The sequence below is a fragment of the Vidua chalybeata genome, chromosome 1 (genome assembly GCF_026979565.1).
Source record: "Vidua chalybeata isolate OUT-0048 chromosome 1, bVidCha1 merged haplotype, whole genome shotgun sequence".
Classification (NCBI taxonomy): Eukaryota; Metazoa; Chordata; class Aves; order Passeriformes; family Viduidae; genus Vidua; species Vidua chalybeata.
In genome coordinates this window covers 76077939-76366296 of record NC_071530.1, presented here as the reverse complement: position 1 = coordinate 76366296, position 288358 = coordinate 76077939, and the positions used below count along the sequence as shown (strand labels likewise).

At 36.3% G+C, this 288358-nt stretch overlaps 1 protein-coding gene across 2 annotated transcripts; it reads right to left on the bottom strand.

Moving 5' to 3' along the window:
* Positions 1 to 62088: 62088 nt before the first annotated feature.
* LOC128794275 (cadherin-12) lies at positions 62089 to 215570 on the bottom strand. 2 transcript variants are annotated; one of them, XM_053954025.1, is made up of 11 exons: positions 215340 to 215570; positions 182378 to 182672; positions 135673 to 135792; positions 128854 to 129021; positions 110682 to 110869; positions 100670 to 100923; positions 79088 to 79224; positions 72417 to 72538; positions 71689 to 71806; positions 67155 to 67406; positions 62089 to 63673 (listed from the first exon to the last, which is right to left on the bottom strand). In XM_053954025.1, the coding sequence occupies exons 1-11, from the start codon at positions 215568 to 215570 to the stop codon at positions 63177 to 63179; spliced, it is 2382 nt and encodes a 793-aa protein (XP_053810000.1). In that variant the 3' UTR covers positions 62089 to 63176. The 2 variants fall into 2 exon arrangements, with proteins under 2 accessions (XP_053810000.1, XP_053810007.1); XM_053954032.1 differs by lacking the exons at positions 71689 to 71806; positions 72417 to 72538; positions 79088 to 79224; ... (4 more) ...; positions 182378 to 182672; positions 215340 to 215570 and adding an exon at positions 68910 to 68939.
* Between the last annotated feature and the right edge of the window lie 72788 nt (positions 215571 to 288358).

The following is a 288358-nucleotide window of genomic DNA, read 5'->3' as shown; positions in this document are numbered from 1 at the left end:
GAACACTGGTTTCATTAAACTATTACCAAAATAGGAAAGAATTTTTTTTTGTTTCCCCCTGCAGCTCTGAAATGAATTTTATAAATCCTAGATGAAATACAAAGAATCTTCCTAATCTTCATTGTGAAGTTTTTCAGAGATACAGTAACATCTTACCTTCTGGAGCATTTACATAAGGCATGAAATCCCAAAATCATGCCCTTGGTTTACTTGATTTGCATCAAAGTTTAGCTTAGTCTTTTTACATGCGTGGTGGTTAGACAAACCTGTGCATTGGTTCTTCTATACTGTATTGTGCTGGGAGGCCTTGAATGGTACTTTTTGAAGCTTATACTAATGCATTTTTAGGTGTCTGGCTGCATCATAGTCCCTCGTCCATGTTTATGTTTGTTACACTTATCGGATGGTGAATGAATTTTTATATATTTGTCCATTGTCCTTGGAGAAGCATATTGGATGTGTCTCAATCTGTTTGTTTCTAATTTAGATATGTGGCCTGGCCTTCTAAAGAGTCAATGTTATCTTGTCAGCATGGTGAAAAGCTTCCATGCTATATGATATAAACTAATAGATCTTCAGCCTCACATATTCTACTCTAATATGTATTATCTGTTTTCTGAACATTTGAATGTGTTAGACATCATACAGAACATTTGGAAAAAAAGAAAAAAGTGAAGTGTCATTAATTTTTTTCCAAATGGCTCACTGTATTTTCACTCTTTTTGGAACAGTATGTTAACAAACTGATTTATGATTGTAGTTAAATGAAAATCTTAATTTCAACAAGTCATTTCAAAAGTTCTTGCAAAAGTCAGGAAGCCTAAGGCATCAATCATTATAGCTTTATAAATCATTAAATTTTATTTTATTCAGAGAAATCACAGATTTGCCTGTACTGCAGATCTTTGCCCCACATTATGTTTAATAATATTCCTCTGCATACTTTCCTTCTCCTACAGATTTTATCATTTTAACAACTGCAAATCCTTAAGAGAAAATATTTTATTTATTGGACATGAGTCACTGGGAGACCAAAGAATTTAAATAATTTGCTTATAATTACAAAGTGTAACAAAGATTTATTTTGAGTGCTTCTTCTTTGACTGTTACTTTCCAATCACTATGAGTACTTCCAGTAGAAATCAAAGGGCTTGGATTTCATAATACATGAGAACATGGATTTTTAACATATTAATCATGTGTCTAAAAGTTAAAGACAGAACAGGCGATGTGAAAAAATAAACAAGGCAAGGGATTTTGGGATATACAAAGTCATTACATGACTTAGAAGGATGCCTGCTCAAGCTGCCTGCTGCCTGCTCACCCTATGACTATTTTAACGGAAGATCAGCTGTAGTGGCGGTCTGGGAGTCTAAAATTATTCATGTGTTAGTGACCATGGAAGTTAATAACAAGATGTAAATAACAAAATACTTAATAGTTCTTTTTCAGGATTACTTTGCCCATCTTTGTAGTAATATATGATCTATTAATAAATATATATATATTCCAGTGTAATAATAATAACAAAGATAGATGTATGTGCTGATTCAATCAGTTTCTCTTCCTTAGGTAATACTGATACATGCTTTGTTTCCAACTGTAAATTTTAATTAAGGTGGAAGGAAGGCTGGATGAAGAAGATAAAACATTGAAGTTGAAAGCCAGAACTGAAGGAGAAATGGAATTTGGAGATAAATAAAATGACAAGCACATGCAGCAGGAATATTTTAATAAATATTATGAAGTACACAGCACACAGATTGAGGTGATACAGTCAAATGATCTAGCATACCTGACTCATATATCTGGAAAAAAATGGCTCTAACAGGGAAGAGGTATGAAAAAGGAAGTAAAAATTGAGACATTTAGAAACATAGAGTTTGTCTTTTCTCTCTTCATTGAAGGGAGTCTCTTTTGAGTTTCACCCCTCAGAGACCTGATTTAGCTGTTTTGTAGGCATGAAATTATGAGTAGTTGCACCAGCCAAGGATGTAAAAAAAGCATATTGGACTTCCTGAATTGGCTAATTTTAAGTATCATTCTTGAAACTCTTGAAAATTAACTCAGATTTCATTGCTTAAATTTAAAAAAAAATTAATAAAATAAGGAATCAGAAATTATAGGATGTTGCAGAAATGCTGCCTACAGCAGGATGAAAATATTACTGTTTCAAGACCAAAATTAATAAAAGTAAATAGAAAGCTGATAGGATTTTTTCTAGGTGTCTCCCTGAAATAAGTAGAAATTACCTGGAAGAAATAATTAAAACACTAAATTGAATACAAGAGGAAATTAAAAGGATACCTTGCCAAAAGTTTCTATGGTTGGGAACTAGTACTGTGGCTGCATGTGTCAAATTTTACTTGCAAGTCAAGATGCAAATAAATGAACTCAGTTAAGTGCAACTTCTGTGGGTCTGACTAACTTGTGTGATGGTGTACTGCAACTTGAAGTGGAAACTACAAATTATCGATGAATGTTGTATTTTCAGATTTTTCGTCTCTATTCTTTAGAATTTCAATATCATATTCTAATGCTAATTAGATAAGGAAAAAATGCAAGGCACTAGAACGGACATTATTATGCACCAATGCCAGAAGAGATCAATTGAAAGTAATTAATAAATACATAAATACCTTATTTACAAAGAACAAAATGTATGCTTAGTGGATTTCTGGAGAAATTACCTGGAAAAGCAGTTACTATACTAAGAATCAGAAACAGTTTTTTTTAGAAACAAGCAATCTGTTGCAGATTTTCAGACTCTTGTGGTCATGTCCCTTTGTATACCAGCTGAAATATAACCAGTTTTACATGTTTCAGTCTGTTGTTAAATGCTTTATGACCATTGAAACACCTTTGTGACATGCTGAATGCATCCAACTGTGAGACAAGTGTCATAATAAAGTGCCAGTCAAGGGACTTGAACTCTTGCCTCTTTCCCAGAAGACCGAACTGCCTGTGAAAAAGCAAATAGGGTTGGCTTTGTGTGTGTGTCTGTTGTGTGGTGGTGTGTGGATCTGTTTTGTTGAGTGTTTTTCTTGTTTATTTATTGATTTGGTATGGTGTTGGCCCTGGAGTACAATCAAAAATCATTTAATCTTTCTAAAAATCTATTCTACAATGTATTTCAGCTTAGTTACACTTTCCTGAATAATAAATTAAAAACACTGTGGAGTTCTAAACAAGCTGAAAGCTCCCCCTGCTGTTTCAGAGCACTTGGCGATGACTCATCCCTTTGGATTTTTTATTTAAAAGAAAAGACGAGATCAAATGCTTAAAAGGAGCTAATGATCAAAAAATGTTTATTTCAGTGATGACACTTTCAGCTGATGAAAGGCAGAAGATAATATGTATGCATTACTATTAAATTACTGTAAGAATCATTACAGAAAGAAAGAAGTTCTTTTAGTTAAACTAAATGAGGAAAAATGTTAACTATAAAATCTTTTTTTCAAATTGCACCACTACTTAATATAGGAAGAATATTCAAGGTATTTGAGAAATTTATTGTTAAAGTTATACATATATTCTGGTTAAGGTCAATTAGCAATCTCTGAAGATTACACTTTTGAGAATATTGGGTAGTTTATTGTAGTGATACTGTATTCTATAAATGGTGTTTGAACACAATATGAGTTATAACTGTCTTCACTATTGTGTTAAAGAAAAACATATACATATCTGGGATAGATGCCTTTCTACCATTTTGCACATGAACAATGTGCTTATTATCCATAAAATCCAAAAATCAGTTGGTGGAGGGATAGGTACAACTGAAGGGCATATGTTGTATTGTGTTTTCATATTGCATGTTGTTTCTGTAATAGTTCAGGCTTGTACCCCCTCCCATAATGGTTTGGCCCAAGTTAATCCCTCCTCCCATTCAAGGGAGTCAGTCCTTCTTCCTATCTGCCCTCCTGTTTTCCATAGTGCTGAGTCATTTCTGCCCAAGTACCTGGCCAAACACTCAACTTCCCACCCCACCAGTCTGGAAGTTTCCAAGGAGGGCATCAAATGATTGGGTAAAGGGCTGGGGACCCCTCCTCTAACCCTTCCTGATATGTTATTCTAACTATCCATCTCTCCAGTTTCCACTCCCCTAAAATCCCTCATTGGTCGTGAGCTGATCCCCTCCCCTGTCTCCTCCCCTGTTTACAAACTGTTGCACAGGCTCTCTCGGGGCTCTTGTCTGTTGGCTGCCGAGAGGTTCAGAGCTCCTTGGAGCTCTCAATAAATTCTTGGACTTTGCCACAATAGAGAGTCAGCCTGTTCTTCTTCCAAGATCATTGCCAGCTGCTCCTCCAGTCAGGGTAATTGTACCCTAGCCGCTCTCTGGATTCCTGAGGAACATAGGAGAGTGTCCCCTGCTGCCGGCCATGTTAGTGCTGGTCAGGCATACTGAAGCAGACTTCGGGTGGACATGGCGGCAGGCATATTTTGGAGCATATTTTGATTTAAGGAGAATACCAACAATATTTTGCAATATATTATGCAAAAAACATGCTTTGCTTGTGTGAGGTTGCAAATTACACTTGTGCAATACAACATGAACCAGAGAAATTGCATTGATGAGAATGAGAAGAAACCATCTGAAATGTATGAAGACAGAATTAAAAAAATGGATCTTTAATTCTTTTTCTAATTCCTGTATTGTGCTTCTGTTGTCTTTCACAGGAGGAGTAGCATCACAATTCTCACTTTTCCTGTTTTTTTATTCTCCTTGAAATGCTGATCACACATCACCATCTTGATACATGTCAACCAAGCATGTAACAGGATATTCAGGTCTATTTTGTTCTCAGATTGTGTCATCTACAGTTATCTGTGCTTGTCCTTCTGGTTGACCATTCCTGGTTGCCAGACACCCGCACAACCATGCTCTCATTCCCCATCCTCATGAGGACGGGGGAGTAAATAGGATGGAAAAGTTTCTGTGTCAAGACAAAGACAGGCAGATCCATTACTATCACAAACAGTGTCAGCAAAACAGACTCCACTTGTGCAAGATCAATTTAATTTATTGCCCATTGAAAATAAGAATAGGATGATGAGAAACAGAGACAACCCCCCTGCCCTTTCCCCCACATAAATACTTTCCCTTTATCTGTCAGATTTACTTCCAATGATCACCTTCACCTTGAACCTTCACTCCCGATTTCTCTACCTCCTTTCCTTCAAGACATTCCTGGGAACAGGGGCCTGTGGTCACAGCTTTCTGTTGCTCCCTCCTCCTCACACTTTACCCAGCTCCAGTGGGAGACCTCTCCAGAGGCTGCAGTTCTTCAGAATAACTTGCTCCAGTGTGGGTGTTCCAGTCTGCAGTCTTTCAGGAAATACTCCCTGTCTCTGGTGTTGAGCCTTCCCACCAACCACAGGGAAAGCCCTGTCCTGCTGGGCTCTCTCCCAGGCCGCAGGGCCATCCCTGCCGGCTCTCTCCTGCCCCCGTCCCTGCTCCCGCTGTCCCCTCGGGGCTCACAGGGCTGTTTCTCGCTCGCTTCCCCTCGCTCAGCCCTGGCTGCCGGCCAGCGTTTTGCCCTCCCTTGCCCAGGCTTTCCCTGGGGCTCTCGCCCGCCCGCCCGTGGCTGAGGGGCTCAGCTGTGCCCTGCGCTGGGGCCGCTGCAGCCGCTGGCACCGCCTTGGGGCCACTGTGGCAGAAGATGAGCTGCAGTGTGCACAACATATCTCTGGTCAGCTGTCAAGCCACCCCGGTGATGTCCCCTTCCAGCCTCCTGCGTATCCCCAGACTACTCACTTTGAGCAGGTGAGGAAGAGCAAGCGCAGCTCAGCAATAGCTGGAACACTGATATGTTACCTATTGACCACAAATGCAGAGTGGAGAGATTGCTAGAAAGAAAGTCAACTCCAGAACTCCCTCCTTCAGCTCAGTCATAGAATTATAGAATGATTTGTGTTGGAAGACACCTTAGGGATCATCCGGTTCCACCCCCTCCTGGAACCAGCAATTAGAGAATCTTCAATTAGAGAAGGTTGCTCAGAGCTCTGTCCAACCTGGCCTTGTATATATCTAGGGATTAGGCATCGACCACCCCTCTGGAAAATCTGTTCCAGTGTTTCAACATCCTCATCATAAAAAACTTTCATTCTTACACCTAATCTACATCTATCTTTCCTCAGTTTCAAGCCCTTGTCTTCTGTCCTATTGCAACAAACCCTGCTCAAAAGTTTGTCCTCTTCTTTCTTGTAGAGCCCTGTCAAGAACTGAAAGGCCACAGTGAGGTCTCCCTGGAGCCTTTTCTTTCTCCAGGCTGAACAACCCCATTTTTCTCAGCCTACCCTCATAGAAGAGGTGCTCCAGCCCTCTGATCATTTTTTTGTGGCCCACATCTAAACCCCCTGCAACAAATCCATGTCTTCCTTGTGCTGAGAAACTCATAACTGGACACACTGCTCTGGGTGGGATCTCACCAGAGTGAAGTATAGGGGGAGAATCACTTCCATCCGCCTTCTGGCCATGCTTCTGAGATGGCCCAATGGTTGGCTTCCTGGGGGCTAGAACACCTATGGCTCATGTTCTGCCTTTCATCCACCAGGACCCCCAAGACCTTCTCATCCAGTCCCTATTTTATTCATGGTGGAACCTTTTAAGTTCCAAGTATTCTGTTGCTTATATTTCCCTCTTGATTTTTGGATTATGAAATCTTACCTATTGTGACGCTATCAGATTTCTCAAGGAAAGTGTGTAAAATTTAGTTTCTAATATCAGTCCCTGGTTATACACATTTCCTATCTTTATTATTTTTTTTTCTTTTAAGAGTCCTTATCTGCTGTTCCATTCACAGATTCTATTTAAATCACAACAGAAATTTAGTTTAATGCTGTCAGAATTATTTTTAATAGCTCTTTGATTTTCAGTTCCCTCTTTTTAACTTTCTCCTCTGACAAGGTTAAGCGGTTGTGAAGTTCTTACCTCCTTTTGTTTGAATTCTCAGTGTTCACCTTGTCAGAGATATTGCACAATATCTTTCATAATATTGAATAAATTGGTAATACTTTACTAAAGCAAAAAACAGACTACTTAAAAGTTCTCATTTGGCAAATTGCCTTTGATTAACATGTTTTATTTGGTCATAACTGCCACATTAATACATCATGTTATTAAATAAAAATAAAATGTCTTTAAAATGTTATTGCTTGTACTCAAAATATTCTCTATTGGTTTAAGAAGGAATCTCAAATCTTTTCATAATCTTGCAAACAAGAAAATTTAGTTGGGCCTAATTGACTTAACTAATAAAACTGCTTCATATTTAAGCTTGTATAATATTTGACTCAGGATTCACTGATGAATAATAGCCACATTGATGAATAGGCCACCCTCTCTGAGGGTTTCCTCTTCTGTTTGAGGTTTCTACTTGAGTTTCTTAACTGCAGTCTGTGAGTTTTTAGTACATCAGGTCTATAATGAAGGTTTTTATTCCTGATAGTATGTATAACAGTGGTGGGTGAAAGGTCTGTTTTACATAAGAATTTATAAAAATATGAATGGCTTATGTTGGCAAGTATTAATTATCCCAAATAGAGGCTGTACAATCCATCCCCTTTGTTTATAAATTAGCATTACCCTCATCGTCACTGCATCTGACTACTTTATGCTTATTACATCATTTTATTTAACAAAACTTAAAAAGAGGGAGGCTATTACCATAAAACTAGAATCAGAAGATTCTTTAGGTTGGAAAATATCTTTAAGATCACCCTTAAGTCCAACCCTTAATTCAGCACTGTCAGTCAAAAACTAAACCATGTCTTTAAGTGCCATATCTACATGTCTTTTAAATACCTGCAGGAATGGTGACTCCACCACTTCCCTTGACAGCACTTTCGATAAAGGGGTGAAACTATTAAAGAGAGGGATGAAGTCAAGTATCAGGGAGAAGTTTCAAGGAAATATTGAAAATATAGTCAGATGTAGACTGAGCAGCGCTAAGCAGCTCATTATTGTTTCAAAAGGCCAGGGTTGGATTTACCTGTTTCCATATGAAGACTGACTCAGGCTGCCCTTGCTCCCTTCTGCCTAAGAGCACCTTCTATTTTCTTCAAAGAAAAATCATCCAAAAATTCTCAAAAAAAAGAAATCTAAGCTAAAACTCAGGATTTTACCTGCAGATAGTTAGGTAGTGTTCTTAAAAGCTGACAGTGTAGGGTGCTAGCTGGCTAAGAGAGAGCCCTCCGTCTGTGGTCAAGTGACTTAACAGGAAAACTGACTGAGCCAAGGCTAAGAACTATCAGCCAGCTCAGAATGAGGAAAAGTAAGACCATGTTAGTATACCTAAAAATCCAATTATGCAGATATCAGATTATTAGTAATTTTCGCTTTCAAGTGATTGCTGTCATAAGTCTTGTAAATGCTCATAAAAATTAGTAACATTTTATTTCCAGTAGGAATCCTGCAAGAGCTTAGCAGAACATGTAATTCTTTTCTGCATAAACTGGAAGGTGGATGAGAAGTAGAAGTTATTTCTAGATCTTACTTATTTTTCACAAAATTTTAGGTTAAATTCACTTTGGCAGCTTTACCATTTACTCAGTATGGTCATTGGTTTCTGCCTCTTTTATTCTTGCAGGTTTTGCATTTATATATGAATATATATATTTATACATATTTATATATGCATTTATATATAAACAGAGATGAACAAAGGGCAAATTAGAGTTAATATTTTGATGGATCTGCAAGGGAAGAAGAATTAAACACTCTACCTTTCATCATAGAAAAATAAAGCTTCAGAAACATAGTGGCATGACAAATACTTATAAAAAGTTATTAAAATATACCAGTTAAAGCTCCTGGTATGCCTCTGACATGCCTCTGACATGTTGATCAAAAGGGTGAGAAAGAAAAACTGATAAATCATATTACCATTAGTTCTTTTACAGAAATAATCAGTGCAAGGTAAACACAACAAATATTGGGTTTGATGGGTTGCTAATAAAATTAATTTAATGTCCATGAAGATCCCAAAATGTATGGGGGAGTGACAAGAAAATGATGTGAATATCTAAGATTTCAGCAGATGAAAACCAGCATTAAATCAAACTGACTATATGAAGATATTTCAAGTTTCAGTGTTGTGGGATGAGTACCTATAAATAATTATTCATTGTTTACTAAGGATTACTGAGTATAATTTCAGACACAAAAATGAAATATTTTTCTTTTCCCCAAATATCTTATTCAGGATTTGTACAATTTATTTTGATTTATGCATTAAAGCATTAAGTTTTGGAGGAAGACCTGGCTCTTTTTGTATTTGTGAATACAAATGTGCAACTACATTGTTAGAGATGCAGCTTGGTCTGAAGGGTGATAAAATAGCACATTATTTTAGAATCTGCCACTGAACTGCTTTAAAGGATTTTTTTTGCTGTGAGTGTAGACAATGTCACTGTGTCATTGTCATAATTGATATTACATTAGAAAAATACTTGTTTCTTTCCTTTTTCAGAATATTAAACTGCTATGCACCATTTCAACACATAATGAAAATCAGTATATTCCTATCGATAAGGTATTATGTTGGAATTCGGGAGGCCTAGGTCTTATTGGTGACTGATGGTGCTTTTATAAAATATAATTCAAGGTTTTTTTTGTTTTCTGGGGTGCTAATAAACTTTATAAATAATGAAATATGACTGTAATTCTGTTTCCATGGATTAAAACTGAATTTCTTTCTCAGTCATTAGTTTTCTTATTCTATTTGTGCATGCTTAAAATTTACCTACACAAACCTTTATGCTAATTCTTAAAAGTATAGTGATCCTAAAAATTCCCCATATTGTAATATGTCCCTGGAATTAAAAAAGGTAACTTTTTTTAGGGCTCCTGAACAAATAGCAAACTTTCCAATGGTTCCAGTGACTCTCATATTGCAGCATGTTTTCACTGACCTTATTTGTGTATACTGGAGGATGGAGGAAAACAAGATGAGCACTCCTATCTAGCAGATTTATTTTCATTTTATATATATATGGACAGATGGGTTGTGGCTATGACAGAGTGATTATTAAGACAGTGCTTTTGTTCATAAAACAAATATTTTCTCAGAGGAAGAGTATTTTCAATGCTTATTACTAAAGTAGGATTACTGATCTGATACTGCTAGAGGAATTTTTCCTGTCATTTACTGATATGAAATTGAGATATTTTCCAAGGCCTTAGGTGAGGTACCCACTAACTCAGTACATGTAAAAATGTTTTTTTATAGTGGCAGTTTAAAGGTATCTTTCTCCTCTTCTAATGCCTGTGATATCAACTCTTAATCTAACTCATATTTATGATCTAAGGCCTATATCATCTACCCTATTAATTGCTCTTTAGATATGCTGAAATAGTGTGATGAGGAATATCTATGCTTCTTGAAGTTTTCAATGTCCATTACTTAGATGTTGACCTTTGCTGGACAAGTGGTGCTAACCAAGCTCTTCTATTACTTCCCCTTCTCAGCTAGACAGGCAAAGAACCATACTAAAAAAAGTGCTTTGCTAGAAGATCACCGATTATGTGAAAAAATCCACATGAAACAAACTTTTTTCAGTAGATTAGAGTTGGTCATTTTTTCTTGACAAGTTTTAAACCAAAATATTGAGTAAAATAAAGTATTCTAGAAATTTTAATCTGTTTTGAAAAGATGATTTTACCTTCTGCTTTCTACTTCTATTTTTCAGTACTTCAAACATTTTTATTTCAGTGCAAAGTTCTGACAGTCATCAATTTGCTGCTTGGGAAATTTTCTCTTAATATTGAAGCATTTTCAAATGAGATTTCCATCTGATAAAACTCAGTGGAAAAATGCATAACCGGGCAGTTCTAGAGTTTTAAATATAAGGAGTGGAACTTTATCCTTTTCCATGCAAGGTTGAGTCTATGCCATCCTAGGACTGGCAGCAGACTGTGATGGTTATTTAGCTGAATGTTTTCATTAGATCTGACAGTCTCTTCAGATGTAACATGGTGTGTTCACTTAACTGCATATTTTGATATGGATGAATGGTAGTGCTAACCTGAATAGCTCTGCTGATTTTTCATGATTTTGTTTTAGGGAGAGGTAATGAATAAAAGTCTTCTAACCAAAGAGAGCAATTGCTTTTGGACATTTATAAAATATCACTTGGAGAGCTGAGAGCTAGATTCCAGAGATGAGAGTACCAAAACTGACTTCACTTATAGCTTATCAACATCTCACTATTGACTTGCTGCTTTTTCAAAAAAGCAGTGAAGTAAATCAGTCATTCAAAACTCCTCATAGTTTCTGGGTATTTGTGTGAGGATGGAAAATCGTTTGAAGCACATGCACATGCATTGGAGGACTCGACTGTTCTCAGGTGGATTCAATAAATTTCAATGGTTTGGTAGGAAGTAAGCAGAAAAAAAAAATAAAGGATTACTGAGGCCCTATAATTAAATACAGAAGGTTATGTTTTAGCAGGAGTCAAAGATAGCTATGTTAATCACCAAAAATATTTAGAACTTGAAACCTCTTTTTCCATTTTTCTTTCACTTTCCTAGCAAGTGATAAGTGTTCTTAATCTCCAGGTTATCCTAACAATTAAGCTGTTTTTATGTCAACCAAAAGCATTCTTAGCTCATAGCAAGCACTTGTGAGGAGTTATGTAAAAAATCTGCGGTAGCTGTGAAAAACATCCCTCATTGCAACTGCAGCTGTGAAGCTGATAATAAAGTACTTCCATAATGCAGTGCTTCATCTGTTTTATACTGGAGCTTTCAAGATGGCATTTATAAGTCCTTGAATTAGTTACCTGAAACTTCATCAACTCTTCATGTCTTAAAGACAAGTACTATGCTGGTGGGTTCTTTTCTTAATGCTCTATTCTTGCACCACTCACTGTAGATGCAAAGCTGGGATATGTACCTTCATTTGTATTTAAAGAACCTGTTATTGATTTCTTGTTCTTACCTTCCTTCTGGCTTCACAAGACAAGCAAAAAGTGACATGACTTTGCTCTTTCAACGATCACATAGCTCCTCTGGTGCAACATTTCTAATATTGGCATCCATAGTAATGCGTTCTCATTTCTCATGTTCTAACAGGGTCATTACACTGTGTAGTGCAGCAAAAACACCTCACTTACAAAATTTTAGTATTAAGATTTGTAGTTTTTAAAATGAAATGGAGGGTTGTTTATTAGTCTAAATTTTCAATTTGTTTATTTGTTCTAGGAATAAATTAATATTACCTAATGAAGGCAAGAACTGTTGCTTGCACGACATGAATATGATTCTGCATGATATGAACATGCTTATTCTGCAACACAGTTTGTTAAAGGGAAATGTGTAACTCATTGCTAGTTGGCAAGAATAAAAAACCCAACAAAAACATTAATAGCAAAATCCCCCTTCCAAAAAATAGAAAACAAACTGAAAGTTATGTAATACAAATACATTTAGCATCAATTTGTAATTTCATACAGTATCTTTTATTAATATTCTTTTTCTACATGTCTTGTTTTGTATTCTGTAAGCTTTTAGTTTGTATCTGCTGGTCACCATTTTATCTTTTGTTTGTTGTCTGATTTTCCAGTGGATCTCATGCCAAGGTCATGCTTTGTAGTTTGCATCTCATCTCTGTTAGATTGACACTTGTGTTATGCAGTTCATTTTAATCTCCAGGTGCTGTAATCGTCCAGACTGACATTTGAAGGATAAAACCATAGAATTAAAATCTTATTTTTGAATTTGGAGACTATGTATATTTTGTTTAGCTTTAGCACTGTCTGCCTGTTTAGGCATCCAGTGCTAGAATATGCAAAACTAGGAAACAGTTAAACAATTTAAAGCAAATGTTGAAACCAAAGGTATATTTTAACCAGCTGGATTTCAGAGCTGTTTCAGAGATTCATAGAATGATTAGGGTTGGAAGGGACTCTAAGATCACCTAGTTCCACCCTCCCTGCCATGGCCAGGGACACCTTTACTAGACCAGGTGGCTCTAAGCCCCATCCTGACCTTGAACACTTTCAGGGATTACACACACACAGCTTCACTGGGCAGCCTTCTTCTGGTGCATCACAACCCTCACTGTAAATAATTTCTTCCTGAAATCTACTCTAAACCTACCCTACTAAAGTTTAAAGCCACTGCGCCTTGTCCTGTCCCTACATGCCCTAGTAAAAAGTCCCACTCCCTCTTCCCTGTTAGTCCACTTTAGTTACTGGAAGGCTGCTCTAAGAATTTACTATCTACTTGCCTTTCCTTCCTGTATCATTAAGGACTACTGAAACATGTTTTCTGACATATTTTGTAAACCAGTTTTAGCCAGAAGTGGACAAACACAATAATATTATTGGGAATTATATTTATGATCTGTCATAGTTTAACTCCAGCCAGTAGTGGCTCAGTCACTTCCCACCAGTGGGACTGGGAAGAGGGAGGGGAGAGAGTCAGAAAGGTAAAAGGTAGAAAACTCATGGGTTGAGGTAAACAGAGTATAGTAGGGAAAGCAAGTGCTGTGCACACAAACAATTATTCACCACTTCCCATGGGCAAGCAGTTACTCGGCCATCTCTAGGATGTATTCCATATATAATGATCACTTGGGAAGACAAAAGCCATCATGCATGCCAAAGATGTCCACCCCCTCGCCCTTTCTCCCTCTTCCCACCACTTTACAAGGTCTGGAATATTCCTTTGGTCAGTTTGAGTCACCTGTCCTGGCTTTGTCTCCTCCCACCTTCCAAGCACCCCCAACTTTCTCACCAGAAGGGCAGTAGGAAAAGCAGAAAAGGCCTTGGCTCTGTGTGGGCCCTGCTGAGCAATAACAAAAACATCTCTACATTTTCAACCTTGTGTTCAGCACAAATCCAAAACACAGCCCCACACCAGCCACTGTGAAGAAAATTAACTATACCCTGGCTGAAACCAACACATGATCTTATACTCAGCAGCTGTATCTGTACTGTAAAATTCAGTGATACCCGTGACCACGTAAGTGCTTCACTTACGACTTTAAAGAAAAAAAATCACTTGATTTTATTTCCTATGAGGTGTGGGGAAACTAGAGGATAAAGACATTTTTGTTTTTTTTCTTTAAATTACTTCTAAGGGTTGAGAACCATTTATCATTTAAAGAAGTGGCGGTAATGGAGTTTGGCACAGCATTTAGAATATTAAAAATAAAATGGAGAAGAAAAGTGTTAGTGAGACATGTTTATCACTATGCTCGAAGTTACAATCCTGCATTTACTATCTTGGGTAACATAATATTATTTAAAGAAGACATACAAGGAATGCAGAATTGATGAAAAGGTGTAAAAATTGTACATTTAATTATATAGAACTTATAGAACTTATAATCTATGCAATGCAGGTAAATAAATTAGTTTCTTCCAGCAACTGCAGTAAGATTAGATTAATCAGTAAGATTATTTGAAATATTTTGTCATCATTAATATTTTAATGGTTTCCCATTAATTCTTTTCAAACAGATTCAAAAGGAAGTAACGCTTCTTTGGTGTTTACCTCTCTAGTTAAAGCTCACATAAAATGCCTTTTAACACTTACAAAAAGAGATTTGTGGTTTTGCAGACTAAGAAAAAGGTTTAATTTTTGTGGTTTTCACTAAATCACACTATCCTGTTCTGTCTTCTAGGATACAGTCTTCTAGAGAATCAAAAAAGAAAGTAGGAGTATTTGTAACTATACTGGGAGCTCATAACTTTACTCTTTATTAGCTAGTGGATTCTGCATTGTGCATAAATTAGTTCTGTGGGAGAAAAAACTGTCTTGTTAACATTTTAGATTAAGGTTCAAGGACCACATAAAGTGGATCAAGGCAAGTCTACACAAAAAATGATATTGTCATTTTGATGAACTGTTGATGGACTCTCTTAAAACAAATACAATATATGTATTAGTTATATTATTATCATAATCAAGATCACAAAAAAAAATTTTAAAATTCCCTTTACAGTTGGGATGCACAGACTGAGTAATTTTGCATATTTAAACATTGGTTATTCATTATTTTTGAATTATCCTATATATTAGACTTTATTGAACAGATTTATTTCCTTTGGAATACAGAAACCCCATGTATTTTCTATTAGCAGAATGAATTCATAATAAATTATATATCAAGCATGAATTAACATGAGGCCTGGGTTATTTTTTAATATTGTTATCTCAGTTTAAAAGTATCTAATGTTTAAAATAGCACCTTTATTAATTACTGCTCATATTCTATTGACTTAAAAGGAATTATAAGTCCACAAGCATTCAGTTTACACTAGTAGTATGGTCTACCATTTTTGAGTAATTTTCCTCAAAATAAAAACTAAAAATTCTTTCATAATTTTTCTAGTTATGAAGAGCATTTACTTAACATAGTATTAATGTCAACACTTAGTATTTGTTGCATCCTGGGTTTTGGGTTCAGATTTGGAGTTCTGGTCTTTGTTAGCTTACCAGTTCCATGTATCCTCGTGCATCCCCCGTGTTATCCCCCCCCCCACGGAAGTTAGCCCCAGGCTGCTGGCCATTGGGTCTTCTCCCCTGCCACTCCTGTGACCACTCCCCCGTCCAGTCCCTGGCAGTTCCATGCTCGGCACCTCATTCTCGCGGTCCCACTGGCCCTGAACCCCCATGTCCGCCCCTGTCATGTGCCCATTGTCACTTTTATAACATAGATGAGTATTCTAACTACAGGACTTACAGGTTTTGGAATAAAAGAAAATGGTTTGGGTTGTTTTCTCCACAAAATTGACAAACTTCTGTCCAAGCGTATCTTGACATCTCAGTTAGTTAGAGGAGGGGTAAGCTTTTTCTTATCTAGCCTTAAAATATAAATAGGAAAGTGCAGGGGAGCGGAAGTAAAACACTGAAATAGCAAAAGGCCTAAAACACTGTTGAAAGTGTAGTTTTCTTAAAAGCTTCAGTTCTGCATCATTCTGATGGATGCTGCTCCACTATTTGTGTTGCTACCCGCTTTCAGGGCTTTAAGTTATTCATTGCTGCTGTTGGTATTTGCTGCTTGCTTTCACAACTTGACCAGTTCTTCTTCCTATGGGATTATTCAGTTCAGAAGAGTATCTCCAGATTTTGGTTTATGGGTCACATATGTCAAGACATATGTTCAGGTCATATTGTGAGGACACTCTGTATATCTCCTGGATATATGTGCTCAACCCTAATGTGCTTCCAGCAAATATTAGGATGATGGAATTCCTGGTTGAACATCTGGGCTCTGCGTGATTCATGAATAACATGATTTGTTTCAAAAAAATTTCATAGGAATAATTTAAGGTTTTCCAGAATTATTGCTTTCCAGGTATTACATATCTATTAGGCTATCAAAGCATATTTTTCAATTCTTTCTGTTTAATATATACATAGTCTAGTAGCTATGCTCTAGGTGACCTTTGACCAAAATTAATATCCTGCATAAAGGTAATAATCATAGCTGTTTAATTATTCATTCAATTCAGTTTATTATGAATCATTCTAAAATCTTAGCAAGACCTGCAAGGTTTCAGCTGAAAGAATATTAACTAACTGTAATTGTTAGACCAGTGAGCTTAAACAATGACCATTATAAAAGATAAATAGTAATTATTTCATACTTTAGCTATTCTAAGTCTGAGCGATCTGTAGTATTTTCAGTGTAGGTTTCCTTCTGCAAAGTTTTTTTAAAAATAATTGTGGATCAAATGACAAAGAAAAATAATCTTATCTTTGGTTTATGTGAGATATTTGATTGTTTGGTGGAGTTTACTATGTCATTCTGTTGTACAACTTTCAAGATAGAAGAAACTATACTTATGTCCATTTTAATAATCCATAGGAAATGGTCTCAAATAAAAAAGTAATTTTACATTGCATCTGATCCAAAAAGCATAATTTCAGTTTGGTAATAATTTAAAGTGATGCATACACTATGAAAATATTTTGGTGATGAGATATTTTGGCCCTTGCTTCAAGTCTGGCTAATTAGCTAATTTTAAATAAGCTAATTTAAAATTTTCCTTCCAACTCAGAATATCCAGTGATTCTGTGACATTTCTTCCTATGCTCATACAAAGGTTTTGATTTCAGATTAATTCTTTGTCAGATATATATCTGTTTTCCTGCATTCTACTGCTTTCTACTTTGAGTGATGACTAAGCATGAGAAAATTGACTCCTTAAGTCACACATGTAAGCAGGAAAAAGATAAACTTTCTGTTTATACATGTGCATGTACTTGTTCATGAATATGCATGTTTGATACAGGAATACCTGTGCGTGTTTTTTAGCCACCAGATCTGATAAATGTTTTGACTGAAATGCTAATTTATAAAGTGTTGCTTAGCTTATTAAAGTGAGATGTAGCTGCAGCTGGGAATTTTCTCCTTTAGTCCTTTTGAAATTTAGCTTTTAGCCATACCAATTCTTAAATAATTATACTTGAGTTGATTCAAGTTACTTCATTTGCACCAGCAGTGCAACAATGTTGCTGGGTTATACCATATTATTGCTTTGTGCTAGAGTCTCTCAGAGATTAGGAGCCCTGTTTCAAAGTGTTGCCATTGCAGTTTGTAAAAAAAAAAAATAAATCAGATTTTAATTTTTGTTATAGCTTATTATTTTATTAAAAGATTACATAAGTTGCATGAGAATTCTGTGAAATAATCATTTCTATATGACTTATACAGAATACTGAATGACTTTGGATGACATATATGAGTCAAAATATTCCTAGTATTTTTCAGGGTTATAATGATTTTAATTTACTCATAGTGTTACCTAAATGGAGGTCTTTACTTTCTGTTCTTCCAGTCAATCTCTATATCACACTCACATTCATAATTACAGCCACTGTACAAGGGTAGTGTAAGGATTGATGAACCACACCATAATCTGAAGGATGTAGGAAAAAATCCAATTATCTGCTTCACCATTTCTGATCAGAGAAGAATTAATTACACGTTATATTTATGCCCATTCTTCACTAGATGAAAGTAGCAGTCGCACACAGGAGCATGCAAGTGTGAGGTATTGTAAATCATATTGTCATTTACTAATAACCCTTTTTGTGAAAAAGTACAATAACTGTATATTTAGATACTTCAGTATTGAAATATTTCTCATTTTTTCACAAAAAAAAAACCTGCAGAATCATAGAAAAAGATAAAAGATTTGATCTTTCTAAAGCTGCCATTAAAAATATTTTCTAATAGACATATATTTTGAATGATCATACTTAAACCTATTATCTGTTTCAAAATTCTTGAAAGCCATACATTGTTTAAAATCAATAACATTCTGTCCTTTTCATGCAGTAGTAAGAGGTACATGAACAGCAGCTCATGATCTCCCATGTAATGCACCTTATCAGGGAGGCAGAGAAATCACACAAATTACCAAGAATAGTATGAGCAAACCCACAACAGTGCTGGAAACATAGCTTTCGTCTCTACAGGCTCTACATGTGTGATTCTACAAGCATGTGGAGGATGTGCTGTTCATTTGTATGACTCCTCAGTCAGGAACATCACCTCTAACATTCCAGGCAAGTGTTGTAATAAAATGTTTTACCCTTTCCTGCAGTAATGTATGGTGAGGATCCTGTTCCTATACTCGGTACTTCTTTCATGTGGTGAAAATTTATTTTATTTTTACAATAAATATCTTTAAGAATGGTGAAGTAAGCAATATGCAGGAATCTTTATACACTGACCTAGAGCAGAATAATAATTCTCAACAAGATATGAAGGTGGCATCAGTGTAGAGATACATGGCTGTATCATGCTGTCCTCCACTAATATATTTTCAATGTTGTTTCCTAGCTTATACTCTTCCCTGTCAGCTGAAAGGATGCTGAAGGGTTTTCCCACAATTCTTATTCTATAGTACCAGGAGATTGAATCTAGCCTTATACCTTAGATGAGAAGGATGCTACTTAAGTACTTTGTTCATGTAAAACATCCTTACAATAAACAGATTTACTCTCAATAAAATGTAGAATCTGATTGATTCAGTCTCTCATAAGCAACAGAAAATATCTAAAGCAATTAGACACCTCCAAATGCAGTAAAAAATTATTTTCACATGAATTCCTTTATTTCTCCAGCATATAAATCTTAGCCTCTTGGCCCTCTGTCGTGATGCAATGGAACTAAGCCTAATAGTGGGTTATCTGCTATGGTAAAATACACTGTTGCTATTGCTTTTATAATAGAGCTACAGACTCCTACAGATCAGTATTAGAGTATAAAGAATTTACTGAAATGCATTAGTAACTTAGTGCAATCTGGACAGTAGATTTACTGTGCAATTGCAGCCGTGTAAATACAGAACTAACTCCCAAACTAATTGCGTGTTGTATAACACAGGGACTATCAATCATTAGACAAAGTATATCCAAACTGCTGGTGTAACAAAGTTTTGTCTTAGTGACTACTTTAGCACTCCTGGAATATTTTTTTTTCTAAACAAGCAAGATTGATGCATCTACTTTACTTAGTAGTATTTGGGACTAAAACTGTTGACAGTGCTGCACTACAGTGCAAGGACATTACCACCATTTATGCTATATTTGGAAGAGAAAAAGTCTCTCTGGGTTCATCCTATTGCTTTTAGGCTTTTAGTAGGAGGAAGATTAACTGAGGCCAGACAGGTTTAGAGTCTTTTGGAGTGTAATATGTGGCTCACTTAAGGCAATAAATTATAATAAAATACCTTTGTCTTCTCTATTTTGAAACAGATATGACTGAGGTATGAGGCTCTTTGCCTAAAATTCAGCAGAAAGAAGACAATACTGTGAATTCATGAAAGGAGATTAACTACTGATAGTGACTGTAACGTAAAATTCTATTTCTATTTTTGGGAGAAATAAAACTATTTCCTCTACAATTTCTTTTTAATTGCTTTACAGAGATTTTTTTCTGGATGCTGGTTATTATCTATAAAAAATGGGGATAGATTGGAGTTTTACCATCTTCTATATTGACAGACTTCCATGGAAATTTAGACCTTTTCCTGAAAACAGAAGCATGTGAGTTGAGTGATCTGTTCAAGGTATACAAGTGTATCCATGTGTTTGATCCTGGAAAAGATGTTTCGGCAGTGTGTTGTATAGCAGAGTCTTTCCACCTTTGTGCCATAAAATTTAGTCTGCTGCTTTTGCAGAAAGAAATTATATACCAATTCACAAATTTATCAGTCTGCATTTTACAAATTCACTCCTAGTCCTCATCCTATCATTCCCTGAAGAGAATCTTTTGGAATCTCTCACTTTGGGTTGTTGAGCTACGTGTCCATATTCAGATTCCATATGCTTTGTGCCCATGCCACTGCTAGTTTATTTGGTCCTGCCATTTATGCACTCACAAAAGATCAACAAGGCTTCCAGAAAGAAGGAATGTTTTTTACTAGAGGCCACTAAATGAGATGTTGGAATAAAAACTAGAAAAATTCTGTGTATGCATTCATTCTTTTTCTCCTCCTAAACATCTCATTTCTGAGACATACCAGTCTGCCAGTGTTTTTCAGTGTTTCAGTCCTTTTTTCATTATTGATGCTTCACAACTTTTTGGGGTCCTATTCAAGTGTCAGGCTATTTGGGCTTTTTTTAATTAAGGCATTCTCTTATGTCAACTCATATGTGACCTGTGATTAACAGGTCATACAGGTGCTGGTGTAAGAACAGCTGGTTCTCTTTGGTCTTTCACATTCCACAGTTACTTAGTGATGAAAAGAGAAAATCTATTATTCACATAGCACTCCAAAGAAGCTGTGACTACACGGTGCTGAGCCTGAACTAATTTATCTTGAGAAAAACTTATTAACTGTCCCTGTGCTAGGCTAATGTAAATGTTCTGTGTTCTGGGTTCAAAGCAGTGCTTTGAACTTTGCGCTCATCCCTGAGATATAACTCAAAGTATTTGTGATATTTTTGGTGGTCCATATAGACAGGGGTCCATAGGCAATATTCAGGAAACCTGATTTGGACATAAATACAGAAATTATTCTAATTATCGAGCAATCCTAAAACATGTATTATATCTTCAGTATCATAAGATAAATGAAGCCACTTCCTGGCACCAGCATTGTTTGCATTTCTAGAAGCGGTACATCTGCAAATATCCTGGTATTAAACTCGAGGGGCAAAGGCAACAGAGTGGCAAAAACAAGACCTTTGACAGGCTGTGAGGTTATTTTCTTCTGTAAGAGTATGAAGTTTACATCAGTTTATGCCAGAAGTTGCTACCTTTTTGTCAGTGTTTTGCAGTATAAGTTTCATTTCATTGATACCAGGTTGTTCATTTTTTTTTTTAAGAAACAACTATATAGATGTCAGTAGGATACTGGCTGTCAGAGATTTTTGGTCTGTTTTTTTTCCCCGGATTAAAGTAGCATGTTTTTAACCATACTCACCTGGTTATGCAAGCCTGTGTTCATGCCCAGTAGAAAATTAGGCCCTCTTTGTCATTCACAATAATATGTTGAATATTACAATATACATAAACTTAATATACTGCACAAAGAAAGGACATTATCTTGAAATTACTTTGAAATGACAGAGAATAAAATTTAACTAAAATTAAAACTTAGAAATGAAATGGAATATTGATCCATTTAATACTAGAGAAATACATTCAATGTTCATCAAAAATCTCCTTTTATTCACTTAAACACAGCATTCCAAAACTCCTGCAGATCTCCCTGACCTATAATTTCTAAATTATTCACTACATATTGTCTTTCAAATGTTTTATAAAATCTAATTATCAGAAAACGATTGGAAACCCATCTTATGTCTTCTCCTAAGCAGAGAGGAAATGAGAGCTTTAAAATTTAGAGTTTTTAATTTTTATGAATGAGGGGGGTAGTGTTGCACCTTTTATCAGGATTAGTCTTCTTTTCTTCCTTTTAGCTTTGGAGAAGTTTGGAAACAGAGTAGAAAAAAAAAAAAGCACAGAAAAATAATAGATTTTTTTACTTTTTCTGGAAAACATAGGGAGGTTAATATGAAAAGAAAAGCAAAAAGTGTTGCATCCTGGGATTGGGTTTTAGGGGTTCTTATTTGTGTTAGCTAGCTGAGTCATGTGTACCCTCATGTTTCCCCCGTGTATTCCTCCCCCTGCGGTGTCTGGCCCCAGGCTGCCTGCCGTTAGGCTTTTCCCACCTGCCGCTCCTGTGACCACTCCCCCGTCCGGCCCCGGGAACCCCCGTGCCCACTGCCCCATCCCCACAATCCCACTCAGCCCGAGGCTCGGTGTCCGCCCCTGTAGTGCCCTGGTTGGTCACTGTCTACGTCATCACCGTGGCACCTGCACAGATTGAGGGGGGACGTCTGCCCTCCCTATCACATCCCCTATATCATCCCGCTCCCTCCCGGGTCCCGGCGCCATTTCCCCCACGTGGAGTGGGAAGCGCGGGTTGCTACCTCCCACTGCAGCTCTCCGTGACAATAAAGCCTTCCTGCTTTCCTCGTGGGTGATTTGGACGTTCCTTCCCTCTTCGCCTCAGATCCTCACGTGGGTGACCGAAGCCAGCAGACCCCGACTGGCGTGCCGATGCCAGCGGCCCGCGGGAGAGAAGCAGCAGACCCGGAAGTCCAGGCGGGGGTGGCACCAAAGGGTGCCGGATCTGCCCTGGACCACGGAGAAAGAGTGTGCTGCCGCAAAAAAGGAAAAGAAAAAAAAAAAAACTCAAAAAGCCCCCCACAAAACCAGAACACCAAGAGTTGATTTTGAGGCATTCAGAACTGGAAAGGAAAAAAAGATGACACACTGAATTCCATACCAAGCTTCTTTCTTTTAATTTTCCACCAGATTTGGGTCTAACCAGTTTGTCATCATAAACACTGTTTATGTTTCAATGCTGTAAGTATTGCGGAAGCAAAATCTGAGGAAAAACTAACAAAGCCTAATCTGGTTCGGGGTTTTTTAATGTCTGTTATTATGTAACTCTCTTTTGCTATGAGCAGAAAGGATACAATTAAAACCTTTTCAGATTTTTAGCAAGAAATTAGGGACAGAAATATTAGATTCAGTATCTTTTCTTATCTCTATTATGGTAGAGAGTTTGAACGATTATTGCTCAGCTTTTGCAGTACTTTATACTTCCCACATTACAATAAGAACCAATTACTACCTGAGATGTAGTATAAAGCAGTAAGATTCAATGAAACACAGGGAAAAATGAAATCCTAGAGATCTGAAAAGAAGGAAAGTGACATCTCAGAAATTGAGATCTTGGTCTTAAAACTGAGCATACCTCATCCACTATAGAAGTCAGATGACCTCATGAACAATCTGACAATGGGTTTAAGGTCATGCAAGGAATTTTTTACAGTACCAGGCACTGAGACCTGATCTGTCCTCATCCAACATGTGCAAGAAAAATTTGTCCTATTTTGCTCTATTCCTTCGCTGACTTTTCTATCAGCTCAAGCTGTCCAATTCTCTTTTGCTTTGCAAATAAGTAGTGAGCATTTCTCTCTTGTTCCTCTTTCCATTATATCCACATTTTCCTAAAATTTAAAGTTTAAATTAAGATTATGTAGTTGTGTCAGAAATTTCTTTTAAGAGCTCTGATATACTGCGTAGGATTGGAATGGGCATAATTACATTCAAAGCATTAGTTATTTGCTGCTGGCAAATAACTCCTTCACAAAGCAGGAGTGCCTCTTTTATAAAACTTGTATCTCCAACTGTATCAGATTATACCCAGGAACACTTGTACATAGTGCTACACTTTTACTTTGCAGGTCTACTGAATTTATCGCTGGCAAGCTAAGAGAATTTATGATGTTTTTCTCTAGTAAATTGCACTATTTGTGAATTTGTAATTTTGAATGAGACCAGACTTATAGTGTAACCAACTATATGCACCTGGGGTCCTATTGAATACAACCAAAGTCATAATTTTGAATTGCTTCCAATTGGAAATTAAGCCCAGCCACACTCAGCACCTCTAATGTCCGAGGATCAGATGGAATGCCAGGGGGTTTATTTTCTGCCAAATGTCTAGAATCTTAATGCAACAATTTCCCACTTAACCCAATAAAATTAAAAAAAAAACCACAAAAGCAATAACAACAAAAAAAAAGTTAAGAGAATTTTTTTTTAATTTACATTTAAATATTTTTCCATTGATGAAGGGAAACCAGAAGATAAGGATAGATGGAAAATTGCATTTATCTAAAAAAGAAGCATTGAGTGTAATATCCTATTAAGACTCCATTAAGTTTTGCTCTTTGTAAAACTTAGAAGGGAAATAAGAAGTGTGAAAGGTCTAATGCCCCTTTTGATGTGGATAGTTAACATAAGAAGTAATTTAAGTGGTTTTAAAAGGTCATTTTACTACTGTCACTAAAACATAATATTTATGTTAAAACTCTTATTATGGAAATCCTCAGAGAGATAATTTTAGACACAAAAATAAAAATATTTAAGTTTCTCTAGCACCTTTAATCCTTTAATTTTATTCACAACAATTAAACTTGCAGTGTCTTTAAGTCTCACTGTTGAAGGATCGTATTATTGATTTCTCTTTACTTTCTGTTCAGTGGGAAAGTCTTTGTAACTTGATTTATTGATAAGATTTCCATGATTCCCAGGCTTGAAAGAAAATAGCAATTAATTGTCTCCCCTTAGTGTGTCTCTAGAGGTAGCACTAGAGTGGCAGGTTTTAGTCATTGACTTTCTCAAGATTTGGAGGTTAGGATTTTAAAATTTAGATTAACCTTGCTCAAAAGACAGGAATTTTCAAAGGTATAATCAGTGTGGTCCTGAGATGTACTGCAGTTTTTCTTCAAGTATATTTTATTTCTGATTTCAGTTGCAAAGACAGCTTCTGATTGCTCTAGTATGACACTTAAATTAATGTTAACACTCCAGTAATGCAGGGACAAGAACACTACAGACTACAGGGAAAATAAAACCTTAAACTCATCCTGACATTATTAGAAAAACTTTGTGGACTAGTGGAGAGAATAACTGAAAGAACTAAGATACAAAAATAAAATTCCTTCCGTCTTCATTGTCTGAGCAACTTGATTAGCTAGTAGGTTTTATTTTGCATCTTGTGATGTATATCTTTAATTGGTGGTTACAGATTAGCATGGCAATGGTATCTTCCATGACTTAAAGATTTTTTGTATAAATTGCATCATTCTTTTCAATATTGCTGTATACAGAGCAACAGTTCCCTGCAAAAAAAAGTAGCAGAAGTGTCTGATAGAATAGCATAGTCAGGAGAATTATATTTAAATGCACCCATAATCCTTGGTGAATATCCATTTGTTGTTGAAACAAATCTCTACCAAAATACCAAGCTATTCATATTATATCAAGGAAATGGCAACCAGTTTGACTAGGTGATATTCACAAGCAAATTCTCTTGGAAACTGAGGAATTTTTTTGCTCTGAGTGTGAGGAATTTGATGAGGTTAGTTTGGGGTTTAACACATTCTGGTATTGTACCTTGCATACACTTAATTACTATTTATATGAATTGTATAATGAAAACAAAATTTGTATAATGATAAATTATATTAATAAAAAATAACCAATTTTATTAATAAAAAATTGTCCAATTAAGGTGTTTTCTCATAAAACTTTTTGTCCTTACATTTTTGAGAGAATGTTACCCTCATCATTTGGAGAAAGTTCATTAATGCTGACATTCCCTGTCAAGATTTTTTAAATCAGTTTGTAAATATTAATATCCTTTTAAATTAAATTGGAGGAAGAAATTTTAAATGTATAAAAGATATCCATGTCCGTTTCAGACTTATCAGAAGCTCTAAGAAATAGGGCAGAAAGGTGTGTTCCTATGGGAGTAATGTAGAGCCTCAGCTGCCACATGAGATGCCCACACAAATCATGACTTGACCTCTACAAATCAGATGCATGCCTTCCTTTTTATAACCATAATTGTCATTTTGTAGTTAACTTCATGCTTAACCTCTGGTATATCCTGTCACTTATTTTGCTGGGAAGGTAGAATGTAAATTTTGAAATGTGAATCAGCATAATGTAAAGTATTGTATTTATACTCTGCAATTGCATTCTAAGAGTTTTACTGACCTTGGGGAACACAAGTAAAAATCATTTCCACAAAAATTGAACATGTATTTTCTAGGAACCTGTAGATAAACCTTATGAGCCTTGGAGAACTTATTAGACAGGCACAGCTTTTTCATTTTTGAACTTTATCATCTAGCTGAAGCACTTTGAAGTAGTTTTACAGATTTGTGTAGCAGAGAAAAGTCAATTACAGCTTTGAATTTATTACCATTTGGAAACTGATACATTGCCAGACAAATTAAGAGTCCACCAAATTAGTAACTTTATTGCAAAGCCAGAAATGCTCAGCAAATATGTGTGTCTAAATTTATTCCATTGGTTTCTGCAGCGACTACCTGCTACGACCTCAAGCAGTCGAGAAGCGTCGGCTAGCACTGCCTTTGTGAGGCCAGGTCCGCCATGTGTGTGCGGGCACTCCAGGGTTATGGCGTCTGCCTCCTTGGTAATGATGAGCGCTGCAGCGTGGGTAATGCAGCTTTGGTAGCTTCACGCTGAGAGGAGATGAAGGGACGAGAGAAGGACACTTTGCTTGCTGGCCTTAAGAACTTTTATTCCCCCATGCATGGTCGGAACAAATTGCTCTCAGCGCAATGCAAAAGAAATGCTGCCAGACAAAAATGACAACATATTAAGTAGGGGGTGGGTGAACAGGGGTGGAAACCTGGCTCGCCCAATGGGGACAAACAATAGAGGAGTGACATGGCTTATAAAAACCAATGGTAACATAACAGAGGTGGGTACAGCATTCTGTGACAAATAGAAGTGCTAAGGTGGGGTGATTGATACAGAACTTTCATGAAGAAGCTGGGGGTGGATACAAGATTGACGCCCTGACAAGGAGTGAACAAACCCTGACAGAACCAAATAAGGAGAAAACTGGGAGAAGTGAGAGGTCTGAGTGGCAGGAACTTTCAGGTAAACAACTTGGAGCAAACCACTGTGAGGGAAAAATAGGGGCGTACAAGGAACAAACCTAACTAACATTAATAAAATCCCTGACTAAATCAACCCAACCTACAACAGGTTTCCATTGCTTTTTACATTATTTTGTACAAGTTATGTACATTAAAAAATAGATATTAATTAATGCTGCTGAAATGTACATTGTTGTGGGCAAACTACTCAATTTTCCGTAAGAAGCAGAATATACTTTTAATATACTCAATTTTCCGTAAGAAGCAGAATATACTTTTAATATAGGATATACTTGCCTGGTACGCTGATGCTGAACTTCTCTTCAGACAAGCTGTTGCATCTGCACAAAACAGAGAATTGCAGTTCTGCACAGATCTACAACTTTGGGCTCCAGAGCCAAGGCCTAGTATTGCCCCTTCATTTCAATGGACTTATGTACTGGGTTTGTGTGATCAGGTTTGAGTAGCAGAGGGGCCACAGGGGTGGCTCTGTGAGAAGGTGCTGGAAACTTCCCCTTGTCTGACAGGGCCAATGACAGCCTGCTCCAGGATGGACCCACCACCGGCCAAGGCCAAGCGCATTTGAAATAATGGTGGCAATGCTGGGATAGCATATTTTATAGTAGGACAAAAACTGTGCAACTGACACCAGAGGAGTAAAAATACGTGGACATCAAGGGCAGTGGAGGTGGATGGGTAAGAGCTGCCTCAGGCAGCAGAGCTGATATTCTCCTGCAGCCTGTGGTGCAAACCATGGTGAAGCAGCTGTGCCCCTGCAGCTCATGGAGGTCCAAGGAGGAGCAGAGATCCACCTGCAGCCTGCAGAAAATTCCAAGCCAGAACAGGTGGATGCTCAAAGAAACCTGTGACCGTATACAAAGATGTGCTAGAGCAGGCTCATGGCAGGATCTATGGACTCATGGAGAGAGAAGCCCATGCTGAAGCAGGTTTTAAAGCAGTACTTGTGACCCCATGGGAGGTTCATGCAAGAGCAGGCTGTGCCTGAAGGACTGCATCCTTGGAAGGGACCAACATTCCTGTAGTTTGTGGAGAACTGTAGCCCACATGAAGGACTTACACAGGAGAAGTTCATGGAACACTTGCTCAGAAGGTACCCCAAGCTGGAATAGGGTAAGAGTTCTCTCCCTCTAAGCAGGAAAGAGTGGCAGAGACAATGTATGATGAGCTGACCAAAACCCCAATCCCACAACCTGCTGTGCCTCTGTGGGAGAGAAGGTAGAGAATCAGGGAATATAGCTGAATTTGGGAAGAAAGGAGGTATAGAGAGAAGGCATTTTAAGATTTTGATTTTATTTTGCATTATCCTACTCTGATTTGATTGGCAATGGCGGTAATTGGTGAGTGATCTTTCCCTGTCCTTAACCCATAGGTCTTTTGTTATACTTTTTCTCTTCTGTCTAGCTGATGAGGAGACTGATAAAACACTTTCAGTGGATCTCTGGTGTCCAGCTAGGATCAAGAACCTTCACAAAACTGAAAATTGTATGGCACTACTGCTTTTATTCCCAAAAGATTATTAATTAAACTTTGTACATATATGGACATAATCCTCTCAATAACACAAAAAACCTTTAGCTGTATCAATAACACTGAAATTCTTTCATCAAGAGAATCCTCAGCTAAAGGGTGGAAACAAGTTTGGTTTGATAACCAGCTTGTTCTCACTTGCTTTTGAAGTCTCAGGTACCTAATTAGCAATGCATAGCTTGCTTCTATGTACAATGGCTGAGAAAAAAAAGGGCCTTCTCATCCACTAATGAGAATCTGTATTTTCTGTTTATTCTCTGTTGCAGGTATTTACACTTTCTTACATATTATTGAGCATGAAAGATTAATTCCTTTAAAGATTTTTCTAAATGGTATTTTCCATTCTGATTCATTATCTTGCCTAGGAAATCAAACCCAAAAACTATTTCTATGCAGTAATTTCTCAGAATGAAAAAATGGCGGCTTCTTTGAAGTCAGGGAAATATTCTATTTAAGTTTGATAACTCAAGGGTGGTTCTAGTTTAAATGCAGGATGAATAATATGTAGTTCTTTATAAGTGGAAAAGTACCATGAAGTTTTAAAACAAACAGAGCCCAGACTTATGGTATATTAGAGTGACAGATGCAGCTGTGGAATGAGAAGGTGTAACTGCAAAGCTACTCCAGCTATTTAAACAGATAAATTCCAGATTTATTGGCAGTAATATCAGCTGAATGTGACTCTGGGTTCCTTCATTAATATGTGTCCTTGGCAACAAGACCTTCTAAAGTACTCTGATAAGGGATTTTTGGGTCAACATGTATCTTGCATGCTTGGGGAGCCTATAACATTGCAAAACCCAGCATCTCCACTTTTAAATTCTATGGTGTTTGTATCTTTGGTGAAATTCACTTTGCAGTTTTCTGGCAAAAATGAAAGGTAAGATATCACAGTTGAGGTATAACTGAAAAGAACCGGATTCTTTATTGAAATAACATTAATAATATTCATAAATGTAGTTTATTTTTAAATTGTAAGCATTTTTAATCCTTGTGCTTAAATAGTGGAATGAGCCTTAACTACTTGAAAACTTTTCTACTCATATTTCCTGACATGTCCTAGAAAGCCCTTAGAGAGTCACAAATCTTGCTTGAGATCCACAGTTTATCCATCATAATTTCAAAAATGCTGCTCTTTGTTAAAATATGTATTTTATGAAATTATCAGCATTAAAACTGTAACATTTATAAAACTTGTTTTTCTTTCACACTTTAATCTGCAGTCTGCAGAACCATATTTGTACAAACATACTAGCTAGAATCAGAGGTCTCAGAGCAAAATAACCAAGTATTCAGATACACTTCTTACCAGTTGTCTACCAGTTGTAGACCAAAGGAGGGGCGAGAGAGATCATAAGCCCTGAAACAAATGAAGGTATATGGATGAGAGGAGATGTGTGAGTTAATGCTGTAACTAAAAGCATTCAAAGATTCTTTCTGTATTAGCCATGAGAAAACAATGTAAAAAGTGGCTTAGTGGAACACCTGGAAAGCTCAGTTGTTGATGTAAGAGTCTGCAACATTAGCACTTTCTTTCAAAATATCAAAACCTGTAGCCTTTACATCAGTTAAGCCTTGGTACCCCTTCACTGCACAAGATAAGCCCATTCTCTTGCCTTGAAAAGACTACCTAATTGCATTGAAGCCACCTTTTATAATAAGTGATTAAAAAATTTCCTTCCATCATTTGTTCCTTCTGTGCCTTACGAAAAAATGGCTGAGTTTGTAATGGCTTTTCTTAATGCCAGAAGAGTTTCTTCTTGATCTTTTTTTTGTGTTCATCAGAGAACAGAAGAGATTCATGAGACTTAGGTTGCCTGTCAGCATATTATCTTCTTCCTGCCTCTTTTCTTTTTTATTTCTTTCTCATGAAAGTTTGCCAAAATGTGCAGTGTTGTTTCCACTTATTTTTGTGTTTTCAGCAGGCAAGGATTCAAATTTAAATAAAAGAAAGCACAGAGTAAGTGGGAAATTACATATAATACCTGGATGAGAAAATGAGTGCCTTTATACCATGCCATAAAAACTACATGAGAGAACATCAGCTATAGTGTTCAGAAAGACTAGCTTAGACACTTAAAATTGTCACACTTGTTTAAAGGTAACAATTACACAGCTGTTTACAGAATATAACTTGTGTATCATCCTCTTATGATTTTATTGTTCTTTTCTTCCATAAAATCTCCACCAATGATAAATGATAGTGCAATAAAATACACGTCTGTTTAATGGAAGAAACAAAGGGATAGAAGAGAAAAAAAAATCATTTTTGTAGAGCCTTAGACAAAGGAGGAGATGAATTTATTTTTGGGTTTCCCAAGATGGATTTTTATGTACATAATTTCAGTGATGGCTAGATCTTGTACATATGGGAAAATACAACATTTTTATGAGTGAAATTAGAGGTGCAAGGTTTCCTACCCTGTCTCTCCCAATTTTCTGTGCATTTTTACATATAGTGCAAGGAAATACTGTAAAATATCTTTATATGTTCAGTCGCGATTTGCTCATAGTGAAGCTAGATTCTTTCAAACTGAGAATTTTTTTGCAACAACCCTGTTAGTGATACTCATTGATGGTATAAACATTATACTGAGAATAGAATAAAGTCATGTGAAGTTTGTTAGTCATATTGGGTCTGGGAAGGCAGCAAGAAAACAAGACATACAAAGCTACCAAGCTGTCAAGAGAATGGAGTCAGGCTCTTGGTGGTGCCAAGCAGTAGGACATGAGGCAATGGACAGAAACCCATGCACAGGAATTTCCTGTTGGTTATGAGGAAGAACTTTTATACTGTGTGTATGAACAAGCACTGGATCAGATTGTCCAGAGAGTTTGTGGAGTCTTCTTCACTGGAGTTATTTAAGAACCATCTAGACAAAATCCTGTGCCATGTGCTCTAGGTGGAGCAGGGAGATTGGACCAGATGACCCACTGTGGTCCCATCCAAACTGGCCCAGTCTGTGATTCTGATTCTGTAACAGCTGGGAATCAGAAATAGGTCAAAGTCTCAGGTGAAACTAGATCACCTTTTCTAGAATTTTTATGGCATCTATGTCTTTGGAGATACTGAAAGCCTGCTTGGACAAAAATTTGGAAAACCTACTGTAGCTGACCCTGCTTGAGCAGCAGGATTTGACTAGGTCACCTTAAGAGGTCCCTTTCACCCTAAATGGTTCTGCAATTTTGTGTAAATAAATGCCAACATATATTATTTTTTAAAATAAATTTGTTATATCAAGTATAGCATTGATTTGTACTGTCAGAACTGTAAGCAATCCTTAAAATAAATCCCTACCAGGAACAATTGAGACAAAGTTGTTGAATCATATGACACAACTATGTGCCATACATTCTAAAAAATGTTTTTCCCTTTCTAATAGTGTGCTACTACATTTTTGTTATTAGGAATTTGTAACCATTCATTTTGTTTCATTAAAACATTTGTCGTCTTTCATTATAATTTGCGTTGTCTACTTCAGCGTGTTCTGTGGAACAAAACCTTTCTGTGGTGTAAACAAACAATCTGTGTCCACAGTTACAAATGATTGATCAGACTGATGTTTCAAATTATCATATCTGATTATATATTTTTCCTGCAGAATCTTACTGATCTTTTTTCTCTTGACATTTGCATACTCTGCCTTTGGAAAGGCACACTTTTTTTTTTCTCTTCCCCACACAGATGTTCCTACTAGGACAAATAAAGGGCAATGGATACTGGGAGAGATTAGGTTATTTATATTGCTCACTGCCTTCTGAGTCCTCTACCACAGAAAACAAGCTGAATCACAAATACAGTGTGCACTGCACAACGAGATTACACTTTTGGGTTTTTGTACTGTACTTTGAATATGGTAAGCTGTTGTATGTGGGGTTGGTTCAGTTAGAGGTTTTCATAAATGTTAGTTAGTCGGTCCTCTGTACCCCCATTTTCCCCTCACAATGGTCTGCTCCAAGTTGTCTACCATAGGAGCTTTTACATGTCTATCTTGTAGCCACTCCCGAATTCTTCCTGAAAGATCTGTGTCAGTCACCCCATCCTTGCAATCCTATTTGTCCCAGAATGCTGTACACACCTCTATAATGCTCCCGTAGGTTGCCGTGATCCACATCACTCCCTTGTCATCTGTCCCCATTGGGCGAGGGGGGCTTCCGCCCCTGCCCACCCCCTATTTAACCCAATGCTTCCATTGAACGATCGTCATTTTTGTCCTTGCGCGCCTGGGGACAGCCGCTCCAGCCACTGCAGTGGCCATGTGGGAAATAAACATTCTCCAGCCACGCAGGACAAGGTGTGCTGCTCTCATCTCTTTGTTTCCTCTCACCATATGGCTGTGAAAGCTGCATTACTCACGCCGGTGCGCTCAGCCCTAGAGCACCCAGGCACGCGGCAGCCTTGGTCTCACCAAAAGGCAGTGCCTAGCCGGGCGCCCCAGCTGCCCGAGACTGGGGCGAAAAGAACAAAAGCTGCAGTAAGAGTTGATTCATATTATAAATACATTTTTATTACGATAAATCTCACAAAGTTGGTCTCTAGTTGCACAAGCTGAATACTCCCAAGAGAAAATTCCTCTCCGCGGTTTGCACTTGCTTCTGAGAAAATACAAACTGTGTTTTTGTTAAAAAGTGAATTCCAGGTACAGTTCTATAAAGTTAATTTGGGAAAAATTCATTTCAGAACAACAAATTCCGTATGCCTGGTGGATGACCAGTTTATGTTTACATGACAACTGACAAGAGAAAGATGGGAAATTAATTTCTGGCAGGAACAAAATGCAGGTTGAAAACATTTAAAAGAGCGTCTTTTAATTATTAGAGTGAGTAGGATGTGTAGAAGTGAATTCCTGCCTAACAAACTCTGTATGGTGCCAGGAAATTGTCCTGTTGGCAGAACTAAACTTGAGCATTTATTATGTGAGATAGTATGATTAAAACTTTCATTTTGCATGAGAAAACGAAGTTAAAGACTCATAGTTGTGATTTTAAATACTCAAGGGGTTTTTGTTTTATTTCTTTTGCAATACAAACTACATTACATGAGAAAAGAAAGCTGAAACAGTGTAGTCAATTATAATGTTAAACAAGTCTACAGGTGTAAGGTAACTTTGAAGATGTATACTTATTGCAAATAGCATCATGTTTTTATTGTGATAGGATAATTTGGCTTTACAGAGTAAAGAGAGAAAGGATCTGAGTGTTTTTCACCCCATTAATAGTCCCCATTACTTTTATTTTTCTTTCTGTTCTTAAGAGCTGTTTTCATGTGGAGTGCAAGTACTGTTTTCATGAAACAACGTTGTACTTTTAATAACAGTCATTTAGACAGATTCGTACTTCTTGCTGTGCAAAAATGGCTCCGCAGCGTCACTTCAGGACAGCGTATACTGTGGGCTGCATGGAATCACATCATCCTTTATTGAGCAGAAAAGGCTTTATGGCTGCAAGCATCTACTACACTGTAGGGATTTTTTTAGTGTCTCACCAGAATCATTAGTCAATTCACAGAAAAGAACAAAAGCCTGGGCCCAGTATCCTGCTGGTACATAATTTTGGAATTACTGATCAAACTGAGAAAATAGTATCTGTGCAATAGTATTATTTATTGAAACTAAGGCTGGAAGAGACTTTTTCAGGCCAGCTTTATGGATAAGCACAGTTTAGCTTAAAGAAGGGGGTTTTGATACCCTAAAGAAAGAAAAAAAATATTCTGAGATGAGAATTTTTCAGGTGGTGAGGTCAATAGCGGCAGTGCGTTACTTTTCCTGGCCCCAGTCAGCTCCTGAGCACCCGCCTTGGGCACCTCAGCTTCTTGTTGGGGTCAATGCTTGCCACTACTTCCGGGTGCTACTGTTGCTGCGCCCCGGGGTGGGCTGGCCGCGCGTTGCAGCCGGCGCAAGGGAAGAAATGAAGAGGCAGGAAATTCGTCCAGATCTGTCCGTGTGGCGGCTGGATGCTTTATTGGCCACAAGAGCCGTGATGGAGAAGTGGCAGCCCGCTTCCAACCTCGTGTGGACGAATCTGGTGCTGAGGCTTGGGGGGAGCGGGATGATATAGGGGTGGGACAGGGAGAGCAGGAGCCTTTCCCACCCAATGAACACAGAGGCCGTGGCGATGACGTGTGCCACAGCAACCAACAGGAACATTGGCAGTCATGGGGCTTTGGGGCGAGTGGGACCGCGGTAATGGGGTGATGAGCACGGAATCCTCAGGAGTTGGCAGGGAATAGTTACAAGAGTGACAGGGGGAAACTCCAATGGCAGGCAGCCTGGAGCGACCCACTGCAGGGGGAGGAAAACATAGGGGATGCACGAAGGTATACAGAACTGGCAAATTAACAACGATCAGAACCCCTAATCTGAACCCAAACCCAGGATGCAACAGTCAATATTAAAGTACGTTCTAAGATCCTAAGTAGCCATGCATTTCACCCACGTGTTTGGAAGGGCTAAGATAAGGATGACTATCCATTTAAATCAGAGGTTCAAATCTTGACACAATGGGAGAGGCAGAAACTAGATTTCTCAACTATCAATATAAAAGTGAGAGATAAACTGAAGAGAAAAATATAAATATATTTTAAACATTTTCATAGGGAATTAGTAAATCCTTTGGTGAAAGGGAGAAATGTGGGTTTTTTTTGGTGTTTCCCTGTGGTTTGTTTTCAAAGATGCACTATATTAATAACAAAAGCATTAACTTAAAAAACTCATTGCAATCATTCTCAAGATCAAGATTATATTATTATTTTTCAAAACAGAGTGTCTAGAAATACATGGATGTTTTTAATGCCTAGGCACTCACTCGGATTGCTTTCGTACTGTGGAAGAATAAAAGTAAATGTGTAAATCTCCTAGTTCTTCTGAAAAAAATGCTGTCTTCTGTTTTCACCAGATGTAGCAACCCATGCACTGTGTTACAGGACAATGCTAAAATCTCTTTACTCAGGAATGGAAACATAAATAGCACTTGATGATAGCATGCAGTATTGGATAACTTGGTGACAATTTTAAACATAGAAGAAGCAGTGAAGTATATTTGACAAAATTCACTCGGATGGACTTTCTGCTTTTTCCACTCACAGTATTCTTTCACTACTCTCTGGCTGAATTTCTAATGATTTAATATGTAGATTGATTTTAATCTTTTGCCTCCTGAAGTAGGCTGGTCCTTATCAGGTATGCTTCTTAAAAATCAATGGAATTAGAAAAACTCATAGCAAAGCGAAACAAGCTCTTTTGTTTCTTCTTTCATTTAGAAATGAAATTTGCAAGGAATTTATAAATGTTCTGACAAGAAACTTGAGACGGTGCGTTGTTTCTCCTAGCTCTGGGCAGCTCCGGCACCTTCCGGCATCGCTTCCCTCCGGAGCTCGGGTTCGCCGCTTCTCTCCTGCGTGCCGTTGCGGTGGCACACCGGTCGGGGCTTGCTGGGTTCTGTTGCCCGCACGAGGGTCCAAGGCAAAGAGGGAAGGAATTGACCAAATCACCCACGTGGGAGGCAGGAAGGCTTTATTGGTCATGGAGAGCTGTGGCGGGGAGACCCCGACCCCCACTTCCAAAACCCGCGTGGGGGAAAAAGGCACTGGGACCGGGGAGAGGCAGGGTTTTATCAGGGGCAGGGCAAGGGGAGCAGGAGGTGCCCCCTGGCCAATGGGGCATGCGCTGTGGCAGTGACGTTGACTACAGCGACCAATGGGAGCGCGGCAGGGGCGGACACAGGGCTTCGGGGCGAATGGGGTTGCGGGATTGGGGTGACAGACACTGAACTCCCAGGACTGGTCGGGGGAGTGGTTACAGGAGTGGTGGGGGAGGCTCCGATGGCAGGCAGCCTGGAACGAGCCACCGTGGGGGGGGAAACACAGGGGTACACAGGACTCGGCTAGCTAACATAAATTAGAACCCCTAATCTAAATCCAAACCCAGGATGCAGCAGAAACTCTCTTAGCTGAGAAATATTTATGAAAAATATTCATCAGATGATGAGCTCTCACTGCAATTTGCAGTAATAAGGATGAGGAAACATAACTGAAGATATATTTGGTTAAGCTCAATAGACAAACAACAGACAAATCACTGTCTATGCCCAGAAAGGCTTGAGATAGAGAGCGCTTAGAGAAAGCAAAAAACAAAAAATCCCACAACTTATAGTGATTCAAAGCATCACTAGTTTTAAAGCCACAGCTGAATGCAATAGTGTAAAATCAAATGGACATCTTGTGGAAAAAAAGGCTCTTTTATTTTGTTCTCTCTATTGTTTGGCATACCTAGACCTGCTTGTTATGTTCTTTATTGCTTCTTGTGCAGGCAGATGTAGCAGGTACCTCCACATTTTTCTGCTTTCAGTTTGAAAGGACCACTGGTTTGTGGGGAATCACAGGCACTGGTTTTCCTTGCTTTTCCTTGCTTCCTAGAAGGGCCAAGTGGATGGGAAGTGGAAAACACAAGAAGGGGGCTCTACTCTTTCTTATTTCCTGGATAAGACTTACATAACACTTCAGAAGATAGCCCTACAAATTGAACCCTGCAAATATTGATGAATGTTTTACAAGACAAAATACTAGAACATTTCTTGCTGGGATGTGATTTCTACACTACCTTTTATCTTATGCTTTAACACAAACACCACAAAAATGACCTCACTGTCACAGCTGATTATGCGAACAGGGTTCAGGATTCACCACAGGCCAGAGTATAAATCTGTAGCTAGAGTACAAATACATCAGGGATTTTATAAAATACAATTTTTGACTACTTAATAGAAAGGATCCTATATAATAATTAACAGTCCTTCAGTTCTCAAAAAACAGTTTAGTTCAGTTATGAGAGTTTAAATGTTTCTAAGCCATTTTTTGATTTTGATTTATACACTTTACAGAAAAGCTTTAATGGTTCAATATTTGCTAATGTTGCATGCCTAGTGTACAACAAATATTAATGTCTATTAAAAATTATTGCACTTAGAGCACTTAAATTGCTCCACAGTCAAATATGGCTTGGGGAAAAAGGGTTGAAAATAGGTGGGAAAAACCAGAAAGTCATAAACTGGCTGAATTTGAGATAGAATAAGTATATAGTATAATTTCACAAATTAATGCTCATTTAATTTTTTTTTCTCAACTATTTTATGGATAGGTTATCCCTTTTCTATTTATCTTCTTTTTCTTCCACAATCCTTTTTCTTTTGTACTTTGCCTTCTTGTATAGATGCTGTATACAGACCTTCTTCATTCTATTTCTGGCTGCAGATGTGATGCACTGATACAACAGCTGTTCAGAAAGCTGCCTTTAACAGGATGGTAGAGGAAGGGTGAAATGCTCTGACTGCATACCTGTGCATGCAGTCATGTATTTGTGGCAACTTTAATAGGAACAATTATGGAGTACTATACCAGTACTCAGCCTAAAAAAACAAACAAAAAAACCCCCGAAAAACCTGACGGTTATGGAATTTATTTGTTTTACTTGCCTTTACAGCCTTAGTGTTGCATCCTGGGTTTGGGTTCAGATTAGGGGTTCTGATCTATGTTAGCGAGCCGAGTTCTGCGTACCCCCGTGCAGCCCCTGTGTTTCCCCCCCCCCCCACCCCGTGGTGGTTCGTTCCAGGCTGCCTGCTATTGGAGCTTCCCCCGTCACTCCTGTAACCACTCCCTGTCCCATCTGGAGAATTTGGTGTCTGTCACCCCGATCCCGCGACCCCATTCGCCTTGGAGCCTGGGGTCCACCCCTGTCGTGTCCCTGTTGGGCGCTGTGGTCCATGTCATCACCACGGCGCCTGTCCCCAGTGGGCAGGGGTGCTCCTGCTCCCCTTGCCTCACCCCTGCTAAAACCCCACGCCTCCCCAATCCCGCCGCCACTTCCTCCACACAAGCGCTGGAAGCGCAGGTCGCGGCCTCTCTGCCGCAGCTCACCGCGGCCATTAAAGCCCTTCAGCTTCCCTCCTGAGTGAATTGGACATTCCTTAGCTCTTTGCCAATATCCCTTGTGCGTGGCAATGGAAAGCCTGGCCGGCCCACCTCCCTGGAGCGTGCGGCACCCGGGAACTAGCAGCGAACCTGGTCTCCAGAGAAAGGCGGTGCCACTCCAGGTGCCGGAGCTGCCTGGAGCCAGAAGAAAAAACAGAGAGCCGCAAGTGGCACCCAACGTGCGGCCAGGGCCAGAGGAGCTGCCTGCGCAGACAAAGACTTACTGCGAAGCACCGGGAGCTATGCGAAGATCCGCCGCTGCCAGCGCAGGGCCGCGCTGTAGATCAGCAAGTGCCGCCACCAAGCTGAGCAAGCGTGGTCCATGTGGAGAGCCGCCGCCGCCGCCGGAGCTGCGCTGGAACAGTGCTTCATGCTGGACTGAAAACAGGAGCGGAGCCTCCCCAAAATAAGTCAGTGAACTCTCTGCCACCCACAGGGAGGCACACAGTGCTTTCCCTGCATGGGAGGGGAAGTGAAACTTTTCACAGCCACAGAGACGAATAAGAGGCTCCCGAAGGCCATTAAAGCTTTCCAGCCTCCCATGAGGATGGAGTGGACAATTCCTTCGCTCTTTGCCTCGTACCCTCGTATGGGCGACAGAGCCCAGCCAGCCCTGACAGGTGCGCTGCGGAAGTGGCACCTGGGAGCAAGCGGCAGCCGCCAGTCCCAGAGAGAAGTAGCGCCCTTGCCAGGCTCCGGAGCTGCTCGGGACCAGGGGAAAGACAACACATTGTCACAAGTTGGGTCTGGGATAAAACTCACTCCTTGAGTTATGGCCTGGCTCACTGAGCAATCTGTGATAAAGACAGGGAGAAGAATGATGGGAAGTAAGAGATCAGAGTGTGTTTCTGTATGTGCTTCAATTTGATGTTTCAACTTCCTGTTTCAAAATGAAGTCTCACCCCCAAATTTGGTTACATTAAAAACAAACAAACAAAACCCAATAACTGAAATAAACAACATCCCCCCAAAAAGGGCCAACAAGAAGAAAACAAAAACTTTATATTTTTAGCTTCAATAGACAGTGTTTACTTTGACTGAGAATTATGATTTGAGGGGATAAGATGAACATCAGTAAGAAATTCTTTCCTTTTATGGGCCTTAAATACTAATGTTTTTTCATTGCTTTTGGTGCACCAGACATACCATCACAATCAGTTATTTGCACAGCTTTACCTTCCAAAATAATTTTGTAATCTTAACACTAGAAGGTCTTTCTTCCTTAATAGCAGTGTAGTTAAGTAAATTGTATAATTAACTGTAAATATAAATTAATGTAGCTACATTGCTTAGTTCTGAAGGAATTAAAAGTATAATGTGATGAAACTGTCTTGAGTACTGTGGCCTTCAAATGAGATGTAGAGCATGTGAGGGGCAAAGGTCCTGGGTTTTGGTCAGAAGCAGCATTTTATTACATTATCTTTAATAGGACTGTAAAACAAAATTTTTTTGGGTAGCAATGATAAAAAGGTGTCATCTGGAATTTAACTTGCATGTTCTTTATATAATAAAGACACAGACTGGCTTGGTTATGAAGTACGGCACAAAGCTGGCCAGATAGTTGTAAGTATCTTTGTGCTGGCAACAAAGTGATATTTCAGAATGAGAGTGTGCCATAAACTCTTTTCTGCTAAATAATCTATAAAACAATATTAAAGGTTATTTTGTTTGTAATGTCAGAACAGTAGTTTTCATAGCAAGTTGTGTCACATAAATGAAATACTCAGCTTGAAGTCTGAGGCATGAGGAAAAGCCTTGCTTGGCTTCAGGCTGTCATTGCTGTAATTGTTAAAACGATAAATTGTTATGAAACTATAAATTTATATGGACACAAAATCTTGGAATTTCAGTTGGCAGTTTTATCCTCCTGAGAAATGATATTGAAAATTGTTGCCTTAAGACAATTTCTGCATAGAGTCATCTCATCATGCTAACTCTCACTGCTTTAATATTTTTTGGATAGGAATAAAAAAAATAATCATTTTTCACAGAGGCAATCTAGAAAACAGCTTATAGAGAACCAATGTGTCTCCATTGTCCACTTGTTGCACCATTGCTTGGAGTCCAGCCTGGTGCTGAATTAGCAGTAGTAAAGAGTAAGTGGCTCTGTTTCTCCTAATTCATTTGTCTTCAGATGTGTCCATGTATCCAGAGGTGACCTGCCTACTGTCTTGTCCGCATACATGATCTCTCAAGCAGTTAGAATAATGCTCCAAAGTGACTGAAGCAGTCATGTGGCCTTTCCCTTTCTCCTGTACTTGCTGTTGTGTCCCGGGAGAATATGAAAAATCAGGTTTCTTGCTTGTACTTTTCTAGTTTTAAATACACCTTCCCAGACATCATCTGTCTTCAGAACAAAATGATGACAGAAGCCTTAAGTTAACAAATGGCTTGCTGAAGTATTGTCAAAATTGAGAGTTTTTTTGGTGGCTTTTAATGGCAATAAAACAGAAACGGTTATTGTCACAAAGTGATTCATGAATGTTGTATTTAAGGAGAACATTTCCCTTAAATGGAGGCAGATCTTTGCCAGGATAGAGTTTATTTTCTTCATATTATGTTTTGGATTTGTGCTGGAAACAGTGCGTTTCATGCCTGGCACAGGCATGTTTTTATTATTGCTGAGCAGCAGCACTGAGGCCTTTTCTGCCTATCACACCACTCCACCAGGCTGGGAGTGCACAAGTAGCTGAGAGGAGACACAGTGGGGACAGCTGATCTCATCTGACAAAAGGATATTTCAGGTCATATGGCATCCTTCTCAGCATATAAACTTAGTGGAATGAAGAAGGAAAGGGAGGCCGTTGAAGTGATGTGTTTGTCTTCCCAAGTCACTGTTACACATGATGGGGCCGTGCCCTCCTGAGAATGGCTGAACACCTGCCTTCCCATGGGAAGCAGTGGATTAATTCCTTGTGTTTCTCTGTTTGTGTGTGCAATTTTTGCTTTCCCTGTTAAAAGACCTTAATCTCAACCCAGGAGTTTTCTCTCTTTTACCTTTTACCTTTTCAATTCTGTCTCCCATCCTACCAGGATAGAGTGAGCAAACAGCAGTATGGGGATTAGTTTCCAGCTGGGAGTGCTCAAGGAGAGTAGGAAATAGAATGACCTTTTCCATCCATTAATCATACATGTCTCTTTCATTTCCCTGGTTTGTGAAAGGAAATGTATGCAGGGTTTAATTTCCCACTGTAGCTGGTGAAAGCCCCACTACTCACCATGGGCCTTCTGCTGGGACACTTGTTCTTCTCCACAATTCCCACAGTGTCTTGAAGAACTCATTTCCTACTCAGCTAAGTTTTTATTCCACAATATTTTATATAATTTCAGCACATGTATTGTTTACTAACTCCTAGTTAGGTCTGTTTGAGATATTGTGGGGAAGGTCCCTTTGCCCCCCCCCCCACCAGATTCCTTTACTTGTTTTAGTTATCCTAGAATATATATGCTGAAACCAAATTTTTGACAATTCTCAATTCAGTTTTCAGTTGGAAACAATTGTTTTCTAATGGTTGAAAAAGTTGACTTTGTCATTAATTATACATTTTACCTAAATAAGAATCTTAGTTTAGAAAATGTAATTTATCTGTAATATAGTGTTGAAATTTCAGTAACCTAAATGAAGCATAAAAAAGTTTCCAGGTTTCTTTCCTGAATTAATTATTATTGATGTCAACAACCCTTATAAAATTTTAAACAATTCCCACCAATTTAAGATGAGAATAATTTTCAGAGTTGTCAAAGAACAGGGAAATTTTCTCTCCTCTTTTTTTGCACTCAGTTAAAAATCTGCGCCAAGTTCTATCTTAAGAATTATGAAAACTAAAGCAGACAGTAAGTGCCAAGATCACTGTATTTGAGCAGAATCATTACCTTTTTCAATTAATTTTTTGTTTAGATGAATATTCTGTAAATGTGAAAGTTCATGTTGAGTTTACATTTTTCTCCCTTCGGGTTTGCTGAATGTCTTGGTGTGATGTTCTTCATTATTCAGCACCTTTTCAAGTGAAGTTGACCATATTATTGCTGGGACAAGGCTGATAAATCCCTAAAGGAATAACACAGTGCATCCCACCTGCCAAATCAATAACTGCAGACTGAAGGTTAGCTGGTAAATGGGATTAGGTCCTCTGCTATGGGGCTGTGTATCTACACACCTCTAAGATGTTACTTTTCTCAGCATCTTTCCTTCAGAAAATCTATTCATTCTGGCAGAGGTGAATGACTTCTGCTTATTCTATCAACAATAATTGAGCATAACTGAGTGCTGCATTCTTCAGCTTAAGTACATTGCCTTGGGTTATTATTTGAGCAAACATCCAATTATGTTTCTCTGAAGTGCTAATAGTAAAATGAATAATTATTGGTTTAAATGCTGACTAGAACAACAACAAAAAAAAAACTTTCTTTGTGGGTAGAACTTTACATCTACACAAGACAAATACCAGCATTTTTATATTTTATTTTGTCAGATAACTGCAGTTCTTGCTTAAATGTCAGTTCTCTGAAGTAATGGGAGTGTTTACTTGGGACTACTACCTTTCACAGTGCTTTATTAGAAGCAGTATAAGGTATTCACTAAGGACTTTACATCTTTGTATAATGCCCTCAGTGATATGTTTGAAAAATGCTAATAGGAATCTAGGGACAAGGGAGAAAAAGGTGCCTGTCATTCTCCAGGCTTGCCATCAAGTGGCACAGATATTCTAAGGCAGAATATTCCCAAAAGTTGGCTTTATCAGCTGTCAGGTATCTCCATAGGCTCTTCAAACAGATTGCAAAAAAGTGGGAAAAGTTTACATACATACTCTTTACTTATAGTCCCCAAACACTTACCCTGGGGAAGGGTAGGACGTTGCTTTGTAAAACTCTCCAAAAATGGGAGATCTTGAAAATATTGTCCTGAATCTAGGCTGCAGGCTGAGTCATGAGGAAAGTTGGCAAAAAGAGTAGAGAGTAGAAAGTAGCACAGCTAAAGATGCTGTGGTTTAATTTTTTGCCTTTAGTTCTTAGATAAATAAATGATAGAGCATATGTTAGTCATGGTAGGAACACTCCAAATCCATATTTCTTATTTCAATAACTTAAAAAATTATCAATAGAGACACTTTAAGATTGTTTCCAAGCCACTGTGGGACAGAGAAAGCTAATGACTCTCCTTAAATCAAAGGTTCTAGGCTTGTTCAGGCTTGTTGATTTTTTCAGTTTTTTTTTTTTTTTTTTTTTAATTTATAATGGTTATTTCATTACATCGTTATTTCATTACATCATAAAAGACCTAATATTGCTAGTACTGCCTACATGCCTCTCAGGGCGGGCTCATCAGTATTTGCTGTGGACAAATAAAGTACCTAAATGAAACTGTACTACAGAATGTACATAGCCCAATCTTCATCACTGCACTATAAACCAAAAAATGGCTTTATATCTAAAATATACAGGTAATTTCCATATGCAGATTAAACCAACAAATGAGCTTTAAACTCAGTTAAAGGAACTTCTTACCTTCTACATACGTCTTACATTTCTTCTCAAATACATTGTGACTGTGATTAATTACTGCTAAATAGTTTCTGAAAGCTTTTCACCTTTTCCTCTACTCTTAAAATTCATAGCACTTATCAAAAGCATGTTAAATGAATTTACAATAATTCAGACACAAGTTTTTGTTATCTATTTCCTACTGCTAACATTTTTCTGGTAAAGATGTACATATTTAAGTGAGTCACTGTATAGACGCATGTGATTGAATTAACACTTAATGAAGAGAAAAAAAAGGTATTTCAGTTGCTTGAAAATGTAATTTTGTCCTTGCTTACCTAAAAAGTTTATCTGAAAATTCTGGGGTAAAAAAGGCTGTTTATATGAATCTTGACAGCCTGCAGGAAGGGCAGAGAGTAATTAATTTTTAATTAAGCCATTACAAACATATGTTTGAATAAAGATGGTCTTTTTCTTAAATTGGACAATACTTATTTTCAGTTCATATTTCTTCTTTGTTTAATAAATTGATCTATAATTTTTATTAAAAAATAATGATTGATGATCAGGAAAAGCTAGAGAGAAATATATTTCAAAAACACTTCCACTGATGAGTAGCAGTTTCTGTTTGTTTCACTCATTTCAAAAGGTAAGTTCTTCCTAAAAATTAATACATTTTTCCTCCTTCCTCTGAAGTAGGATGGTGTTATTTTTCTCAGTTTGAAAGGAGAAAAAGTCTCTGAGAGATTTTCATTATAGAATGGATTGTCTGAATTTCATGGTTACTGCTGTAGAACTGGGGCTGTCTGATGGGCTCTTATGGTGGTGGGCACTATGCATACTCACACCAGTAAATTAAAAAATAATTAAAAGTACTCTTGAGTGCTAGTGGGAATATTTCTATCATACTTATGAGGAAATTGCAGCAGACAGAAAAATGTAGGAGAGATTAAAGCAATTGACATTTCTTTTGGGTGTTGCAATTTAGCTACTAATGAAATAGACTGAAAAACCTTTGAAAATATTCCCAGAAATTTAGAATTATTCCACTTAGTTTAAAACATTGAACTGTGACACCTAAGATACCCACCTATTCACTTCAGATTCCACCATAATCAAAGAAAACAGCTAGACTAAAATGAGGCTGCATTAGTAACTGGAGGATCCTGACACTTCAGAGTAGGAAGGAGACTAAATCATCCTGAGAAACCAGAACATAGAGGAAAGCATTATGCATAATTAAATACCCCCCTTTTCTTGCCCTGTCTCACTTTTTCATGCTTTTAAATCTGCAGGTTATTTTTCTTTATTCATCATTTTGACATATTGATGATCTCGTTTTCTACTGAGAAACATTTTTATAATGGATTCACTAATTTCTGGGATAGGGAATGAAACTGTTCTTTAACAAGAAGGAGAAAAAGATAGAAATACTTAAATGAATGCAGTTTTATAACATATCTACAATAGTTATTTCACAATTTTTAAGTACTTACTATGGTGCAGCAAATATTATATTCTCTTTTTTCCACACATAGTCATTTCTGATGCAGAAGATATAGACTTATTGATAATTGCTTGCAGAATGGTGAAAACTCCAGCTGGTTTATACAACTGGATTCTCTCTGCCTAGAGTGTTCAAAAAAATCTCTGTATTTCAATTCAGGCTGGTAATCCTTGTAGTTCCCTATCCTTCATGTTAAAACAGGCAGCAGGAGAGATTTTCTAACACAGTAAAATCTGTCAAAAGCTTGTCTTCCCACAGGGAGCTGCTGATTGCTGGTCTATTGTTCGTAGTGTCACAGTAATCAGTGGGACTTCTAAAATGGAGCCAAACTTATCAGTCGGGTAAATGGAAAACAATTAAAATTTGTGAGAGCTGAGAAAGGTCATTTTGATCTGTTTGCCATCCATTCATGGCCTCAGTCCGGTGCGGACAAATTCCTACCTTTAGCAACAGGGCATTGGCTTGGAGAATGGACAAGATTACTGATATGCCTAAGAAGTTTGTGTGAAAACACTTTACAAAATCAAGCCAAAATGAAAGTTTTCAAAAGCTTTTCTTCTTTGCTCTTACAAATCATTATTGTTTCAGTAGGAGGGGCCAAAGGCAGCCATCTCTATCTTTCTCGGTGCCAACTATTGACACATATTATTAGCAGCTGCATAAAATGACCCAGTTGGAAGTCAGAGGCAGGGAAGGTTATACCTGTCTGGAAACTTGAGTTCCTGTTAGAAAGCACAAAAAAACCTGTGCACTGATACGTGCATTGACTTTTAATTGGCTCCCAGATAAATTCATACACAGTGTTCTTAAGCTCAGATCCATAATGAGTCAAAACAAATAGCATTCTCATGGATTTTGGCCAGAGCAGAGGGCACTAAAACAAAGCTCATGAACATCTACAAAATCCCATATGGACAGCAGATGCCATGTTGCTGCAAAATTTTACAATTACAAAAATTGTTTGATTATGATTTTAGGGATTTCTTTTAAAATGCATCAAAACTGCTTAGACTAGATGCTTTGTTTATTCACAATAAGAAAAATTACAGAGCAAGTAACATTGGATGACTTTTCCTTGCTGCTTTTCAAGAAGTAGTTAAAAAATATTAGGCAGTGACTCACTGCTAGTTTAGGTTCTTTTATATATACAAAGCTTTAAGGTGCAAGATAAATAACATAAGGTTGCTCATTAAAGACTATCAATATTGCTAATGTAAATGTTTTAATTATTTCTTTTGGAATTTCTTTATATTCATATATCTTTAGTAGGAGTTTCAATGCAATTCAATTTTCCTGTGCTAACACACTACAGAATACACAGAATTTTAACTGTTTCTATGTCAATTTCACAGAACTCAATAAATGCCAGTATTTCAGCATAACATATTAATGATTTAAGGACATCTTAAATGTCTTCACATATTGATTCATTAAGCTTATGCAATATTTTTTAAAACATCCAAAAACATCCATTTAAATAGCAGAAAAGTGCAAGAGGGTGCTGGCTGAGAGAGACAGACTATGTTTGAAATTACTGTATAAAGGGTATGTCTGTAAAATAATTTCTCCCTATATTATTTGTTTTCCCTTCTTATAAAATCAAATATTTTGCCCTTTTCTAAATTAACAAAAGATTCTCTTGGGATTTAAAAAAACCCATAATATTGGAAAGTTCCTCCTATTCAGAACAAAGAATTAAGAGAGCTGTCCATCAATTGTGTTGTCATAATTATAAGTCTGTATTCTCTATGTCTGAATAGAAAACCAGTTCTAATTCAAAGAACTGTGGTGGTTGTAACTCTAAACTGAATTGTGTGCCTTAAGTAATTGTGGTGATTTTACTCTGGATGGACACCAAGAACTCATCAAAGCCATTCTATCACTCCCCTCCCCAGCTGGAAAGGGAAGAGATAAGAATTGGGAGACATTACTCAGCAACTGCAATAAGGGGCAAAAGAGGCTTGATTTGGGAAAATTATTGAGTTTGTTATCAATCAAATCAGTACAGGAATGAGAAACAAACATAAAATTAAAAAAAAAAAAAATCCCGCTTCCCTTCTTCCCAGGGTTAACTTTATTCCTGAATTCTGTACTTTGCCTCCCACAGAGGGACAGGGGGACAGGGAATGAGGCAGTCAGTTTATTACATTTTCTCTCTGCTGCTCCTTCCTTCTCAGGGGGAGGACTCCTCATGCTTCACCTACTCCAGCCTGGGATCCTTCCCAAGGGCTTTGGATCTTCATAAACTGCCCTAGCATGGGGCCCTTTCCGTGGGGTGAAGTTCCTCATGAACAGCCTGCTCCAGTGTGGGTCCTCCATGGGGTCACAACTCCTGTCAGCAAACCTGCTGCACTACAGGCTCTCGTCTCTCCTGGGTCACAGGTCCTACCAGGAGCCTGCTCCAGCACAGGCTTCCCACAGTGTCACAGACTCCCTCAGACATCCATCTGCATGGAGTCCTCCATGGGCTGCAGGTGGATCTCTGTTTCCCCATGGACCTCCATGGGCTGCAGAGGAATTTCTGCTTTAGTGCCTGGAATACATCCTCCATCTCTCTCTTCACTGACCTGGGTGTCTTGCAAGGCTGTTCCTCTCTGGTACACTCACTCCTCCCTGGCTGCAGTTGCAGCTGTGCAATAACATGTTCCCTTCTTGGATATGCTTTCCCAGAGGTGCTGGCACCACTGCTGATGGGCTTGGCCTTGGCCAGCAGTGGGTCTGTCTCAGACGCAGCGACCATTGGCTCAGCCAGGAATGGGGAAGTTTCTAGCAGCTTCTCACAGAAACTACAACTGGACAACCCCCGCTACCAAAACCTGTCCCTGCAAACCCATGAAGTGTTCAGTTAAATCTGGCTCATACGTAGGCCGTCACAAGTCTTGCTGACTTGGAATGTTCAGCACTTTTTTCTTAGCTGAATCCAGTTCATTGCTCTTAATAAAGTTGTGAGCACTTAGCAGGAGAGCCATTACACTAAATACAGAAACTGTGGAGAGCCATTGTTGGGTACTTGCTGCTAATTTATGCTTTTGAAGTGCACAAAGCTGTCTAAAATGTCAATATTCATCAGACTGTGTTGTTTTCATGGATTCAAGCTTTTCCTTGCAGTCAGTGGTACTCCTGAAAAGAGATCTGAGCCTATTGATTTTGGTTAGCTAGTATTTGATTGTCAAATCTTTATATTCTTGTTTCTATGAAGTTTTAGGCAAGCTGAATTTACTTTATTATAGAAGGAGCTCTTATCTCTGATGTTAGTGTATAAAAATCCATATATATTTATATATATCTGTCTATATATATCTGCAGTGACTGCTATTTTTATATCCATTCTTAATGCACATAAGAAAATTTTGTTACTGGTAGTAGCAATCAGCTTTACTAGTTGAGAATTAATTGACAACATACAATGTTATTTTTGTGAAATAAAAAACTCATAAAAATGAAATGAAAACGCATAAAAAAATAAACATGCATGCTATACCATGGAAATAGATCTTAACAAATATAAATAAGGAGTCAAATAGGAATCACCAATACTATCTGATATAATTTGTTTCTTTATGCACACATATTGTTTCTAAGTGCAGCCCCATCCCATCGGATCCCACAAAGTTTGGATATACTGTAACAAAGGTACACTTACCCAATGTGAACACGGTGAGGCCCCTTTCCTGCCTTGGAAGGACTCCTAAACCTCAGAGCCACATGAGGGCAGCAAAGACCCAGACTCTAAGGGAGGGTTGCGTGAGCCATCCACAGAAGTGACAATACCACAGTGGCTTCTTGACTCTCCGACTTCCCTTTTGCTTTTCCCAGATAAATTTTAAGAAGATCATAATAGTGATCATAGAAAGTCCATTATTGCAGTCTTTTAGAAATCACTGGACAGAGTTGATGGCACTCTCTTGCCATGAGGGAGGTTCAACGGCTTTCAGTAGGAACTCCCAGCATTACTTTGAAATCCCAAAGCAGATTTACATAGCCTGTTTTATCCACACTGTGGATGAGAGGAACTGTATCATGGTATTAAAATACGAACTCTTCTCCTTTGTTCCTAAGGTACACATGGAAATATGTACCTTTCCATATGGAAATATGGAAAGTTTTCCTCTGATGCACTGCATTAGTAATATTTTTTTTTCTTTTGAGTACTCTTTCTTTTTTTGAGCCACTTTGCTGTTCATTTTCACAGCTGCTTTTTCTGCCACATTGATTACAAAACGTCTGAATACCCTAGTTTTTATAATTGTTTCAATGCTTTATAAATTTACACAATGGAAACTTTAGGTAATCTGAGCCAAGAAAACCCCCTACTGGGAAAAAATGATGTCTGGCTCCAGATCAGAAGGCTGAAGGATAGCTTTATTAAAACTATATTATATTACATTAATATGCTATTTAAAGAGAGAATATCCTATTCTACCTACATACTTCTTACTTACCTATCTAACAGCTAACAAACTTGTGTCTGGCTGCTGAGAGACTGAGATACAGCTGGATCCAATTGGTCATTGAACCCAAACAACCTTCACCAGAATCCAATCAAGCAATCACTTCAGGTAAACAATCTCCACACCAAATTCCACATGGAGAAAACAAAGGAGCAGAGATAAAGATTGTGTTCTCTTCTTCTTTCTGTACTTCTCCTGAGAGACAGAATTATGTCTCTCTGTCCAGAGAATGTGAATGTCACAAACCCTCCACTATCTATTGCCTTGTCAGTACAATCTTAGCCTAAATTGCAGAAGTATACATTTCAGATTTCTGTATTTTTACTTTCTATTGTTCTACTTAACAAAGAATAAACTTAAACAGTAATAGAAATTCATAAAAATCAGATTAATAGGCATGACTGGCCTGCAGTCCTCTTAGTTTGTACTAAACAGAATATTTCAAAACTACACACAATGAAATGAGTCAAAATGTCTGTCAAAATTGAGACAAGTTTCTCTGAAATGTAAAATGCTTGTTGCAAATTAAGATAGTAAAACCTACCAGCTCTATGGTTTGATATGGCACTCAGCAGTTGTCAGTCAGGATAGTTCCATTTTCTGAAATCTTAGAGCTGATCCTATTTCACATAGGCAAAGAAACAGATCAAGTGGTTACCTTCTTACTTCATTGTTATCCTGGTGGATTAGTATTCCATTGTTATGCTGATAGAGAAGTTGATCATTACTTTTTTATTTTACTAAATGTTAGTATAAACTTTTTACCAAATGACTGTGATAGTGATGCTCAAACAGTGCAAGTAGAGCTGAATAGCATACTTTAGGAAGTACTTTTAGGTACTTTAGGAAGTTCTTCTAAGATGTTCTGTTGAATGAAGGAATCAAGTCCTTACAGCAAAGTACTCCTTTCGTGCTTACTGTAAGTATGTGTCATAAAACATCTCTAACTGCATCCCACCATTTTTCTGGGGAAAGGACTGCATATCTGCCACACTGCATTTCAGGCATAGGCATATATCTGACCTGTTCCAAGGAAGAAAGGCTGCTGGCTTATCAGCAGCTAGTGTTTTTCGGATGTGTATTTGTGTTCTGCTCTAGAGAAGTCCTCTTCAGCCGTTTTCCAGTACCAATGAAACACCTGTAAACATTCTTCCTCTAAGACAGAGCATATCAAGCAGCAGGAGGGAGGCAAAGGCTGGAGTGTAACTGGAACAATTAGAGCACAAGGGGATCTCGATGCCTGTGAGTAGCTGTAGCATGGGTAGAGTACACCACAAAATGATGATAAGGAGCATATTGATTGTACATCAAGATTCGTAAGGGTTGCAGGACTATTGTGAGTGCTTCAGCTAATTGTTGCCAAAAACGTGAGTTAGTGGACAGGCAAGAAATAAATTATATGTTTTGGGGTGTGGAAAGTATATCTGAAAGAGCATGATTTTGTAATCCCCTCTAAGTGATCAGGAGTACCAGCAGAGAAGTAATCTTACTTACACTTCAGAGTAGATCAATATAATAGTAATTCAAGAGAGAAGTGGCCACCTCCTACAGAAATGATGACATATCACTGCCCATAGATCACAAGAACTTTGGTATCCAAATGATCCATTGTCCAATTTGCTGTAAAAGTGGAAATAATTCTGGAGATGAGACTTAGTGAAATAGATTAGTGAAATAAGCTAAACCTGAGGTCTGGAACATGAAACTAACTCTAGCTGTATATTAATGCTGAACCTGTGTTTATTTTCCAACCTGTTTGCATGCCACTACCATACTTTCTTAGCAGCAGAACATTTTTCAGTCAGTCTTGCTGACTCAGCCAGTCAGGAATTGCAGGCTCAAAAATGTTCTGCCTGACTCCTGTGAAAATATTCAGTGATAGATTCCTCTGTGGTGCTAACAGAGGCTTTAAACCAACAAAGGCTTTGAAGCCTTTACAAATTCCTTCTCATTCTTTTTAACCTCATTTTCAGAGGTTGTTTCCAATACAAAATTATTCATTGTGCAGCAAACTGAGTATTCTCAATCTGTGTCTCTGTACTGGAATCATTCATCCTATTAGAATTGCCAGATTGAAGATGAACTCATTTTCTTAAGTTCCTTCATATGCTTAGAAATCAATGTATTGAATGTATTAATAATTTTAAAAATTGCCTTGACAATTTTCAATACTTATTGAAAATGGTGAACATTTGGTTTTAAACTTAGTAGTTTAGAATTAATTTGATAAGATATTATTTAAAATAACTTCTTAATGACTGAGTGGAAGTAAAAAATCAACAAAAAATTTAAGTACAATTTAATAAATAAAACCACATCCAAATGTGTAAAATTATTTCTTGTGTAGTAAAAGTATCAGCCTAGTGAATTACAAAATGGAAAAAAAAGTTTTAATGCAAGAAATCTGGGTTTAGAAAAATGGGTGTTATTGTCTGGATACACAATATTCTTTAAAATTTTCATCACATTTTCCTATCTTTAATGGGATTTATTTTGAAAGAAGTAGACTGTTAAAAAAAAGTTACTGTCATTTTTTTCCTATTATGCTGTACCTCTTCTATTTCAGTGTCTTTACTATTTGTTCTGTGAATCATACCAAAACTTTCTGGAATGCTTTAAAGCCATAGTTGAGGAAGCTTCATGAACTAGTTTCAAGCACATTTCCTGTTGAAAATATATTTCCTGTTCTAGTGCCTAGAGTTGCCAAAGTAATCTACTACACTTTTATAACATTTTTAAATTAAATTTAATGAATAAAAAATAATAACTAACATAATAAAATATACATGTGTTCAGTGAAAACTTATTCCATACACCAGAACACACTTTTCAACTCATAATAGCCATTATTTTAATTTACAAGTCTTGTGTCACTGCAATTCAGGATTATTTCCAGTACAGGTGTTACAGTACTGTAAAAAATACAGTACTGTATTTTTTAAATCCAGTTTCAAACATTCAAAACACATCACCTGGCAAAAATATATATTAAAAATTATTAAGTTTTATTGCTTAAAAAGTTTGAATCTTTAAGTAATTATGAAAATATCCATATGTCCCATCACATAGAGTGAAAATAATGTTCTCATTAAAATATTGCTTACTGTTTTTATGTGGATTTTTCATAGATATACCTTTTGTTCTAAGTTTTACTTCTCAAGCTCTTGGTATCGAGCATTGCAGGAGAAAGGCAGGAAATTCCCTCTGCATATTTTTAATAATTATTATGTGCAGTGGTCTCTTTTACATTTTTTTCTCATTTCACAAGTAGAACAAAGTTTTTCAGTTACATTAAATATTGCAGATTCAGCAAGTGCAGAACAGAGAAAAAGAAATGCTGTTACACACTTAGAAAACCTTTTTTTATTTTCTCTTAATGGATAGTTCCAGAAAGCAACTATAAACCAGAGAAAATTCAACTTGATACTTCAAGATTAGCTGTGTCTAGGTGAGTCAGAGCAGCCAATGCATGAGATCAGCACTGAGGGCGAATCAGAGGTACCTGGCTATATCTTTCTGTGATACAAAATCAGCCAGATAACAACTTTCTAACACAGTTTTTCTAACAGATATTAGAAATTGAGCATTCTTTATTGCACATTTGTCACTCTGGAGATCCTTCCACTAACTGAGTGCCCCAGCATCAGATGAATGGAGTTTTCATCATGCACACTGATTACATTAGTCATCCCCTCTTACTTGATGTATACGTATTAATTTATTTTACATAGTCACACCCCTTGTCAGAAGTCCTTGCATGTTCTTTTGGAGTCTTCTTTTGTGATATTTAATGTCTGGTGTTATAATATTTAAGGTGGTCATTCATTGACCCCAGTCCTTGAGTAAGATCAATACTGTTGATCTGCATGACTCCTGCTTTGTCAGCCTTGCAGAGTTGAGCTGGCAGCCTGTTTGCTTAAGTTTCATCTTTATCTAATTTTCCAGGCCTGTGCTGTTCTGTTTTACTGTCCTTATCAACTGGAGCATTTTAAGTCCCAGTCCTAAGAAACATCCAAAGATCAGCCTGTACTTATTCATGATTAATTGAGTCCAATCTTCTTATAGAATAGACATTTCAGTCTTCATGATGAAGGAAGAAAAATTCCTGGAAGAAATACAATGAATGAAATGTCATTATTTCTCCACACAGGGAAGAAGAGTTTACCAGGGATTTGAGCTTGTAGAAGGCAAGTATTAGCTGTGGGGGAAGAATCCAGAGGGCAGAGTGTCTTGCTTGTGAGCCTAACATTTCCAATGGAACATGTGGGTTATGTTTTATGGGCTTGACCTGCTAAATTATCTACTTTGTGCTTAATTTTTATATAGTTTCAGCACTAGTGTGAGGGGCACAATGACGACCTGAATACACTATTGTGAGAAGCAAGATAGTTTACTTGCTGCAATCTTTTCAGTGCTTTAAAATTGAGCTTTTCAATTTTGTGTGCATACTTGAACCGTTGAGCTACTGCATGGGAGAGAAGGGTGTTTCTTGTCATTGGCAAGTTTAGTTTTTTTCTTCTGTTTTGATTGATTTCTGCAAGTGACTTTTGCAGTCTATGATACACTAAGGCTGTAGCAAATAGGATTCCAACTGATGATTTAGAAAAGGGAGAATTTTGTCCTGCATTTCAGCAGAATGTAGGTATATCAGCACTGTCACTGGCCTTCTACCTTACCTGAAAATTCTCCACAGAAAACTTACCCTGGTTAGTAAAGGGGTATGGACACTTTCTCATCTGAGAACCTGGCACTATCTTGGGAAGAAAAATACTCTTAAGAGAATGTTTTCAATTGTGTGTAAATGAAATTATGTATGGTATGTAGGTATCTGTAAGAAGTTCCAAATTAGTTGTTCTTCACCGTCCCTTTGGAGGCTGTGCTGGGTCTAGCTGGAATGGAGTTAGCTTTCCTCATAGCAACCCTTTGCACCTGTGAGCAAAGCAGCACTGATAAATACAAATCCTTTGGCTATTGCTGAGCAGTCAAGGTTTTACTTTCCCCACCCTGCCACTCCAGTGAGGAGGATGGGGATGCACAAGACTTTGGGAGGAGACACAGACAGACCAGATTACCCCAGCTGGCCAAAGGGATATGACATACCATGTGGTGTCATGCTCAGCAAAAAAGCTGGAGGAAAAGGTTTTGTCTTGGAGGCAGTCTTTGTTTTTAGACTGGCTAAGCATTGGTCTCCATGTAGGAGGTGGAGCTGAGTTCATCACTTGGCCTTGGTATGTGGATTTTTCCACGCTTATCTCTTTCCTTCACTTTTTAAACTGTCTTTAACTTGTTTCATGAGTTATCTGACTTTCTTCTGCCTATTTTGTCCCCCAGGCCGTTGTGGTGGGGAGTGAGTGAGTGGCTATATGGTGCTTAGGTACTGACTGGGGTTAATCCACCACAGGGGCTCTATCACATGCAGATTTCTGTATACAGAGAAAATAAGATGCATGATGGAGCCTAGTCAGCTCAGAGACATCAAACAAAAGGGAGAGAACATTTTTGGTTTGCAACATTTTTTTTCTCATCCATGTTACGCTGTTTTATTTAATCCTGCAATGCTTTGTGTAAATGCATGCATGGTCTCTGAATTACAGAAGAGCAATGGAAGCCATTTATAAGGAAAATGTTGTTCCTTACAGTCCTTTGCAGATCATTTCAATGGGAAGAATGGTCCCACTTAGATTTTCCCACATAAATTTTCTCTGCTGCTGAGTATTTGAAATGGGGATCTCACTCTGCTCATGGCAACAGTTTTCTAGAGCAATTACCCAGAGGAGTTGTCCAGTCAAGACACTGTTTCATTAAATCTGAGCCATGGGAGAGCATCCATAACCATCAAGAGAGAACTCAAGCACTGCTTTCAGCTTGGGTAACAAAGCACTATCTTCCAGATAGGCAGCAATTCAGACATGAGTATCTGTCTTTGAACATCTCTGGTCAGAAAATTGCTTCATTAAATCATTATTCTGATGTTATTTACTGTGCTCTCTTGACTACATATGATATTAAGCATTTTCAATCATATCATTTGGATCAAGCACAAAAACTAATGTATGTGATATAAAACTGTAATTTAAATAAACAGAATTGAAATTATAAAAATTAATCCTAGAAAGAAAAATGCAGCACTTACCAACTGTGAGACAGCATTACTAGAAGCAATAATCATTCATTGATGAGCTAAGTTCATCAAACCTAAAAAAAAGATAAACTGAATTTCTGTTCTCAAATTTCCTTTTTTATGAACTGAAGATTAAGATCTTGCTTTCTGAAATATTTCTGTTTCATGTCACTGACAAATCCCCCTTCATTTCATAGAATATATTTTTCTTGATTTAAGACTAAAAAACACAATTGAGCTAAGAATTTTTAGCTTGTTATTTATAGACACAAAAAGATGCTAAATACAAATAGCCATAAAAAAAAAAAAAAAAAAAAAGAGGACATAACAACTCCAGAGTTCTTCATCTCTTTGTACCTCCTTTGTATCTCTGTATCTCCTTTCCTTCACAGAGAGGAGGTGTTTCTACATATTGTGGTAGAACAGGAGAAAATATGCTACAGGTTTTGTTATTGCAGTTAGTTTTTTTTCTTTTTCACACTCATTGTCTGATTTTTGCCTATGTAATTTGGCAGAACATTAATTTGATGTTTGTTCATTCATTGTTCATTTACATCTTATGCAAACCCAAATTACAGTTCTGTACCTGTCCTTGTGTGTTCTGTACTTTTTGGTCAGATATTTCTAGTGTGAAACTTTAGCTGTAGTCATTTATGCAGCAAGACCCACAACTGGGAACATAATGAATACACAGGGGAATAAAGATCCAACTTCAAAGTAACCCAAACAACGTAAAGCAGCAATGGCTGAAGGCAATGGGAGCATTTGAATAATATTAAATGTATCCTCTGACCTCACTTAATGCTCTGACAAAATAAACTCCAAGAGCAAAATTAAAAATATAAAATTTAAAATATAATTATTTACTGCAGTTATGTGACCAAATAATATAAGACAAACTTTTAAGGCGTATTTATTTGTGATCCCTCTTAATATGATTTCAGTTCTTCACCATACTTCTTGAATTGTCCTTTTTGATGGAGGCACACAGTAGAAAAACATGCATTTGAGTGTAAATACAGTGTTCAATATTTGAAAGCAATAATTCACCTCTAACATTACAACACATAGTAGGGGAGCAGTAGTCTGCATTCTAGAATACTGGACTAATACTGGCCCCTTTTCTAGTCAGTCACTTCATTCTCCCCTCTCTTTTTCAGATGTACTCGGAACACAGGAACATAACCAAGACAGCTAACAAAGTTAAACACATGCAAAAGAGGACATGTATTGTAAAGGTTATCTTCTTTATGCAGCAATGGGTTTTTTTTTAATATAGACTAAGCCAAACTGTGTCATCACCCCTAACAGCAATCAGTGTTAGTGTCCCTGTTAAAGACAGAAAAGTGTAAGGACTATATAAGGTGTGCAGTATTGAAGGAAATACAGCAATTACAATGGTTAAAATCTGCGGGAAATAATAAAATATGCATGCATATAAGCATGTGATATGTGATAAATAAGAAAAAACTATTTATCTGTGCAGTCTGGAAAATTAGAACTGAGGGAATTTTGATATGAAGATCAAGTAAATTTACAATAAAATCATAATAAGAAAATAAGTTAGTCAAACTTGAGTAGTAAACTTTTACTCAGCACTGGCAGAAGCTGAGATCCCAGCAAAACACCAAGAAACCAATCACGTTATGTGACTCCTCAGATGCTAATCAAGCACTATTCAAGAACACATTCAGCCAGATGTGATTCCTATATCAAAGTTGTTCAAACTTTGTCAAACCTCTTTTTCAACCTGTGTAAACACTGAGCCTCCATTACTGTCTCAGCTAGTTATCACGTGAAGAACCACATCCGGGTTTTTTTAATTTCACCCTTACATCTACTAGTTTCATGTGATACCCCTTACTTCTTGTACTGGAAATTACAGTAAATAATTTATCCCTCTCCACTCTATCCTCATTGCTAGTAACTGTATAGATTGCTACTCTCTTCCTTCATTCCTACCTCAACTGTCTCACTGGAACAAGTCTTAGTTACTATGGATGGTGCTTTTAGAAACTTGATCTAGTGGTAGGTGTCCCTGCCCATGTTGGGAGGTTGGAACTAGATGGAACTAGGGTCTTTGAGGTCTCTTTCCAACACAAACCATTGTGTGATTCTCTGATTCTACTCTGCTTATGTAGTTAGGCCCCTAGTGCTATTGAGCTTACTCAAGCTAAGGAGTCCAAGTATGATTTTATCACAAGTCACAAAATGGATGAGGCTGGAAGATATCTCTGGAGATTATCTAGTCCAGCCCTCTTGCTTATAGCAGGGTCAATTACAGCAGGTTTCTCAGGAAAAAATCCAGTTGGGTTTTGAAGATCTTCAAGGTTGGATCCATGACAACTTTTCTGGGCAACAGGATCAACTGCTTAACAATTTGACAGTAAAGCACCTTTTTTCTTGCATTTTAATGGAATTTCATGCATTTCAATTTAAGTTCATTAAATCTTGTCCTGATACTGGGCACCACTGAGAAACACCTTGCTCCACCTTGTTTACTTCCATCCATCAGGTATTTATACACGTTGATAAGATTTCCCTGAGTCCTGGGAAGTAATTTGATTGGAAAAACAGGCATGAAAGTAAGATAAAAAGTTTACCTGGGAATTTTAGTTGAAAACTAAAGTTGAATAAAAGAAGCCTATGAATTAAGTAAATAAGTTAAAAAACACTCCAAAGGCTCACCAAAAAGCTCTAGGTACTTCTCTTAGTTTTGCTCAAAATAGCAATGGTTGCTGGTGTTCTGACAATTTATCTGATTCTTGATTTAAATAAGAACAGAAAAGGATTCAGGTTATAGATTTTCCATTACAAAAAGGTTGTATGAATGAGTGTAATATAAAATTTGATTTTCATTCACACTGAAATGTCACCTCAGTAGGGTTATTACTGGGGGTAATTTCATTATTTGCTTTCATTAAGTTTTTCAAAGCTCAGATATGTTTTTATACACACGGGATTTGAAAGTCTATGCTAATAACAATCATAATAATAAAAGTAATAATATTACTGCAAAACCAGTACAACCTCAAATCTCAACAAGTAAAATACAGTCATTAATGTAATATTAAATACCTTTAACCCAGCGAATTATTACCTTTTCTTCTTGTATTCATTCAATAGAGATCTGTTATTCCATAGAAACACAATCTTAACTCTCACCTCAATAATGGAGGTAAACCTTATATGAATATAGCATCTGCAGAACCAAATTTTTAACAGTGTAAAATATAGGCAGTGTTTATGATGATACGGAAATCTCATTGTTAAAGCAAGAATATTTTGAAGGCAATCTCTAGAACAATATTATTAGTAAACTATTGAGTCATTTATTGGTCTTTGCTTCATAATGAACTCTGCTTCCAAAACCTAGAGTAAATCCACAGTAACTGTGATTATATTTCAAACAGCGAAATTTAGCCAATATATAAAATAAGTAAAAATCATGGAAGTATAAAATATTCAACCATATCTTTTTGCAGGAGACATAATCTACTGCCGTTGCTTTCCAAATCCTTGCTCTTTGACTCACTGTCATTTTTTCAGATCTGTGTTATGAGAATAGCAGTAATTTCAGATTTGTGTGGTAGAGGTTTTAAATCCAAATATTAACAATCTTTTATATTCTGACTCCACATAGAAATTGTATGAAATTCCCTAAGTATTGACATTTTCAGTTTTCTTGAGAGGTCAGGGAAGATTTTTCCCTTTTTCCCTGAAATTCCTTTCAGATGTTCTGTTATATATTTGTCTTCAATTCTGCATATCTATGATGTAAGTTTAATAGTTGACTTTCCTTAGATACTTCCACTCTTAGCTGAATGCTTTATTTCAGCACCAATAGTGTATGTCATAAGTATTTAACTTAAAAAGTGGAATTTTTTGTGCTAGTGAAGTATTTCAATTACTTCATATGCAGAAAGTGTTTTACAGAATGTTATGATTTGCAGGGGTACACTGTTGAGACATTTGAGCTCATGTTAAATGTGTATGTACTAGTACTCTATTTTTGGAAATTAAAACAAAAACATTTTCTCAATTCTGTGCCTTTTATACATTTTTTTAGCTTCTTGACACTCTGATAGCATTTGAGGTTTTGGCAGAAAGAGAAACATTCACTTCAACATCTTGACTGTGAAAGGGTTTGTTTTAAGATATGATGTGTAAAACCCAAAGAAATTTACTGATACAATTTACATGTGTACTGGGGCTCCCAAGTCCTACTGACTTCATGTCATCTCAGATGCCTTGACATATTTTAATTCTTGTAAATTTAATTTTTCTTTAATTATAGTTTAAAAAATAAGATGTCAAAAACCTGACAAATATCTTCTAGAAAGGGAGCGAAAGAACATGGAATTAAACTCAAATTTCCTGAATCCCAGGTTATGAATAAATGAAAAGCAATTCCTTTCCTTAATTCTATAGAACTGTTTACAAATATACCCCTATTATGTTAAAAGTGTTTGATCACTCTTCAAAAATGGTCTTCAAATATTTTAATTATATATTTTCAGGGTGTTTTTTAAATAATTACTTTTTTTTTCTAAAATCTTCCTATATGTATATTAATAATGTGATAGCAACATCTCAGCTACAAATACTTAAATGTCAACAATATACACTTGATATTCAATTTTGATATTGATTTAACATACAGCCACTCACTGTCATATACAGATTGTGTGTAGCAGCATGTTAAAGATCACATTTTCTGTCTACCCATTTTGGAAGTCAGGTTCACATATAAACTTAGAACAAGTTTTTTGTTCCAGCTTAGAACAAAAGCCTACCTATTCAAGACAACTAATGTTCAGCCAGTATGCATTACAAATACAGGGAATTTCCTCAGGAGCGAGCATGCCTCATGGTGTTAAAAAAGTCAAACACTACCCTCACTTATGGTGATTTTACTAGTGAAAGGCATATAAAGGACTAACATAGTTGCTGAGAGCAAGGTTTGGCTACAGGACTGCACATCTGAAAATTATCAGAGTCTGATGTTTGTTTTAGTTGTGGCAAGAGGGTAGGAAGCATTGCCATGCACATGCTACATGAGGAAGCTTTGCTAATTAGGTGTAACTCTTGTATGAATCAAGTCTCAGTTGTGACTAGTAAGAAATATAAATATTTCTCTTTTTTTATCCAGCTCTGTTTTAGTTCCGCTGTGCACAATCAAGTTCCTTTTGATATACTGTCAAAATGTGTGAAAATTAAAAAAAATCTTCTACACAAAAATTTCTATGCTGCTGTTTCTATGGGCTCTATCACTTCATTTGCTTCCTGTCCTGTGAGAAGAGAACTTCTATTGGTTTAGTCTGTCTTTAGAGAACACAGGATACCTTTCCTGAAAACAATAAAAACCACAAAATTTCCTTGTTGCTATTTGCTGTGTGTATTCCTCAGCACGCTGCTGGTATAAGCTACGCCAATTGTGCTTTTGATACAGCCCTGTCCAATTGTACTGAATGATACAAAACTCATTTAAAATATGCACCTTTCAAAGTCTTATTGAGAGGTTAATTTATATAATGTTGACATATATTTACATTTCCCCCAGAGGATAAAGGGAAACTTGTGGACATTAATAGACTTGTGAGCTATGTATATCTGACTGTTATGATCAATTCTTTAGCTATACAAAAGGTAAGCTATAGACCTGAGGTGAATAAGAGACTTCTGGTTCAAGAGAAACTCAGGCTGACCTTGGCAGTGCCATTAATCATGAGTAGAGCTCAAACAGATTGTATAGCACTGCAGAGACTTTGGAAGGAGAATATAAAGATATATGCACTTTGGGAGCCATAAACCATTGTCTTACAAAATGTCTATGCCTTAGATCATCAGAAAAAGTCACATAAAATAGTTTTGCAAGAGATTTTCCAAGACACAATGCCTTGTGCATATCTGAACTTCTGTCATCTGCACAGCTATATTTAGGCATGGGTATGTACATAAAGAGTGGACAAAAGTGATGGTTTATATATTTATTCTGATTCTGTTTAAATTTTGTCAAGAATAAAATTAAGAAAGTTTCCAACTTCAAAAGGTTTTCTAAAATGTTTCCTGTGGGTGTGGCAGTGAAATATGGCGATATGCTGAACTGTAGCAGATGGTCAATGGAAAAATAACTATATTTATAATATATATGCTTATGGTGCCTACAGAGTAACAATCTAACTGCAAAGATAAGTGGTGTGGAGTTATTTACATGTACTTCTTTAGTGATACTTACAATGGAAAAGGTGTTTTGGTACTCAAAGTACAATAATAGTCTTTAAAAACCCTCTCAATTTTTATGTTCTAATAATAGTCTCATTTCAAAAGAAGAGGGAGAGACAAGGGAAGTTTCCTTCACATCAAGGAATAGCTGCTTTCATCTTTTTATTATTTTGGAAAAATGTAGTATTTGTATGAACATTTTAAATATTCACTGATGTATGCTAAGATATTTTCCTTTTTAATTTGGGCTTTACATCTTCAAAGTGAGCAATAGCATTTTAAATTTAAAATTTCAGTGAAACTCTGGAAGAGGAAATATGATGTCTTGACATACTGTTTTCTTTAAAAAAAAAGACAACAAACATAACCCCCAAACACAATATACACACCCCCCTCCTCCCCCACAGTTCTAGTCATTAGATACTCCAGGAAGTGATCTTCATTTTTTTTCTAAAAGAAGTCAGCATGTTGCTATTGCTTCTTGTCTTAAAGTTCATGTTTGATTTACCATTCAGTTTTGTAACACCATCACAGCAGACAGTTTACCACTTAAATGATAAAAGTTTCAATAGGCACTTTAGTGGAATTACGAAAAAGCTACCACTCTTCCACCATGATGCCAGAAAGCTACCTTCTTTCTAAGTCAGGTCAGTAAACTGCACCTTGTAGGCCTGAGCTTGTCTCAGTGTAATTCCAGAGTAACAAAATAACAACAACAAAAACCTGTGTATATTACAGGATTTATCATCGTTTCTCTAGTCAAACCAAAACTGACAGTATGATAAATGTAGTAACTTGCTGGAAACAATTGCTGTCTTTTATAATCAAAGTAATTGTCTTATATAAAGCTTAGGTTTATCTTTTAAATTTGTTGTTGGTTTGATTTTGTTTCACTGTTGCAGTTGTACTTAAGTGACTTTGTCAGGGTTATAACTTTCTTCTCCAAACATATCTGCCAAGATCTTAAAGCGAGGTCCCCAGTCACTCAGATAGTCATAATCCTGATCTGCCTCTGTAGTTAGGGAGTCTATAGAACTCAGAGACTCTGCAACAGATCCGTTTCCTTCATACGCATAGGTCGCCAAGGAGTCATAAGGGGGTGCAGATGGATCTACATCATTTTCCTGCAGCCTTTGATTAATGAAATCTCTTATGTCTGTGTTATCTTCCGCTGGTGGTCTGTGGCGTGTAAAACGCAAGGTGTCTGGTTTTATGTCCCTGCGTATTTTATTATCTTCAATCACTTTGGGATTCCTCAGGGCACCTATGTCAAAAGCCTGGGTGTCCTCTTCTCCACCTCCTTCATCATCATAATGGATAACATTATCTCTGATGTCTTCTTTAGAGGTCATCAGGGTGTCTTTTTTCTTCTGCCTCCGTAGTGCTACATACAGTACCACAATGACTGTAACGAGAGACAATTAAAGTTAAGACATGCAGAGAAATAATTTAGTACTTTGATGACACATCATTATATCTTTCTTTGAAAGCCACAAGCAATCAAAGTGACTTTTGTCCTTAGAAAAGAGCAGTAAAAAATTATTTGCTCTTTGACATATGAGTCTAACTTTCCTAAGTGCTTGCTGTACTTACTGGATAAAGTACCAAATAATTTTCCTGATGGCCTGCTTTGCAAATGAATAGAATTGAATAGGACTTCAGATTTTTAGTTCAGAGAGACAGAGATGTGATTTTTTAAAAAAATATTTTCTATAGAAAAATAGAGAAAAGAACCCTAAATTTACACATTGAAGACAAGAATAAAAAACTAAACCAAAAGAGTATTACAGGAAAAAAAAAAAGGAATTTTGAATAATAAATAATTTGAATAATTTCAAATTTGGAATTTTTGAAATGCAGAAAAAATAATCCTACTGTATCTTTTTATACAGTACACTTCAGCCTCTTCAGGGATCTGCTTCAAAATATTACTTGTTATAAGGTTCTGGAGAGAAAAGTGGTCTAGGAGAGCTGGTTGATTTTCAAGTATCATGTCCTCCAAACTCAACAGTGGTCCAACCTGGGGAGCAGGAAATCAAGAAAAGGCAGCAGGAGGCCTGCATTGATGAATAAGAAGCTCTTGACTAAACTCAGTGATAAAAAAAGAGGCATCTAAGAGTTGACAACAGTGACAAGTGAGCCAGGAGGAATATAGAGTCTGAACATGCAGGAATGTGGAAAGAAAAGACAAAGCCTGCATGGTGCTGTCTCAGGAGGGACATCAAGGGAAGCAAGAAGGAGAAAGAAGCAAGAAAGAAAGAGTAGAATGATAAAGGTGGGCCCACTGCTGAATGGGGCAGGGGAGCTGTTTCCAAATGATACAGAAAAGGCCAACCTAGTCAGCAACTTCTTTGACTCTGTCTTTTTTTTGTAAACTTGTCCTTCAGTAATTCCATGTCTCTGAGACTGGAGGGAAAGTCCGGAATAAGAAAGACCTAATGCTTTGGTGGAAGAGGATCAGGTTAGAGAATACTTGAACAAACTGGACACACAAGTGCATGGGATATGGTGAGATACACACATGAATGATGAGGAGGGTGGCTGCTATCTTTGTGAGACGATTTGTGATAATTTTTGAAAGGTCACGGTGACTGAGAAAGGTTTCTTCTGAGAACTGGAGCAAGCATCACTCCTATCTTCAAGTAGGGCAAGAAGAATGAGCTAGGGAACTAGAGCAGTCAGTCAGTCTCGCCTTGATATTTAGGAAAGTGATGGAGAAAATAATTCTGGAAACTAAGAAGGGGCATAAGAGCAACAGGCATGGATTTATGAAAGTGAAATTGTGCCTAACTCACTTGATAGCCTTCTACAATAAGGTGACTGGTTGATGAAGGGAAAAAGTGTAATACATTTATTCTGACTCTAGCAAAGCTTTTGATAGTATCTTTCATAACAATCTTCTCAGAAAACCTGAGAAAATGTGGATTATACGAGCAGATGGTGAGGTGGACTGCAAAGCTGCCAAACTGACAGACTGTAAAGGTTGTGAGCAATATTTCAAATACCAGATGGATGCCAGTCTCTAATAAAGTACCACAGGATTTGGTACTGGGACTACTTTTGTTTAATATTTTCATAAATAGCCTGGATGGTGGGATGGAGTGCACCCTCAGCAAGTTTTCAGGCAATAAAAAAAGAGTGGTTGTGCCACTGTTCAAAGGAATCTCATCAGGCTGAGGGAGTGGGCCAAAAGGAACTCCATGATGTTAAACAAATAGAAATTACAAGTCCCACACACACACAGGAGTAACTGCCTACTGTAGATGCTGTTGGCCAACTAACCAGAAAGCAGCTTGATGGATGAGGCCTTGCGATCCTGGTGGACAAAAAGTTCACCATGAGCCATCAATGTGCCCTTGTACCAAAGAAGATCAACAGCATTTGGGACTGCATTACCAGACCCATTGCTAGCAGGTCTAGTGAGATGGTCATTGCCCTCTGCTCAGCTCTGCTTATGCACACTTGGAGTTCTGGACCCAGTTCTCACTCCTCATTAAAAGATGGACATGGACTCACTGACGTGAGTCCAATGTAGAACCACAAGGATGATTAAGGGATGGGACCATCTGCCACAGAAGGAGAGGCTAAGAGAACAGGTCTGCTCATTCTGGAGAAGGTGCAGTGGGATCTTACCAATGTGAATAAATAACTGATGGATGGATGGATGGAAGTAAAGATAGAGCCAGGCTTTTTTGAGGGGTGTGCTGTTACAGGACAAGAGGCAATGGGCACAAACTGAAATGCAAAAAATTCCATTAAAATGTAAGAAAAAAAGGCTTTATCACCAGGATGTCAAGCAGTGGAATATGCTGCCCAGAGAAGTTGCGGGGTGTCCATCTTGCTCTAACTAGAATTGTGGCAAAGGAGACAGCATTCTTCCTGCTTCAGAAAAACAGAAGTTGTTTTGTTTAGTTGGTTTTCAGTTTTGTTTTAAATTCTTCAGAATGAGTGTATTTGTGAATATAACTGCTACTCCATGGGAAGTGTGACCATTTGACATTCTTGTTCTGATTCAAAAAATATTTTTCTCACAACATATTTTTTTGACACAGAGCAGAAATCCTGACTTTTCCCCACTCTTACTCAGAAGCTATTTTTGTAACCCTGAGCCTTTAGTAACTTACTTAAGTGGCACATGCATCATCCAAATGCAATGAGATATCCACATTATATTCTATGTCAAGAGCTATTTTTAGGTACACATTAGGCTATCATGGGACCTTGGATACCACTAGTATCAAAACTAGGCATAGGCCAGCATCTGTAAAACCCAATCTGATTTCTAAAGCCCATTGTGCCTGTATAAGTTTTAAAGTTGGGTTTATTTCATTAGCAGTTGCTTCAGGCTATATTACAAGTAAGATGCACTTTTGATATGCTGTAAATAACACAGTATATAAATATAAGGTACAACAAATAATAATGTCACCTTATGAAATCAATGCCTGGCTGAAATAAAAAAATCTTCCTGTGAAGCTTAATATAGATATAGACAGTAACAGTCTATGTTACAGTTATTTTCTCCTCTTCCATTTCTTCATTCTCCTTTTGCTTAAGAATTAAATAAAAACTCTTACTATGTTTTACTGCTGTTACTGTCAGAAGGAGGTGTCTACCTTAGTAATAATCTAAAAACTTAATATTTCAAGAAAGATATTTTAAATAATTTCAGAGAAAAAAATATTATTTGGGTTCCATTGAAAACTGATTCTCTTAATGCAATAAGAGATATTGCATAGCTTAGCAGATTGATAGTCATGAGCAGTGCTTTGGGATATTCTTCTAGAAATAAACATCCACACATTTTCCATGGCTTTTGTTAAAAACTAGGTGAAGCTAGTGAATAATCAGAGTAAAGCACTTTGCAGGGTTTCATGAGTACTAACCTAGAAGTATAACAATGCACAACAAGATTGCAATCAAAGCTCCTGTGCTGAGGCCAACTGGTAAGAAGATTGCTTCCACGTTGCAGGACTGGATGGTGCCATCAGAATCACATCTGCAAACACGGATAGTCAAAGTGTTTGTGCTGCTCTGGACAGGGTAACTGCTGTCTTCAATTACTACTGGAAGAAAGTACAGCTCTTGCTGCCTTCTGCTGTAGCCATTTCTCCTGGTTTCAATCCCAGCTGTGTTGTCTGTAAAACATGACAGTCATTAGCAGATTTTTATTGTGAACTTCACTCCATATTGTAGCTTGTATCACCCTCAGTAATAGGCTGGTATTTCATATTTGAAACTTGATGAATGACATGCATTACGTAATTGCCTTGCTTTGCCATTACAGAAGGAATTGTATTCTGACTGGTACAGTTAGTTTTTGAAGAGCCTTAAACAATATTCTTTTTCTTGTAAACCTTTTAACAGCTGAAATTTCAAAGAAGATAAAAATAACTAAAAAATCCCCAAACAAAACATTACAAGTGTGATTCTGAAGACTTTTCAGGTTTTTTTTCGCTTGATCTCCTTACATTCTGAGCCTGTGGTCCAAAGGATTTTGATTGCATGTGAATTTAGAGTCATGTCTCTATCAACTAATTAATTACCTTAAAAATAAAAAGTCATATAATATGGACAATATGCAATCATTTTGGCTTTCCTGCTCCGTTAAAAATAACTAGAGAAATGAACTGAGTACTAAAAAAATCAGTACAGTTTCCATCAATTAGTCCACTTTTAGACTTGTATCATTTGTTCCCAGTTAGTTATTGCTGCTTTTCCTGAATCAAACAAAGTAGCAAGGAAATGATGTAAAGATTAAAATAATTACATTAAAAGCAAAACCAAAATTAATTTGGCAGGGAATTAATGAGATGACAGAGCTAAACAGAAGTAACCTGCTGCAATTACTATTTTTCTATCTCTCCTATATGCTTTATTGTATTTCTTAAAAGATGTCACATGATGGTTTGCATGCCTCAGAGGTTTGTTATGAGGTAGAAGGATTAAGGGCTCTGAATTTCACACTCAAATACTGGTATGGAGTTCTGATTAAGGACAATAAGAAGGAACCCTAAATATCCAAAATTAGGTATGTTATGATTAGATGCCATTGTGAAGGTGCATAGCTAAAAAAATGTTTCAGACACCTCCTTTTCATCAAACTTAAACATGGACAGGTCAAGTTCAGTTACACTTAGTTTTGAAAAGAAAAAATGTCTCAGAATAGTTTGAATCAAACCAGCTTCCATCTTCAGCTTTTTTTTTTTCTCTATGATTAATGACCTGCACTGTATAAAAAGTTTAAGAACTAATTTGAAGACATTAACTTTAATCTTATTTCTATTATTTTTTCCATATTTCTATTATTAGAATTATTTACATTCTTTTATTTTTTTTTCTTCTCATTGAAACACTGATGATCACTTTAATAGCTTACAATGCAACTAAATGACTTTCCATCCTCCTTTGAGAAGAATCAGTCAGATCAACCTCTTAACTCCTTGATTTTGAACACTTTTTGTTGCTCTTTTATGACCCCTTTCAATTGTTCAAAGTTCTTTTGAGAATATGAACACAGGTAGGTGTTTGAACTTTACACAGAAGAGTCTAGAGAACTCAGATAGCTTCTGGTTCTTCAATCTGTTGGCAATAAATTAATTTATAGGATAAGTGTGAGAAAAGGAAATTCTGTCTCTTACATGAGCAATGGAGTGTACTCCACATGGAAGCTACCCTCTAGAGAGCAGAGTAAGGCCAGCAAAGCAGAAAGAGGGAGATCTGCAGTCCCTTTGGAAGCACTCCAGCTCTGCCAGGGCATCACTTCTATTAACACGGTGGATTGATCCCAGTGCTGCTGAAAGGAAACCTTGAGCTTCTGTCTCACTCCAGTCCTCATTAAGTTATATTCTGAAGTATGGGGCTTCTCTTGGGTGCAGCACAAGAATACCTGCTGAAGTATCAGACCACCCATGATTTTCAGTTGTATAGAATAGCACAAGGATTAGGGCTTCTTGATATATTTAAAAAATTTAAATGCCACCTTGATTTGTAAAAGCATTATTTGTACTACAGTGAACAGCACTGTGTCCTCAAAAAATAGAAAAAATTGCTTTCACAAAATACCTGTTTGTTACTAACATATTTGCTAACTTAAAAGAAAATGGTACTTATTTTTAAAAGGTTTCTCTAGTGAAAATAAAGTTGTGTTACTACATCTCTAAATTGTGTGCAGAACAGACCTTTGTCCACCTTTTTGGCAAACAAAAGGCAAATGATACTGCAAGACAGGGTTTTTGTTTGGACAGATTTTTTTCTAATATCTCTGCAAATCATCGACAATGAAAAAAGGGGTTTTTCTTGTTCCTTACATTGTAACAAATTGCATATTTTTTCTTTTTCTTTCTTTTAATAAGTCTTAAGAAGTGCTTTTAAAAGTTTATATCTTGGAGGTTTCCACTTTTTATCAGAATATTGCATATGTTTTTATACAGTAGTGAAGCTTCATTAACAGATTACTGAGATCCAACGTCATCTCAGTGTCAACATTACTGTTTAAACAGGGAAATTTAATTACCTAATAATATTTGAACAATTTCCTCACCAAACTAACATGCTAAGTACACTTTACAAAAGCTGTAATTACTATATAGACTTACTAAGCTTAAAAATTCTTTTGATTATTTAAATCTATTAAAATTATCTGAGAAGACTTCTTTTTAAAACAGAAGTTTGTTATTATTAAAAAAAACCAAAACAACAAAACTTGGTGAATTTAAAGGATATTTTAAAAAACAGACAAGAAAAAAAAAGAAATTAAAGCTCTTACTTTAAAGAAATCTTTACCAAAAAAATTTAAAGGTATTTAGAAATACATAGTATGTTATATATATAGTCTTATATTCTAAGACTATATAACTGTGAAAATTCTACCCATATGGGCCTTGAACAATGTTCCAGAGCAGAGTAATTCCCTAATTTTCCAGGAACAGAAGTAAGGGAACCTGGATCTGTTGTCAAGTCATCCTTCATATTAATTGAGCTGTCTGTGTGAAGAAAACTGTTTGAATGCCCTTCAATAAAATGTGTTAGATCTACACAGTTTTGTTTTTTTAAGATACTATTATTAATGTCTACAATATTATGATTGGTTTCACTGTATTCTCTATTTACGAATCCTCAAGTGATGTTCTTGGCTCATCGGTTCAATCTTTTTAACTATTTATGACACGGAAAGATAAAAGTCACTATTAAGTTTGGGAATAAACCATTTTCATTGTATCAGCCTCACAGGAGAGCTATACATAAAGAGAAAATAAGCACAGTTTGATTTTTCAAATTTATTTCTTCCTGATGTTTCTTCAGGATTAATAGTGTTTAGCTTATGTTGTTGGCTTTAGTTTTTTGTTACACATGCATGGCTTTAAAAATTATGTGGGCCATATACATAATTTAAATACATTTTTTTTAAAGGCTAAAAAGAAGGCTTTCGCAATTTTATTTCAATTGGTGTGTTATTCATTTCTAGCACTTTTACAGGCTTGGGTCACTTAATTCACAAGAAAGGAACTTTTACTTCACAAATGATGTAACCTCAAATTTAAATTGAAAACAGCAATTAAAAAATTAAGAATTATATACTTTTTTAGATAGTGATACTTATGACCTGCACAGTCGAATGTTTTTGAACTTTGTTGGATGGCTTTAGGTGTTCTTTCTTTGAAGTGTAATTTAAATTTAAAGATCTTCTAATAGCACAAATACTACTTTTTCTTTTATTTGATTAAAGTAGTTAGTGGTGAAAATTTACTACAGGTTCAGTTTAGCTGTCTGTTCACAAGACTACATCCTTGAAGATGCTTACAGTAGAAAGAAAAGATTATTTTTTTGGTCTTGGTCTTCTTTGCCATCTAACAAAAGAGTTCAAGTTAATTAGGAGAAAAGAAGATATTCAGTTATGACAAAGATTGGGAGAAAAATCAGGGATGTCAGTTGTATGAATTCCCACATTATTAAGGGTGTTGTACTTCAGCAGCTCTGTCCATATTTAGAACTCACTCTTCTGCAGGACTATGTATCCTCAAGAAAACACAATATCTGGGTACTTTGAAAATGGTTAGCAAAGTCATAGTATTTAAACAAGACAGCAAGAGTGCCTTGTTTAAAGGTATACCTGCATTGGCATATGGATTCTTCCTGAGATACTGAATGATAAAAGGAAGAAAATAAAACAGGTAGCTGTGTTTTTGAAGGCCTGTAGGGAAATCTCAGCCTTTGGTGTTCTGACAATTCCTGCCCCTAAAAATAAGAAAAGGTGCAAGACCTGAATTTATATTAATATAAGTCCCAGAGAGTTTAGCAATTAGAAATATCAAAGAAAAACGTTAGGTCTGCAGACACAACTGTAATTGAAAGTAAACATATTTGTCATTGTAATGACAGTCGGCTGCTCTGAAAGAGAATTATGGGTAACCAACTTACTTCTGTAGTCATGGACTGTGAAGTTTGGTTTGTTGGAAGCCTCAGATGACAGTTTGAAGGAAAACCTTTGCCCAGCTGGTGACAAATCTTTATCTGCTGCAGTGATGGTCTGTATCACCTGAAACCAGATTAATTCTGAAGTCAGTTCATTCTTCCACACGAAGAAGTTTTGTGGAAGTGCAAAGTAACCGTCAATCTAAACTCTTGAAGGTGAGATCTTGCTGGATTACTGTCATTCCCTTAAAACACTGCACAGTGGAGGTAAGAAGTCTGAATTCTGTAACCACCAGAGAACTCAGAAGGTCTTGCTTTGACATATCTGATAAAAATCAGAAAGATTTACTGTATATTCATGGTATTTAATATTTATTATTTATATTAAAATGCTAGTGATAGCGTTGGGTTGAATGGTTATGCCTCACTTTATCTGCTACTACTTCTGTCATAGTTACAACCCTTTAAGAAAGGGGTTCTTTTTCCTCTCATAGCTATTAAATGCACAGTAAAGGGTGGCTCAGGCCCATGTAATTGGAGAAATTAAAAAAAAAATAGGCTGAAAATTGACCATAAAAGTCAACAAACAGAATTCCAATAAGTATTTCTAACACAGATATTTTGTTTGTAGAAGAATTCTGCCCATGATGTACTTTTTAAACCCAGAAAATTCTACTGCTATAAATAATAAGGAAAGAAAAAGCAAAAGAGCAAGCATCACAAATTTGAAATACCTGTCCTGGCTTGGCATTTTCACATACAGATGTCTCATATGGAACTGAAATTTCAGGAGGAAACTCGTTGACATCCAAAACATTTATTATAACATTGACTTTGCTGGTTAATAATGGGTTACCTATAAATAATTTTAGAAGAAAAACATTACGTTTGTTGTCATCACCAGTCTCATAAGCTGTCATAAACTTGTGATCTCAGTACTGTGGCTCCCAAAAGCCCTTGACTTCCATTTATTTCTTATTTGAACTAAGAAGAAAACAGAACCAAACTTATCAATTTGTATCAGACTTTGATCCATTACTCTTCATGGGTTAAGGAATCAATCAGCGTATTTATGTTTATCAGAGCATAAATGGAAAAAAAAAATGAAGTTGTACCTGTTATTAAGAATGCAAACTTTTCCCAGATCACTTTTCATTAAGCCTGTGGAAAACACTTCCAATGATTAAAACTGAATTCTGTTTTCCACAACTAAATGCAGAAAATCAATATTTATTGCCTAGCCATTGTTTAAATCTTCAAGATATTAAGGAGGCAAGCAGAGCATACCAATTTAGAAGACAGAGAAAGAGAGAAAGATATGGAAAAACAAAATCTCTCTGAAAGCCAGACAGAGACAGTGTTAAATTTAGCAATGAAACACGCGCAGTTAGCATTCAACTATTTGGCCATGTTATGGAAGATATTTCTTTAACTGCAAAAGTGTTTGCAGGCAGCAAATAATTTTGTGCAAAAAGAAATGTTAAACAACAGTATACACCATGTTTCTTTCCACTGTCCTTCTTCTTCCTTCATCAGTCACTAGATGCATTTTATAAACAAGTTTACTTGCAAATGCAATGTCTGACAAAACAGAGACACTAGTACAATACAAAGCAGAAAATGTTCTCTTTTACTTTATGCTGAGACCTCCTGCAAAATAGCTAATGCTGAGACCTCTGGCAAAATAGCTAATACTTGAAAAATAGTATAGCTGGTGAGTCAAAAGTATAATTATTTTATCCTTTTTCACTTAAGATGAGTGGCAGAAACAGTTAACTACTGAAAAAATCTATGCTATAAATCAGGTTGTTGTAGGAATGAGATCATGTTTAAGTACAAGAGGAGCTGTCTTGAATCTTCAGGAATAAATCACAGAATCACAGAATCATAGAATGGCTTAGGTGGGAAGGAACTTTAAAGATCATCTAGTTCCAAGCCCCCCTGCCACATGCAGAGACACCTTCCACTAGACCAGATTGCTCAAAGTCCCTTCCATCTTGGTCCTGGACACTTCCAAGGATGGGGAACTCACAACTCCTCTGGACAACCTGTGTTAGTAGCTCAGCACCCTCACTGTAAAGAATTTCTACATTGTATCCAATCCAAATCTATTCTCATTCAGTTTGAAGCCATACTCCCTTGTCCTGTCATTACATGTTGCTGTCAAAAGTCCAGCTTTCTTGTAGGCTCCCTTCATGTACTGGAAGGCCACAATTAGGTCACCCCAGAGTGTTCTTTTCTCCAGGCTGTAAAAACTCAATTGTTTCAGCCTGTCTTCATAGGAGATATGCTCCAACCCTCTGATCATCTTCATGGCCCTCAATGGACCCTTAAAATTATTTGCATTGGACACTTGCTTTGCAGTTTGTATAATCCTTGGCTTTGTTTATAACTAACACAGCAAGGGGCAAAGTCTCTTCATGTTGTCACTGTAAAAAATTTGCTTGCTTTCTTCCTTATTCTTAGGAACTACTAAATGAGGTAGTAGTTTCAGGAGATCTCTGTCAAAACCAAAGCTATTCCCCAATAATTTCTTAGTTACATAGGACTAGCTGCAAGATGAACTTTGTTTTACTTATTTACGAGTAGTAGGTAAACTGACCAAGCTATAAACACAGCTTGGAACCTAGAAGACAACAAAAATGCACTACCCAGATCACACTTGTAGTCCCTACCTATGAATTTAATAGAGAAATGTTTAATATTTAATAGAGAAAATATATAATGACATCTCTTTGCATTCTTGTTCATTTCCAATTCAGCATCATCTCTACTTGCAGAATGTCTCTGTGGAGGAGGGCATTGTGCAGTACAATCAAAGACACAGTTTGGTCTAGCAGCTAGGAATTGGGCACTCATTCTTTAGGTGCATAAAGAGCTGGAAGAAATCTAGATCACTTGTTCACAGTTGAATTGGTTCCATTGTATAATAGGAAATAAAAAAAAAAAATTAAAAAGTTATTTTATTCAGTAGAGGGCAAGACCTCTATAGAGAGATCAGAAAATCCCTGAAAAGGTCAAATTCACACAGCTACTGGGAGAAACAATCTGACCTTAAACTTGCCTCCTAGCAGTACTCACTTAAAAGGAGACATCAACTGACATGGAGAAACTCAGGTTTTGCTTTAGATGTTTTTGTGTGTCTGTGTTCATTTTAAGGTACAACACTGAGAAACAGGGGTTCAGGACATATTTTTCAAACAGATTAGAGATTAATGCATCACCACCAAAATACAGCAAAGATGTCCATTTCCTTTTAGGAATATGTTCACAGTGCCTTTCCAATAAAACTATTGAATGTATTCAAAATTTATGCATCATGTACATGAAAATATCAGATGATTTTGACAATTTCTGTTAGACATGTCAGTTTCTTTAAGAAGTTTTTTAGGTCGTATTTTTGTAAACTATCTTGTATAAATTATTTTTTTCTGCTTTTTTCCAACAGTTTAGGTAGTATGTGACCTATATTTTTAAAATTAACGAAAGGATTTGACATTTTTCCCCCTTAAAAAAACAGGATAACATGTTCTGGAAATATATATGATTATGAGTATAAATTTTACATTTATTTCTCACTGATGCTATCTGATTTATTCTCTGTGGTTCTTTGAAAGACATATTAGAGGCCAAAATCTTCTATTCCTGAATATTTTAGCAAACTAGAATTTTACCTTGCATAAATGGTCTGGAAAAGTCAGATATGAAAGTAAACAGAACTACCAGAGCCTAAGATGAACCTGTTTCAGGTTTTCATTTTGTTTATATGATTTTCTTTCTGGTTTGCGCTGACATCACTTTAACTACTTGTGCATATAAATGAAGACTGCAAGAAGATTGTGTAGAGCTTTGAATTCATATGTAATACCAAAGACCTATAATACTTGATGTGAACAAGCATGAAGAATTGCATTTAAAATACTACTTTGCAGACTTGACCTCCATTTTCTCTGGTCTTTGGTTGTTGTTTCTCTCAAAATCAAGTCTTCATGAACCCTGTAAACACAATTGTGACGTACATACTACTATCAGTGAGTGAGTCACTAAAAACATTTGCTTATGTATGTCTTTTAAACCCAGATTACACAGATGAGATGACAAACTGGTTAAATCATGAGCCTAGAAATTAAGAAACTGATTTCATGTTTCAGTTCTGCCTGTAAGATATAGGGAAATTAATTAGCTTCATTAATTTCTTTTATCAGCTTAATTAATCAGCTGACTTCATTTTCCCTTAATTTTTCTTGTCTGTAGACAGTGACAATCCTGCTTCCTTTTTTTGCTTGATTACCATAATTTGTAGCATCTTAATGGTTCAAAGCTATTACAGCAGTAGAAAACATATAACATTCTTTGAATAATGAACTTGTGAAAATCCAAGGTATCTGAGAAAATAGATACTGACTATTGAGGAGAACAGCTGATTCTTTAATCCCAGTTATGGCATGCAGGAGAAGATCAATTCCATCTTGAGATTTAAGGTGAGGTTTCTTTAACATTCTCAAAATTTGGGCCTAGACATAGGTGAGTTGGGAAAATAGTTTGGACAGGAAGGATTATTACTTCATTTTTACCCTTAAATTATGACTTTAGGATAGGGAAGCAGAAGTAAGTTCTTATGCATTCTATCTATCTCCTCTTTTGTAAAATGGAAAAAACATTTCTATACTAGGTAATTAGACAGAATATGGAGAGAATTTGAACACTGGACTGTGATTTTTTTATGCCACTATGCTCTTATAGCAGCTCTTGGTACAGTTTAGCCTGGGGCAACCAGTGGTCTTGTGGACAATTCACATGCAAGTGCTGGGAATTAGTAAGGGCAGGGACTACTCTTAAAGGATTGATTTACATGTGGGGACTCTGGAAGGTAAGAAGGCATAGAAATAAGCTACTTCTTGCCAGCTGGCCTTTGTTCTTGAAATGAATGAGAGCCATGCTCAATTTCTTAGTTTGCATAGGTTCTGTGGCATCAAAAATGTTCAGAAACAGCAACCATGCAGACTACTAGAGTATTGATTTATTCTGATTATAAAGAAACAAAACAACAAGCTACAATGAAATATAGTCATATAATGAAAAAAAGTACAGAGGAATTGGGAAGTGAAATGGGGGAAAACAATGTGAGTCTGAAACATCCTTCACCTGCTCAAGCACTTTGTTCTATATAAAACCTGAACTTTATGAATGGGTTAGGGATGTTCTGCACGTCTGCAGAACAATCATCCATCTCTGGCTTAAAAACATCTCCATTCAGGGACAATTCAAGACAAGTTAGTTTACGGAATGACCATTAGGATGTGCCTAAAAAGTGTGGGAGGTGTTGTTGCATTTATCTCACAATGAGAACACAAAATTTTAGCAATAATGTTTTTAAATAATATAATTTGACTACTACTGGTTATGAGTGTACTTTATTCTTATTTTATAAACCTATATTTTATTATATTTATAAAGATATATATTTTTTTTTTCCTTATGGAGAGATAAAGTCACCAGGAAGTGAAAATACTTCAATAATAATACTGTCTGTTCTTTTCTGAAGAAAGATTATGCAGCTAATTTCAATATTGGGCCACTTCTTTATATAGTCATGTATATGTCAAGGCACTTCTCAGTGTGTTTTTCCTGTAATAAGGGATGACAGTTTCAGTTTCTATGTCAGCACTGGACAGCAATTTTTTATATCGATATTTCTTCAAATATAGCAATTTCCCCTCAATCTTTTTCAATTTTTTTCTCTCTAACCATTATTTTTTGCTTTTGTGCAGTGTGTCATCCCTCAATCCTCCACCCTTTTTTTTTACACTCTTAGTCAGACAATTGCACATAATGTTTTCACAATTACTGTAGTTCAAATCCTCCCAAATTTTGTCAGTTACTAGTATAGTAGAAGTATGGCAATTGTTGCCATTATAGATAACGGTCAATGTATAAATATTTTGGGATATGCTGCAATAAAGCACAGATATGTTTTAGGTGCAGATTCTTAGCATAGCAATTGATAAAATTGGGGATATCAAAATATATACTATTTGCTACAGCTCTTCTTAAATGTCATATTATTATATATATGCATCCATGGACAAATAAATTTCAAGACTTTTGACATCTTTAATTACTCTTGGGAATAATAAACAGATTTAAATCAAGTTTACTAAAACTGTTTCCCTTGCTGCAGGAAAAAAAATTACAAATCACAAATGTCCTTTGGCCACTACTAAGCCAAAATAGTTAAGCTTTACTGAAACATAGACCATGATGAGACCTTCTTTCTGCATCTACCTGCCTTTCCGTTTCTCTGGAAACAAATTGCAGTTCTGCTGGTTTTTCTGTGAATATACACCTGCACATATATCTCCATGGACTCAACCACTTCTGACAGCTTAGGCTTCTCTGTTAGTGTATGTCTTTTCCAATCTAGTGATAAAATTCAAGTGTTCATTTGACTGGTGTTCTCTTTATATTTTCAGGTTCCAAGGAGTGAACCCATGGTTCTTTTTGACATAACTATAACTGAGAATTCAGGAGTTTTTTAATCTGAAATAATATATACCATCTCTGCTTCCCAAATCTCCCTCTTCCTGTTAGTAGCATGTATTAATTTTTGAAGACTCAGCCAAGCAATACATTAAGAAAAATATGTTATTTGCTACAGAAACTTGTCTTTTCTGACACATAAACAACATAGAATGAATAAGAAATACAGCAGAACCCACTTCTACAGCCTATTGATGTCAACAGAAAGAATTTGTGGCCTTTGAACAACTGCTAAGTGACCAAAAGACTTGTATTCAAAGCATGAGATACATCCATGAGAGTTACAGTTGGACAAGACCATGAATGAGGAATGTCACATGGATGGCAATGAAGAAAGTTGCAGGTACATAATATAGTGGAAGAAGGGACTTATAAAAAAAAGGCTATGAAAAAGACACAAAGACAAGAAATGAAACTATCCCACTACAAATCACATAGGAAAAGAAGGGGTTAGGCATAAAATTTTGGGCAGAGAGAAAAGAGCAGAGATGCAGCACACTGATTAGTCCATTTAGGGCATTAAATCTTGATTTACTTTTAGTGTGCTTTCCATCTGACTATCAAATTATTATTAATGTTTTTCTACCTTCAAAAAGCATGTTGACTGATATGTTATTTGACTAACCTAATTTCATATGAAGTGACTTACAAAATCAGAAATCAGAACTGGAAGGCACCCACACCGCTTCTCCTACATTTATCCTCCTACAATTATCCTCATGAGTCTGGGAAAATGATATTCATTGAACCTTCTTAAACAAATTCTTGGCAATTCAAGTACTCTTCACATTATATTTATACCTGAGCATTATATTCTGAGAAAAACACCATATTAGCATATTAATTCAGTTTGTGTCATACTTACTAACTTTACTTGCAATTATAGAGAAATTGTATTGTGCTGTGCTTTCTCTGTCCAGTAATTGATTCGTAGCAATGGTTCCTTCAGTAGCGTCTATTGTAAAGTAACTGTCCACATCATTCTTCCAATCCATGAAGTATCTGCATGTGAAAAATATTAAAGAAAGTAGATGCAAATGTGCAAAGATTACTCATTTATCATAGCAGCAGTGTATCTGCCTCAAGTTTCGTTATTTTTCTCTTTGCAGCTACTACCATCCTTGCAGGAAGAAGACAATAAAGAATGATTTGTTTAGTTTTTTTTTTGCTGGGTTGGAATGCTCAAGGGGAAATGGGATATAATAAAAGGTTTAGTACTCCTGGTGTTCAGATTATTTGAAAACCTTGAAGTCCCAAGAAGTTGATGCACATCCTCTGTGACCCTGATTACTTGTATCAGCCACTTTGGAAGCACTATACAGGTTTAGAGGGAAAAAGAGAAAAGGTATGTGAAATAGGGCTTGAGGAGATGGATGGTGATGAAGAGTGTGCCAGATCTGGTCTCTTTACATCCATTTGTAGCTGCAGTGGGCTGGACATAGCCTCACAAAGAGGTACTCTAAAGGATTTTGGCAGAGTAACAGCAAAGGAGATGGAGAAGAGTATGCTTATTCCCACACATATATAGAATCAATAAAATGCACTTTGCCCTTGTGAAGAATAGGCACCTTTCACTGGACCTGTGAGGAACAGGGAAATACCATTGTTTTGTGTTGTTTAGTTTTGTTTTTTTTTTTTGTTTTGTTTTCCTGAGCCCTTATTTGTCAAGAAGTACGAACATAGAAAAGATTTAAAACTAGAAAGGTTTATTTATTTCTTATTTTTTTCTAGCGAGGAATAGAAAGCAGAGATGTACCTGGTAACATAGCTGCTTAAAAGCAGTGTGATAACTATCCCAAACCCATTTCCCTTAAATGCTAATTAATTTGGAAGTTTATTTTCACATTTGATGCTACTGTTTGTAGTCATAACACAGTAATATTTTTTCTGATGCAATTGCCTCCAGCTACTAGTTTCCTTTTCATTGTTAGTCTCTTCATACCTTGATAGCGTTTCTCAAAAACTAGGCAGGATGAAATTGAGAAAACCATTTGTGAGCAGTAGGCAATAAGAACAAAATGGCACTCAACAAGTACATTAAGAAGATTATAAAGCCTAGAGTACAACTCCTATGACACCTCATTTCATGTAAACCAGTGAGAATTGGAATAAAAGCTGCTATTTCCATCTCTAATTAGAGTTATTTATGTATTTAATATAGAGGGAATAGAATGATAAGCACTATGTTTACCTCTATAAAAGGAAGCAATGGTAGAAATGAATATATGACATATTCACAAAGAAAATATTTCTACTTGGTACTAAGAATGCCAATACCTCTGGAAGACTTAAGAGTAAAAAAGCCACAAATAAGGCAATGTGCTCTTTCGGAGACATTTTGTTCAATCAAAATCACAAAAATATTCCTATCTGTAGATGAAATAGGTTATTTCTTCAATTGACAGTCATCATTACCAGTTTACAGCTTTAATTGAAAAGTCTCAGAAATGGTTTCCTAAAGGCAGCATGTATCCTTTTACATAGTTGAGCAGGCACATTTTCTTGAATATGATATTATTATATATTCATATTGGTAATTTTACTCTCTCTGTTCAAAATTTGCTTGACATTAAAATTATGAAAAATATATAAACCATTTATTAGAAATATCATTACCCAAAGATACTCTCTCAGGAGCAGCAAAATTACTCTGTCAGGCTTTGCATGTTTAATAAATTATAATTTTTTCCAATATTAAATATGCAGCAACACACAAATAAATGAGTTCAAAGCATGAGAAAGTAACTTGCCTTTTATTTCCCCTTAGGAAGATTAACTTTGCCTGAGTATTCTGCACATTGCAATATGAGACAGGGAAAAAAATACAGGAGTTAATTCAAAGCACCGTGTAGAGGATGACCTCCTTCACCAAAAGCTTTGAAAGTACAGAAAACATATTAAGTATGAACACTGTTGTATTTGAAGTGAATGTCAGGCATGAATAATTGTAGTATCAGAATCTGATAGTCTGTCTGGAAGCATTAACACAGTGATTAACTTCATGCATAGGCCCAGTATGCGTATTCCTAAACATAAGCATCAACAGGATCAAAGTCCACAGTAAGCACTGCAAGACTAGCACTACTCCTGCTGGTACTTCTGGCAGAATTCCTCGTGGCTTCCATGGAAATGGGAATTGAATTAAATTAAGCATATTGTTACAGCTTGTCTCATTTTAAGAATTTTCATACCAATTAAACTACTAAAGGGAGAGGTATAGGCAGAATTATTGGAGATATATTGTCTAAAAGAGATAAATTAAAAGGAAAACCTGCAAACAACTATCCATTCTTCCTCATTTCATTGGTTCTCCATGTATAGTACCCAAAAAAACATGCCTAGCAGAAAGTCCTCTTACAGGGAGATCTTCTGGACACAGAATTTCTCCCAGGTAGATCAGTAAGTCTATAAAGCTTAAGAAAAGTGGGAATGGGACCCCATCTATCTGGTCTTGAAATGGAAATATTTTGGGATACCCTACGGGGAGGTCACTTTTGGCAAAGACGCTAAGAAAATGTAGCTTCCTTTTATAGGCAGAAATCACTCTTTCACACACTGATGTTCAGTGTGTGATTTTTTGTAAATAGGACAGCAACAGCTAATCTCTTTCTAAGGCCAACTGCATAGCCTGAGCTCTGTCCTTAACATGGAAGAGATGCTTTGGAAAAGAGAAAAAATGGGAAAAATATGTCCAACCAGAAAAATCAGTAACTTTCCAGAGATAAACCCAGATATCTGGGACATAAAGCCTGACATTTCTTGTGAGATTGGGATACACAGAGGAACATTGTTGAAATACTGGTATTAGGACAGCTGTCTGGATCTTCCATTTATGGTCTATCAGTTTGAAGCAATTGAGGTTGGTTTATTTGACTGCTCAGAGCACCTGCAAGACAGACCATGGATAAATGCACTAATCCTAAGAGGCATTTACTTCCTTGAAAAGTTAGGGAGTACTTACTTGTTGATATAGGACAAAGCAGAATTATTTTTCAGAAGTCTCTCTACAGGCCTGCCTGGCCACTCTCAGTACCAGACATTGATATCATTCATATTCACTGACAGTGAAGAAATGCTGATGTATATGTCTCCTTGAATATTCTTTCCAGCAGAGAAATGTATTCCAGATTATAATATTGAAGGCAGGAAGTGTGTGGAAGGATATATCTTTGCTAACACTGTCTGAGTTTTCTCAAGGATAGCTGCATTTGGACATTATGTAGGATAGAAGAGAGAGAATGGAAATATTCAGTTTATAAAATTATAAGATTCAAGTCTGTAAGACTCACCCAGAGTTCACACTGACCTCTTAGGAGCACCAAGAACAAGGGACACTCACCCTAGACAGTGAGGCTGCATGTCCCTCACGAGCTCTCGCAGAACACTCCCACAGAAGAGGGCTCACCTCCTTTCAAAGAGAGGAGGACAACAAGGAAGACTGAGTTGACTCTTGCTGCAGCACAGATGATGGCAATGCTTGATGGAGTGCTATTGAATACATGAGTGACAGTGGGTCATCCTTGTGAGTATAACAGGAACTCTGAGCCATTGAGCACACAGCTGTAGTGCCTTCAGACTATTATGCCATGAATAAAAGAACTGGACAGCTGTCCTGTGCTGCTGGAGAAACCCGTGTGACAACATGCTCTGAAGTGATGGGAGGTGGCAAGAGGCTAAGGAGGCTGTGAAGCTTAGGACTCAGGATGTATTTTTGGGTCTTAAAAAATGTGGAGGGGAAGATTTCTTCTGCCTATCACAGAAAATGCTTGTTCTTGATATTATGATCGTGTAATTTAAGCCAGGAAATGAGCAAGGTAAGACATCTAAAAATGTGTGTGTTTTAGATGAAGATAAGACTGCTTTAAAGGTACACTGGGAGGATTAAGGCCAAATGCCAGAGGTAAAACTCAGGATTGACCTTAAAGAGTGCTAAAGCACAGACAACAGATAAAGTGAAAGATAAAAAAGGCAGTGCAAATATAAGAACAGCACAACCAAAATTAGGCATTTGAATCATTGTGCCTTTGTGCTCAATAAACATTTCCTTAAAAATTCCTATTGATTTTTTTTTTTTTTTTTAGTTTGAGAGGGAGACATAACCAGGTGATAGAGGAGCTTTACAAAAATACTTTAATTTGTCTCAACTCACACTTTGCTGATGTAAAGCACATTGCTTACTCTAGTACTAGTGACTTAGAACATTGGGTATTTTTAAGAAAAATATTGGAAAAAAAGGTAAGGGATGAAATAACAATTTTCTGTAATGTGATAGATCACTATTTGTGTATATGACCTTAAATTGTTTAAACTGCATTCACTTTAAGTTTTATTAAATATTAAACTGCAACTAAATAAAATTCAGGGTCTATGCTAACTTGTGATGTATATATACCACCCATCATACCAGAAATAATAAGCAGTAGCGTGAAAACATTAGGAACATAAATGAAAGCTACAAGAATTCTGTTGGATATTGTGATCAGTTAAGATTTTTTGGTAATTACAATATATCTATAATTAAATAGATGAAAGAAGCATTAAAGCAGGAATGGCAAAAGTGATGAAGGACTGGATGAATACAAATGAGATTCGAAGTGTGATGAGATTACCTGAAAACCCAAAGAAATTTTCATTAGTTTAATAATCATGTGCTTTGGATTGAAATTATTAGATCTCTGCATATAACTGGATGTTGAGAATATGACAACTCTACAATACAATTTTGTCCTGGGCATTATGTCAATAGGTAAATACAAAACAATTAAAGGAAGCTTACAGAAAAGCAAGAACCACTGTCTTGGGTCTAGGAATTTCCAAGTTATAAGGAAAGATTAAAATAACTAACATATGATTAGCTTGGATAAGAGATGAAAAAAGGGAGACAGGATAACAGACTACAAATAACTCAAGAGCTTCAACAGCAAAAAGGGGAGGGTAGGATTTTTTTTTAACACAGAAAGGCCAAAACTCAGAAGGGACAATTTTTGTGTTGTAGCAAAATCTTTCTGTCAGTGATGTACATTATGCTGCACACCAGAGTAATGACAGAAGTGCTGTCACTTGGTACTGAAAAGGCAAGCTGGCTAATATAATAGAGACTGTGAAGTAAAGGCAATTTCTAGAAAGGTAGAATGATAATCCTTATAATTTTTGTAATTGTAAGATCTGCTAAATAGGAAACAGTATCATCATACCAATCATACTCATTATAAGGTGCAGTTACAAATAGTTTAAAGTATAACAATGGTTTTCAGGTCTTTTTAAGATTGATGCTAATAGATTGTAGGAAAACAGGTAAATCACTCCAATAATGAGAAACAAGAAATTTAGACTTCAAGTCAAGCATGAAAGAATTAAATAACCTAGAGAATGCAATGTGTTGAAGGACACAAGCTACATGTCCTCCAAAATCCCATCTTGCCACTAAAATTTCCTTCCTGCCATTCTAAATCCATTCACTGAGTTATCATTGTGTAAAACTCAAACAAATCTTATCACCATATTTACATGCATAAATATGAGAAACTCTAAGTCAGAACTTTATTGCTCTTCTCAAAGGTATGTGCTAAACTCTTCTGCCGATTACTGGAAGTATCTTCCATTTCAGTTAACACAGAGGAGTGATTTCCATGATTTTGTTAAAGGTGCAATCAAGAATTTTCAAAATGAGTCCCCAGTGTAAAAATATTGAATCAAATACTCCAGCATAAGCTTTTCCAAATGATGAGCAGTTTTTTTAATTGCAAAAGAATGGTACAAAATACATGAGTCCCTGCTCTCAGAATCCCAACCACCTATTGAACAAAGGGTTGCTGTACGAGTCAGATGTTCTGTGTGAGCTGCTGCATCACAAGGGCACAGAGACTTATTAGCTGCAAGAATTCATCAGCACAGTCTGCCAGGCAAGTTTCTCAACAGTAACAGATTTCTGCTTGTCGCTGTAACCCATGCATACCTAAAGAAGTCATTAAGTTCAAACAGGTATAAATAAATTTAACAAAACATTTTATTTTCTTTTGGTAAATGATACAGTCATCTGAGTATTTTATGACTAAATAGGATTGTTAAATTACCAGTCTTTCTCAGGGCTACAGCACTTGAATCAGAATTATATTAATTTATTTTCTTTTCCATACCTCCTTTTGACTTAAAAATTACCCTTGACTCTGTTTCTTGTGGTTTTCTATTAACTTGAAAATGTTGTTTCACACAGTTTTACAGGAGCAGAAATGCTAAAAAATCTTTTTCCTCCTCTGTGCAGCATGGTAATATGAAATAAACTGTCATGTACTACTTGTTCAACAATAGTAGGCAGGTTTTGCATATCATTTGTGTTGTCCTGTGCTAATACAATTGTAATAATTTTTAAGTGCCCTTTACACTGAACAACCCATCAGCTCTTGTGTTGTATGCATATACACTATTATACATGTGAAATATTAGATATTTTTAAAAATAAAAGTACTTGTTATAAAAAAGTACTTGTTATATAAAGTACTTGGATAAACTCTGTTAACATAAAATATTCTAAGAAATAAATTTCTAAGTATAGTGGAAATAGATAGGACTTCTCTTGTGCAGAACTTCCAGTTTTAATACCCTGGGTTTAATAATGTGATATTTTGCTTGAAGGAAGTAAATGCAATCAAATTTACTTATTTTCACATAAAATCATCATCTGATATATTTATACCTGTCTTGAGTTGGTTCTTACATAGTGGATGTTGTTCAACTAGGTTGTGGGGTATTATTTTTGTTTATATGTTTTAAATAATTTATTAAGCCATCTCCCTTAATGACAGCAGAAATTTTATGTACCTTTGCAGAATATCTTCAGAACACTGCTGAGGCATTAGAAGTCAAAGCAAAGGAAACTCGGACTGGTCTGCTGTCAGATCATATGCCTTCATCATGTCCCTTCAGTAATCCCATGGATACCAAGTAGATCCCAGAAGAACCCCACCCATGCCAATACATAATAGTCTCAAAAATAGGTTGGCTTTGTTTTCATTTTTTTTAGAAGGAATACTAGAAATTGAGGATAATTAATAATAAACAAGCAAACAAGCAAACAAACAAACACCTTCAATGGAGAATACCCAGTTCTATCTGAAGTATGAAAAGGAATCAGCACAGTCACAGGAGGGTTTCTGCTGCTATTCCAGGTTAAGTAGCTATCTCCTATCCTGACCTCCCTTCCTGCTTTGAAACAGCATTATCATGTGTTCTCTCAAATGCAATTTCCTTTTCAAATGAAAAGGGAGCTTTCATAAAAATGTAGTTTGGTTTCAGCTGCTTCATGACCTAACCAATGTCACAAATGGGTCATTGCTCATTTGTGCTTGCAGAACTGATGTCAAAAGCCACCTGAAGTGTGATATTAAGTTTGCATAATAAGATGGAACCAAAAATGAGCAGCCAATGTAGTTGGTCTAACTTGCTCTAAGTGCCTTTATTGTCATGTAATAACACAAAACCAACAAGGGGAGCATACACTGAACATTTTTAGAGACATTGCTTTGTTCCAAGGTATCAAAAACTAGAGATGCCTCTGTGGGTGATGCTAAAGAAGTGGCAGAATTGTCTTTATACCACATCATACTTGACATACCTAAAATTAATACATCCCCAAGTTTAAGGACATACTAAAATATTTCTGTCAGTTTTACTATGATTCTTCATTCAGCATTTCACGCAAAAAGCCATATTCCTACATGATTTTGCAGAGATTTTCAAATGTACGATACACTGAGGTAAAGCTTTTGTGAGAGTCCTGGCTGAGTGCTTTTGAAAATCCCAGTGAGGTAATGTATCTAGTCTTTCAGGAAGGATAGCTTTGCATTAGTTAAAATATTTTGGCTTAAATAGCAGAGAATTCTGGAATTAGTTTGACAGAAGCCCAAATAAGTTGCTGTCTCTGTACCTTCTTCCAAAGGAGTTCAGCAGTGTAATTTCTCAGAGTGTTATCCTGTGATCTGTATTTCAGCCTTCCCACAATGAATGCTGTCTATACTGCCCATTAGGTGGTGATGCTTAAGGGAAGGATCAAGGGATGGAAGAAGGTATGAATGCTTCTTGTCATTGTTCCATGTGTACCATTTTCATGTATTTCATGTAACACTTGATCTCCCACAAGAAAAGCACAATTTGAGTCTTTGACATACTACTTGATTGGGTTCACAGTCCTTATACGTGGCTCCCTACTTCTCTGATTTTAATCAGGAGGTAGAAGGTTTAGTGATGTTAGCAGTCAGTATCTTACTTGGTCTGGAATGAGTAGTATCAGTGCAAATAAATTACATTTTGCTCCTTTGGAGAAGATCAACCATTATGACAAATTAATTGACAGGAAAGCAGTGGCTACAGACAGTCAAACTAATGATGGGTCAGAGTCAAGCGAGGGAAGCTGTTAAACTTTTCATAAGCCTTATAAATCTTACATAGGAATTTTAGTAAAACATGGTAGGTAATATAGGAATTAAAATGTGCTGCAGTTCAGTTATCAGCCCTTTCAAACTGCCAATTCTGCCTGTCTACAACTTCCTGTGATTTCTCTTCCCTCTGCCTTTAAAGGTTTTGTTCATTTACTTATCTGACCCTCCAGTCAGCTCCACTGTCTGCTCTGCATTTCTCATTACCAGCTGAGCATCTTATCAAAAGCTGTTGTCATTTGGAAAATGCATTGTTTTTATTCAGTCTCAACATCATTTCTCCTGCTTCACTGAGCAGGCAGAGCAGCAAGACAGCCAGGCAGAGGGAAAGCTTTGTCCTGCAATTTAATTAAGTCTCAGTTTTTGGACTGTGAGTAGCAGTAGAAGGCACGTTGGACTTAACACCCTCACTCTTGGCTTAGCAGTCGATCCTGCTATGGTGGGAAAGCAGTAGAGCGCTTTCTATACCAGCACTACACATTATGGACCCTGAATATAATTTCACCCTGATTTGAAAGGTGTACACTTGCCCTTTGCCCTGCTGCCCATGGTCTGTTTGCTCTCCTTTCATCCAGCCCATAGCAGGAAGAACCTATCACCTGCATTCACCAAGGTACCCAGGTACCAGAGGGCACATCTCACACTTGGTGAAGAAGAGAAGGGCTCTTGTTTTGCTGGTTTAGGTGGGGAAAGAGCATGCTGGGATGAGTGTCTGGATGTATATGAGCATCTCTACTAGTGGGCAGAGTGAGTATAGAAAGATGGAGCAAGTAAACCTGAATAAATGCCTCAAACCTTAAGAAAGCTGAGAGGGTGAAAACAGGTGCTATGACTCTGTCAGATAGTCTGCCTCAGTAGAAGCCTAAACTTTATTTTGCACTTGGGTGCATCTGACATAAACCCCAAAGAATAAGATAGAGGTGCTTCCTGGGCTGCTGTTCCCATGCCTGGCCTGGAATGCTTTGCCTTCTGAGAGAGTGCTAAGGCATTAAATATCATAAATAGTGTAAAGGAGAGCTGGCCTACTGGCATATATCCAATATAAATAATCTTTGATTGTTTTCTTTTGCATCAAGTAAATAAATAAATATTAGCTCTGTTCTATATCTTTGGGAACTAAAATCTGAACAAATATCTTATATTTTTATCCATTTAAAAAGCTGAAGTAAAATGCTGATGCTGAGATAATAAAAGGAAAAACAAATAATATAACCATGCTGACTCTAGAGAAAACTGCAGCACACAGTAAAAGATTTATTGCTTGCTTAGATCATCAGTTAGGACTCAGATTGTCAGCTGGATCTACAAGGGGAAACAGTGCAGTCAAGAATTGGGGGCTTCTTTGTGTTGCTTTGAAGACGATTTGGTGAAGTGTTTATAAAATAAGAGATTATTCAGAACAGCTCTGATGCTGCAGAGCTGCTGCATTTTCCTCTTTCATTTCTCCTCCACAAGCCTCTGATGTATCAAGGAATGCAGAATCTACAGAGGTCAGTATAAGTATGAAGTCACCTTTTCAAAGGTTTTATTAATTTAATGAGGACACCAGGCAAAAGTTGCTGGATAAGCATCCCCTTGCTCCCATTTGCATACTGATGGTCTGACCTGAGCAACATCAGGTCCCATGACTTATTCCTAAAATTGGTTCCTCTCTCCTCCTGGGTTGAATTTTTGTGCTGTGTTTCCTTCACACTATTTTCAGATTTATTTTCTAAAATAATCTGTTGTTATAGATCTGTATTCTTACTATTTCAATGAATGCTGACAGCAATTTTTTAGCCATCATAGATGATTCCCTGCCTTTATTTTCCACAGATTCTGTTCCAGCTTATTAAAGATGGATGTCACAGAATCGGAGAAGGGTGGAAGTTGGACCTCTAGAGGACGTCTGGTCCAAGCCCTCTGTTCAAGCAGGGACACCTAGAGCCAGTCATCCAGGAACAACTACAACTGTTTTTTTAAAATATCTCCACAGATACTCCACCACCTTCCTGGGCAATCTGGGCTAATGCTTGGTCAACCTCACAGCAAGAAGTGTTTCCTGTTCCTGATATTCAGAGGAAACCTGTGCTTCAGTTCATGCTCACTGCCTCTTGTCCTACATCTGGACACCACCACTGAGAAGAAGTTGTCTCCATACCCTTTGCACCCTCCCTTCAGGTGCTCCTATGTGTACTTAGTGCATTTATAACTGTTAAGACCCTCTTGAGCCTTCTCGTCCCTGGACTGAACATTCACAACTCTCTCAGCCTTTTCTCATATAAAGAATACTCCAGTTCCTTCCTCATCTTCAAGGCCCTTTGCTGGACTCCCTGCAGTATGTCCCTGTCTTTCTTGTACTGAGAAGCCCAGAATCAGGACACAGTAAAAGCAGAAATATCTGAGATCTGTTTGTATCTACAGTCAGAACATGACTGAAACTTCAAAACACAGAGATCTCAAAAAGTGTAAAACTCTCAAAAACACTGTTGTTTAAACTTTATTATTTAAATTGAAAACAACAAACAAAGTGCAAAATATATAAGAAACTCTATGCAATAACTATTTAAACATAATAATAAACTTGAGTATTTTAGGACAGGAAAGTATAGTCAATGCTTACAAACAGACCTAAAAGACAAATTCAGAAGGAAAGGACTTGGAATCTGACTAGGTTGAAGTGGTAGTTACCCTTGTGGAAAGGGATGAAAGACCTTAAATGAAAATATTGGGAAGCTTATTTATTATTCTATAGTAATGAGATAGCTTCATGGTCGACTTGGGATATCAAAGTGCAGATTACCAACTAACACACTTTCCTGTAGCACATAGGTTTTTCTTAGACATAGTTTTAAGTTCTGAGCCCTCATAATTCTCTGTCAAGCCCTGAGAGATTCACCAATTGAGGTGATATGATAATGGCTGTAGTCATTAAAGCTCTGTTTTAATCTCACAATTGCTTTCTAGAATCCTTGAGAAACCCATTACTGAAGAAATTTGAAATAACAGTTCTTGATGAAAAATCAGGAAGACTATTATTTGAGGTAAAATTACAGTTTGTGCCTATGGGATAAGAACTGGCTTTGCAAAATCACATGACCAGGTGGCACAAGTGTTGTGAGATAAACCAGAAACTATTATGAACTATTATGATCATATTGTTCCTTTCCCCTCACTTTGGCTATTTAGCTGTTCTCAATTAATTTAAAAGCTTTCCTTGCCAGGTTGTTCTTTGCCTTGGATCTGAATGCATACTTCATGATTTTCAGCATCTACTTCCTTCACAAACAGGCCATTTACTGAGAGCTATAGTCCATAAACTTCTTGGGTCTACACATCTATTTCAGTTCAATCTCTTCACTGACATTTTATAGCATAATATGACTGCATATGCCAACAGAAGATCACTTGCTGTTTTTCACAAGCTTCAGTAAGTTGATGAATTACTGACTGTAAATAAAGGTTACTGGCCTCTCTCAGTTTTAGATTTCATTTTCCGTTGCTTTGGACTTGCTGGACTTAGGAAATAATATTGCAGACTTGAAGTGCATCCAGGAGCTGATCTAGGAAAATTTATACAAGTGAAATTAATCCCACCAGTCTTTTATTTGGGAAGGTCTGATTTTTCACTAGCACAGTCTTTCTGACTTGTGCCAGAAAGTACTTACTTTTGCTCCATGTTCCTGCCAGTCTTGAGAAAACCCACACAGATCAAAATGTCAGTCTGCATGTGTCCCAAAATTGCAAAGAAGGATTTTTAATGCACAACTCCATCTGTTTCCAGTGAACCTGCTGCAGCATCACAGAGGACTAATAAGTGACTACATTTACCTTCCCCACTGATCATGTGTGATCACTTCAGCATATATAGATTTAAGATTAAGGTTAAGACAAATTCACACCGTTTGTAGTAGCTCCAAGCCGATCACTGAATCAAGGTACCACAGACCCTGAATTGATACAACTGAGCCACTTACCAGCTGAGCTGTGATAATTGTCTGTGTGCACCTAGTCCATTGCAAGTGTAAAATAAAACTACCATGAAAAGGATTGCCATAATAGTTTTTTCACACTTTGTTTCATGGTAAAGGTAAAGTAGAGACTGTGCTGCTAGAAAACAGCTCCTTTTGACAGACAATTTATACACAGAAAAAAAAAGATTTTTTTCTGCCTTCTGTTTGAAGAGAAGTCACTTTTCTGTCCAGTTAATTTAAACCACCCAGTCACTGGGGAGGAAGACAGGTCATTCAAACCTATAGAATGACAGAGCAGTACATGGGACCATAGGGGAAAATTTTACAGGAAAAGGGCGGTGGAGTAAAGGATGCGATTGCTTGAGTTCATGAAGACAAGTTTAGGAGCTAAAGAATAGAGAACAAAGGAGGAGTCAGAAAGTAAGGAGCAGTGGGAGCCAGAAGTAGGAGTTAATTGTCCTATATCATACCCAGCATTGATGAAAGGTAGGTAGATGGAGATCTTATTGATTATATAATATATAGTATATATTATATAGTATATATTATATAATATATAATTATATATTATATAATATATAATATATATTATATAGTAGCTTGGTGTTCACTGAGCCAAATGAGAATGGAAAGGAGAGGATGGTGAGGAAAGAGAAGATGTGTCTGCTAAATGTGGCATTGAAGTCCCTGGGTGAGCAAGGATAGGTTGAATTCAATCTACACAGGGACACTCAGCCAATGTCATCCAGTTCTAAATGAAGATGTATCACTGGCCAGAGAGCTGGATGGAGCTAAGACCTCAACCAATCACATGTGTAATTGGAGCTCCTATAAAAGGAGCTGGAGGAATAAATTGGAAGCTGTTTGTCACATGGAGCTTTAGAGTGTGTGTGCATTGTCCGTGTCTCCAACTACCGACACCATGGAACACGTTGATAATAGACATAATTGCTAAAGATATACCTTGGGATTCAGAGAAAATTTGGAGGGAAACTCAGTTTCTGTAGTTTTCAAAAGAAGATGAAGTAGCTGGAACAAAGTGAAATAAATACATCAAGATACTGAGATCAAAAAAGGTGACTGTCCTCAGCAGAAGAGGATAGAGCAGGATACCAATGAAGCTAAAGGGTGATGGTTCAGCAGTAAAAATACAGAAACCAACCATGGGAGAAAGAAAGACTGTGGGGTAGGAGACTACTATTAGACAGAGCATAAGAGATATAAGAAAAAGGTGGGCTAGTAGGAGGACAGAAAACTATACCAAGGCATCTGTAGCAGAAACTGAGAAGTAGTTCTGAAGGATTTGAATTAAATAGTTTGGATCAATTAGAACTTGGAATAGAGATTTTAAAAATCGGGTGGGTGACAGGGATTTGATAAAATGCAAAGGATGGAGTATAGCTAAAATTGCAACAGAAACTGACAGGAGGCAACAGAGCAAGAAGTGTGCAGAACCACCAGAGCAGCTGAAAAGGAACCAAAATTCATGAGTCTCAACATCTCTTATCTGTACAAAACTGACTTGTTTCTCTCCAGCATGATGCCATACACAGAAAAATGGATGTCACTTAATCTGTTATTAAATGAAGACACTTCAGGTGCTGGAACTAGATGTCCCAGATTTGCTATATATGTATGAAACTGTAAGATACATTTTGTCACAGGGTGTGACTTTTCTTTTTGAAGAATAAGTAAAATTAAAGAAATGCAAGCACAAAAAAGTTGGAAGAATTATGAAACTGAAAAGTCAAACTCTTACATACTTTAATTCATCTTGTTGGTGATTGTGCATTAAGATATAGTGTTCTAGGATTCAGGAAGAAATCTTTATTTTCTTGATCTTAACATGACAAGGTATTTTTCTGGGCAAACAGAACCTATTCATAAATGTGTATGGATCATTGTGAACTAGTTCAGAAAAAAAAATACGGCTTTTCCTGTGGAAGCACATGCATGGAAAACAGTCTTATCCCTGAGATACTGAGGACAGGACTGACTTATGGATAGTACACATGGCTTTTTACTTTAAAATCACAGTTTCATGACTCTCGATTTGGTCAAGAAAATGCATGGTCCCCACAGCTTTCCTGCTGTGAATGGTTCTTTTAGTTCATAAGGCAAAACTCCTGAGTCAAGCAGAAAAGACCTGAAGGACAGTGTTTTGACACAGAATATGAAACCCATTGTTAATTAGAGCTGTCTGGGATTCATATCAGGGACAATAATCCTCTTATACTTTATGCCAGAAGATCATCTCCATGGAAATCTGACAACTTCAGACGTGTCAGTGCAAAGTTGTTGAACTTCTCACACACTGTTGGACGGAGCTCACTAGGAGGTACTGCAAATAATTCAGTCTTGCCCTCCATTTCTGCTTTCTTGTTATTTAGACAGCTTTGTCTATAACATTCATGCTGTAAGGACACATAAAACAGTGATTTTTAGGAAGTTATAAAACCCCTTGTTCCAGAAGCACAAGGATCTTTACCAAAAACTTGCATAGTTACAAATTATAGACCTTGCAACATACTACAGGACAGCATCTACTTTTCCTCCCAGTCATCTTCAAACTGCTGTAAACTGGAGGACTCTGAGAAGAAAATGAGATCAGAGCTGTTTTTGCAAGTGCTTTGGGATTTTTAATGGCCAAAATGTACATAGGACTTCACCTTAACATGTTTCTTGAAGCACTATGGATAAAATGGGAATAGACAAAACAGATCACTTGAGACACTTAAGCTCCAGATTTAACACATTTTGAAAATTAGGTGCACTGGGGTAATGTTCCAAAACAGCTGCAAAGCCAGTCACCCTTGCAGGTAATGAATACCTGCAGCTCTTTTTCTCCTTGTGCTTAATTTCCTGTTCATTACTAAATGTATGCTCTGTGCCCTTTCACTCCAACATCTCTAGCAAATATCTTCCTACAAAACAAACCTTTTAAGGCTTCTGACTTGTCTAAAAATTTGATACCAGTAACAGAAGAAAAGAGAAAAATAATATAACCCTCACCATTTTCAATGTCCTTCAGCAAAATATTTTTCTTTAATGGCTGAACCCGGTTTTCATCCTTAGTCATTATCTCCCCCTTCCTGATGTGTCTAACATAACAGACATAAAATTTTTGTCTGATAACATGGATTCAGTTGCTGGAAGAAATACTGTTTCTTTTCATGTGAGCTGCTCTAGCTTGCATTGCTCTCTGGAGTTTTCCTTCTGTTGCATACAGGGTAGATTTTATCCTAGTCTTTATTATTTGGCAGAACGCTGACTATTTCTTTTTTCTGTTACGGACTTCTTAATGGGAAAACCATTCCAGGAAAATATTTCACAGAAAATAAATGAATTTGTAGAGAAACTACAACCAGTAATTGTAGTACCACCAGTACTATCCAGTACTTTGTGTGGGCTGTGTCTTCAAAGAGCATGACTTGCTTTTCCCCATTTGTTTAGAGTGCATATTTACTCAGAAGTTGCTTGGACTCTTTTGCAATATGATGAAATTGATTAAGTCCTTCTTTAGCTCTATGAGATCATCTAGATTTTAAGCTGCTAACTGAGCATGATTGGTTAAGATAGAATAAGAACTTGCAAACACATTTAATGCCTTCAAACTCATCTATACTTTTCTAATTTATGGTCTTGTTTTGTTGTTTTTTGTTTGTTTGTTTTCATTTAGAGGATATAAAACTTACGAAATATTGAATATTTATACATTGGTGTATTGGGTTGAGATGGAATTCATTTTCCAATAGCAGACTTCACAGTGCTGTGCTCTGCATTGACATCAAGAAAGATGTTGATAACACACCACTGCTTTGTCTACTCATGAACAGCTCTGGTGCAGCATCAACTCTGTATCTCCAACATTTCCCAAGACCCTGGGAGGGGACACAACTATGTAAATTAAATTAACAAAAGGGACAGATCATACCGTATGACATCGGGGCAGATATAAAAGCTAAGGAAAGGAGGAGGAAGGGGGGACATTTGTCATTTACAGTGTTTGCTTTCCAGAGAAACCACTTTGTGTGTTGAAGTCCTGCGTCCCAGGAAGCAGCTGAACACCCCTTGCTGATAAGAAGTAGAGAATAAACCTTTTTTTTCTTCAGTTATGCATGCACAAAGTTCCATTTTTTGCTTTAGTAAACTGCCTTATCAAGATATTTTCCATCTAATTTTCACTCCCCATCCAGCTGGGAAGGGGAGTGAAAGAGTGGCTTGGTCGGCAGGTGGCGTGTCTTCAAGGTCAACCCACCACAGTCCTTTTTAGTGCCCATGGAGTGAGACAAAAGCAGTTCTATCTCTCTCTCTCTCTCTCTCACTCTGTCTCTCTGACTGTCTAATTGTCTATCTATCTATCCATCTGTCTATCTATCCATCTATCTATCTTGCATGCTAGAGTAATAGCAGTTATCTAGTAGCAAGCTCCTTTGTGGGACATGAGTTTTGTCAGCTGCGCTCCTTATCTCTCTGTTTTGCTGAGTTTGCTGGGAATATGTTAACACAAACAATAGCCCTGTGCTTTGCCCTGACATGGCAGCCTTGTTATACAGGGGGAGCTATCTTCTGCAGATGATAAGGAAATGCATCTCCCTCTCCCTGCCCAAAATTGATGTGAATGGGTTTATAATGCAGACTCCCATGGACATTGCTCATCCTTATTTAAGCTGCTTGATAGTGTTAATAGTATTAAGGAATACTATTGACACACTATGGGATTTGTGGAATCTGGTGTCATCCTGGTGTAAGAGAAAACAAACTTTAAGTATGGAGATATTGAAATGTGCCCTGAGGCATCCAGTTCCTGGGTGGTAGGGTGTGTGGAAGGATGTGGGCAGGTTTCTAGGGTGGTTATTACCTCCAGTTACCTGTGACTTTACACCTGAACATGTGACCAACCCTGGCAAACCATCAGTGATGGAAGGGTGCCTTGCCCACTCCAGTGAAAGGCAGCAGCTTCTTGCCCCATGCTGGGGCCAGACCTGTGCCTGCCAAGCCACTTGCAGTCCTCGCAGAGGACTGTAATTGAGGCAGGAACCCAAACTGCATTTGAGTACATTATGGCTGACACAGGGACTCAAACCACAGCAACTACAGTACTTGCACCAGTAGTGAAAACAAAATAATGGATAAGGGAAGCTACAGGTCCATATAATTGATAGGAAAGGGAGGAAGAGGAAAAGAAGGAAGAGGAGAAGGAGGACAATCAGGACAGGAGAAAGCAGATGAAACAGCTGGTCATTCTACAAATAAATTTGAAGGCGTGAGAAAAATCAAATAGGAACCTGAAGTTACCTGTTCCTTGACCTCATCAGAACCTTCAGACTTGCAGAAAGACTGCAGTCACTAGCCAGGCGATGCTGGGATAACAGGGCTGACAGTCAACAATTAGAAGGTCATGAGGCCACAGCAGCTAAAATCCCTTGCTAGAGATGGGGAAATTGAAGGAGGAATTGGAAAAGAAGGAGCAATTTGCAGTCTCTAGAGATGGCCTCTGTAAAGCATGAGGGCACGAAATCCATTTAAGGAAGATCTTGTGAATTTCCCAGGAAGGTGGATCACTGCAGATGAAGGTATCCAGTCCTTGAGAGAATTAGAAGTCCTGGAAGTGCTCTATAGTAAAATAAAAAATAATAATGTCCCTGTCTATATTTAGGGACAAATTTTAGGAGAAAATGCCCTGGAATGAGCATTTCCTCTAGAGAGAAGGGCTTTGATAATCCTGTTTGCCAATAAGAGAAAGAAATCCTGGCAGGTGAATGTGAAAAAACACCAAAACTCTTTATTAACAAAGAAAAAACCAAAAGGGTGCCCACAAGGCACAGAAAAGGATTGAATAAATGCTAGATACTGAAATTTCAAATACTTAAGCTCAACCCCCCATCAGACAGCACAATCATGAAGCAAAGATGGAGGCTGCCCTTCTTTGTATCAGGGAAAGGGGTTAGTATAGCCACATAGGAGTTAGCATAGCCAACAGGAGTTAGCATAGTCACTCAGGCAGAATAGATGGGAATCTTTCTGTCGTTAGTCTCTTCCTCACAGAAGGAGAAGCTGGTGGGTTTTAGTGTCCTTTCTCATGTTGGGTCAGCTACTTTGAGGTCTCAAGTTTGGGCCAGCCTCCCCCACCAACTCCCCAGATGGGTGAAAAAAAAAGCCAAAAGGAAAAAAAAAAAGGCAGAAACAGTTAAAGGGAAAAAAATGAAAAAGAAAAAGTAACTGTTTCTGGGCATAAGCAGACAATTACAAATAAAGTACCATTATAAAATCACCCCAAGACAGTCCCTAAAAATTCAGAGGATGCCCTTTGCACAATGGCCATATGGAGGAAGGTGGCTCAAAGTACCCAAGAAGCATCATCATATAACAAGTTGTCCCAAAACAAAAGAGGTCATGATGGAACTTTCTGCATGGTAGGAAACCATTGGAGGTGGAAAGATGTTGTGTGGAGTCCTACACAATGACTGCTGAAGGAGAAGGAGAGTCAAACCTATTTGCAGGAGTGAAAGCCATCCAACTAGCTCTAGAGATCACTGAATAAAAAAAGTGACCTGTATTCTGTCTTTGCACTGAATCCTGGATGGTATCTAATGTCCTGTGGTGGTGGCTGCAGCAATGAAAGAAGACTAACTGGCAACACAGGGGCAAACACATGTGGGCTACTATATTGGGGCAGAACATCGCTGTCCAGGTAGAAAATATGACTCTGAATGTAGCTCATGTAGATGCACAGGTGCCCAAAAGTCATGCCACTGAAGAACACCAGAACATCTGTTCATGTTTTTCTGTGGGCATAAACCAGCTGAATCAACTCATAAATGTGACCCTGGGAGGACTTACGCAGCTTATTGGTGTAAGGGGTCAGCAGGAAGAGCAGTGAGACTAAAATGTAGGGGTATTAACTGTAGATGGGCATTTGGACACTCAAGTGGTGAGTTCAGAGTTAAAAAATGTAGACATGGACATTATAAAATGGCTTAGGATTCAATATTCCAGTGAACACAGTATGTAGATAAACCATAGAGAGAAAATTGTTTTTCTTGTGTAGTTGCAAATACAGAATCAGTAAAAAGCACTTGAGTCTCCTAGGAGCATTTGTGAAACAAAAAACTCTCACTGAAGACTGGTTATACATCCAAATGATTCTACTGTCATATGAAAAACTGCTCAACAATGTGATTAAGGGCTTTCTATCTGGTTGCAAGAGAGTATGGTTTTCAACAGAATATTGACTTCACTGGGGCTATTTTCATAGGCTACCACCAGGGAAAAATGGTTCAGACTTCTGTCTTTATCAGTGAAGGTTTTGATGCATTGTCAGAGAAGGAATGTGTCACAGACTCAAAGACAAATTTCTATATTAAAAACAAATGAAGATTATATTAAAAAAAAAGTGAAACAAACAGCAATAGCATATAATTTTAAGCAAAAATTAACAGTGACTTGACAAAGCAGGAGCTAAACAGTCACTGTTGTATGTTATATTTTTGCATATGATTACAACTAGCATGCTTATTGTATGTTATGAGAGTATAAGTACTGACACAAAATACACATAATTAATAAACATGGATTTAAACAATCCAAATTCAATTTTTAATCAAATATGCATGAATTTGTAAGCACTTGGTAGATACTAGTCGCATTTTCCTGTTCCTCTTAGTTCTATTTGATAAACATTAATATATAAAGGTTGATGACATGCACTGTGTCTTTAATATTCCTTATGAAAATCTGGGGATAAAAATGTTTCCTGAAGTCAGGTAGGGCTAGCACAAATTGGTACTGGAAGTATGTGTTAACAACTGCCTACATCTTAGACTGTGTCCAAGTTTTAAGGAGCTTCCTTATCAGTACATTAGTCTGGTTCACTTTAATCTTTCTAATGTGGCTGTAAATAGGTTCTCAAAATCAATGTATTACTTTCTATACCAGATCCCCCCTCTTTTTATTTCATTAAAATAACCTATAGCAATAAATGAGAGGCTTGCTTGGTAGGAGTTTCCTTGTGCTGAACACAGCCATGTTGGTCAGTAATCATGTCCCTGCAGCCTCAGCCAGGATACACATGATGATTGTTTATGAGACCATTTGTTCTTTGCAAGATGTAGAGAGTAAGTGGTGAAAGGGGCAGTTCTGTGACTCATTGGAGTCTAACTCAAACAGATGTAGCATGTAAAACCTTCTTTCTCACTACTGTACTTTGGAGATATTTTTGTGGAAGACCCAGTGTAGAGGACCAGACCTAAGCACATTTTGTCTCAAACTTTCTGAGCATTGCTTCAGGAAAGGTGGGATCAGAGGAGAGAATCCTGCAGAGGTGGGGCTGGGCTGTTCTCAGCCAACTTCTTGCTCCACCTTTAGACTCATTCTCAGCTTTCACCTTCCAACTCATGTATGCTGACTGTGCATGTGCTAATAAAACAGTGTGAAAAATCTACTTTATGTAAGAAGTGTGCACCAGGTTAACTATAAAAGTCATGGATTGGGCCCCCTCCATCTCTCTGGAGGTGTGTTGTGGCACGTGAGCCAGCATGTTCTGAGGAGATTGTTGTGGGAGTTGAGAACTTGTTGAATTGTAGCTTACAAAACGAAGGGCTACCACTCTTGTGGAAGTACACTGTAAGAATTTAAGGGCTTGTTAGCCAACACCTTGTGAGTCAGAGTTATAGTGATAGTACAATAATAGTATGAGAGTTCCCTGACGTGTCTTTGTTCAGCCTGAAGGAGAATTTAAAGCAAATATCATGTCCTCTGCCAGTGGGTTGTGACATGCAGACACCATGCTATTCCTTAGTCTTAACACACCATCTCTGAAGTCATGTCAGCGTGTGGTAACTTACACGATCAGTATGATAAGAAGCTGTGAGCACTTCATGATAATTCACCCAAACGAGCATCTCCTTCCAATATTTTTTCAGAGCATCACTTATCTGTTACAGTGACAGAGTATATTTTATTTCTTCATACTAAGTTCTTTGTCAGTGCATCCAACTGTCAGCAGCACTTTGCATTGTCAGAGAGTTACTAAAGGAGGAAAAGCTCTCAAAGCTCTCTTACCTAACTGAGCTGCTGCCAGCATCGAGGTCTTGTGCTGTCACTGCACCTATAATGGTCCCCACTGGTGTATCCTCATAGACTTCCATTGTGTACATGGGCTTGCTGAACACTGGAGGTTCATCCATGTCCAACACATTTATCTTCACAGTGGCAGTATCTTTGAATGGACCCACTGAGTGAAATCGATGGTCAAGATGGAGATTGGAGGCCTCCACCTTAAAGGTGTATGCCTTCTTTGTTTCAAAGTCTAATGGCTGTAGAAAGAACAAAAGCAAAACATTAGTTATGACTAAAAATTAGACATTGCAAAATAACTTTGGTTGGATTAATCTGACAAAACTTAAGATGCCTTTTGTGTAAAACTCATCTCCTGAGCTAATCAATCATTTAAGTTTGTTTTGCAGTTCATCTTATGCTAAGGTGAATTTTGAAATAGGCCAGATGAATCATAGTCAGGAAATTACTGCTTCTTTACATCAAAAAAATCAGGATGACTGGCATGGATGTAAACAGTTACAGTGTAGATATCTGAAGTTAAATGAGTGAAATTCATCTCTTGCAAATGAGCTGAGTGAAGGTTAGTCAGAGATTTGCATTTGCAACTCCCATGCACTGGCAATCAGCTGTCTCTAGTGGATCCAGCTCCTTAAATAGAAGATTTCCTGTTTTTTTTTTTAGCAGGAAAGCCTTTCAGAAGACCATGACAGTGATGAAGATGAGCCCAAATGAAAATTCTGATATATATTAATGAGTCAAACCAAACTTCTGGTATGACTTAGAATGTGAATTCTAACTTGATCTGAAACAAGCTTTTCCTGTAAAATGTCGATCTTAGCAGTGAACTGCTAGTCATGCCATATGTTTGATCTGCATGTACTTTGCAAAATGCAGGCTTTGGCTCTGTCTTATGATCCTAGGTGTAATTCATAAGGTCTTGAAGATGACACAGCAGCTTTTGTGTAGTTATGTGGGGTTTTGACAGAATGTATTCTGCAAAATAAGGTTGTTTTGATGTGGGTTTCTGTCAACGCATATCAATTTAGTGCCTTTACTTCTGGAAAAGTAATCATCTCAAAACCCTTAATGCAGTCTTATTTACTTGAAAAGATGCAGAAGCTTTATTTTCATTTAAAGAGTTTATCTGCCTTGGCTTTCATGTTGTTTTGAACATTTCTAACAAAGCCTTTTTCCTGATGTCTGGGTAACACTGGCACCTAGTGGTTTCTGCCTATAATTGTTAAGCTGGAAATTTGCTAATAGGAATGAATAAAAAAGAGCAGGTTTACATGTGTATGAACAAGAATATTTCAATGTATGTTATTTTTTTCCCTAGGGTTTTCAGACAGTTGTCACAGTCAGGATAAATTTAAATTCTTCAGTTTTCTGACTTATCACAACAGGACATAATTGGCCAGATGACTGACTGGTGTAAATTGAAATAGCTCCATTAAAATCAATTGAGTTACCTTGACTTGCATTATTTGAACAGCTACCATAATGATTATAAATCCTTATAAAAGACTTTGTAATTTCAGTAGACTAGATGTTCAGGGTTTTTTTTTTTTTGTTGTTGTTTTGTTTTGTTTTGGTTTGGTTTTTTTTGGTTTTTTTGTTTTTTTGTGGGTTTTTTGTTTTTTGTTTTTTTTTTTTTTTGAGCTGGGAACTTGAAATTAGCCATAATGATTTTAATACCATAGAAATAATAATACTTGAAAGTAATTCACTACCAAACAGAACCATCCTTCTACAGACAAAATTACCAGAAAAGTCGGTATGTGCTGCACATTTGTGTCTGGACTGACAGAAAGAAGGAGAAACTAAGCCTAAGAAGAAACAGACAAAATTAAGTCTGGTAGATCTCATGTCCCAGTGGTGAAACCTTAAGATGTTGCCTTCACTAAAAATAGACACGTTGGTCCATTATCCAAATTGCTGCCACACTGTATTTTCATTTTCTATACTATTCGTGCACACTTGTTATTCATTGCCAAAATAATTTTACCCAAAAGAAAATAAAGGAAAAAAAAAAGAAAAAAAAAAGACAATTCTTCCCCAGATATTCATATAAATTGTTAACACATTTTCAAAAAACATAATAAGAGGAGAAATCTGAAGTTTAAGGACTTAGTCCGGAGAAGAAAAAGTCAGGGGTTAAGCTAGAGAAAAATTATTACGACAAAGAAAGTAAGAAATCTAAGCTCCCACATAGGTAGTAATTCTGGGTAATACCTTGTATGTATCTTTCATACCACCAAAATTGTATTAAAATTTTTCAGATTGGCTCCTGTAATACATCAGTATATTTGCAAAGAGATGTATTAATGGAAAGAGTCATAATTTATGTAGTCTTTGCAGGCTATCTTTCACAAAATTACTCTTCAAGCATTTACACCAGATCATGGTGCATGGCCAGTGCCTAATCACAACATTTCATGATGCAAGGGGAAGAGAAAGCAGGAAGATTTCAAACAGTTCTGTCTATTGGTATGTTCAGACTGGCATATTTCAGTGCACAGGTACCCAGGAAGCAGGCAAAGTGGCTACATTATTTCTCTACCCCCCAGCATTATGGGGAAATACTAAAGTATATTTTTAAAAGACAGTGTGATCCCAAGAAGGGATAATGTTTTTTCACTGTAACCTCAGAGCAACTCACCCTCTCTTTCTGTCCTTCTGTGGGTCTGATGATAAATATAGTTAGAGGTTATGTGGCCAGTGCAAAGCACAGATGGCAGTCAAAATAAGAAGAGACAGGCTGAAAGTGATGAGCCATCAGGAGAGAAAGAAATCAGTGACAGACTCCCACAAAATAGCAGAAATTAGCCTTTAGCCTAAGTGAGGCTAAACTGCAACTGAAATGTATGGAGAGTTGGGAATGTTTGCAATTGGTAAACCTAGGACTTAATCTCAAATAGAAGAAGATTTTGTACAACATATATCATGTAACAAGAGTATGGGGATTATATGCTAAAATCTCCTGATCAGTTCTGGTTTTCCCATATTTGAACAGTTAGGTCATACAGATAGCATTGACGGTTTAAGATTTAGGCTTTTTTCTGAATTGTCCAGAATCTGCCTGAAAACAGTAGAATTTAATGTCTGCATAGGTTTCAGGCAAAACCTTTAAGGTTTTTGACTTTTGGATTAAAATATGTTAAAACCCCATTTTATTATATTTTTAATTTTTAGTAGATAAAATCTGTCAAGTTAATGAGTGGTCCATACCGTATTTTACCTGTTTTTGTTACTAAACCAAAAAAAAACCCACCAAACAAACAAAAAACCCCCCTCATCACTGTGTTTTGCTATTATATAATAGCTGTCTGAGGGTACTCAGTCCCATTTTTATTTTGAATCTGGAATGTCATTAAGGAAACAAACACAGTAGAATGTTTGAATCATACAAAAACTCCAAACCAGCCCTGTAAGTTTCTTGAAATGTTTTTCAATTAATCAGATTTTAATTAAATTACTTCCTAGAATTTTTTTAATAAGCAAGAGAAATATTTATTCCTTCTATAAAAGTAATTACATGCAGAAGGTAAACTTGAATAAGACCTTTATTTTGCAAAGGTTTTTTTTTTTTTTGTGTAGTACACAGAATTTTTGTCAATAGTAAGGCGATGCCTTATTAACTGTGAACTGTTCAATAACTGAAGTATTTCTAATTGATATTCTAAGTACCACTGACAGAACAGATATATTTGGCCCCCTCAACTTGTCCTCATCTGCTTTTTCCTATGTTGAGGTTACAAGCTGCTCTATATAGTTGCCTGGTAAAGTGTTATCAGCATATACACACCTGTGCACAGCAAAGCCATTCTACAAATCCCCAAATCAAATACATACTGACAAATCACTTTACATTGCAATTCTGTAAGTACCATGAATGGACTTATTTAATATTACTAGGACAGCACAAAACCAGCTCTGTATTAGAAATAAATATATTTTGAAATATTGCTGTTTTCCACATTCAAGGCAGAAGTTAAGAAATGCTGCTATAGTGGGAAAGAGAGAGAAATAATTAAAGAACTGAAAGAAAAAAAAATAGTCCGAAAGATATAATGAATTCTAATGATAAGCACAACAAGGATGGAAAAAGAATTACCCTGTCAGTTTGTTCTGCTTCACAAAGAGGCAGGACTGGAAACTCCAGAAATTTCTGCTTTTTTTCCACACATATCCACACATAAGAAATACTCTCTCACATAAGAGAGTATTGTTTCTGATAGAGACTTCACCTACAATGATGAAAAAACTATATTTTGGGATGAGATTTTAAGCCCCAGGACATATGGATAGTTATGGATAGTAGGACTGGGTTGACAGGAAGTGCATAATAACTTAGTCTTGACTTCAAACTAGCATTGTGCAATTGCAGAATAGCTCTGGGTCATATGTGCTGGTCTCAAAAGCTGGAAACACTTTCCCCTTCAATTGGGCTGAGCACCTATGTATTTTGTTAAATATTGGCATAAGACAATTTGCTGTCCATTGACACAATTTCTGTATGAGCAGTTAAGTTTCAGTAACTGAACTTCTGCATTAGATTCTAAATAGCATAAGGAAATAAGTGATTTTACAGAGCAGGTTTAGTAATGTAGGCTCTAGATCAACCAGGATCATTCATAAGTCAGAGTTGAGAAGGCACAGTAAAAAACAAGATCTGTAGTGAGTATTTCAAGATTTGATGGCAAGTGGGCAAAATATATGTCTGTTCTGTATGTGGAGAAGGGGAGAAGCTGACTAGTGTCAGGGATTCAGTTGTTTGCTGCTCTCAAGCATCTCACCCATTTCTGAAGGTGTCTTTCCCTGTTCCAGGGAAACGCAAACCAAACAGCTCTATCCACAAACTTCAAAGACTTAACATTTCCTCTTCCTTACCTGCGGGGAATGCTGGGCTCCAGGACGGTTTGGATGGGTGTTGATGAAGGATCTCTGAAGCCCGGTCTTTAGAAAATGTGGTTTATTATAAAGGGTGAAGGGCCCTGCTTGGATTTGCTAGCTGCAACTCATGGCAGGCCCAGGGAGAGTGGGGGGAGAGAGAGAGAGAGGGTTCCAGGTGAGGGTCCCTAAAGGAAGTTCCAAGAGAGCGTCTGGTCCCTCGGCCACACCTTATCAGGGGGCTTCAAGGTGGGCTGGGACAGGACTTGGGCCAATGGGGTTACAGATACCTGATACTTTAGGGGAGGGTTACAGGTGTGGGATGAACCATACATTGGGAGTGAGACAGAACATTCAATTTGACCTTTGGATCTATCTGTAGTTAAGGGGCATTGTTTAATAATCAGAAGGGGGGATTGCTTTCAATTTGGCTGTACTATTGTTTTCTAGTTGCTCAGTAATTAAGGTTTGGTATCTCAAATCTTGTTCTCATCTCAATATCTGTATTTTCTAAATCTTTTGCCAGGCCATCATATTTATAGGGCTTTCCTATTTCATCTTCCCCAACACTTACCTTTCCTGTTCTTTGTGATTGTATCTGTACAGAGCTCACCACTTTCTGCCTGTACTGAAGGACTTAATTTCACCTGCTCTTCATCCTCAAAATGTACAACCACTATTCCCACTCCCGCAAACCCATGAGTTATGATTACAGGCAGACAGTGCCTGTGCTCACCCTTGCAGAGAAAATTCCCTGCTTTTGGAGAAAGAAGGGTGGGGTGGCGTGTGGTGAGAAGTCTGTACAGTTTTGGTAGTAAAGCAAGGAGTAGCTTTAACGCAGTTCTCACTGAAGGACCCCAGGAGTCTGCCTTATGCTCACTCTTGTGTGGTACATTACAGCAACATCCCAGAGCTACCATACATGGGCTGTCCCATGGGCAACACAACTGAACTTAGCCTGCAGTCAAAGCACTATTTACTGATAGCACTTAAAGGCTTCTAAAAAGTACCTCTTGAGGTTAAAAGGAAGCATACTTTCCTGCAGCTTCTGGTTCTGTTCTTTGTCCCCCAGTTTCTTCTATTTTATCATTGCTAAATTTAGTTTCTCATTGTGCAATGCTGTGACATGCTGGGATTTCATGGCCACAGCTTTGTCATCTGATCTGTTAATTTTAGTAGTGGTGCACAACTTACAGAAAACAAGATGTGTTTGTCCCCTGAATTTCCACTGAACCATATGGAGAAGTTCACCCAGTATAGTGGAGCAGTGTAGGATCACAACAGGTGGAGCCTAGAAACAGTTGTTTTCCAAGGTTTTAATGAAACACTGCACGAATTAGTAAAATGATGTCTTCAAGCAGAACAAGTTCAGTGCCTGAACCCTACTCATTTTCTGGATTAGCACATGCTGAGTCAATTAAAAGGCTTCTGCACAAAATGGAGTTATTGTATAATCTCATCCTTGGTTTAATAAATTTAGCGACAACTTTTCAGAGAGGTTGGAATCTCCTATTTTCCTTTACTGTTGTGCCTGGTCATTAAAGATTTCAAAATCAGTCCCTTGCCTGGGACTGACACATCTGGGGCCACTATACTCTGGCATGAAGGAGATGGCCCCTTCTGTTACCATGTTTCTTATAGCTTACACCCACTGTAGTTTGCTTAAGATTCAGATACAATGGAAGATGCTATCTAAATACCAAATGTAATAAACAGTGTATTAAACAACACTAGACAAGGGAGGGAATTATAATTCTATTCCTAACATAGCAATATTTATCACTCTTACAGAGAACTGTATACAGCACTACCCTTAAGCCAAATTTCCCACCTCCCCCCCTTTTTAGGGATATTATTTTCCTTTATTTTTTATTTTGAGAGTAAAAACATATTGCAGTACTAACCACAGAGTGGTGCTAGATGGCATTTGGATGATTTATTTAGCAGAATTTAAGAAAAGCCATTTCATTTTTAATACATGTAATTAGAACAACAGTAGTAGTAATCAAACTTATATAGGATCATGGCACAAAAAAAAAAAAAAAAAAAAAAAAAAAAAAAAAAAAGCAACCAAAACAGTTGATTTAAGATCTTCAACTTGTCCAGCTGTAGCTGCTCTTACCCATTTCAAAAGCAGAGAATGGCATCCCTGAAGCAGAGAATGGCCTTCTGCATCCATCAACACACTTAGTGTGCTAAAAGGAACAGTTTAGTCTGTGTGATTTTTTTCTCATCAAATGTATTTTCCACCAAAAATAAAGGTAGCCCAGGAAGGCTTCATTTTTTATCAATTTTGATATAGAAATCTCTCAATGTTTTTCTGCATAATAACAGACCAAAAAAGCATCTGTGCGGTGATGGACAGTTTCTGGCTGCAAGAAATTTTTCAGAGAAAATAAAAGCAAATTTTATAAATGGTTTTGATGTGTCTCAGCACTGAATTACTGCAGCACTTACAGCAAATGCTTACAGAATATGCTATAAGAGAGAAGAAATTTCAAACCTGTTTTTAAAGCATATAGCACTTTTTATTAGTGGCTTTCACTGTTTATTATTTATAATTCTTAACTGAATGTGTCAGTCTTATTCATTCACTCACTTTCATTTTTAAAAAGACTTCAATACATACTTAAATATTTGCATAATTCCACAAGGTCACATCAGGCTGTGTCAATTTTTTTGCTTCACCTCTCTAATTTTCATTCTGCATGGCCTAATGACATCCTTAAAAACTTGAGTTGCCTGCCCACTTTTCCAAATATTATATAACCTCTTTTTTCTCCTTAGTTTCTTCAACAGCTCCCTGCCTAGACAGGTCAGTTGTTTTTCCTGCAGCTGTAGCTTGTCCTGTAGCTAGTCTTTTGACTCATAGGAAAAGCCTGCTCCTGCAACTTCAATATTTCTTTCTTGAAATATGTCTATCCTCCCTGGACCCCTTTGTTTTTAAGGGCTGTTTCCCAAGGTACTTGCTCATCAGCATCCTGAAGAGGCTGAAGTTTGCCTTCCAGAAGACCAGCATAGAAATCCAGTCCATGTTGTTGATAGCCCTCCTTGTTTCACTGAACATTGAAAACTCTATGATCACTGTAACCCAGACAGCCTCTGACCACCACATCTCCCACCAACCCTCCTCTGTCTGTAAACAGAAGGGCTAGCAGAGCCCCATCCCTGGCTGGTGATCTTCAAACATTCTCCAGCTGCTTACAGAATAATATATCCACCTCTTCATCCTGGTTGGGTGGTCTATAACAGACTCCCACCAGGATGTCTGCCTTGCTGGCTTTCCCCCTGATCCTTACCTATAGGCACTCAACCTCATCACCACTGACCTCAAATTCTATCTTGCCAGCCCTTAAACCACTTATTGGTAGCATGGGTTTTCCTGTTCCTTTCATCATTCATCTCTGCTACTGAAGGAACTGAGAACAGCACTGCCTGCATTCCTGTCTCATCAACAAATCGACCCAGAGCCTGGAAGTTCCTTTTTAATTACTCTGGCACCCTTTTTATCAACATCATCACTGGCAATCTGGACAACCAGCAGCAGGTAATACATACACTTAACCACAAGTATGGAAAATTCTATTGTTGTGTATAAAAAAAAAAAGAAGCACAGAGGAGGGTAAGGACTAATGCAAGGAGAACTGAATTATATCAAAACCTGCTCTTGATGATGAAATATTAGTTTTTTAATGGTTCCTACTTACTGCATTTTCTGACTGGCAGTGCATATAGGGGGGTATGCAGCTGCTCAGCCTGACAGTTCCAGATGGACCCATTTTTGAGTCATCTGCATGGAAGGAAAAAGGTGACCAGAAGGGTTTTTAAAAATGAAACGAAGTCTACAAATTCCCATTAGGAGGAAACGTAACACTCAAACCTTTAGTCAGAAAAGAAGGAGGGTGTTAAGAGGTCAAAGAGTTTGTGTCTCATTGACAAATTACTTCCTGTGAGTATAGTGGCTTCCATTTTATGTCATTAAAACTAGCAGAAGAATCAGTAACTTGACATCATCTTGTTCTTTAATGCACCCATGTATAATTTACTATTTCCCAGGTCAGGAGGAACTTCCATTATTAGAAAGAATATAATACAAGTATAGATCAATGGTCAGAGCCGAGGAAAGTTAAGAACCAGTATTCTAAATTTTCTTAGAATTAAAGCTTCACTTTTCCTAAAGCTTATCTTAATATACATGTCCAGAACTCCTTCCTTGCCAGACCCTTCTGAAGTGTTCAGCTAATAATTTGGTTTTTTTACAAAAATTTACACCTACAAGCCTGAGCTGTCTATAAAACATAACTGTGCCTTCCAAAATGACCTGTGGTTCAGATTTTTTTCTACTGAACAAGTTAATCATTGGTATATATGTAAATGCCTGGGATCAGAAAATAATAACTGGTTAAAATGTGACATTCCCTTTTTTTATTTCTCCTACTGAGTGCTTTAATCATTAAATTCTGAATGAAAACACCCTTTCCATCTTGGAAATTTATGAATTCAGTAATCTTTAACTTATTTTAGTGTTCTAAAATAACATCAATGACTGAGATGTAGTGTGTTTCCCTGCATGAGTATCTTGTAACCAGCTACTTGGAACACTATCATGAGTTTGGAAGTAGGACATGGCTATTTGCCATTTGGGACTTTTCTACCCTGAATAAAAACTGTGTTCACCATAGTAATTTACAGCATTCATTATCAAAATACCAAACACAAAGTCAAAATATTAAAAATAAAATGCTTTAAGTCAAAATTTATTACATTTTATATAACATAAAATATAACTCATTCCATGCTCTGAATTAAAATGTTTTAATTAAAATAGTTTTAGGTAGAAAACTTACCAAACAAGAGAAATTGTACTTTCTAGACAGAGACTAGAATTACTTCTTCACCATGACATTATTTATGAAACATCATATCTAATTGTATGTGAAATGAAAGTCTAAACTGCAGTGCCTTTTAAAATGAAAATCACAACTGTGGATTCAAATAGAGATATAAACTACTTACATAGCACACTACAGTGAACTAGTTATGATGTAAAATTGCAAAACGTTTCATTCCCTTATCTGGTTTACCACTTGAGCCATAGGCACATCCACCCATCGGTACCACATACCTTTTTCAGTTTAATGACTCCTTCCTGGGTGTACTCATCTGTCGTGATGTCAAACAAGTTTCCTCCATCTCCTGGAACTATGTTGTACTCAATTTCTGCATTTTTCCCAAAATCAGGGTCCACAGCTCTGATCCGTCCAATAGCAGTACCAATGTGAGAGGTCTCAGGTACTTTTAAATGGAAGATACCTGTGACAAAGTGGTAGACAGTCATTCTTGGGATTTCTTGATAATTGACACAGGTATTTCTGATTAAAATCATGGAGCCTGGGAAAACTAAAAAGACCTAAATAATCTAATTAAAATTAGGAGATGAAAACAACAAAGGTTTTGAAAAATATATTCCAGCTTTATCTGTTGACTTTCCCTAGATTCTAGATTTTGTCCATTGCAACTGTAAAGGCATTAGTGTCTACATCTCTTGAGATATCTATCTATATTTCTATCTTTAAATTTCACATGTGATTGACTCTCTTGAATTAAATTGTACTTATAGACAGTAGTACAATTAGATACTACATGTTTTTAAACACTTTACTAATTCTGTTTGGGTTTTTTGTTTGTTTTTCATTTTGTTTTGCTGTTGTTTTCTTGTCTTTGGTTTTTTTTTTTAAGAAAATATGTTTATGACTTTCACATTTATTGAAAGGAAGAATTCATTGGAAAAAGTTTTCACCCATTTGTTTAAAATTCATTACTATAAATAAATGTACAACTCCTTTTGGAAGATATAGAGTATTGTCCATACATGAACCACCAGAGGGTGCTCTTACTAAAATTTCAGAGCTAAACAATTTTTAGCTTAGAACATTTTTGCTTTTTTGCTTAGAGCACAGGCTATAATAAGAAAAAAAATAAAAACAAACTAAAAAAAAATACACACTTTTAAAATAAGTATTGCTGCTGACATGGAAGGAGGAAATGGTTTCATTTAGGTGAACAAATATGTTGGAAAATGATAGCATAATAGAGCTAAACATAAAAGTCCAAAGTGCTTTGAGGCAGTCTTGATTTTAGCAACAGCTGTAGCAGCAGGCCTGGGTTTGTAATATGGTGCCCTGACCTGTTTCACTGCTCCTGAAGTGCCTGTATTCCCCATTTAGCTGCACCTCTCACTGGAGTTGTTACTTTGCTCAGCTGCCAGTGAACACTTCCATGACCAGTGTTTACAGTGGGCAGGCAGAGCTCACCTTTCCTCACGTAGCAGTCTCTGCTGTCAAAACTGCCAGCAACTTTTAGAGCTGGTTTTGAGCCTAGGATGTTTGATTCACTTCATCCTCTCTCTCAACAAAACTAGCCCAATCATTTTATTTCCGTTGGTCCGTTTTGTTTTCCTGGGTCAAGGTTCCACAGCTCCCACAAAGCAGCCCCTTCAGAAAACATTGGCAGTGGCCTGCTCGGTTCTGCTTCATGTGACATGTAGGAGGAAATGTGCACCTCTTTTTCAACAGCATAGCAGGACAGGCAACTGTGACTCTTGTGAGGCACATTAGGGAGATGTCTCAGAGATTTCCACCCAGCAATGGTTCAGCCACACATCACAAAATGAGGCTCTGAGAAGCTGCATATTATGTAACAGCAGGATAGATGACTTTCATATTCAGCTGCTGAATTAAACAGTAGACAATGTTCCCTGTCGTTAGCTCCTTACAATGCATGCTGTGTCAGCTTTTTCAGCTTCACAATATTTTCAGATGAGGAACAAAATGACATTAGCACCGCTGGATTAGGAAGAGGTTTACTCTTTTGTGAGCTAGTCATTTGGTCTATGGTACCTATACAATTGTCTGATTGCCTCTGAAAAAGTCTCTTCTGTTTGCTTCCCCCATCTGGCCAGCAGTATGCAAAGTATATCAGAAGGCAAAATTTGCCTTTTTTTCCTAGAGAAAATATCCATAAGTAAAATCAGCTTATGCCTGCATTTACTTTTGGACATCACAGTGTATAGGTTTGTGTTACCCATTTACTTAGCTACTAAAGACTGAGCAATTATCATTTCACTTCTTTCAAGGGAACTTACTAAAGGAAGCTGTATTTCTTAGTGTTCTTTTAACAGCAGGAAAGGATTATTATGATGCAAAATGGTGTCATGACAAGATAGTCTCAGCTATTTTTCAGATTTACTTCAGTGATTCTGACTAAAAAATAAAATTTTAACATGGTATTCATGATACAATCAGAAATCCTCCTTATTATTAATGTCATTTACAAACACATGTATTACTGTATCTCTGCTATGCAAATTATGCAAAAAAGGGACCTAAAAGGCATTTATCTACCCTTGAATCTTATATTAAGTTTCCACAGTATAGTCTTAACCCTGATGTCCTGGTCTTTTACAGGCACTTATACTGGATAACAGAAATCATTGCTGCAGCAATTGCTGTTTACATCTACAATTTTAGTGAAAATGAAATGTAAGAACATATGATCATAGATTTTTCCATCTTTGACAAATTGATCTATTTTTAGTGATCTGAAGATCACTCAGATTCATTAAAACAAACATTTCCCTATAAAATATTGCATCTGGCTGAAAAGCATATGGGACTTAGATGAAGTCAAAGAAAGACTAAATTACTAATTTTTTATTGTTTAGGTTTTTATTAGTTATTTTCAATGACTCGGCATTTCATCATTTCCAGAAATTCAACAGCAATAAAGATGGGGTCATCCAGACTAATTTGAAACTCTGAAGCAGTCTTCAAGCCTGCAAGAGTCATATTTCTGAAGACATAGTATGTAATTACAGTGCCGTTGTCCTTCTGTGATATTATCTTCACAGCACGTGGAACCTGTTAACTGTTCTACTGTGACAACTTACTTTCAGAATAAAATAAATTGAAACAAATAATGCATATTGCTGTCAGCTCACAGAAAAACTACAAGAGAATATAATACATAGCATGAAGCCCTCATTCCCTTTCTCCCCACCCTCAAATAATAGAATCCTAGAATCACAGAATACACTGAGCTGGAAGGGACCCTTCAGGACCACTGACTGCAACTCCTGACCCTGGACAGGACACCCTGAGAACCACACCATGTGCCTGAGAGTGTTGTCCAAATGCTTCTTGAACTCAGAAAGGCTCGGTCTTTGTAGGGAGGACGTTTGACATTACCAATACATGCTATACATCAAATGAGATAGAAAGACAGTTTTGTAGATTTTTATTTTTCTGTTTCCAGCAGACATTACTTCTTGCTGTGGACTTGCTGTGACAGTTTAGCATTATTCATTTTTTATTGTCCATTTGCCTGTATATACTACTACCTCCATTTGCTATAGAGATATATTGAAACAGGTCTGAGTAATAGCCTTTTACTCCCAAAAGTCCTGAAAACCTTGTTCTCTTCAGCTTCCAGGAATGATGGAACAAGCACTTCGGACAAACTTATGCAGCAGCTGGTTACGCTGCTCAAACAGATCTGTCAGATTTTGTTGATGTGACTTCTCTGCCAACAAAAATCTTTCTTCTACTTGCATAAATCTCTTATAAATATATTTGCTAGGTTTCCTCCTGTCTTTTGGGATATACCAAAGGAGAAAGCCCTGGCTTTCCTCAAACTGCACTACAAAACCAGACTCTGAAACTAGCTCCCCACTTAGCTGATTTTAATCACATATATTGCATGCAAGTCAGGATATTTTCATGTATAGGAAAGCTGGTAGCAGTAAATATTGCTTTATTGCTTGGTTAGGATTTTCTGTTTCATATTGAGTGGCATCAGTGAGGATGATAAAAAGAAATGAGTGATGATGCTGTTGAAGCTTTTAAGCTGAAATAACTGACAGGGGTAATTTCTTAGTCCCAAAATCATTCAGGAAAATGAGGCAGAGGTTAGCTAACAATTCATACACATTGCCTCTGCATTTCTAAAACAAAGATGGTTCCAAAGCTCACAGTGGGAAGAAATCAGAGCTGAGTAAGTGACAGGTAATCAGTCATATTGACTGAAATACAGCACACATTTACAGTTCCTCTGACGTGATTAGATTAGTTTTCATTTTTAAAGCTCAAAAGCTGTTCTGGGGTTTGATTTTTACTTACGAAGATGTTAGGTGCTTTTTCATTTGTTTTTTTACTCAAAAAGAGGTTTTTTTGTTGTTTTTTCTCCACACTTGAAGTTTACACCATCATTTACCAAAAAGCTTTTCAAGTCTGATAGCAATAGCACATGAAAACCATTATTATTTCTTATCAGCAAAACAACCATTAAGAAATAACCCAGGTTAGCATCCAAGGACTTAAGCTAAATGCATAATGGCCATCAATCAAAGAGCTGTAAATGCTATTTGAACATTTTTTTCTAATCTGTCACCATACTTGTACTGTGCAAGATTATTCTCTCCTGATTTTTCTTTGTCTGTACTTTTTTCAGCTTTCTGGCAGTTGCCAAAGTATTGCATTGCAGTGGATCACAATAGCATGATTCTTAAAGGCAAAACCACTGAAATAAAATAATTTATCTCTCTTTCTTCTAAATCTTTAATGTTTCCTCAGGAGAAAAACAAAACAAAACAAAACAAAACAAAACAAAACAAAACAAAACAAAACAGCAAACCAACAAAACAAAAACAAATAAACAAAAAAAACAACAAAAATTTAAAAAATAAAAATCACAGAACAACAAAAAGAAACCCCAAAACCACAAAAACAAAACAAACAAACAAAATAAAAAAAACAACCCCACCACACAGTGTATTGTAATATTCTTGTTAAATTAAATTACCAAGGCATTTTAATTTTTATCCTGACTCAGGTCATAAAGACACTGATTTACATCTGTTTAGGAAGAATCATAAGGCACCATTTCACATTTTCTCACTGGTGCTTTAACTACAGTGTTATAGGCAAAAGAAAGTATCATGTAAATATATAAGCATATACTCAATATATTAAACCTGCTACATCAACTACAGGTAATCAGCCTAATAAATAGCAGCATATGATGCATATACTCCAAAAACTAGGGAGATGTGATTTAGCACAGCAGTGAGATGCATTCATGACTTTCTTGGATGTGGCTCTGTGCCCTGTAGAGGGGCTGGGATATTGTGTGGGAAAAAAAAAAAAGCCAGGCTTTGTCACCATGTGCCTGATGCAGGTCACAAATTATCTGGGATGGTCTTGTAAAACTTCAGTTATGGAAGTTATGAAAAGACTCCTTCCAACCTTTAACCCACTGCTCTGAGTTTATGGCCTCATTGGACATAACCATGCTTAAAAATTTCTGATTCTCTTCTGTGGATTCCAAACTCCACACCTAGAAAAATGCATCCCCCAGTGCTGCAGAGATTGTGAATGTCCAAGGGTCACCAGTACTTTAAAGGAAAATGAGCAGAAACAAAAACCATTTTGAGTTTGATCCTACCCTAGTTTAGGATAATCCACATGATGGATATTCCCCAGAGCTGGCAGCTACTGAGCCAGAGCTCTATCACCCCCTGAGGTGAGCTAGCAGACTGTGTTTTTGAAGCCATCCTCCTTCCAGCTTCCTAAAGGGAAAATTATGTTCATTATACTAGTATAATTTCTGTATACTGAAATATTCAGTATAATCATTTGCAGGGTATTTTTTTCCTAATTATAAGGTGATGTTGTCATATAGCTTTTTAAAAATAGACCTACTCACTGCATGTCAGAGAATATTTCCACAGTCATGAACATCCCCCTTGCTGAAGCAAGCGTTCAGGAAACAGGAAATGCCAGTTCATTTTTATTATCTCAAGATAGACAAGCCCACAGCTTTTGCCTCCAAAGTGTGCTGGTTGTTGCATAAAGAATACTTGTTGCAACAGAGAGTACGCTGTTTAACAACATAATGTAGAAATAATTATTGAAGCTGTTGTTTGGAGCCACTCACACTCAGATGTGTGTCCTAATACTGAGGCAAGGATAACTTAATCTTCTTTGAAGATCTTAAATCATCTTTGTATGATAGAATAGTTTTACCAAGAGGGGAAGAAAATACTCAGTTCTAGAAATTCCTCAAGTTTATAAAAAAGAGTTTCTTTTAGACAATATGGCATTTCCATATTCCAACAGGCTGAGGAGAACTAATCAAGTTCCTAAGTAACTGTTTTAATCCTGATGTTACTGTTTTATGAAAAGTTCCCACCTTTATCACTGCCTCTTTTTGTGAAAAATTTTACTTTGCCAATGCATTCACGTGTTAGACAGTGTAGCTTTATGTAACTCTGAGAGCTTATGTGGAAAACTAGTTTCATTTGTATCATAACCAATGAAGACTTGTACTGCTAATATCCAGTCTATTAATTAGAAATTACTATGAAACAAAATAATCCAATGAGAGAAATAGTTTTCGGGGGGTATAGTCTAAAAGCTTGAATCAATTGTTTTGTATGCAAATTATATAGTGGTTTTAAAGAATTATCAAGGTGTTGCATGTCTTCTAGATAGATAGAAAAAAAGTTTTCAGAAGATGTCTTTCCTTTTTCAGAATCCCAGGCAGCATGTAATTGGCATTTATCAGGTAGGTTGGTTGTTAATATTCCTGTGATCACACTGTCACCATGAAGTAAATCAATATGCTTGTTCCCTCTATAAAATTTAAATTGAAAGATACATGTGAAACATTAACATGATAAAAAGTGCTTTTTCAAGGATGGGACATAGAGTTTGTAATGCTCTGCTTAACATCCCTGCTTCTTAAATATTGTCTTTATCACTCTGGCACAAGATATAATAACACAACTTTTACTACAATTCATTCACTCTTAAGAATATGGTCAAACCATTTGCTTTAGGATCTAAGCCAGGTGGTCTAAATCATCTGTATTGGAAGATTAATTTTTCTCTCCATCGACTAAGGAAATTAGTTTTCTATCTTAAGTCCTCCAAGTCATACCTCAGTTCTATCCCTAAAATCACCTAAACAAAGCATGCTCAACATCTGTATTACTCAAAAAACTCCTTGTGAAGACATGAGTTTTACATATGCATTAAGTACATTTCATGCAAATTATTTTTCCCTGAACTCCATTATTACTTTTCTTCCCCAGGCAGGCACAGGCTGAGGCCAAAAATAACTGCTTTTAAAGATGAAATTGTGAAATCATCAAGTACAAGTTTATAATAGTTTCCTATACTTTGTTTCAAGTTTTGGTTTACTCTCTGCAGTTTCCTTAAATGCTTGTGATTTAGTGTGTAATATAGATAAGAAAATAGTGTTATAATGGGATAGCAATTGCATATTTTGTATTTGTCTTCTCTTATACTTTACAGCAAGTATGCTCAGCTTATCACAAGTGATGTTTATGTTTTGTAGTTTAAGTGTTTTAAGTAAGCTCTCTCTATAAATGCTGCTCATTTTGCAATAAAATGTAAAAGTAGTGAGTACTTAATTACAGGTTCTTCTTTTGTGAGCACTAGACAATCACATTTACAAATTCAACAAATTTTCCACAGAAGCCACTAAGAATAAAATAATTGTCATGAATTCAAGACAAAACTTAAAAGACATACCCTAGAATATTTCTGTTATTTTCTTTTTATTTTTGTAGGTTTCTCTATGCAAATATGCTAAAGATGTATTTTGGATATACAGAAGACAGATACAAACTGCTTGGTATCTTCAGCTTAGCTCCTACTACTGTCCCTACGAACATGTGGATCGTTGCAAGCACTTGGGCATCCCATTTAATGCTTTTACACTGCTGAAAATCTGCATACAAGTGCGGTTCTTAGACAATTTTAAAAATCATGAGCTTAAATTATTGTGATTATAATTAGATAATTACTATGGTCTGTTTCACTTTATGTTGCCCTGTAGTTTCTAAATTTTCAGAAAGTAAGCCCACCATGGTTAGAGGCAGAAAGGATATGTTGATTTCTTAGGGACCTCAGGGAAAAAGGCATATGCTGCCAGAACTGATAGTGACACAGCAAATGGCACTGTTGTCAGTGGGTCACTTTGGAACCAATTCTCAAAGCACTGCAAGGCAACCCCATGCTGTTAAATCTGTAGCCTTAGCTACTTTTCAATATCAGAGTAGGCAGATATGCATGGGACTTTTAAGACATACCAAGGTTACTGAGAGTAATTTCATGCATCCAATCTAAATACTCTGTGTTTTGAATGAATAATTTCTTTGTCATTCCCCACAGAAAACACATTGTAGTGGAATGAATGACATGATTCCTGCCAAAGGTTGTTGAATTTCTATGAACTGTATTTATTTGCACCTTCTCTACATAAGGTAGCAGATGTAAAATACCATTATTAATGATCATAATCTACTATGATGATAATTATAGTGTTTAAAAACAATTTTCCTAATCTTTCCATTAATGATCAATTACTACTTAGAGAAGATGATCAGAGGGAAATGAATTAACAACAGAATGTTATTACAAATAGATAATGCTTAATTTCTAATCACTATTGTGCTCATTTGTATTTCTTGAACTATTGCTTACAGTGCAGTCAGAGCATTGCACTCCAGCCAGTGAGAAATAACCTATATTTTTCATTGGCTATGGAGTAGTTTAAAGAAATAGCTATATTTGGACTTATGCTCTGCTTTGCAGCTAAGGGTTCAGTCTCTCTCAGTTTAGACCTTTAAACACGTTTTTTGTTTCATTCAATGCATACTCCAAACAGTCCTCAGATAACCTTTGCTACTTATGCATTCTTGAGAAAGTTAAAAAATAATATAAGTGCATCAGACAAAGAATTTGCTAAGCGCTCTGTGTTTTGAGAATCTGTGGAAATTGAATATCTCCCTCTCCTGTTTATTTCTCAGTTTTCTTCCAATTAATATGCTTTGGTTGGGAATTCAGTTATTCAGTCTGAATAAAAAGATTCACTCCAAGATGCTTTATGATTAAGAACACGCAACAGTGACAGCTGCAAAAAAGAGAAGTTTCCAGGGAGTTTTTACTACGGTTACATGCACTTTGGGGAGAAAATCAGCTCTTACTACAAGTGCATGAAGATTTCTGATATGGAAAGGAATAAGAAAAAAAATAAGAGAATGTTGGATTAAGTGAAAATAGAAATTTTTATGGAGGTTAAATTTTAACTCCTTTATGTTGGACACACAAATAATGATAGAAGACTACTTAACTGTGGGGTACTGTGACCCAAAAAGGGCTGCATGGCCTAGATTACAAAGCATAGGCTCAATCAAGTCACAAATATACAAAGAAATTTCATGTACCAGCCAGACTTTGTGGCCCAGAAGCCAGCCAATATAAATGGCCTAATTCCATGCTATTAAATTCTTTTACCCACACCAAAATAGGTCAATTTCATGGAAAGTGACTGCAGAAAATAGTTCCTGACCTCTACTAATTTCTCCAAATGCCCTGAATTTCTCTGGGAAAGCTTTACTTGGTGTTGGTCAAAACTATGCCCTGGCCTGTTCTAAGACTAACAGCACAGAAAACGTAAAACTTCAGGGTCTTTCCCAGATATTCTCAAGTCCTTCTTTTGCTTTGAAAAGCAAAATGTAATAAGCCATTGTATATCTTCTTTTAGTCTATGTAAATATGCCCATAATTTCACTGATTAAATGGTGATGAAGGGAAAAGAAAAGAAGGGAAAGGGTTTTTTATGACTATCTGTAACACAAGTGAGTGAAATAGAAACAGCAGGCAAGGGTAACTGATCTGTGTGATAGGGTTGTGGCCTAAACAATTTACATGAAGATGTAAAGAGTTTTTCTGGAATGGTGAAGACCCATGATTTCAGTATAGCAAAATATGGAGAAACTCAGAGCTGGAAGTGATCCAGCAAAGCATAAATTCTTTTTGCAATGCTACCATTGGGAAAGAAAAGAGAAACCTACTTGTGGAGTTGAAGGAGGAGAGGCCACAATCTAGTTATACAAGGATAAATATGTGTCTCTCACACAGGAGAGTGGAGACAAGAGTGCATGTTGAAAATAAGGATATACAGGATGAGGAAGAAAAAAAGGCCAAAGAATGATGAGACAGGTGAGAAACAAATGCAAATACTACAGAGGTGTGAGACTTGGAAGGAACCCAGAATAAAGAGGATCTACCTTTGGTTCTCCTCTGATTCCTATAAGAGTCCTGTGCAAATACTGGCCAGCTGATATTTTTTATTGTACTGATTTGACTGTAGTTTTACTGATGCTAAAGCAGTAGTGAGTCAAAGGTACTGCAATCCAAAATGGGTGCTTTTTTCGTGATTGGCTTGCAATTGCACGACCCCATTTCTGGAGCCTTTGCATTCCTATTTTCCATCACTGTATGAAATGGTTGGTTAAAGTACATGTTTAACTCAAGAATGAAGTTTTAATTTACTCAAAATTCACAAGTAAGTGAAAATCAGACTTGCATAAGATTTTCTGACATTAAACAATATAAGCTTGGTTAACAGGACCAAGCTGGCAATTTTTCCTTTTATGTTGTATGGCACAGACATTAGAAAATTAAAGATGGAGAAAATCAGGATTTGACCTCCCCTCCTTTTCTGATTCAAAGCAAGTTCTGGGTCAGTCTCACAACTAATCTCTGCCTGCAGTCTAGTCTGCAATGAATCTGTCCACCTGTCCTGTGCAGGTATCTCCCAACTGGTATAACAAAAGTAATTAGTTGCTGGAACTGAATTAGGGCATTTTGTCTGCCAGGTAAATTCTTTAATCAATGAAAGATGGACTCATTTTCATTCTGAGATGCAAGTGCTGTATATAAAGAACAACTTTTAATAGAAATACTGAGAGAAGCTATACTTCCATATCTAAATTACAGGGAGTAGAACAACTTCCCAGAAATTCATGCAGACTTATTAAAATGCCTAATTAGGCAGATCTGAACCTTAATCCTGAATAAGTTTTCTAGCTAAAGAAAAGTAAGTAAGTTTTCTGGTTCTAAATTGTCCAAGTAAGGAGGGAATACATCTTCCTCACTTATTTTTAAATCAAATCTCTGCTTTCATTATTTAAATTTTTTAGATTAGTGAACAGAAAAAATTATTAATCACATGATCTTTTTCTACAGATTTCTAATGCACTACTATGTGGGATTTGTGTTGCATTCTTCTGAAATCTTTAACAGTAGATGCCTTTGTCTCTCCCTAGCCACTCATCCAAAGCAATGGATTAAAATATTTTCTTTTCTATCTCCAAGAAGACCTCTTCCTTGCACTCTGCTTCTGAACCAATTTTTCAATATAATATTAGCTAGACTTATTCAAAGTCACTTGAATGGAACCAGCCACATTTAGTTTACTGAGTTAAAAACTGACCAGCTTTAATGTAGTAAAACTTAGGACAATTAATGCATGTGCAATTTCTGTGATGTACTAAGCTTTCAATAATATATAAATAAGTAACTATGATAAGAATTTTCAATCTAAAAAGTGTGTAGCCATATGTATAAAAAAGGCAGGCTATTCCCGGTTCAGCACTTGGTTGTTCTTTCTTTTTAAATATTTCTACAGATTGTAGTACTTGACAGTAAGCCTATTAAAATAATCTGCAAACCAATAAATAATTAGAGAAGAAAAAAATACATCTAAAGGGTGGAATATGCAAAGCCCATTCCTAATATATAATGCATAATATGTCTATTTAATAGATCATCCAGTTAACAGATCATTCAAGTGCCATGCCAAGGTTAAATAACTAAGAGAATAAAGGGCTAGCTTATGTTTACAAAGGTCCTTTTCACTTACACTGAAATTCCTGGAATTGCATAAATGAAAGGTGTTTATTTGTTTCTGAATTGTCTATTTTATGAGCGTCATTCTCTAAGATTATTGTTTCCTTTGCTGTCTCCAATAGAGGATTTACTATATTCTGTGGAATGCACTGTACTAGCCACTGATGAAATCCAAATCCAATTACCTGCAAACTCCTACAGTATGGACTGATGTGCAAGGTCATACGAATGATCCTTCAACCTTACTTTATTTAAGGTGTCACCACCAGAATGATGAATAGTTGTGTTTCTGTTTCCAAACATGTTAGCATTTCTGGAAATTTGTCATGTTCTTTTATGCAAACTATCTTGAAGGATTTCACTGAGTTGCTTTTGGAAAGACCAATGACAGCAAAACCAATGGCCCTTGTGATGTCTAGACCTTGCTCTATAGGTGTCTGAATATTCTAAATGTGGTTACAAACCCACCCTGGGATAATGGTTTCTGACCATCAGAGATGCATTTTTTTTAAAGCAAAGACATGCACAAGTAGACAAAATTCAAATATTGGGTTCAAACCTTAATTAACTTCTCTTCTATTAGAAAAAGCTTTTAAACATTCTCTCACAAAATTTGCTTCTGTTAGCTGGAAATGATGTGATAAAATATAGCTTTATCCAAATACTTCTTTTGAGTTCAGAAAAGCAAATTCAGGAGGTGTCAAATTAAAAAATACACACCCTAAAAAAGAAACCAAACTTATTACTGACTTCATAAGACACTTGAAATCTTTTATTTGCTAATATAAGAATAAATACTGTATAAATTTTAAAAATCAATTGCATTTCTTCTTTGTCAGGGCCTTATTCTCTAAAAGCATATTTATGTCATATTAAAATAAGAAGACATATTATCCCTTTGACTAAAATTATTCACATGTGCTTTTATTGCTCAGCATATAAGAGTTTAAATCTCTAAATTGTTTTCACACTCACTCTGTCAGCAGTGAACAAAAGAGACTGGGAAACTGAAGTATAATAAACTTAGAAAGTATGAATCCCCCACTTCACTTAATTTATTTGATTCCATAAAGAATAATTTATACCAACTAATTATGCAGATTTTGTCATTTAATGTTGAAGTAAATATAACCCATCAATTTTTTCTTGAAGCTTATTTTATTAATTAGAAACAAGCAACTGATGTCCTAGCAGCTTGCTCAGACTGGTCCTCTGCTCGATGAGTTAAGGGTTAGCCCATTATCTTTCAAGAATTTTGTGCTTAAATATGTTTTTACTTAGCCAGCTATCATGTACATAAGTAGCTGCAAGAGAAAGGTCATCGGTCCCCTTATGGACCAGCATGCATGCCTACATGTACACAGCTTTTGTCCACTCCTCTCTGCTCAAAGGCACTGTTGTGTTATACCAAATTTATTTTAAATTACTTGAACATTGTTGTTATGATAGGAAAAGTACTTACCTTTCCAGTCATTGCCTTATTTTTTTCCTCTTGTTTTTTTTTTAAAATAAAACTTGATATGAAATATTTATTTTAATATTTACAAAAAAGATCTATCTTTAACAATGAAACATGCATAGCAATGCAGAAAACTGCAGAGGCAGGGAAGAAAGAAAATACTTCTGGAAATAAATTTATACTAATAAAATAATTCAGATTAATTTTTTCCGACAAGTTTTAAAGAAAATATCAGTTTACTGAAGTGTCAGTTTTCTGAAATGTGGGCCAATAGATACCTGCAGGTGAAACAACTCTGACAGAAATATATGTTTAGAGGCTTCCTCTCTGTTACACTCCTCATTACTAGGAGACATGCAAGGTGGGAGTTCCCCCCTGAATATGTTCAAAAGCACAGGTTCTAAATAAAAAATTCCATGTTCAGCAGGATAGTCAGTGCTTTTTCATCACTGGATGCTGATAACCCATCCAAACCTGCCTGTCTCCTTAAAGGACCCCAATGAGATGAAGGTGTTTCATGATACAATTTTTTTGCAAGCTTGTAATGTATTATTTATCAGTGTAGCGCCTTCCAAATATTAATAATATATGTTCTCCTACTTCTGCTCTGAAATCTTTTTTTTTCTCCAGCTTTACTAAGTTCAGAAAATAAATTTAAACTTTATCCTGTGAAATATTAGATGATCTATAGCCTGGCTTCTTTGGCTTAAGTCCTTTGAAAAACTATGGTCCTGATTATGTGACAGAAAAACATTAACCCTGCAGCAGTTTGTGTTAAAGGACCTTTAGTCCTTTTTTTCAGTCTGCACTTCCTGGCCTTGTTGACCAATGACAAGCAATGGCATACTAGAGGTCTCAATCCCCAGGGCTCCTGACCTCTTGCCAGGCCTGAACTTGGCACCTATATAGACCGGATTTTAAAGACTTATTTTTCACATAAACTAAAATTTTTCACGAGTATCCTTTTAGCTATGGTAGTCAAGTAAATGGCAAACTCCATTTCCTGGCAGGTAATTACTCCAAATCATTGCAATGCTTTCAAGGAAAAAAATGAAAAATACAGTTGTTATGTGTGAAACACAATTCATACTCCACTTTTTCTCACTTAGATATTTTGTTTAGCTGTAATTAGCCTGGTGTCTCTGTGAATTTCAGGCACACTATGCATTGTAACCAAACAGGGCTGGCTAAGTAAATCCCCATTGATCAAGACTGTTGCCTGTAACACATTAAAAAAAAAAAAAAACAAACAAAACTTGACCAATACACTGGGGTCCCCACACTGACATTTTAGCTTGTAAGCCACATTAAATGTTTGTTATTTTCAATATCAACACAAACTTCCAATCTCATTCTCATCTGTTTTGTTGAGCATCACTGCTGTAATTTGTCTTTTGTGACATTTGATATAACAGAAAGAAAAGGTTTTCAACCTTACCAGCATGCAAAGTACAGGACAAGCTTGGTCTCTTGTGTGTGATTTATTTTGCTTCTTCATAGCAACAATTGGGCAAAGATGTAATAACTGCAATTTATGCATTAAATGAGACCTGGAGGCTATCTTCTTCAAAGAGGATGATATATTCCATGGTTTCTCTGTGTCATGAAAATCATCTGACATTATGTGAAAATTGTGCATTTTTGCACCACCACAGTAGATGCAAGCATACAACAAAATATAAAATACTAAGGCCCCTAGCAACAAAGGAAGTAAAATATACAACTAAAGACCAGGATGGGAGTGAGCGCTGGGCACATGAAGCTTGCTAATGTACTGAGTTTTTAGTCTCCAGACAGTTACATTACTTCCTGATGTACCCATGGTACCCTTCAAACAGCAGAGGTTCCAGCTGAAATGAAGGAGCAGACTGCAATTGTGGGCAGTTTAACAAGAACTGAGGATGAAGGCAGTAAGAATGATGGTACAAAGAGGCCCTCTGGGATGATTTGTCTATTGATTAGGTTTGGAGCATCCCACAAGTGCTTTGATAGCCTGTCATGAAGCTACAGGAGATATCATGTGAGGTCTGATAAAATAAAAAAGTCTTAGGATTGAAATTTAGGTTAGCAAATGAAACCTGAAGGTAAGGACATTCATAGTAGCATAGTTTGAACTAGTCTCACCATGTACAATCAGGAGAAAAAGATTGAAAGGTAGAGCTTTAAAGGCCTGGCTGAGAAAAAGTGGTGAGGAGAAGTGAGTCACAAAATTAGAATGTTGGAGCACTTGTTAAAGAAAAGGAAAAATTGTGAAATTCATTTTGGCCATGAGAAAAATAAGCTTATGGAAGTTTAAAAACTTTTCTATGACCATTGTGATACCTAGTGAAAGGTTCAGGAAAATTTTTAGGTGTTGGAAAGCACAAAATTAGAAAAAATAAATGCAAAGTTATGTAGTTCAGACAGAGTGCATTTATGAGACTTCTGCATTCACTGGAGAATGCTGCAAAAGGAGATGACAGCCCAGTAGGAAATGCAGAAGTGGTAGTTCATACAGAATCAAACTAGGGACCAGTAAAGAAGAGAAAGAAAGCCATAATATGAACCCAAGGGTTAAAATGGGACCTAGCTACCTAGTATAGGTAACTTTAATTCTTAATGCTAAAAAAGAATATCAGCACTATACTTGTGTTCAATATCTGTGGGAAGGAAGAAAATCAGTCAGGCAGCATAGTATCAAGGAGCAAAGTATGCAGGGAAGTCACAGCAGACTTTGTCCGTGGAGGAATAATGATGGTTGTGAAAGGAATCTTTGTCAACTAAGACTTAAAAAAGAGGACAGTATTAACATTAGCTATTCAGGAAAAGTTCCCTATTATTCTACACTTTAGAACAACGATAATTAGTTTAAATGCAATACTTGTGCAGGAGCAATAAAAACTAGAATTACAAGATGGTTGTATTCAGTTAAATAAATAATAAGATGAAAGTGGAAATAAATAAAACTGAGGCATATTACTATAAAAATTCTGAATGGGATAGCTGAGACTGTTAAATCACTACGGGTGGTGTGGATGCTATCTAGGGATATAATTTAGAAAACCCACAGCAAATGCACATATCCATTAAAAGGAAAATCTTTAAGGGCAAACAAAATAGCTAATAAAAGAAAGAACACATCTTTCAAAAAAATGAAGTTGTGTCTCAGAGAGGACAATAGAAAGAACCATAAAACCTGCTTTATCTATAAAACCAAAATAAAGAGGACAAAAAATGAGTTTGAATAAATCTCTGCAAACAAGCTAATAATAATTGTCTTTTAAGACATCAGGAGGCAAAAGCCTGAGAGGAACTGTATAAAGTCAGCCCCAAACTGAGATACAGAAGTGCTCAAAGAAGATAAGATCACAAATGTAAAACTTACTACATTTTTTTCTTTATTGTTAGTGTAGAAAAACTGGGGATTTTTTTTTTTTTTTTCTATCCTAGAACTTTATAGGGGACTCAGGAGAAGGTTAAATTAGCTATAGAAGCAGTTGTGGAACAAACAGACACAACAGTAACAAATCATTTGGATTAGCTGTTACATGCCCAAGAGCCTGAAAAATGAAATAAGGGAAGTATTATTATGTGCAATATTTTGCTTCAAACCACTATGGCAAAAGAAGGCTTAGAGGTATAATATAACACTGATTTTTTTTTTCCCAGAAGTTCTCCAGGGAGTCTAGGGGAGATAAGGATGGATATGACTGACATGTACAGGCAAAACAGTAGGAGCAGATTTACTCAATTCAGAGAGAATTTCCCATTCTGAAAAAAGAGAAATCAACACAGCTTCTCTAAATTAAAGCTGATATTTTGCAATTCTTGCTGAATTCTTGGAAGAGGTTAACATTCAGTCAATTATGTAAAGATGGATTAAAAACAAATGAGGGGAAGTTGTTAGTTGTATGATATATATTATTCTGTGTATCTCTGACAGGGGATGTGGACTCTGAAATTTAACATAAATTTCAAAGCAATGGGGCAACTTGCTGCATGAAAAATACATTGAGGGTTGTTAAATACAAAGACACCATTAGAACTAAATACAATTAGAAAGTTAGGAAGTTTTATGAAATATTGCTTGGCCTATTTGTGGATAATATCTAGACATGAGTGTAAGAGACAGAAGGAAGGACCAAATTGATCCTTCTTGTAACATGGTCTTTCTTACGTGCCTGCAAAAACACAATATCTTTTCAGACTGAGTAAAAGAAGAAGAATTTTTATATGAGAGAAAACTTCACAGTTGCAGATGTGGTTTTGTACCTTCAGAGAATTCATGATACATATAGTGGGATTTCAATTCATGTGCAAGAAAGAGATGCAAAGTAAAAAGCTGCTGTGATCTTACCTCAGATTCATGCAATATATTCTCATATAAATTAGCCTTACTAAGGAATTTTAGCAGCTATTTATTTTGGCATAGTTATCAAGATATATGCTTGATTATTTTCTGCATTTTGAAGGTACAGAATATACAAACTTCAATAAATTTATGGAGATGAGTAAGTGACAATTGTCCTAATCATACACAGACTATGAAACTCTTTGAATTAGCATACTTCTGAAAACTTCATTTAAACTAACTGATGTGAAACATAATAAATTATCAGTGAATGATCACTGTTTTGAGTCTGTGTTTTCAGGGACAGATACAATATTCTGGGCCAAGACATAAAAATCTGTCCCTGAATATCATAACAATAACTCTTAGCATGAGCTAGCTCTGCCTTTGGTACCTGGAAGTCTCAGGTTATAACCTTTTATAATTTGAAGGAGTTCATGCACTTTCCCTTGACAAAATAGTATTTCCCAAATAATTTTTATAGTGTAAATGAAATTAACTCAGACTCAGGCTGATTTTGTGGAATGATGGTATATATCCTCTTAAACATTCAATTCATACTTTCAAATTGAACTTTATATTATTTTTAAAAAACAGGATATCTGATTTTTTTTTCATCATATACTGTTCTTTTTCCAGGATCTCACTTTCTTATCTACAGGACTTTTCCAAATTAATACTTTTAGTCATGCTTATCTAAAAATCAGTGCTTTGGAATATTACATACTCTTAGGAAATCTGGGTGGGTTGTCGTTGACATCCGTGAGAGTAATGTTTACAGTGGTAGTACCAGCTAGTCCTCCCAGCTGTCCTCCCATGTCCTTGGCTTGGATTAGAACTTGATATTGTTCTTTCACTTCTCTGTCCATATTTGGCAAAGCTGTTCTTATTACACCTATGAGAAGAAATGGGAAAGAAAATGAGCAAATAAACAAAGGGCTGTGATTGTCTACTCTTACAAATTAATACTGGATCTCTTGAACCAGGAATAGAATTCTTCTGAATGGGTTGATGAGAGGAGGTCACACAAAAAACATGCAAATCACTCAGGCTTTTTGGAAGTGTGTTTGTCAGCTATTCAACCATTCAAAATGACTGTTTTGTCTTTTCAATCAAGACATGAATGGATGAAAGAGAATGATGCGTTTTCACTAGTGATGTGAATGCTGTGATCATAAGTTTTCCACATCAGGATGAGGAATGCTGCCTTGTACAGAGTAAGGCAATGTGGGAAGAGGTGGCATTGCATTGCAGAGCCTGCATCTTCAATGGTTTCCAACCATTCACTTGACAATAAATTCAAATTATTGTAGGCCAATACAATGTTCCTCTGTACAAAAGGAGGTCTTTATTAGAAGACTCTTCCTTTCTAGAGAAAGTTTTCTTGATATAGCACAAACATGCAGTGAAAATTTGAGGAATTTCCTTTTAAAAAATGAATTAAATATCACAGTAAGACATGACTTTTAGTCTTTAGTGATTTTGGACAGCTGCTATCTAAGCAGATATGCCATTATCTCCCTTTGGATATTCTAAGAATATATAGAATAAACAGAAGACTTGGAGAGAGAAAGAGGGGGAGAGAAAGGGAGAGGTACTACTGAACACACAAATTAGCTGATGAGGTTGTATAAAGCTAAAATGTTTGGGGTACTAAAGGCTTTTCATTGAAATCAAATATGTAGGAGAAAATATATGTGTTCATCAAAGTTTTACAAATGTGAATAATATTGCAAAATGCTATTTATTCAACAACAGTTATCAGAAAAAAAATGGTGCAGATAACATACAAAATTGAAAAAAAAAATCTGTAAGTATAAGAGGAAGACTGGAAGACCTTCCTGGTCATTATTTATTTAGAAAGTATTATTTTCTAGTATTAAACAATTTGATGTCAAAAGCAGGTTTTTTACCTGGTGTTAAAATGGGTCTGGAATGGCAAGAAGCAAACTTTAAGGACCATTCTTATCTTTATAGCAACTAACCACTGCTGTCTTAACAAGTTAGAAAAGGAGCCATTAGCTTATAATATTTTTTCGGAGTCTAGAAATAGCGTTGACCTAAATCTGCTATTTCTGGAACCTATTAAAAATTCCTATTGAATTGAACTCTGTAACAATTTCCTTTAACATTATGATAATGACAATATTAAGAATCACCATTTTCCTGCTTCAAGATGGCATGTGCTATACTGAGCGCAGTTTGCTCCAAACTGAAATCTTGAATTATAAAAGTGCAAAATATTTGTTCATATTCAGGAGATTCAGAAAAATAATATTTTTGCAAATAGGATGAACTTTACAGGTGTCCTCTTGAATCTCTTAATTAATGTTTAATTTGGCATTGTGGAGACTATATTTTACAAAATCCTTGGTATGTTCATTCCAAGAAGAAAAGATCTATGGGAATGAAAGGCCTCCTGTGTCATTCTAAGAAAATTAAATACAAGAATTACAGAATCAGAATATGCTAGGTGGAAAGCCACCCATCAGGATCATTGAGGGCAATTCCGTCTCTGCGCAGGACACCCCATGAGTCACACCATGTACCTGAGAGTGTTTGTACAAATGCTTAATGAACTCTGTCACACTGGAACTGTGACCACTTCCCTGGGGAGCTATTCCAGTGCCCAACCACCGTCTGGGTGAAAAACCTTTCTCTGATATCCAACCTAAACCTCCCCTGACTCAGCTTCATGACATTTCCTCGAGTCCTATCACTGGTCATGAGAGAGAAGAGATCAGTACCTGCCCCTCTTCTTCCACTCATGAGGATGTTGAAGACCACAATGAGACTTCCCATCAGTCTCCTCTTCTCCAGGCGGAACAGACCAAGTGACCTCAGCTGCTTTTCATATGGCTTCACCTCAAGGCCCTTCACCATCTTCATGGCTTTCCTTTGGATGCTCTCTAAGAGCTCACATGGGTAGTTTTTATGTCATGGCACCCAAAAGTGCCCTCAGCACTCAAGGTGAGTCTGCCCCAGTGCAGGGCAGAGCAGGACAATCCCCTCCCTTGTCTGGCTGGCGATGCTGTGCCTGATGCCCCTCAGGACATGGTTGGCCCTCCTGGCTGCCAGGATACAATGACTCAGATTCAATTAGCCATTGTTTAGGACATCCAGGTTTCTTTCCACAGTGCTGCTTTCCAGCCTCTCATTCCCCAGTCTATACACAACCAGGGTATAGACTGCAGAATCTGGTATTTGTCTTTGTTAAGCTTCCTATGTTCGGTGACTGCCCAGCTCTCTATTCTATCAAAAATCTGCAGGACCTCCCTGCCCCCAAGAGATTTGACAACTCTTCTCAATTTAGTGTCATCAGCAAACTTACATAGTGTTCCTTGCAGTCCTGTGTTCAAGTCATTTATGAGGCTGTTGAAGAACACTGTGTTGAGGATGAATCCCTGCAGAACCCCACTAGAGACAAGTCACCACTCTAATGTCACCCCATTCACTACCACTCTTTGTGCCTGACCTGTAAGCCAGTGGCTCACTCATGACATGATGTGGTGTTTACCCAGCTGTGTGCTGGACATTTTGTCCAGAAGGATCATGTGAGAGATGGTGTTGAAAGCTTTGCTGAAGTTCAAAAAGATGACAGAAAAAGATGACAGAAAAAAACTGAGCATGAGCACACAGAAGATTGTGAAGAGAAAATGCAGTTTATCTAGTTGATACAGGTGCTCTGGGTACAACTAAGTGACTTTCTCAGAAATGTTACATGTTTTTTTCAGAAAATGAAGAATGGGCTATCACTCCAGTAGTAAAGTTCCAAATCACCCACTGTTTATTCCTGTCTGGAAGTGTAAGGTCATTCTATATATTTTTCTAGAAAAAAACCCTTTATCTTTAGAAAAAAAAATTGATGAAAATAATTTTTATGTCTAGCAATTCATGGGCAATTTTCCTTTTTCTGCCTACTCTATTTCAAAGGTGTAGACGAAATACTGAGAAATATTATTTCTTTCAAAATCAGTTCATATGGACAGGACAAATGTGAATTAGAGTTATCTTACCAGCAAAATAGAAGAATGAAGTAGAGGTAAGGATCCATGGGAAGAAAAGAGCTACAAATGCTGGTATTTCAACTTCAGCATTATAAAGAATAAATAAATTTAAATCAAAGGGTTATTAAAATGTAGAGGCCTTATGTGCATGTGATAGTGTTCTGAGGTTTTGTAAATCCTTTTACCTTAAGATTTTACAATATTTTTCAACTGCAGAATTGAATAACTTTGATTTTCTTTTTTGTCTTTTCAGATGTCATCAATATCAAATGTGCAGGAAAATATGGTCTCCATGAGTTTGCTGAAAACTGAAAATAGTATGTATGGGACTTGGGCCAGAAGATTTGCTTTCCAAAGTTATTGACCTGTAATTTCAGCAGGAGATCATTCATTTTTGTGGAAGAGAAAACACAGGTTCTAAGAAAAAACCCCTGCATAAATATTAACATCAATATTCCTGCTGATACCAATTTGGATTTCAATAATATAACTGAAGTCAGAAGATGGACTAGAATGCAAAGTCTAACAAAACCTAGTTACATCTAGCCATAAATAAGAATATTGACCTCAAAAGCATATCAGAAAATTGTGTGGAAATGATATTTTCATGGTGGAAATGGACATTTTCATAAGAAAAGAGAAATTTTCATAAGAAAAGAGGCAAGAGAAGAGAGGTTATCTGTTTTAAGAAAAGTTCTCATGTTAAAAACCCCCTCATATTAAAATCAGAAGAGAAATTTTAAAGCGTTTTAAAATACCCCCGACATACAAGATTTGAGGCCTTAGAATGTGGCATTCAAACAGTTGCTCTACAGAAGGTACTGTATTGCATGTAACCTCCCTGAATTATCAATAAAAGCTAACCGTCCCACTTCAACATGGTTTGCTTAGGAGGTAAATAAAGACAAGGAGTAAAAGGGGCAGCTGTGACATTCAGACCCATAGAGGTTAAAAATTATTTAAGTGTACTAGTTTCATATCAGAGTAAATGTGTTAAACCTATTAGGAGTGATTTGAGGAAGAAGTATGTGTTAAGTTGTGTGCTTGACAAACAGAATCCTTATTTCACATATAAGGTTATGGTCAGTGGTTTCTCTGTTACTACTTTGCAATGGGATCTTGAGCTACCAACAGAAATTTCCACAAACATATCAACATCTGTGCAGTAGAAGCTAAAGACACAAACAATGTTTGCAACTGTTTGGGAAGGAATAGAGAACAGAAGTGTTATTAAACAGCTCTATACATTCATATCAGCTGCCTTCCTGAATACTGTGTGCAATTTCTCACCCTGAGGAGGAGAAGGATGATTATTGGTATGGAATGGCTTCTGTTTAAAGAAGTCTTCAATCCAGAAAAGAGTCGTTTCAGGGAGAATAGAAATAGAAGTTAACTATTCACTGTCTTATGCAATGTGTGAGGTATGAAACAAGTTAAGAGATGCCCTTTAAAAAAAAAAAAAAAAAAAGCAAGAGGAGCTTGTTCTTAACCAAATAAACTTTTGCTGTGGAATTTCTAGTCAGTGGGTATGCAGCTGCTGTACTCCTGGACAAGTCAAATCTACTGGGAAGTGAAAAAGTTGTGAAGGAGAAATACTTTCAGACTTTTAGTTACTTTGACCCTGCTAGTCACCCAGGAACTTTGTAAGGACAAGCTATTTCAAAACTAGAAGAGCATTCCAGGGGTACATCACTAAACACTTACTCTTCAACCCTCACTAGAGCTAAGCAAGCCATCACTTTTGGAAACATGACACAGGGCAGAAACTTAGTATAGATGTTCTTGGTTTCTTTAAATAACTATGAGATAATGTCTCAAAATTGTTTCTGGAATTCAAGAGATGGCAAAACAAGCCAACAACAACACAAAAAATGCTTATTCATCTGCTGGCAGTTCTGAGTTTGTCATTGTACCAAAGTGGCTTTCTTCCCCTTTCCTGCCAAAAGCACTCAGGACAGATTTCTGGCAGTAAAACTGCAGTGAAAAATTACTGCCTAAACGCCTCAATTATAAAATAAAGAATTTGAAAGAGCAGATCTGTAGTACTGCCCTGGACTTCTGGATTTAGAACAAATCATTAAGCATCATCCTGTGCAGTGTTATTCACATACTGTTTACTTCTAAAGTCACTGTTAGATCCATGAATAATTCTCATAATGTGAACTTCCTAACATAAGATACGTTACAGCATATTACTGATGCTTGTAGAAGCATGAATCTATATGCTTTTCTTCCGGTATAAGATTTTAAACTATGCTGGGCTACTGTTTCACCAATCTTCCTCTACAGCTCTGTCCATTCTTTTAGCTCATGAGTAATTAATTTAAGGTAATAGCCATGTTTGTATGATGGTCCAGGGCTTGTAAGGTGCAGGCCATCACCAATGGTTGACTCAGTACTGAGTAACAGATGAGAACATACAACACAGTCATTCAAAGTGCCATGGGAAATATAGTTCTTCTTCCATGTTCCACTAACTACTCTTATTTTCTTGTGAAACTTGTACTAAAACTGCAGTTTTGGCTCCAGTAAAGCTTTTTCTTGCTACTGAACTTATACCAGTTATTTACAAAACTGAAATGAAAAATTAAGTATAAAGGCAACTGCTTTTTTTCCCCAGACACTCAAAGAAGCCCCATTTCAGTTTGAAAAGTAAAATTGCTCACTGCAAATTGCAGTATGATCTCCTGCTAAATGGAGCATGGAACAAAGAAATATGTACATTGGAGATGGTGTGCTCACAGCCTTACAAAGCTCCACCATTAGGGCTAAAGGCCCTGAATCTGACATTCAAGTACAGCTTCTTTGGAAGGCGAAACTATTTGCTGAAAGGAGCATATGGATAGCTTTCCCCGTAGCACACTCAGGATGCCACAATGTGTCATTTACCATGTACGTTATTGCTTCCTCAACTGAATTACTAAATATAGAATCTAGAATGACATTTAGAAATATAGGACAAGATGCCCAATTAACATGTCTACCAACCTCCCAAATACTTCAGTCTCTTTAAACATATTATCTTTTTCTGCTCACACATACAGTAACCCCAAAGACAATATGCCCCAGGAAAAGAGGGAAGGAGATGGTTAGCTGTTCCACAGTCTCAAATAAGTTCAATATAACAAAACAAGAATTGCTGGAGAATTTCTGACTGTATGTTCAGCAAGTAAAAATGTTGAGAAGACCCAAGTTAAAATACTCAATCATCAAGGGAAAAAAAAAAAAAAAACAAAAAACGATACATGTAGAAGACAAAGCTTGATCTTAGGGAAATGGTAAAGCATTGAAAAAATAATAATTCAGTGTAGACATATTTTAGATATTCCAGTAGTGATTGGATGAGCATTTTTCTTTTGTTTATACAACACATTGTAATTCATAAAAAGCTAATCAATACTCAAAACTGAATCATGTCGGAAATTGCTCTCCTGGATTTCGGCCATATCAACCAGGTCCATATTTATTCATTGATACTGCCTACATGAATCAAAAACCCCAAAGCTTAAATCTTCCACTGTTGCTGATAAACTATTTACCTGTCTTGGGATCAATGGAGAAATATGGTTGCCCCTGAAGAATGCTGTAAACCACTCTAGCACTGTTTCCATAAGTGGGATCGTCGGCATCTGTCGCCTTAACTTGAAGCACGTATGCTCCTGCAAAGAAACACAGGTAATCACATTTTTGTCATAGAGCAGTGATCAGGGATATTTCAGACACATTAGTCCATTTGCTAGTGGATTCTGTTGCAATTCTTGTTCCACTGGAAAAAAAGGTGAGAATAAAACTGTTAATTCTTCAGCTCCATGCTAGCAGCCATCTAGGTAATAGCTGAGGCATAAAGGGGAAGATAGGGAAAGGTATCCACCATCAGAAGATACTTATAAATAGTTTATGATTATTTTGCAAAAGCCTTTTACATGACACATACAGAATGGAGGTTTGGGAAAACTCAATATTAAATTTTGAAAAAGGATTATACCCCACAATTTTGTGAAAAAGTCGACAACCATGAAAGTAAAATATGGGAGTTGCCTTTAAAACAAATGTTTGGTCAATCAACTCCTGAATCTTCAGTAAGATGAAGTGAACCAAGCTCTAACTACATTAAAGAACTGCATTGCAGTCTCCTAAAGTTGGAATTCATATTCTTACTGTAGAATGAAATTAGGTGTTTAGTTCAGGTAGTTGTCTTTAAAATCCAGACTTGAGTACCCTTGCCCTTCCAATACAGTAAGAATTAGAAATACTATGGAGGAAGTATTCCTTGTCACTTTTTTTTTTCAGACATAACTATAGACCAGACCTAGTTCAGTTTTCTTTACATTACAATTTAAAATGGACCAATGGAGCAAAAGAAATGCACATGAAAGCAGAAAATTCACTGCAAATGGCAAAAGTCCACAGAATTGTCTTTTTCCTCCTGCTGTTTGCTAATCTATTTACTTGAATTTCCTCACTGCCTCATAATTAAAATAGTTTTCAAACTATAATCTGCAGCAAAACAAACTGCCACATTGTTAAGTTTTCCCATCAGCTTTGAAGAATTGTTTCCTATGATCTTATGTGCAATTCAGTGTTGGAATTTGCAGTGCTGATTTGAAGTGAAGATTGCCTACACGACAAAGAACACAATGATGTGTGTTATCTCCACCATTCCTGGTTTAAGCAGCATTGTGCATTTGGAGGTCATTTGGCATTTTTTCAAGAATGTCCATGGAATACTGCAAGAGCTTTAAGACTGCTACTTTTCTGCAATGAAAATCAATAAGTTTTAAAAAATGTTCAGAATTGGAAATGAACCTCAATGGACTTGTCGAAGTTTAGTTCTGGGAGTACCTCACTGAGAGGAGTTCCACGTGAAAAGTCCTATGACTTCAGAAGGAAAGTAACAGCAAAGGTTAACTGTTTGAAGGACAATTTTTTAGTTCTCGGCCCATGTAACCTTGTCATACGTCACTGATGACTGACAGTGCTGCTGAGAGGTTTGGTACTAGCATTGTAAAAACATTTGCTATGTGGTGGCAGCATCTGACTTCTCCTGTTACGGTTTTTTAAGCAATAGAGAAGGAAAAGCTGTTCCAAGAGATATTCTATATCCTGAGGAAAACACAAAAATATGTGTTATTTGATTAGCAATCACTTTTTTACAGTTAATTGGCACATCATGTTCGTAAGCTGACAGCAAGTTTCATTAAAATCAACTTCTAAAAGAAAGAAAATGTTAGCAAATAATAAGTGAATGAATGGAAATAAACACCGCAGCTGAATCCATATCTATATCTTCTCACTGAAAAATGTGATGATGCAATGTGAAGAAAGCAGACACTGGCCATCAAAGTGCCTGAAAATTCTGTCACCAACTGAGGTGCTTGGTGATTCCTGCACATACTGATTAGTCATGTAGATATTCCTAGATACATGCTCCAGGTAGTCCAACTTTATTACACAAAAGGAGGAAGAAAAGTTGATTTACAAACTAAGTTTTATTAAGGACGACATACAGAGTCTGATAAATAGCTGGCACTGAATATGAAAAATAATCCATTTCACATTGACAGCATTTTCAACTGTATTAACCCATCTGTCACATCTTTTAAACTAACAGATAATATGTAAAGTTTATATTTTTATGAGAGATCTGGCATGTTGGTTTGTATTTTTTTATATGCCTCCAGTAATTTACTTATTTAAATGCATACTTAATGTTCTAAATGGGTTTTCTGAAAATGGTTTCTCATCCTTTCAGTATTATCAAGCATTGCTCTTTGTATATAACAAGCTTTCTATTTTATTGCAAAGCATGAAACCAATGTATTTTTAAAAGTAGACTCTAAAATCAATTTATATTTTTCCAGGCAATAATGCAGGGCACTACAGCTGTAAATCTTTAATGCACAAATGTAGTGAGGAAGGATCACATTAACTATAGTTCATGACATTTCAATTAAAATATATACTTATATTACTACATGGAGTAATAAAATGAACAAAAAAGATACAATGTTTCTTTTTAGGGAACTACCTTATATGACTGTCAACATTTAAATATATTTTTAATTTTTCATGTCCAAACCACACTTCTTTGATGTAAGCCATTATAAAATGCAGAAAAAATTGAATTATGTACTTTAGTTATTTATGTTTTAGAAAGAGAAAAAAATAATGTTAGACTATTCACACAGCTCAAGAAATGGTATGGAATTTTAAAGATTGTGTTTTCTTTGAAAAAGTACAAGTGGTATTGAAAACTAACATACTGTAAATCACAGCAAGCATACTCACCTGAATTTTACTCTAGGTAAAACTAAAGGAGACTCATCAATAAGTGCTAATAGAATGGAGCCTAAGATCTATAACTTGTTGGCAAAACTGACAGAAATAGCACTAATAAAAAAGCCTTGTTGTTTATATCAGAATAACCGTAAGGAACTGTAGGCATCTGAGTTTAGACCATAACAGAAATGTTTATGAAATATTGATTTAACCTCTAGAACAATTACCATTTTTTTCTGACAGTCTCATTGGTAAAAATATTATTTTGCCAAAATAAAAACAATCTTTGAAAGAAGACCAATCATGATGGCATCTGTTCTCATCCAAGGAGTACTACAAAGAAATTTCAAAATATTCTAATACTCAGCTTGAGATTTTCAAATTGTTTATGAATGTCAAAATTTGTTTAAAAAATTATTTTAAAGTTTAGACCCTCCCAAATTTTGAAACAGAGTATTTGATCCATTGATTATATTTCCTTTTTTTTTTTTTTTCCCTTATAAAATACTAAAATATTGACCCTCTTTATTATTTCAGCCTGGAAACAAATTTTACCTTCACCAATGTGTAGTTGGGGTGGGATATTTTGCTCTCTGTGGAGCTATTTCTGTCATTCAAAGTAATCAGGCATGAAATCTGAGTTTTTTATGTTTAGTTTGTTGACCTGAAGAGCATGACAAAGAATACACAAAACTCAAATGGGACTAGATAAAATTATTTCATTGTAAAGGAAAATGAGATGATTCAATGCTATGAGAATAACAGAACAGACTTATTTAGACACAATTCCTGATAAAAATAATGCACACTCCATAGAATTGCAAGACAAATTAGAAAAAAGATGATGATATATTATGTATTTTCTTGTTAAGAGCAGCTTACACTATGCCTGCAAATCCTATTAAGTTTGGTTACAAATGCCAAAATTCAGTTAGGTGGTAGCAGTGCATTGTTTTACACAGGATGTGAGGGTAGCCTGGTTCAAAGCTTTGAAGAGGGAAGAGATGGGAACAGTAAGATTTAAAGGTTAATTGAGAAAGGAAGGGATGCTGAAATAATATTGAAGGACTTGAAGTGTTCCATGGGCTCTGGCTGGAGCCTCTCTCCACTCCACAGTGATCAGAGGTTCAGTCAAAACAGGTGACTCAGGCCCTTATCCTGACAGGTTTTGAATTTCTCCAATAACAAAGATATCACTGCTGTCTTGATCCTATCTAGCAGATTCCTACCTCAACTCTTCTCCTTTGAAGTCAGGGCTCTGATTTTGCAATTTTTCTTGTTCACCTTTCTCCTGTCTTTTGTTAGTAGGAAATGAGTATGTGACATTGTATGTGAATTTTCATGGAATTACTTTGTAATGGACTACCAAAGGTAGTTTCATCTACTTAATGGTGAGTAAAGACATGATTTCCTTGTACAGTCAAAAGAACTGTCATCATCTTGCTGCACAGCCTCTCCCCTTCCACATGCATTATGTAGTACTTTTGAAAGAAATTAGATAATTGTGAAAATATTTTTTTATGGAAGGGTGAAGGAAGAGCACAGATGCAGCGTAGAAACTAACTACTTTGTGCAATATTCTTTCTAAACAATTCCAAAAATAGCACCATGGCAACCCAAAAAGCATCCATCTTCTTATCAGAATTGAAGTAAAAATCTAATCAACACCTTTCATAGTTGTGGTTTGGGTTTTTTTCTTAAGTTTAAGAAAAAAAGATGTGAATTTATGGCTCACTGCAGCACTACATTGCAATTCAGATCAGGAGATTCCATGTCTCAATAAATATTCCTCTGAGCTGCCACTAGTAGTTTCAGCAAAACTCCAGTGCTCAGAAGACACGTGCATTTGTAAAGAGAGATGCTGACATTGCCCTTTTGGGGCTTATCTTCTATAGGAAAATTACCTGTAATAAGTTTTGAATATATACTCTGGACGCTGACTCCCACAAAAGTAATATGAAAAAGACATATTTTACTTGGAAAAGTCACTTTCCAGTTTATGTATTCATGGCTGTGCAGCCCCGATAATAGCACAAGCTTGCTAGCTCCATCAATATCTTGAACACTAGACACAATCAGGGAAGCACACTTTATTCCTGTTTTGCATTCCAGACATCACCCTGAACTTATATATTTCTTTCAGCTGTCAGAAGCAGCCATGGCCACAAAAGCAATACTGCCATTCCCTTTTGTAATTGATGAAGAATGGCTGCCTTTTGCTAATAGTTTTGCTGTGCTGGTAGCTAAAAGCAGCTGTTGCAAATCTCAGTACTTAGTGCATAATCAAGCATATTTCTAGTATGTCTAGAATAACATTTAACTTATATTGGCAACAATCCAGGGAGTATTGAAGCTGGCTTTTTTTTTTTCCCTGCTGGTCATCCCTGTCTCCCTCATGCATGATGAGGGTTTCAGGGGAAACCTGATGTGGCACTTTTAGCTAATTATTTAGCTTAGAAATCAGCTAAGCAATTATTTTCTTTTCCCTTTCTTTTTTCTTTTTTTTTGATACCATCATCTGTTGGGGTCAGCCAGAGTTAAGCAACTCAGTGTGGCTAAGCTAATAAAGCCTGTTATTAACTGATTATTTATTTAATTTATTTATTTTTATTAATTTAGGCTATTCATTTATTTATAAAGACAGCAGCTTACACAGTCTCAAGGCTGTGATAATGTTTACAGAGGTTGCACTTCTGAAAAAAATTAGGAGCTTGCAATAGCAGCTAATAGGCTAAACCCAATATGCACATAAAGGAGTGGCCTGGTAACGTAACTGCTGGAAATGATGCATAAGGAGAAGGGCAGAGGAACCAATTAGCAAATACTAAGCTTAATATCTATCTGTCTGAAAAATACAACTCTGGAGAGTGATTTTTCCTTTCTGCTTTCAAGATTGTTTTCCTCTTACCAATATGACAGAAGTTCTTCTTTTATATATATATGAAATTTAGCAAATAGAAAAAAATTAGCTTTGACTTCTGCTTTTATCATCTTGACAACTTGATTAGTTTTCAGGCTATGACTCAACAGGGACTTAAGTGTACCAGTATACCTTCATGGCTAGGGTAGGTGAGATAAAAATAACCAGTACACTCTCTAATCATGATGGCTGTGCTGACAAATCTCCCACTGTAGATGTTTCTGTGCTGATAAAAACATGCCTTTTCTGCCTTAGTTTATGTTTTTCAGAGAGCTGGTTTAAGTTGTATTAGATCCTTTATGATATCAAATGCTACGTTTCAACCAGACAACTTCTCCAAAAACACCATTGGAAATCGGATGAGTTGTGGGAAATACCTTCTTCAATGGAATTGCAAAATAATGAATTTTAGCCCTACTCAATGCACTGAAATCTTAAAGGCTTGAAGAAAAATGAGTCAACCCTAGAATAACAGCACAAAGAGTTGCTATTCATTTATTAATCTGTAAAATTGTTTCTGTGCAATTAAAATATTTTTTCAGATTCAAATGTTTAAAGAAAATACTAAGTATTAAGTTCAATTTAGGCAAGGAAAGTGGTACCCTGGAACTGATTCCAAGCTGATGCCACCTGATGGTTATTATGACATATACCTGGACAGGAATTGCTGATATCAGCTTCCCTTTCAACAACATGGGTTCTTCTCATGCCAGATAAAAGAGTATTGGATAAAGAATTTTTAAGCATTCACTTTTCTCATGGAAGAGCTCCAGATTCTTAACGTGTGACAAAGAACTTGAAATTGTGACACTCCTCCTGACAGCCTTCAAGCCCTCTTGCCCCCAAAATAAAATATGCTAAAAATGGTGGCCATCGCATAAAGAACTCAGGAGAAAGCAAGTCACAGTGTTACTTTCACTATTTTATGGTTTGAAGTTTTCATGAGCTGGAGTTTCACACATCAGTTCTTCAAATGTCAAATGATTTATTCAGAATGTAGTAATAAGAAAACTCGAGCTTTACAGGGATACAAGAAAAAAAAATACTGTGAAATAAATGTCATTCACAGTGAATGTCAGCTAGAGACCTGGTTTTGAATCTCAGTAGATGTTCTAATGCTATATGGAGGATGGGTTATTTCAATATTTTTACCAGATATTGGACTTGTTTAGAAATAATTTAATTCTATGTTCACCCAGGTATGTTTAGCTGAGCAAAGTTAATTTCTACAGTAGTATTTGGTGAAAAATCTTTTAAATTTTGAATGAAATGAAGAAGTTTATCAAGGCGATTTCCCCAATTATATATAGAGTCATGCACTTAGGCTCAAGAATTGGTAACGGAATTATATACTTACGTGGTAACATTTAAAGAAAAAGACATTTGGAGATGTTGATGACTGAGCACTTCTAAAGTTTGCATTGCCTGTATCACATTTCTTCCTACCTACTTAAAATAGTGTTGTTAAATCTCTCAAGAAAGGTACAGAGCCGTCTTCATGAACTTTTTTTTTTTTTTTTTTTTTTTTTTCCCATATTTACCTCTTTTTTCCTACTCAAAATCTACAAATATGCTGAGGGCAATCTTGCATTAGGCAGAGTCATGATAACAAGTAAAAAGAACTTCAGAATACATTGCTGACTTCTATACAACAAAGTATGCAATGAGATTCTCTGTGAAAGTTGGTAGCTGATTATTTAAAAAGAATATTGCTTTGAAGACTTTCCTGCTGCTTGAAGTTCAAAGTACTGAAGAATTCATAGAATTTTACCCTATACATTTGCATTAAAATTTAAAATGTAATCTGATCTATTCAGTGACTTAATTCAAAATGTCAATAGTATTCTACACAGCTCTTTACATCAATATCCAACTACACTAACCTTCTGTGGTGAGAGGAGACAGTAACCCCATATACCCACCGTAGGGGTATGACTATAGGGGCTTCAGAACATGGAACAACATGGATATCCTCAGCCTTGCCAAAAGGTTCCCCTCATGAAAACTCATTTGCAAGAATAAGAGAAATGGCAAAAGAGGGTTTGTTACTTTAGGTGACATCAGGCACATCCTCCATCACAAATGGTATTTAAGAAAAACGAAACAAAAGGGGGAAGAAATCCAGCATCTGAAAACACTCAGGATAACAAGCCCCTGTGTAAGCCCTGGTCTGATTCCTACCCCTGACTGATTTACACTATGAAACATACCATTTCCAAATACCTCTTGCATTTCACCACAATAACTGGACAAATTATTCCTAAAACAGAGCTAATGATCTAATTTCCTTTTCTACAAGAACAGTACAAGGAACTGAAGGGAGTCAGAGGTTTGTGATGGATGAACAGAGAGAGCTTAAACAGAGCTGACTGTGGTAACTCCTTTTCTCATCTGAGCTTTGTGTTCCCTCTCAGAAATCCCATCCCTGTTGTAGGAATGACCCAGTGACTTATAAAGGTACAAACTCAGGTCAGCTTCAGATTTCCTTAATAATTCACAGCAGCTGGTTGACTTTGGATATGCAGCTGAATCATCCTTGCAGCAGATACTCTTGAGAGAGTGGGAACAAACATCTGGCAACAGAAAAACATGAAGGCATTAAGGTTATGAGTGGACAGATTTTAAATAGAGCCCTCATGTTTATGGTAAGTACATAATTCATTCCACTTTGTTCTTTTACTAGAGGGATTATACCGTCACTATCTTTGGAAGTTCTCGGGAGCAGATCAGACATCCATTAGGAACGACATACATGTGGTGATCCTCATGGAAATGCATTAAGTGAATCTGAGATTTCTTCTGCCCTAGCTTTTTGATGACTTGTACTGCATAGACAGACTTCCCTCCCTTCAGAGAACTATTGTATCCTTGTTCTTATGGCTATGATGGAAGTGCTTTAATTTGGTTCAGGAGTGCACTATTGGAGCAGATCTTTCCCTTGCCCTCAGTGTGCTCCTTCAGCGTGTGAACTGGATTATTGTGGGTTAAAGCTAAGATGGAAGGTAGGTGTGCACTTGATGCGATGCTACTGTTAATAGGTAGTTGATAAGCACTTATTTGAAACCATGAGGGTTTCAAATGCTTTGGATGCCAAATTCTCATCACACACTGTTCCATCATACAGCTCTGTTTCTATTGCATCATGCTACTGCCTAGTATGACATCTCATTCTTTTCAGAGCCTTTAGATACTATAGCATTACATAAATATCTTCATTACTTCACATCAGGAACAGTTGAGACTTAATTAGCAAAAATATATAAAGTTTTAATTGAATATATAAAATGCTATCATAGTACAACTATACATATTTGGCCAATTTCATGGCACTGAAAAGAGAACATTTTAGTGATTAGGAGAGAGAAGGAATTCAAACCATAAGGTCATATTACACATATGGAAGTTTAAAATATACACACTTAAAATTGAGCATGACTCTCCTGTCTCAAATATTTTATATTAGTGTAACAACTCCCTCCTTTTCATTTGCTTACATTAGGTTTTGATATTTTTTTCATAAAATCATTTTAAAACCTTCTAGTGTACCAGTCTGATTTTTTATTGATCTGAACATTAAATCAAATTTTGCATTTACTTCATAATTTTTATCAATATAATGCTTTGATAATACAGTCCTAGTAAACCTCAAGCATCCTTCTCAGCAGACAAATTTCTGGACTGTGTGCTGCCAGAGTGGGGACTTACATCCAGTTTTGTTAGGAAAAGTCCACTGAGGCAAAGATGTCAGTGTTTCACTGGAGAAATGCACTTCCCAGGCATAACTGGGAAGATGTTCTTTGCCAAAAGGTCACAGAAACATGCTTTTCATTTTTTCTGCCTTACTAAGCACAACTCAATTTCGGGATAATACATGCAGAGTTTTTCTCAGCATGAGGAAAGACTGAAGCAGAAGATGGTAACAGAGATCTGGTCCTGTTCTTAATTCAGTACTAGACTGTTACTCAACAAAATATCTTTATGTTTCTTAGGTTCTCCATGATAAAATGAAAACAGGATCCTTCAGACTCTCAGTGGTAGATACTTTTCTAAGACAGTTTAATATGCAGTGACTTCTAGTGCTCTGTAGTGTGATGGTAACAGAGATGTCTTCTGTTACATCATTGATCATGACATAATAATATACATAATTTGGAAATGTAGCATTATACCACATAGAAATGTAGCAGAATACCACACAATCCCAAAGTAAGACGTGAAACAGTACATCCTAATTTTCAAATTCCTCAAATTCATATCTTTGAAAGAATTATGTATTACAAGAAGCAGTCAAATAACAATCTCAAGAGATGACAGAATTACAATATTGCTTATTTTGAACAATATTTTATGAGAGAAGATATTTTAGGATAGAAGAAAGCATCTTGCAACCTATGGCTGTGCAAATACCCAATATTCTTTTTGGTCAATTTGTTAAAAACTGAAAGACAGTGTGGCTTTCGGAACAAACAAAAAGCCTGAAGCAAAAAGGCGATTTTAAGTTAGCATAATGCTTGTCAGTCCATGAAAAACATTTCAGTTTTGAGCACAGTAAACAGGCAAGAGTAAGAAAGCTTTGTTTCCAGGGTTGCATTAGGAGTGGAAGACACTCACATATGCTGTGGGAGTTCTCAGTTCAGATGAGTTTTTTGCCTGAGGAAGTTAAAATTTTGTACTGCCCATCTTTCTGGAAAATTTTGTACATGGGACTGCTTATATACTTATATATTTCATTTAATCATTCACAAGGGTATACACCTGTTTTCTAAAACAGCTTCCTGACTCATGCAATGTTACTCTTTCTTTCATTTTGTTCCATCTCAGTTTCTTCTGCATGGACACTCCTGATCAATAGAAACCTGTGTTTTCAGAAACATGAAACAATATTATCAAGTGAGTCTGAAAGACGTACATTTATCTATGATAGGTGGAATAAGACTACTGCTAGTAAAGAAACAAAAAGAAATTGAGTCTTCTACATATATTGGACTACTGCATTAAAAATTTTCCCTGACACATTTTTATGTATGCATAATTGGCTAACTGGAAAACAGATTTAAAACATCTTGAACTGAGCTCTTCAGTGAGTGAACTCTTCACTGACACAAAATTTACTTCAGTAGCGTCCTTGCCTTTTGTGACTCAGTTTTAACCTCCTAAGAGAGATTCAAGGAAATGTTGTGGCAAGTAAGAAATATGATGGAGAATATGGAAAAGAAGAAGGTGGTTTGAAGTATGGGACAAAACCCCCATCTCCTCTGTTTAGAGAAGACAATAAAAGACAGTAACTCTAAGGTTGCTCTATTTTAAAATTGTTTTCATCAGTGCATCCTAATTGTGGGTACTGAAGTTTTACTGTTTAACTTCAGGCACTTGAGACTCAATCTCAACACTCTAAGAGTTAATGTACCCATCCCAAAATATGGGCAGTGTTCATTTATCAATTAAATTTTAATTCATCTGTTATTTAAAAATAAGCCTGAACCCTCATGGGATAGTCTATGTTATACTGACTGTGTGGGTTATAGCTGCAAAGCTTCTAACTGGACTGATGCCAAATTAGATGAAAAGTCAGACAGTGGTCCTGGGGTTATTCCAGATGACATTAAAGGCTGTATTCATCTATATGCCACTCTTCCCTGTGTGCCAGAGGTAAGTCCAGACCTCCATCCCCAACAGTTCTTGTTTCTCCATGGATGACAAAAGAAATTGTTCTCAAAGCTAGTCAAAAAGTGAATCTTCTGGCAAAGTGTGATTATTATCCTTATCTTTTTAGCCAATTAAGACTATTTCAGCTCATTTTATGTGGCACTTCACATTTTAAAGTCTTGTTTGGGAAGTCTGAGATCGTGTTCATCCTAAAATTAACAACAAACTTGTCATTACCTTAGATAGCAAAGGACCATGTATTTAGATACTCCTGGTATTTTGAAATATGAAATCTATCTAGCTCTATCAGTCTAGATAAAACCAGATGTTTCCCATCAGGTTAATAATCCAGAGAAATTCCCATCAGGATAATTATCCAGAGAAAATGGATAGAAATTAAATTCTCATAATTGACTTTGTGAGCTCTCAGTTGGTTTTGAGCAGCCTTTCTGGTGGAAATACTGACTCAAAGCATTGCCTGAATGATTCTTCAAGCATTCCTTTCTTCAAATCACTGACTGACAGTACATTCTGTATCCACAATATGTGATTGAACTCTGTAGGAACTCTTAAAATACAAAACCTCGTGTCACCTCGTTGTCTCAGGTAAATACAAGAAATCCAAAATAATTTGCTCTCCCTTGCAAAGAGACATTAATATCTTCACAAAAGGGGTGTTTAGATTCCAAATAATTTATAATCTTATGTTTCTTATTACATTTCTCTAACTTACTACATCACTTTGAAGATTTTAGCACTTATAAAAACTGGTAGCCAAGGTTCTTTTACCTAATTCACTTGAAACTGGCTCAGAAAAATTTCAAAAGATTTCAGAAATGTACTTCAACCTATGTGTTACAGATGCTAGAGGAGACAAAAACCCCCAGTTTTTAATAAATTATCATTTATTTCCCAAATATAAACTTTTTTGACATAATTTTTTCCCCAAGAGCCACAATCACATTTGTCAACTTAACTGATCCCTAAAATGAGATCCAAATTATTCAACAGGGATAAAATTAGTAGCAAGCCTCAGGCATAAGACAGCAGTTGTCTTTAGCATTCATTTTTGGTTTATTAACTGCTAAACATCTACAGCAAATGAGATCATACAATGATACTGCAGTCCAGTTGAATAGTCTGTTATTCCTGCAGCAGAATAGCTTTTTATTTGTTTGTATGTGGGGTTTTTGTGGTTTTCTTGGGGTTTTTTGTTTGTTTGTTTGTTTAATTGATTGGTTTAGTTCAGTTTTGTTGAGGTTTTTTGTTTTGTTTAGTTTGGTTGGTTAGTCATTTTTGTTCTTTAATTTTTTTACAACTCTGGAACCCTTTAGATGAAAAGCACAGGCACATTGAGGTGCTCCAACTTCCAGCATCTGAAAGCAGTAAGTTCTCAATTTTCCTCTCAAATTTATTAAGGCTTCTAGTCATAGGACACATTACCATCTAAAAGCAAAATCAACCCAAACCAATAAAAATGTCAAGTCATCCACTCAGCTGCTAGAAGTAATCTTTCTTTAGAGAATAGTGATACTTTACCTCGACTGACTGCAGCTCTTCTCCTTGGCTGCTGAGAAAACTCATACCTTTTGCAATTTCAAGCCATATTCCTATTCCCATTCCCATAGCCTACATCTAGTGAGACACACAGAGGAAATTCATCCAGTCTAAATTGCAGTTTCCCATAGTTACTTACTACATTTGCTTATCCTCCCTGTTTCTCCTGATATGTACCCTACTGTGCCTGTTATGCAGCCTTGTACCCCTGTTTCTTTCTCCTCTGGGTTTTCCACTCTTGAACTTGCCCAGGTCTAGTTTGATAAAATGTTCCTGAGGCAGCTTCTGTTTTCCCTAGATTTATCTCTACAGAAAAAAAAAAAAAAAAAAAAAAAAAAAAAAAGCGCAGCTGTTTTATAGCGTCTCCTGCCCACAAAACTATGCTTCTGGATGCAGCACATTCAGTTATTTTTCATTCTTTGGTACTAACCAGCCTACTTCTCTTGTTTTCATATTCTTTTCATTTTTTTTTAAATAAAATAAAATTATATTCAAAATAACTATTTTGACACATTTCAATCTTTTTAATCAATTGTGATATGAATAAATGTGACATTGTATTTTCTGGAAATGTATTGCAAAGGAAATATTTCACACTGCATCACAACAAGGTTTTTCCTGGCTCCATTGTACCTAGTACCAACAACAGGCTTCATGTCAAGATACTGAAAAAAATATACTAAGTAAACAATATGGACACCTTAATAAGAAATTGAAGCTCTGTCAGGCCACTTATGATTTTCTGGGTTTTAATTTATTCATTTTTCTTACTCTGAAGACCTCTGTGATTTTTCTTTTTTAATCATCAAAAGTTTAAAAAAGAAGAAAATTAGCAGTAATTCATGTTAATGGAGACTAGTTGAGGATAAATGTATAGGAAGACTGTGGAGAAAACATTCATTCATTTCTTTTTTTATTGCAGCTAAATATAATGCAGAATACAGTCTTATTTTCTTAAAATTCAGTAGGCATGTGAAGGCTACACTGAATGAAGGAATGCGCTCTTTGACCGTTTTGTAAAAATGTCTAATTAATTTTCCTTTGTCACTTTCAATATGTTTCTATTACATGCTTGGGACTACTAGGGTTCCCAATGGTAACTGAATTTTGCAGCTGAAAATTACTGTCCTTAAGTAATTCTAAGAATTTCTCACTGAAAACTCTTAAGCACACATCAGATGATGGTTGTGGCCACACAAAGAAGGACTCTGCTTGGTTATACTTATTATTTTACATTGACTTGAATATTATTTGTTTATTTAGGATAATTGCAAATTTTTTGAAAAGTCACCTGCAATATTTTCCTCTTCACTATAAATGAAGATGACGTGTTTCTGATATATTTTTCTCGTGGTCATCCATGCAAGATAAGGGGATCCAATAGACTGCATGCTCTTTGGCAGAAATGAGGTCTGGGAGTGTATCCAGTTCATCCAGTTACATGATAAGTTACAAGTAATGCAATGTAGCAGGGCAAGTACAATGGGCAGAAGGTGCCAGCATATGCTGTTGTCAAAGATTCCTGTGTGTTACCGGCATGGGAACAACTGACTGGATAACTCAGATTTCCTGTGCTGCTGGTAACTAGCAGAATGCATTTACCAGTGATTGTCATTGTATTTGAAAAGCAAGAACTACTACTACAGTAGTAGTTCAAATCAAATGAGTTGCAATGTAATGAAAGAGTAAATGAAGGCATTTGTATCCTCCCAAAACCTCCCCAAATCTATATATTATTTGAATTTCCTGTCCTCCACTACCATGTTCAGAAAACTATTTCACAGAATTATAGAATAGGTTCTTTAATAGATGCTCATAGCTATGAGCAGAGAGTTCAAGTAAACAATAAGTTGTTTTTGACTAATTTTTTTTTCTTTTCTTTATTACTCACATGACATTATCACTTCTTGCAAAATATTCTGTTTTATGGTAGAGGAACAGCCTCTAAGTTATGACTTCACTTTCCAGGAAATATTTTCCAAAGGATAGATCCACCAGATGGTGCCATTCACCTAGCCAGATGAGGAATTTGGTCCATGAAAGCTTTAAATTTCTTATTCATAGATAATATTTAATAATCAATATATCCTTGTTCACCATTTTGTCGGTCTTATGCATTTATGAATGTTATGCTGATTTTTATTTCAAGACCTAAACTTGTCATAGCATCTGTTTCTCAAGGAAGGGTAGGTGGGCAGAGATGACCCAACATGTTATTCAGTAGCAGAGTTTTCAGTTTTGGTTTTGGGTTTGTTTTTTTACTAAGAATAAAACACAAAGCTGGAAGGAGTGGCAAATACCCCAGAATGCTCTGCAGCCCTTCAGAAGGACCTTGACAGGCTGGAGAGATGGGCAGATTAGAACATTCTAAAATTCAATTAAGGCATCTGGGAAGGATTAAGCCCATGGACCTGGCTGAGGGCTGGAAAGCAGCTCTGCAGAGAGGGACCTGGGGGTCCTGGTGGACAGTAAACTGTCCATGAGCCAGCAGTGTGTTCTTGTGGCCAAGAGGCCAATGGGATCCTGGGGTACTCTAGGAAGAGCATAGCCTACAGGTTGAGGGAGGTGATCCTAATCCTCTGCTCAGCTCTGGTGAGGCCATATCTGGAATGCCATGTCCAGTTCTGGGCTCCTCAGTACAAGAAAGGCATGGAGCTTCTGGAGCAGGTCCAGCGGAGGATGACAAAAATGATTCAGGAATTGGGGCACCTCAGGAAAGGCTGAGAGAGCTGAACTTGTTTAGTCTGGGGAAAGACAACTGAGAGGGTACCTAAGTATCTGGAGGAAGGGTGTCTACAGGATGGAGCCAGGCTCCATAGGAAAAGAGGAAACAGGCAGAAACAGATACACAAAAAGTTCCACATGAACATGAGGTGACCAAGCACTGGAGCAGATTTCCCAGAGGGGTTGTGGAGTCTCCCTCACTAGAGATATTCCAGAACTGTCTGAATGCAATCCTGTTCAATGTGCTCTAGGATGACCCTGCTTGAGCAGGGAGGTTGGACCGTGTAACACACTGTGGTCTACTCCAACCTGACCCAATCTTGCGATCCTGCGGCTGATGCAAAACTTGCATGTGACACAGAAAATAAAAAGGGTAAAAAGAAAAGCAAAACCTTCTACCTCGTTCCCCTACCTTTTCCCTCAGTAGGAAGCAACCCATGTCTGTCTTCCAAAACTGCTCAGAATGTTTTACTATTGGTTAATATAGTTAATTTATCTTCTATTAATTTTGATCTCTAGATTTGAAACAAGCTGGAGCTGAGTCTATCCATTAAATAAATGCACAGGGTTTTCTGATTTACTTTAAATGGACATTTCAAATTATTAGTATTTCTTCTCAGACAAATATTTTTACAGCTATTGTTCTATGATCAATCTTAGGCCTTAAATAGCAAACACAAGTCCAAATTTTTATTTTAGCAAGAATCTTACCCTCCTTCTATCTTCATACCATATCTCAGGTAGTATTCAGTTTTGCCTGATCCTTCATTGGAGTACAACAGAAGACCATTGCACAGGGTCCTACATCCTTATCTGGTCTACCTTTAATGAAAATACATTATTTTTTTCATCTGGCTTAATGTAGCATTTGTCAGAGAGGGCGCCTTCATCTGTCTCCATTCCCCAGAAGTGATCCCCTCTACCCATTCCACAGGCAGCCTGTCATTACTGTTCCCAGTAGACAGTAGACCAAACATATCTGGAACAATCAGCAAGAAAGTTTGAGGTGCCTGAGAAACAAGGCACTTACCTAGATGTAAACACTGTACTTATTGATAAAGCGCAGGCTAAAAAAAAGGATTAGACACAGATTAAATGGTTTGGTGCTAATTCTGGACACTTTCCTACATGGCTGTGTGCCAACACAGGGCTAAAAGCCACACAGGCATAACAATGTTCATCCATTCACCTGAGATGAAGGACATGTCAGTCTCTCCACAGACGTGTTAATGAGCACAGGCAGCCTTGGGAGCAAAGCTGCTTCTCACAGTGCATGCCCAGGATTTTGCACCAATGCGTACAAACTCTAAGTGAATCCAACACAAATGTTTCTCTATTTAATGTAATAAATTTATACATTGAGACAAAAAAAACCCCCATCTATAATGTCCGGTTTCATTTTCATCACAACTCTGGAAAGCCCTGAAAGCAGACTCCTCTGAGGAATCAAAGTGCCTCCTTGCTTAGATTTACTTTCCCATTTAAACTTGGAGTCTCTCAAACTTTATTCAGGACAACGCTAATGGATTTTGGCAGAACTCTTACCTTTATAAGCATGTTGTCTGACAGATGTATTCAAGAACATCTTAGCTTTCACTTTCTTTTGATTGTTTCTCCATTTATTTGGTTTTCTATGTATTTTTCATTGAACTAAATGTAGTTAAAATTGTCTCCAGACTTTGACATCTTAATTTTGCATATATAAATGCTTACAAATTGGATCTGTGGCCTGAATATAGCAAATACATTTGTTTGTGTGTGTGCGTAGATATATATGTATGTGTGTATGTGTGTGTGTGTGTGTGTGTGTGTGTGTATTTTTTACTGGCCTGAGAAAGTTAAAACTTTTCACATATATAATTAGCAGGATTCCATATTCTATCAAGCTCCCCTTTCTTTGGTTTTCGGTTTGCTTGGTTTTTGTAAAATGATGGTGGTAATAACAGGCTTGCATATAAAAACCACACAGTGCCAAGACTGTTAATAGTGAATCATACCATTGCTAGAAAAGCATTCTGTAACAGTTTCTTAGCTATTTTAGGGTGATTATTCCCTAGTCAAAAAAAGGAAGATTGATTATCACTCAAATTTTATTTCTAAAAAACTATTTTTAATGAGAAAGGTAAGTCATGCTAGTTTCTAGGTATCTGGGGATCCAGACAAATCTGGTAAACTTGACTAATTTTTGTAAGCCCAGTCTAGTTTCTACAATGGATTGCCTTAGTACACTCCTAGAAAAACTCATCTCCTAAAATTGAACTAAAATGACAGGATCCACAATGGTATTAAAAAATTGATACAGGTGTTATGGCACTAATCCAAAATTCGACAGAATCTGACTTCCAGCTCTAGCATGTTTGTTCTTACTGACTGTGATTCTTTTCCATATCTCACAGTGTAAGAATGCGTTCAAATAAATGTTTCTTGTTTCTTTTTTTCTTTTTTCTTTTTTTCTTTTTTTTTTTTTTTTTTTTTCTTTTTTCTTTTTTCTTTTTTCTTTTTTCTTTTTTCTTTTTTCTTTTTTCTTTTTTTTTTTCTTTTTTTTTTTCTTTTTTAATTTGCCTTCACTGAAATTAGCTGCTGCCCTCAGACTGTGTTGCCAAGGCTGACTTATGTTTTCATTGTTCCTTTTTTTCACTGAGGGAATGCATCTAACTAAAGAACAGTGGCAGTGCAAGAAAGGTTAAGCAGAAGCACCCTTGCAGTAAGTCTTTTGTCAACAAAGAAGAAATGAAAGGTGTCAGATAGCTTGACTCAAGACATTAACTTCAGTGTGATATTCTGAGCCAGACTGTAACTGTGGGATATACTTTGTTTCAGGTACACCACTGCCCTTCTGTCAAGATAAGTGGGTCTTCATCCAGAGTTCCTTAAATACACAAAAATTCAGTGGTTTAAGCCAAAATAAAGCAATTAAAGTTGACCATTTCTGCCCTTTTTAGACTTTATGACTGTTTTTGGCAATGACTAATGAATAATCTTTGTAGAGACTGTTGCACAAATCACCAAGGAATTTTTCTGGCAGCAAACCCCACAGACTAAGAATTCAATACACCCTCTCCTGATGGTGTGGGGCAGGACCCACTTTAACAGATAAGTCTTTCAATATAATTGCAAGTGTATATCTGAAATTATATGTTTATTTCAACTCTTCTCTCTCCAGGGTTTGTACACTTTATGTTTTTAACTGGATTTAACAATATGCGACCATTAGAAAGACACCATCCTAATGATATCTCATTTTTCATCCCTTTCATTTCCTGATTATAATGCACTAAAAGATGCATTTGTATTCCAATCATTACAAGGAAATATTGAAACAAGCATAATAATTTAGCCTTTTTTCTGCCCTCATCCCCTGGTAATAAGAAATTTGTGCACTTCTCTATAAGAAACTATGTAACAGGTAATATTATCCTTTTACTTTAAGCTACGTTACAGTAAGACAGATTTCTATATAGAATGGTTTGAGTTGGAAAGGACTTTAAAGATCATCTAGTTCCAGCAGCCCTGCTGTGGGCAGGGACACTTTCACTAGACCAGGTTGCTCAAAGTCCCATCAAACCCTGAAACTTCCAGGGATGAGGCATCCACAACTCCTCCAGGCAACATGTTCCAGTGTCTCATCGCAGTCACAGTAAAGAATTTCTTCTGGATTTCTTAATATCCAAACTAAATCTACCCTCTTTCAGTCTGAAGCCATTACCCCTTGTCCTGTGACTTCATGCCCTTGTGAAAAGTCCCTCTCCAGCTTTCTTGCAGGTTCCTTTTAGGTACTCGAAGGTGCTCTGTGGTCTCCCCAGAGTCTACTCTTCTCTGGACTGAGCAATCACAACTCTCTCAGCCTGTGCTGAGAGAAGACATGCTCCAGCCCTCTGACCATCTTCATGGCCCTCCCCTGGACATGCTCCAGTAGTCCATGTCCTTCCAGTGCTGGCACCCCCAGAGCTGGATGCAGCACTGCAGGTGGGGTCTCACCAGAGCAGAGCTGAGGGGCAGGATCCCATCCCTTGCCCTGCTGCCCACACTGCTTTGGATGCAGCCCAGGACATGGTTGGCCTTCTGGACTGGAAGTGCACAGATCTAGGTCATGTGGAAGCTCACAAAAGCAAAGAACTGAAAATGGCAGGTGTGTTAATGCAATTAGTGTGTGACCCATACAGTACATGGAAAAACAATTCTGATCAGAACTGAGCCTTAGCTAGAAAACAGAAACATGCAAATGATGAGATTTCAAATCCTTTGTCCCTTACATATGAAACACAGGAATTGAACATATTTTATTTATCCACACAGGGCCGTTAACCATGAGTTTTTCCTAAGATAAAAATTAAAAATACTACTGTTTAGAGGCAGCAGCACTAGAGATCAGCTCTTACTCCAACAAATTTTGTAAAATATACTCCCACCTTTGTGAATTCAGTGTGCTTTGTCCATATTTGCACAAAACTAATTTAATTGAATACAATAAGCAACTTAAAGACTTTTTTCCTTTTGATAAAATTTTGGTTTTTTATTACAGAAGCAACACCTTGTCTCCAAACAAGAAGTCAGAAGTTCTACTCTTCATAATTTATTGCAGTTTCTCTGGACTTATGGTTTGGTAAAGCCAAAGGTTATGCAGTTATCTCCACAACTGACTGCTGGCATGTTTGCTGTGTGATTTATCTTTGGCAAGTTATTGGTTTGTCACTGTATGGTGTACAAGAAAGACTTATCAAATCACACCTTCACATAAGTATATTTAATAACAAACTTCCATCTTTTTTTACTCTATGAAAAAGAAAAGCTTCTTTAAGAGATATCAAGACTACAGAAAGGCTGGGAAGACTTTTGTCCCTCCTTTTCAGTATGTATCTGCCTAGATGCAATTCCCCACTACTCCCATTCACTTATCAGGGATAAAGCGCTGGGACTGCTGACAGGTAGTTATCAGCATTTATTACAGAGCCACTCTGGGACAGAAAAACAGGCAGTTGGTCAGGGCCACAGAGCATGAGGAGTGCCACAGCCATGGCTGCAGCCTGGTGCACCCGCTGCCCAATTCAGTTTCTGTCCTCTGCTCTTTCTCTGTGGGCTTTATCAGGTGACACCTGCAATGGCTTCCCAAGCAACACAGGAATTCAACTTGCAGGCAGCTGGCTACCTGTCAAACAGCTAACTAAATAAACACATCTTTTCAGATGTCTTTCCAAAAGCCAGGCAGGTCGTGTCTCTTTTCCCAGCCCTCTGCAGTCGCTTAAAATTATAAGAATCATGATACCTAAACATTGCAGTAAAAATAATTGTATGATCAATATACTGTTTAATTAGGTTTTATTGAAAAAGAGAAAAGCAATTAGAAGACTCTGAGTTTAATTTTATATTAAATTTAAAGATGTAGTTCTACACTGGACTTTATTTTTACTTTCTCTTTAATATGCACATATCTGTTTTTTATCAAATTAAAATTAAATATAGAAGGACAACCTACCAAACATGATATGTGCTGTGCCATTTTTTCCCATTGCTTCACATGCTTAGAAAAGATTTTTTTTTTTTTTTTTTTTTTTTTTTTTTTTTTTTTTTTTTTTTTTTTTTTTTTGTTCAGAAAGCTTGCTGTCAATTACTTGGATTTTTAGGTCATCATATTAAAAACCATACACCACTTCAGTTTCCTTTAATTATTACATATTTGATTTTAAAATTTCTTTAGGCAAAATTCTATTCTCAGTTACACCCATGCAGCCCCACTGAAGTCAGTAATTACTGTTTAATCAGATATATAACTTACTCTCAGGGAAAGCAGATAAGAATGAAAGGAAAGGCAGGAAGAGAAAGGACTCAGAGCAAAAAATAATAGGCTGACTAGCAAAGATAATTTAATAACATAGACATAACTAAGGCTTATGGTGAATATTCTCTTCTTCCTTTGATTTTGTGAGTTAACAGTCATTTAAGATAAATTACTACGTTTGTTTCATCAGCTTCATTTAAAAGACAAAGGGAAAAATATGTTTAGTTATAATTGCATTTATAAGAACCATGCTGGCTTTTAAGTTTTCACTATTGCTATTTTTTGGAAGGTACTAAATACTCACAGAGCAGAGACACAGAAGTTCAGCTAAAACACAAAAAGGAGTATAATCATACCAACAGTAGAAATAACAGTATAAGTAGTGATGCAGAGAGATTACATACATTGCACCACAACCTCCTCTACCCCTGAACTCTATGCTATCTAAAATTACCTAGTTAGGTCTTCTAACTTAATGTCTTGCTGCAGTGAGATGGACAAGAGCTTGATTAGGTTGAAAAAGTAAAAAAAGTTACAATGACAACATAAACTATTCCAGGAAGAGAGCACACTGGGTTTTTTTGTTACTTTTAGTGTCCATAGTAGTTTCTTAAGATTGTCTTATACCACAGCCAAGCAACCACTGCACCATGTTGCTGCCACTTGCTGGCAAGGTTAACAGCAGGTACAACGTGAATAGTATGGGCTGCAGAGCTCTGTGTCTGCTCTTTCTCCTTGCAATCAGGAGATGTAGCATCCTTAGGTGCTCACTGACATGCACTGCCACACCTGCATTTGACATCTTCTCTAGGCCAGGTTTTGTGCAGCCAAGTTGCCAGAACATTGGCTGTGAGCTCTTTGCATGTAAACCAGTGCAATGTTCTCCAGGCTGGCTTGAGCAGCCTGCAGTAAATGATCAAGCCAAGACAGATGTTTTGCCCCTAAACCAGATAAGGACTTAATATGCCATTATTTCTCTTGCTCAAATGTGGGGATGGTACTTTTGAGACAGAGCAATATTTTCAATTAATGTAATTATTTTTTGCAGCAATGGTCTGATTATGGCCTTTTAACAGACATTTCAAAAAATGCTATCAGAAGCACAATTGCATTGTCTGTCCAGAATATATTGACCATTGCCAGCTATCCATGTTTATTAATTTCGCTAAACTGTATTTTCAGTGGTTAGCATCACTGACCTGGCTTCAGTGATGTCAAGATTAAATCTTTTTGCTGTATATATTGTAATTGTGTAGAATACATTTTCACTAGTCATGGGTGCATTTCAAGAATTTCAGAGTTCTAATTTCAGTTGGGTAAAGGCTTGGGAGTCTGAAAGCTATTCCTATATTTTTTTCTAGATGTGTCGAGTCTGTAAAATTGAATTTGAAATCCTGTTAGGAAAGACTCTTTCAAGTAGGCTTCTAAGAGTCTGCATTTGGCCAGGAAAACCTGCAAAACACTTCTTATGATTTCTCAGAAATTTTGACAACCCTTTCAGTTAGAAAATTAGTTAAAGAGATATTAAAAATTATTATATATTAGAAAATAAAGATATTCTGCAAAGATGGATTACTTCTAGAAATGTTTTAGAAGAATGTTTATTTTTCACTGAATTGGTTTGTCTTTATCTAAATTTAAAGTATAAATAAATGCAACATAGTTAGTGATAATATTCCATTTAAAATGGCTGTATGTATATTTTCAGATGGTCTCAACAACTCCATAATGGTCAGAAGAAAAAAACTGAGCCACTTTTCCTTGTTTCTCTTGCAAAATCTAATTCTTGGAGATTATGTTATTGGTTTGGATTTTCCCTCCCTTCCTTCCTTCCTTCCTTCCTTCCTTCCTTCCTTCCTTCTGCACTTCCGCACTTCCTTCCTTCCGCACTTCCTTCCTTCCGCACTTCCTTCCTTCCGCACTTCCTTCCGCACTTCCTTCCGCACTTCCTTCCTTCCTTCCTCCCTCCCTCCCTCCCTCCCTCCCTTTTTTTTTCTTCAAAGGATGAGATATTAATAACATTTTCCTTCCATAGATCTCTGTTATTTCCTTACTTTTCAGCTCACAGTAGCGTGGCTAAGATGTTGTTAGTGGAGAACTTACATATTCATCAATTAAAAAACAGTGTAATTCTTTCTCACACAAGACATTCAAAAATAACAAGATATTTAAAGATAACAGTCTGAAATACTTCCTTCCAAGAAATGCCAAATCAGAAAGTAGTGTGCGAGAACATGGATTGAGAAAATATACTATTATGCAAATATCCCCAAAATAATGATGTAAACATATTTTAGTTGTCCTTCTTGACAGGGAGGTTTGTAAAGCCGTATTCAAAACATCCTCAAGAAAAGCATTCTGATTCACAAAGGCAGCCTTCCATGCTTCAAATTCATCTTCAGTTCTGTGCTGGTTTTGGCTGGGGTAGATTTAATTTTCTTCACGGTGGCTTGTATGAGGCTATGTTTTGGATTTGTGCTGTACACAGGATTGACAATATAGAGAAGGTTTTTTGTTATTGTCCAAAATGGACTGTTGTGGTTTAACCCCAGCCAGCCACCAAATCCTACACAGCCACTTGCTCACTACCCCACCAGTAGAACTGGCAAGAAAATAAGAAGGACAAAAGGTAGAAAACTTGTGGGTTGAGATAAAGACAGTTTAATAGGGAAAGCAAAAGCCATGCACACAAGCAAAGAGAAACAAGGAATTAATTCACTGTTTCCCCAGGATAGGCAGGTATTCAGTCATCTTCAGGAGAGTAGGGAGATGACACAGAGGACTCCATGACACAGAACGGTGACTTTGGAAGACAAACACCATCACTACAAATGTTCACCCACTCCCTCCTTCTTCCCTGAAGTTTATATACTGAGCATGATTTCATATGGTTTGGAATATCCCTTTGGTCAGTTTGGCTCACCTGTAGTGGCTGTGTCTCCTCCCAACCCCCCAAGCACCCCCAACTCCCTCACCAGTGTGGAAGTGTGAAAAGCAGAAAAAGACTTGGCTCAGTATTGCTGAGCAATAACAAAACCAAAAATACTCAGAAAGTATTATTAACCCTATGTTCAGCACAAATCCAAAGCACAACCCCATACCAGTCTCTGTGAATAAAATTAATTCTACCCCATCCCAAACCAGAACAAATTCCTAAGTTGCATATTTTACTAATCTTTACATCATAAAGTATTGTCTGGTGCACAGCCATTTTGTGATAATTGCTTTTTAATAAATTAAATCATTATATTAAAAAAAAAAAAGAAATACAATAGAGACATAATATCTGAGGTTTGACTGTTAAATCTCTTGAAACATAAGTAATTACAGGACACTATTGCAAATCCACTTGAGCATTTTTCTTTTAGTTATTCTGTACATGATCACTTTTAGAAAGGTGAAGGAGTAATATGAGAACTTTATAATTAAAATTGTCATTGCCCCAAATAATGTGAAAAACACGTCAACATTTATGGCAAATGGAGCATGAAACACAGCGCTGTGAACATGATGGTCAAATTGCTGGGTAAGAAAATATTCTGCCTCAAAACCGTTTCAATGTCAGACGTGGCTAAACATTTAAAGTACAGTTCTACTGTGAAAAGAAACTGTCAGAAAATAACTGTTTTGTACTTTGGAGATCTGCTTCTAATGTTTACTCATGTGACTGAAAATATGAGACTCTATTCCAGCTAGCTGCGTTCATTTCATCTGCAAGGCTGGCTATACGGACATGATTGAGTGTGTTTACTTATGTCTCTGGCAGTATGAACATAATTGTTAATTAGTTTCCAATAATAAAATCTTAATTGCTGATAAAGATTGTGTATCAAAGCACAAGTGAGCAGTTTTGTTTGTGACAGCATGTGGGTAACATGAGTTCAATATGTCTAGGCTTCAAACTACACCAAACACTGTGAATGTTTACTACCTTAGATTACAGTGCCTATGTTTGCTTCATATGTTAGAAATGGTGAGCAAACATTTCAAATGCTCACTGTGAGGAAAAATTGAGGGGAAAAAATATTAGGAAGACAAACTACGGGGAGCCAAGAGAAAACTTTCTTCCATATCCACCCCAAGCTGGCAGGACATCTGCTCGGTGCCCACCATCTGGGTGTGTCTAATTAGAGACTACCTGGAAGAGGCTCTCAGAGAGCTATTATAAAAACAGCTCTGCAGCAGATGCAACTTCAGTCCCTAAGGGCTGAAAGATAAGGCTGCAAGAAAAAGGGGACAACCGAGCAATGGGAATATTGTGTCACTTTGTGCAGTAGTTTTGTAGAGTGAAATGCTTCCAGAAGAAATAAGTATTGCTTGCACTTCGAATTTACATGGAATCCAACAGGGAGTGATGATTACACAGAGCAGCATGTACAAAGACATTGGAACAGCACACTGAGATGTAGTAAATACATGCCATCCCATACGGATGCTTCTGATGCATCACAGTTTAGACTGATGTGATATGGATTTTTTTTCTTCTCTCTTTTTTTTTCCTTTTCCTTGAAGCAGTATATATTTTTTTTTTCTCCCATTTTTAATCTATTCTTTTCAGGTTTTAATATCACCTCAATTTCAAATCATATTCAGCTGAAATTTAACACAGAACATGCCTGTTTAGTTGCCCACATTCTAGCCAAAAAATCTCCTAAAAGATAACTTTCAGGAGTTAAACAAATTGCAGTATAACATCAGAAGAAGCAAAGTTATTTTCCACTTTTTCTAGCTTTTTTCTCTGCAAAAGTATCACACTTGCCTAGCATAGTACTCTGCAGACTGAAACACAAATTCAAAATCTTTAGATAACTTAAGATAACTCTAGAGAACTGAAGCAACACCCCTTCTACTGGAGATGCATTTCTGTAAAACTGCTGTTTGTCAGAGAGCTCAATTCTTTTTTTTACCTTTTGATATTGATACTGATCCTAATGGTTCACTGTGCAAAGCTCACAACAGAGAAGAAAAATCTAGGTTCTGGTGGAGCCTTACTTGATACAGCCATGTACATGTCATGACTTGGCTCATGGCTTAGGGCACAGTCCCAACTACAGAGCTCTCTGGTCCCCTTCTGCACTGCCCTCAGAAGAACCACCATCAGCTCTGCTATCTTGTTAAAATAAGGCCATGCTTTTAAAACCACAAACCATAACAGGTATAATATATAATAAAGGGTACACCTTCTCCATGAGTCATTTCAGTTATGTTGCTTACGAAATACCTGTCCTTTCCTGGGTCTTTCAGGTTAACTTGCATGTCTCAGAGTCTTCACTCCTGATCACCTCCACTTTGCACAGCAGCAGGAACAGCTTCAGTGAGCTGCCTGACTTTGAGACCCTTCACAACCTAGCTCTCAAACACTCCTGATTTTTGGCCTCCACCTGTCTTGTGCCTGGAGCCAGATGTGAATAGACACCTCTAGATACTTGTCTTTGGGACTGATACCACATGTGGACAGATGAATAAGGTCCTCTGTAAATGGGCAGTTCTCATTTCCTTAGCCAGACAATCACTCACTTGATCTTACTTAAATCTTCTGCATTCTAGGTTTATAATTATCCCAGAGGTGAGCTGAATAGTGTAAAAAAAGTCCATATGGGACTGCAAACATTAATGATGTTTTCACCTACAACAATTAAAGATAAATTATATTCTTAGGCACAAAAATACATTCCTCCTTCTATTCTAATTTCTGTTAAAATTGAATGTAGTTTCTCAGTGTTATCGCCTGGCTTTTAAAGGCTCAGTGGGGTTTTCAAGCATAGAAAGATAATTTATCAAGTTCTTCCTGGTAACTTAATAAAACTGCACATTAGTGAAAGCCACTGTAGTAAATTTGAGGATGATTAGAGATCAGTAGCCCCAACTTTGGCTGTACAGTGCACCCATCCAATGTCATCAGGGTGATCACAGCTCAACAGTCTAATGACAAACACATAAAATGGATTAAGCCAGCTGGGATCGGAAGTGGAGAGATGAAATAGCAAGTGACCTGAACATGACCTAGTTCTGCTTATTCTTTTTAAATACTCAAGGTGCGTGTTATAAAGGATGTCGTGTTAAACTTCTTTTAGAAGAAAAGAAACCCTATGCTGATATTTGTCACATGAGAGAAGATAAAAATACTGGGAGATGTCTATGCAAAACCCTCAAAAATCCAGAAACATTCAATATTTATGAAAATTTTAACTATGTTGAAAGATCTGCAATTACATTCCTCTTGCATACTGACATGGTGGGAACTCTACTGTTAAAGTCATCTTGATACGCACAAGAGTATTATGCAGTCCCCAAGCTGAGCTCAGATCCATTTGTTAGTGCCCAACTGAATCCACACAGAAGTTTGCAATAGCTGTGTTGCAAAAGATAATTGATCTTCAGTGAAAATTTCAGTTATAAACATTTAATATGTTAATAAATCTTTTCAAGGCTTTTCAATGTTTTTTTTTCCCCCCTTGAAACATAATCCTAAATACTGTTTTAATTTTGGATGTAGAAAAATAACTAAATAACTGAGGCTCATCTTAATCAAATATATGTCTATATTTGTGATGAACAATTTTACCACAATTATCTCAGAAATTTTATTAAGAAGTGTCAAATTATTTGGGTTTTGAAATTTCAATCTTTGAAAGTAATTTTTTTAGGTGGTCCTAATTTTTCAGGTCAGTGAACTCAGAAAAAGGCAGCTACCTGTACAGACTGCTTTTATGTCAAAACTTTTTATTTACATGTCACTAAAAGAAATATTAAACTAAATATTAAAAGAAAGGTAAATAGTTTTTCCATACATCTCTGACTCCCCAATAAAATTAGGTCCTGATGATTCTCCAGGGCAACAGCACATGTACTTCAAAACATAAGCATAGATTTATGAAACAAGAAAATTCTATGTCAGTGGGGTTGCCCAGATGAAAAATGGACAAGAAAGGAAAATTAAATTTCTGCTCACACGTTAAAGATCTGCTTAATGAAAGGGACCAGTGGCAAAAGCAAATACATTGTGCATTACCAAGGTGTGACATAATGCTTCCTCTTGTACAAATGTAAAAGAAAGGCATGGTGAGCATCTTCTTAAAAAAGGAAACCCACCAAGTGTATTAAAAAAAAAAGCATTGTTAAAGGTAATTAGTCTTTCCTAAGGCCTCTGGCAAAAAAAAAAAAAAAAAAAAAAAAAGAACAGCACTGAATATTGCATAGCACCACTGTACTAAAGTACAGGTGAGAAAATATGCCTTAAGATAAAACTCTCAGCCAATGCCCGACTGCCCAACATTCTTATATTGCTTTCCTGGTATCTTAAATTCTTCTAGCAGAATTTTCCTCTGTATTCTTCATTTAGTGAGCAGGTAATCAGTGTGGATCACCTGCTCGTCTACATACAGAATGGACACACTACACAAAAGTAGTTTAAAATTAAAAGCTGCATGCTTTATATCTATTTTAAAGTATTAAAATAAGCTTGAAATTAGGTTTAAGATTAAATGATACACAGTTTCTCAGATTTGGGGCATAAGATCTGTAGGAATCCTTGGGAATTTACTAAAAAGTAGAACTAATTTACAAAGAGAGTGGTAGAACATTCAGAACTGCTGTGAACATCTGTAGAAATAAAAGAACATGGGAATTCATCAGCCTAGTGAAAGATACAATTTTAATAACTTTTTCAATTGTATTTTCAGAACACACCACTTTATAGAGTACTCCTCCTGATTTGAAAAGAGCTAGTCTCACAAAATTCTCTGTATTGGAAGATTCCCATTCCTTCTAAAAATAAGGTGAGATTTTTCAGAAAAGGGGAATTTTTTTCTACTCATAGGTAAATAAAAAAAAAAGTGTATTTGCTAATATGTCTCATGTGGAACCGGAAAAACAAAACATGAAACAGCAAACAAAATAAATAAACAGGATTAATATGGGCCTGGGAGTTCTGGCTTGGCTTAATTTCTCATATTGCAATACTACTTCATTTTCAGAAGGGAGTCCCTAAATGGAGATGAGAGATTAGGGGGAAAAAACACTGAGGAGAAGAATGAGGTTCTGAGTTGCCCAGATACATAAATCTATCTAAGAACTTGAATAATCTATTTTTTCATGTGAGAATGAAGCTGCAGTTCTTCAACTCCGATATTGTTTTACCTTAAAACTGAAATTCCGTCAGTTTTTCTTTTGAATGAAAATATTCAAAAGTTTCATGGGCAATATTAGCTAATCCCACTACACTTTTAGTGTATAGTATTTGTTCTGCAGATTGGAATACAGTGTTAACTGTGTGTAGCTCAGGTATCTATGGAAAAAAATAATAAAACAACCAAGGGCCCCATTTTTTCCCACACATTAGAGAAATAATTCAATATGGCACTTTATTTGTCTAGTTTGGATAAGACAGAGTACAATATGGGTGAGTAATTGTATACACTACAGATCAGATTTTAAAGGCATTTATCTTCCTGATAATAAAAATGAAGGTATTTCTAATGGTGAAAACTGCATTTTTTATTTTTTATCAGATAAACTTTATGACAGGGATTAAGTATTTGTTAGCACAATGTGTGAAGAGAAAAACAAGTGTGCATGAGCTGTGAAACTGACCCCAGTCACCAAGAATGGCTGCCACGGTCCTGTACATACATCTGCCAGTCACCACCTGAGGGAGCAGAAATGTGCTGGAGACAGATGTATGCACAATATCAGAAATATAGGGGCTCATTAACTCTAGGCTATGTCAAATAAAACACACAAAACTGTTAATTTCTGCCTCATTATTTAAGTATTCAAAAGGCAGCACTGAAAATCACCACTCAGAAAGCCTGCAAGAGAGTCTCATTCCACATCTACACAATCCTTACCAATGCCATATCCCCACCCAGTATAGAAATACTGTATGTTCAAAACATCTCACTTTCCCAGATGTTTAGTCAGATGACTTCTGTCAGCAGGAGCTCAGCACTGAAACTCACCTGCAGGAAGGCTTCAAGATGTCTTTTTCTGGGACTTCCCTTGGCTGCATCCTCACTGTCCTGAGTTTCCCCTGCCACCCAAGCTAGTTTATCCTTCTCCCTTCCATGTCACTTGAGTGTTGTCAAAAGCTTACACTGATCAAACAGTAGCAGTAGAAGTTATTCTCACTTCATGGAGGGCTATCCCTGGGTAAAATGACAAATACCATGCCCAATCAGGACTTCCACTCATGAATCCTATTGCATTGCTCCATGGCCAAAATATCTTGGGTGAGCACAGCCTTGGATTCATCTAAAATGTGAATGAAAGTCTGACTGCAAGCTTTAAGACAGTAACTACTCAGCACTTGGCATACATTTCATTTAAAGAAAACATTAAAAGGTACTGAAGCCAGTAAGATCCAATAATTATATTTTAAAGTAAATAATTGGGATTTATTATTGAAATAATTGAAGAATATATGGTAATATAATACAGTTTCATTTTCTTTCTCCATGGTCATTCCTTCAACATGTCCTTCTGCTCCTTATCAATAACCCAAAATTCAGGTGCATAACTGGTAATCGGAGAGCTCTGGGAAAAAATCTAAGCCCAAAATTATTTATCTGCCAAATTTTCTAATTGCTGTAAAATGTACACAGAAAACATCTGTTTTCCTTCCTCTGCTGTCACTGCACTACGGACTGACAAATCATTGTTACAAGACTTACAACAATTCTTCTTTGAGAAGACTTTCCCTTATTTGGGAGTTCTGAGCCATCACCTCTACAACATAACCTTCTCTTGATGTGATTCAAGTATATATGTAGCTATAGCTATATAGATACTTTGCAAATATTTAACTGGTAGTCTGTTAGTTTTATAAAGAAATGTGTTGAAAAATTATGATTTCTAAATTAAAATACCTAGTCTTTGGAAAAAAGGAATAAAATCAAACAATGATGCTTTAACTGTCTCTGTAGGAAGGGTGCAGCATAATTTTATAATTTTAATTTTAAGCCCTTTTATCCTATTTGAGGGCTTCTTTAGTGCCTCAATTTAATTTCAATGCATTATGTTCTTTAAACAAGACACAAGACAAAAAAAAGACCAGAGCAACACACAAAGAAATTGTGACCATACCTAAATGCATAAATGCAAGGATTTCAATATTTGTATAGCAGAGCTAGGATACAGAAAATTCTAGTTAAGGGTGATACAAACAGGCCTAACTCTGTATTTCACATGGTTAAAATTATTAAGGTAGAAACTCTACAATTCTTTCCAGATAGGAGTTTAAATAATTTACTCATTAGAGTTATTCTGAGCCTACTCTGAAATTTTTCCCCCCGATTTGCATTTCTCTCTCTATTTTGATGATCAAAATCACTTGCCTCTGGAGATCAGATAAAAAGCAATGCGTAAGTTGACACCACTGGCCAAGAAAAAAAAAATCAGAATAATTAAAGATCATTTAAATGGTTAAGGCAGAGTATATCTGACTGTTGTCCAGGCTGATGTGTAGTCTGACTCTTCTTAGGTGAGGATTCTATTGTAGAAATTTACCTTTTTATTCCACTCTGCAACATTTTTATATTTATTCATGAATTCTAAAACCTGTGAGGTAAGCAAGCCTTGATAATCATAAAATTTTGAACTTGTGAAATACCAGAGCTAAAATTAATGCACTTAAATATGGCCTAGATATCCTGCTTAACTCATAAAAACAGAGTTCTACATTTCAGAAGAAAATATTTGCTCAGCATTTGTTGTGTTAACATTTTAGAGATGAATCTACATCTGTTAAAAATCAAATCCAGGCCTACATATTGACTGTATAAAATTTGATTATATTCAGTATTCAAGGACTCTTGTCCTCTTCTTAAAATTTCTAAATAAAATACAATCCAAGTTATTGATTTTTTCCAATGATCAAGAGTAGTAAAAATTGCAAAAGATAATTCTATCTTAATCCCAAATTAAACAAAATAAATAAAAAAAAAAAAAAAAAACACAAACAAAAAAAAAAACCAAACCAAAACAAAAAAAACCCAGATCCTAATTTTAAGTAGTCCATTCACAGTCCTTGACCCATGCATAAAATCAGACATCATGGCTATCAACTCACTAAACTAATCCTGCTCATATTTTTTTAAAGAGCATTAATATATTGTCCTATTATTCACCTGCTTTACTAACTTTTTACTGCCATTTTTTTGTATTCATCAACTTTTTTTTTTTCCCCTGACACCTTCACAAACATATTTTAAAAAACATATGTTTTTTAAGGTAATTTCCCCCAGTTCACTTGCACACACATCCTGTCTGTTTTTTGTCAGTTCTGGTACCAAATAAGCATTAAGAATCAAGCTCTGCAATGAACATTTCTTCTCAGTTTTCACCAACTTCAAGACTACATCTATAAAACAGAGATGTGACATTGCATGGTGCTTTTATGCACAACAATACTGAGGGCATGAATCATAAAAATGAGCCACTGCAAAATGCAATGAGCTCAGATGCAGGTTTTTTCTCTTTGGTGTTATTTAGATGCCTAACAAAGAGATCCATACAAGCGAGCTTATTAGTGAAAAAGTGCTGTAAGAAATACCAATGAGAAAAGCTGTAACCTAGATATCTTCTTTCTCAGAAATTATTTACTGGGGATAACAATTTTTTATTTTCGTTATTACTCTTTTATGTGTTAACACTTTAAAGCAACCTTATTGTGATAAAATGAAGAAGCAGATAATGTTGCCCCCCTGACTGCTCAGTGGGTACATAAGCTACAGATTTTTTTAAGCCACTCTCCAGTTATATGTTGGTTGAATGCTTATTTCCTATCTCCTAAGTGAATGCTCTCTCAAGAGCATCACTCTCAAAAAAAAAAAAAAAAAGGGAGGAAGATGATCTGTTTTATGTAGGATCATTAAATATTTATCCAGCCCAAAAAAAAGGGAGAAAGAAGAAAAACTACAAAGACTCTGGTGGTTAAAACATAAGGAGGGGGTATTCAAAAAAAGGAAAGTATTAAAGCTGCATTGGCAGCATCTTGTGTGAGTTTTCTACCTACCTCACTGCAAAATGAAAAACATGTAACCTCTCCTCCAGCCACATTCTGCATGGGATATAACTCTGAACTCTGAAAATGTCACTGACTGGTTTCCGAAAGAGAATTAGGTATATCTACTTTATGATTTCTGACAGTGCTTAGGCATTAATTGGCTTCTAGCTGCTCAGCAGTGTAAAGTTCAGATGCTTCTATATGCAAGCAGATTGGGGACAGACTTAGATGACATTTTAGGTATCCATGGAAAAAAAAAATCATGGAATCTTACATTTTTGCAGTTTCAGGCAGGTGCTAAGATATTTCATGTGGAAACAGACAAATAAATGCATGTGGGTGTCTAACCCTCAATGGCAGACACTCACTGTAGTAGTGCTGAATCTGATTTGTGTCTGATCTTATTGGGCTCCAGAGACATTGCTCCAAGTAACTGTCCAAATTTCGAGGACATGTTGACTCATATTAATAATGTAGGTCAGCAAAAGTTAGGTGTCTATAGATTCTCAGTATAGCTTGAGGAACTTAGTGGTACAGCTCAAGCTATTAAAAGATATTTGGGAGTCTAAAGACTGACTAGGGTTTTCAAAACCATTTATATACCCTACACTTAGTCATATCAAGGAAGTAAAAAATACTCACAAGATTCATGTAAAACTCTCAGTGCCAAGTTACTTTTAAAAATCTGTCCTGAGAATGTGCTGATGAAAAGCTTCCATGAACAAGAGCCTACAACAGTCTAAAATCTCTCCTGTAGATAAGAGCAGTATTGACGTGATGCACATTGTGTCCACAAGTCAATAGTCAAATAATAGAACATATTTGCAGTGTAAGAGGTGCAGCCTCATGTAGTATTTAATACAGGCAGTCTGAGCAACAGCAGCACTGGATATGAACCATCAGGACATTCCTGCAAGGTAGCTGGTGAGTTAGTGTCCCAAAGTCTCTCGTACTATGCTGCTATAAAACCAGTCCTGTCATCACTGTTACTGTCCCCTTGTGCTAACCAAAGTAAATCGATCAAGGTGGCTAAAATATAAAGCATCCAGATTGCAGTATAGGTATTACTGAGCTGCCACAACTTCATCTCTACAGTAAATCAGTAGGATGTGCTGGTGCAGTTCTTACCCCTTATCTTTCCTTTAAATCAGCCGTTCAAAGATCTCTTATTGCTGTGCAGTGGCCCAAAGAGAGGATTCCTTCTTTACAGATTGCCAGTTCAATTACTAGCTTCATATGGATTTTGGAATTTAAGGAGCTGATGCCTTGCTACAATCTTTTGATTCAGACAGACAGTCTGACATCTTGGCACCTCTCGGGTCATTTATGTAAGATTTTCTTCAGAAAGAAAAGCTAGAATTTGCTTTTGCTTATTTCTCACAAAGAAAAGCTGATGTGGGAACTTTATGTTGCAACAATTCCTAGTACAGCAGTGTCAGTATCTGGGTTGCGTGAAATAAAAACAGCTGTATACATTTGTTCACACACTGCCTCTCCCTCCACAAATGTTGAGTCCCCCCCACCCCTTATTCCCTCACCAGTATTACAAACAAAACTATCAAAAACAGTGCTTTAATATATTGCAGTAAATCTATTTTTACTACTTAACCAGGGTAAGATTTCACCCCCACTCCGCTATATTAGCAACTGGATGCCACACAGGATCATCCTCTGTTTGAACAACAAGGTGCTATGCTATGCCTCACTGAATTATGCTCAGTGATTAATATTGATTTGGGATTTAAAACCTGTGAACAAAGGATTCATTCAGAATCACATGGAAAAATCATGAAAGAATCAAGCATCTGTTGAAAACTGTCTGAAAGGGTTTGGTTTGTGTTCAGGCATAAGGTGATATGGAGTGAAAGCAGTAAGAAAAAGTGGATGAATTTGGAGCTACTGAACCAGAGAAGTAGCAAGTAGGGCTGATAATTTGAGCATCTGTGTCTGTATCATCTCCTGCAAGATCATAAATTGTAGGCTTGAGCACTTGAACTTGTCCTTCAGGCATCTTTCTCATCTGAATTCTCTCAAGGCTGTTGAAAATATTGATTACTGCTGCCTTATCGCTAAAAGGACAGCAAAAGTAACAGGGACTCAGAGGCAAGCAGTAAGTGATTGAGACATGAAAAGTTTTCCACACAGAACTTTAAAGATTTTATCTGTTTAATTTAGAAAGGAGACAAAAAGATGTGGCATGACAGAGATGTATTCAGTAGGTAGGACTATACCTACATCATCTGCTATTATACCTTTTATCTTCTAGACTAAAAGTCAAAAATGTTAAAAATAGGAAAAAAAAAATGTTTTGAATGACATGAGCAATTTAGGCAATGCACAGCCACTACACCTAACAAAATGGGGATTAGAAAAATATTTGACATGTATGCAAACCCAAAAACAATCCTTTTTAAGAGATAGAGAAGCAGTAACTTGTGCTTGGATAAAACTTAGTCCCAAATAGGCTGTGATATTATAATCTGCCTAAATGTGTATTTAACCTTCTCTCACGCTCTAGCTATGGAAATTTACAGATACAAGAGGATAGACAGATTTCTAAGATGATGTTTCTACAAACTGAGAATCTTAGCTACATAATTATCTTATGTTTCAGATAAGTTGGGATACTCTTATAGATCAGAACAAATTATAAAATTGATGCTTGGTGTACTAAGAGCAATAAACACAGATGGAAAATGAAAGATATTATTGAGGAGATGATCTCCAGCTGTAGGTTTCTTGACCAGATTTTTATTGGATTGTCTGTAAGGATTCATATCATGCTTTACCTTTTAAAATATCTATTCCCAATGCATCATGCCAGCCTCAGTGAGATAACTAGCAGTCAACAAACTATTGCCGGTGAAAATCATCTGTTAACAATGTGTACCAAGATGTGAATGGTTAGCTGCAATTACACCTCTGAGAGTACCAGCAGCAACATTCTCCATCAATCCTGGTGCGTAATGGTGTGTCAGGTAATCCCTTCGCTGGAAGTCCTCTTGCCTACTCCTTGCTATTTTCTTGTTCCCTCAGGCCTGCTCCATAGGTGTTACTGTACAAGCTGGCTTGTACTGATAAATAAGAAGAATACTGATACCTTGAGTGCTTATGCATTAACACCCTTTAAACTTTTTATGAAAATAAAAGAACTGTTCTGAGGTTTTGTTAACAGAAATAATAGCTGTCTTTTTAGCAGTGTCAACCTAAATCAAGTTGAAGGCAGTATTAAAGGTGTCAATTTCTCTCCAGTAGCTCTTGAAGTGAAAGCTGAACAGTCTGTAAAGATTTTCTTCTTCTGCTGCTGTCATTCTTTACTTTCACACCTGCCTGAAGTCAACTCCCCTTCTATTTCCAGTCTTTGCCTCTCTAATCCTCAATGATCTCACATTTACTGATGGCTTCTGCACAAAAGGTGCTCAGACATAACTGGCAAGTAAGGATGTCTAGACAGTTAAATTTTACTTTACTGTGATATTTCTGATAGTTTTGGATTTTCACTTCATCCTGCATCATTCCAGAAAAAAAAAAAAATTAAAATTGCACTCCAGAAAACAATACTGGCACTGCCGACTTTTTAGCCAAGAGAACAGTTTCTTTCATTTCCATTGATCTTCTTCATACTTAGTTATGACCTGTTTAGCTTGCAAGCTGACTAGCTTGTCTGGAAAGCATGACAACCTGTCTTGTCATCTACTATATGGAAGAGAAATCAGGGAACAGGCAAACACATCATGTTTGAAGCTTCAAAGAATACTGCCTTGCCTATGGGTTCCAAGCCAGCCAGTGCTTGACTTGTCAGGGTAATATAAAGAATGCTCCTTTACTAAGACAGGAACCACCTTTTTAATTTTCCAGTCACCAGTTAACCTGTGGGTTGACTCTCTAGGCAGCCATCTGTTTTTGCATAAAGAGTTTTAAGAGAATTACATGTTTGCACCTTTCAGTTATACAGGAACTTAGCAAAATATCTCTTGTGGAAAGGTTTCAATCAGCTCTATCAAGATCTTTTCTGAGAAAAGGTTGGAGGGATGTCAGATTCCTGTTCCCGCAAGATCTGTAATGGTTCCTTAGTTAGGAAAAACTTACAGTGTACAGGACAGATATTGGACTGGATTGCCAATCTATGCTGTTCCTTACTACAAACAAGGAGAACTGTTAAGTACCTAGCACTCATTAAATCCAAGGCTGGCAGACAGATACACCTACTAATTGGCTGACATTCCATTTAAAGATATTCTTGTATATGCTGTTCCTCAGTGTGCAGATATTTTTAGACCTCTGGTTTATGTAGATTTTCTTTTCCTATGGTATTATTTTTATCTGCAGTGTCTTTGCTGTAGACTTTAGGCTGTATGGGATTCTCTAAACAGAGAATAATTTGTCCTTAACAGTATGTTTGTGAGTGTCAGTGATTTTTCTCTTAGTTCTTGTTAAGCCAGATTCTCATGAACACTTTTCTTATCACTCCAGGCCTTCCTAGGATTACATCTAATTTGCCACAGAAAATTATTTCTGCGCACAGAATTAAAGCCTTTAATCATATTTGCTTTAGTGACTCCCATTTGCTTAGTAATCTTGAGACTATTTTGCATTCTCTTTTGCCCTCCTCTAGGGCTGATGATGACTTGATTGATTCACACAGTCCATCAGTGACTGAATTCTTAGACTTCTAAGATTTCTTAGTACAGAATATCAGTCATGTCTGCTTCTATTGTTTTGTTTTACTGCAGAGTAAAACACAAATATGGGTGACTAGAACACTAGATATGCACTCACCTTCCATGCAAAATATCCATTAAAATCCTTTTAAAATTTGGCGTGTTATTATTACCTGCAATGTTTTTATGAGAAGATGGGTAGGACATTATTACTTTTCATAAATGAAGAGCTGTCTTGTGCCAGTGAAACCTTTCACATGTTTCTTCTCTGAAAAATTATAAATATAACTGAGTGCATAACAAAAAAAAAAAAAAAATAGTTCAGTGGCTGAAAAGCAACTTTAAACAAAATTTATATTCATAGCCATGCAGGCAGTAGCTTGAAAAGCATCTTTTATAAAACATATTTAATGTTTGCAGTTGCTCAGTGGCTGAGAAGAGTAATACTTTTAAAATATGTTTAATGTTTAAAACCACTTGGTGGCCAAAAGAACAGCTCTTACTGAAAAGCTATTTAATGTCCAGAGTAATTTTGTGGTAAAAAACAACAACTTCTTGTTAATTTTTATCATTTACAGCTGATCTGTGGCTACTAAAATAACTATCAATACAACACATTTTATGTTTACAGGTACTAGGTGCCTGCATAAAAACAATTTCTACATTTTTCAATACAACACTTAAATACGTCAATTTCTTTTCCTTATCAACTGTGTAATTAACAAAAAAAGTTAACACATAATCTTTACAATTCTAGTACAATATATCTTCAACTAAAGGTGTTTGTGCAAACAGCAAGACTGCATTAATAATTATAAAGCTTCTCCTTATATACAAAAAGAACTAATATTCAATACCACTGGAACTACCAACAATATTTAGAATATAGATTTAGAAAAAAAACCAATAGCTTAATTTCAATAATTAAAGCATTGCTTGGACACCTAAAAAAGGTGAGGTTGTACCAAAAGACATGTTTGATAAAATATATTACTTGATTTATGCTTCTGAGCTGCAGTAGAGTCGGTGTGTGGAAACAGAGTGATTTTAATTGCTGTGACGTGGATTCTTAGCCCACATACAGTTAAACACAATCACACAGAGAATCAAAGAATGGGTAAGGTTGGAGGATCTGCAGGCTACACTCTTCCTAACGCAACCCAGGACACCTCTGGCTTTCTTGGCCTCAAGGACACACTGCTGGCTCTTGGACAGCTTGTTGTCCACCAGGGCTCCCAGGTCCTTCTCCACAGAGCTGCTTTCCAGCAGTTTATCCCCCAGCCTGTGCTGGTGCATGGGATTATTTTTCCCCAGGTACAGGACCCTGCACTTGTCTTTGTTGAATCTCAGAAAGTTTTTCTCTGCCCATCTCTCCAATCTGTTGGGGTCCCTCTGAGGGGCTGCACAGTCCTCTGGGGTATCGGCCTCTCCTCCCAGCTTTGTGCCATCAGTGAACTTGCTGAGGAGGCCTCTGCCCCTTCATCTAAGTCACTGGTGAAGAAGTTAAACAATATTGGACCCAGTATTGAACCTTGGCAGACACCACTAATAGCAGGCCTCCAACTAGGACCTGTGCCACTGATTACAACCCTCTGGAATCTGCCTTTCATCCAATTCTCAATCCACTTCACTGTCCACTTATCCAATTCCCATCTCCTGAGTTTACCTTTGAGGATGTCATGAGAGATAGTGTCAAAAGCCTTGCTGAAGTCATGGTAGAAAATATCCTTAGATATATAGCTTAGATATAGGTGAGGTAAGAATCAAATGCTTTTCAATGGTTTCAGCACTAATACTGACATTTTGTGACTGTAAAAACAGCTAGCAGAAAACAGATATCTAGTGCCTCTTTTTAACAGCCTAAACTTCTCAGCTTTGCTGAGAACTTTGCTGTTCACATGTTTGTATAGTCCTGTGTTTCACAGCTTTCATTTTACATAGATTGTCCTACCTCACAGCATTTGCCAAATGTCTTAGTTTTGCTGACAATATCCAACAGCCAGAGTGCATGAAAGGAAATTCTCAGTATGGCACCGACCATTATCCTTTAACTAATCCAGTCTTGATTTTCTGCACTATTTTCTCCCTCTCTTTTGATCTAATTTTTTCTTCTGGCTCCCCCCTGCCTCATAATTGAAGCTGCCTGGTTGCCCAGTGGTCCATCATAAAAAAACACTTTTGTTTCAAAATCTTTCACTGCCTACTTGTAATATTCTGTCAATATCTCAGTGGGTTTTTTTTTTCTAATATGCTTTTTGTTTTACGTTTTATGCAATGTCCTGTAAAAAGGGAAAACCACTCTTTGAGAAAAGGCTAAGCAGCCCTTACCTGCCTTTCCCTCTGCTCCTTCCTTAAAACTCACTTTCCTACACAGTGGCATAAAAAGTTATTCTGATGATCAGTGCAGTAGATGTATCTTTTCAAAAATAAAACAAAAAGACAATCAGAAAACAAGAGCTTAGAGACAAGAGTAATTAAAAAAAGTAGTTCTTCGTGGGAAACCACTGAGCCATCAATTGCAATGCTTTATCTGCCACCTAACATAGCCCCAGGAAAGATTATGGAAAAACAATGATGGAACATGAATTTTTCTGAAACATAGTCTGAATGACCCAGGTCTGACCCAAGTGATGGACAAAATTTGTACACTTTAATAAAATGTCAAATTAGAGGACATGTGGATATGATCCTGTAAGGTCAAATTCAATATGGTTTTGTGAAGGGAATTTGCTCTTCGCTAAACCTATTAAAATTATTGAGTGCATCAGTGAATGCTCAAGATTACTGGCATAGATTAAGAGTATCTAAATTTCATAAAAGTTTTCAGCAAGGTTCCTAAGCAAAGACTCTTAAAAAAAAAGAAAAAAGGAAGTTTAAGATTCAACAGCTTTTCCTTATATAATCCAAATAAAAAGAGATCTAAAACAGTAGGAATAAATTGCCAGTCTTTATACGAGAGAGGGGTTGCCAGTGGCATCTCTCTTGGATCTGAACTCATAGGTTGCCAGTAAAAGAGAATATATGAACAGGTGACAGCTTGACAAAATGAAAGCTTTGCTGCAAAATGCTACAGGGGAATCTTAACATAGCATGAAACTGAGAAAATGGAACTTCACATGGAGAAACACAAAGAGGCTTCAGAAAAAGTAACTTATCAGTACTTCTGCAGAGGTGAGTTGTAGTTCCATCACCTATTAATTCTTGATCTCGGGATCACTATGGAAAATCCTCCAAAGTTTTCTTCTCAATGATCAACAGCAGACAAAAAAAAAAAAAAGGAAAATGATCAATGGGAATAATTCAACAAGGAAAACTGAATAAAAATAAAACATATTCAAAATGTTTGTATCTTGAATATGACATCCAACTCCCATCATTTTCTCTAAGGACTTCATAACACCAGAAAAAAAAAAAATGGAGACCAGGCTGGAGCTGGAGGGGCTGCAGACAATGGCTGCAGACAGATTATGCTGTCAGTTATCTGTCCATGAACATGCATAATACCATTCAAAAGTACCTCTGGTCTCAATGGATTCCCAAAGTAATATCTTCCACAACACCGGAGGTAAGCTTTTAGAAACCCTTAAAAATATATCGCCAACAGCTAGGAATCTATATCAAAGGCAGGCTCATTCAGCATTTGCTCCAATGTCTTATAGCCTTCCTTCCCCAGCCCCTGCTCACTGTAAGCTTCAGCCTAAATTCAGGCACACAGTGCTAAGCTGAGCCAAACCCAGAGTGTGGGTTGTTACCCACCGCTTCACCAGGTTAGTTTTCTACATATTGTAATTCTTGCACATGTGACTACATAGATGGATATATTAAACATATGTTCCATTTGTGGATGTATATACATGCTCCATTGTCAATGTTCGAATATAAGCCAGTGCTTAAATAAAAGCCAATTAAGTATTCACTCCAGAAGGAAAACTGCCAGAAAATTTATAGAGACTATTTTCACGCTGACAGTACCGTGAGAAGCAATCCATAACACTCTTCAGGTAGCTGCTTTGCAACACTGAGGAACACAATGAAGATAACCTGATACCAACTTTCTATTATCATTGACCATTTTAGTCTGCCACAGTGATCTGGAGTTTGTAGAGTCCCACCTAATCAATAAAGAGTTGATGTAGTGGAAAGGTATGAAATGAAATTGTGTAGGAAAGAACATATGGTATCTGTATATTATGGAATTGATGGGTTTAGTACAGCCCTAGCTGGTCTATGTTTAAGCATAAAGGAATAATGCAAAGACCTTAGAAAACAATTAGGAGACTGTGACAACAGAAGTTATAAATTTGCTGTTAAAATCAGCATATTCAGTGAAAGAAAGGCGTACGAAAGCAAATGTATTTCTGTGCCCATTTTTATGTATAAATATATAAAAATATATAATAATATCTTTCCTTGAATGTGTTCTTAATGCTGCTATGCCCCCATTCTCAGTCATCTGGACTAATAGCTTTAATAAGGGGATAACCTTGGTTTAAACTCAGCTATATTTGCGTGCTTACGTCAACTATATTGCAACAGAAGCTAGCACAGCTGCCAGAAGCAACAACACAGTTGATTAAACTATACTTAAGGAGAACATGTTTTGCTAATGCAAACTTACAAATAGAAGATATTAGGGCACCCTTTTCAGTTCTTATAGATAAATCCCCATTTCTAGTTCATTCTACATTTTGGAACTTATATTAAATCAAGAAAATATTTTCAAATAAAGATATTGATAAAACCAATTCAATATCAGAAAAAAAAAAAAAAAACAAACACCCTCCCCCCCGCCACAACCAACACACAACCAACATTAGGAGTTCAGCTCTTAAGCTTTTATAAGTCTCTTACGAGGCATAAGGTAACAGCATAGCAATCTATGTTCTTAAAATATTGCTCTGCATTGTAATCTGACTCCATCTGCTGAGTTTTTCTGCAGGGAATATCAAATAGTTTTTAAAATAGTTTTCAAAAATAATAATTGATAAACAAAATAATTTTCAAATATTCCTTTAAAAAATAAAATCTTCACCATAAAGTATTCTGCAGTCCATTTATCATGTGAGCAATGCAATGTCAACTTTGGAGGCACTCATATCCTTCCACTACAGTGTGGAAGCTGTGTCCACTTTGAAACTATCAGAAGCACTGGAAATCACAGATGGGTACAGCAGCCTGCATGTTACAACAACTGGTAACCCAAGGGGCTTTTCAAGAGAAGATCTTTCTTGATTATGGCTGTGATTGTATTTCCTCTCCATCACACAAGAACAGATACTGCATGTATGGAAAGAACAAGGCTGGCTGTCCATTCAAATTTAGGCATGAAATAGATTTGCATACAAGGTTATTTGTACTGGGTAAAAGTCCTTCTAACTTTTTTCCTTGAGAGCATATGAAGGAATTTGGCTCCTGGTAAGGAAGGCACCACTAAGTAAAAATAGCAGTCCTAAAACTATCTCTTCAGAAAAAGAATAAGAGATATTCTGTACCACTATCTTTTTTAATTAATGGTATTGATTTAAAGGAAAAAGAAACCAACACTAGAGTACAGAAACTGCAGAAGAAAATTCAATCTGCCCTCAATGTAAATTTGAAGGGAAAAAGTAAACTTTCACCTACAATATGCATGGAAAGTAACAAAAGTTCTAAGAAAATCTACTGTGAAAAACAAGGCTATGACCAGTATATCTAAGTAATACCTCTGTGCAGAAAACCAGAACTTGAGAATGCCATGAGTTTTCATTTTTTTGCACTTTTTCTAGTAAAAAATTACCAAGGTCCAGTTGATGTACAATTTTATTATGACACTGTAACTGCAACCTTGATTTCAGAGGTGAATGCTGTGGCATTATTTCAGCCATCCCAGATTCAGCAATAGCAAATATTAGGAAGTCTAGAGACATTACAAAACTGACAACCGTGTAGCCATGACAATTTCTAGAAAGTACCATTACTAATAATATTGACAATAGCCTTGGGATAAAGTATCAAACTGGGTAAACCTTTGCATGCAAATGTCATGAAACAATAAAAGATTGCAAGTCAGTAGTCACAAAAGCTTGTCAGGCTCACATAAGAGACTAGTAAGGGTTAAAAATGTAGTGTTTCAGTGAATTTCCCACCATTTCCCAAGAAATATGTCCATGAGTACAGTTTATAATCAATACTGTTGTAAAAGTATAGTAAGTGGAATTTGGAACATTTGGTATTTTAAAAGTGGCAACTAGAAAATGAAAATGTAAAAAAAAAAAAAAAAAAAAAAAAAGAGAGGAAGAGTTTATCTGAGATTTTTCCTAAGCCAAGACAACCATATGCTTCACCAGCTGAAAAATCAAAGTGATTTTCAATGTCAGCCTCAGGCACTGGTAGGTCTAAGCATCTCTAAAGGTGCAACTAAATGGTACTGATGATAGAAAGGAGTAGTTTTAGATCCTCTGAGAAATCTGTGCTTGCATAAGGAAGGAAAAACAGACAAGAAAAAACAAGAGAATAGCAAGACCTACATCAGAGAAGACACAATCTCCTGGCACACTACAGAAGACAAAGCATTTCTGGATATTTTTACAGTAAGACAATCTAACAGCAAAAATTCTTATCTTCTTTAGTAGCCACTAATTGAAGTTTAGGCTTCCATTTAGGAAACTCTTTCCTTGCCTTGCCTTTTCTGATCAATTTTCATCCATCTTTTATTTTTTTTATAGAGGAATAGATATAGTGAACGTGACCAAATAAAGAGAAGACCAAGAAGATCTAATTTTGCCATGGCATCGACTTCTGTTTTTCTAAAGGAGAATAAATTGAAAAGCATTTCTTTTAAAATGCTGTGTGCATGTCACAGCATGCTCAGTTGTATCTCATTTAGTCATGCAACTCCTCATCCATGTAAAAGCTGCCAATGTATGGCACATCTTGAAGAGTATTTTATATGAAGTAAAAGCTCTGTTAGCATTTAATCTTCTGCTTCACATACATATTTAGGGAAATAACAAAGAAATATGGGGGAGAATAACAGAGTAAGGGAATAAATGTAGGCACTGTGTTCTGCTGTACTAACACCATAACAGATTTTCATTTTTTCTTTCTGATAAGGTTTTAAACACAATTTCACTACCGACCCTACATTTACTGGTGAGAAATGTTATTTTGAATTTGCCACAGACACAGGTGTCAAAATGTAACAAATGGTTTTCATCAATACATGATACAACTGTAAGTAATATTATTACGCATCTCATTAAGGGAAACAATAGTGCACCTATATTGTGAATCTACAGACAGAGTCCTGTAGGTGACTATAGTGAACGTTTCTCTACACTTCTATAAGATTAACATGATCATCTCTGCATGTCTACTCACATCACATTTTATCACATTCTACCGCATTCTACTGATCCTTACCACAAAATTTAAAATAATACCTCATTAATTCAATGTAGCAGCTTTTGTAGATAGGTAGTTGCCTCCCAGATTGACTTTAAAAGTATCAACATCTGAGGTACATAGCTGAAGGGGAAGAGTATCCCTCTGTCACGTCAAAGTCAGAAAACTTCCAAAACTGTTAACAACTGCCAGGAGTATTAAATGGCTGGTATTAGCTTGTGAAGTACTGGAAAATACAGTTCAGGAGAGAGAAGGGCAATAAGCTGGAACTAGCACTGGGAAGTTAAATGACTCCCAGCCCAGAACAAATTAATTTCTGGAGCCTGCAGGGAAACCCAAAATGCCATCTGGCAGTAGGACACAAGCACTGTGCTTATGTTGCAAACACACTGCTCAGGACCACTGCAGAATCAGCCATCAGGAAGAGACCAAAAGGGCCCATTTAGCCTATTCTCCTGCTCCAAAGCAGGATCAATGCTCTTCATGTCATTCCTGGCAAATATCTATCGTGTTGTGAAACTTCTTCAAGCAAAAACCTATTCCAGTACTTCAGTATCATTACTGCAGTCCACCTTTCTCTGAAAAGAAAATTACTCTGTCCTCTGTACACTAGGTTTTTGAAAACTTACCAGGTTCCCAGGCAATCTTTTTTTTTCTCTTTTTTTCTTTTTTTTTTAACTTAAGAGTATGATGCACTAAAGATTTGTTTTGACAACTTGAGCCACTCTTGTAGACTCTCATTCTTGCATTGTGACCAAGGCAAGGGCAGTAGTTACTTTGAGCATGCAGAGTATAACAGGACTTCAATAAATAATTGTCCCCTAATGCATAATTAGGAGAACATGCAAGTGCTGTAGGAGTTTAAGAGTCACAAAGACAAAACAAGTTAAATGGCAAGATGCTTTACAGTAAATAGGCAATCTAATTTTGTCCAGCAAACAGCAAATGTTAACTAGGAAGAGAGGGGAATGAACCACATAATGTGACATAATAGGTTTGGGGTTACAGAACCCCAGGACCTTAGCATACCTTCCTTGAATATCTTTTTTTTTGTTTTTTAAACTCATCCTACCCTGCAGATTCTCATATTGCAGGAGAATAAGTTTCTGAATAAGCAAAGCTAAAAACAAAGCTGTAATCTGTGTATACCTAGGCACAGAATATTAAGAACATTTCTAATAATGAGTTTCAGAAGCTGTTTATTTCATTTCATCCCTCTCTCAGCAAGAAAAGTACATTGAGACAATTAAGTAATATGCAATTAGTTATCAAGCATTTATAGCTTCTTACTCACCCACTGGAGACATTTCTGGGACACTGGCAATATAAGGCCCATCCAGAAACTTTGGCTCATTATCATTAATGTCCTGCACTTTGATGATGAACTCTGATTCAGGCTCTAGTGGTTTCTTGGTGTCAACATCCACAGCCTGAGCCCGGAGTGTGTAGAAAGGTTTTTCTTCTCGATCTAGGCTCCTTATGGCATGGATGTCTCCTGTGGTCTCATCAATGGTAAAAACCGTGCCAGCACCATCTCCTGAAAGGGTATATTTAACAGTGCCAACTCCCTTGTCCAAGTCAGAGTGAAGCTGGAGAAGCAAAATAAAAGAGAAGACAAAAATATTAACAGCTTTTCCTAGGCTAGACAGCATTTTTTTTTAATGTAATAAAAGACTTTGGAGGAACCAATTTTTTAAGTCCTTAAGTGCCTCTAAGTGCATGGAAAAATGTGGGTAGTATGTTATGCAAAACTTTTACTCCTATCTAGTACAGCACAGACTTGCTGCAGTTCAGTAACTAAAACTGCAGTGAAGCAGGGCTTTACATTTGTTATAAACTGAAATTTAAGACCAAAGACATAAAATCACCCATAGCCACATCAAACAAATGTGAAGTGACATGGGAGAGTGTCAAAAGCTTTCACAGGCATTTGGCTCTCAGAGAAGAAAAAGGGAAATATCTAATTATTTCAAGAGCAAGAGCTTGATGGCATCTGAACTCAAACTTGGTTAAAAAAGAAAATATACACCTCATGATTACAGCAAATGCTAAACAGAACTAAAAATACTACCTTTTACCCAAATATTTGATCTCTTACTTTTGTCTTTTCTGAGATAATCACACTGAAGACTGTGAATCTAGGAGTTTCTAGCTCATTTTGAAAGAGTACAGAACTCAATATTTTCTGCCTTAAATACCAATATACACATTTTTTCTGGCTATTACTCTCATGAATCTCTAGTTATAATTTTAAAATAAAATTTAAAAAAACCCCAAAACTTGAATTCAACTTCTTGGATGTTTTTGCCCCTTTAATCAGTGTCTATCCTACAATAAAGTGGCCTTAAACATTATTTTAAATACAGGGTTATTTTAAATCCAAAAACAGTATGATGAACTTCTTTCTCAGATGCCTTTACCTGTTCCATACTCATCCTTTAAATGCATCTAAAAGCTTTGAAAAGATACACAAGGTTACATCACGGGTACTGAAATAGTTTTAAAAATATTTGTCCACTTTTTCCATCTAGTGAGGACTAAAAAGATCTTCTATAATGGCCGCTGATCAGAATGGAGTTTTCAAGAGTGAATTCTCTTAAGTTGAATTGTAAAGCGATTATGGATACAGACTTTATTTACATGATGTACTGTCCAAGGTGAAACACAATAGAGGAAACATGGGACATGAAAGGAGATTATGTAGAAAATGAATTACTGAGAAACGAAATGGTTTTGGTAATGGGGCAAGAAGCTAAGCTACAGAAAAGGAGTTAAAGGCAATTACTAACATTTATAGCTATTGACTTGAAATTGAAAATAGGTCCTTGTGACTGTGGAAGAGGTCATGGTTTGTGGCACAGAGCGAACACGAGCTTAGTCTCTTCTTTGTCTGCTTTTTCACCTCATCATTCTTGCTCAGTGAATATATTAATTTCTGATCTTTCATCCAGCTGCCCCCCACATGTAATTTTAAATTATTTCTCCAGTCCAAACTAAAGTATTTTGCTTCCAAGGTGTTAAATATTTCCTTGCTTGCAAAATGAAATGATAATGCATTCTGAGATAATTAATGTCTATTTCTTCCTCCTTATTTTAATTTACATGCCTCAAAACTTCCCACTGTTTCATTGCACTCTGCTTAGTAAAAACTTGGTATTTTTCTTCCATTATAATTTAGAGGCTTAGAGACACATATCAAGAGTAAAAAAGAATCAAAATGATGATGAGAAAGCTTGAAGAAAAAAAGTGTAAAAACTTTTTAGAGGGAACCAGACAACTGTTTTAGCAGTATCCCTATATTAAATAAAATTTGTTTGGGCTTCATTGTGAAGACTACCTTGATGCATACTCCTGGAAGTAATCATATCATAAAGCAAAATAATGCAATTATGAAACAGGAATTTGTAAACAGGGAAGCATGACAAGATTACTCCCATCTCCTGTCATTGATTTGGCACTAAAACTGAGATGGTTCAGTGTGTTTCTGATTGCCAGCTGTAGGTTTTGTGTTCAACTAGTAACAAATCAGGCTGTATTGCATGTCTTATATTGTCTTATAATTGGATTATACTAGAGAGAATCAATTATAGTTGCTTTTCCTAGCTGGAGAAAAAGCAGGAAAAGCAAGGGCTCCCAAGACAAAGGAAGATTGAAATACAAAGACGAGACTAAACACAGTTTTTTTTCTCAAATGTATTGTGGAAAGAAAGGTTTACAACTGGTAGGAATAGCAATTGTACAGTTGCAGATGTATTCACTGGGCTTCACAAGTATCACTCATCTAGTAAAACCTAGGAACCATTTTACCTATTTAAGCAGAGCTGCAATGCTCTGAATTAGCTGGGATGTGTCACGTGGTATTTATTCATCAAATCTGCTGATTTTGACATAAGCTTCCTGGATGACATTGCAGGACAACGTGCAAATGCATGCTTATTTATAACCCACACCAAGCTATGCAATTTGTGGGTCAATTCAACATTACACAGTGTCAAATTACTGCAGGGAACAGCTGAATGATTAATTTAAAATTAACTAAATTCTCCAACAATAAAGAGAATGTAAAACTTAAGATTCAGATGCAAGGATGAAGAGCAAGAAGCTAGCATTAGCTGTACTTACACAACACTAGGAAATAATCCTGACTTTCAATGCCTGAAATTTTCCAGAAAGAAGTTTAGGCTAAAGAATAAGTGCTTGCTGCTCTGTCTTGATTTATGTGTTACAAGCCGTATTGCACTGGAAGAAAAGACTTTTTTTTTATGTGCTGAAAAACAGAAGATTTGTGAGAGACTAGTTTTTCTGGCACTGTGTCCACAGCAACTTTGGATTTGTATCCCATTTCACCTTCTTGCTCGCACTTATTTTCTAATTCTTGGTCTTCCACTATTTCTGTAAAATTAAAGGGCAAGAGAATAAGTGCTCAGATATTACCTACTTCCCTCCCCACAAAGTATTTACTATATTCTGGATATTAGTATCCAGAATCACCTGAATTTACTGCAACAAGGTTCTACAAATGATTGCATTCACGGAGTTTGTCTTAATTATGTTTTCCCTATAAATCCTGAATATCAAAAATGCAGCGGAGGCTTGGAAATGTGAGGGATTCATTTCTATCTTTGCTGAAATCTACACTTGTATTTTCTGCTATGTAAGTATCACAGTTTAGTGTCAGATCTCTGGGCAAATCTATCCCAAGTGTAAAACTAATAATTTCTTGCAGCAAAACTCTTGTTAGTGCAGAAAATCATGAATATTTTTCCGTGATGGCAGAAAAAGACATATCATTCCATAATTCTTGCTAATGTGTAAAAACAATAACACATATGGCAAAGGAAATGACTGATTAAAAAAAATAAAGTATGAATAATAAGATGGAGACTATTGTAAAATACATTGCATAAATCTATGCAGAAATTACGGCAATGTTTTTGAATCATATCCAGTACCAGATGCCAGACTGAGTCAGTCTACAAGTCCTTGTGATCTAGCAATCTGCTTCAGCCTGTAACAAGCTGAATGATAGTTTGCTTCAGAGAGGATGAAAAGTTGGTAACAAGTCACTACTAGCACATCTGGGAGAAATTATTTATTCAGTTCTTCTGACAGTTTCTAACAAGAAGTATAATTGCTTGCATTTTAGCAATAAATTAAGATCTTACTGCTTCAATAACTCTGTGTCATTTCCAGATTTCATAGACCTGCATAAATAATTTCAAATCACGTGAAAGACCAGGAAATGCATTAGGCAATGTACTTCAAAAATGGGTCTATACTCCTAGGTAAATCAAGCATCGCAGGAGTATGGATCAGATGTATTTGTTCCTCAGTATCCTGTGGTGCTGATTTTCTCTTCAGTATCCTATTCATCTGATCCTCAACTGTTCACTTTCTCTTTCCTTAAATACTTCAATGACTTCTATTAATACAATCATTTTGACAGTCAAATATGTAAATTCACATACATACGGAAAGAAATTGGAAACAAAAGAAGCTTAAAAAATTGCAAGATAGTCTACTTTAAAATGAAGCAATCACTATACCCGCACAAATCATGCCAGAGCAAGGGCTATGACATCTGCCAGGATTGCTGTGATCCTAATTTCACAGCAATACAGACATTGAGAAGTTGTTGTACGAGTTGACAACTTCCCTTTCCGCATTTCCCAAATGTCAAGGAATGTTTACAACCCCTAAACTGATATATTTACCCTATGATACACTCTGAGATTCTAGGTCTTATTCCACTGCCAGTTTCACAGTTTGAAAAAAAAAAAAATCACTGTCCCATATATTTGTTACTAGTAAATCAGTTGAAATACTATATTGCAGTGCTTATCTGATCTAAAAAAATGGTAAATATTCCAAGCTATTAACCATTCCTTGCCTGCACAACATGTAACAACATATAACTATGTATTAGTTATACATCCCACATCTGTATTTTTACATCATTTGTCTTTATGCAATGTATTTTAGGACTTTACTCCATTATTTTATCTTCCTGTATCTACTCCCAGGTATCACCATTCATTCTGTAGCCACCAGCCCCTGTACTTTCTTGGGTAAGATGTGCAATGAAAACTATTTGAGTAACCAGAACGTCATTCAGCTCCAATATTACTTAAGACTGAAAATACAGAATGATGGCCTGAACAGAGGAAAGGAAAAAAAGGCCATTTTTTGTACAGTTAACATGGACCCAAGCAGACCCATTATAGCAGAGCTCTACTGCAAAAGTGTGTGTTGGAACAAGGATACCCACTACAAGAGAGGAGGATGCAAATGAGTCTTCTATTTGGAAGGCTGCCCTTTTAAAATATAATTATTCTACACATATTTACTCTTGGCAATAGCTCTATGATCTACACAGATTGCATAGCTTCTTTTAAAAACTGATAATTAGAATCTAATGTACTGCTTTCACACAAATGTATTTATTTCTTCCCTTTAAAAATGCATAAACCTTGAAAATTTTCCTAAGATTCAAAGGGTATGGGGATGCCAGAGACTTTCATTCAGGACATGGAAAAATTAAAAAGAACAGTGTAATTGTTGATAATCAAATCCAATAAAATAGCTTTTCTGTCTTTCCCTCTCCATCACACACATACCACTGCAGAGGACATTTAGGGACAAGATAAAATCTGCTCACAACACAATCAGTGCAAATGTTGCCTTATCCTAAAAGTTTGAATTACCTAGGGAATCTTCTAAATAATAAGTTAGCATGCTTTTGTCAGGCACGGCTGCAGACTAAAGCTTGTGTTGAGAGGAGTTAGGACACTACTACAAATGGGCCAGATGAATGAAAATAGGTATACGGAAACTAGGAGCAACTAAAATCACAGAATCAGAGAATCCTTGAGGTTAAAAAAGACCTTTAAGATACTTGAGTCCAGCTGCAAAACCATGAGGTAAAAGAAAGGTGAACAAAAGGAGAAAAGAATGATTATTTAAAGGTAATTTGGAAAAGAACAATTTTCAAAGCTGAAAATTATTTGTAACAGGAAGAGGTGTCTTTTTACTAGCTCTGTACAGGCCTTTTAATAAGAGACTCCTATCTGTGAGCCGGCTTTCTTAGTACTATGAAAATTTCAAACAATAATTAAAAATGTCAATTAATGGATGCGCATGTGTGCACACATATATATATAAAAATTTAAAAAGTATTATTTGAATTAGTAAGCTGTGCATATCTTATGATTAATTTTCTTTGTGTTGTATTTCTATGTCTTCTTTTTTTATGCTTAGCAAAATATCTGCTACCAAAAATTTACATTCTTCTGACTACTTTTTGAAAAAATGGTAATAAGCAACATGGTTCTGCATTTTGAAATATCTTCCTGTTCAAATTAGATTAGAATACAACCTTATTCAAAAACAATTAAGTAAAAAGAACTTATATTCTTTTTTTAATTATTCTTGTTTTGCTAATAAAGTTGAGCTTTATTAAAATTAAAACACTTATTATCTAATTAAATAAAATATTATCTCCTTCTGTCATGGGGATTTAGTCCAAGCACACTAAGTCAGAACAGATTTTTTCAATAATGAGTGTGGTTGTCAGGTAGTAAGATGATGGCAAATGAGTCGTTAGAAAGGAATAAAAGCAGTACCTGACCTTCTCAGTTAGATGAATCTTCATCTCTACCAACATCATGCACTTGAGGGGTTAGGGATTGTTATTTTCTAATTCTTCTCTACATTGATATTTTTGTTGCATTATGTGGAATTTAATAGCAACACTTCTATGAGCACAGTGAAAAAACTCCCAATATTCTTTTTATGGAATGCCATATACGTAAAAAATATTGGCCAATTAAAATGTTATGTACTAATAAAGCATTGAAAGAATAAAAATTTCTCAATAATTTTGTAATATAATTTAATTATACAAGTAGTTATACATGTAAGTTACAAGTTGCATAAATTTCTGATGATTATTTCTGCATCACCATTTCAGCTGGAGCTGATGCATATAGAAACACGGTGTTCTGCTCCGCCCTCTTCAACTTTAATGCAAGAATCAACATAAAAAGTAATTTTTAAAATTAAATTATTCTTACTGATCTCATATAACTCCTTGTTACAATGTGCTTGTGTACCCATAGGTTTCAGTTCAGTTACGTTGAATGTCATTTGAGAGAAATGTTCTGCACAATGGTGACAGCTGGTGTGAACTTCAATCTGTTGAGATCTCTGGGTATAGCCATTGTCAAGTAACAGCATAATCACAGGCTCCAACAACAAATTCCAGTACTGGCCATTAGACAGCAACAGGAGACAAAATTTGAGGAAATTTATCAACTTCCAATTTCTTCTTTATCCTGCTCAATTTTATATATCCTGACGAAGGATTATGAGCTACAATGTAGTGTACAGCTGCTGATGACAGCTCAGTGGAAAAGGATTCTACCACATCATTAAATGTTTATAATTTTAGAATTTTTCAAAGTACTTAACAGGAACTGAGGAGGGGATTGAAAGTGAACCCTCACAATCCAAAACCCTTAATGCATCACATGGGAAAAGTGAGGTTATGCCATGTATCCTCATACATAGATGCAGTTTTTCACTACTGTGCACCCAAAATCTGTGGTAAATAATCTTCTGGGTTGAAGGAGCCTGTGGAAGACATCACCTGTTACTAATGAATGCATTTGAGTTGGCACCAGTAGGCCTGGATTGTGAAAGCACAGGTACTCCCTCTGTACTGGTGCCTGGCTGAAGTCCCTGTGGTTTAGTAGGAGGATAATGTTGATGTCCAAAATTCAGAAATGAGGGAAGGGAATTTGCCACAAACAGGGCTCTGGGGAAAAAAATCATCCCAGCTTTAGGCCGGAGATATTTGTTTTCCTCTTCAAGATAAGACGTATTTACTGATTCCAAAAATTAAATGAAGACAGCACGACAATCAAATTCTAACTCTTGCTATTTAATTGTGCAAAACCAGCAAAATGTTCAGTGGCATTGCTGTAATCAATTAAAATCGTAAGTATGAAGGGGTGGTGATCTTTTGAGGTAGTGATTGCAGTATTTCTTTTTTGAAAGAGGAATCGCTATCAGAATATCAAAAAGAGCTGCATCTCTCTAGATAATACATACTGACAGAAATACATTATTTTTGACTGTATTGCCTGCTGTATCTCTTCTACAATGCATATCAAAGATCAGTGCATGAAAATATTAATTATGCTGTATGAATAAGTATAATACAAATAGACACTAGAGACTTAAGAAGTCTTCATGTGAATTTTTTTTTAAATCTAAACCAAAATATCTAAGACACCTGTTAAAGGAGAGTTTATAATTTCTAATGACTGTCTACTTACATTTATGAAGATAGTCTCTCTGCAGATAGATAACCACTGTTCAGAAAGCTGATAACAAGGAGGAACTTTATACTGCAAAGTGTCACTGAAATGAAGCTGTTGGCAAGGTTAGAAATTTTCCATTTAGAATGTGGTGTTTATGCTCCTGAAATTACAAAATCTGTTTTCTTTCTAGGGTGTGTGAATGTGATCCAGTTTCTGTAGAATTATAATCTATAGATCTCTTAAGCTGCAAGGTATAAAATCCTGGTTAGTTACTTGGACTTTTCTACACAGAAAATATCATTATCATCAGAGGGCACATGCTTTATTTCTCATCTCACCTAATAGTTATGACATTATGGACTTGCTCTTTATTGGAGATTTAATTTATGATGGAAGCTATAGCTACAGCCAGTCAGTTACATGAGATGTTTTCTCTCACAGGAGTTGCCCTACCGATGCTAGTAGGAATACCTTGTGTGATAGGAAAGAAAGTGTAGGGTGTGTCATTCAGTTTCTGAAGTGACAGACAAAAAGACAGCTGCCTGTTGACAACTGCCATGCTGCTGGAAGAGATCTTGACTCTGAGCAGCTTCCCACTCCTTTTCTTGGTGGTATTCTTTTCTCCACCCTAAACATCTGGAGCTAATTGAATTCCCCTAAAATTCTTTATATCAGACTGTCCCTGATAGTTAGAGGAATTGAATAGATGACTTTTGTAAAACTGGCTCTTTTCAAATTAATTACGGAAAACTCAAATTTCCTGCTGGAGTTGCTCTTCTGAGGAGGGAGCAACCTGTATGAGGGATGGTAGTGTTGCATCCCGGAGTTTGGGTTTAGATCAGGGTTTTTAATTTATGTTAAAATAAGCCAAGTTCTGTAATCCCACATTTCCCCCGTGTTGTTCCCCCCCGCGGTTTCTGGCCCCATGCTGCCTGCTGCCGGATTCTTCCCCCTCTGCCGCTCCTGTAACCACCCCGCCGTCTGGCCCTGGGAAACCCCGTGCTGGCCACCCCAAGCCACACGATCCCGCTCAGCCCGCGGCTCGGTGCCCGCCCCTGCGGGATTCTCTGGTTGGTCGCTGTTGCTGGCGTCACCGCCACGGCAGCCGCCCCTATTGGCCGGCAGGCCGTGGATCCTCTCGCCCTGCCCCTCCATAAAACCCTATCCCGCCGGCAGCCAGGCGCCATTTTCTCCCATGCGAGTGCCGGGAGCGGTCGTGTCTTTCCATCAAACCGCGCCATGTGTGACCAATAAACCGTTCCTGCCAAGCACAGAGTAAATGGACAAATTCCTTACCTCTTTGCCGGGTCCCTAGCGCACGGTAACAGAGGCTGGCCAGCCCACGCGCCCGAGACACGGAGCCGTGTCCTGGAACCCGCGGCAGCAAACCCCGGCAGCACGTGGAAGCTACGCCACAGCTGGGCTCCCAAGAGCCGCGTGCAGCCGGGGAGAGCGAAAACCCACGCCGCATGGTAGCTGTGAGGCAGCATACATTTCCATACCACAGCTGCAGCTAGGAGAAGTATTACATGTCCAGTTATGCAGTCATAAATATCTAAGGGCAATTTATTAATGAAGTAGTTATCTCTTACTGTTCATCAATCCCTAACACAGAAAACTTTAGTTAGGGGTTAGCTGACCTCCATAGTCACATAAATGGTGCATGTGACCACACACAAAGTGAACCCCAAGCCTGACAGGCTTCCTGAATCAGCTATGCAAAATATCCAGAGACAGCTTCTCTATAAGCCAAGGGCTCAGTATTGTTCCTAGAAGTGTACCCTAATTAGGTCCCCTAAACTAGGTTTACTTTACTTCAGGAAGTCACAGTTTTATCAGACACACAGGCATGAAAAGACACGTTATTATACAGACTCTCATTGCTTTACCCATTAGTAAAGCTGAAAATTTTCTGTGCCCAAGAAAATAACAGAAATAATAATACCAACAATACTTATAAATACACAACTTTTAAGTACCTCAAAAAGGCACTCTGTCATAAGCAAAAAGTACAGGTTCTTGTAGTTATAATGTAAAAAGAAAGACTAGAACTGTAGGAAACACATGCCTAGACATGTATGTTGAATGCATATCAGTTTAAATCCATTGCATTGATTATAAAAGCTTATGCTTAATTTAATACTGATTGGAACCTTATTTAGCAAATACATCTTCTGCTATTTTCTGATTTATATCAGTGTGCACTTCAGTTCTAGCTGGAGCTTGGAAGGGTTTAGAGCAAAGGTACTAAATTCTACTGGTGCTGGTGAAGCTTCCTTCATTTTTATCCTTCCCTTAATTTATTTTTCTGTGGTTTTTTTTCAAATATTTTTTCTTTATTGACTACCTAGCAAATGAATGTTAAAAACTCCCTCAGGTATTTAAATTTCATGTTAAGTTAAATACAAAAAACTTGTTCCATAAATCACACTTGCTGTAAAGCTCTGTCAGTTAAGGTGTCTCTTTTTGTTTGATAATGATATACTATAACAGGTAGGGAATGACAGAGTAGAAAGATTTTACCTCAGCCTATCACTGTGACAAGGCATACTATCATAAACTGTTTGACCAGTTCTCTTACATAAACAGGAAAAAAAATTCTTAGTTCCATCATAGATGAAAAAAAATTTGACACACATATTAGAGGGATAATTTTAAGGCATTTACAAGCACAGAATTTTATGAGTGAAATATTATATATTTTGAATTTTTAATCTCTTTGCCTTAAGTTGGCCAAAAAAAAGTCAGGTAAATATTCACACTACAAGACACAAAATAATTGCAAAATAATCCAGCAAGCATGAACAAATAATGCTTAATGTGCAAGGAATAGAAAGTACAGCAAAAAAACCTGAAAGAGCTCTTCTGTGCCCTATGCATCAATTCCAAGAAGGCACACTCCATGAATAATGTTCTGGCTGCAAGATTTCCTCAGAATAATATATTTACAGTCTGTATTATCACACAGTAGTGTTGATTTTCCTCAGGTTCCAGAAGCAGCACAGGAAAGGGTTGTGCTGTATGTATTTCTTTCATTTTGGTGAAGCAGTACAGAAAAGTACATGCTGCATAGTTTGCATTTTTTTTGCTAGCTTGTGACACAGGTTTTTTTTTTTGGTTTTTTTTTTGGTTTTTTTTTTTTTTTTTTGGGTTTTTTTTTTTTTTTTTGGTTTTTTTTTTTTTTTTTAAGGTTTGAGGTTTTGCAAAACTAGGTAAACATTCGATTTTAGTGGGGCCTTTTAACTAATCAGCATTTGCATGGAAGAAAAGTAGGTTTTTAAGACACAGGTAAAGCATCAGATAGAGTTTGTTCTTCTGGCTTGGATTACTTAAAACAAGCAGCATTTATATGGAACTATACAGAACATTAATCCCAGAAATCCTGTATATATTCTAAGTTATGGATACATTAATATTTCACATATTGTTAAGCTACAATGTGTAAGAATATTGGTGTGCCTTCTTTTTAATAAAAATGTCACACCTATGTACTAACAAGCAAAATAAAAATATCTTCCACAAATCAAGGCTACATAATTTCTGCTCAAATGGAGCAGATCTGAATATGATTGTCTCTGCTGGATTTTCCCAATTCAGTTTTAAGAAAAACATGTTGAGTTTACACATAGTTATATGCTAGCTATAGCAATCATTTTCAAGATTTACTCATGTATTTAATGAATAAAGACAAATATTCCTAAGAATCAATGAAGAGTACAATACAATAGATAAAAAAATTAGAAAGCTTTATAACTTGGAAAAAAAATACTGTATGGCTGCTATAAGATATCTGTTTTCTATAGCTGTGGCTATACTTATGTTTTATATTGATGAGATGGAAGAACAGCTACAACAGCTGCTGCTGTTGGGAGTGGAGAAGGAAGAAAAGAGCACAGAGTCATTTTACCCCAGAGACAAGAGAGTGGGAAGGTTATTCCTACAGAGAACATGGAAGAAGCAGGAAGTGAGGTAGAAAAACTGTTTCTGGATGAGTTTGTATTCCATTTCTCTGACAGAACTGCTCATTGAAGCAACAGAGATGTTAATTTGTTCCTATCTTGTATATAATTCTTCTAGAAATCCTGGGAAAATCAGTTAACAAGGACAAAATCTCTCCAGGGTCCAGGAAAGTGTAACTGTGTCCATAAAGCCTAAATCTTGGACTTTAGAAAGTCAATGGCAAAATTCCCCTTGTCTCTAATTTTATTCAGTAATAATTAGGGCCTTGCAAGCACAAGCAGAGTACTCTCCTGCAGAGTATTGGCAGGGTTCTCTCCCGCAGACTGAGAGTAAACATTTTCTTTTGTTTAAGTTCATGCACTTAGGGAAATTTTCTTTGCACCTTTAAGTTTTGCCATACTAAAGATCTCAAAATGGAAACAACAGTTTTTTCTTGTGTGGAAATCATTCACCGTCTCCCCCCTCTATCCCTCCCACCCCTCCTTTTTCATTTTCCAGAACTTCAAACACCTGAAATAATATTTGATTGTTTCAAGATTCAGGGGTAGGATAAACTTTATTTTAAAAAAATGCTTTTACAATTTAACACTAACCTTTGTTAAACAGAAATTACTATGAAATCCTTTCAGTGTTGTGGGAGTTAGTTGTGATGTGGCAGGGCTTTTATCCATTCATAAATGTTTGCAGAAGTCAGGCTCTTTTCACTGACAAATATTACAGCTGTTGGTAGCTAAATTCACCTGCATTTGTAGTAGCTGTTAATTATGACCAAGGAAGTGATATTCATAAAGGGAACCCATTTTAGCAATTTTCCTAAAAATATTCCTTTGGTGTGTTAAATGACACACACCCTTTTTGAACATAAGAACAGACTTATCTATTAAATAATAATATATTCACTGGCTGTAAACCTTCTGAGCATCAAACATCATCTTTCTTTTGTTGTCTGCCTTTAAGTTTTTACAGATTTCATCATCTTATGACACTTCCCAAATGTAGAAACGAAGACTGTGGGAGTGTTTGTGCCTCTTCAAAAAGACTGTGTAAATATTTACTCACTGAGTAATAGAAAATCTCTATCGTGAATAAGGCGCTTTAAGAAAATATATAACCTAGTGGCATTAATTTTGATTTGCCTAAAAGACTATATATAGAATGAACAGGTAATTGCAGTTATTTACTAATGAATTTGCCAAAAATGAGCAAACTAGGAAACAGTAATTATTTCTGTTGCTTCCACTTTTTCAGGGAAAATTCTCTAGATGTAAAATTACCAAATCTGTTGAAAGCTAGAATTTTAATTCTATTTAATTCTATTTAAAAAATGAATAATAAAATATTTATTTTCAGAAATATTGTTTGTCAGAAAATCTCATTTCTTTCAAGGATATCTGATGATGATTTGTCTTCTGCAGTATTGATTTAATGAATCAGAATAGATTCAATGTGAAAACTACCTTATGAGCATATTCTCTTGTAAGCAGTGCTTATAGTAATTGAACAGTAACTCACTCTAGTATTAAGGCATGTTGTATTTCCCTATCTCATTCAGGAGCAAGCTCTAATTACCAAACTATGATCATAGTGTGTGACTGACTATAGGAACATAGCAGGTACAACCCCTAAAAAGAGAGTCTGCAAGCCATCCATGGAAAACCATGCAAGGATGTACTCTGTAGAACTGTACTTAGTGGGAATAACATGTAACTGCCAAAGCACATATCCACAGCAAGGCACAGGTCTATTTACAACAGCCATGTGCCCCACAGAGATGATTGTATTAAAGGAATAAGGTCTTTGAGTAATTGAGTCTTATTTGACTCAATAAGAAGAGAAAAAGGTTTTATGCACAGAGCTTCCCACCTTCCCACCTTGACTTTCCACATCTACACAGGGAAATAGCCATCCTTCTTGAGCTGCTATGAGATCCAATTTAGAGCCACATCCTTTAATTTTTTGAGAGGCTGGCTTAGCAGAATGAGAAGAATACGGCATTCACTTGTAGTGAGCCTTTTTAAGCTTTCAGAATAGATTCATCTCTTGTTGGCATCCAGCTGGCCCTGTTTTGAGTGCTGTAAAATTTTCTTTGAAAAAATCATATAGCACAGACAGAAAAAAAAAAATTAGGCAAGCCCAAGCTTTTGATTTACTATACATGTGCCTTAAATGTACATATTTTTCATCTTAATGATACATTTTCCTGAACATGAATTGGTGTTGTGGGATGCCAAACACCTGTCACAAAGAAATTTCATGCTATAAATTCATGAATAAACTATGTCCCAGCACACTTACAGCCATATCAGGATAATGTTCCTCACTAAGAATTCAACTGAATACCATATTTTCTATAAATATTTTTTTTAATTCATAAACTCAGTAAGAAACACCAATAAATGTTTTGAAATTCATAAATACATCAAGATTTCTTCGCTAATTTGTTCACTAACTTAATAACCTAGTTAGACTGGGCTTAGCTTGATTAACGAACCATTTTAATAGCAATCTCACATAAAATAAAAATAATCTTAAAATTAGTTTGCTTTAAATAATACTACTAAGTACTGGTGTTTCGATTAATGGAACATCTGGTACCTGGAGCAATAGTTAGATACTTTCTTCATATTTTTATATACCAGCTGCACTGTACCACTAGTAGCAGTGTAAAACTTCTGAATTCCTGAAGCATCTATTTTGTGGACTGGGTTAGTACTGTGGACCCCTAAAAACAATTTTGGGTCTTGTATGACTCCATTGTTATCAGCACCATATGGCCGACTGTGGAATATGGGATTCTTTGTATTTTTTTTTTCTTGTAAGAACTCAAATTTTGTCCCTGTGAGATAAACATATAAAAATTAATTCTTACGATTGAGATGAATCAAATTTCCATTTGATGAAATGGAATCTGCATTTTAGAAGAAAAAAGAATGGAACAATCTGAAGAGGTCTCTTCAGTACATAAATTAAAAATTGATTTGATGCTGATTAACTTTCTCTCAAAAAATTTCTTCAGTATTTAAGCAAGTTTGCCTTCAATGGGCACTGTTTTCAATTTTAAGAAGGAGCAACAAGAAATATTTTTGGAAGACAGAAAAGAAAATATACAGAGTAGTTCTCTAACTTGTCTGTGATCTGTGAATGTCATGACTTTGATAGGCAGATTAATAGTTGCTTCAGCCAGGCTGGGCTGTACAAAGCACAGCTAAGAACAGATACGTGCTTGTCCATAAAAAGGCTATAAAAGAGAGGTTACAGATCTCAGGTGGAGAATATTTCTTCCAGTGAGTGCAGTGCAACTTTCTAACATACATCCCTCCTCAGCACAGCAACATAAACACACCAGAATCATTAAGGGAAGGTTGTAAGGTGCTTCCAGATGAGTTCCCAAAAGGGCAAGACTTCCCAAAGGGCAAATAAACCACTGTTTTCCCACCATTACTGACTACATTTTGCAGGCTGATCCTGCTGTTACACCTACCTCTGTCCCACAGGAAGGGTATGTGTGCTAATGCCGTGCCAGGGCAGCAGCCCACAAGAACTCCTATATTGCCTGGCTGAGCAGTACTGCCAGCTATGAAAAAAAATGGAAAAGCACTTTTCCCTGTGAGCTGGCAAAATAATAAACTAGCCATGGCAACAGCAAATTAGCAGCATATATCAGCACTGCAGGGTGTATATAGGATTTATGTAGCAACACGCTGAGTCGCACAGGTATTATGGACTTTGACAAAGGAAAGTTAATGATGTTCAGGTTCTACAAAGCCATGTTCATGTAAGAGCTACAGATGATGACTTTACATCAATTTTCAGAGAGCATTATCAACCTTACTTAGAGGAAGGGAAACAGACAAAAAATAGAATGGTACAAAGAAGACCAATGGTACAATTTGTAAACAGAATTCAGTGAAAGTGTACTGACTTTAATGGCAGTACTCAATTGTTCAACTGCCTTCCAGCACAATAGTTGTAGATGAGTGTGAAGTTTGCTTTTCATTCAAGCCATAGAACTTCAAAAATCAGAGAAATGAAGAAGAATAGTCTAATTTTATAGAAGTTTGGCTAGGAGTACCTAAGAAATTATTGATCTTAGTAACTCCAGCTGAATTAGTGAGAGAGAGAGAGAGAATAGAGAAACATCAGCTCTACAGAGAACACCAACTAAAGCAACTTGTTCTCCTTCCATATGAACCTGGATCAGTTTGATGAAGGTTTAAGGTCAACACCACTAAATGTAAAGACTGCAAAACCAGAGGACCTATGAGAAGAAAATTTGGATCGTTTACCAGCTCAAAAGTAAATAATTAAATGAAGTTTCCCCAAGTGTAGGTTTTACACACACAAACAGACACCCACAGATTGTCCATATGCTTGTTTTAGAGTAGTTCTTTTCCTGGTTAACATGGAAGAGAAAAATGGAAAAAGAAAAAGAGAAAAGAAGGAAAAAAAAAAAAGACTGTGATCAACGGTGTAAATTGATTGCATTACTAATGGATGTTGCAAAACACTTAACAAATGTTTCCAAAAGAAAGGGCAAATGAATTTTACATAGCCAAGTATTTTAAAAATACACATTTTATGAGAACCTTAAAGGAAAAAAACAGATGGCATTTTAGACTGAGTTCTACATACAAGATTTCTCTATCACGGATTGTGAATTATGTATATATTCTTCTCATATCTTTTATATATTAAAGATGTTTTGAAATATTAATTTTCCTAGTTTAGAAAATATTACCATGAATATTTTCAGGAGCACATATTCAGAAGTACTAGCCTTCAGAGGAATAAAAATAATAATAAGAGTATAAACAAGTATTTAGAAAATCACTTCTGTTCTTCATAACAGTATCATTTTTACATGAAAATCTTTATCTTGAAAAATTCAGTTTTCAGTTGGACTATTCTACTTATCTTTCCATTTAATAAAAATAATTGAAGTACACTGCATTTTATCTTTCATTATTACGGTGGAAAAATCTGTTTAAATAGACCATCTATTATAAACTAAATATAACAATAAATAATTTTTCATTTTCTGGCACGATTCTTCTAACTTTGCATTGCCTCTTTCATACTTTGTCTTAATCATTTAAGATCAAGTCAAAATTTATTGAAATTGAAATATCTTGGTGACTTCAACATAAATTTGATCTATCTCATCATTTTTATTGCTTTTGATATGTTTTTTCACAACATGAAAAGTGAACATATTCTAACATAGATAAGAACTAATCATAAAAAGATTACTTGGACAAATGCAACTTTTACTTGCAGATCACACACAGACACATAGACACACAGACATGCAGCACCAAACTTGGAAGTTAATTTCTTCTAAATCAATATCATTTTGCACAAACAATGAAAAGACTTATTTTTAGTACCTAGATTTTTCAAGGATTGTAAGTCATGAAAGCTATACACTACAAACTTGAAATTTTTAACTATTCAGGTATGTAAGGACCATACATATAAATATCACTAAAAGTTACTCCAAAATTGAGATTATACACTCATGCTATATACTACTATTTCGCATATGTTCTTCCCCCCCTTAGTACGTTGGCCGTATAAATCCCTTCTGCTCAGTAGGTCATCTTAAAAATACTGGAAAATTTAACCAAGATGTAGAGAAAGATGGCTGACTAAATATGCCAGGACTCACCTAGCCTTGGGTAGTGTCTCTGTATCTATTTTTTATTAGACACAAGATGTACCTGTGTTAGCAGGTAATGTGAACCAGTGAGAGTGTTCCGTAGAATGAAGCAGCTGATGGAGAGGAATGATGCAGGCAATAAATGTACCTCAAGGTTTTCTACTGCGAACAAAATCTCATCTGGTTCAATGGACTAAGTGCCAATTCATGTTGTGCATCCTCTCAGCTTTTTTTATTGAGAAGTGATCATGTTTGTACTCTCCAAGACCTCTCCTGATGTGAACAAAACTACACTAAGTCTGAACGATCAAGAGATTTGCCTCAAAAGTGCCCTTTAATTTGGAATGAAAACATGCATGGAGATCTGCCAGCTATCTGGTAACAATTCGGAAACACAACTATGACTTCAGAATTTAGAAAGTATAGTATCACTTCTTAATTTTGAAATAATCAAAAAGAATTTTTACAGAAAGGTCCTATTTATTTTTTGGACACAGCCCAAAATGGAAGTGAACTTTATGTCTGCATTGTATCTTTAAGTAAAAATATAGAGCTCTCATTAGGTGATTATAGAACTTGTGGTGGCATAAAGTAAAGCGAACTGGAATTTAATAGGATAAAATGAAAATTTACTTTAAAATCCCTGAATCTGAAAAAGAATTTCTGAAAATGTTTTTCTTAATAAATTCTGTCAAAATGTGTGGGGTATTGGCAACATTTAGAAAAATGTCTTTATTTACTTTGTGGGCATTGTTTTGGGCTCATCTTGTCCTTTAGTGTATATCACTAAGACTAAGAATGACTTTCAGGATTTTTTAAGACATTGTCATGAAAGAATATCAATGCCTTTCAAAAGTCCTTGAATAAATCTACCCATATTTATCTTTTTAATTTACTTTTTTTCCTACAGTTTGAATTACATTACTGGAAAGTAACACTGGAGATAAATTACTGGAGTAAATAATTTCTGCCTACTTGTTTAACTCAGTATATGGACTGTCCATCACTAACAGACATGTCAGTAGACTCCCCACAAATGCACAGAATAAAAGAACCTTTGGTTCCTGTCCTAGATATTAGGAAGAGGGATTTCACATGTCTTTTTTCTCCCTAAAAATAGTGGAGTTTTTCCCCCAGTTTTACATTTTCGCCAAAAATACACAATTATCTGTACAATGCATAAAATGTGATCAAATTCAGGACATATTCTCTTGTATAGCCTATAGGAAAAGTAATGTCAATAGGCTAATTACTTATACCATTAATTTTTACAAGTTTTTAACCACTAATACTTGGAGATAATTAAAGAAAATGAGCAGCCTGTCAGAATTATTTAATATACTGAAGAAGCCATTACTTCAGAATCAGTCTCTGGGGCTGGGCTCCCCAAAGAAACGTGTTAACAATCTATTACAAGGAACACAAGTGAATACCCATAAAGCACAAGGCAGACAGACTGTTATGAACACAAGACTCTCTGTTGCCTTGTTTGCCAGTTATTTTCATAATTTTGTCATCTATTTTGATGATCCATGAATACAGTGGGCTCATGAGGACTTGGCAGCACTGACCTTTAATCCCCTTCCCTCTTCCCCTTGAGCTTACTTTACCTTACTTTCTAACTTGCAGTTACAAATTTGACATTATTAATGTCAAGACTAGGAATAGACTTGGAAGCTATCTATTTAATCTAAAGAGCACTGCAGTGCTAGATGTAGGAAAATTTAATCAGTAATCCTTTATTTAATTTCCAGGTAGGCAGATCTGCCCAGCTCCCTGTTACTGTGTCCTTCAACAGAGACACAACTGCCTACTTATCAATCCAGACAATATCAAACTGTAGACCATCATTTATATAAAAAGCCTTACATTTAACAAGAATTAGAAAAACCAGAAGGATGGGCTTTCTAGTTTTTAAGGTTTCAATTTAATTTGTAAATTATTCAAGCAAATAATTCAGTCTTCCTGTGCTTTGACTCCCTACTTAGGGAAGAGAGCTGCTACTTTTTTGCCTCACCGAGCCACTGCAAGGATAGTGAATGAAATGTTCAGATGCCTAAGTGATGAGGCCCATAAAAGCACGTCTTTGAATCACTCTACTTTATAGACAGATTAATAAGCAAAGAGGACAGAGCAATTAATTTTTTTTGTAGGATCAATTACAATTTATTTTTAAAAAGTGTTGATCCAAAACAAAATAATAGGTTAGACATTAATTTATTTTTTAATTGTTAGTCTGTCTAATTTTACTGCCCTGGGTAATAAAATTATGCTATATTTGCTACCAGACTCAGAAGACTCAGCTTGCTGAAGAAGGAATGATCAAGTGTTCTTCAGAACCTGGCCTTACAATAGCTTTCAGACATGATAGTGCAATAAACATGTCAAAATGGTGAATAGAGTAAATAAAATAGTACATAACAAAGAACCAAACCCAATATTGTTTGCATACAAATGAAAGAATGACTTATTTTTGTTCTGTATTTTGATATACAAAAAAAAAAGCAGCTCAAGTTCTTGTTTCTAATATAAATCATACACTTGTTATGCTTTTAACTGCCTTTTAACTTCCTGATAATATCAAATTAGTCTATTAGCATGTAAATTACTCAAAATAAGTAAATCTTTTACTTTTTAAAAATACCACAGCAACACATACCTTTACTGAAAAGAAATTTTCAGTTTTACTGGTCAGTTTTTCAAGTTTTCAACATCTTTATAATGATTCTTAATATGTACAAATGCTGTCTGCCAGAGTTCATTTGGCCTGCACAGGAATCGCCTGAATCTGAAAACACTCATTGATTATTTTCTTGGACTCTTATACTGGCATCAATTAAACTAGAAGCAGTTACCTGCTGCTGGGCTGATACAGCTGGATTTGACAAGTAAGAGCTATTAACTGGCTTATATGACAGTGCTGAGAAGTACTCTTGGTTTCTAGAAAATATATACTGCACTAATAATGTCAATGAGGCTTTTTCCTTAGCTTTCTCCTCCACAGTTTATGCTTCAATTCTCATAGTAAGAAAAAACCAACATTGTCACAGCAATTAAACTGTCCTATCTCACTCTTTTATTATAATCCTTAATTCACATCAGCAATAATACATACATATTTATAGGCTGATGGTTTTTGACACAATACCTCTTGTTGACTATTCAAATCTACCACTTGACACGCTCAAGAAAATATCTTTGGATCCTGCATTATGAAACACTAAAAAACTGTACTCTCTTCAAAGTAGTAATTTTACACTGACACCAAGGTACAAGAAAACATAAAAAATTCAGAATCAGCTGTGATTAACATCTTACTCAGACATCAGTCCTGAAAACCAGTGCTATGAGAAAAACTTAAATAGAACAACCTCTGTTGAATGGCATAGAATCATCATCAGGGACCATGGTTTACCCACTGCCACAGTGACATATAAAAGGATTTACTAATTAAAACTCATTTATTGACATTATCCTCTAGGATACTGGTACAGAAAATTCTCTCATCTTGTCTCACCTTAAGCTTCTTTAAAGGATAACTTGAACTGAACACTAAAAAAGGGTTTTTGAAGACCCAAAAATTAAAAACCAAAAGGCTGGTGAATACATTTCTGACAGCCTAAATTCTTATTCAACCAGCACATAAACCACCTACTCTTCTTCAATGTATGTGGGATTTTGTATATGAAGACTTTATGCAAACATATACAGAACTCTGAAGATTTTTAAACTTTCAAGACAAACAAGGAATTCTTCCACAGAAGTAAAGCAAATAATAAAAATCCTTTCATTTACTTCTTGATTTTCAGCTTATCAGGCAGTCAGAATAACAAGACATGATCACAAATCTCATCCCTTAAAGAGGTCATTTTATTTTCATGAAGCAGATTGTGAAGTATAATTTAAATCACCTAGTGACTTTTATAAGAATGCCATAAGATTTGCATAAGAGGGTAAAAATATCCCAACAAGAAGACATACAGGAATAATTGTGCTTTGTATGTCTTGTATCTGCTTTGTATCATGCTTGTCTTTTGCAAGCATTTTTGAGTCTGAGTGTGGGTATCACTGTGGTTCAAGGGTTGTCACATTCATGCTGAATGTGGATGATGAGCTTGCCTAGGAGGTTTCACTGCACCTGATCAACTCCCCTCACATTCTCAAGTTGGCTTGAGCATAGACTGAGCTAGTTCCCTCTCACTTACAGTCAGAGAGGAAACCAAATCACCAACTGACTGTGTGGGTTGCATCCTCAGCATAGCAAATGTATTTTGTGCTTAGCTTAGCTTCAGAAAGAAGGGATGCTCTGGGGGTCTTGTAAGGGGCCTGAAGAGCCTCAGCTCTTTTTAAGGGTGTTTTAAGGACAGTCCTCTGTCAGTGACATGGACTAGAAAACTAAAGAAGCAGTTTGTGTGGAATGGATGGCAGGATGAGATACTGAAAGGCATGAGAATTTGCAACAACATCCCAAGCCTCCTGCTAACCGGACATTTTTCTTGTCATTATGTTTGTAATAGTGACCTGCACTACTGTCTTATGTTTTTTGAATCTAATATTATTACTAATATATCCAAATCAACAAAAAAAAAAAATCTGTAAATTGCTATATGAAGTACTGCAGATGTTTGCATTTTACATATAAAGACAAATGTATATATTTTTCACTAGGAGAAATGCTATTTAGTAAAATGTATTTTTTCTGTTTAGACCTGATTTTTTACTTGATGAAATTCCTTGCCCATTAAACTATCCAAACCACATGCAACAATGTTAAATGAGTCACTTTTGGGAACATGACTAATATAAACACTTATTATTTTATTCTAGGTGGAGGACTATGTCTGTTACTATCATTGGACCCCAAAGCATGGTATGCTGCACTGGGTGCACGTAGCCTCCAACCCAGAACTCTGCCTCTGGCAAAGGTGAAGGTCAGAGTTCAGCACATAATTGCCAAGTGTCCAGTAGTTCATGCAGATACTGGTAGTGACTATAGTTATTAGCCTTTGGCAAATTGATTTTTTATTAATTTCTTCATTCTCTTATCATTAGCATGAAAAATTCTGTTATCTCCACAGCAACCTATGGCATGGAGCTATCTATTTTGGATTTATTCATTTTGTGAAGAATCACTTCCTTTTCTTTGGTCTGAATGGGCAACCTCTTGGCTTCATTTGTGTCCCACACATCTTGCACTGGGGAAGGCAAGGTAATCTTCCCCATTTAGTCTCACCCCTATGTTCTAGATTTTTTGAGACCTATCATATCTCCTTCTCTTTGTTCCTTTTCCAGGCTAAGGAAACCTATCTTACTCAGTTATTCCTCACTGATGAGTCAGTCCAAAGGTCCTGATTAACCTTTTGTCCTTGTCTTGTACTTTTCCAAGTCCTTTGGGACGCATGTTCTCTGAGACTAGAGAGAAATCATTCCCAGTGTGGAAGATACAGGCTCACCAGAAATTTAGATACAAAACTGTATTAATGACATCTATTTCCTTCAGCTGCTGCTAAGAATTTCTAACATCCCATTTGCTTTTTTTGGCACTCATTGAACACTAAGAAAATGTGCATACAGCTGTTATGAAACAAGATCTCATTTGAGAGAGATTATCATTTCCACAGAGAACAACAATTTATTAATGAAATTGGAATTATTCTCCTCCTCCCACAGTATGTACCACTTTACATCAGATTTCATGTCTTATTTTAGTCCTGTTTCATAATGTTTTTCCCATTTTTTCCATTTAGCCTTTGTCTTTAGTAACTCTAGTAGCTTAATTTGAAAAGCAAACACTTCCTTGGATACTCTCACACTTTCCAAGATAATTTATGATGACATTAAACAATGTAGGCCCCAGCCTAAATCCTTACTGATACTGAATCATAGTGCCCAGGATGAAACATAATAATGTTTTTTTCAGTGGTCAATTAAGCATTTTCATAACAATAGGAGTGAATAATCCATCTGTTACTGAAAATCTATTTTTTTTTAGCAAGGAGTAGCAAGGTTTTAATGGCATAACAGTATCAATCATTGATAACAGAATCAATAACAACTCTAACTTACATGTTCAGGGACTGACAGCTAAAATAAATACAATGCACACAAGGTGATGATTTTTATAATTACACACACTTTTTTCTCTTATTGTAAATACAAGAATAACTACTGAACACAGATATTTAGACAAAACCCATTGTATTTATGAAAAAAACCTTCTCCAGAGGAAAATTAAATTTAAGCTAGTTACTGAAAATTAAAACTATATTAGTTTTAATTTTAGTATGCGCCTATGCTAGTGGACATTGTGTTCCCTCATTAATATGTCTTTCAGCTTTTCTCCTCCCTTTTTCACCTTCTATGAGATCAGCCCCTGGGCTGGGTGGGGGAGGGACATGTCACCTAGCAGTGTGGATATAATCACTTTTCCCCTTAGTCACCCTCTCCTGCCCATAGGGCACATATATAACTGCCATGCAGCAGTCATAGAACACATCCATCTGGTACTGCACAGTGAACTACACCAAGGAAATTATCTTAAAGCTATTTTAGAGCTTAAAAAACATACTGGATAGAAAAGGCCAATTTTACACCAGACTGTTTTATGCTTTAGATCATCTTCCACCCTTAGAAATAGCATAATCTTTTTCTAAGAGTCTGCAAATGCCTCTATGAGGTTATTGGATTATTTGGGATTTTATAAATCTCCATTTAGATTGATTAAATGATAAGCAAGTCACAACAGGGAGAAAATATTACAATATCCTGTTACAAAATTATTTTCCACTACTGGGGCATCTAAATAATATTTGGTTATTTTTATGAATTATTATTATGTTCTCAGTTTTAATCTTGTCCCATTCCACTTTTGTTTGTTAAGACCTTTTTCAACTTTTCATGTTGAATTTTCTGCATTTTTTTCCTGGCTAGAAACATATGTAATCTACTCTGTTTTATGAAATAATTATTATCTAAGAAAGACTACGCTCATTTTTGAAAGACAATTCATTTCACCAACTCGTGTAGAAAATATAAGCAAGATTTTGGGTACACAAGGTCTATTTGAAACTGGAAGAGAAGCTGTGGAGTTCAAGGCTGCTGTTAACTGGATTAATTCCTCAGAATTTAATAGGATACATAACAGATCTTATGAAAGAAGTAAGGTGATTGTAACTTTTGCATCAGAGTGGATATCAGGTATGGGGAGACAGAAAGAAGGATTAGGGAATGGTTGTCTTTAGAGGGAGAGGAGAGACAGGTCATGCTGAGCCTGTGGGACATGAAGCATTGCTGAGAGAGAGGGAAATGGTCATTACCATAAAACCAATACTTACTCCAAGTCCATTCTGTTATATAACAGAAATTGTGGTTTGATATATCACCTTCAGAAGAGCAGGGGGTTTTTCACTTTAGGACATCTGCTGTTCAAACACTTTCAGAGCCCTAAATCACAAACTACACTGTGTAATGGCAGTGCTTGACAAGACTGACAATCCCAATCATTTCTGTTTATGATTTTCATACAAGGATATTAACTGCAGTGACTGAAGATGAGATAACCTTCTAACTTGTTAGCTTCTCCTATATATTGTTGCTGGACAGCTGATAGGAAATTATTCTTTTTCTTATGAAGCATACATTATTAATGATTGATTGATCCTAGCTGTGGAATTTTGAGGTTGTTTAGTGGAGGGTTTTTTTCAGTTTTTTGTTTGTTTGCTGGTTTGTGGTTTTTTGGTTGTTTGTTTTGTTTGTTAGTTTTTGGGGTTTTTTATTGTTTCAGGATATTTATAATTTTGTTTGAAAAAAATAAATTTAAGTTTTAATTTTGTTACATTCAATTTCATGCTCATACTTTGGTTTTGAATTTCAGTGGTTATTTTCCATGCTATGTTTTCAAAGATTTGCATTTTATTGAAACAATTTAAATCACAGAATCACAGCATATTCTGAGTTGGAAGGGACCCACAAGGAACTTCCGAATCCTTGCCTGCACAGAACAGCTTCAAGGGGCACACCATGTGCCTGCAAGCACTGTCCAAATGCTCCTTGAACTCTGTCAGGCTGATGCTGTGACCACTTCCCTGGGCAGCCAGTTTCAATGTCCAGACATCCTCTGGATGAAGAACTCTTTCCTAATCGACAGCCTAAACCTCTCCTGACACAACCTCAGGCAATTTCCCTGTGTCCTGTTACTGGTCACCAGAGAGAAGAGATCAGTGCCTGCCCCTCCTCTTCCCCTATGAGGAAGTTGTAACTGCAATAGCATCTCCCCTCAGTCTCCTCTTGTCCAGGCTGAAAAGACCAAGTGTCCTCAGCTGCTCCTCCTACTTCCACTCAAGGCTTTCACCATTCTCATGGCCTGTCTTTGGATACTCCTTAATAGTTTAATGTCTTTCTTATATTGTGGCACCCAAAACTGCCCCCAGCACTCGAGGTGAGGCTGTCCCAGCTCAGAGCAGAGCAGGACAATCCCCTCCCTTGCCCAACTGGTGATGCTGTGCCTGATGCACCCCAGGACAGGGTTGGCCCTCCTGGCTGCCAGGGCACTGCTGGCTCATGTTCAACTTGCCATTGACCAGGACCCCCAGGGCCCTCTCCACAGTGCTGCTTTTCAGTGAAAACTGCATAATTATCCAAATTATATAAATATGCATATTTTAACAATTATTTAAGTAGAATTATAAATGATTTATATTTCTGAAATTTGCAGTTTAATTTTTTCCAATTACTGTTTTAATGCCAAATCTGCATCCCTCTACAATGAGCAAAGGAAATAAAAAAGTCCACATTGTGAAAAAAGTTATCCATCTCATAGATACTAAATCCTGAGCTTTAATCTAGTCTCCTGTCACTTAGCAGTTCCTTAATATTTCTGTATTTCTTTTTGTTTTCCTGCTGAAAATTTATACTTTTGTAGCACATTTGTGGCATTATGGTATCTCATTTTTTTTGAACACCCCACATGTTGCAGCAATCATAAATTTTATTCCATTTCTGAACCTTGTTATTTTGGTTTACACATTATTACCCAGATACGGGAATGGCTCCAGGTATTTAATACTTTCCCACATTTTGCTGTCTGGTAAATGATATTTAATTTATTACTTGGCATTCTGATGATCTTCCAGAAAGGAGGTCTCGTGATCACAGCTGAATTTTAATGGATGGTCTAATGCTTTACTAGTTATAGGTTCAGCTTGCATTGCTGACATACAGAATACATGCCCATGCCTGATCTGACTATCAATAACACTATGTCTATCAGGTGAATCAGAAATTCTCAGCCAAAATCCATATTTAGATTAAAAAAAAAAAAATCTTCAAATTTTCTTGGATTAACGGAGGAGACAATGTTTTGGTTTGTCTGTTTTTGTCTTTGAGGACTCCTCAAGTCCTTTGAAAAATTTCTAAATATTTTTTAAACTATCTTTTCCCATATTTCCCTGTTTAAATAAACTTCCTGCCCAGATGAAGCCATTTATACAGAAGCATTCCAAATAAAACTACAATATGTGTAAGATTTTTCTTTAGCAGTTTAATTTCTACAAGCTCATTTGTATTTCTCCATCTGTGTTGGCAACACAAATTTCAAACACGCAGGCACCATTAGCACTGTACACTCAGCAGTATTTCGAGGTCTTGTGAGACCCAGTCATTCATTCTAATGGGACCATTTCCACAGGCTCTGAATCTTCTACAGTGATTACTGAATCCTTGCATAATACAGCCTGCTAAATTTTAGAGTTTGAAATATTTCAGTCTGTGATTTCCTTAGCTGTTCAGAACAATAACCTCAACCTTTTATATCCTCTAAAATGTGGGTGACAGCTCAAGAAGTTGATTCTTCCTTTTTATTTTGATCCTTTCTTGTCCTGAGCTCACTCTTTCTCCTCTCTCACGCAATCAGTGAAAACATAGCCCTCCTTTTTTTTTTTTTCTAGATCCAAATACCTCATATAATTTTCATCAATGTAAGGACCACAGGCAAGAGGTCTTACTGCTACTAGGCTCCTAATTTATCTGCTATGAGCTACCTAAGCAAATCAATAAGCAAAGTGAAGCCACTAGATCAATAATAAACATTCTGTTGCAAGTTGTTCATCTCTGCTGCATGTCTTTGTATACCTTTTAAAAAGGTTAGCTTTCAGGAGTAAACATTAAATGCAAGTCTGACTTGCTCATGGGGGTTTTGTGTTTCCATGGTTCCATTTCCTTCCCACACTTTCAGGTGCAACTGTCAAAATTACTTTGTGTCTCACATACTCTATGCAATATACAGGATGCAAAGTTTTTAAAGTCATGACTTTTTTTCACCAGACAGACATAAGTGGGAGAAACAAAGGTCTCAGTTCAACAGAGCAAGAAAATAAATCCAGAATTCTGATACCAGTTCTGATACCTTTTACACCTTTTTTACCATTTCTCCTCATCAATTTCCTTGTCTGTAATAAATTGTGACAGTGCTTTTGCTTGAATATGCGCACAGCATAAACTCCGTAAGCCAATTTAGTAAGCCAGGCTAATGTGATCATGCCTGATTGCTCTTTACATTGCTACCTAAAGACCACTAAAGCTCAACAAAATTTCACTTTGATGTCAGCGCTCAGAGGTGAGTATACATTCAATGTACTGAACAAGCTCATTCTCATACATAACATGTCTTTCATATTAAAATCATACAGAATGAGTAATTGTGATATCCTGCATCATGGGAGTCAATTAATACATTACTAGTAGCAGTCCCTGAAACAATTTTCATCTCCTTGATGATGACACTGTGTAAATGTCTAATGGAAATAAAACATAGCTACCTCTAATATTGTTGCTTCAGTTATGGGAATGGAATCTGATAAATTACAAAAAACCCTTTTGACAACTTTAAATGAAATATTCTTATGATCATATTACTAAAAATCTAGTGGAAATACAATTTTAAAAAAGATTAGTTTAATCAGGGTACATTTATGTGTTTTTTTTTCTTCAAAGGGCAGTAGCTTTCAAATTCACTGCACGTATTTCTTTTCCTTAAATTTTATTTTTTCTTTCATGTCAACTCAATGCTTATGAATAATGCCAAAATGACAGCCACTGCTCTGTAAAATTGTTTGTCTGAACAGATTCAAAAAAAGCAGTGCATAATTTCCTTTACAGACTACCCTGTCATACAGATACTCACCCAAGAGGGAAAATAACTGTAAAAAGAGAGCATGTATTCAGAAGTACATGTTGATTTAAGCCTAATGGAAGGTAGTCAACATTAATTCCATCATATTAAAAATTATCCACTATAAAGTGCATAAATAAATTCTATGCTCATATTTCAGATGGAGAGGATAAATTATAAAGTTTTGAAAAAGCATACTGTTCTGGTCACAGATATAGAGCTCTGCTTCCTCCAAATCAGCGCTCTTTCTGCCTTGATATATTGGCAAACCTTTGAAGATGATGAGGATTTCTCAGAAGAGAGTGAGATGAAAAATACCATATTGTTACATTACCCTGTACTGCCACAGAACAGTCATGAGTATTAAAATTTTCAGCATCCTTTTCTTAACAAAAAAATATCTGTAGTAGCTTGTATGTGAGCATGCATTAATGTGACAGAGGTTTAAACAACAAACTTGTAAAACATAGGTTATTAATTGGCAGAAAATTATCTGGTAAGCTGAAGTTCTGGGATTTTTGTTGGTTGTTTTTTTTTTTTTTTTTTTTTTTTTTTGTTGTTGTTGTTGTTGTTGTTTGGTTGGGGGGTTTGGGGTTTGTGTTTTTTTTGTTTGTTTGTTTTTTGTTTGTTTGTTTTTTTGTTTTTGCTACACTGGAAAATAGAAGAGAAATGTCCACTACACTGAAGAGGACTTTGCAATCTCTTCCTATGCAACCAGTCTGCATCCAGTAGAACTATCATATGCCTGTCATTGCAAACTTGAGGACAGACAGCAAAAAAAATCTCACTGGAAGCAATTGTCCAGGTGTGCAACACAAGAAAGATGTGATGCATTTACACACTAGGAATGCAAAGACACATGCAGCACAACCAAAACCTTTGCTAGTATTATCTTGACCATGTTGTTTGGACATATTTGTAGTGTTCTGGTAGGGCTGCACCCCGTTCAGCTATCCTTGCATAAGGGCAATTAAAACTGCTGCCTTGTTTGTGTGTGTAAACTGTGCTGGGACTTGTTTATGCTTGAGGACTTGATCCTCTGATGATTTCTGTCACCATTCACTGAGACCTGTGCTTTTGCACAAAAAAAAAAAGGCATGAACTTTTTGTCTTCATCCACACTTGCTGGTTTTGCCTGGCTTTCTGAAGCTTCACGGTACCAGGAAAACAAGTAAAACACTGCAAAGTAAATGAGGAAGCCTTATTTTACTCCCAGAATACTGTCCATTTTCATGGGTCACATGGTAATACCATACTCTAATTTTACTTTTTAGACTGGATCTGCTTAATGAATGTTGAGCAAAGAGGGTTATCTTCTGTAACCAATCTGATGGATTCTTATTCTTCTTCCAGATTACACGAGCAGATTCCCAAACTTTAATAATCAGGTCAAATGCTTTTAATGTGTAAGCTTCAAGCACTATTTCAAAATCACTACCTGTAAGTTAGACTAATCCCTATCAGTTTGTAAACTATATTTTGATTTGCAACCTGACATTTCTTGAGATAGTGGTCTAAAAACAGGCATGAAAGGAATTACATGCACTGGCCAATAACAGGAGACATTATTTCTGTAAATCTGTATTCTCTTACAGAAGGTTTACAATATTAACTAGTCACCTCAACTGTTTAGTGAAACTGTCAGCTGATTTAATAGATACATTAAAATCCTATTTATAAATTACTGTCACATTATTAGTGCAGTAGTTCTATAATAAGTAATATAAATGCCTATGCACAGGTGCCCTGATATCATGTCTAGAAGAAGACAAAACCGTTGTGATTTCAGGTCACATGAACTATCTTACACTTTATAATATACTTATTACTACTTTAAAATATATAACAGTAGCATTATAAAAAATAATTAAATTGAAAATATATGCCTTTGGAAAAAAACATGTAATTTTGGTGAATCATTTGATTCTGCAGATTTAGTTCTGCAACCAATCCAGAACTCAACTGCATTTAACATCTTAAAACTATGATGTGATTTTAAAAAATTGCATATGATCTGAAGATATTGATTAGCGACTGTTGGATATATTTTAGTATGCTGACAATGGTTTGAATTTATATGAAGCTTGGCTTTTGCTATCTGGATCTAAAAGCACAATTTCTCTAATAAACTTCTCTCTTTCAGTGTTATACCTGCATTGCGATTTTTAGGAAATAAGGGGAAAGCACCAACATCTCCATTTTGGTTTAGATTATTATTTTGTGTTCTGTTTTTTTGTAAGAGATTCATCAAAGATGACATACAAAGATTGGCAGGGTTTGTTGGGCTTTCAGATATAGTAAAGCAAATAGTTAATATAGATAAAACAAGTTGTGATAAATATCAAAATAAACATTGTTGAAGAAAGTTATTACCTAGAATTAATTGCTCTATTCTAGAAGCAGGTGTTTCGATGTAAAAAAAGGGGTTTGACTTTTTGACTTTCCTCATACTTGAAAAGTGTAACGCAATTTGTAACAGTTCAAAAAAGTCTTAAGAGGTAAAAATATTCCAGGTAAATCTGTAATAAGTGTTAGTCTTAATGAAAATATTCTATTAGTTCTAAAGTTGCTTATAAACTTAATTTCAGTGGAGCAAAAACAGGACAAAGGAAGAAGCTGATTCATCAGTACATTGATCATAGTCAATTTTGTGGAAAATTAACATTTTTTGGCAGTTTAGAACTGACCCTAAATGACTACCAAGAAAAATTTACACAAAGGAATAAAGACTAATGAAAATATAGTGATGTATTAGTAATATCTCTGTCTTTTGACATTAAAGGCACAGCAATCACACTGCCTGTGCTACAGCACCAAATGTGATGAGAGTTCTTGTTGGTATCTTCAGCAAGGTGCCAGAAGACATGTCTTAGAGAAAGTGTAACTTGTATCAATTGGATATCACAAATATGATTTTTTTCATTATGTGGTCCCCCTTTCTTCAGACTTACAGCAAACTCATTGTATTAACTTTGTGATACAGACACACTGCTTTGCAAATTGCTTTGACCGATACATTTTAGGGCTTGCCCATCACGTGCAATATCCAAGTACATTTTTGGCTGCTGTGCTGAATAATCTAGTGTTTTATTTATAAATCCTCAGAGTAGTTTTATGGAAGGATAGGAGGAAAAATTAATTTTCTGTTGATTTATTTACATTTAGGAAAATAAAGATTTTTCACTCATACACTAAAAAAAAAAGGTTCACAATGGTATTAAAGTAAAACCTGAAGCATAATGACTCATTTTTACAGTAGGTAAATTTGAAACCTTGCTATCTAGGGAAGTGGCATTTGGGGACCCAGGAAACAAATTCCTGACATTATTTTCACTAAGTCCTTTGCTTAAACTGAAAATTTTACCCAGCATCCAATTATACACTCTGCTAAGATTTTCTTCACGTGTCCTTTTCAGCTTTCCTATCTGAAAACTCTATTGTTTAAATTCACCACCTCCTCACCCCTCAAACAGTTTTCTGTCAATTACTTATGCCCTCTTAGAGAAACAGTGGCCATATAATGAGGGGGAATTGCAAAACTTCTCTGTGGGCATGATTGTGCATGTCTACACACAGTATAAAAGCTGTAGTGCAGGACTTTGAATTATAAAGCAATAAAACATATTAGAAACACCTGAAAACAATCTGAACAATCAGAAATAAAAGTAAATGGTTCTGAGACATAAGACAACAGACCAAAAAGGATGCATCTTCATTAGCTGAAAACAGACTTGGAATAACCATACCAATCACAGGAATGACTGTTCATTCTGGGCTTGAAATTTAAAGTTTATATCTTATCTCTTAATATCAGAACAATGTTTGTTGCTAAAAATCAAATATGCTATCACAGTAGTCTCAATTAAAATTAGTTGTGAAACAGACATATCAGGACTCTTATTTTGTTTCCTTGCTTTTATTATTGTTGTTGCTGTTGTTTTTGAACAAGAATAGGGAAATAAGACAAACATACAGAGACAGAAAGTATATCGTGACTACAGGAAAGGCTGGATGGTAAAAGCAATGAGCAGAGGGAACTACTGCCAGTTGAAGAAGATTTGTCCCACCAGAAACAGGTACACATTTATAATACATTATACTACTTCTCTGTATCATTTGAACTTTCAAAGAAATAGTAAAAAATTACCTTTCCCACATACTGAGGTTCAGAGCCCATGTACTCCTCCAGCACAAAAAATTGATTCCACACCCAGCCTCGTTTGACTCGCTGGGCAGATGATCTCCTCCCTGGCACTGGGACAACATTTTCTCTTGGCTGTGCTTCTAAGATCTCTTGTGCTTGTGGATGCAGTGGTGTTAGGAGACCTCCATCGAACAGGACCCAGAGAAGCAGGGATAAGCAGTTCCTTGTGAGCATTGGCAATGGCTTCCCTACCGCAAGTAATAAAAACTCCAGCACTTAATGCTGAGCAGAAGAATCCAGGTTTGAGGTGTCTGTGGCCTTCACCACTTAGCTTCTGATTTTATTGCAGAAATGCTAATGCAGGCATTAATCCTTCTGATGACAAGGTATTTGCCGCAATAAATTCCATCTATAGGGACCTATAAAAGAGATTTACATGCAACATCAAATTACACAGGATTACAGTGAAGCATTCATCAAAATTCTCACACCTAGTTAGTTTCTAGAGACAGAGAAAAATATTAAGAATCACAGTTTAAAAGAGATTGCTATTTTCATTGTAGCATTGAGCTGCTCTAGAACATTGTGTAGTTATTACCTCATTCTTGCTCTGCTCAGCATTACCATTGTGTCTGTCTCGAGACAGGGCTGTAGCATTTGTTTTAGGATCAGTTATCAAACAAAACTGTTTCTCATCAGTGATAGCAAAAATGTTTACTAATTTTTAAAATTTTTACTCAAATTTTACTCAAAAATCTTTTACTCAAAAAAGATTTACAAACAAAATACTGGAGAACAGGGGATCCACTCTTTCACCCTATTGTCCAGAGCAGGAACCTTTATTCGCTTTCTCTTCCAGAAAAGCCTCTTGAAGTCTTCTCTATAGTGTGCTTGATGCCAGGTATAAAAAATAACTGTCTGTAGGACTTAAGATAGATGCATTTTACATTTTAAAAGCAAAAATACAATTTATAGCACTATGGAATTCACCACTTTGTTAGGGTCATATTGTGTCATTGATTTTTAAGCATAGTTTTCTAGGAAATCAATAGAGTTCTGGTTAAAAAGCAATGACATGATATTGACCTCAAAAAAGAAGAATAATAAATTACTTGACCATATATACTATTCTTTTTCAAATACTGTAAAGGTTATATTTTCCTTATGAATAATATTATTACTATCCATAACAACAAATAGCATAGAAATTCTTATTTTTGGGGTACATGCTGAAGTATTTAAATAGAAAGGATTTATAATCAGGATCCTGGAAAACTTAACAAGTCTTAAAAAAGTAAGAAAAAAAAAACACCCTAGAAGAAAAACTGCACTTCCTAGGCTAAATTTAGGGTGACATTTTCTGTTCTGATTTGAAAGGCTAGGTTTTAGGTCTTAATGAAAAAGAAAGTAAAAAACGTGGTAAAAGGTATCTACTGAGTGTTTTAATTCTACCTTCAGAAGGGATAAAAGATGAGAAAAGAACTCCCATCTGCTCAGGATCCTTTAAATAAAAGTTTTTCTAAGTTATGTTCAAAACATTTCAATGTTTTTCATCTACAGCAAAATATTATTTTGTGCAATGAGTAAAAAACTTCTTATTTGCACAATCATTTGCAGTCTATGGATTTTATTCCAGCAAAGTAACTTTAAGACACAACCCAACCACAACAGAGATCTGCATTCAGTATGTTTTATATGAATTTATTTTTTACTGAACAGTTCACATGTGCTTTTTTGCTTCTCTTTTTAATGCATTCGGTGATATATAACATTGCATTCAGACTGTGTTCATCCATAATTCAGTTCAAAGATTTCCAAACTTTTTTGCCTCTCCTGATCCATGGTTGCAGAGTACATTCCTCGTTTTTATGGCAAAATCATTGTAAACACGAAACATAGCAAAAAAATAAAACAAATGAACTCAATATATCCTTTTGAATTGCCCAGACATAGATGGGAGGTGGAAACAAATATAAAAAAAAAGGGGCAGGATAGTCTGCACTGCTTCAGAAATACCAAAATCATGTTGTAGTCAATTTAATTGCCATACCACTTCTCTTTGCTGAGAAGACTCTGTACATTGCAGTTCTCCCAGCAGAGCTCTGCCTCCGGCCATGTCTGTCAGTCAGAGAGCTTTTAAAATGTTATACAGCACCAAAAGTAATGCAAAGAGATTGAAAGACTTCAATGAAAGGAGAGCAATTCCCCCTCGACTTGAAGGTTAGTAACCAAGTGCAAGACACACAGCACTTTAACCCTTTCTCCATTGGTCTCCCTGACAGCCTCCCAGAATGCCTATTGCAGAGTCAGGAAAGAGCAATGCCAGTGCTTGCTTTATTTCCTACAGCTTCAAAAAGATGATGAATGGAAGGGTCAGAGAAAAAATGGGAGGCTAATGGATGTTGCAGTACAGGATTGTAGCACAGATGCCCCCATCAGCTGCAAAAGAGTTCAAGGTGAAGAATCTCTTTCAATTTTTATTCCTTTTTTTCTTCTTTTTTTCTTTTATTTTTTTAATTTAAACCTCAGCAAGGCAAATAATTGAGACTGTCATACTTTGGCACTTGAAACAATCACTCCAGCTTGCCATTCTGTAACATTTGTGCTGCAGGAAACTGAGGCAGAAGGTTCTCCCCCAGTAGCTTCTTCTTCCCCATAATTTCATTGCTGGCTTTGCAGGAGGCTTTGTCTGATAAAATGTATTTCATAGCACCATTGGAACTTGTACAGGAATTCAAAGGCTAATATATATATTTTTCTTTTGGTTTGTGCTTATTTTTTTGCACTTTCTTTTTAAGCTATATCAAAACCTTAGTGTCTTTATATTGTCAAATATCCATTGGTCCCTTATGTATCTCTGATCAGAAACTAGGAGACAAGGATTTAGAAATCCACTCAGTACAATTAACCATAAGGATGGTTAAAACATGATTTCCTAAATTTTTAGGGTATTATTTCCAGTGATGCTCATAAAGAAATACTTATCCAGTGAGATAGTTGTGAACAGACATGCACCCTCATTGCATCTCTTTCCTATATATTACAGAAGTACAGATGGTCAGATTTTTCTTAGATCTTGGGGTTTTTTCAGTATTAGCTGTTGCTACTCATTTCTTCAAACTATCTTGTATGGATTTAAGTACCATTATGCATGGTCTAATTAACCCATAAAGAGAGCTACCAAGGGATGCCCTGTATGAATTTAGCCCCACATATGTTTTTATTACCTGTGATTACATCTATTCATTTTCCCAGTTCGATAAAGGGAAATAAATGACCCAGAAGCAAGCATGGACAGTCTGTTAACACATAATTATTAAGAAATCTTGATCATATTTACTGTGTCCCCCAAACTGCAGGCTTAAAAACTCATGAAATGCAAATGATGAATAAAATATCACTACTAAAATTATTTACTGGGAATAACAAAATACAGCATAAATGGTGCTCCTGCAAGAATTTTGATTGTGACCTAGACTATACTGACATTAATCTAGAGAGCCTGAGCAAAGAAATGCTTTTGGAATACAAAACTGGTGCATGCCATTGCTGCCACAACAACGCTCAATCAATGGGAGTCATGATACTGCAGACACAAATCACCTCACCAAGCTTGGCAAAGGTTATCCCTTATAGAGAGAACAGCCATAAATCCTCTGCAATCACTAGTATGCACATAAGGCCTTATGTAGAGAAGTATTTGAAAAGAAACTTTAAATGATCTTTGATCTTGTCATGGTTTAATCCCAGCCAGCAACTCAACCCCACACAGCGGCTCGCTCACTCATGCCCAGTGAAGAAGAGAATCAAAAAGATAAAAGTGAGGAAACTCATGGGGTGAACTAACGACAGTTTAATAGATAAAGCAAAAACTGCAAATGCAAGGAAAACAAATAAGTTCATTTACTCCTTTCCCATTGGCAGGCAGATTTTCTGTCATCCTCAGGAAAGCAGAGCTCCATAATACATAGTGGTGACTTGGGAAGACAAATGCCATCACTCCAAACATTCCAACTTTTCTTCTTCGTCTCCCCCTCGCCCCAGCTCTATATGCTATCCATGATGCCATATGGTCTGGAATATTCCTTTAGTCAGCTTGGATCAGCTGCCCTGGCTGCCTCCCTTCCCAACTTCCTGTGCACCCGCAGCCTCTTCACTGGTGGGGTGGGGTGAGGTGCAGAAAAGGCCTTGACTACATAAGCACTGCTCAACAATAGCTAAAACATCCCCACATTATCTACACTGTTTTCAGGAAAATGGAGAACACAGAACCATACTGGCTATTATGAAGAAAATAAATTCTATCCAAGCCAAAACTGGTGCAGACCTGTATGATGTATCTACTTGGATCAGACCACAGATGCAGTACTGTCACACACAGACAAGCAGGAAACACTAAAGCTCTATGATGCACTCAAAACTGTCATCAGTCCAGCAAGGCTGGTAATTGAACCTCCATGAATGGAGGCAAATTTCTTACCAACAAAGTATCCATTATGCACTGATGGTGGGAACATTTCTGCAGCCACCTTTACCATAAATCTATCAGCATAGAGAATGCTGTAGCTCATGTGAAATAAGAGCTAATGTAGAGCAACCATCTTCCTACCCATAAAGAGGTTTGAAAAAGCTTGGCGGTACTGTAAGATGGTTGATCATGCCAGCAGGAAAGCCAGATGACATCTATAACTATGGATATGCTGTAATAACTGACCATGTAATCTTGTTTCTCTGCAATATCTTGCAGTAAGAAAATAAAACAACAGGAAAAACAAGTCCATGTTTTTGGTATCTATTAAAATTAACTGCTAAAGTATTTGAGATTATATATCTTCTGGTTAAAGAATAAGTAAAAGGATATGGCAAATCTTTCTCTGAATTTAGACAAATCAGTTAGGTGTATATCCTCAAAGTTATTTAATTAAACAGATGCCATTAGATTAGACTCTAAATTACCATATTTCTTTGTGAGTTTGATTTTCTTCAGCTTCACAACCTACCTGGATACTTTGTAAATGAAAGTAATTTTTCCTCTTTCCACCTGGTCTTTTTAGTTACCGTGGGAACTACTTTGCAATATCAAAAGAGGAGTTAGGAGGGAGTTTACAAGTAAACAGATGACAAATCACAAACTAGAAAATACTTTAATTCTCAATCTGTCCATCCTACAAGTCAGAAAACGTTCAATAGATTAAGCAGGTCCCACCTCTGCAGCTACTACTACAACTTGGCAAGAATAACATCTAGAATCCATGCCAGGTAACTGTCATGGGGAGAAAATAATATCAGTGTTTCAACCTGCTGGAGTTTTAACATCATCCAAACCAGTTATTTCTGGTTATTTCTTCATCTCCCTTTGTGTGAGATTCAATAAGCTGTATAAACTGTCCTAGTTTAACATCTGTCAGTAACCAAGCACCACACAGCTGCTCACTCATTCCCTCAGCCAAGAGGATGGGGACAATAGAACTGGAAGAATAAAAGTGGGAAAACTTGTGGGTTCAGATAAGAGCAGTTTCATAACTAAGATATTAATAATATTAATAACCATAATAATCATATTACTATGACATTAAAATAACTAAGGGACAGAAATAAACCCCAATAAATACAAATTAAAATAATTGGGCACCACCAGTGAATCAATGTCCAGCAGTCCCCAAGCAGCAGCTCCCAACATTTCCCCTAATTTATTGTTGTGCATGATTCCATACGTTATGGAACATTTCTTTGGTCATTTGGAATCAACTATCCTGGCTGTGTCCCCTCCCAGATTCTTGTGCATCCCCACATGTGTGCTGGTGGATTGGTGTGAGAAACAGAAAAGGCCTTTACTCTGTGTAAGCACGGATCAGTGGTCAATAAAGTATCCCTGTTATCAGTGCTGTTTCCAGCACAAATCCAAAACCACTGCTCCCTACCAGCAACTGTGAAGAGAATGAACTCTGTGCCAGCTAACACCAGTACAGAAGCCTAGGCTGGCTCACTGGCTTTTTAGATTGAATCCTCACAAAGATGAAAATCTGAATCTCAGTCCCATTACTTCAGAGGTTGTTTATAGGAAGTTGCTGATTAAGAGAGGGAACAGAAACCAAAATCACCTAAGCTAATCCCAAATATTATGTAGATAAGTGGTAAGAGCATTCTGATTTAATGTGAGAAATATATGTAGAAAATACACATATGGAATTGAATATTTGTATTTCTGGAAGATGTATGTCATCATATGGACAAGAACTATACTCTGTAGACTACCAAACAACAAATAGATGGAAGCATTTTCCCTGCAATAAAGTGATTTTAGCTCACTTTTGTTAAATTCTATTACAAAAGCCCCCAAATCCTACCATTTAATGTCAAATATTTTGCTTATTATAAAGTTACTAATTATTCAACTTGGCAAGAATATTATCAGTTTGGTTAAGGCTATGATTTTTGGATTTGACTGCCAAAGCCACTTCCTCTCCCTATTTGATTGTTCTCTGCAGAGATGTATTTTGTATACTAGTCAACAGATCAATTCTGATGTTAGTTGTGCCTACAGAGTAATTCCATCTATGAATCTGGACTACTCTATTGAGTTTTAACTGGCATAAAACCAAAGTGAGATGAGAATGATGTCCCCCATCTTTGAGTGCGATTGTCCTTGTAAGCACATAAGAGGAAGGTTACTACAAAGATATATTAAGCACAAAAAATGTGTGATATATTCTATCAATACCCAGTAAACACATTTTTGAAATGCCTAACATTGGAGAGAAGTCTGGCATTTCTAAGAATGCCAGACTCCTTACAATAATAATAAAAATACTACTACTACTACTACTAATAATGGCTTACAATAATAAAATAATTAACTGGTCCTGCATGCAGCTATTTATACATATTGTGTCAGCTTTATCATCATTAGTAATACTTACAGGAGATTTTTTATGACTGAGCCATCATCCTCTATCAGGGAAATTATCACTTCTAATTCACAAACATGCATAAGAATATGAGGGAATTAATTGTTGTTTAAAAAAAAATAGAGACTGGAACTTTCATTATAAAATGTAAATACATCTGTAAATGCACAAGTCACTGTGGCTCATTGAACTCTTGAAAGTTAACTCAGGTAAAATGAAATTTCACTTTCACTCCAGGTTAATAATTAATGTATATTTTGCTGAGATTCAAATTCAGGCCTGTACTACTCTGTAAATACATAGTGCAACTCTGCAGTTTAATCATCAGTTAAAAGAAAGAAACAAACTGTTTCCAAAAATAACAAAGTTTCCTTTACAAATATGGTCAGATAATGAAGCAGTGTCATCAATTTCATTTTTATTCTGTCTTGTGTCATGTTTGACTCAGAAAAGTCTTATGGTCAATCTATACCTACTTTGTCAATGATCTAGAATCTTTATTTTTGATAAATTACAAACATTTTCATTTCTGCTAGGAATCTGTCAATGTCAATGCTAAAGCATGGACAATCAGGAAACAATCCTTCATTCTACTGTCCTTCTACACTTTTTGAATAAATATATGAGATGGGGGAAAGGAGGGAAAGGGAAATAAATCAAAACATTTCAACAGATTAGGAATACATGTAAAGAAATAATTGACAAATCTGAGGCTGCAGCTGAAATATATAATTTTGTATGTAACATGAGATATTGAAATGCATGTGAGTATATTTTAATGTAATCTTTACCATTATTTTCTTAATCCTTGGGATATTTCTGTTTTTCTGTACTTGTCAATAATTCTATCAGATTGCAGACATACTTTAGTTAAGATTTCATTATTAAAAGATTTTCTGCTATTGGTCAGAACCTGATTATAAGAAATTTGAAACTATTTATTACAGTTTCTGGTGTCAGAAGAACTAAAAAAATATACTAAGTTACAAAATTAACTCAAAGATAGAAATTTTGAAGTGAGATCTTGCAGGCTTTTTGTGTGTGTGTGTGTATTGTGCATATGGTGATGCAATTATTGCTTATTATCAACTTGGTGTATAACCTTAGACATTTAAAATTGAAAATATGGGTCTCATCTTGCCCATTATTGCAACTTCTATAAAGTAGATTTAAATGTCCTTGTCTCCATCAACATAATATTAAAAGTTGCTTAATCCCCAATATACCTTCTGTAGTAGATTATGGAAATCTATAGTCCAATTTTTAGATTTCAATCTTTTGAAAAGTCAATAGATTTGTCCTAACAGCACTGAATTATATAATTTCATATATATATATAATATATATATATGAATTATATAATATCATAATATATATGATACCATCCCCAGGAAAACATGACAGACAGCAGTTGTGCCCAACAGGTTTCTAGCCATTAATCTTGTGAATTTTAACAGGTAATCCCAGAGACAACAGGAGTGAGAGATAACCCATCAATTTTCTGAACTGTGAGAATATCAGCTCAGACTTTTCAGTATTTTGGAGTCACCTACTTTATTCTGAGTTTTCTCCAATTCTTAATAAAATATAGCTCTTATGACTGGTAGTTTATCTCTTTTCACAACTCCTTTTGGCTTGTTTTCACCCTATCTACATTTGCTGCTAAGACTATGACTCTTTTCTTATCATCGATGAACTAAAAAAACCTCCAAAAACAAAACCTTAATGGATTTTAAAATACCAGAAATAGTAATGCTTGAGTTTCTATTTTGATTCTTTAAAAGTTTTCTTTGTTTTGCCCAGCATTACTGCACAGGAATATAAGGTCATTAGAGCAACTGAGGCAGACTCTAGTTAGACTGGCAACAGCTACTCTAACTAGAAAGTACAGCCATCTACAAATAACTTCAGCCAAAGTAATCCTCATTTGTATTTTGTTTTTCAAAACTGGATTTGCTTCATGAAGACTCACCAAATATCAAAGCTGTGTGTGAATAGTTGTGTCTCTCATCAGGAAACCTTTCACTCAAGTAAAACCCTCTACTTGCCAGTCAGTGTGGAAGTGCTCCCAAACTAAGTCAGTGATTAAACTCAGAGATGGTAAAAGCAGCCAGGAGACATTTTGTGTACAATTTCTAAAAGAAGATTAAATAATATTTGTGCCTCACTTTCATCTGTATAAATCCTCATGTCTCTTGTGTACAATTGCTCATTTTCCAAATTCAAGAGTAATGAATTGAGTAATTTTGTAACAGATGCCTGCTGTGAATTTCAGCAATTATGGCCAAGCAGAGACAATAGATGAGGTGCTGCACAAGGAAATAAAGTGACACTCAGTCACTACTGCAGCTCTATCTGTCTTGTCTAGAGAAATAAATGCAAATCTTATTGGTGAAGATTTTCCTTTTAGATTCTTTCCTACCTTTCTAAATTTCAAATTAAAAGGTCAGGAAAATAATGTATTAGAAAATAAATATTTCTTGTCATCTGTGTAACACTCACACTCAGCAACATAAATTATTGGTACTTTTATTTCCCCATTTTGTACACATATGTATTTTTATTAACTGATGTGAATATATTTTCATAGTGTCATTCACAAATGTATCTGCTATAATTTAATAAATTAAAGGTAAATATTATTTTGTGACTGTTTCATTGTTCATATATACATACATGCCCAATCTCACAGATTCACAGAAAATACAAGAAACAGACAAATTTAAATATGAAATGCAAAATCTCATCATTCCTTGTAAGCTTACAATTTCAAAAGCACATTTTTTAAAAAATAAAAATGTCCATAAAGGGTCATAAACTATTTTCAGTTAGCACTGATTTAACTTAGAATAGAAACCATTTCATCTTACTGTGTTTCACCCTTAAAACCCTGCTTTGAATGACTTCAATAATTAAATTAGTATTAATTAAAAAAAAGCACATATTTTCATAAACTATTACAGTCAACATCCTCATTCTTTATAAAAGGCAGTGGTTACTTTTTCTTTTTTGTTTGCAACTTAAGCAAGATTTTTCCATTATTTTGGTCTGAGCTCCTTCCATGCTACAGTAAAAATGCAACTGTATAGTGGCTAGGTGGTTTATGATTAATGTAACTTACCTCAAGACATATAATGAGCAGCTGGTTTATTGCATATATTGCATATTTTATTTTTTTATAATAAACATAAATTTGTCTAGTTATTTCAGTCTGCAAAACTGCGGTTTAGATAGGAAATCGATAATGTCTTTTTAAGGTTAAGCTCAGTGAAATGAAGTGCTGAAATAGTCCTGATGAAATTGCACCTCAGGTGAACTCAGAAAGAACAGCATTATGGCAGGAGGATAATGTCATACCTGCAGTATTATAGATTGCAGCCAATCAATCAGACATATTGTAATCGCTAAGGTCACTGTCCTGTTCTACTAAAAAAATACCTTCAGGTCTCAAGGTAAAAAGATTGACACATTTAGTCTGGAGCAACCTAAATCAAATATTTCCCTAAGATTAGTGAATTAACCTTACTAGAGAACACAACCCAGAGACACACATTTTATCCTGGTATAAATGGAGTACTGGGCCTAAGACTAAGCTGTAAAGAAGGCTACTAATTTGGTGGAAATAAACATGTGTTTCCCTCCATGCAACCTCTGATCTGTGGTCAAGTGTGACCCACTATGGTGTTCCTCTAATCTCAGAATCATAGAAACACAGAATGTTTGACATTGGATGGGACTCCTGAAGTTCATCTGGTCCAAACCCTCAGCTCAGTCAGGGTCAGCTACAAGAAGCAGCTGTAGCTACATAGGCAAAACAGGATTTTTCTACAGATGGAGACAACACAAACCCACTGGGTGACCTATTTCAATGGTCTGGCCATTCTGCAAGTTTTTGATCCACTTCACTGTCCGCTTAACTTCTTCAGTTTCTTCATGAGATTGTTTTTGCAGCCGATGTGAAGAGCTGTTCTAAAGTCAAGGTAAACTACATTCACCACACTTCCCTCATCCACCAAGCCAGTTGCCTCATTATAGAAAGCTACCAGGTTGGTTAAGCGTGATTTCTCCTTTGTAAATCCATACTGACTTCTCTCAGCCGCCTTTTTGTCCTTCACGTATTTGGAAATGGTTTCCAGGCTTCCAGAGCTTTATTATTTTCCTGAGGACTTAAGTGAGGTTGATACCTTAGGCCCCATGGATTTGTGTATATACTGATTGCTGAAGTGCTCCCAACCTGGTCCTCCATCACTGAGACCAAATTTTCTTGGTCTATACATTAGCAGCAGGTACTGCCTGTTTTCCAGGAATTTCAAAGCCGCACCCACATGCACTATGATCAAGTATCTTCATGAAGATGGCTTTTGTTATTTACACTAAGACAGTAAGTGAGCCAAAATAAGCCTTTGTATTTTTCAAACTCTCTTCACTTTCCTCTAAGAAAGGAGACTTTGAAAGTCCAGAGGACTTTTACAGAAGATTATTGTTCATTTTTCAATTAAATTCCCATTTTCTTCCTTATAAATGAATGAGTCTCATTATTAGTTAGTCCATTATTATTATTAGTCCATTTATTAACATGGAAGCCCAAAATATAGGTCTATATTTGTGTTCCTAAATAAAGTACTTTGATTTTTCAGAAATACTGTGGATTTCAAATGCCTGGTGAAAACCTTAAAATGCTTTCAAGAAACAAGTTACACTCTGTACTCTAAAGAATTGCAAGCAAATAGCAATACACATGCAGATATTCAACACATATTAAATCCACTAAATAAAAGCTATTTGAAAGACAACATTTTAATGTAATGGACAAAAAGAGGAGCTCACCTATGACATCTAAAATATGTATATGGAATTTTTTTCACATAAAAATCTAAATTTTAATAGTAGGGGTCACGCTTTATCATAAACATAATGAACAAACTTTTTGTTTTTTTAATGAACAAATCTTGTTCAGTGACAGAATTGTTACGTGGAAAACTTTCATATGTAAGTAGAGAAAACTCAGTTTACACAGTGAGCTTTTAAAAATATATCTGTAAATTAATTTCCTTATATCTCTAACACTTTACAAATTTGCCTAGATTCCTATATTTCTCTAACAGAAATAGTAAAAATATTTCTCATCATATTATGACAGATCATTCAGATATATAAAGAGAACAGTTAATTCAACATAAAATCAAGTATTTGCTTTGCTGAGTGTTATAAGGTATTAAAAGCAATTGATGATATAAAAGACAGTAAAATTTTATTGCTTATGAAAATTCCAACTGAAATGCTTTTATAACTTTACCTCACTTTAGCTAAAACTTTCTCTGATGTTAGAGCTTTTGAAATTCCTGGGAGAGTTTTATCCCCAGGAAGAGTCGTATTTTCCTTTTCAAAAAGAATAAAACCAATTCTTTGGTTTTTCCCCTTTTGATACACATACATATTTTTATATGGTTTGTGGCATTAAAGAGCATTTAAAACCAAACCCTGCAACTTGGAAATGGAATAAATTCATACTTTTTAGATTATATAAATCACTATTGGCTTTACTACTCCTTTGTTTTGTCAGACAAAGCATAATGCAGCAAACTCTTCTGACTGAGAATTTTCCATTGACTCACCACTTGCAACTCTTCTGTTTCTCAGCATCTGCTAAACCACCAGATGTATTTCCACCTATTTACCTGCTTTGTTCAGATCCACAGACAGAATTTCAGGTGAGGACCAAAGAAAGAGAGAGACCAGACAGGAGCCCATCAGACACATCTCTCATCTGATATGTGTGAAACAGAATCTCTGTTGAGCAGTTCAAAACCTGGACTGGAACTAAGGTCACAAACTTTAGACCCCTAGCTATGTTTTGATATTGCTGAAGAAGGGGGCTATCCCTCTACTTTTGTTTGAGTAAATATCATGAGGTTTCTACAGAATTTATTTGCATAATAATGGAAAGTGCAGAAACAAATCTACTGTCCCCAAAGGAAATGAGAAGGAAAAACAACGTTCCAAGATTCAGGTTTGTCATTAGCACAGAATGAGCTACTAATTCTCTAGGATACATAACCCCCCAAAATCATAAAGTACTACATCTTCTGAAAGCTCTTCCTAGTTCAGAAAAAAAGGCTGTAGTTCTCAGTTACCTGTGTTAGCCATCATTATGGTATTCAAGCATCACTAATTATATTTAAATATTTAACTAGTTAGCATCTGCAGCAATACTTGGCAGCCTGGCTGGGCAGCAGCACACAATCAGAGCAGAAATAATTGTTGTGATTATTTCTTAATAAGGTAGCTAAAATGGCTCTCAGCTAATCAATGAAAAAGACTGACTTATTCAGCCCTTGTTTAAAAACAAGCTGAATAATAGTTATGTAAATGAGAGTTTTTAGACAGGTTACAGACTTTAACACTATTACTGAGAAATAATCACACTACAGTTAGGTAAGAAAACCTGCAAATGAGGTGCAGGGAATTTCTAATTTCCCCCTAAATCCACAGATGTGTGTCAGCAACTGTACAACATCCCAGTTGTCATACTGGCTCAAGTTAGAAAAATTAAGAGCAAAATACTGCACCAGCATTCCAGCATGTCAACACATCAATCAAGTCACCTCTTCATTGGTCACTAATTAATCACCTTCCCTATCTCACTCTCTTTGCTGTTGTTTTTTCTCTTCACAAATTTTAGAAACAGTATTAGAAGAGAGCAAAGGGAAGAGAGAGGAGATGAGACTTTGTCATTAAAATGCAACAGCATGTTAAAACAAGAAATTAAGTTTGTAGTTAGACACATGAATTAAAGAGGTCTGCTTCAGAGGTCATGTGTGCCGAGTACTTTGAAAACTAGGGCAACTTGGATACATATTAGCATAGGGCACCATATATCTTTTCATTATCTGCTTGTATAGGAAGTTGGATTATATGCTACATTAAAACTCCGAATTTGTTTGCTTGTGTGAGTAATGGAAAAAATTACAGCATCCTTGATGACTTAGTTCACATGTTTCCTGTTTGATACAATCTCTGAAACAGAGAGACCAAACTGCTACCAATCTGATTTTGAAGAGCACTCGTTTTTTCAAGAATTTGCAGCAAATCTAAGACTTTTAATTGTCTTTCAGAGTTAATGTGCCTTTCAGCCTATGGGAGGTAACAAAGTTTCCCCTCCCACACATCCCTTTTGTTCTGCAAAGATTAAGCATTTAATCACTTAAAAAAAAAAGATAAAATAAAAGAACTAGTAATTTTTTTCTCAGAGCAAAGCCAAAACCAAGTATTACAATTTCACTTATTGATTTCTTTTCTTCTAAGAAAACAAGGTAAAACTCTCAGGTCTCTAAGTTTCTTCAACTTATTTCAAAAATAATATAATTTTCAGTCATTCTTATGATACCAAAACAAAGCTTTCATGACAACTACATTTGCTTTGGCCTGCAGGCCAAAAAATTCAGGACAGCAAATATCCCTTTATTTTGTATTCTGTGTGTATATGGATGGATAAATAGTAAGACACACAGAGACATGTTTATATACACCTAAGAAAAATGAAAGTTTATTCATTACAGGCATGCTTAAGAGTGGTAAATTCTCTGAAAAACACCAAATATATTTTCTGCTGAATAACAAAAAATTATCTTCTCAATACAATGCAAAAAATCCTTTCCCCATCTAGTTTTCCTAAAGAAAAAGCATTCCTGAAGGACGCTGTCAATAATATAACTTCCTCAAATGTTTTTAAGGTGCAGTTTCCCTTCTCATACCGTTTGGGCTCCAAGAAAGTTGCTGTTTGCCAGTAAAAAAAGAAACAAAGTAGACACTTGATATATCTTCCATTTTCTACAAAGGGCAGTGGTCCAGTTCTTAGAAGTGAAAATAAGAAAATTAAATATATTCTTCTGCTGAAAAAAAACCCCAATCCCAAATATAATGTGTTATCCCAAAGAGTATAATCGCCCTGCACAAAACTCAAATGCATTTTCTAATTTTGACTGTGTACCTGGGACATTTATTTTTCAAATTGAAAGCACTTACTGCAGCACTTTTACATTCCTTCCTTTATTTTTAAATTTTCTCTTGTCAAAACTGGAAGTATAGATTTAAATTTGATGAAAGAAATAAAATGAACCACATTTGTGTCCCAAAAGCTTCTTGAGGTTACGGAGGGGGCTGCAGGAGATAATAACGCGATGAAAATGTAAGACTAAATGGATAAATTGCTAACACAAGAGATGCTAGAATACATGTTGCTTTCTTTCAAAGTAAGGAATTAATAAGAGAAATAGTCCTTATTTACCAAATTCTTACTGCAGCACTCAAAAAGTACAGCACAACTAAGAAGGCCAGAAAACTTTCAAGCTGTGAAAAATAGAATTGGACACTTACCGAAACATTAAGAAGATGAGAAATTGCAAAAGAAAACATGACAGAAGCTGAAAAGACAAGTAACCATTTTAAATGTCTGATCTTTTCATACACCCTTCCATGACATTTTCTCTTCTGATATTGCTTGAGTTTTCCTTTTTAGACTATAGGAAACAGAGGCAAAATAAAAGAGGCATGGACAGGCTCAAAAAATAATGGAATTAGATTTGGATTAGGATTATATGAAATAGGAAACTTTGCAAGATGGGAAGCTCTTTCTTTTTTAAACTTTTAGATCTGAACTGTCTTTCCATTGTTTAATGAAAGGTAAATATGACTGAAAACTTACATGAAAAAATTCTATCAGAAATGCTATACTTGGCTAAACTAAGTCAAATTAGGTGAAACTAAAGAAAAAATATTTTGGAAATAAGGAAATATTTTTGAAAACTCCTTTTCATTTCAGACTTTTTCAAAGTATTTTCAGACATTAAATTCCACTTAGAATAAAAAAAAAAATTGAAATTAAAATATTCAATAATGAACAAAGTCTATTATCTCAAAATTTTAAAAATTTAAAATACAATTTCATTTAATTTCATATGGTATTTTGAAATGTTATCTCTTTGTAAATTGAACTTTATTCAGAATTAAAGAAAGAAACCAATTGAAACACAGATTCCTTCCCTTTTGGAATTACCAGTTTTTTTAGATCTAGTCTAATTTAAAATCAAGAGGAAATGCAAAACAAAGTTTGTTCAAAAAGGGTTTCCTAAAGAGAAAAGTAAAAAAAAAAAGCCTATTTTCCATTCGATAAAGCATTCTAAGGTAAGGCCTCTCATAAAAACAGTATATTGCAGTGTTGTATAGAAATTGTTTTCTATTGCTCTTTAATAAAGAAACTCCACAAATCTTTTTGAACAAAAAACACCAACTGAAAAAAAAAAAAAAAAAAAAAAGAAACCCAAGAACAGTGGTAGCCCTGCACCCTGAAACCACTGCTGTCATAAATTAAATGGAATACATTCCAGTTGTAGATATCAGTTTTTGGAGGTACAAACAGAAGAGAAAAAGAGAAGATTAAAAGGTGCCATCCTGTAAAGCAGACATAGGAAACTACAAAAGTAATTTTCAACATAAAACACAAGCCAGAAGTATGCCCAGATGGTTTAGCATTTCATATGAGCAGAGAGGTAAAATCTATGTCCCCATGATGGGCAATGACCTTATAAGTTGGAGACTACAGAAATCCAGCAGTTAGAAGCAGAGGAAATTGAACCACAGAAAGAGTTATGCAGAGGAGGCCACAGGGTTCCTGGAAGCCAGCAGGAAGAGCAAGGACTCAGAGGTAAAGATTTTGAAGTCAGGCTTTACTTATGTGCACATGATTGGATTTTATAACCCAGCGGTTCTAAGTAATTCTCTCCATAAAATGACAGTTTAATTCTATAAAATCAGCATAATTTTCATCTATCAAATGCTAAGCTGTGACAAGAAAGACTTATTTACATGAATTTCCATCCTTCTGTCAACACAAAGTTTCCTGGCAGGCCCGTGCTCTTGCACCTGCTCAAGCTCTCAAGGCTTGCAAACCAGCCTCCATAGGGCCTGCAAGATTGGCTTCCCTTTCTTCAGCCACTTTTGTCATTGGTGTTCTCCTCCCACCTTTCCCTATTATATAGAGTAACAGAAAGTCCTTGCTTTGAGTCAAAGGCCACAAAATCAATTGGGATTTCTCTCCTACCAAACCACTGCTCCCCATACTCTGGTGCTTCTGATTTAGGAAAGGGAAATTATAAAGATATTTAGGTTAAACCATGTATATATCATTCTGTAAAAAAAAAATACTGAAAAATGCTTAACAAATTTTAATCTTTATTGCACAAACTTTGGGGTTTGGGGCTTGGTCTTTTTAAAATACCTTATACTATTTTGTCCCACAGGGCTCTGTCTTAAGACCGATATTCTTTAACATCTTCATCAGTGACATAGACAGTGAGATCAAACACACCCTCAGCAAGCTGGCAGATGAAACCAAGCTGAGTGATGCAGCTGACACACCTGAAGGATGGGATGCCATCCAGAGAGACATGACCAAATTAGAGAACTGTGGTGATGAGGAACTCACGACGCTCAACAAGGCCAAGTGCAAGGTGCTCCACCTGGGTCAGGGCAATCCCAGAAATGACTGAAAAATAACTAATTGAAAGCAGGCCTTCAGAAAAGGACTTAGAGGTTCTCGTGGACAAAAGGATGGACATGAGCCAACAGTGTGTGTTTGTATCCCAGAAAGCAAATCATATCCTGTAGTGCAGCCCGCAAGGCATGGGAAGTCATTCTGCCCTGTGTGCTCTGCTCTGGTGAGACCACACCTGGAGTGCTGCATCCAGATCTGGAGTCCCCAGCACAAGGAGGGCATAGACAAACCTGTTGGAGAGAGTCCGGAGGAATCCATGAAGATGATCAGAAGGCTGGAGCATCTCTCCTATGAAGACAGGCTGAGAGAGCTGGAGTTGTTCAGACTGGAGAAGAGAAGGCTCCAGAGACAACACATTAGTAGCCCTCCAGTATTTAAAGGTACCTTATAGGACCCTATAGGAGCAACTATAGAGCAACTTTTTTCATTGGCAGACAGGACAAGGGAGAAAGATTTTAAAGTAAAAGATGGGAGAATTAGATTAAATATTAGGAAGAATTTCTTTACTCAAAGGCTGGTGAGGCACTAGCAGAGGTTTCCCAGAAACATTGTGGATGCTGCATTCCTGGAATTGTTCAAGACCAGGTTGTCTAGTGGCAAATGGCAAGGGGTGTGAATTAGATGACTTTTAATCTCCCTTCGAACCCAAAACATTCTGCGACTTTATGATGCTATGAGTCTATGAACAGTTCTGAAAGAAAAAGGGGAAGAAACAGATTTTATATTTGTTTATAAAAGAAAAGAGATTTTAAGTTTAAATGATCAAATCACATGTCTGAAAATATTTTAAAGTCCATTATACCTATTCATATATATATATATATATATATATAAATTGTTTTTTAGAATAAGGTGATGCGGTCAAATTTTAACTGAATTAGCAGATTGTTTTCCATTTCCATCAAGAGATAAACCACAATTTAACAGATCCCATGACATCCCTATATTTTCCCTTTTATTCAGTTAAACATTATCTGCTTGTAGATATGATGTCAGTTAAGATAAGGATTTGGTTGTCTATTTCAACCTGAAAGATTTTACATTGGGATGAATAAAGGAGACTGTTGCTGAGCAGAGTATATCCTAAGCTATTTCATTCCTGACAGACTTACATGACCAAATAATTTTGTTGGAAGGTTGGGGTGTTTATTTGTTTACTTGTTTGGTTGGTTTTTTTGGGTGTTTTTTTTTTTTTTTTTTTTTTTTTTTTTTTTTAATCACGAAAGTAGTAACACTCCTCTGAGAATGTTTAGCACTTCAGGGCTGCATAAATTACAGGTTCCTTATCAAGGTCTGCTCTTGGCCTTATTTAGTTTTCACAAACTGAAACTTGGCAGGATACTTGCATATCATCTTTATTCAATAGACAAAGGCTTCTTGACCATGGTCTAGGATGAAAAGGATGATCACTTAGCCTGACGTGCTTACACTTGCTCATTCTGATTGCAACAATAAAGCAGATTTGCCCTCTGGAATAGGAACAGCTTAAACAAATTCTTCACCCTATTTCAATTTCACTTATCCTATAAAGTCTAAGCTTAAAGCTGTGATTTTACATTATTATATTGACACTAAGGGGGATTTTTGCTGTCTACAAAAACATGCATGAAAATTATAGTAACTATTCACACCTTCAAGTACTCATACCTAAACATTTTAACAAATGAATGCAAAATGATTATTGTTCTATAATGCTGTTGGTACACTGAATCATGTAAGTCAGTCAGAAAATAATTAAAAAATAATTTTTTCACAGTATGTCATCCGTGGTTTATTTAATTCTGAGGGCATCCTTTGGCATCTGTATGCCTACTGGGATTCTGAAATCTTCTGTATGATCATTTTACAACAAAAGAAGATTCACTTGGATACAAACAGCCTGCCACCAAGATGACAGCAGACTTAGTCAGTCACAATTCTCCCTACATCTATTTCCAACTTTTTCAGAAGGGAAAAATCAACTCTTTAATGGGTTGCATGAGAACAATGACTATTTTGAGACCCTGTATGAGATAGTAAGCTCTTTTCCTTGGGAGGAGGGGTACATGTGATTACCATATGTCACCCCAGAGAGCTGGTCTGAAAGGGCTGACCTTGTGTCGCTCTGCGATTCCAGGAGAAGCCTGACAGGACACTCACCCATCACCATTAATAATCTGAGAAAGCCAGGCTCTTGGATGAAGAATAAGATTAAAGATGGTTACAGAGTTCCACATGAGTTATTAGCTGTTAGCCTGATGTAAACATGACTAACGGATAATGGGATTAGCTTGGCTGAGCAGAAATCACCTGGAGGATCTAAACACTTTCTCTTCTACCCTAAAATATTTCAGAGAGGATAAAAAAGGGTGAGGAAATTCTTGTGTGTCACTTTAACAGCCTGGGTGGGTCATGACATTGCTTGAAACAGAATCCTCTGAAGGAGGCAGATGTGCATTTTGCACAGACAATTTGGAGCTTGGAAGAAAATAAAATTGGGAAAATAAAATGGGGAAGGAGACAAACAGTTAGAAAATGTTTCTTTTGCTCTTTTTTCTGGTGTATTGTTCCTTTTTTGGGAACACCATTTAACTCTATAAACAGCAACAGACTTGATGCTTCATTGTTAAGCAAACACAAAACAAACAATTTTGGATGCAGCAAACTTTTCCTGCAGAAGTTGACAAGCCATTTTCTCCTAATCAGTGATCAGATCTTAAAATTAAAAAAAGGATGAAAGATTCTTTATTTCAAATACACAGACACCTAGACAAGCACCAAAGACAAACAAGGCATCGTTGCAGATTTTTATCAATGTAACTGACACAAAAATCTGTTTAGGCTTATTAAAGAGCCTAGAAACACACAGCTGAAAAGTATCACATTCACACAGCCTGCAAGAACACCCCTCCCCCTGCCAAAAAACAAACAAAAACAAAAACAAACAAACCAAAACAACAATAACAACAAAATAAACAAAACCAAAACCAAACCAAGAGGAAAAAAAAAGAAAAAGAAAAGTAAAACATAAAAAAAAAAAAAAAAAAGAATAGAGAGGACTGTGTGTTAGTGAAAAATCTAAATATTTTTGCATCCATATAAGGCACGAATTCAACAACGTGTCAGTTTATAATTAATTTCTCTGAGTCTTCTGGCTCCCTTTTATTTTGCTAAAGCTGATCAGGAAAAAAAAAAGAGAAGAGAGGCTAAAGATTTGTGAAAATAATGTTTGAAAAAGTTCAACAAGTAATTTCCCACTTTTCTTTCCACTTTTGTGGAATGCTTTTTAGAGCAATGATATGGATGGCAAAACAAACCTTTGTGCTCACAGGACCTACAGGCATTTTAAAGTGGCATTTTAGAAGAAGAAAATGTGGCTTGCAGGGAAGCTTAAAAAAAAAAAGAATCAGCATACATCAGTTCCACCTGAAATGAACTCAAGTCCCTAATGTCCTGAAAAACTGATACTTGACTTTCCTCATTCTTATACTACAAAGATTCAAAAAGCATTATACACACTCAATGGTGCAAATTTCAATAATTTTATCAAGAATTTGGGGAAAATTTACTTCTAGGATATATTGCAGTTGCAGTTCTGGGAGCTCTTCTTACAAAGACTAAATTTCCTGTGACTCCTTTTTCTGCATATGGTCACTGTAGATAACATATTTTAGGACAGTCAGTGTTTCTTCTATTCAGAACAGCTGCAAGGCACAGTGGGATGTGAGCACACATTGCCCTGGGTAAACAGCATGACATTCAATGGTCATTATGGACGATTTTTCCTGGTGGTGCTTTTGGTTTTGCTCACTTGTCTGTTCAAAAGCATGTGTTCACTCACTCCACAAAATTATTTTTCAGTTCAGAAGCTGAAACACTGAAAACCACCATTTCTGAGCTTTAGAGTCAACCAGGGAAAAGACAAGAAAAAAATGAGGAAGAGAAAGGAAGGAAGTCATAAAAGGTAAAAATGTTCTTTTAAAAACCATTGTCAATAACAAGGCAACTGCAACTTCATTCTTTGACCTTAATACTATGGCCTGTTTGCATTCGCTACAAGTTCAATAAAGGAGAATTCTTCTGCTATCTGTTTACAGTTGAGGAAACAAAACTTGATAACATTCCATTCAGTTTTGCATTGGAAGGAGACATATGTTAACACTTCTAAATGTTTCACATGTTGAGTTTGCTAACAGCTCTTTTCTGTGTGGTATAATGTCCTTCCATGCACCTCCTCAAAATGCTGCTCTTTAAAAGCAGGTCAACAACATAATAATTGTCATATAATTTTTTTTGGCAAAGCTTGCATTGTAAAGGAAACAATATTCTTTATAATCCTTTATAATCCTAATTTCTTTTAGAGATCCCTGGCATCTAACACACTTAGCATACACGTTCAGAAAGCACTGGCACAAGTGAAATTCTACTTTAAGATTTAGAGCTACAATGTTAATATATATTTTCCTACTACTTTCCTTAACTTTAATCCTGAATATCGCAGTAAAACCAAGATAAATATACATAACAATGCAACAAAAATTGGTTTTCAATTTTTTTTCCATCCTGTTTGGGGAAAAAAAATGACCTCACAAAAAAACTTTTGTGGAAAAGTTAAGAAAGAATAAAGAGTTTAAGAAAGAATAATAAGAGTTTTAAGAAAGAATAAAGAGTTTATAATGTAGCAGTATGGTTATTTATAGCACAATTTGATAGTGGTGAACAAAAAGCACATAAAACCTTTCAAACATTAAAGAAAAAGTGTATTTACTAGATAAAACATTGTTTTCATAATCTTCTAAAGACCAAAAATACTAAATAGTGATCCAAATAATAATGAGTAGTGTATATACTAGGACTGTTCATTTATACATCCATATATATAATATAAATAAACTTCAGAATGTAGCACATGACTTTCTAGGCACTAATGAATAAAATGTCTTGATAGGTCTTCACAGAATATGAATACCAGCAACTGTATTACACAAAGAGGGAATTGAATATAGAGCAAAGGGATCTGAAAAAATCCACTGAGGCAAGCAGAGCTAGGATTTGAATTAAATCCAACAAAGTGTCTTCAACATTGGCTTAGTCCTTCTTGGCTATGAGTGATAGACTGAAATGCCAAAAGGTTCTTATCTAAAAGGATATGCCACTTTTAAAAACTACATTCTGAGAATGCAAAATTCGTTTAATAAATTTCTGTGTTACTTCAAAGCTACATGACCTGGCACAGCAAGTGCTTTCCTCAGCTTCCAAGATTACTCTTTTAAGACTGACTTGTTGATGCCTTCATGTTGCAGCAAGTCACGCACATAGAGCATGCAACATGCATTTGGTTTTATGATCTATCATACATGTAAACTTGAAATGCCCACAGTTAATCAAAAGAGAGCATCCAAAACACAATCAGTTTCAGTGTGCTACATGGGAGCACAAACTAATGAGGTTTTAATGAAGGAAAGCCATCCAGGGAAAAAAAAAAAAGAAAATTAAAAGGAATAAAAAAAGAAAAGCTATACTCCATTACAATATTTCAGGTTGATTTCAATCTTTGGAAAAGATACACCAATTTATTTGTTGACTTATAGTTTGTGGCTGATCTAAATTTGTAGTGCTCAAAGGAAAGTTATTCTGTGTAAAAAAGAATAAGAAATTTGATTACTCAAGTGCACTGTCTCATGAATACTATTGATCTCTCTCCTACAGAGAGTGGTGAATATTCTCTGTAAAACCTTTGTTTATAACAATTACATCTTAATAGCACTGTATGCAATTTTCTGCTTTTGCTAAATATATGCTGCTCCTTTGCTCTACAGTACCTTGCTGAAATGTACAATTATTTTCAAGATGAATTGATCATATTTTTAGTGTTACTTATCCATGATAGTGAGCATCAATTTGAATTTGGCTTCTACACATTGATCAAAATTTGGTTTTCTTATTCAATTCACAAACTTTCTACACTTAAACTGACCTTTTAGTCTGCGTATTCTAACTACCAATAACATGATAATCACTAGGACATATATACACCTGAAAGAAAAATCAAAACAATTTGTAGGCACCATAGTAGGCTTCTTGGTTTTCATACATGTTTTTCTGCTCTTTGTGGTGCCTAATCTACGGAGCTGAAATGAAGACTCACATTTTTGGCTGCTTCAAACCCTGCTGGAGATATAATGTTTAGGTTCCTCCTATTCTTATGTTCATAATATCTAAGTGGTAATCAGTTATCAACACATTTAAAAATAACCTTAACTGAATCCAAGTTAAAGTAAAATGCATATTTCTCCCTCTATCAATTTTTTTTTCTCTCTTCAACTCTAATAATTTTAATGTGTTCACAAGAGGAACTTGGTCTATTCAGCTAAGGTTAAACAAGAATGTTCTTTCTCCTCCTCTCAAAACCAGATACAGCTGGTATGCTCTTGCAGGTAAGATGGCAGAAGCATTTATAATCTTTTCCTTACTTTATACCCCAGACAGTACTGTCAGAGAGAATCTCTGCTTTACCGCCTCCACCAAAAATCATTACATTTTTGCAAAATGTTACATCTCTGTAGCCATGTTCTCCCATCAATTCTCCTATTGCACCCAGGCAGCATCATTGTTTCTCTTGGAAAATTACTGTATCGAGTACACACAGAGAAAATCAGCTGACTCTGCTTTTTTGTGTACTTCAAAGCTACAAGTACTTTTCTGTTTCCTTAGATATGTTTGTTTGTTATATCCTGTGCTTGACTGACTAATTAATGTTATTTTACTCAGTCAGAGAGAACAGGCATCTCCTCTCTTCCCTTGGTGAGCCACTGATACATTTTATTGCGAAATACAATCAATAAACATTACTAATTTTGTATTTTATCCTCTATACTAAAAAACCACATAATTAACAAACATTTTGATGTTGTACAGATATGTAGCTCATTGCTACTATTAAGATAAAACATGGTGGTAATTAGTCATTCTCAGGTGACCGATCTTCAGTGTCTTTTTCTGAACCATTGTCAACATCTCATGACTAAAATTTTACAATATCTGTACAATGATAAGCAGATCAGGATCTTTTGCCTCCCTTTATGCATGCTGCACTGTCACTTTATATTTTCTATGAATTTTGCTGATTACTAGTCCCCACAGAAGCCTGCTGACAATTTTTGACAATTTTTAATCTTTTATACAAGACCATCAATACTTCACTGCATCAAATCTTAAACTGAAGTGTTGTCAAAATAGTTTTGTCATCCCTAAATTACTAAAAGGAAAATATCATAGTAACAGTGGAGCGTTTGCTGGTTTCGGTTGGGCTGAAGTAATTTTTCTCCATAAGAGCTAGTATGGGACTATGGCTTGGATTTATGCTGGAAACAGTGTTGATAACTCAGAGATGTCTTGGTTGCTGCTGATCAGTGCTCAGAGCCAAGGCCTTTTTTGCTTCTCACACCACCCCAACAGCAAATAGGTGAGGATGCATAAGAATTTGAGAGTGGAAACAGCCAGGACAGCTGATTGCAACTGACCAAAAGGATATTCCACACCATATGGCATCATGATCAGGAATATATAAATAAAGGGGAAGGTTTGCCATAGGGCTGCTTCTCAGGGACTGGGTGAGCATCAGTCAGTTAGTGGTGAGCAACTGTTCATTTTCATCACTTGTCTTTCTTGGGGTTTATTTGCCTCTTTTTATTACTTTTTAAAATTAAAATTAAAGTTGTTGTTTTTGTTGTTATTATTGTTGCAATTATTAGGTTGTTCTAATCTAAACCCATGAGTTTCTTGCATTTACCCTTCCAATTCCACTCTCCCCCTCCTGCTGTAGGGAGTGCAAGCGAGCAGATGTGTGGTGCTTGGTTGCTGCCTGGAGTTCAACCAACACAGAGAGTGAGAGTCATTTTTTCAGATGAAGAAGGTGGTGGATTAATTTTGAGCATTCATTTCCTGTCTTCTTTTCATCAGCCTTTCAAAGCACTCAGATTTTTATAACATATTGTTATCTAACTGGACATGCCCAGAACAGATGTTAAATTAAGGTCATATTATATCAAATATTATGATAAAATATAACCAGTTAGTGTTTTTTTTTTTCCTTTATTAAATTAGGAGTCAGCCAGCAACACACTTTCCATTACCAGCAGAAGACAGAGTCCAAGCAATGCAGTACATCTTTCCTCATATTGCTCATCCTGTCCTAGAATGTGATTATTTCAATTTTATTGGCAATCTGTTATTTTTCTAATTCAGTATATGACAGGACAGAAGCTGAAAACTCTGCAAGGCTCTCCTTTGCAGGTTGCCAGATTTCTTTTTACTCTTCTTTGATTCTCTGCTTGTAAGTAAGATAAAGAAAAGCCTTACCTTGTCTTTTATGAGTTATGTTACAGAGTGATTCTTCTGTACCATGAATGGAAGTGAAAAGGTTTCCAGAAAGTTGGCAAGGAATATTTTTTACAAATTTAAGACAGTCACTATTCTTTTGGAAGGAAGGAGTGTTACTTGCTGAGTAAGAGGCATTATTTGATTTACTAACTACCACTTTAGGTTCTGTAATCTATAGCTTGAACTGTTGGTCTATGCAATGGGCTTTCACAGCTTGTTCTATTTCCTTGTGCAGCCAAGGTTCATATAAATAGGTCAAACTTTTTTTTTCCCCCAAAGTCAAGTAACCTTCATGCTACCTTAGAAAGTACGTTTTTATGACAGCCACAAGTCTGTTGCCTTTGTTTAAAATCTTAGTTTGCAGTAACAGTGACGCATAGGGTAACTTGAAAGGAAATGTATATAAATTACCAGGCTCTAATGACTTAACTACATCCTGCAGTGTCTCCTGCCCAGTGTATGCTGGATTGCACTGTATTGAATAACAGGTCTATAATGAATCTCTACTCTTTCCTCCATTGTGGGGATGCAACACTCCATGAACATCTTAAGTGTTGGAAAGAGTGGTCTCTGATCTGTGTAAAATCTCACACTTACACTTTTCACCAAGCTACAAGTGGAAAGATCAATAACAGTCAATTTCAGCAATCCTTAATATCCTTTTATAAAATAATATCCTAGTTGGAAGAATCAGTAGCCAAATCTAGAGGTTTGCTTCCTTGAAAAGTATTTCAGGGCCTCACTGCCCTAATAGAAAAGCCTTAATTTCCTCAAAATACTGGAGTTACATTTTTTGTATCTTCCAGAGTAAAAAAAAAAAAGGGCGGGGGGGGGGGGGGGGGGGGGGGGGGGGGGAGGAGGGGCGGGATTTTCCTTGTATTTGCCAAACCAGGGATGTGTTGTACTCATACACTGCTACATTCCCAAGATGGACAAGACGGACTTATATATCTATATACATTTTTACTTTTTTTTTTGTTTACTATTTTCCTTATTACTTTCTCCTCTATTCTCTCCAGTTATTAATTTCCTATTTATTATTTTCCCCTTTTGTGTTTCTTATGGTCTAAATTTTTAGCTCTTCCCAGTGCTGCTCAGAATTTCTAGTCATTCTCCTTCATTTGTCTCTTTCCCTCAGAGTAAATGTCCAATATGTTCTTTATTATACCACACTTCCATGAATGTCTTCAAGGTCAGGGTGATAAGGCTCTGAACAACCTGGTCTAGTAGAAAGTGTCCCCATGCACGGCAAGGGGTTTGGAACAAGATGATCCTCCAGATTCCTTCTAATCCAAGCCATTCTATGATTCTATGATATCAAAATAATCTTTCCCAGAAGATATACCAGATGCCAAAGGCAACCCAAGAAGTAATCAGAGATTATTTTTTACTTTGATAAAAACATTGTAAAAGTGTTTCTCTTAGAATTTCATTCTTAGCAAAAAAAAAAAAAAAAAAAAAAAAGATCCTCCTTATTCTCATTTCTTTAATTACTTTTCTCTATATATATGGAAAGAATTTGATCATAGTTTTGTTTTGGGGGTACAGTTAATTTAGTGGCTGATTTTGTTTGTTGGGGTTTTTACTTAATTTATGTCATATGCTCATATTAAAAAAAAATAGAGTATGGAATATCAATTTTCCTGAGCAAAAGGGGAACCTTTTAGTTACATAAGTTTTAGGTAAGGTTGGAGACTTTGACTCTGAATGATGGAGTACCTGACATCTCCTAAAATGTAATAAGAACAGGCTCTTGACAAGCCCAGATCTTTTACCCAGACAATATTACAAGCCGTCACTTTTTCTCCACTTTATTAACCTACACATGTAGTTCAAATACGTAAATAATATGGTCAAAATTGCCACTACATATGATTAATTTTACCTTACTGCCCCCTTGTCACCTGCTTGGCAACTATTTCATTGTTTCTGATGTAGAAGTGTCCAGTCTAAAATTAATAAGTGCTTTCCCTATATAGATAATTGTGGCAGACCACAGATAATCTATTCCTTTTTAGCTGCAATATTCATCATGAGTTGCAGCTCAACAAAACTTGTATCTTGTCAAAGTATTTCCCTTTTTCCAGACCCTAAATACCATTAACCTCTACAAAGCAGCAAGGTTTTACATTGCTTACTTTGTTTTCCAGATAGACTTTCATTTACTCATATCTGTAGACCAAATGCTAGAGATTTATTATTTCCAGTTCTGAACTATGTTCATACTTATGCCTGATGTATCTTGGATTGGCTTTTTGGCAGTATCCTGAATTCTGTTTGCTGGTTTCTGTCCCAGAATTTTCACCTTCTCAAAAAAATATAACAAGTCTTATGGTGAGAGGCATATAGCCAGACCACATGCAAAACAGCTATAGGAATGATCAAGGAACAAGTGGTAGGAATATTTTCAAATCCAAGCAGAGCATTCTGGCACATGTATTTAATAAGTTTAGATACCATCTCAAAGACCCTGACTTATTTTTTTTGTATCCCTTCCATACAGTTATTGATTTATTTAAATTGTCATTAATCCATCCCAGCCCCTTGGGCCTTGAAGTCATATATTTAAGAATGGAACCAAATACGTCATTTTTCAAGTTCCGCAGTAGATCTGGTGACATCAGACTGACTCGAGGACGTTCAAAAGCAACTTCATATAACAGTTGCCTTCTACCTGAGAAAAGGTCAGGCTATTAGTACTTTTAGCTACCTTTAGTGTATTGAGATGTAACAGTAACACACATTCAAAGAATTTATCATAAGTAGTTTCTACTTTTCATTCTTTTTCACATTTCTAGTTAAAGTTACTAGTCCAAAGTCAGATGCAAATGGAGCAGAACACAAATTTCCACATGTTCATGTTTTATCTAATTTCTCTGTGGTTGGAATCTCAGGGTTTTAAGCAATCAATACCATAGCATGGCATCCCATATCCTTCACATGATGGATATACAGATGATGTATCTGCTTATGTGACTGGATGCCCAAAAATTGGACAAAATGACACATTGTGTAATTAAATCTATGCAATGCCACTTAGCAACCAAAACTGAACCTGCCACATGACAGACGTGATGCTGCCATAAGAGAGGCAAGAAACAAAGGATGATATAGAAGACAAGGCCATAAGGTACAAAACACCATGACAAAGCAGTCAATGCTCCTAATGGCTAAGGGGCCACTGAGTAAAGAGGGCCATAGACAACAGCTTTTGGATATGTCTGTCCATACAAGGAGTATTATTGCTTTACTTTATAGACTTAACAAATATATGGGACTTCCCATTATATAAAATAATGGAGAGAAATACTGTTGAGGAAATGAAGTGATCATAAAGCACAAACACCTCAGAATCCATTGGTTGAAAAAAATGTTATGACTTACATTTTGTAGAGCATGTTAAGGACATTAAAATATACATGTGGATGTGAAGGCTAATGTCAGAAGTTATTAGGAAGTTGACTCTGTTTCTATATTTAGGAGATATTTAATTAAATTTTGAAGGTAAAATAATGTGTAAGCAAAACAACTGGGGCTGTAGGCTATAAATTCTAAGTTGTGCCCACACAAAGAGATAGCTTTGTAAACAACCAGGATACAGCATCAGTTTTCACTATTACCTCTCATGCTCAAAAACTAATATAAGTTTTGTTCTTTTGACAGCAATGTTAAACAAAAACATCTATGCAGATGCAGCACAGTTGTCCTATTAAGACACTAAAGGTAAAGCTCTAGCTGATATCAACTCAGTAGGTAGCTAATTTCTAGTTAATTAGATATGCAGCAACTAGCTAATACGGTGTGTAAAACTCTTACCCTCTTTGAACTCCTTAAGACCCAAATTTTCTTCCAAATTGAATGCAACAAAAAAGAGACATTGAAAAGGGATGAGAAGAACAGAAACAGAGCTTATTGAATTTAATCTAAAAATAAGCAGCACTTCACTTAGTCCCCATTACATTTCCAGTACTCTTAATCAGCCTTCAAAGTGCTATGTAGCTATGTATCTCTAGACTTCTGTATTTTGGACTCTGGCTGTGAGATGGAAACCGAGCTCAGATTAAAAAAAAAAAAAAAAAAAACAACAGCAGTGTAATGGAAATCATCACATTCCAGAATGTTTTGCTTACTCAGCTGTAATTGCCAGAATCATGTCTTATTTCACTTTTGTCAGAAAGGAATACTAGTGGATTCTGATGTTCTCCCACACTCTTGGGTGATAAATTAAATAGACTATAGGAAAAAAACAAATTATGATACTGAAACTCACAATTTACACACAATTTGTTTCACCTCTTCTACAAGAAGCTTCAAAAATTTACTTTCAGCCCTTGAAATACAGTATGTTTCCATCAGCCTCTCTGCATTTTGGAGGGACAGAAGGTAGGGGGCACATTAAAAAGGCCTTCAAAAATCCTGGTTCTCCTGCATTTTAACTGTTCTGCTTCACATATATATGAAGCCTTATTTTGTAACACTTTCTAGTTCACCAAAACCACAATCATTTTGAAGACTGTACATATATTTAATAGTGTATTCATATATGACACATGTATCTCTATATTATAGAAATACTTTGAGAATAATGAGAATCAAATGCACCTAACATATATAGCCTAATGGTGCAGCTTCACTGAGGTGAGACCTCTAACCTCAAAAGAAGTAGAGAAAATGTCCTGGAAGAGTTGAATTGTTGACAGCAGTGGCTTAAATTAGGCTTCACTTTGTCATCACTACAGCTCTTTCTGGCTGAACACAGCTCTCTCAGAAGAACTATAGAGAACTGTCTAGCCAGTTTTAAAACTGGAAGTCAACTGTCATTCATTCTTCCCAGAGCCATGGATCTCTGAGTTGCATCTGACACATATTTCTGTATTGAGGTTGTCAATACATTATTGATGTGAATACTGCTGATAACTATTTCTTTCATAAGAAAATGCTGCTGTGGTGGAACACCCACTCTTCAACATATAAATGAAACTTCTGAGAAAGAGCAAAAAACCTTTATCAGAGACAGGAAACACACAAAATAGTTCATGCAGCACTAAACATGGAGAAAAATGGGAAATTAGTATTAAGAATTCAAATTAATCCTCTTAGCATCAATAAAAAATATTTAAACTCATCAGACTGCCTATTCCCCTTCAAATCATACATATTACAACCATTTTTTTCCTGAAAAAGCAAAGCACAAAAGCATTTTGATAATTTCTGGGCTTTTTTCTGCCCTATGGTGTTGATTTTTTATAGTTGATTTTCTTTGTACATTTCTGTATCAAACAAATTTCAGACCCTCCTGTAATTATGTTTCATAACTATTGCTAACTTGATATTTTCATGATATTTTAACTTCTAAGTTTAATTTTATTGTGTGCATTGAAGTAGCCCAACACCATTATCTAAGACTTATTAGTTACCAAGGCTCAGGAAACTGGGATTTTTCTTTTCTTTTTTCTGTTAGGTAGTGTACCATTTAAATTCCCTACCTTCCCTTGCTACTAAGCTTTGTTGGTGAAACAGACTTTGCCTTCAACCAAAAGATTGTGTTGCTTTTTCAGTTGCTTCATTACAAAACAAAATAAAAGCCTTCTGTCAAACTTCTGACATCTAAATGAATTAAAAAATAAAATCACATAACAACAAAAATCTTTTCTAGAGATTAAATTTGTGCTCTCGTATTTTGCAATCATTTGACTGCATGAATGCTGGAACAGATTAATTTGAAATCCTGCTTGAGTATTTGGAGTTGAAAATGGAGTAATAAGTAATTGAAAATGTAATTTCCCTTAGATTTACAGTGAAAGCTCAGCTTTGATCTATGGCATCTATGTCCCAAGAGACTGGCTATTCTTTATGTTATCACTCTTCAGACACATACTTCCATCACTGAAATATAAGGTATAACAGATACTTGGAACACTGGTAGAGAACTCTAGTAATGAATTAACAAACTGAAAGTGACAGAGAAAGCTTTGTAGAATGAGGTTAGGATGAACAGACATCAATCAGCACGCTAAGCCTCTGATTCAGCAGTGTGCTTCTGTGTCAGCCCCTACTTCAAGCCAGGAGCGGTCCCACTGCTTTGAGCCAGCCCCAGACCTAGCACAGAGAGGTGCACTAGAGGAGCAAGATGATGCTCCAAAAGCACAAACCTGACACAGCTCTGGTCCCATCAGGAACACATCAGACTCCTGTGATGGCAGGAGCAGCAGCTGATGACAAAGTCACAGCAGGCCTGGAGAGTGGGGGCTTTCAGACACTTTCAAACCAACAGAGAAACATCCTGTGGAACCATATGGCCTACTCAAATATCTCTGGGTTTTGTTTACTGGTTTGATAGATATTGTTGCTGTTGTTGCTTGTGGCCCTATAAACAGCAGTCCTAAGTGAGACCCTCTGAGCTCTCCTGGACCACGGTGCGCTGTGATCAGCAATCTCCCTCTGAGTGGGATGCCTCTCACCATCAGCAGAGTCTCAAGTTTGCTATACCTGGAGGATCACCCAACGATGATGACAAAGCCTGGGTTGATACCCCCCACTCCTCAAGACTCAACTCTTCGAACACTGAGAATATGCAAAGGCATCCAACCCAACTTTATGGAATTCAATGGGAATTTTTTCACAGGTGTATGACTCATACATACTTCTTTTGTTCTGTGTGTCTATGTGTGTGAATATGACACAGCAAGCAAATGGACTGTGAATGTTGCTCTCTTAGATTCTTAAATATATTAGATTCATAAGTAAGGCCTAAAAGTGAGTTATTATTATGCTATAGCAAATTTGATAGAATCTTTGATTAAATTGTTTAAATTATGCTTTCAATTAAATGCTGTAAAGTTTTTGTGTTCTTAAAACCTCCAGGCCTGAACCATTTGTCAAGTCTGGGGCTAAATTTCATAAGGGGATCCACTCTCAACATAGTGACTGAACAGGAGAGTTTCCCTTTTTCTTTTTTTATCCTTATAATTTCCCTATCTTACCCTTTTTCCAACCCAAGCCTCCACATAGATTTTTGGTTGAATTTAGATTTCACTCAGATTTTTCTCTGTGTGCTTTAATAATCTAGAAAGTAGTAGTGTGAACCTTGCCAACAAATAAGTCATTAAAGCTATTACATCAAACAATAACAACAAATTTTAAAAAATAAATTGCAAGTTTTTTGCATTTTCTAAGTGGCCAAAACAATCCAAGACAATAGCTGATGAAAACTGAAAAAAAAAAAAAATTCTTCTTTTCTCTCTCTCTCTGGAACCAGGGAAAAGAAAATTCCCAAGTAGAAATTTTAAGGCACTGGTTGCTTCATTCTTCTGATCACCCATCAACGTAAGTTAAAGCTACAATTTAGCTATTTGAACCAATGAGTAGATTACGAATCTATGAAATCACCCATAATGTTACTGTGAAGATTCTACATTAGCTCTTTCAAAAATTTATGTTCATTATGACTTAATATAGCTTAGAACTTTGAGTGAAGATTTCTTTAAAACATTCCCTTTAAAACTTCATAAAACATTCCAGAACACAAAAGTTGTCTTGTCCACCTTTTTCAATGGAACATTAAAGAACAAAATTATTGACTACCTCATTTATAAATACTTAAGTACCAAAATGTAGGCAGTCCATATTGTATTACTTAAAAAGAACTGGGTATGACAAATGACATCCTTACAATAAAGGACCTTTTAGACTAAGAAGAAGAAAGATATATATTGGCTTCTAAACTGTGTGCCAATCACAAACTGAATTATTCTGTTCAGTGGTATTTTTGTGGGATATTTTTTTTAATAAAGAACTAAGGGAATAATGCTGAAAGAAAAAAAAAAAACCTTACCCTTTAAAAGGCTCGTCCTATTACCACCAGTGAAGCAGCAGGAAATTCAGCTGCTAATGAACACCTCTAATGTTAACTACATCTATGAAAAAACTTGCTTTGCCTAAGCATAATTGAGAGGAAAAAGCAGACTTATGGTGTATGAAAAATGACATCTTCAGAAGCATTATAAAAAAATAATCTAATTCCACAAAAGAAGTATGAATGTTTTTGTACTACCTGTAAGAAGACACTTATCTTCCTCCATGTGACCAGAAGGAATTTATGGATTGAATTACAAAATGGTAATTATAGCATTAGTGTAAGATTAGGAAATGATAAAATTTCCATTTAACCTAAACCACTACGTACAATATAATCCAGACAAAAAATAGTTTTAAAAAAAAACGCAAACTGAAAACCCTCTCTCCTGACTTTCTAAGGTCTTTCTCTCATTTAAAAGTATAAGCAAATAATTAAGTCTGTCACAAGTCTTCGCATGGATCCATCTTCATTTGAACAAAATCAACCATAAATGCTGTATTCTTGAATTTTTCCTGTTCTTCAATGACATCTCACATTACTATGGATGCACAAGAATGACTACAAAACATTCTGTAACTCATCTTGTTAGCAGCAGGTTCTTGAACCAGCACAAATACTCAAATAAGCCAGCACTTAACAGAAATAGAATCCTTATGTTCTATCTCAAAAGAAAATCAATCTACAATCTCCCACATTAGCTACTCTCCTTCTGTTTTTGTTTGTCCTTGTTTTCTTCTTATTAAAGAAAAATTGCAAAAGCTACATTTCTGCCACTAATTCATTTTGGTCAATTAATGAAGCATGCATATTTGTTGTAAGAGATAAGATTAAGTTAAGTAGTTTTACTAAATTATATGACTAGTTGGTCAGGAATTCATTTCTCTAGAATCTACAGCACGTTCACAGTTTTGCCTGACATAAATTCCTGGAAGACAGGTTTCCACCTTATACAGACAAATGTTTGAGAAGAGAATTAGAATATGAGGAAAAGACTGTATAATGAAAAGGAAAAATTAAACACTATGCTCGTTTTGGTTTGTTTTGTTTAGGATTTTTCCTTGGTTTGGCTTTTTTTCAGCATCAAAAAGGGACTTATATGTGCATTTACACCCTAACTCAGCTTTAATTCCCTTCTGTCCTGTACTTCCTAGGCAAAACCAACTCCACCATACTCTTTCTGTAATCATAAGTGGAAATCTTCGGGGGCTGACTAGAAACAACCTTCTGGATTATGATAGCAAAGAGCTGGATCTACCGAAAACCAGTCTAGATATAGGAAGTGAGGGAATATGTTGACAGTCCATAAAGCATGCTAAATCAGAGGAAATGCTCCTGAGATGTCCCTGAGACAGAAGATGGCATGTCCCACATGTGGGAGCTCCACAGAACACATTCACAAAGCAGATGGACTTAGTGTCTTTTCTTCATCTTAAGTAATTAATCTTGGATTTAATTTTTATACCTTAATTACTTTGGTAACCTGCTTCCTCTGCTGAAAAAGCCAGGGACTGGGTGACCTTGTAAAACAAACTCTGTCACTTTCTCTTTCTCTGTATCATTCTAGTTCTTGGTAAACCTGAATTGCTTCAGAGGTCTCTGATCTAAGCTGCAACTAGGTTGGACACATTTGTAGGAAACATTCATTACAAAACCTGCAATTTTACTCTTTTTTTTCTAACTGAAATATTCTCCAACATAGTATTCATATTCCATCAAAGTAATGGATTTTTCTTTGTCTTTCCTCTGGCAGAACATTCTAAACTTCTACAGAAAAGTAACTACTTTATTTTTTGATCATGTACTATGGAAGCAGTTATTTACTATGTTTCAAATCTGCATTATTCACCTCTTATTGCACAAAGGTTTTAATTTCAGTTTTTAAAATTATTAATATCAACAGTGACCTCCACCAGTGATCATGAAGCACTTTACAGAACAGAACTCTGCTTCAAAGCCTCCACTTCTACTCAAACACATTATTACTTCTGTTAATTCATGGGAATTGATGCCTTTGTAGATTAATGCAAGAAAAAAAAAATCCGAAACTCTGTTCTTCACGTTAATTAAGAACTCAAAATCCCAAGTCTTTCAAAATTGTCTGTATTACTCTGGTGTGTAACAAATTATATTTGTTCAAGTTACAAGCTGGGCTAAGTTAAGAGAAGCAGGCCAGTGAAGAAGTGTGCATCTTTATGATCAGAAACACATGAAAAGCCTCCCTCTCTCATCAGCAAGTCTAGACCAAGTTCACAAAGTATAGTAATTTTGAAAGGGTGAAATGTTTTGCTAAAGGGTAAAAGCTATCTGAAAGCACCTGCCCTAGTTGAAGAGAGGGAGAAAGAAAAGGTGAGCACACCCTGGAAATTCTGCCATTTTGCTTCCCTCTCTCCAGTGGGAAGGTTGTCAGCATCAGCCCTGCAGACCCCATCCTTTGCTGCCACTATCCATCCCCTCTCGTTACTCCAAGACATGGCTATGGGATGTGGTTTTGGAAAGCGCTCAGTGTGTCTGAGCCCAGTAGAGCCAGTGTGGTGTGGAGGCACAGCCCCAGTGGAGCCCAAGCCCCAGTGCAGCAGAGCAGTGGCAAGGCATGACACAGGTGGTACATCTTGCAGGGGTTTGGCCGTCATTGTTTTCCATCGCCTTGGGCTTTGGGACAGGGTCAGTTGGTAGCACGGGAACAGCCACCATCTTGCATTTGTCCCAGCAGCCAGGAAGAACTAAGTTTATGTATTTTTTTGTGTGAAAAGCACCTTCCCTTTTGTATACTTTTGTTAAAACTATTGCTGCTGTTACTGTGCTTTTTTTATTCCGTTGTTTTTTGTTTTCAGTAAATTGTTATCTCAACCCATAATCTCTGCCTTTGTCCCTCTCATACTGGAAGGGGCCAGGGAAAGGTGAGTGGCTTATTTGTAATTTCATTTCCACATGGTGTTAAACCACCACAACACCACTGAAATGACTGAGACCTTGACTGAATTTGCCTAGTGCCCAGCTTGAACTGTTACATGCCACTGGTATAAGCTATAAAAATCAAACCAAGGACAAACAGCTTCTGTGGAGAGGCATCTCTCAAAGCTCTGGGCTACACCTGGCCTGATCTGATGATTAGGCACGCACAGAAAAGAAATAAAGAAGATGACCTCATAACAAATTTATACCCAGATAAGACATTTTGGAGCAGGAAGCCAGGAGGTGATAGTAACCTAGGTATCAATGTCCAGATGGCTTTAGTGATGGAGAAATTAAAAGGAAATTGTGATGTCACCAATGAAAACCTTGGTTACTTACATCAGTCAGCTGGGCTAGAAAGCAACAAACAGCAATAACAACAGTCTTTCATGGAGGACATCCTTGCACAGTGGTCCCATTCTACTTACAAGTACCTTTTACATTATATGTCACTAAGCAGTGTGGTTCTGTTCCTGCATCTACCTCACCCATGACAGTTATCGAAAATACTCAGTTTTGCAATCCTCCATCATATCCAGTGACTTATTTTTCCACTAGAATCCTAGGCTTAGATAGTCAGTAGTACACACAAAGTCCCTTCAAATTGTGAAGAAAAGAGATGCATTTGACAATTTTTTTGCAATATTGCATCAAGGAATTTACAGTCCAGAATAGATTCTGAGCTTTATGAAAGCAGCTAAAGATAAAAGCATTGCCAAGACTCTGTGATTGGTGTATTTTAGTAATCATGAATCAATTAATTTTTACTTGGCAATTCTTACAATTAAAAAATCCAAACCATCCTCTCACAGTGGGGCTTGTTTTAAAGCCCATGTATACAGAGAACAAACTCCCTTGAGGCACCAGACCTTGTAATGTGCACTTCTCCTATCTCAGTGCAGCTCAGACTGTAAAGAATGCTAATTAATCTCCTACTGCCTGATAGCATATGCACAACACTATTTTTACTGTATTATTCAAATATTTAAAATGTCTTGACAAAATATGTTCTGAGAACATATTAACAGAATATGAAAGGACTAAATCATGGGAATTCTTCACTACAGCTGATATGCTGCATGTAGCACAAGAACATGACCAAATACAGTAAATGGTATTTACAGTAAATAAATTGTAATTGTAAAATTTTGAAGATGGCATTAAGAGATTTAATACTGTGAGAGACTTTAGTTACTGTTAATGGCTTAAACACTGTTATGAATGACCTGTTTGCCCATTATGGTAAAACTGAAGGTGTGACCACCAAAGCCCACTCCTCCCTGAATATGCCTCTGGACTGGAACTTTAGACTGTGGGTTAAATTGCCCAATCAAACGTGAGATAAGATAAAGGTGACACTATTGTCCATTTAGCTCAGATTTAGGGAGAAGCAAATAAGGCTGAGGGAGATGAATGTATCATGAAAGGTATCAGCTCTGGCTGGCTTCGGGGGCAGGGAGTATGGGGAGAGAGTTTTTGGATATGTAGCATAACCTCAGGTGAGAGGCAGTCAACACCCACCGTCCCTACACAAATTTCTCAGTTGTAAACCACCCTCCCCCCGCCCCATCTATAGGACATTCACATGAGAGGCAGCTGAGGAGGTGTTATAGTCCATTAAAGACCCCCTGAACTTCTCCCCAGACCTGTCACTGAGGCCTTGAATGCAGAGCACTGCACTTGATGCAAAGTGATGCTGCAGATCCACAGTCTGCTGCAAGAGACAGTGTCAAACTTGCCTCCCGCCCCCCTGCCAGGGAAGGTACCTGGACATTCTCTGTCGCTGCAGGCCCCCAGCTGGGTAATAATTATCATTGACTCTATGATTGCAGAAGGCTGATCAATTGCTTTATTATATCATCTTATACTGTAAGAAACTCAGTAACCCTTACAGCCAGTCTGATACAGCTTTGGCCTAATTGGTCAATCCATCCAAACACCATCCAGTGTCCAATTAAGAAATCACCCTTTGGTAAACAAATCTCCATGACACATTCCACATGTGCACAACAGCAGGTGCAACAAGTGGAGATAAGAATTGTTTCTCATTCTTTCCTCTGATCTTCTCACAGCCTCCCCTGGGAAAATGCTTGGGAAAGTCTGTGCCTGTTCTCTGTGGCCAGAAGGATGATGCCACAATTCTCAACTGGCTTGAACCTATATAAATCCACTGAACTCTATGTTTTGCAGGATCCCCACCACCCAGAAAACTGTGAGAAGAGAATCAATGGGAGTGGTGATTTTTTCTACTTAATCTGTCTCTGTCACTATCCTTTTTACCCCTCCCACACCTCTTTTTCCTATTTCCTTATATCTCACCCTCTCTCTCCCTCATATTTACTGTTAAATAACATCCATACTTTTGATTTCAGCATATGGTCTTGTTTGCACCTTAATTTGGGCAGGGGCATCTCTCTAAACAGTTTAATAACTCCATTGAAACAAATATACATCAATGTTTCAGTGTTTTGGGAGGATGAAACTTTTTTGCACAAATTATTTTAGTTTTTTCCTTATTTCATGCTTGAAATTTCAGGCATATAAATCTGAATTTGCTAGTAGGCACTATAAAAATCCAGTAGCAGGTAAAAATAACTACTTGCTCCCCAACTTACAGAGATAAGGTGTATTGTTTTATTTATTTACCACAGTAAGGTACAAGAAAAAGGTACAGTATTAAGCTTTCTTCCCTTTGATCATTCTCTAAATTATTGAAATACATAACACTGAAAGTTTCATGGCTGTTACGGAAATAAACCAAATTGAAAATGTACAGTTAGCCTCAGAGGTGTGTTCTCCCATCCATGTATGCACGTAGTCTCTATTAGCATTAATGAGAACTAGCCATGCATATGGATGAGAGAGCAGACCCCTTAATTTGTTTAGATGAGACCAATTTTAATCAGTGTAAGCTAATGCATACTTGTGTGGTTGGTGAGTCAACATGTTTTGGGGGCTTCACTTCATATTCCAGGAGTGCCTGAGTATGCTGAGAATATTTGAAACATAAGAATGTCAGAAGATTAGTCAGGAATATTATTCTCAGGGTACTTTGTCCCAGTGAGAAGAGGAGCCATGGTGACATTGAGTGACCTCACAAAAGCAAGCCAGGACAGAGAGCAACTGTTGAATGCCAGAAGCATGATTTTGCATTCAATCCCTACCATTAAAAAACCCTTAACAGCCATCATTGAGGTCTGTTGTAATAAATCATTGCTCTTGATCATTAAACACAGGTCAGTAAACTTATGTTCCTAGTGAATCTTCAAAAATTGTATTATTTCCTAATCTCACAGCAAACTCATAATAAGCTCAGTAATATATTTATTCAAACAAAACATGCATCAATAAAAATTATTAAAATGCATGACAAAAAAAACCCTAAAACAAAAAATAAAAGGTGAGACCAAAGACCTGCTTGGAGAAAAACTTATGATACTCAGCCCCTCATTTGAAAATGACTTTCAGTGTCAAACACAAAAAGCATCTTTTATGTTAAATACACTATCTTTCTACTGCTTCATCTTTTACTGATAATCATTTTCCTAGATCTCATCAATCCCAATTTGTGAAGATTAGATTGCTTTTAGGGACACAGAACTGGTCTTCACGGTTCTGTGTCTCTAAAACCAATCTAATCTTCACAAATTGTCTGTTTCATGAAAAAAATGCACAGACAGATAAATATGGTAGTTTTTTTTTTTTTTTTTTCCCAAGAGAAAATACAAGATATGTCCCCAAACTGAAGACATATGCATGTGGGTAAAGGACAAGAAACTACACCTCTATAAATGTACCTATAAAAGAGACCACTACTGCAGATCCATTTGGAAGATGATGATCCGTCATTGTCTTTAGGTAATTTTGTTAATCTTTCCTTCAAGGTTTCACATTATCAGTGCTCAAACCATCTATTTGACAAATGTAACTTTTAGTTTCTAAGAGGTTTCAGCTATTGTGTTTTATGAGGTTCTGTGTGAAGCCATGAGTAACCTGTAAAGATCACCCTAAATAAAGGTCTAGTGTAACCTTGTACTACACCCTATAAGTAGCCAGTCTGAAACACAGAGAATCAACTGAAAATATATAAAAAGTTCTACAAATATCCTCATGTTCGGTTTTTCCTGCCTTATTTCCACAAAGAACATGGAGCTTTTCCTGCTAAATTCAGCGTGATGCCAGAAGAATATAACCAGTAACTGACACAGATACACAATGCTTCAGTTTCAAGAGATGCTATTTTTTGTACAACCGATGTAAAAGTAAAGGTGACCACCCAGAAAACTTATTTCATTCTAATATGTTGCATCACTCTCAATATCTCAGCGGGGAAGATGAGAAAGAGAAATGGTGTAAATTACATTTAGACATTCATTCTATGCTGTTTACATGTAAATTGATAAACACTTGGAGATCTGCAATTTAAGATGTGGTCTTAGGAGAGTTTATGAAAGGAATCATGAGCATGTGAAAAACAATGCTTTATAAACACAATTACCATAAAAGAGAGTGCATTTTCCTCTTATAAATAAACTTTACTTACTTATTTATTTATTTCAAATATGCATTTCACCATAATACAAGTGAGAAAGAGAAATACACTAGTGGGGTACCTTTTTTATCTTGGTAAAGAATAAATGTTTTTAAGGCAGGCAACATGTTGGACAACTGATTTCTTCAAGTTAAAACAGTTTTTGGAAGTCAGTACTCATATTGATATTGAAACTTAAATGCAAGTAATAAGAGAAATGCCTCTGAGACATCTGTTTGGATTAACTAATTTCAAAACATTGCAGAGTATGGATAGAGAAGAGAAAACTGGAGAGTGGAGTTAAGCATTTTTATCAGAGATGATGCTTAGTAAATTATTACCACATTATTTTTATTACAGATGTACGAAAGTATGAAAATAAAAGATTGTTACAGGCATTTTCTAAGTGAATGATATTTTGCTGCTATGTAAATTCATGTAATATTTATAAGATAAGGACTTATTTCCATGAATCTTAGCATCTGAGGGAAAGCAAGCTGCAGTGTGTAGTTACTAAAAAGTAACTACATAGTGAGTTACTTAATAATTTATAACAATAAATTATAATAGTAATAGTTTATCTTAACTGGGAATAAGCTCAAATTATCGAGTCTTAAACTGATCCCAGCTGGATATCATGTTACATATTTGGAAAGTTTATAAACTCTATATCTGATAATCCCCAAATAAAATAAATGCACAAATAAATTAACCTCATTGTCTCAAATTAACATGTAATATTATTTTATTCTCTGCTCTGGGCCAGTCTGTGTTCCCCATCAAATTCAGCACATCTGCACAACATTCCAGCAACCTTCCCAACTTAGAAGAATTGTATCCAAGATACATACTATGGTATTTGAGCTGAATCATCAAATTTTATTTATTTACATGGCATCTCTGTAGTCAGTGAAAGGAATCTCATCATGTTTAGTTCTCTGGATAGTTAAAACAGACCTCCAATAAAACACATTAAAATAAAACTTCATTGGAGTGAAAACTTTACTTCCAGCAACAGTTCCTAGACTACATAAACTAGCCTCTCTAGTACCTCAGTAATTCATGGGGTGAATTACCTAACCATCATCTTTTAGTTGAGTTATTGGAGGATTTAGCACTACTGAAAGCTAAAAATGAAGTTCTTATTTTGTTCAGCCTAAATAAAGGTAGACAGAAGCATCCAAGGGAACTTTCAATGTTGCTGATCAGGTGTGTAATCACAGACCTATTAAGCAGAAAACTCTACACACAGAAAAGAATATTTTCTTTCTAGCTTGCTCCTGCATTATGTAGAACTGCTAAGAGAAAAAGATATCAGAAAAATTCTCTCCCCCAGTATTGTATATTTGCTACAGAATAAGTCTAAAAGATCATACTCTACTGTGGAGGGGACAGTTTAAATGAAATCCAATAGCCACTGCTGAAAAAAAATTGTCCCCTTCTAAAGAACTTTGGATTGTGTTCTCTCACTTCATATAAAGACTTCAAATGTACTTTTTCTTTTTATACTTTTCTAAAGCTCTTGTCAAGGTCTTCATCTTTTCAGTAGATTATTTACTCTAAATCTTTATGAATCTTTTGAGGGTACATTCACTTCTTCTTAAATTCCTCTTGTAACAAAGAGTTTAAAAAAGTTTTTACAAAATACGAGTGGGTAATAATCCATGAAATTTTACCTGTACTTTCTTCTTCATCTGTTTTATTTACACTACTCTAAATAACTTATGACTGTGACCATCCCTCTGTAATTAAATTAAGCCATAATTGCATCAAAATATTTAGATAATAAAGGTAGTGCAGTTCCTTGATGAAAAATAAAATAAATTTTAAAAAATTTAAAAAGAAAAAAAATTTTAAATTCAACTGCATATCTTAAAATTAACAAGCAATTCAATGGCAAAAAACTTAATGAGAAAAAAGAACTAAATGAGTGTAAAACATGGCACTCAAAAAGTTCATAAACATTTGAAGCCTCTCCAAAGTGAATTCACATCAGGGCAAAACTAATGATTATATTTTCATAAATTCTGTGAAAAGATTAATTTTCCTTTTCCATCAATTTATATAGATGCCTTAATCACCATAGTTTAGGTAGATCAATTAGATATACATGAAAGAATAGACTGAGCAGTTCTCGTACCTGATGCAAAAGATTCTCCTCTCCTCTCCTCTCCTCTCCTCTCCTCTCCTCTCCTCTCCTCTCCTCTCCTCTCCTCTCCTCTCCTCTCCTCTCCTCTCTCCTCTCCTCTCCTCTCCTCTCCTCTCCTCTCCTCTCTCCTCTCCTCTCCTCTCCTCTCCTCTCCTCTCCTCTCTCCTCTCCTCTCCTCTCCTCTCCTCTCCTCTCCTCTCCTCTCCTCTCCTCTCCTCTCCTCTCCTCTCCTCTCCTCTCCTCTCCTCTCCTCTCCTCTCCTCTCCTCTCCTCTCCTCTCCTCTCCTCTCCTCTCCTCTCCTCTCCTCTCCTCTCCTCTCCTCTCCTCTCCTCTCCTCTCCTCTCCTCTCCTCTCCTCTCTCCTCTCCTCTCCTCTCCTCTCCTCTCCTCTCCTCTCTCCTCTCCTCTCCTCTCCTCTCCTCTCCTCTCCTCTCCTCTCCTCTCCTCTCCTCTCCTCTCCTCTCCTCTCCTCTCCTCTCCTCTCCTCTCCTCTCCTCTCCTCTCCTCTCCTCTCCTCTCCTCTCCTCTCCTCTCCTCTCCTCTCCTCTCCTCTCCTCTCCTCTCCTCTCCTCTCCTCTCCTCTCCTTTTAAACTAAGTTGATATTTAGGACTTTGGCTTTAGGAAGCTGGAAGCACCTCTGCAAAAATCCATGTCTTCTGAAATTTAAAGTAGAGCATGAGGGCCTAGGGCAGACTTGAGGGTCACAGATATGCTATCAGAAGGCATAGAGCCAAAAGATCACTTCCCAGTGCTAATGGGTAAAAATAAGTTAAACCCTCTGTGTCCTGGATAATTTTCAACCATTTCCAGAAAGTTATTGCTAATAGTAACTAATATGCCCCTCAAAAATCACAGATGCAGGAATGTCTCCAGTGTATGGAAAAAATCACAACTTCTCACTTGGCCTAGCAATGCATTTGGGTACAGAGATTTAATATGGTCTTGAGTAAATTAGGTTAAATTCAGTCAGACTGGTAAAAAAAACCTGTCTGAATTCTTAGTCAAAATTTTGCATGAAATTCTGCATATTCGTTGTCCTTTTCCCAACTGCTCCTTTCTATAGAAAATAATTTAAAATATTAGAAATAATAGCAATCTTTAATTTAAAACTTTGGCCAATTTTGTCTTGGATTTTGCAGCTATTTTACACAGGCTAACTTTAAAATAACTTTTGAGACAAAAACGACAAAACCAGTGAATAAAAAGCATTGATATAAAGAGGTATGTAGTGCTTAGAGTTATGAAACAGACTAGAGGAAGGCACAGCTACTTACCACCTATTGGAGTCATGCTGTGATGGCAAAGGAAGAAGGAAATATTTTTATACCTTTTATTTCTCTCTTAACAGGGAACACACTTTTTTCAGAGTAGTTTCATATTGAAACTGTGAACTGGATGACTATGCAGCTCCATATGCTGACATATATTTTACTAGCAAATCACTTATGTGTGGCTTTAAATTAAGCATGTCAGTAGACTTAACTGTAGTCATCAGTACTAGTCATATGCTTAAATAGGCTTGGAAGTCTTTTTGATTAAAGAACCTTAATATCTTACAACAGCAAGCTGAAGTAGTAGTTTATGAACAACTATGAAAACAGCCCTTGGAATTTCAGATATGAAAAAGCCTGCAGGCATTTCATTTAATGGTAATATGGATTAAATAAAGAAATAATAACTTCTGATGAAAAGGAAAATCAAAGTTTACATTGGAAGAGTTTCAAGTCCTAGTGACCTACAATTTTGCAGTTCTAATGCATTACTACCTTCCAATCTGTACATCAGTAGGTGTCCTTAATTGCATTTGCTACTCAAGCAGTTACACATGTACAATCATACCAACACAACGATTTGTTGACACTAAATGGAAAAAAAAAAACAGAATCTTCCATTGCAACATACTAAAGCTTGACAGTGAACTGTAGTTTAATTGCTACCAACACCTATCATACCTCTGCTAGGAACTGCTGATCCAGGCAACTGCTTACTATAGCTGTTGATTAACCATATGTGAATGCGTAAAATTCTAGTTTTATGACTTCTGGAGGACTAAAAGGATATTGTGAGGTTCAGGAAGAAAATTAGAAAAGTCAAAACCCACCTAGAACTTAAATCCAGCTACTGCTAATAAAGACAGTTTAAAATGTTTCTATCAATACATCAGCAACAAAAGGAGGGCTAAGGAGAATCTCCATTGTTTATTGGACGGAAGAGAAAATATAATGACAAAAGATGAGTAAATGTCTGAGGTACTTAATGGTAGTTCTTTGCCTCAGTTTTTATAAAAAGACCTGTTGTTCTCTGAGTACCCAGTCCCCTGAGCTGGAAAACAGGCATGGCGAGCAGAATGAAGCCCCCATAACACATGGAAAATGACCTGCTATAACACTTAGTCACACACAGTCTAAGGGGTTGGGTGGAATTCACCCAAGGCTACTTAGGAAGCTGGCAGAAGTGCTCACCAAACTACTTTCCATCATTGTCTTGGTTAACTGGGGAGGTAACAGTGGATGGTAGTTTGGCCAGTGTGATGCCCATCTATAAAAAGGGTTGGAAGGAGGATCTGGGGAACCTGGCAGTATGACTTCAGTGTCACTAAAAGGAATGGAGCAGATCATCTTGAATTTTATTGCATCATATGGCATGACAATTTCTAAACCATGCTGACTAGATGTTCAGGCCTAATCAGCATGGGTTTAGAAAAGAAAGGTCCTGCTTGACCAAACAGATCTCCTTTCCATGGGAATTCAACACCCTTAGTGGATGAGGGAAAGGCTCTGGATGTTTTCTACCTGGACTATCCTTTGACACTGTCTCCCACAGCCTTCTCCTGGAGAAACTGGCTACTCAGGACTTGGACAGGTCCATAGTTTACTGGGTAGAAAATTGGTTGGATGGCTGAGCCTGAAAGATGCTGGTGAATGGGTTTACATCCAGCTAGTGGTCAGATCACTAGTAGGATTCCTGACTGCTCAGTTTTGGGGTTAGTCCTGTTTAATTTCTTCATTGAGAATATGGACAAGGGGATTGAGTGCACCCTCAGTCATTTGCAGGTGACACCAATTTGGGAAGCAGTGTTCTGCTGGAAGGCTCTGCAGAGGGATCTGGACAGATTGGATCAATAGGACAAGGCCACTTGTATTGTGGTTCAACAAGGCCAAGTGCAGGGTCCTGCATTTGGGTCACAACAACTTCCTTCCTGCAGCACTACAAGCTGGGTGCAGGGTGTCTGGAAAGCTCCCAGCAGGAAAGTACCTGGGAGTGCTGGTTGACCACCAGGTGAATATGAGCCAGCATGTACCCAGGTGGCCAAGAAGGTCAATGGCATCCTGGCCTGTATCAGCAATGGTGCGGCCAGCAGGACAAGGGCAGTGATTGTTCCCCTGTACTCAGCAAGGCAAGGCCACACCTCAAATCCTGTGTTCTGTTCTGGAAGCCTCACCCTCCAGAGAAGGGCAATGGAGCTGGGGAAAGGCCTGGAACATAAACCTGTGAGGACTGGCTGAGGGAGTGGGGTTGTTTACCCTGCAGAAAAGGAGGCTCTGAGGAGAACTTACCACTCCTTTCAACTACCTGAAGAGGGTTGTTGTGAGATGAGAGTTGGTCTCTTCTTCCAAGTAACAAGTGGTAGGGAAAGAGGAAATGGCTTCAAGTTGCATCAGAAGAAGGTTTGTTTAGATATTAGGAAAAAATTTCTTCATGGAAAGTTCTGTTGAGCAATGGAACAGGCTACCTAGGAAAATTATGGAGTCACCATCACTGGTGGTGCTGCATGTAGGTGTAGCACTTTGGTCCATGATTTAGTGGCAGTGTAAGGTCTGTGGTTGACCTTGATGATCTTAATAGTCTTTTCCAACCAAAATGATTCTATCATTTCTACTTGCATCATTTTTTGATTCCTACCAGATGATGGATATTATGCTACTTATTAGCATTTTTGGAAAAAAGTCTCTTTAGTAGTCTCAAATCTACAGCTCTCTTCATGACAGTTTAATGTTTTTTAAAGCCTGAAATGAAAATTAAATACAAAGAGAAACTCAGACAGTATATTTCAGGCAATCTGAAATTAAGTAATTGTTAGTATTTTAAAGAATATTTTCACTTAATATTTCATCTACTTGAATATGTTTTGTCCCTTGACATATGTCTGTGTTTGGACATAATACCTTTGACAATAATAATTTTAAAATTGTGTTACAGAATTGATGAATTACCAGCAACTCACAGATATTCAAATGTTCATGAAAATAATTGTAATAGCAGGAATTTTTCTGTTGGTTAAATGTGTCGACTAATTTCAAAAAGGCCTGCATTTTGTGAATTTCTTTACACACATCAAATTAAAAAAAATAACTCTCATTTGAGGTACATATGCAAATGTTCCTTTTCTTACAAGCTCATGTATTTTGTCTTGCTTTGGAAAGGCATGGATATATTCTTGGCTAGCTCTTCTTTGCAGCTACACTTCTACCCCAAAAAAATCTTCAAAATTCAGGAATTGGAAAAGTCAAACAGAAGATTGTGGAACACTTGGCCAGCCTAAAAACTTGGGATGTATTTGAAGTTTGTCTCAGAGACCCTTCTTAGACTCCAAATGCTCAACTCTATCTTTAGGCAAGGTGATGAGTGTAGTCCATACTTTTCATAGCAGAACATAATCTCTGCAAATCTCTGTTGTCCTGCCTCTCCCATTTTGAGATACCTTTGACAGAAACTCCCCATTAAGCTCTAGAAAGTTTTAAGTTCCTGAATTTTCAATTCCAGAAGGCAGTTGGAAGAAATTATATAGCATTTTTTACAAAGGAATAATCTTTTTCTTTCTAGTCTCTTCCAGAGGAACTATTCCAAAACTATGCAGGCAACTTGCACTACATGTTTCAGAAAGACTGAGAACTAATTTTGCCTCTTAATGTTTTGCTTATGAGAACCCAGAATTCTCCAATCAAAGTCTGGGATGTAGATCTATCTTCTGTCTGCTCCATTGAGATTATGTAGGAAAACAATGCATTCGCCTTAGCATAACACTTAAGCGGTGAATAAAAAAAAAATAATGATTTTGATTTCCTTTGTATGCTTCTTGAAGAAGACATGGGACTACAGCAGATGCCTTGAGTAAAGTTAGAGGTATTAGGGGACCAGCTTATATAACTGCTGTGTTTGCCTTTCCAAACCTGAATTGGATCATCACCCCTTTAATAGGTTAGGCTTCAGATTTCTATGTTCTCACTTTTGGCAATGGCCTTGCAAATTAAAGTGTGACATAAGGAGTGAATTCTGTAATCAGACTGCTCTTCAAATATACCTCTTTAAAGTACACAAAGATCATTAAAACTTCATTGCTATTGTCTGACAGGCAGCTAGTGCCTGTCACTTCATAGAGTCCATTATTTTATATTCCTTAAGGAATAGGGAACTATGGTGTCAACTTTAAATTTTAATTTTTCAAGTTAAATGCACTAAGGAAATTCACATTTGCTTACTACTAAAACTGACAATTAACATATTACCACATTTCTCATTTTCTCTTTTTTTTTCTTTTCAACTCTGCTCTTGTGGTTAAGTGGGAATCATTTCCTGGCTACCTGTAAGACAAAGTTTAAGCTGTGTGCATGGAAGTGACATACAGAGCAATTTCATGAAAAACCTTGGTTATCTTTTTCCCTCTCATTGTCATCAAGAAGAAAGACCATCATTACTGACAGGAATTAGCAGGATGAAAGCAAGTTGCTGTCACATCAAAATAAGGGAACATTATGGGAATTCAAGTATAGAGGGTCTAAAATTAAGAACAGGATTTGAAGTAGTATAAAGGAGTATGGGCTTGTACTTTGATTATTTCAGTGTCTCTATTATGGTGACTAAGGACTAAGGGCTTAATCCACCTCACTGGGAAGTCAATAAGAAAACTCAAGTTCACATCACTGGAACTTGAATTAGCCCTAAATACACAGAAAAAAATCCAGCTGATGATACAGTTCTTATGTTCAGTTTACAATTCAAACAGAATCCTTATGAGCATGGGGAAGCTAGAGCTAACAGTAGGAATTCTCTGGAATTTATTCTGAAGTTACTCTAAGCAAGTAGGTGGAGAAGCTAGAAATTGAAGAGATACTATAAATAAAGAGAACTTGTATTAGTAACAACACAGAGAAAGTTATGGCCAATGATTACCACAAGCATTATATAAACTATTTGATTTGCAGTATCAATAAACTATTCACATTAAATTGCAAAAAATTAATGTTTATAGGAACTGTTGAATAAACAGTTTGATGTCCTATATGTTATTTTTATACAAGTCCTTAAAAGGTTCAGAAAGGTCTTGTGTAGTAACAGCTTCACATATAATGAATTCAAATCAAGTTATTAAACTTAGTGCAGCTACAGTCATACAGAGAGGATGGAGAGTCTTGACTTAATATATTAAAAGTTATAGGAGTATAAAAAAAATTATCAATGTCCTTCATACCATATTCAAATCTTGATTTTTGTACTGGAAAGAATAGCGCCTGGTTCCACATGTCTTCTGGAATATAATGAGTCTCAGAGAGAATAAGCACTGTAATTTTCTTCCTCTGTAAAACTGGATTAATGCTATCTCATGTCTGACTTATTCCTGTCCTGAAGGAGTCTGAAGAAAAAAAAAACTCAGCTCAGTAAAGCAATAGTACAAAGAGAATTTTTGCTGGGGCATGACATTCAGGGCGACATACATTGTCTTCATCCTTGCCTGATGGGTAAATCATCACCTCACTTCTACTCTGTTTTCTGACCACATTCTCTAATACAGATTACATGAGAATTAAATAGCTACTGAACTTTAGCACAGGACATTATAAAACCAGTTTCTTCTTAGTGATCACACACTGTAGAAGTTGAAGATAATTGACATAAAATAGTGTACATCAATTAAAACAGAAGCATATGTCTCTGCCATGGTCAAAATATTCTTTTTCTCCCCAGGAAAATGATCTTTTACACTAAAAGCTTCAAGCTGTCTTTATCACTGTACGCTTTCCTACTAGTATGCTCATGTCTCAAGATTTTCAGTGGAAAAAGTCAGCTGCAAAACAATACAAGACAATTGTCATAAACAAAGAAAGTACACAGCCTCCTAATACCTTTAAATTTTCAAGAATTCATAGCTGCTTTTTATGACTTTTTGTTTCACAGAAGTGATTGTGACACTGAGAGTAAGGAGTGGGATGTCATGATATACTACAAAGACATCTTCTCCTTGGTTTTACTTTCTGTTTTGAAAGTGAGAGTATCAGATCTTCATCCAGTATCACTGAAATCTATATTACAAAAGTTTCACTGAATCAAAATCTGATAATCTTTTTTATGGTATAATTTAAAATTAAATAGCTACTCTAAAGTTAGTACACTTGTTGAAACTTATTTAAGGAATCATCCCAGCACTTGTCATTGACCTCAGTGTGAACAACTTTTAGTGATGCTTTTAAACAACATGTCTAGACACCCAAGCATATGACATTTTATAATTTCTTTCACTTACCTTACCATAACCATTCAATTTGAAGCAGCAGAAAATGCTGATGTGATTCTATCAGACAGATACTGGCATTAGCTGTTCTTATGGAAACTTATAACATTATGGAATAACCTCACTGAAGTTACTTGATTTAGTTGGTATGTTTGACACATGATATATTGATGAGTTTGTATGCTGCATGAAGTTTCAAGGGGCATTTTCAAACTGCAACTGCTACTGTAACCCAAATGGTCTTCACAAATAAAGCCTTACAAAAAATGAGACTTAGAAGATAATAGAATAAAATTATGAGAGAGGGATCCTTTGGCTTTGGCAGAAATTATTTAAAGAATTACCATCTTACTGAAATGATTCTGTCAGACTAAATGCTCTGTCTGCTCTATTGTACCTCATTAGTTTTAGGTAAAATTCAGTATTTTATCACAATGGAAAATTTAAGAGTTGATATCCATTGAATATAGGAGTTTGATTTTGAGACAAGCTCTAGCTTGCCACAATTTTTACCCACAAATGTGGTATTTATGTAAAAGTATACATCACAAAAAGTTGTACTGGGTGGAGGGTTAGATAAAGTTATTCTAGTTTCATTTACATGAGACTGATGCTTTACCATTGTTTTAGCATGTAGAATGGAAGAGTAGCATGAGAAGAATTATCTCCCTCTGTAATTAAAGGAGCATAGGTTTGCTTCTTTCAGGACCCAAGAGAGCTTCAAAAAAGATGAATCAGTCTTATTATTTCTAATTTTTATTGCCTACATTTACTATTTTAAAGATGCCTGCAGACCTAATAAACAAGAACTGGTTTTTCAGAAAAAACAGAATATTCTATGATCACAGCATTTCCACTCTCTTTTAATTCCATGCAGTTGAGTTAAACAAAAGAGAGAGTATTTCCTTTACTTATAGACTAAAATATTTACTTTCAAAATCCTTCATAACATGCCCCTAGTAAAAATATGCAGTTTGATCATCTGATGTACAGTCACTGTTTGTCTTTCCAGGGTGGTTGTGAACACTACTTCTCAGGTGCTCTTTCCTTGCATTCAGGAATCCACTTTGACCCCAAAAGCACTAACCCAGTCAGGCTGCATTTCTTTCTCTACTGTCATGCAAAATGTGCTCTACAAAAAATAAGGAACATTGACCTTGAAAGGAAAGGGGCAGGCGGGGAGGGGGGAAATAATAAATCCTGCAACCAAACCCATTCAACAGCCCAGACCAAGATCTAAGCTCTGTCAAAATGATTTCTTATTCCATTCTACTGAAGTAGTGCCATGCTTTATCACTTCTGAGTTCATGCCTTACAGCTGAGGCAGCCCACTTGAATTGGTAAGTTGTTTAGTTAAAGTATACACATGCTATTCACATTGTCAATATGATTTAAAAGGAAAGAACATTTTGCAGGTGAAGTATAGCCACAAATGCAACAGGAAGCTGACATCCAAAGCACTAGAGCACATGTAATTAATTGTTGCATGTCTCACTATGTTCCTTCTTCCCATTTACAGCAATACTACAGTTAGACATATGGCACTTTTGACTCCTTGGTGGAGGTGGCAGCATTAAAGCTTCCAAGAGCTTCTGATGAAGTCTCACAATCATAAGCAAAATTGGTCAGCTAACCTGAGCTAAATGTAATGTAATACTACTTTTTGTTTCATTACATCACTGCACACACAATTATACACAAATTTCAGTATAATGTGAAGAACTGCTGAATTTGTTTTGTGACTATGCAGCTGTTGAAACACCTAAATTAATTGTGAGTTTAAAAAAATGCTTTCCAATTCAACTAAGTGCACAGTTTACAACCAATAAACTTTACACTTCATTACATCTCTCCAGAAGTAGTTGTGTTTATTTATAGATGTTTTTATACAAACAGGTTGAGTTGCTTGGCTTTTGTGGTCCAGCCAGATTGCTGCTTTAATAGAATAGCTCAAGCATTGCCATACAGGCATAGGCTTTTTTTTTTAAGCAAAAGTCTCTGTATTAAAGGACAAACCATACCTTAAAAGGGATATTGGCTCAAACAGGAAGGAAATAAAAACCTTTCTCTCCTCACAATTTGCAAATAAAGAAAACTGGACCCAGAATGGTTGAAATGCCCCATAACTCAGTTTAATTTTATTTTAATGTAATTGAAAATTCTTGTGAAGGAAATCTTGAAAGTTAAGCTCATTTTCTATTGCATTGCAGTAGAATAACAAAGTCTATGAATTTTATGTAAATTAACAACATTATCAGACTATAATGAATCTAAACACTCCTCCATTTGTATTTTGTGATATGTGAATAAATAAAAACTTGAAAGTAATGAAAATGAAGTCACTGACAAAGGATCTATAACATTCAAACTAGGTCATAAGTGAATGCATTAGTGTTCAATATAATTCCATCTTAGGTTTTAATGTTCACCCTCTTCTCTTCTTGCTGACAATTGATTATCTTTCAGTAAAGTTTACACATTACCATTAAATGTTAATAATGCATAAATATTAAATATACCATTGTAAACTTAGCAACACTATTAATATCCCTAGTCTCTGTAGGCGATACTAGAAATTACTAAGATCAGTATCAATAGTCAGAATCATAAAAATCCTGTCTTTCTGGAATTGATAGCAATAAACAAAGTACAAGGTACAATGGATATTTAACATCTTCCTGTGCCAGGAAAGAAAAGACAACACTTTATAAACAAGATATTCCTCTTAATATTTCACTTTTTTCTATCCTTGTATCTGTATGTAATACTTGTAAAATGCTGTAAAATCTTAAGGTAATGTTCATATTCTGAACAGCTTAACAATGTTTTGTCCTTTAGATTGTTCAAGAAAAAAAAACCAAAAAAAAAAACAAAACAAAAAAAAAAAACCAAAAAAAAAAAACCACCACTGCAGCACTGTCAGGCAGAAATGTCACTGTCAGATTGCAGATCCCTGTCAGGCAGGGCATTATTTAAAAAGCAAAGACTTAAATATGCATAGTTGCTCTACATTTCAGTCCCACTAGGTGACAACAACTAGCTAAAGTATACATGTGTGATAAGCTTTACATGCTCCCAAGGGTGCTAAATCATTGTGTTGGCTCAAATTTAGTTTTTAAGAGCTTTGTTGACTTCACAGCTGGTGAGTTGACGCTTTCTATCGCTCCACCACTTGGCAACAGATGCCTCTTACTTATGCACAGATGCTGAGTATCCACCCAACCCTAACATTAGCCTTGTGTTTTGAACTAATTGGGCCAACACAGTTGTAATTAAGATTTGAATAATTAGAAAACTAACATGATTACTTTCACAATTAATCCTTCTATTGTACCATTACATTCTCTTTTGGACTATTCTACAAACCTCTTATTTCTTTGGGTCCTGTAAATCCATCGGCCTTCTAAACAGCACAATAAAATAATATTTTGCCAATAATACTAAAGACATTTTAAAGGGCTGTTTTCACCCTGATTTAAATGAATTATAGTATGCAATTAGACAATTTTCTTTTTTTTTTTCTTTTTTTTCATTCTATTTATCCATTATATGGGTAAATATATATATTATAAATATATATATATATATATATATATATATATATACATGCACAGATATATTATTACCCTTTAGCCACAGGAAGAGAAATCATATACAAGAATGAACAAAGATTTTTAAGAACTGTATGTGAACACAATTGGATAGAATGTAACATAGAAGATTTTTAAGATGAGCTGATCTGGCTTATCCTCTTTTATTCCTTTGACTTGGTGTCTGTTCTAAAGTGTGTGCTGAGGGGTAACTGTTAAGCAAAGGAATAAGAAAGAAAAGAAAGTCTGCCTGTCCTGGGAAAATAGCAACAGTAGTACTTGGAAAGAATAGTGGATCATCTGATTTTAAAGAGAAGAAATAACAGAAAATGAACAATTAAAAATTGAAAACCATTATGTAATGTCTAATCACAGCTAGAGGGTGCATACAAAGTATGTAAAGACTGGATGAATATGCCAACATCTCATGCTGTGGGCATTGCACTAACTTTAAACAATGCTCTGAAAGTAATATACAAACCCAAGATGTTCATGTATGTGCATGTTCACAGAAATGCCACTTCCTTTTCTCAGACACATTTACTGACATATACACAGAATAGGAACTCTATTGTTCTGGAGAGTAAAAACCAACACTAGTTAAATTTTCATTCTTTGGCATTAGGAAGACTGAGAACAAGAGAGAAGAAGCATTATAGCTGCATGGGAATATTAATAAGAATCATAATTTATAAGTATATATTAACTGCTGTTTAATCAAGTGCATCCAGTTATGGGGAGGAGGGGGAATTTGTTGGAGACAGACTCTCCTGAACTAATGATTTATGTTCACTGGTCTCCTCCAGGTGTTTAGAAGATATTATTTGCACAGATATCTGAACTTGAACTTTAAAGGGCATTTCATTTGATCAGGAAAATCAAAGAGAAAAGAAAAAGGAAGGAGAAGTAGTTCACAAACTGTTTCAAAGGACCCTAAGTGTTAAATGGCAGCAGCCAGCAGAACCTCAGCCTCCTCTAAGCCAGCAGCAGTTCACTTCCCTTGAGGCAGGAGAATGAGCAAGGTCTGTAATTACTGTTACCACTGTTATTGAAAATAAATATACTGCTTCCATATTCAAGAAGATATATAGCCTCAATCCCTCCTCCCCCACCAAGTCCTTAATCCAAACTAAGAATGCTCCTATTTATGCCTATGATAATCCCTGGGATTAGTATCTGACATTATGGCAATTTGTGATCACACATCAAGGGGCTGGGGGTGGACAAGATCCTGGGATGGTACACAACCACGCCAGTTGACCCACAATAACCAAAGGGATTTTCCATACCATATGACATCTGCTCAGATATAAAAGCTAAGGAAAGGAGGAGGAAGGGAAGGCATTTATTATTTAAAATGTTTGCTTTCCAGAGCAATCACTACATTGAAAGTGGCCTGAACATCACTTGCTGAAGGGAAGTAGAGAATAAATATTTTCCTTTTCTTTTGTTGTGCACATGCAAACTTTCATTTTTGCTTTAGCAAACTGCCTTATCTCAACCCATAAGTTGGTTTTTATCTTATTTTCCCATCACTGTCCAGCTGGGGAGTAATAGTGTGATTTGGAGGGCACTTGGAATCCAGTCAAGGTCAACCCACCGCAAGTACTTATAGACTTCAATTTGTCCAAGACAAAAAGCTCAGCAGCCCTTGATGGCATCACATAAATAACCACATTCTCACCGAATCTCAGTCAGAGGTGCTGCACTGTCCCACACTTGGCACTTTGGTTTCATGACTGAAGCAGGATCTTGTCTATTACTCAACATCCTAGCCACTGAATGACACTTCAATCCCAGACATAAGGGTACAGTAGAAATCAAGACTTAACTGTTCTAAGACTTGTTTAGACATTCCATGAAACTTCAAAGCTCTCATGAGTGCTCATCGAACCTAACTGCTCAGTTAGATTTTCTAGTTCTATCAACCATATCCAGTGTACTTCATATCCATAGGTGGATCCAGCTCCTGATAAAATAGAACCTTAATAGAAGGTTAAATTCATTTTCCATCCATGTTGACTCTTCTGAATTTTGCCTGCTCTGTAAACCAGAGTTTGCCAGATACTTCTCTAGGTTTTTATCTATGTGGCAAAGTATTGAGCATACTCTAAAATTTCTTTCACTTGTGGGGTTGGTAAACATGATGGATAACCTTTTAATGAAATTAAAGCTAAGGTTATACTACGAGAGAAGTGCCCCTTTCACAATACCTTCCATAAAACATAGTTTAATGCCTCAAAGAGGGATGAATAAGATTATCCAGTTACAAAACCCTTGCAAATGATTATCAAATAACAGTTTGTTTCACAGAGAGCTTCAGAATTTTTACAATTTTAGAATATCAAATTCCAGCATACATGGGATTATACTCTCATAAAGAATTATAAAGTGGTATTTCAAATGATTACTTAGAATTAGTTTTCATTTCGGTGTCTGTTTTGCTTCAGTAACAGAGCCATAGAATTTTACATAATCAAGAAAATACATGTTATGTATTTTATTTGTATTCCTAATTATTCTCAGAATAAAAAATAAAGATTTAAAAATGTTTTAAAAGTAATTAAAGGGAAGAATATTAAAAGAAACCTCAATGTCTTATTAGAGATTTGCAAATAAACTAAAAAAAAGAACAATAATTTTGATTACTAATACTGTCTTTTTTTGACAGGAAATGTTTCTCTATTTACTTTTTTTAACATTTTGCCTTCCATCCTACTCAGAACATTTATCTTGGTGTTATGGTGCTCTCTGGCTTTTCAAATGTTTGCCTTCAGGGGTATTGATGCTACTAAAGAGCATCTATTTCATAGATCTGCATTAAAAATCACTAATTTTTCTGACAAGCTATTTAAAACATCTCATTTATGCCTGATGAAGTGCACTTTAAAAAAAAATACATCCACATATCCCATGAAAACTAAACCCATTTGACTCAAGTTTTGTTTCTTTGCAAGAAATACAATTTCTATCTGAGAAGTTTAGCACTAAAGAGGTATGAAGACGATGTTTTCCAAAAAAAATGCTGTTGTTTATTTTTACTGGGGAGGGGGAGATATCCTATCACAGACTTTAGAAGAATGACTCCTAAAATGGCTAGTTTAACTGTGGAAATCAGTAATATCAGAACATTTTTCTTCAAAATTAAAATCTGAAAACAAGATGAGCAGGTAAGTCGCACAACACATATAGATATAACCTCCAGCACCTGTATATTTTAAAATTTTAGATGGCACAAGACCTCTACTTCCTTAATCATTTTTACACAAGACATACAGGCACAAAAAGGCAGAAAGCCAAAGATTAATCCCAAACATCCCAACGTATGCTTTGAAATTTTAATAAACGATGTCTTTACCATGATATCTGTCCAAAGAGAACCTAAAGAACAGCTGGTAGAAAAAGAAATGTCTGATACACCTAAACCTAAACACTGCATTCAAATAATTTTAGGTAGGTCTACTTGTGTTTTGGCTGGTAGAACCCGCACTATTAGAAACAATTGAGGTAGGGTGCATGGTAACCAGCTCCAGCTGCTCTTTATCAAATAAGTGAAATTATATCAAATTAGATTTATTAAATCTCAGCTGTTAGTTAAAAACATCATCTGTCACTAGGTACGTGAACATGAACTGTGTTCATGCCTTGACTGGACAGAAGACATATTTAGAAATAGTTGTGAGACCTTACACTCAAGACAAAATTTAAACATAGCATCTTGCTATTTTTACCTGAATTAGAATCCCTAGGCATGTACCACAAAAAGGATTGTATAGCCACTAGGTAATGAGAAGTGAATGATAATTCTTGTTCAGCAACCCCCTTCCAGCTTTGCACAGAACTATAACATCAACATTTAGAAAGACAGTAAGTGTGTGTTTTCCATTCAAAGTATTCATGCTCTTTGATCACAAATAGGGCAAAAAATGTCATACAATTATTACAGAAAAAGTGAGTTGATTAAAAAAGAGTGACCTTTAGAAAACATTTGCAAAAAAATGCCTACTGTTTGTTGAAAGATAATGCTCCAGGCAGTTCCAGGGAAAAAAAAAAAAAAAAAAAAAAGTCAAACCAAATAAACACGCAAACCCACCCAGTTTAAATAACAGGCTTGGAGAAAAAAACGTTTACCAGACCAAAAATACCCCAAACCAATACAAAAAAAAAAAAAAAATTGGCTACTTTCTAATATTTCCTGTGGGTTTTTTTTCTGGGGTGGTATTTTTGTGGTGGGTTTTTTTTTTTGTTTGTTTGTTTTGCATTTTTTGTTGTTGTTGTTGTTAGTTCTTTTTTTTTTTTTTTTTTTTTTTTTTTTTTTTGTGTGTGTGTGTTTTCTTTGAGTTTTTTTTTGGCTTGGTGGTGTTGTTATTTTGTTTGGGTCTTTTTCTCTTTAACTATTAAAATCATCCAATTGCTCACCCTGATGACTCTACTCCATCCTGCCATACATAGTATCCTGTCTACCTAGCCTAAGATTACTCACATCCTTGGCTACTGGAACTCAAATATGTCCTTGACAGATAAATTTTGGCTCTCAGGGTGAGAAAGAATGACAGGTAATTGCTATGTGCTGCATCTGATGGGTAATGCAGAGTGGGATGGAAGTCCATTGATGCATCTGAAATAGTTGCTCACGCATTCTGCGCATTAACAAAGGACATTTACAAATAATAATAGAAAGAGGAGGATAGGGATGAGATGAGGAGACATGAGGACAAATGCAGAAGAAAGCGATAGTGTCTGAAAATTTTATTAGATTTATGCGCAGTGAGGACCAAAAAATGGGATAGTAATTTTTACACTGAATCACAAAAACATCAGAGGCAAGTGATGCTCTTTAAAAAGCTTTCTAATTAGCAAATTAATTTAAGCGTTTTCCTTATCAGCACTTACCTTTTCAACACCACCTCTCACACTCTGTATTTATTTTGACATATGCACTCATTCAAATAGAAGCCACGTATATCACATTTTCTCGTTTTATTTTTTTGACACATTCTCCTTCAAGTCAAGTTGGAGGAAGGGCCAAATTACAAAAAGCTCTGGTTTATAGAAAATCTGAGTGTAACTATCTAGGAGGTCAGATTTTAAAAAGAAACAATAAACCAAAAACCAGCACGTTATTTCATTATGAAAATATGAAACACAGCTCTACTGAGAGGTTGATTATCAGTCAGGACCATTATTGAAAGGCACAGACCTACTTTTTTCCTTCTTTTCTTATAATAGTGTAAATCAGGACTTCTGTAACATCTGTTTGGAGTTACAGTGAGATAAATGTACATTGGGTATGTTAACTTATGCCCAAAATTATTACTATTATGTAGTAAAGGAATAAAAAGTGCTCCTTGTGATAGTAAATGTAACATTTTTTTGAGATGTAGCTATATATTTAAAATTATAGTAAACAAGTACCATGAATATTATTAATATTTTAGAGAGAATTGAAAAGACACTTAACAAGCAAACATACAAGGCTCCTAAATGGAAAGGCAATGTTTTTTCATTTTGTTATAAAATTATTACTCCAGTTTAATGAATGAAGTATTACTTGAACTAGAAGAGTTTTTATAGAAAGCTTGTTGCAATAAATTTGAATGAACTCAGATTTGGCAGAATGGCTTCATCATCAAATTCCTAGCAGAAGTATTGTGTAAAATTCTGCTCAGACTGTTCAAGACAATGAAAATCTAGTAAAGAAATACTATTTTCTAACTTTTCTTCATGCTATAAGTATTTTTAGAAATCTGTAATTAAATTTTCCATTTAACAATATCTTTTTATTGTCAGCATTTTCTTAAATAGGAAAAATGAACCATGGAATGGAGTCTTTTTTGTTGTTGTTGTTGTTTAGATTGTACATTAAACTTAGTATAAAACAGATATATTAAAGTGTGTAACACACACAGAGACATTATGCCTGAGGATAGAATGCCAAGGAGGTTCTTAACAAATATACTTTGTGATCTTCATACTGGCTTTTAAGAGAGCTGCTTAAACTATCACCTCAACTCCACATACAGAAATACTGCAGTATAACTAACTAACTAGATAAATGGTCAAAGGGGACTGCAGAACAAACAAGGAAAAGGGAAAGGAAGTTGGAATCTAGGTCTCCAGTTCAAACCAAGTCCTGTGGGTAGTGTTTGAACTGCACAAACAAACCAAAAGTTTTGTGAAATTAATAAATGGCCACAAACAAGTGTTTGGCAAATGTGTTTGCATTTGCAATTACACTTAGCACCTGCTGGCAGCCTTCAGAGAACAGCAGCCAGGAGCCTACCTGATGCTTATAGATGCTAGGTCAAATGACCCAGTTCAAAAAGCTGGATTATGGGATCAATGCAAGAATACATTGCTGATCAAGAAAGGTCAGAAGTCATGTCTGTTTTCTGGAAAAGGAATGGGTTTGCTTACCTATTTACCTTTTGTGGAAAAAAAAATTGTTTCAAGAATTTCATTAATCAAGTCAGCTGCTATGGTATTTTGTAAATGTACTTGGTATAAAGTACATCGGATAAAGTATTAATGCATTCAGTGAGTAAATGCATGCATGAAAAGAATAATAAATCTGGCCTAAATGTGGAAACAAAAACTATTCATCCAAGTCATTTAACTGAGTATTTATCATCAGTTTTGGAGACTGTTCCAAATATACTGTACTCTGAAAGTTGACAGAGCACATAATTCTGGTACCTAAATAAACAACTACTAAACTTACATGGTAGACAAATTTTTGCTTCAACAGTTTCTTATTTTTAATCTCAGACATCTACTTTTCTTATTAATATCTCCATAAAGGTTTGCATCTGAGGTGTGGTTCCAGGTCTGGGCCATTCAGTACAACAGTACAGAGATGGTCTTCAGCACCCACAAACCCCAGATCCCACTCTGATGTAACACAGGACAGTAAACAAAGTTTACATCATACATACCCCAACCAATGCAGTCATTGCCTTAGAAAATATTGACAGCTGAGACATCTGCAGCAGAAAGACGGTACTCCAGCCCAGGACTGTCTGGTGTACATCAGCGAGTGTGATCTTTACAGGAGGACTCTTCACCCTCAAACCTGAAGTGATATGGCTGATAGAAACTAAACCACAGCTGCTCCTAAAGTAATCTGACCAAGTCTCATGATGTGAACTCTCTTAGTTCCCTTCTTCTTGGTGAGAAGAAGAGAATCTTTAAACAATCCATTGCAATATTAGCATTGTAAAACCTGACCTCTGCTAAATACAAATTCCAGTAATCTATATGGTGAGGTTGGTTTGTATTTCATTTTGATGTAGAATTTTTCTACCTGGAAATTTTTTTCCCCACTCAAACCACCAGGCTTGAAGGTTCAACAAGAAAGCAGACTGAAGTTTTGCCCCTCCCAAAAGAGGACTATATCCTCAAAATTTTGCTACAAAATAATTACCTGAACAAATCTTCGGTGACACCTGCCAGTAAGTTACACCTCTACAAAACAACTGGGCCTTTGTGAAAGGTTCCGTTAATACAAAAGAAGATAGTGCTTGAAAGTAATTCTTTAACATGCTATGTTATCTTATCTATGACAAGCCACAATAAAAAGAGAAGCCAGGAAAAAGTAGTAGCAAAGACTAAATTAGTTTCTATATCAACTTATTAGAGTCTGAGAAGTCATTCACAGTGGCTTGAAAATTACAACCACTGAAAATATGCTCAAAGTTTACTAATTTAAAAGCATAATATATACATTATAATCTCTGCTTATTTTTAACTGTAATGTATAATTTTGCAAAAACAAGGTCATCCTGAGGCATATGACTTAAACCTTGCAGTGTTTCTATGAACCAGAGAAGAGCAGGAGATTTCTAGAGTCTAGAGACATGCATAGGCTCCAAAGCTGGAAGCAGAACCGTATCTTACTGTTCTAGCTACTTACTGTACAGAGAGATACAGCCCCTGACACAAAGATTGCACAACTAAAAACAATTAAAAACTAGAGAAAACGGGGATCAAGAGAAGGTGGAGTTGTTGGAGCACACACGTCCCATTCTTGTGAGCACTGGAATGTCTTCAGTGGGGTTTTTGTTTCAATTAAAAATGAAAAATTTACACAGATGGGTCAAGTGTGAAAAGTGATGTTCCTGCAGCATCAAAGGAAGGAGGAGAATCGTGGTAGGTGAAGAAAAGGAAAGAACAAGGGAATGCAAAGAGAAAAAGAATGAAGATAAACATATATCACTAGGAAGACAATGATACTTTACAAAGAGGAAGGTGCTACTCTGAGGTGCAAGAACAAATGTCCAGGAAACAGATTATGAAAAAAAACAAAGGAAAGAGAGATAACAAGAGTCTGGTGGGACACAATGGTCTTGCTGGGAAAGAAAGCTGATGTTAGTTTCATAACCCATGTAAATAACACAGGGTTAAAATGTCTCATTTTCAGGTAAAGCAATTTCCCCGTATATCTTCAGGAAGCGAAATTGTGGAAACTCATTAACCCCTGAAGTTTGTTCTAACTCACTGTCACCTCAAACTCTTGAAATTATACATAATTTAGGATAATATATCTCTTTCTTTTACATTATCTGGATTATGAACTGTAGTCATTAACAGCTATTTCCTCTTTCCCATGTCACTACCCCTGTTTTAGTGTGACTGTTCCTCACTGGTTTGTGGTTGGTTTAATGCCAGTTTTCATAGAACTCCCTTCTTTTCTTTTACCCATTTCCAAGCCTCATTTTAATGAATCTCCCTAAAAAGTTCATAAAACATTAAACTTTAAAGCATTAGTATCAAACATTAATTTTCAATGGACTTGGGCAAGATAGTAATCGTATTCTGCTGTCAGTAATAAGGAGACGTAGTTTGAGGCAAAAAAAATTAACACCGACCTCATTCAAAGAAATTGAAATATCTGAAATAAAGTTGAACTCTGCATATAAATATAAATTTAATAGTATTTGATACAGCCTTAGAGTAAAAAAAAACAACTTCAAGAATGAGAACTAGGATATACTGCCGTCCTGTGTAATCTGTCTGCCTGTGTTTAACAAGTCTGAAAAGCTTCAGTAAGTCAGATGCCCCAATTTATTTGTTTAATGAGATGAATATTATTTCCCATATTGCTGAGGTTACTTTTAGGATCATTACTATGTACGAAGAGGCTCAAAACCCACCAATAGAAAAGATCAGGAAGTAATTGTAGAATTATTGTCCATTTTTATCAAAGCATGAGAAAAGCAAGCATTTCCCTGTGTTAGATAAGCTGTCATGTCATAAAACCTCTGAGGCTGGCACACCGGAAAGTAAGTGCTCTTCACTTACAAGCAGATAGAACATGTGATCTTGTAAAATAATAATAGACATGTGTTTTTAAGACTTGTTTAGAATGGCACAGACACATTGCCATGAAAGTGTGATTTATTTATTTTTTACTTACAGCAACAACTTTGTGAAACAAAAGGAGAACAAAGCCATCATGTCAAATAATGTTTGTAGTCAGACCTTGTGAAAGACTGGAATGGAACTTCCTGCTATTTGTATGTAACCTGGATGACTCCAACTGCAATTGTTTTAAGCTTGAATTTTTTTTTCCCTGCAGTGCATTAAGTTATTGATTTTTGATTTTTTTTTTAGTAATGAATACTCTGATGTATATGAATGAATACTATGCTGAAAAAACATTGATTAGTTGTGAAAGAAAAAAAGTGAAGACATATACAATGCATTCTTATATGTGCATTGAAATACTTCTACCCTGGTCAAAACTCGCATCTCTGGGTGGAGGAAGCACCCAGGCATTTAGTAAATGTCATATAAATATAACATGACAAATGAAGTGAACTATATGCTACACCAAAATGAGGATCAGTGCCTTCTGAAAGTAACTACTTCCAAAACCAGTTTCCTTTCCTAGAAAACAGTGGACATGTTGAGTCACCACTATAAAAAATACTACTTTCCAAAATAATTTTCAAGAAGGAGATATAGAGACAGACAGTTAAAACTGTTAGTATTCTTTGAACATCCCCCAAAAAACCTCAGGTCATTTCCTCCTATGCTAATGTTTTTTCAAGAAAGACAACTTGGTATTTTTCACTGAAAAGGCTAATGGAGTAAGAAACCTGCAGGTAACCAACATTTGCCAGAATTGTTCCTTTTTTTTTTTTTTTCCTTTTCTTTTGGGAGCAAGTGGGGGGGGGGGCAGGTAGTGAGATGGTGATGTGGAGAGGAGGAGTGGAGCGGGGCAGAGGCTTGAGACCTATATGTTCATATCAATTAGCTGAATTTTTAATGCAGGATATAGTGCTATTGTATTGTATTTCCAACAATAAATGATAATCAACAATAGAGATATTTAACGACAATAAACAGCATTGGCTGAAAAAGGCAGTGCAATAAATTCACACTTTTGTAAACAGCCTAAAAGTTATACATCTGCCAAAGCTATGAAGATTTGAAATCACTTAACTTTCCCGTAATGTTTTCTTTTGATTATGACACAGTTTTAAACAAAATGTGCTAACCTTTAAGGGCAACAGAGAGAACTGACATTTTCAATACAACAGATCTTAATTTCATCCCTTACAGTATTAAAAAGTTTGGCCTTTACAAGATCTTTAATTACATCCCCTGATAGCATAGCTATCAAGCATGGACATCACTGAGACTATCCAAGTCAGTTCACTTTAGACATTTCAGGGTAGATAGACCATAGGTACAAGGCTAGCTAACTCCAAGGTGTGTAAAAATCTCTGACATTTTTCTATTACTCATCTAATCTTTCAAGACAGCCTCCCTCATTTACTGTCTTATTTCCTTACAGATAAGGATCTTCAAGCATCAGTCTATTTCTTTTGATAAGTCTCACTTTCTATCAGCCCATAAAAAAATGCATCCTCTCTCTTCTCAGTCAAACACTGCTCTCACCCCATAGCAACCAATTTAATTTTCTGGCCACTAGTATTGAAACAGCACCCCTACTCACTCTTTCTCCCCCCCACATACAGGAGAAATCCTATGAAAGCAACTATCCAAATCCTACCAGTCTCCAAGTACAACATTCCTTCCACATGCCAGTCACAGTCTTCAGTGTGATGGTAGCCTGGAAAGCTGCATGCATACTCTTGACTCACATTTCAAGAATCCCATACTGTCTCATTTAAATGCCACGGGACTTTGAATCCCTGCATCCCCTGCATCCACGAGTTCCTGATGGTGAGGAAATGATGCTCCTTATTCAGGATTATGTTTTACCATAATGGACTTTTGCTTTCCAGCTGCTGTGTTTCCTCAAATACATACACAAGGAAGGAAAGTACACTTGCCTTTCCTCCTCCTCCGTTCTTACACTCCTGCATGCTTCTAACAAATTTTTTTCTTCTTTTTTTTTTTTTTTTTTTTTTTTTTTTTTTTTTTTTTTTTTTTTTTTTCAAGCTTCGGAGAATCACAGGATCGGAGAAAACTGCAGCCATTCATTAGATGCTGCTTAAAACTCGAATCCCTCCCGATAGGTGTTGCGGACTGGGACACTGGGTCCTGCCCCCAGCCCGCTCCTGCCACGCGGCGCGGGCTCCCTTGCTGCAGTGCAGGCTGGCACTTCACTCAGTTCGAACTTTCCATGCAGAAATTCGGCACGATGCAGGCAGCCAGATAAAGCAGCACTTACCTTAATTTAAATCTTTTCTCTGGTAATGCTGGAGCATCAGTCCAATCAACAGCGATCGGGGATAATCTAAGTTTCAATTAACACCCTCCGGGTAGCCGCATGCTGCTGTGCCTTTTTTTCAGTGAACTCCTCAGTGTCTAGAGGAGAGAGAGAGAGAGAGAGAGATCGGCTGAAATCCTCAGAGGCTCGTAGGGAGTGAGAGAAGAGGCACCAAAGCAATGTTTCTTAACCGGAGATTCTCAGCAGGCGTGCTCAGGTCTGGAAGATCCTGTAACTGCTGTGATAGGCTCCTGTCATGTCCCCTGAGCTGTGAGATGATCATTGACCTGATTAGCTCTGAACACTCCCTACATGCAGAGAAAGCGCTGAGAGGATTGGTGGGTCGCAAGGGAATTGGGAAAGGCACCAGGGCCGCTTGGGAATCTTCATTCTTCCAGACTAATGGATGTGCTGCAGCTGAGGCTGTAATTTGTGAGGAGGTTATGCACAATGTTAACCATCTGAGGACTTAAACAATTGTGCTTTTGCCTGCTCTTTCTCAAGGTACACCAGCATTCAACGCAGGGTAGAGCTGAGTAATTAGAGGCTGATGTAGACATTTCGTAATACAAGGCTCACTGTATGAGATGTTCTGTAAGCTGAGAGATAAAGTGGATCCATACATTTGTCTCTGACCCTGGAGACAATAGCACTTAATGGGTAGAATAAGTGAAATTAGTATGGTGGGCTCATGTTAGCCCCCAGATGGCAATCAGTGACCGTGGAAAGAAAAAGAAAAGAACAACAAAACCCAAACAGACTAGAATTATTTAACAAGCGTGTGTGGCAATTTAAATAAAATGTGGAGAAAGAATTTCAAATTAGTACGGAAAGGACTTTTCAACATGGAGATAAATCATGAGAAAAGCACAACAATACAGTAATGCAAGTTCTTCCCTCTCTTACAGCAGAGGGGAAAAACCAACAAGGAATGCATTTAAAGAATCTAGTTTGCCTTTCATTTGCACTGATACAAATAAATCTATTAAAGATGACAGTTTAAATTTAGATCAGGATTAAAAAAAAAGTGGAGTGAAAGAAGAATGAGGTGTATTCATTACTTGTTTTTGGTTCAAGAGTATTATGGAAACTAGACTTCAGTGTACCAAGTATTCAGGCTTGCATGGTCAAATGAGTCAAGTCAAAGTGTGTCAACTTTTATGACTGCTCTCATCCGCTATTTTCTTGTTCTTGGATGATAATTATGGCACTAGGCAATTGACTCCATTTTCCATTCAGATTTATCTATGAAAATACCAGCTTGTGACTAAGAATAACTTTGTTCACAGAATAGTATATTTAGTATTGGTGATCTGAAGCACCAATACAAATGGAAAATTGATATTTTTATAGTAACTAATGATGAAGATTTGCAACCTATAATAGCAATGCTAGTTCATACGTAGTTACCATAAGTTGCTCTATGAATGCTGAAACAAAGTTAATCATAAAGATACACTGAAATTCTTAATCAAATTTATTTACTTTGGGTCTACTCGTACATTTTTCAAGTAAATTGGTGTAATTGTGTTTTAGTAAGAAAAGCAGTAATGAAAGCAATTTAAAAGTTGTTAAGTGGCAGAGAAAATGGATTATATGTTTACTTTCTGAAGGCATTCACATCAGAAAGCTCGTTATTACAGAGAAAAGAGTATCATGTGATTTAGATCACTCAGAAGTAACCATGGAAGTTTGAATCTCCAATTTATTTAGCAAGACAGAAAAAAAAAAGATTTTTCACCCTGGCTTTAATGCCTGAGACACAGGAAATAAGTGTAAGTGCCCCATATTTCCACTAGACAATCAGTAGGAACATATCAACTTTTCTACCCTAGCAGTGTTAGCAATATAATTTTCAGGCTCCTCCTCTGGAAGTGCCACTCTCCTTTGAAAAGTGCCTCAATGTGCAAAATCTGGATAATAAGATTGGCAATATTTTATATTCAGACAGCAAACTTTTTAGAATGTAGGTTACCATTTTTTTTTTTTTGCAATTTATTGAATGTCTATAACCCAGGGATTCATGCTTGCCCTGGGACTAATGGTAACAAAGTAATAATTAATCTACTAATTAATCAAATAAGAAAGCTTTTACACACATTAATATGAAACATAAACACATTCTTGAGTGAAGGGATTTATGTGTCAGGACTAAAGTGATTTACTGTTACAACCCCCACTGAAAAAGAGGCTGTTCTCCTTACCTATACATTTGCACCAGTGAAAGGGTGGAAGTTATCCCAATGCTTACAATCTTATCTGTTCTGACATGGCATCCCTCATGAAACATGTAATCCACAGACACATGTTGTATTATTAATGATTTCAAACACAATTAAAGAAATTAAATATGAAAAAGATCTTATTAAGACAATTTACTTGCCACTCTTGTAAGCTTCCAATTTCAGGTTTCATGCTGCTTTGTTTAATTGAATCTTAGCTCTCACCAGCCCTAGAAATTTCAACACTTCCTTTAAACTGCTGTTCCAACCTATGAGATCTCCATAGCAGGAATTCTTTTCCATTTATTATTTTTCAAATATGTTTCAATAGTTTTATACTAAAAAAAACCCTCTCTAATAATTTAAATGGTAATCATTTACATTCAATGCTCTGATTGTATTTTTAAAGTTTAATGGTCAACATTCATCAGAAGTTCATTGTACAAAACTGAATTATTTTAATTGTTTCTCACCACAAGTAAAGGTCTGGGGAAAAAATAACAGAAGATCTAGAAAAGCGACTGAAGCATGAAGGAAAAAAACTTGAAGTGACAACATGATTTCAGTTTGTGCAGAAACAACTGGGACTTAGTGTTGTCTTAGACTATTAGGTAAGACACTGGAATTTTAAATTCGGTGTTAACAAAAGAAAACAATAATTTGACTCACTCATGAATCTTGCTACAGTCTAAGTATCAGAAGCAAAGTCTGGCGCCTTGGGTCCTATTCTCAATCCTAAATATAACTTAAAATTTTGAATTCACCTCCTATGAGTCATCTCAATAAAGGGACAGAGGTTTTTCTGAACAAGGAGATCAGAAAAGTAATATGCTTTCAATAGGAAATTATACAGTTACTTATAGAGATAAAAAAATAGGCACCCTTCTCAGCTTATCATTCTTACAGAAAGGGGGCAGTATATTAAAGCAGTAAAAAAGTAAAATAAAATTCTATGTAATCTCTAATTAATCTTTTGAATTCACTGCCCCAAGCCATGAATATAGGAGAGAATTAATATGTACATGTGAGAGTATTTTGAAATCATAACAGAATCTAAAATGGTTGCATAATAATAATTTCTTTGTTCAGTATTGTTCCTCAATGCAAAGCCAAAACATTTTCTCATGGGCAAGACAGGATACTAGTCATGGGGAAAAGAATCCCTGTCCAACTAATGATTTAGCAGCAAAATTTAAAAGACCTTTACAGTATCATTGAATCAACCATGGCATTTTTACTGTCAAAGGCCATCAGATATTTGTGCTTCACTAAAAGATTTTTTTTAAACATGAGTAGCATATTTTAAAAAATTGTATTTCCAAACTTGGTCATTTGAATAGACTGAATGCCAAAATAAATACAGAAAGCTGTACTAGTGTTAGTTTCTTAATAGTCTTGTAAAGACCTTTGGTTCACAGACACAAGAGACTTCAGCTCAATACCTTATCATGCATCAATGCAAATTCAATACAGAATAAAAGGCCATAGAGGAACAGTAAGGAAAGTGCTAATACAGCCACAACTTTCCTGCCGGCCCAAATCCCACAGAGAGTCAGTCTTATCAGCACTGTTGGTTCTCAGGAACAGAAAGGAGTAGAAGCAAATCGTGTCTATGTCCATAGCTTCAACACATAGAATTATTCTCCTACATTTAAAAAGATCCTTTTGTATGAAAAAAGAAAAATGCTATACAGGATGCACTAAGAGTCAATTAGTGCAATTTTCTAAACAATTTTTTCTTTTCTAATAAGCAAATAATAAAAAAGAGATATTGTCTGCTTCATTTTGGCTGTAAACACAGAAACTGGAAATAAGGTGTGCGAGTACTTTAGGATAGCAGCAGACCCAGCAGAATACATAGAAAAGATTAAGTAAAACTATATTTATCCTTCATCTCTTCAGAGAAAAACATGAATAATAAACCACTTTAAGACATTAAAAATGCTCTACAGAAAAGCATTTGAGTCATTCAAACTTTCACAACCATATTTTTCATATTTTGGCAACCAGTTTTTCCCCATGGCCTCCATTGACAATAAGACTAGTTAACTCTTAGTAATACTTAAATGCCATGCACTGTAGCTCTCAAATTTTTACTCTCATCCTCATTAATTTCAAAAGTACCAGCTGAGCAAAGGCAACTCCAAACTCTCATCTGGCCTATATCAGCATAGCTACATTGATTTAAGTGGAATTATACAGCAGATTTATAAATTAATGAGATCTCATGTAAAAGCAATACAATTGGTCATCAATGAATTCTACAGCAGGTTTCAAATATCAACCTTCCTATAGCATCATCTGATATTTTACTTTTTGATATGGATAATTTCTTTCCAAACTTTTTGGCCACAGTGAGTATGGACAACACAGGAAAATGCAACAAAAAGTTTAATCTTGAGCATTCACCGCTTTAATTCAGCATCTTATTCAACAGGTTTTTGATGTTAAGGCAAAGCTGTGATCTGGATGGAAGGAGACAGCTGAGTCATTGTCATACTTGGTGGAAAACTGCTGACTTCCCCTTGTGGTACCTCAAGGGCTCAGAAAAATCCAAACTGTTTTATGTCATCTGATCACTGTTCCCACTCCCAGTTTAGCAATAATAATCAGTACCACTCTTTTTACTTAGGCCAGACTTTGAAATATAAAGAAAGTAGCACAGAATATTGCTTTAAGACACTTCTGATAATGCTATGTAAAGTGCAGTTTGAATTTCATTGTTTGCTTTTATTAAGCCAGCCTTGTAGGCTGAGACAATATAATGTTGGTGATCTCTGTTTCCTTGGAGACATTCTCACAATGTTTGAGACATTCAGGAGGCATGGGTAACCCTAGATTTAAATAAAGGCCCACAAAATGCCTAAACAAATGAAAGTTTTGGAGCATCCTAATACCACAGTGGAATGTCCCCAAAATCATAATGACAGGGGAAAAGTAGGTGGTGGTTAAATACTCTGCAATTGAGTTCTGGGAAGAATTTATGAACATTATGCTTTGTAATAGTAGGGAACTTATGGGTAAAGAGGGTACATAGTCCTGTGAGTGAAAGGAAATATAGAGGGATAATATTTTTAAGGATATATTCATGTCTAGTAAAGACAAAATGAAAGTGAAGGTAGAAAGAAGATGTAAAATGGAAACAGGCCACCAGTCTTTTGGAGTTTAACTGCCATCTGAGGGAAAAAAACTTTGTATCAAAGAGGAACACCATTCATGTTCAAACACCAAGTAAATTATTGTTGTCCATAATTACAAAGAAGGAAACAGAATGAACAGTTATTCAAAAGTGATATGTGCTTGCATACTATAAGGGCACTTTTGTGAAATAATGGAATCAAAATTCTGTTCAGTCTGTTTGGTGTGTTTTTCTGTATGAATTGAGAACCTTGGGACTTCTAGAATGTACCCTACAAGACCAAGGAAACTTTATATTTAAAATTAGTTAACTTCTGCTGAAAATTTCTGTCAGCAATACACCTATACAGCTCAGCTGGAAAAGAAATTAAACAGCTGTAACCAAGAGCATGGTTTTGCAGCAAAGTTTACAGTTTCTGGTCTGGGTCTTCTTTTTGCTGGGGGCTATAAAGCTACTTTGGACAAAACAGCAAAAATAGGAGCACCCTGTAATTTGCATCACAGGAGCAGTGTGGGAAACAGAATGACTCAGGGACATCCTTTCTAAAGTACAATTCCTCCCTCACATCCTTCTTGTTCAGGTGAAGGGAACAGTGTGATTTGTGGTATGATCTGTCTCAGCAGCAATTTACAACTTCCCAGTAAAATCTCTCTGCTCACTCCCTTCTGCCATCAACTTGCTTTAGCATGCAGGGACAGGGGGGAGAGGATGGCGCAGAAAGTCATGTGCAGGGATGCAATGTACTGCTTGTAACCGCATAAATATCTTACACTCATCCATTTACTTCCTTGTTCCTGTCTCTATGAATAAGGAGGGGTTGCTTGTCCCCTTGAAGGGGACAAAACTGAAACAGCAATTTAGTCTTGGGATTCTCCCTGGCATTTTTATAGTTGAAGCCTATCTGCTACTTACTGAGACTAATACTATAAATCTATAAATCTAGCACACTTTAAGGGCCACATTTTCAGTGTCATAAAGCATCATATCTGTCCATTTTTCAGGGTAACCACAGGGCTTTTATAATAATAGAGAAAATCAGATCTTAGGATGTGACAGTATCTCTGCCTGAGATTTTTCAGATGCTACTGGTTTCTGGAAAAACTCAGAAAAATATAGTAACAAGTATAAACACTAATTAACTTTACAGCAATCCTCACTTGCATCTGTCTTACTAGATTTGAGTCTTCTAACTACTGGGAACTTGTATTTGTTTCTTTTTTGATTGCTCTGGTTTGTTTTTATTTTTATATCACCCTTGACTGTTTTCTTATATGATATTGCTCATCTCTTTTGCAGTTTTTCCATTCCAGAATCATCTTTAATATTTTTTATTTTATTTTAACATTTCCAATCTCTTTTAATATTCCTCCTTCCTTGTTTTCTTGCTGTCTATTTTGCCAGTCTAATAAGGAGAAGTATACTGCCTTTTCTTGGCAGTGTTAGAATGGATAGGTATAGAGGGAAATAACAGGGAGAATAATAGCCACATTTTTCCATATACACATAAAAAATATCTTATGTAGGAAAAGGAATCAAATGCTACCAAAATTGCTTTTATTTTTCATTCCC

Excerpts from the sequence above, each read along its gene's own strand:
- LOC128794275 (XM_053954025.1), bottom strand. The coding sequence starts at position 215,570 with ATGCTCACAAGGAACTGCTTATCCCTGCTTCTCTGGGTCCTGTTCGAT. Across the intron at positions 100,924-110,681 it reads GAGTCATTAAACTGAAAAAG|CCATTAGACTTTGAAACAAA; the intron begins GTATGTGGTACC and ends TTCTTTCTACAG. Across the intron at positions 63,674-67,154 it reads GTGCATTGTTATACTTCTAG|TCATTGTGGTACTGTATGTA; the intron begins GTTAGTACTCAT and ends CTCTCGTTACAG.